The following is a 268893-nucleotide window of genomic DNA, read 5'->3' on the forward strand; positions in this document are numbered from 1 at the left end:
CGTCCCTCTCACCGCAGCCCTTCCTTCTGCTCACGCAAAGCTCCTTGTTCTAATTTGAATTTCAATGGATGTACAAAGGTCAGACCTCAAACCCCTCCTGGTGAACCAGTCACCCAGTCGCTCCCCTGAGCTGGTGGCTTCTCCCTCGGCCCCTGCTTTTCTCCCTCTCCCTCGGCCCCTGCTTTTCCCCCACGTTGGCTGTTTCTCTGGTTTTGGACGTCCCTGCTGCTCGCTGTGCCGTGGACTCTTTCAGGTGCTGGGAAATGTCTTCTGTGTGTTTGTTTGACATCTGCCTCTCAGCTGCCAGTTGGTTCATTCAGTAGAAATCCCCTTCTTTCAGATGAAGTCAGATTTACCAATGCTTTGCAGTGTAGTTTGGTCCCAGGGCCTCGGGGATCTTGCTCCGTTCCCTTTTTTGGTTTCCTCCCCATCTCCACTTTTTCTTTTTTTTTTTTCCCCCGAGATGGAGTCTCCCTCTGTCACCCAGGCTGGAGTGAAGTGGCATGATCTCGGCTCACTGCAACCTCCACCTCCTGGGTTCAAGCGGTTTCCAGCTAATTTTTGTATTTTTGACAGAGACGGGGTTTCGCCATGTTGGCCAGGCTGGTCTCAAACTCCTGACCACAAGTGATCCACCTGACTCGGCCTTCCAGAGTGCTGGGATTACAGGCCTGAGCCACCACGCCCGGCTTTCGTCGCTTTTAAGTGCGTAATTCAGTGGCATTATGTACATTCAGAATGCTGTATAACCATCACCGCTACCCATTTCTAGAAATTTCTCACCTCACACAGACACTGTCCCCATTAAACAATAATTCTCCACTGCTCTGGCTCCCGGTCGCTGCTGTTTTCTTTCCGTCTGTGTCTTCACCTGTTCTGAATGTTTCAAATAAACAGGCTCATACGTTTGCACCCCTCACCCCCGCAATTTTTTTTTTTTTTTTTTTTAGAAAATCTCGCTCTGTTGCCCAGGCTGGAGTGCAATGGCGTGATCTCAACTCACTGCAACCTTCACCTCCTGGGTTCAAGCGATTCTCCTGCCTCAGCCTCCTGAGTAGCTGGGACTACAGGCATGAGCCACTGTGTCTGGTTAATTTTTGTATTTTTAGTAGAGATGGGGTTTCACCACATTGGCCAGGCTGGTCTCGAACTCCTGACCTCAAGTGATCCACTCTCCTGGGCCTCCCAAAGTGCTGGAATTACAGATGTGAGCTGCCGCGCCCATCGGATGTGAGCTGCCGCGCCCGTCCGGCCGGCAAAGTGTTCTCGGGGTTCATCCACATTGTAGCACGTGTCAGAATGTTACTCCCTTTTAGGGCTGAATGATATTTCATTGAATAACTAAAAATAAAATCCTAAGTCCCACACCAACTGAAAGGACCCCCATTTGGCCAAGGGGACCCCAAAGAAAACCTTAAAACAGAGTTCCCAAGCATGATGGGAAGGGAGTCGGGCAGCCTCCTTGTACCCCTCCCTTCTGGAGTTGAGGCTTAACGACCACCCGGCATTCATGTTAAAGTACAGATCGCAAGACTGACAAAGAGACTCTGGCAATAAGATACCAAATTATAAAGGAGGCCTAAGGCCCTGCCGGGCAGAGGTTAGGTCACGCCTGCTTCTCGCCCTCCTGCTACATGGGTCACTGTGACCCAGTGGAGGGGGCGGACTCTGACACAGCGTCCTTACGTGACCTTACACCTTCCTTTTTGGTGGTTCCGAGTTTTAGAGCCTGACTCCTTTAACCAATTACAAGTTAAAGAGAATCTGAATACACCTGGAACACACTCCCCACCCCACTTTGAGATATCCCACCTTTAGCCGGGCACGGTGGCTCACGCCTGTCCTCTCAGCACTTTGGGAGGCCAAGGTGGGCAGATCACCTGAGGTCAGGAGTTCGAGACCAGCCTGGCCAACATGGTGAAACCCCGTCTCTACTAAAAATACAAAAATTAGCCGGGCGTGGTGGCAGGTGCCTGTAATCCCAGCTACTCGGGAGGCTGAGGCAGAAGAATTGCTTGAACCCAGGAGGCAGAGGTTGCAGTGAGCCAAGACTGTGCCATTGCACTCCAGCCTGGGCAACAGAGCAAAACTCCATCTCAAAAAAAAAAAAAAAAAAAGATTGCTCATCTTTTAGGGCTGAACTGATGTACACTGACTTATGTATTTTATGTCTGCCTATAACTGCTGCCTCCCTGGCATGTACAAAACCAAATTTCTAACCTGACAGCTTCAGAATCATACACTTGAGGCTTCCTGGGCTTGTTTTCCCTGGGCTGCAGTTACTCATATTGGCTCAGAAGAAACCTCTTTGAAATATTTCACAGAGGCGGGGCGCAGTGGCTCACGCCTGTATCCCAGCGCTTTGGGAGGCCGAGGCGGGCGGATCACCTGAGGTCAGGAGTTCAAGACCAGCCTGACCAATATGGTGAAACCCTGTCTCTAGTAAAAATACAAAATTAGCCGGGCGTGGTGGTGGGCGCCTGTAATCCCAGCTACTCAGGAGGCTGAGGCAGGAGAATCGCTTGAGCCTGGAAGGCTGAGGAGGCAGTGAGCTGAGATGGTGCCATTGCCCTCCAGCCTGGGTGACAGAGCAAGACCCCGTCTCAAAAAAAATTTTTTTTCCATAGTCTGTTTTTTTCCATGAATAATTGTATGGATGGACCACATTGTGTTTATCTGTCTATCAGTTGATGGACAGGGGTTGTTTCTGCCTTGGCCGTTATGAATAATGCTGCTGGGAACATGGGTGTGTGAGGATCTGTTCAAGTTCCCGTTTTTTATTCTTTTGTTTTGCGGGAATTGCTGGGTCATGTGGTCATTCTATGTTTAACTTTTTGCAGAACCACCAAGCTGTTCTCCACGGAGGCCACACCCTCTAACCTGCTCACCGGCAGCACACGGGGGTTCCTGTCCCGCAGAACCACCAAGCTGTTCTCCACGGAGGCCACACCCTCTAACGTGCTCACCGGCAGCACACGGGGGTTCCTGTCCCTCCACATCCTCATCACAGCTTGTTAAGCTACTAATTTTTATTTTTTGAGATGGAGTCTCGCTCTGTCACCCAGGCTGGAGGGCAGTGGCACCATCTTGGCTCACTGCAACCTCCGCTTCCCGGGTTCAAGCGATTCTCCTGACTCAGCGTCCTGAGTAGCTGGGATTATAGGTGCACGCCACCATACCTGGCTAATTTTTGTATTATTAGTAGAGATGGGATTTTATCATGTTGGCCGGGCTGGTCTCAAACTCCTGACCTCAAGTGATCCGCCCGCCTCAGCCTTCCGAAGTGCTGGGATGACAGGCATGAACTACTGTGCCTAGCCTAATTTTTGTATTTTTAGTAGAGACAGGGTTTTGCCATGTTGGTCAGGCTGGTCTCAAACTCCTGACCTCAGGTGATCTGCCCGCCTCAGCCTCCCAAAGTGCTGGGATTACAGGCATGAGCCACCGGGCCTAGCTGCTATTAATTTTTATATCAGTTTTATTGTGTTAAACTTATGTACAATAAATGCATCCATTTACAGTATACAATTTCAGGCTGGATGCGCTGGCTCACATCTATAATCCCAGCACTTTGCGAGGCCAAGATGGGTGTATCGTTTGAGCCCAGGAGTTCAAGACCAGCCTGGGCAACATAGCGAGACCCCATCTCTACAAAAATTAGCCGGGTACAGTGGCACGCACCTGCAGTCCCAGCTACTTAGGTGGAGGTGGGAGGATCACCTGAGCCCTGGAGGTTGAAGCTACAGTGAGCCGTGATTGTGCCATTGCACTCCAGCCTGGGCGACAGAGCAAGACGCTGCCTCCAAAGAAGAAAATAAAGCATATAATTCAAACAGTCCTGGAAGTTATACACACCCACGAATCCATCACCACAGTCAAGACACAGAGCATTTTCCTCACCTTCCAGAGACTTCCTAGAGTCTCTGCAGTCTGCTCCTCTCTCCTGCTCTTGTTGAGTAGGAATCCTTCATTCTGATGAAGTTGCCCAGCACAGGCAACCACTGATCTGCTTCTTGTCAGAATAGATTAGCTTGCCTTTTAAATTTTTATGTAAGAGGAATCATACCTTATGTACTCTGAGTCTGCCTCTTTCATTGAGCATAATGATTTTGAAATTCATTTATTTTTTTCGTATATGAGATGGTATTGCCCTTTTTATCATTGGGCAGTACACCATAGTGTTAATATGCCATACTTTGTTCATCTATTGATGGAAGTGTGTGTGTATATATATATATATTTTTTTTTTTTAAACCATTTTTGGCTATTGTGAATGGAGCTGCTGTAGATATTCATGCATAAGTCTTTGTGTGAACACGTTTTCATTTCTCTCGGGACATTCCTTAGGAGTGGAATAGCTAAGTGGCATGGTTGGGTATAAGTTTAACTTCTTAATAAAGTGCCAAACAAAACTGCCTGTATCCATTTGCACTCCCACCAGCAGCCTCTGAGAGTTCCAGTTGCTCCACTTCCTTGCCAACACTTGTCATTGTTGGTCCTTAATTTAGTCATTTTAGTGGGTGTGTAATGCGCAGTGTTGCACTGTGGATTTCTCACTGCGGATGGAATTTGCATTTCCTTAATGAGTAATGTCTAGTGGGTGTGTAGTGAGTGGTATCTCCTTGTGGATTTCATTTGCATTTAGTGAGCGGTGATGACGATGAGCCTCTTTTCACATTCAGATTGATCGTGTGTTGTGTATTTTTTGAGACAGGGTTTTCACCCAGGGTGTGGTTATAGCTCACTGCAGCCTCAAACTGGCCTCAAGCTATCCTCCCACCTCCTCCTCCCAAGTAGATGGGACTTCAGGCCTGCGTCACCATGCCTGGCTAGTTTTTAAATTTTTTGCAGAGATGGGGTCCCATTATGTCACCCAGGTTGGCGTGCAGTGGCGTGGTCATAGCTCGCTGCAGCCTCAAACTCCTGGGTCAAGTGATCCTCCCACCTCAGCCTAAAGTGCTGGGACTACAGGCATGCACCATCACACCTGGCTTTTGTATCTTTTTGTGTGTGTGTGCAGTGTCTGTTTAAATCTTTTGCCCATTTTTAAATAACAGCTTTACTGAGAGATAATCCACACTATACAGCTCACCCATTTACCCATTGGAAGTACCGTTCGGGCCCAGTGTGGTGGCTGCAGCCTGAAATCCTAGCATTGGGAGGTCAAGGTGGGCGGATCGCCTGAGGTCAGGAGTTCAAGACCAGTCTGATCAACATGGTGAAACCCCGTCTCTACTAAAAATACAAAAATTAGCTGGGCGTGGTGGCACACGCCTGTAATCCCAGCACTTTGGGAGGCCAAGGCGGGCTGATCACTTGAGGTCAGGAGTTTGAGACCAGCCTGGCCAACATGGTGAAACCCCGTCTCTACTAAAAATACAAAAATTAGCCGGGCGTGGTGGCGGGCGCCTGTAATCCCAGCTACTCCGGTGGCTGAGGCAGAAGAATCGCTTGAACCTGGGAGGCGGAGCTTGCAGTGAGCCGAGATCGAGCCACTGCACTCCATCCTGAGCGACAGAGGGAGACTCATCTCAAAAAAGAAAAGGAAAGAAACTCCATACCCCTTAGAAGTCAGTCCTCCTGACTGGTCTCCCTCCCGCGGGTCTTACGAAACCACTCATCTACTTCCTGTCTCTCTAAATTGACCCACTCTGGACGTTTCATCTAAAGGGACTCGTACGACGTGTCCGTGTTTCCAGGCTCAGCCGCGTTGCAGCACATATGGCCTGGGTTTTACGGGATTGTCTGTCTTATCATTGAACTGCAAATGTTCCTTGTCAATTCTGGGTATATGTCATGCAAATATTTCTCTTATTCTGTGGCTTGGCTCTTTATTTTCTTCACGGCATCATTCAAAGAGCAGCAGTGTCAGTCATGGTTTCTGCCTTCTTTCTTCCATCTAACAGGTCTTTGCCTGTTCCAAGCCCACAAACACTTCCTCTTGAATTTCCTTCTAATGGTTTTATAGTTTCAGCCTTTATACTCAGGCCTATGGTTGGCTTTGAGTAAATTTTGCATATAATATGAGGTAGGAATCTACGTTCTTTCAATCACATAGACACATAGATATGGCCGGGCATGGTGGCTCATGCCTGTAATCCCAGCACTTTGGGAGGCCGAGGTGGGCGGATCACGAGGTCAGGAGATCGAGACCATCCCAGCTAACACGGTGAAACTCCATCTCTACTTAAAAAAAAAAGCCAGGCATGGTGGCGGGCGCTTGTAGTTCCAGCTACTCAGGAGGCCGAGGCAGGAGAATGGCATGAACCTGGGAGGCGGAGGTTGCAGTGAGCGGAGATCGCGCCACTGCACTCCAGCCTGGGCGACAGAGCAAGACTCCGTCTCAGAAAAAAAAAAAATCACACAGATATTCTTATTTTTCTTCTTTCTTTCTTTCTTTTTTTTTTCAGTAGAGACGGGGTTTCATCATGTTGGCCAGGATGGTCTTGATCTCTTGACCTCATGATCCACCTCGGCCTCCCAAAGTGCTGGGATTACAGGCGTGAGCCACCACGCCTGGGCTTTTTTTTTTTTTTTTTTTTTTTTGAGATGGAGTCTCGCTCTGTTGCCCAGGCTGGAGTGCAGTGGTGCCATCTCGGCTCACTGTAAGCTCTGCCTCCCGGGTTCACGCCATTCTCCTGCCTCAGCCTCCCGAGTAGCTGGGACTACAGGCGCCCGCCACCACGCCCGGCTAATTTTTTGTATTTTTAGTAGAGACGGGGTTTCACCGTGTTAGCCAAGATGGTCTCGATCTCCTGACCTCATGATCTGCCTGCCTCGGCCTCCAAAAGTGCTGGGATTACAGGCGTGAGTCACTGCGCCCGGCATTTTTTTTTTTTTTTTTTTTTTTTTTGAGACAGGGTCTTGCTCTGTTGCCCAGGCTGGAGTGCAGTGGCGTGATCTCGACTCACTGCAACCCCTACCTCCTGGGTTCAAGTGATTCTTCTGCCTCAGCCTCCTGAGTAACTAGGATTACAGGCATGTGCCACCACGCCCAGTTAATTTTCATATTTTTAGTAGAAACGGGGTTCCTCCATGTTGGCCAGGCTGGTCTCGAACTCCTGACCTCAGGTGATCCGCCCACCTCGGCCTACCAAAGTGCTGGGATGACAGGCGTGCGCCACCACACAGGGCCTCATTTAAAGATTCTTTATAGAGATGAGGTGTCACTACGTTGCCCAGGCTGGTCTTGAACTTCTGGCCTCAACGGACCCTCCCGCATCGGCCTCCCACGGTGCTGGCTGAAGGGTGAGCCCAGGCTGGCCACAGCGCGTTTTCATCATTGTCCGCAGCTTGCAGTCGGCTGGTTCAGAGCTTAGCCGGGCACATGGGCCCCTCTGAGGCTCCTGTTCAGGGCTCAGCCGTGTCTACGGGGCCCTCCGAGCTCTTCCTGGACCCTCCTCGGCTCCTTCAGTTCAGGGCTCAGCTGGGCACGTGGGCGCCTCCTTGGCTCCTCCGGCTCAGGCCTCTCCTCGAGCTCTGGGCCCTGAGTATTCTGGGCTCCTTCCTTGGTTTCCTTTGGCCTTTGGCCGGGAAAGTTGTGGGTGTCCGTGGCAGCCTGGGCCACTTCACAGCCCCGCAGCCAACCTGCGGCTCCTTCAGAGCAAAGCTGTGTGGACACAAAGGGAACGCCACTCGGAGCTGGCCTCTCCCTTTACCTGTGAGTTCCCGCCCAAGCCGGCTGCCTTCTGTCCCCTCCCCAGAGCCCTTGGGTAACTGGTTTGCTACAAGAGTGTCTGGAATTTTTCAGTTGTTCTCTGCGGAAGGGAGTTTTTAAAAGGCCCTTAATCCCTTCTTGACATTTGTAAGTTGACGCTTACACCTGGCAGCCTTGCTGAATTCTGTGTGCGTGAAGGTCCGATTCCACCGCGAGTCACGATAGAAAACCCACTCTGTGGAGAGACCAGAGATGACCGCCGCGCACACCTCCGTTCAGCACACAAACCTTTGCAGGTGTTCATAGCGGAGGCAGATTCCGTACTGGGGATAAGAGCTCACGACATGCTGGGAGGGGTTTCAGGGGCAGGGAGGGGGCTTCTGTGGCCCCAGGTCAGGAGGAGCAGCTCTTCCATCAGCAGCAGGCAGCCAGCCCAGATGCGTAGGGAAGACAGCTCCCACTTCGCCAGGCCAGAGAGCGCCCGGGGGCAGCTCTGTTCCAGTCGACCCTGCGAGAAAGGGGTGTGCGTGTGCCTGGAGCTGGGCCCCGTCCTGCCTCCCTGACCTGTGTGCTCCCACAGCCCTGAGACGGACGGCTCACAGCCTTGCGAGGCCCACACTGCACTGGGGGTCAGGCTTGTGCTCCCGGGAGTCCTGTCTGGGCTGCGTGGCCACCATCCAGAGCCTGCTGACCTGCGACTGGGGGGGCCAGTGCTCCCTGGGTTTCAGCACCTGAGAATCAGAGTGGGATCCCGTGAAACCTGGGCCCAGGCTCCCACCCACGCCCCACACCCACCCAGGGAAGCCATGAAACCTGGGCCCGGGCTCCTACACATGCCCCACACCCACCCAGGGCAGCCGTGAAACCTGGGCCCGGGCTCCCACCCTCGCCCACCGAGGGCAGCTTTGCCTTCCTGGGCATCCCTCCTCCCCCAGGCCTGGCCCGCTGCCTGTCCAAGGCTCCTGTGCGGGGTCTCCACCCACACATTCCTGGGGCGTGAGGCGCCACCACTCCCTGCTGCCCCGGGCAAAGCCGTCATTTGTTCCCTTTGACGGCCCGGGAGGCTGCCAGGCTCTCCACCCCCACTTCCCAATTGAGGAAACCGAGGCAGAGGAGGCTCAGGTGTGGCCAATCACCCTGCACATCAGAGTTACCCTGGGCAGGGCCCACTGAGACCTGGGAGGGGCCACTCGGGACCTGGAGGGCTGGGGGCTGCCCGGGCGTTAGGGGTAAAGCTCCCTACCCAACTGCGCAGAAGGCCTCAGAGGCCTGGGGGCTGGGCTTCCCCTTTCACATCGCCCTTTAGAGGCCCACGTGTGGGCATTGGCCCGCGATCTGAAAGGGGCTGTCCTGTTCCTCATGGGCGCTGCCAGCGCCACGCACTCCTCTTTCTGCCTGGCCGGCCACTCCCGTCTGCTGTGACGCGCGGACAGAGAGCTACCGGTGGACCCACGGTGCCTCCCTCCCTGGGATCTGTAAGTAACAACCTTTGAGCTCTTCCTGTTGTGGTGTGGATGGAATCTGCACCTTCCATCTGGAGAACTGGGGCCGCCCCAGGCCGGGCTTCCAGCACCAGAGCGATGGTCAGGCTTCAGCTGGACGCAGATTTCACCCCGCAGGGCACACGCAGACCCATTTGTTTGGAAGCGGCAGTCCTAAGGCAGTGCAGGTGCCTCCACGGCCCCAGCCCAGCTCTCCTGCAGGTGTAAAGGATGCAGATTCCAGGGCCCCCCATGGCCTGCAGAGGCCCCTCAGAGCAGGAAGGGCCGGGCTCTCGGGGAGCCCCCATCCCAGGTGCTGAGGTCCTTGGGTCACATGGAGCTGGGGTGGGGAGTGCCCAGGTCCCCTGTGATCCGATGGCCACGTTTCCCTCCTGGCTTCACGCACCCCAAGGGCTGGGGGTCCCACTCACTGCCCATTTTCTGGCTGTGGGGGGGGTCTGTTTTCTTCCACCTTCTCAAGGTGTTCAGAGCCTCAGGGGCCTCCCCACTTCCTCTGGGGCCTGGGGGAGTAGAGTCTGTCACCCGGAGGCTGTGTGCCTCCCCGCGACATTCCCCAGTGGCCGGGCCGACCAGGCAGGCTCTGCCTGTGGATGGGGCTGCTGAGCATGAGCGTGTGACCCCCATTTCTGAGCTGTGGGTGGACCCACCGGGCCTGGGCCAAGGTTTTCAGGAGGCAGCTCTATTCTACTCCGCCATGGTGGCCTCCCTGAAAGGGGTGAGTGTAGAAGCCAGTTCCCTCTTCTGCGAGCCCCACCCCTACCCCAGGAGGACAATTCTTGTTCAGGGAGGGTCTCCCCACCCACTTCCCCACCCCACAGTGGCCCACAGGCCCCACCCTAGAGAGTACAAGGGGCTCCCCAGGCTGCTCACTGGCCCAGCCCCGCCCCACCTGGACTGCACCTGAAAATGGGCTCAGAGAGGCCAAGTGGCCCAAAAAGACGCTGCTGGGTGGGAAGGGGCGGTGGCCTCTGTGCCCGCAGTGCCCCTCCTGCCTCAAGGGTGTTGTCTGCCTGGCAGAGCCTGGGGTGTTCACAAAGCCCAGGCACCTGCAGCTGAGGGCAGGGGAGAGGGAAGGGAGCCACATCCAGGCGACGGGGCTGCTCGTCCTCCTGTGCGAGAGTGGGGAGACTCAGGCCAGCCCAAGTGGGCGGCGGCCCCGGTTGCTTGATCTAAGCTCTGCTCACACTGCCCTGCCCTTCTGGGAGAGGGGTGGGCGCCAACTGACTCCTGGGCTGTCTGGGCTGGGGACCGGGATCTCAGACCCAGCCCCTCCCCTGGACAGGAGGAGCCAGTCCAGGGGACAGAGGGCTCAGTGGCTGGAGGGCAGGGCCAGGGTGCGGACACAAGCTGCAGGTACCACAGAAGTTTGCTCTGGGAGCCCCTCCTGGGCCCATGTGGCCCCAGGCTGGCCCAGGACAGAGGCGTGGGGTGGGAGCAGGGGGTCCCATCCTGAGTCACTGCCCTCCACAGACACAGACCATGGCCTTGCCAACGGCTCGACCCCTGTTGGGGTCCTGTGGGACCCCCGCCCTCGGCAGCCTCCTGTTCCTGCTCTTCAGCCTCGGTGCGTACTTGATGGGGCTGCTGGTGAGGTGGGGACGGCCCAGGGGCCTTGGGGGCCAGGCCCCCAGCAAGGCTTTGCCTGCCCCTGCCTTCTCCCTGGAGTGCCTGTGGTGGCCACGTCTCAGCAGCAGTCTCTGCCCCCAGAGGTGACTGGAGCTGGAGATCCAGCCAGGGAGTGATGGGGCTCAGGACACAGTGGGGATGTCTGTGGGATGGGTGGTCTGACCGGCCAAGCAGCCGGGTCTCAGGGAAAGATGTGGAAGGCCGGGCTCCCTGGTGGAGTCCCGACCCCTGTGCCTGGGGGACTGTGATGTCACGGGGTACATGGGCCTGAGCCACTGGCTTCTCTTTGGGGTGTGCACAGGGCTGGCTGTGGGGGCGGCCAGGCTCTGCCTCCTTCCTCCCCTGGGTCAGGGCACAGCCCAGAGGCCCGCCCCCTCCCCCAAGCTGTCCCCTCTGCCCCTTTAGGATGGGTGCAGCCCTCGAGGACCCTGGCTGGAGAGACAGGGCAGGTAAGGTCCCCTCTGGGGAAACAGGGGAGGGTCTTCAGGTCCCAGGTGGGGGTGCCATGCTGTGTTCTCTCTGTCACGTATCCACGGTGCTTGCCAGTTTCCACGGTCCTTGCTTGCAAAGGGGCACCTGGACCTGCATGTGACTGGCCTGGGAGCAGCCAGGTCCAGGGAGCGGCAGAGCTGAAATTGCAGCTGGGTCTGGGAAGTAGATGGATGAGAAGCAGCCAAGCCCATGGGTCTGAGACACAGCCAGGCCTGGGAAGTAGCTGAACTCGGGGAGTACCTGGCCCAGGGGTAGCGGGACCTGGGAACTCCTGCTCCAGAGAGCTGGTCTGAGCCATGTTCAGCAGGCCCTGTGTCCCCAGGAGGCTGCGCCCCTGGACGGAGTCCTGGCCAACCCACCTAACATTTCCAGGTGGGTCTGGGGTCCTCACAGTCCTCAAGGGTGAGGCTCGAGGGGCCCTCGGGACTGAGGGTGGGCAGGGCACCCCATCCCCCAGCATCCCCTCCCCCTTCCTCCTCTGCTCCACCTCAGATCTGACTGGGCTCAGGACTGCGGGAGGGACTGACACCCCTCAGGTGATGGCAACTCCCGGCCCTTGAGGGCGTCACCTGGTCTTGGGGGGAGGTCTGCAGGGAGCACCAGGGTCCTTTGGGGAGAGGTGGGGCTGTGGGGCTTGGGGAGCACTGGGTGGACATTGCAGGGGAGGGGCGATCGTGGGTGCCCAGCCCGACCCTTCCTGCAGCCTCTCCCCTCGCCAACTCCTTGGCTTCCCGTGTGCGGAGGTGTCCGGCCTGAGCACGGAGCGTGTCCGGGAGCTGGCTGTGGCCTTGGCACAGAAGAATGTCAAGCTCTCAACAGAGCAGGTCAGTCTCAGTTGGGCTGAGGCAGGTGGGCACAGCTGGGGCTGAGGAATTCACAGGCAGCTCTGCAGTGCCCACCTTGCCACCACGGTCCCCTCTGTCCCTGCTGCCATCTCTCCCCGGCCAGTTCTTCCCAGAGTTCCTCTGGCCACCCAAGCTGACCACTGGGGTGCCTGTCCACGTCAGGGGCTGGCTCCCCAGGAGCAAGTCTGATATGACGCTGTGTGCTGGGCCCCCTCCTGGAGCGCCGTGGGCAGCCCTCCAGGCTCTGCCCCAAGGGTGAATCTTTTTCGGGGGAGTGGGTGAGATCTGGGGAAGGGGAGCGGAGCCAGGCACGGGAGCCCCCATCCCCCAGGGCAGCGCTGCAGGCGGCCAGAGATCCACTTCCACAGATTCTCGTGGCCAGGGCAGGGGTGTGTTGTGGTGGGCAGACTGGCCAGGCGACCCTGGCCCACCATGTGAGTGGCGGCTCGAAACGCTCTGTGCTGGACTCCCTGCCCCTGCAGCTGCGCTGTCTGGCTCACCGGCTCTCTGAGCCCCCCGAGGACCTGGACGCCCTCCCATTGGACCTGCTGCTATTCCTCAAGTAGGCCCTGCCCCCTGAACCCACCCCCCCGGCTTTTGCCGCCAGCCCTCAGCCCCCAACCCCCTGCCCCTTGCCTCGGATCCCAGGCCACAGCAGAGATGTGGAGGCCGGCCGGGCTGCCTCTCAGGGTGGGGACGGGTGTGATCAGTGCGGCCTGTCCCCAGCACCCTCTCTTCACAGCCCAGATGCGTTCTCGGGGCCCCAGGCCTGCACCCGTTTCTTCTCCCGCATCACGAAGGCCAATGTGGACCTGCTCCCGAGGGGGGCTCCCGAGCGACAGCGGCTGCTGCCTGCGGCTCTGGCCTGCTGGGTAGGGGCTGGGGCCAGCGCGGGGCGGAGAGGGCTCGGCAGTTCCAAAAGCGCTGAGGCCAGCCTCTCTGCAGGGTGTGCGGGGGTCTCTGCTGAGCGAGGCTGATGTGCGGGCTCTGGGAGGCCTGGCTTGCGACCTGCCTGGGCGCTTTGTGGCCGAGTCGGCCGAAGTGCTGCTACCCCGGCTGGTGAGCTGCCCGGGACCCCTGGACCAGGACCAGCAGGAGGCAGCCAGGGCGGCTCTGCAGGGCGGGGGACCCCCCTACGGGTAAGTGAAGGTGTCTGGAACCTCGAAGGCTCACCTGGCGGCGTGGTATCAGCAGCGTGAGGACACTTGCGGCCATGCCTCAAGGCCCAGGGTCAGTCACCCCCGCCACCACCCCTGCCAATGCCCCCAGCGTCCCCTCCACAGCCAGGGGGTACGGCCTGGCCTCTTCCCTCTCTGGGGCTGCACGTGGGGGGTCCCTGAGCTGTGTCCCGTGTCTGCACAGCCCCCCGTCGACATGGTCTGTCTCCACGATGGACGCTCTGCGGGGCCTGCTGCCCGTGCTGGGCCAGCCCATCATCCGCAGCATCCCGCAGGTGAGACCCCAATCCCCAGCCCGTGGGGATGCCCGGCCACCCGAGGCTCAGCCCAGGTCCTGCTCGTCCTCAGGGCATCGTGGCCGCGTGGCGGCAACGCTCCTCTCGGGACCCATCCTGGCGGCAGCCTGAACGGACCATCCTCCGGCCGCGGTTCCGGCGGGAAGTGGAGAGTGAGTGCCGTGCCCTGCGCAGTCTGGCACCAGGCTGGGCAGCACCCCTGGGGGTGGGCATCACTTTAGGGTCTCACCTGCCCCTCCCTGGCTCTGCAGCACATCCCATTATAATCACAGAGAGTGGACAGAATCCCTGTTTGCCAGTGGGTAAACTGAGGCACAGGGAGGGTCACAAATGGCCCGAGGTCTCATCTCACAGGAGGTGTGGGAGGAAGAAGGGGTCAAACGAACTCCGGCCCTGACCCCTGACCCCTGTGCCCTGCAGAGACAGCCTGTCCTTCAGGCAAGAAGGCCCGCGAGATAGACGAGAGCCTCATCTTCTACAAGAAGTGGGAGCTGGAAGCCTGCGTGGATGCGGCCCTGCTGGCCACCCAGATGGACCGCGTGAACGCCATCCCCTTCACCTACGAGCAGCTGGACGTCCTAAAGCATAAACTGGATGAGGTAGTTCATGACTCAAGTTCCCACCGGCCTGCTGTGTCCAAGCCATCCCCAGCCCCTCTGGGAGTGACATGGGCCCTCCTGGTCTCTTGGCCTGCAGCTCTACCCACAAGGTTACCCCGAGTCTGTGATCCAGCACCTGGGCTACCTCTTCCTCAAGATGAGCCCTGAGGACATTCGCAAGTGGAATGTGACGTCCCTGGAGACCCTGAAGGCTTTGCTTGAAGTCAACAAAGGGCACGAAATGAGTCCTCAGGTGACCGTCCGGCTCGGGGGTCATGTGGCATGAGATTGGGAAGGGCTGAGGGGCAGAGTGGGGGACAAAGCCTGAGGTTGGGCGGGCCTGGGGTCAGGGGCACGGCCTGAGGTTATGCTGGTGGTGGAGGGATACATCTCTCCTTGCCACAAGGCTCCTCGGCGGCCCCTCCCACAGGTGGCCACCCTGATCGACCGCTTTGTGAAGGGAAGGGGCCAGCTAGACAAAGACACCCTAGACACCCTGACCGCCTTCTACCCTGGGTACCTGTGCTCCCTCAGCCCCGAGGAGCTGAGCTCCGTGCCCCCCAGCAGCATCTGGTGAGTCCCCAGAACTCTGCCCGGCAAGGTGGGTCCGTGTGCTGGCGCTCACTGTCCACCCACCGTGTCCCCAGGGCGGTCAGGCCCCAGGACCTGGACACGTGTGACCCAAGGCAGCTGGACGTCCTCTATCCCAAGGCCCGCCTTGCTTTCCAGAACATGAACGGGTCCGAATACTTCGTGAAGATCCAGTCCTTCCTGGGTGAGCCAGGGAGTCCCTGGCCAGGGTGGGCAACACAACGGGGGAAGCACAGACTCCACTCGGGGGTGCCAGGCCTTTGCCTCGCCGGGCCGTCTGCTGCCAGGGTAACTGGGTGGTCACCCGCCCTCTGCCCCCCGGGGTGTGTATGGCCTTAGGGGCTGTGGGTTCTGACCCCAGCTCGGGGCGCCAGCCACCTCCAGGGTCTCCCACGCCTGGGGGTCAGGCGGCTAGGCAAACCCAGGCCCTGGAATCCCTAAGGAAAAAGGGAAGCCCTGTAAGGCAAGTGGGCTTCCTGCAGCCTGTGGTCAAGGGCCTGGGGGTGTGAGGTGAGGCCTCAGCTCGGGCCCCTCTCCCGGCGGGCAGGTGGGGCCCCCACGGAGGATTTGAAGGCGCTCAGTCAGCAGAATGTGAGCATGGACTTGGCCACGTTCATGAAGCTGCGGACGGATGCGGTGCTGGTATGGCGAGCGGGAGGAGGGGCGTGTGGAGGAGGGGCCCGTGGAGGAGGGGCGAGTGGGAGGAGGGGCGCGTGGAGGGGGGGCGTGTGGGGGGGTGCGTGGAGGAGGGGCGCGTGGAGGAGGGGCGCGTGGAGGGGGGAGCGTGGGGGGCGTGGAGGAGGGGCGCGTGGAGGAGGGGCGCGTGGAGGGGGGAGCGTGGGGGGCGTGGAGGAGGGGCGCGTGGAGGGGGGAGTGTGGGGGGGCGTGGAGGAGGAGGGGCGCATGGGGGGGTGTGGAGGGGGGCGCGTGGAGGAGGGGCGCGTGGAGGGGGGAGCGTGGGGGGCGTGGAGGAGGGGCGCGTGGAGGGGGGCGCGTGGGGGGGGCGCATGGGGGGGCGTGGAGGGGGGTGCGTGGAGGAGGGGCGCGTGGAGGAGGAGGGGCGCATGGGGGGGTGTGGAGGGGGGCGCGTGGAGGGGGCACGTGGAGGGGTCGCGTGGAGGAGGGGCGCGTGGAGGGGGCCGTGTGGGGGGGCGTGGAGGGGGGCGCGTGGAGGAGGAGGGGCGCATGGGGGGGTGTGGAGGGGGGCGCGTGGAGGGGGCGCGTGGAGGAGGGGCACATGGAGGGGGGGGCAAGTGGAGAAGCCCTGGTGGAGGGGCGCATGGAGGAGGGGCCAACGGGGGGTGGGAGGGCGTGTAAGGCGGGTCTGCAGTGGGGCGAGGCCTTAGGAAGGGCAGCATCTTCCCGTGTGGTGGGGCCTAGGGAAGGGCAGCCATTGAGCTGAGGTCAGCTGGCCGGAGACCTCCGAAGTCTGGAGAGGCTGCGGTGGGCATCTGTGGGTGGGGCAGTTTGGACACAGGAGAGCCTGGCAGCCCTCTGGCGGCGCTGAGGGAAGGAGACCCTCCTTGATGGCTGCCCGGGGTCTCTGGCAGCCGTTGACTGTGGCTGAGGTGCAGAAACTTCTGGGACCCCACGTGGAGGGCCTGAAGGCGGAGGAGCGGCACCGCCCGGTGCGGGACTGGATCCTACGGCAGCGGCAGGACGACCTGGACACGCTGGGGCTGGGGCTACAGGGCGGCATCCCCAACGGCTACCTGGTCCTAGACCTCAGCATGCAAGGTGGGCGGGGCGGCCAGGCCAGGGCTGGGGGCAGAGCTGGGGGCGTGGAGGTGGGCGCTCTGAGTCACCCCTCTCTCTGTAGAGGCCCTCTCGGGGACGCCCTGCCTCCTAGGACCTGGACCTGTTCTCACCGTCCTGGCACTGCTCCTAGCCTCCACCCTGGCCTGAGGGCCCCACTCCCTTGCTGGCCCCAGCCCTGCTGGGGATCCCCGCCTGGCCAGGAGCAGGCACGGGTGGTCCCCGTTCCACCCCAAGAGAACTCGCGCTCAGTAAACGGGAACATGCCCCCTGCAGACACGTCTTGTGGCCTCCGAGGACTTTCTGTGACCCCACCAGCGTGGCCCCTCTCCCTCTGGTCTTGCGCCCCCAGGCCAGGTGGGGGCCCTTGGAGGTCTTCCTGACCCTGCTGCCACTGTGCTGAGGGCCAGGCCAGCACTCAGGGTGGCCCCAGGAGCCGGTGGTGGGAGTCCTGTGCCCCTGTCCCCACAGGCTTGGCCCCGGCTAGGACATTCCCGGGCCCCCCTGCTCAGGCCCTGAGCACAGACACAGGCAGGACCACGACCGTGGACTTTATTCATGTCCAGCAGTGAAGTCTGTGGCCCCGGCCCCGGCCCCGGCCCCGGCCCCAGCCCCAACCCCAACCCCAACCCCGGCCCCGGCCCCGGCCCCGGCCCCAGCCCCAGCCCCAGCCCCAGCCCCAGCCCTCCGCAGGGCCCGGGCAGCGTCTTCCGTGGCCCGCCTGGGCCTGTGGTTGTGCGGGAGGCACCTTCTTAGGGCCTGGTCCTCAGTCCAGCTCCCAGGGCCTGGAGGCGGGGATGGGTGGGACGGTCTAGGAGGTGGGGCTTGGGTAGGTTGGCCTGGCCTAGAGCTGGCCCGTCAGCCCAAGTGGGCGTCCAGCTGAATCTAACACCTCTGTTTTTCCTGCACCTGACCCCTGTGAACCCAGCCACCCTGAGGCAACGCTGTCCACAGAAACCAGGATGCAAGTCCCCCAGTGCAGCAGGCACAGGAGGCTGCAAGGCAGGGCCATCGCCAGGGGCAGGTACCCCAGGGGGGCCCACAGGCTGCCTGTAGATGGAACAGGGAGGCCACCATCAGTCCCACCAGACGCTACCCCCATATCCACCCCCTAGAGCCAGACAGGCCTGGGCAGTCCCTCCCTCTGGCTGGGGAGGGTGGGGACAGCCAGCGAGGACACCCACCTGCGGCTGCTCTCCTGGGACCCAACAAAGGTCTCAAAGTTTCCCCTGCTCCCACTTTCTGCTGGTCAGTGGGTTTTAGGAGAGGCAGCTGTATCTCTAACTCAGTGGTCAATGAAGGGTGAAGCAGGGTTGGCCAGCCTCATCCCAGGAGGCAATGGACAAAGCTGGTGGACAGGCCTGTGGGAGTGGCCACGAGGCGGGGACGGGTCTGAGAGGGCCCTGGGCAGAGGGGGCCAAGCCGGAGGGGTGCGGGGGCCATACCTGAGGTGGAGGCCTGGGCATCGTTCGTGGGCAGGCCCGAGGTGTGGACCAGATGGAGCACTTGGTGGGTGGTGCTGGGGGGCCCCCTGGTGCCGTGGGCTGGGCCAGTGGGGCTGGTGGGGCTGGCGTCCAGGCCGAGCTGGCCCAGGGTGGAGCTGTTGAGGCTGCGCAGCCAGGCCCTGACGGTGGGGTGGCTGCGGGCCTTCTGAAGGTCTCCCACGTTGTGGCCCAGCAGCGCAGTCACGTTGCCAACATCCAGGCTCTGCGGAGAGGGGTGGGGCAGAGGGGCCGTGGGGCCAACTTCTGGGCCAGGGGAAGACCCACAGGGTAGGGCCAGACCCAGGATGGGGCAGATGGCGGGAGTGAGGCCCAGAAACGGCCTGGAGGAGGGAAGTGGGGGTATGCTGGCTGTGACCTGTGACCTAGGGGCTCCCCTGCCTGGGACAGCCCTGCACCCCCACCCCCACCCCCACCCCCACCCCCACGGGGTAGCCCAGCCCCACCTGCAGCTCGAGGGGGTTCAGGCTGGTGAAGGTGTCGATGTCCATGGAGATGTTGGCGTGGGCCAGGTGCCGCAGCTCCTCCACCGGGGCGCCGCCTGGGGGGACGGGTGAGGGGGGCTGGGCTCCACCAGGGGAGCCGCCTGGGGGGACGGGGTGAGGGGGGCTGGGCTCCACCATGGGAGCCGCCTGGGGGGATGGGGTGAGGGGGGCTGGGCTCCACCAGGGAAGCTGCCTGGGGGGACGGGGTGAGGGGGGTGGGGCTTCTGGGGGAGGGGTGCCCACCCATGGACAGGGCTCACCGAGGTAGGGGCGCATGAGGCGGTAGTAGGCAGCTAGGGTCCCGCTGCTGCCGAAGGTCTCATGGGCCTTGGTGTAGAGCACGTCCTTCCGGCTCTGGGGGCAGGAGGAGAGGTCCAGGGCCCCGGCCAGCCTGTGGGAGGCGGGAGGCTGAGGAGTTGGTCGCCAGCCCCCCACCCTTCCAACGCTGGGCATGGCCCTCCCTTCCCAAGCCACAGCTTTCCTCTCACCCTCTGTCCTGGGGGAACAGGGTCCCCCAAATTCACATCCACCCAGAACCTCAGAATGTGACCTTGTTGGGAAACAGGGTCATTGCAGATGGGTAAGATGAGGTCAGACTGGATCAGGTGGGCCCTAAACCAATGACTGGAGGCCTTCTAAGAACAGGGAAAGCTGAGGGCTGGGTGCGGTGCTCTCACCTGTCATCCCAGCACTCTGGGAGGCCTGGGCAGGTGGATCACGAGGTCAGGAGATCGAGACCAGCCTGGCCAACATGGTGAAGCCCCGTCTCTACTAAAAATACAGAAATTAGCTGGGCGTGGTGGGCGCCTGTAGTCCCAGCTACTTGGGACGCTGAGGCAGGAGAATTGCTTGAATCCAGGAGACAAGAGAGAGGTTGCAGTGAGCCGAGATCACGCCACTTAACTCCAGCCTAGGTGGCAGAGTGAGACTCCATCTCAAAAATAAGCAAACAAACAAAAAAGGGAAATCTGAGGCTGGGCGTGGAGGCTCACGCCTGTAAATCCCAGCACTTTGGGAGGCTGAGGCAAGAGGATTGCTCTGAATCCAGGAGTTTGAGACCAGCCTGGGCAACATAGTGAGACCCTGTCTCTTAAAAAAAAAGAATACGAAATGTGGACACAGACGGGGGAGAGCGCAGCGTGAGGATGGAGGCAGAGCTGGGGTTGATGTATCCATAAGCCCAGGGGCGCCAAACCTTGTCAGCAATGCCAGAAGCTGGAGGAGGCAGGAAGGGTCCTCCCTGCAGGGTTCAGAGGGGGCGGGGACTGCCAGCACCCTGATTTCAGACCTCTGGCCTCCAGAACTGAGAGAATATATTTATCTTTAAAATTACCCAATTTGGCCAGGTGCAGTGGCTCACACCTGTTATCCCAGTGCTTTGGGAGACCGAGGAGGGTGAATCGCTTGAGGTCAGGAGTTCCAGACCAGCCTGGCCAACATGGTGAAAACTCATCTTTACTAAAAATACAAAAATTAGCCAGACATGGTGGTGGGTGCCTATAATCCCAGTTACTCGGGAGGCTGAGGTGGGAGGATTGCTTAAGCCCAGGGGGCAGAGGTGGCAGTGAGCTGAGATCGCGCCACTGCACTCCAGCCTGGGTGACATAGTGAGACTGCCTCAAAAAATAAATAAATAGGCCAGGCGCGGTGGCTCACGCCTGTAATCCCAGCACTTTGGGAGGCCGAGGCGGGCGGATCACAAGGTCAGGAGATTGAGACCATCCTGGCTAACACGGTGAAACCCCGTCTCTACTAAAAATACAAAAAATTAGCCGGGCGTGGTGGCGGGCGCCTGTAGCCCCAGCTACTCGGGAGGCTGAGGCAGGAGAATGGCGTGAACCCGGGAGGCGGAGCTTGCAGTGAGCCGAGATCATGCCACTGCACTCCAGCCTGGGTGACAGAGCGAGACTCCGTCTCAAAAAATGAATAAAGTCACCCAGTTTGTGTACTTTGCTCAAAGCTAGAGTCCAGCCAGGGCAGCCCTGGGACTAATGCACCCCTGATGGCCTGGCTGAGCTGCACTCCCTGGCCTCAGTTTCCCCTCGCGGTCCTCCTTGGCTGAGGCGGGAGCTGCCTCCGAGGCAGTGGGGGGTTGGGGTTGGGTTTGGCTCACCGGAGCTCCTGGGGATGGATGGTCTGGATCTGGTGAGGACTCATCCAGCACAGGCGGGTGCCCCCGATGGCCAGCAGCAGGGCACCGGAGACTGTGCCATTGTGCTCCAGAAACTTCTGCAGCACAGCCTGGGGGCAGAGCCCGGGTCAGTGGGGCAGGCTGGGGCCTGGGGCCACCCACCTGCCCGCCCACCCAGGTGCCCTCACCTCTGTCTGGTTCTCCAGGGCCACGTCGGAGGCCAGCAGAGCCATGACCGTGTCCTGGGAGGTGATGCTCCACTGGCCGATCTCGGTGCGGGAGTAGAGGTAGACCAGCGAGGTGATGAGCCGCAGCTGATCCTCCGGGAGGCCTTGTGGGTAGATCTGAGCAGGTGGGCAGGGCTAGGCAGGGTCAGCAGAGGTGCCGCGCCCACCGGCCTCCCTGTCCCCACAGCCCAGCCGTGCACCTGTGCGAGCTTGGCCTTGACCACATGCTGGCACTCAGTGGGCAGCAGGTGCTGCAACAGGGTGTCCAGGTTGGTTCTGAGGATGCAGCCATCCAGGCAGGACTCAAGCTCTGCACAGTCGTAGTGCACCAGGAAGAGGTCGTCCCGCAGCGTGGCGGCCGTGATGTTGCCTCAGACACAGGGTCCCCCTGGGGGGTGTGTGGGGTCCAGGCTGGTAACCGGGGCCTGGGCCAACCACCACTGCTGGCTCTGGGCGCCTTTTTTTTTTTTTTTTTTTTTTTTGTGAGAGAGTCTTGCTCTGTTGCCTAGCAGCAGGGTGCCAAAGGCTGGAGAGCAGTGGCATTGATCTCAGCTCACTGCAACCTCTGCCTCCCGGGTTCAAGTGATTCTCCTGCCTCAGCCTCCCGAGTAGCTGGGATTACAGGTATGCGCCACCATGCCAGCTAATTTTTGTATTTCTAGTAGAGACGGGGTTTCACCGTGTCGGCCAGGCTGGTCTTGAACTCCTGACCTTAAATGAATCATCCCGCCTCGGCCTCCCAAAGTGCTGGGATTACAGGCCTGAGCCACTGTGCCCAGCCCCCTTTTTTTTTTTTTTTTTTTTTAAGGCAGAGTCTCGCTCTGTCGCCCAGGCTGGAATGCAGTGGCACAATCTTGGCTCATTGCAACCTCCACCTCCCAGGTTCAAGCGATTCTCACTCCTCAGCCTCCCGAGTAGCTGGCATTACAGGCATGAGGCACCACGCCCGGCTAATTTTTGTGTTTTCAGTAGAGATGGGGTTTCCCCATGTTGGCCAGGCTGGTCTCGAACTATGGACCTCAAGTGATGTGCCTGCCTTGGCCTCCCAAAGTGCTGGGATTACAGGTGTGAGCCACCGTGCCCGGCCCAGGCCCCCTCTTTGACCCCTTCCCCTCCACTTCTGACCTTGGTCAGACCTTGGCTTTCCCTGAGTTCTAACCAAGAACTTGTCCAAACTACTTCTCTGAAGTCAGCCAGGCCCGAGGGAAAAGCTGGACCGGTGAGGTGCAGGGTCGCAGGCCTCAGTGGCCATCCTGACCTGTGCTGAGCCTGGGCCTGGAGGACACTGGTTTGGTCTTGGACTCCAGGAAGCTGGTGACGAAGCACCTGGCCTCGCGCTGGCCGAGCCTTCCCACCTGGCACGAAGCCACCACGCTGCGGAAGAAGCCCAGGCCCACGGCCTGGCGGGGCAGGTGTGGGCTGAGGTTGGTGGCCCAGGTCCCCGTGCCACGGCCCGCTTGTGCCCACCCCGGGGCCCCCTCCTACCTCCTGCACCTGCGCCCACAGGTGAGGGCTGATGTATGTGGCCAGGGGCCCCAGGGCCTGTAGCCCCTCCAGTGTCCAGGAGCCAGGGGGCCTTGTGCACAGAATGGGGCGCAGTGTTGGGTCCAGGGCAGGCCCCCCGCCCTGGGAGCCCCTGCCCCTCTGTGGACACCCAGCAGGCCGGAGGAGCACCCAGTAGGTGCTTGACCACCCAGCCCCCGACTGGCACCCACGAGAGGGATGCCCCCACCACAGCCAGCGGGACAGCACCCCAACCCTCTGCCCCCTCGGCCGCAGGACCCAGTGAGGCTGAGGCCAGAGGTCAGATGTCAGTGGGCTGCGGACATCGGTGACCTCTTGGGCCGACCCCGGGCTGCCTCCCGTCTCGTCCCCGCCTCCTTGCCCAGCCCTGTGACCCCACCCACCCGAGCGAGGTCTTCCCACCGGCCAGCAGTGAGTTAAGGGCAATGCGCTGGGCAGCGGTCAGCCGGGGGCAGCGCCGCAGGTTCTCCAGCATGTGGGGGTCTGCGGCACCGATGCTGGACGCGTCCATGTCACACACCAGGGCCCCGAGCAGTTGCTGGTCGGAGGCGCTGAGTCGCAGGCGGGCCACCCCCTGCAGGGCCAGCAGGTCGGCGCCCAGCGGGAGGCTGCCTCCAATGCACCGGGCCCATCCTGCCCAGGCGCCCACCAGACAGGCCACAGCCACCCCCCACACGCTCCGGCCCACCCCACCCAGCGCCCACCAGGCAGGCCACAGCCGCACGCCACAGGGCGACCCTCTGGTCGGGTAGATGGCTCAGCAGCTCCACGTCCCCCTGGGCGGCACGGCGGATGAAGGCCCGGCAGTCGGCTTCCCGCACCTGGCTCAGGCTACAGGTGAGTGTGAGGCTGTCAGGCCGACTGGGGGTGGGGCCGGACCTCCCAGCAGCCCTGAGATGCCCCTGGGGCTTTGAGGGCCCCCAGGACTCCTGTGGCCGGGTGGCCGGGCAGGGAGGGGCACTCACTTGTAGAAGAGCAGCAGGTTGGGTGGGTGGAGCGTGAAGTCGTCCTGGAGGCCGCACCGTGACGCCAGGTTGGCCAAGCAGCTGAGCTGGGCAGAACGGCGCTCCCTCGTGACTCTGGACTCGCCGTGGCAGCCCGTGGGCGCCCTTCCCCTCTGCGGAGGCCTCAGGCCCCAGTCCCCACCCACTTCTCGGCCCCGTTTCCCACATGTCGGGTCATCCCCACGGCCACCCGTGCCTGCCCCTCTGCCTGGAGGGGAACCCCGCACAGCAGAACAGGCCTCCAAACGGCCGCCCCCAGCCCCAAAGCCGCCTCCTCACTGACGGGGTGTTAAAGCACACGTCCGGATGCTGGGCGGGTGTAGACGATTGCCTGTCTCCACCAAGGAGGCCCCACGACGCTGGGGTTGGGGGTCTCCTCCAGCACAGCCCCTTGGCAGCTTCCCAAGTGGACTCTGGGTGGTGCCCCTCGGCTCCACCTGACAGCCTCCTCCTGGCATCGGGGCTCTGCCAGGCCCGGCCTCCACCCCCCACCCCATGCTCCCTGAGGCTCTGCTTGCCCCTCTCAGCCTATGCAGCACGCTGCCCAGCCTCAGCGCCCCCTGCCTAGGCTTGTCTAGCCTGGCCTTTGGGGTCATTTCAAGGGTTTTTAGCCCTTTGCTCAGAGGGCCCTTTGCCTGATTTTATGTCAAGCAAGCCCTTGGGACGTACGGTGCATAAGGCGAGGGGCTCCGAGGCAGACAAGGACAGCCCCAGAGTTTTGTGCGGCCCTCACCAGGGTCTCATCCCTGAGGAGGAGCCCACCCAGGGTGGGGGCTCGGGGACCCTCCTGCAGCCTGAAAGGAGCCCCGGGGAATGGAGCAGGGGCTGCCAGCCTCCTGCAGCGCAAGGTCCTCCTGGCTGAGAGGGAGGGGAAGAAAAACTCTTACCCACAAACACCCAGAACGCCTGTGAGCTGGAACAGAATGTTCAGCCTGTTTGATTATCAAAAGAAAGGCCAAAAGCAGGCCAGGTGTGGTGGCCCATGCCTGTAATCCCAGCACTTTGGGAGGCTGAGGAGGGCTGATCACTGGAGCTCAGGAGTTCGAGACCAGCCTGGCCAACATAGTGAGACCCCTGTTTCTAAAAAGAATCACAAAGTTAGGCCGGACGCCGTGGCTCATGCCTGTAATCCCAGCAGTTTGGGAGGCCGAGGCGGGCGGATCACCTGAGGCCAGTCTGAGACCAGCCTGCCCAATATGGTGAAACCTCGTCTCTAGTAAAAATACAAAAATATTAGCTGGGCGTGGTGGCGGCCGCCTGTAGTCTCAGCTACTTGGAAAGCTGAGGCAGGAGAACCACTTGAACCCGGAAGACAGAGGTTGCAGTGAGCTGAGATCGTGCCACTGCACTCCAGCCTGGGTGACAGAGAGAGACTCCATCTCAAAAAACAAAAACAAAAACAACTGTCCCAGCTACTGGGGAGGCTGAGGTGGGAGGATGGCTTGAATCTGGGAGTTGAGGTTGCAATGAGCTGAGATGGTGCCACTGCTCTCCAGTCTGGACAATAGAGTGCGATCTTATCTCAAAAAATAAGTACCATAATAAAATTTTATATGTTTTAAAGAAGAGAAAGGCCAGGTGCGGTGGCTCATGGCTGTAATCCCAGTACTTTGTGAGGCCGAGACGGGCGGGTCACTTGAGGCCAGGAGTTTGAGACCAGCCTGGGCAACATGGTGAAACCTCGTCTGTATTAAAAATTCAAAAATTAGCTGGGCGTGGTATCACGCGCCTGCAATCCCAGCTATCTGGGAGGAGGCTGAGGCAGGAGAATTGTTTGAATCCGGGAGGCAGAGGTTGCAGTGAGCCGAGATCGTGCCACTGCACTCCAGCCTGGGTGACAGAGTGAGACTCTGTCTCAAAAATAAATAAATAGGCTGGGCATGGTGGCTCAAGCCTGTAATCCCAGCACTTTGGGAGGCCGAGGTGGGCGAATCACGAGGTCAGAAGATCGAGACCATCCTGGCTAACGTCGTGAAACCTTGTCTCTACTAAAAATAGAAAAAATTAGCCGAGCGTGGTGGCGGGCGCCTGTAGTTCCAGCTACTCAGGAAGCTGAGGCAGGAGAATGGCATGAACCTGGGAGGCAGAGTTTGCAGTAAGCCGAGATCGCAGCACTGAACTCCAGCCTGGGCGACAGAGCGAGACTTTGTCTCAAAGAAAAAAAAAAATAAATAAATAAATAAATAAAAGAGAAAAAAAGACTGTGGCAATAAGATACCAAATTATAAATGAGACCTACGGCCGTGCCAGGCAGAGGGGAGGTGGTGCCTGCTGGCTGTCCCTCTGTCCCTCCTGTGGCCTCCTTGTCTGAGTTGAAAGCATTCCCTATTGCTGAGTCCATGTTTTACACAGGGCTTTATTCCTTTAACCGGTTACAAACGAAAGAGTCTCTGAATCCACCTATGACTTATAAGCCCCCAATTTGAGATATCCTGCCTTTTCAGGGAGAACGGGCTGATATCTGCCTACCCCGTGTTCCCTGCCTCTTTGCCTGTAACTCCTGCTTCCTGGATGCCTAGAAAACCAGCCTGCAACCCGCCGGCCTCAGGGCGCTCACACCTCTTGAGTCTGTTTCCTCGGGCCGGGATCACTCATACCGCTCAGATAACTCTAAACTATGTCACTGTGTGGTTTTCCCGTGAAGGGGTGGAGGTCTTTCTGCCTTTCCCTTTTCCTGGACGGCCCCGCACAGGCCAGGATCCTGCAGCCCGTGCAGGGAGAAGCCTGTGGGCTGTAAAATCCGCTCTGGGGGCCCCGAGTATGCACCCCAAGTTGGGCACCATTCCCCGCGGAGGTGGGTGGGGAGGGGAGGGTGAACCCTCGTCCTCACTGGGGACACAGTGGGGAGCATCTGCAGGCAAATTGGCTACAACGTCCTGGAATTAGATAAGCCTGGGCTGCACCCGAAAGTCACCCTGCCTCCTGGTGGACCTCCCGTCCTGGGGGGCCGCAGAGACACACTCCAGGTGGCTCTGAAGTTGGTGGGTTGGCTTCCACACAGCCCTCCTGCTCTAGGGGGCCACACACCCTGTCCCGACCGTGGTCACACTGGGTTGTGCCCCAGCTCTCGCTTAGCCGTCCTTCGCCTCTCACACCTGAGCCCATGTGCCCTTCCCTATCCGGGCCCATCCCTCAGAGCCTGGCCTCGGTCACCCGCCCACCCACTCACACTCCTTCCCGCTCACCTGCCAGGCCTGGAGGGGGACCTGCAGCAAGGCCAGCCTCTGGATTAGGGCTGAGAGCTGGTCCCGGGGCAGCTGGCTGGCCGGCTGGCACCAGAAGCCTTGCAGCAGGGAGCAGTTGGCACTGGGCAGAGAGGAGGAGACAGGGGCAGGGAGGGTCCAGGAGGGGTGGAAGCAGCTGAGGGGGGCTGCCTAGCAGAAGGGCATGGGCCGCACGCAGCCTGCAGGACCAAGGTCTGACTCCACCGCTCCCCAGCACTGAAGGAGGGAGAGTGGGAGGTGGTGCCCCGGACACAGGCAAGGTCCTGCTTCACTCACTCACTCATTCACTCATTGACTCATTCATTCATTCACTCATTCATTCACTCACTCACTCATTCACTCACTCACTCATTCACTCACTCATTCACTCATTCATTCACACACTCATTTTTACTCATTCACTCATTTTCACTCACTCATTCACTCATTCATTCACTCATTCACTCATTTTTACTCATTTTCACTCATTCACTCATTTTCACTCATTCACTCACTCTTTACTCATTTTACTCATTCATTCACTCACTCATTTTCACTTATTCATTCATTTACCCACTCACTCATTCACTCATTTTCACTCACTCGTTCACTCATTTTTCACTCATTCATTCACTCATTCATTCGGTCACTCATTCACTCATTCACTCACTCACTCATTCATTCATTCTGTCTTTCATTCATTCTCTCCAGAACACCCTGTGGGGCCAGGCTCTGGGCTGCACACAGAGCCTTATGTGTGGCCCCTGCCTAGACCCTGGGACAGCACTTCCTCCTGAGGCTGGGTCCCAGCCGGCCGGGAGCTCAGGTGGCTCCCTGAACATCCCCGCTGGCTGCTGAGGCACCTGAGGAGGAGACACCCCCACCCAGGGCTTTGGCACCTGCTGGGCAGCCCCGGGGAAGCCGTCTCCCCAGCCTTCCTTGTGGTGTGAGTCTAATCCAGTCCAACACAGAGCGGGCCTTGTGCCACTCAGGACCCCAGCCCTGCCTCACAGACGCCCTGGTTAGTCAACTGACCAGCCTGTCACTGTCACTAACTCTGAAGGATGGGGAGGAGGGCCGAGCCCAGCATGAGGTTCCAGGCAGTGCGGGGAACCAGAGTGTCCTCTGGGGTGGGCAGAGGCGGCAGGGCCTGACGGTTGAGGCCTCGGCAGTGGCTGAAGGACCCACACCCGGCTATGTAGATCCAAAGCTGGACACTGGACGCTGAGTCATCTCAGGGCCCCCCAAGGTGGAGCAAGAGATGACAGCCTCAGCGTGCAGACTGCTGGCGGCCAGCCCCAGACCCCTCCCCATCCCCTCGTCTGACCCCTCCCCTGGCCTGACCAAGAAGCAGACCCCTACTGCAGGAGGGCTGCACTCACCTGGCCCACAGGTTGGCCCCGCTGGCATCCAGCCCTCCTGGGGAAAGAACCTTGGCCTGGGGCCCAGAGCAGTGGGCAGCAAGGGACAGCAGGAGGGTGAGGCCTGAGCTCTGCAGGGCACCTGGAATAAGGTGGGCTGTGAGGGTCCCGGCGGGAGCAGGGGCCGGGGCATCCGGGTCCCAGGGTGGACCTGTGACCCCCACCATGGGGGTCTGCTTGAGGCCAGAGGACATGGAGGAACTTCTGGAGCCCCACAGCACTGGCCACCTGTGCACAGCCTGGGCCCAAGCGCAGGACGTGTCTGGTGGAGCATGCACAGGCGTGATGCTGTGGGTGCATGCAGGCACGCACATGTAGGTGACAGTGTGCACGTGTAAGTGACAGTGTGCACGGGTAGGTGACAGTATGCACAGGTATACAGCACAGGCATGAGGCTGTGGATGCGTGCGGGCACGCATGTGTAGGTGACAGTGTGCACATGTAGGTGACAGTGTGCACGGGTAGGTGACAGTGTGCACGGGTATACAGCACAGGCATGAGACTGTGGATGCGTGCAGGCACGCATGTGTAGGTGACAGTGTGCACGTGTAGGTGACAGTGTGCACAGGTAGGTGACAGCTGTGTGCACGTGTAGGTGATGGTGTGCACGGGTAGGTTACAGTGTGCATGGGTAGGTGACAGCTGTGTGCACGGGTAGGTGACAGCTGTGTGCACGGGTAGGTGACGGTGTGCACGGGTAGGTGACGGTGTGCACGGGTAGGTGACAGCTGTGTGCACGGGTAGGTGAAAGCTGTGTGCACGGGTAGGTGAAAGCTGTGTGCACAGGGAGGTGACAGTTGTGTGCACAGGGAGGTGACAGCTGTGTGCACGGGTAGGTGACAGTTATGTGCACGGGGAGGTGACAGCTGTGTGCATGGGGAGGTGACGGTGTGCAGAGGTAGGTGACAGCTGTGTGCACGGGGAGGTGACAGCTGTGTGCACGGGTAGGTGAAAGCTGTGTGCACGGGTAGGTGAAAGCTGTGTGCATGGGTAGGTGACAGTGTGCACGGGTAGGTGACAGTTGTGTGCATGACTCTGGCAGCGTGTGCGCATGTCCACCTGTGTTGCACATGTGTGAGATGGCAGGTGCATGTGTGTGAGCTCCTTCTACCTCCCTCCAGACGCCCCATGGCTCTGTGTTCTCACAGTGGAGCCCTGAGACCCCTAAGGCAGCAGAGCTGTGGGGGCAGAAGCCACCTTCAAGGGCCCCGGCTGCTCAGCTCTGCAGTGGGGGTCACGGCAGGGCCTCCCAGCAGGAACTGGGAGCCCAGCCCATGTTCCTGCTTTGGAAACCCAGCCCAGGAAGGGGGTTTGGGTGCAGGGGAGCCCCCTTATCTTGCTGGCCCTGGGGAGACCACGTGGTGAAGTCTCTTCTCCGGCAGGCGTCAAGCAGGGGTTGCCACAGCCCACACAGAAATCTGACCACGGCCTCCTGGGCTGCTGGGGCCCGGCCCACCCCTCTCAGGGAGGGTGAGGCATTGGGCAACCCTGGCCTCAGAGCCCAGCCCTGCCTGTGGCCGGACTGCCCGAGAGAACGCTGTCTCCACTCACCCCCACACCGTTTCCCCAGAAGCCATGTCCAGCTGCCTGGGCCAGGAGTGGCCCCCTCTAGCCAAACTTGCCTGCCCTGCCTCACCCTCCCAGGACCCCCATGCCTGCTGGGGAGGGCTGGGCTCACAGTGCCCTGGCAGCCCGACCCCCGTCCTGCTGCTGCTGGGCAGGGCCCACCTTCTCCTTCCTTGGCTTGGGACAGACCCTCGCTCAGGAGAATGGGGTGGCCAGGGCCCTGGGCACTCCCATGTCTACGGGATGGCTTTGCCATGAGGGCCTGGCACTCTGGAGGCCCCCTTTCTGCATGGAGGTCTCGTCTCACCCACTCTGGGGCCCACGTCTGTGCGGCGGCGTGCACTGGTCATCCTGGCTGAGACGTCCCAGGGCAGGAAGGTGCTGGGGCCAAGGGCAGTGGGTCCAGGACTAGCTGGAGAGGCGTGACAGAGGCGAGACACAGGTGAGACACACAGGTTGGCCCCGCACTGCCTCCCACCCCCTGGGGTGTGGAGAGGGAGGGTGCAGTCTAGGTTCACCCAGGGCAGCGGGGCCAGAGCTGCGCCTCTCCCACCTTCGAGGGGAAAGGATCCCATAAACAGTAAAAGGCAGGAGCAGGGAGCGGGAGCCGGGTGAAACCCTGGGGCCTTTCTTATTGCAGGTCGGGGCCTAGGGGACCCATGGGCTGCTGGGTCTCCAATGAACAGATTTCCAACAAACAGCGAGTCCCCCAGGCAGCCTCGTGCAGCCCTGGCTTCATCCCCACACCCGGCAGCCCTGGCAGCTCCCTTTCCCTCTTTGAGCCCCAGCTGTTGGGCTCTTTCGCTGACATCCAGCCCCCAGTGGCAGCTGGGGTAGCCTCAACCATGCTGGAAATGGAAGCTGCAAGGCCAGGGACCCTAGAGGAGTCCGGTACTGCTGTGGGTCACTGCCTCCTCCTGGAGCCAGCCTGATGGCTTTTGGGCACCTCTGGGCCTCCTGACTGTGGCCCAGGAGGGAGACAGGGAGGCTGCCCCATGCAGAGGCAAATGCAGAGGTTCAGGCCCAGCCACAGGTCCGGGACCGGCCCTGCGGGTGGGCTGGTGGTGGCTCCCGCCAGCGTTTCTCACCTGAGCAGAAACCCTGGGTGTGGTGGAGGGAGGTGCTGCCCAGGCTGTGGGGTGGCTGCTCCTGGCAGGGAGTTGTGGACCAGGTGATCCAGACGCAATCCCAGCCCGCCAAGTGCGTCAGCCGCTACCACTGAGCGCCCGGGTGCAGAGGCGGTGCAGGGCGGGGATGCCGGGGTCCCCGCTCACCTCCATGCCTGGCCTGGCAGGCGGCATGAGACTGCCTCGCCCCGCCCAGTCCCACTCCCACGGTGACGCCCGCCAGGCAGTCCTGTGGGGGAGGCCCGGGCTGTGCCAGGCGATGCACCGCGTCAGCCCCTGGGGACCTCAGGCACAATGGGCACCTACTCCCTTCCCCTAGAGCAAAGGCTGAGCTCACGGCTGGCAGCTGCCCAGCTCACACCCCTCCCCACCCACTGGGGCCCTGCTCTGCAGCGTCTGTGCCCCAGGGGTCATGTCGTGCGCCTGCACCTGAGTCTGCCGTGTTTGCTGGTGCCTGCGTGTGCACAGGTGCCTCTCGGGCCTCCTGGTCTGTGTGCCCGGGAGCACGGACACAGATCCACCATGTGTGCCTCTGCGGGGACATCAGGCAGACGAGTACCCAATGCGGGGGCCAGGAATGGTGACGGCTGCGGCCATTCCGTGGGTGCCGCAGCTCAGAGGTGGGCAGGCAAGAGCACCCAAGTATGCACTGTCGGGCTCCACCAGGCAGGCCAGGGCAGGAGAAGACACAGGAGGGACTTCCCAGCCCACCTGCCAGGCTTCTCCCCTCACTGGGACAGGGTGCTGGGTGACCCAGGCTGAGCCCTGGCCTGGCCCACCTACCCCAGCTCTCATCTTGGGAGAGACTCAGCCCCTGCTTGGCAGGACCTGCAGCTCAGGTTCAGCTGTGGAACCACCACCCCCTGCACCACAGCTATGCTATGGGTGCCCAACAAGCCAGCTCCATGGCCAAGCTGAGACTTGACCCCCGATCTGGGTCTTCTGGAGGCTGACGGCAGGGGAACTGGTAGGTGACTGCTCCCCAGGCCTGCACAAGCCCACAGGAACCCAGGTGCCCCTTTGAGAGCTCTAGGCTGACAACGAGGCACGGGCACCATGAGGGACGGCGCTCAGGCCTGGCTTGTTGATGAGGGTCCGGCTCAGGTCAGGCCTTGAAGGCCCCTTGGCCGGCTGTCAGCTGGGCCAGCCCAGCTGGACACAGCGGCTCCAACAGCTGCTGTTGGGGCAGTGAGGTCGGCAGCCCCCAGTCTAGAGGGGTGGGGCCCCGTGGGGCAGGGTGGGGAGACTGTCCCAGCCAGAGAGGGGAGGCGTGCCTGGCCCTGACTTGGGCTGATTCAGACAAGGACCAGGAGGAGGCCTGGAGATAAGCCAGCCCTGGGGGAGGGGAGGCCGGGGCCAGGTGCCCGAGGGTGGACACGTCCCGGGGCTGGCCAGGGAGGAGCCTCGAGAGTGATGGGCGTGCTGGCCGGGAGGGCTTTGCTGCCGCACTCTGTTGGGGTGGCCGACTGGTGCTACTTGAGGGTTATGCGGTCCCTTCGGATCTGCACCAGCCCCTTCCTTTACAGATGAGGAAACTGAGTCATGGGAGCAGCAGCAGTGAGTCCAGGGCCTGTGGCCTCACCTCAGGGACTCTGGGGCTGGAACCCACGTCTCGGCTGAGGGCACGGTGGCAGCTGCCTCCAGTCGGGCCCCGGTGGGGACTCCGGGTCTGGAACCCGCGTCTCGGCTGAGGACACGGTGGCAGCTGCCTCCGGTCTGGGCCCCGGTGGGGACTCCGGGTCTGGAACCCGCATCTCGGCTGAGGGCACGGTGGCAGCTGCCTCTGGTCCAGGCCCTGCTGCTGTCACCGCTGGGGTCGTAACCAGGGTTTCAGGGCTGGCCCCGGAGCTGGACAGTGGCAGGCAGGGGCCAGGCGGACCTGAGACCAAGTGCTGGCCCATGAGATGCCCCTTCCACAGAGCTCTGAGACTTGGGCTCTACGAAGATCCCTGGCTGGACCAGCTGGGTATTCCCATGGCTCTGGTTGTGGGGGCTGGGGGTTGTCCGGGGCCGGCCCAGGGTCTGTGCCCAGGCCAAAGCTGCACGGTGCTTGCTGTCTGCAGGAGAGGCCGATAGGAGCCTGGACCACTGCGTCTGTCCTGGGTCCTGCTGGGGCCTCAGGGCAGGGAAGAGAGCTAGGAAAGGTCTGGGTGGCCAGACCTGTCCCTTGGAAGCCCCACTTCGGACACGTTCACGGTCATCCTTGGAGCCAGTCACTGAACATTTATTTGGAGTCCCTGGAGCCCTGCTGTAGCCAGGAGCCCAGGTTGTGGCATGGGGGACAGAGGAGGTGGGACCTGGCAGACCCACAGCTCCCAAGCTGGGGTCCCGGAGGCAGAGTGACAATGCATGGCTGTGTGGGAGCCAGGCAGGCGGTGACGTGGCAGAGCTGCCAGCAGGGGCCCAAGAGACTGCAGCAGGTTGGTGCTCACAGTGGATCTGAGGGATGGGCGTGCGTGGCAGGGCCTTGGCCATGGCCCCTGACCAACCCCTGTGCACCAAACACCACACTGAGCTCAGAATCCGGGCAGAGAGGGAACCACTGGTACAGTGAGGCCAAGGCACACGCAGCCGGGCCTGCAGACTCGAGCCCAGCAGGGACCATTAGGTCTCGGGAGGAGGCAGCTGAGGGCGACAGGATCTGCACAGAGCAGTGAGGGGCAGAGGACGCAGGGACCAGATGGGTCTCCCAGGCCAGGTGAGCCCAGAACGGCCCTTCCCAGCCCCTCTAGAGGGTAGGTTGGGGGCAGTAGCTCACCAGGCCCAGGAGCAGCCCATCCTGGAGGCAAAGCCTATCCCAAAACCTGGCCCTGCCTCTTCCTGAGGTGACCTTGAGTCCGTAAAACTGACGCCCCTGGGGTGACGCTTGAGAGCCGGAAGCTGTTCCAGGAGGAGGGAGGGGCCTCGGTTTCTCCCGGGGCATGTGGGCAGGAAGGCCCTCGGGATCCCGCATCAGTCCCACGGCCGCGGTGCGGTCGTCACCTGTGATCACGGCTGCCTGGCGCCCCCTGCCGGCCCCACCTCAGCCCTTCCTCGCAGGCCTGGCCGGGGCAACCCAGTGGGCCTGATGCTGCCTGGCACCTCGAGGCCCCAGAGCCAGTGAGCAGACGCTCGCTCGCCCATCTCCCTAGAGTCCCGCTGTGCAGCTGACACCCCCTGCCCCAGCCCCACGGCTCTCAGCTGTCCGGTTCCAGCGTCCACTCCGACAGCCACTGCAGGCAGGGGCCCCGCTGTGCCTCAGTCTCAGGGGGCTTGGTTGGGGGTGGAGGAGGCCGGCCGGGCCCAGGCAGGAGTGCGGAGGGGCTGCCTGGCCTGGGGCCCCTATCCTCGGGGTCAGGGTCGGGGGTGGCCCGTAAGGCCTGCACGAGCTGGTCCAGCGACTGCAGCAGTGTGTGGGGGCTCCAGCAGGCATCCAGGGAGGGCAGGAAGGGGTCAGGCGTGCAGACCTCCACACACTCGGTGTCCGTGGGGATGCGCAGGTAGAAAGCGTGCAGCATCATTCTGAACGGCCGGTCCTCCCGGCCCGAGACTTCTCCGTAGGTCAGGTCGCCCACCACGGGGTGGCCCAGGGCACTGCAGTGCACGCGCAGCTGGTGTGTCCGGCCTGCGGGATGAGGGCGGTGCCGGATCAAGCTGGGAGCGGGGCCGATCCACACCTATCTCCCTGACCAGGACCCACCTCCCGTCATGACCCCGCTGCAGTCTTGAAGCAGCCTCTTGGGGTGGAACTCTCCCTGTCCCCTGCCATGAGTGAGGATGACAGTATTTAGGACAGAAGATTGTGTTCAGGTCACCACTGGTGAGGACAGGGCCAGGGTGGTGCTCGGTCCTGGAGAATCTAGGCCAGCCAGACCCCCAAGGAATCAGTCAGGAGCCAGCAGGGACCCTGTGTCAGGTGAGAAGCTGAGAGGCTGCAGGGCGTGGAGTTAAGAACGCAGGAGTGCTTGTTGCCAGCTCTGCCCTGATGCTCAGGGTGGCCCAACATAAGCTTCGTGGCCCTGTGCCTCAGTTTCCCTTCTGTCACCACCAGGACACCGCCCACCCCAGACACACCCGTGAGCGGCTTCAGCAGCACTTTGGAGACAGGATCGCCTGCGTACAGCCCGTGTTCCAGAACCACGAGATCTGTGAGGCTTGGCTTTGGGTTCTCACAACCTGGGGCGCAGAAGGCAGGTGTGAGGTTAGTGGGACTGACCCGGGGCCCAGGCCCACCCCAACGCACGATGCCCGCCCGGTGGGTCCCTGCCTGCCCAGGCCCACCCCAACCCACGATGCCCGCCCGGTGGGTCCCTGCCTGCCACACCCTGCGAGCCCTCGATGCACATGGTGTGGGCCCGGCCCTCCGTGCTGTTCCTGCCAATGGCATGGCTGATGGTTACCCGGCTCTCCTGGATGTGCCCCCGCAGCTGCAGGAGAGGGAGAATCGCACGCAGTTCACGGGGCAGCCCAGTGCTGCCGGGGAGCCCACCTAACACCAAGCAACCACGTAGAGCGTGGTGGGAGGCTCTGAGCCAGGGCTGCCCAAGTGGGGTGGGAATCCTGAGTCCCCACGCCCCACCCCAGGACTGACCAGGTCTTACCAATGCCAGGTAAGCCTTGGTCACGCGCCGCTCCTTGAAGCACCTGTACGCGCTGCCGGCGGCTGCCTTGTTTAGGGCCACGCACAGCGCCCCGCTGGTGGAGAAATCCAGCTGGTGGCAGAACCTGGAGTGGGACAGAGTCCAGAGTCTGAGCCACTTTCCTCCACAGACGCCACCGTGGGGCTCCGGCCGCCCCCCCTACCTGAACCCGTAGCAGGTGTCAGGGTCGGCCAGCTCGGGAAAGCGGTACCGCAGCTGCTTCTGCAGGGTCAGAGTCTCCCGCCACGCCTTGCTGTCAATGCGAACGTCCCAGTGCTTGTTGACCACCAGGAAGTCGCGGCTCCGGTACACGATGGACAGGTTCTCCACGCTGCCTGGCTCCATGGCCGGCCTGCCGAGCCACGCGTGGGTGCGTGTGCTGTGAGCACGTGGTGCGCCCCCAGCCCAGCATACAGAGGTACCCGCACCGCCCCACCCGGGCTCCGGTGCGAAGCCACCGAGCCGGGTCCGCAGCCCTACTGTGCACCTGCATCCTCAGTCCCCGAGATCAGTCCCCAGGGCGTCAGCTGGGGAGTCAAGGAGTCAGCCTGCTCCGGGCTGACCTGAAGGGCCCTGCCTGACCTAAGCCTGGAGAAAGAGCCCGTTCCAAACCTGCCCCACAGATCCTCCCCACAGACCCTCCCCTCCAGGGGATGCACGTGAATGCCTCTGCCCGACGGTGGGGGCGGGGAGGGGCTGCAGCACTACCAGGCCCGGCAGCCAGGTCTGCCCGCAGCGCGGGTTAGGGCTGGGGCCTCCTCGCTCCCCGCAGTCCGCGCAGACCCGCGCCCCGCACAGGCCCGGTGGGCAGGCCGACCCTGGCTCCGAGCCCCTCCCGCGCCCACGCCCACGCCAAGACCAACCTGCTGCCGGGCCGTGCAGTCCAGGCCCCCGATGCCGTGCCCGGCGCCGGCTCCAGCCGCGCGCCCGCGCGCTGGCGACCCAGAGACCCTGGAAGCTCCGCTCCGGACGCCTGGCAGCGCTTCCGCCCTGCACCGCTGCGCGCGCAGCCCCGCCCCCCCCCCCGGCCCGCCCCCGGCCCGCCCCCGCCGCGGAAGGGCGGCTGCGGCGGCCAATGGCGAGCTCCCCAGGACAGGACGCGGGGGCTGCGGAGCAGGAACTCGCCCCGCCCACCCCTCGCGCAGCCCCGCCTCCGCCACGCCAACCAATGGCGCGCGCCGCCGGGCACGCCGGCTGCTGATTGGCGGCGCCCGGCACGCTCGGGGCGGGCAGTGCGCGACGGCGGCGGCGGCGCGGGAGGTTCGGAGCGGGAGCTCGGGCTCGCGGACGGTATGGAGGACTACGAGCAGGAGCTGTGCGGCGTCGAGGATGATTTCCACAACCAGTTCGCGGCCGAGCTGGAGGTGCTGGCAGAGCTGGAAGGTGGGGCGCGGCCCCCGGCCGTTGGGGAGGAGCTGCGAAAGCCGGGACAGTGGCGACCTCGGGGAGGGCGTGCCGGGGGCCGAAGGGGCCTCCACGTCGCCGCTGGCGGGATCTGCTGTCTCGGGGCGGCCGCTGACAATCTCCTCTCCCAGCAGGGGCGTCGACTCCGTCGCCCTCCGGGGTCCCCCTGTTCACCGCGGGCCGACCCCCGCGGACGTTCGAGGAGGCCCTTGCCAGAGGGGACGCGGCCTCCAGTCCCGCCCCAGCCGCATCTGTGGGCAGCAGCCAGGGCGGCGCCAGGAAGAGGCAGGTGGACGCCGACCTGCAGCCGGCCGGGTCCCTGCCCCACGGTAGGTTGGCGGCATTGCCCCAGGGCCTCCGGAGTGGGCGCGAGGCTGAGGAGGCCTCTGGTTCCCTGCATGTGTCTCCCCCAGCCCCCAGGATCAAACGGCCTAGGCTGCAGGTGGTCAAGAGGCTGAACTTCAGATCGGAGGAGATGGAGGAGCCGCCCCCTCCCGACTCCTCGCCGACGGACATCACCCCGCCGCCGAGCCCTGAGGACCTCGCAGAGCTTTGGGGCCACGGGTGTGTGGCTTGGACATGGGCGTCCCATCCCATCTGTCCAGTGGGACTCAGATGGAGCCCATCCCGTGCCCTGGATGAGGCCTGGGGGGTGGGGAGGGTTCCATGGCTGAGAGCAGTCTCGGACACCCATATCCAAGGGTGACCCCACGCTTGAGTTTCTGCCACTGAGCCCCGGTCTCTCTCCAGAGTCTCAGAAGCTGCTGCCGACGTGGGTCTCACACGGGCCTCACCAGCTGCCCGCAATCCCGTCCTGAGGCGGCCCCCCATCTTGGAGGACTACGTCCACGTGACATCCACGGAGGGCGTCCGGGCTTATCTGGTGCTGCGTGCTGACCCCATGGCCCCGGGGGTGCAGGTGCGTGGCTGTGGCCTTCCTGCACGGTGGGTGGGCCAGTGCTGCTCAGGAAAGGGTCCTTGGAGCCCCTCACCCCTGCCATTTGCTTAAAGCGGGTCCTGTGCAGAGCCCCAGGGGTGCAGAGGGGGAGGCTGCGTCATGGGGCGTAGACTTAGAGGACACAGCCTCCCCACAGCAGGTTGCTGTCCAGCCTGTTTGTATGGCCTCGGGTGGAGAGGGCCTCCTTGCTTCCCCTCCTGCTTTTGCCCTTTCCTCCTTTCTCCTAAAGCTGCCCCCAATTTCCCTTTGCAGCTGACCCATCTGGATGGCTTCATTCCTTTGGCACCCCTGTCCAGTCTCCCACCCCTCACTGGCCAGCTTACTGGGGTTGTCCCACCCGGGTCCCTGAGCACTGATGGGGGCTGACGTGAATCCTGTGACCTAGGAGGGGCCCAGAGGCAATTGTCCTCCCTTCCCCACAGGGCTCTCTCCTCCACGTCCCATGGCGAGGCGGTGGCCAGCTGGACCTGCTGGGTGTGTCCTTAGCCTCCCTGAAGAAGCAGGTCGACGGCGAGGTAGGGGCTGCGGGTTTGCTGGGGGGCGGTGGCGGGGCCGCCTGAGCCCTCCTGATTCCAGCCTGTTGTTTGCACAGCGGCGGGAGCGGCTGCTTCAGGAGGCCCAGAAGCTTTCAGACACCCTGCACAGGTGACTTGGTTGGCCCTTCCGCCCTGGGGACCCTTGTTGGCTCTTGCACCAACTCCTAGCTCCTAGCGTGTGGGTTGGCATGGTCCCTGCGAGTTGTTTGTGGCTCAGGACGTGGTCCTCTCCAGTCTCAGGTCGGGGGAGGAGGAGGCAGCCCAGCCCTTGGGGGCCCCTGAGGAGGAGCCGACTGACGGTCAAGACGCCTCCAGTCACTGCCTCTGGGTGGATGAGTTTGCACCCCGCCACTACACGGAGCTGCTCAGTGATGACGTGAGGTCTTGTTCTCACTCAAGTGTGGCTGGCTTCCTCTGTTCCCAAGATGGAAGAACCTGGGCCCAGTGATTTTTGCACAGCCAATCCACTGGGCCTCGGAGACGGAGTGGGCTCTGGTTTGCCCTTTTGAGTTGTAGGTGGTGAACTGAGCACAGGGCTGTGTGCTACTGGTCCCCTGTGACCTGTGAGGCAGGCTAGGGGTCCAGGGTGTCACCTGATCCAAGTCTCTGTTCCCTTTCCTACCTTCACAGCAGCTGACACTGGAGTGCCCCTGGGGAGGGCAGGGGCCTCCCAGATGGGTTGTGGCCAGAGCCGTGGGGGTGGAGCCCCTGGTGTGAGCCTTGCGGTCACTCGCTGGCAGGAAGACGGGGGTGGCCATTCATCCTGTGGCTTGGCATCCCATGGGGCATGGGGCTCATGGTGGCAGGTGGACTGTCCGTGCCTGGAGGCGGTGCCCTCAGGCTGTGCTTCCCTTCCCGTCCTTCCCGCAGTTCACCAACCGCTGCCTGCTCAAGTGGCTGAAGTTGTGGGACCTGGTGGTGTTTGGCCACGAGAGGCCTTCCCGGAAGCCCAGGCCCAGTGTTGAGCCGGCCCGGGTCAGCAAGGAGGCCACAGCCCCAGGCAAGTGGAAGAGCCACGAACAGGTGCTGGAGGAGATGCTGGAGGCTGGGCTGGACCCGAGCCAGCGACCGAAGCAGAAGGTGAGCCCCGCTGGCTGTGCCGCCGGGAACAAGCCTGAGGCTTTGCACTCGGCGCCGGCACCCTTGCAGCCTGTTGACTTTCTCCAGGAGCCGTGGGTGTGGTGACGTGTGGGTCTTGGCGTGAAGCGCCATTAGCGTGAGTTAGAACTGGAGCGTTGCAGTAACAACTCGGGGGAAGTCGTTGTCCCTGAAGGGCTCTGCGGCTGGCCAGGATGATCTGGGTGGACGGTGGGTGGTTTCTGGGGGCCAGTCACACTGGTATCAGCTGTGTTTTGTCTGCACGAACTTTGCTTTGTGTAGGTTTTTTTTTCCGTTGCCATCTTGGTGTGTGAAAGTGCTCAATTTTGTTCTTATTTGATGGCTGGAGTGGGGTGGAGGGAGCGCCCAGCCTGTGGGACACATGTGGCAGTCCCTGGCTGCTAGGCCGGGAGCGTCCTGTAGGTGCGGTGCACACTACGCCTTCATCTACCTGGGCTGCAGGTGGCACTGCTCTGTGGGCCCCCGGGGCTGGGGAAGACCACCCTGGCACACGTGATTGCGCGTCACGCGGGGTACTCTGTGGTGGAGATGAACGCCAGGTGAGTGATGTGAGGTCCGTCTCTGGCTCGCCTTCTGTCCTGACGTGTTTGAGTTCTGGTGGCGGACCTGAAACCGGGTGTGGATGTTCCCGTCTTGAGGGTGGTGGGGGCCTGGGTGTGTGGGCCGGGAAAACGTGTCCTTCCTCGGGGTTCACGGGATCGGCAGCAGCCGCGTCATGTGACGGTCTCCACGCAAATGCGGCAGCCCCGGCCTTGGGAGGCTGCCCTGCCAGGGACGCCCACTGCCCTGACGACCCCTGACCTCCCCATTGCAGTGACGACCGTAGCCCGGAGGTCTTCCGCACACGCATCGAGGCGGCCACCCAGATGGAGTCGGTGCTGGGTGCTGGCGGGAAGCCCAACTGCCTGGTCATCGATGAGATCGACGGGGCCCCCGTGGTGGGCTCCTTGATGCCTGGGTAGGTGGGTGGGCGGGCAGGCAGGCGGGCAGCAGGGCCTGGACTCACCGTGTCCTCTGACCTCCCCCAAGGCCGCCATCAACGTCCTCCTGAGCATCCTGAACCGCAAGGGGCCACAGGAGGTGGGGCCACAGGGCCCGGCTGTGCCTTCGGGAGGCGGCCGACGGCGCCGGGCAGAGGGGGGGCTCCTCATGAGGCCCATTATCTGCATTTGCAATGACCAGTGAGTGCATGGGCGGGCGCCACAGTCAGGAGAGGCTCTGGTGCCTGGAGGGAGGGTTCCGGCCCGTCCCTGTGTCCTGGGCTGTGGTGCCAACCCTGGGGTCCCTGGCCCTGCCGCCTCTCCTCAGGTTCGCACCGTCCCTGCGGCAGCTGAAGCAGCAGGCCTTCCTGCTCCACTTCCCGCCGACTCTGCCCTCGAGGCTGGTGCAGCGGCTCCAGGAGGTCGGTGGAGCCCCAGGAGCCGTGTGGCTGATGGCGGGGTTGGGGGCGTGGCCTCGTTCTGGCCCCTGTTTCCCTGCCCCTCCCCATGGAACCCTGGTAACCCCTGAAAGGATGGGGCATACCATCGGGCCCTCCAGCAGCCCTTCTCCACCAGGTCTCCCTGCGGCAGGGCATGAGGGCCGACCCAGGGGTGCTGGCCGCCCTCTGTGAGAAAACTGACAATGACATCCGGGCCTGCATCAACACCCTGCAGGTGGGCGGCCGGCAGGCACCGGGTGGGGTGGGGTGGGGTCAGGAGTTGGCCGCTTCTCATGCCCCCGCCCTATGTCTAGTTCCTGTACAGCCGGGGCCAGCGGGAGCTGAGCGTGCGGGACGTGCAGGCCACACGCGTGGGCCTCAAGGACCAGCGCAGAGGGCTCTTCTCGGTGTGGCAGGAGGTCTTCCAGCTGCCTCGAGCCCAGAGGTAGGCGGTGGCCACAGCCTCGGCCCAGATGCTCACGGTGCCCGGACCTCAGGACGCTAGCCCTGTGTGCAGGCCAGCACTACCTTCGAGGCGGGGACTCAGTGTCCTGAGCCCGCGGTTGCCTGGTCCAGCCTCCAGGGCCCTCCTCAGCCTTTTCCTGGCTTGTTCTCGCCCCTACAGCCTTGGGGGGTCAGCTAGAGAAGCCTCCAGGGCCCCCTGTGGGAAGGACACCCCCAGTGTGGTGGGGCCTCCAGGGCGTCCCTCTCCAGGGCGCCCCTTGACTCAGCTGCTGTCCCAGTTGCACCCTCATTTTTGCCACATTTGGCCTGGGCTGTGGTCTCTGAGCCCCTGCCTGCCCACACTGCTTGGCCTCCCGTGGGCAGGAGCAGCCAGCATGTCTCTGTCCTGACGTGCCATGGGACCCCAGGGGATGCTGGCCTGGTCGTGCTGCAGGATATGGGAGACGCTGGCCTGGGCCTGTGGGATGTGCTGCTCCTGGCCTGGACCCGGAGGGGGACTTTCCCTGGGGTCCCCTAACCCCAGAGGGTCAGGGCAGGGCTCCTCTCAGAGTGGGGCTCCTCGGCTTAAGGGAATGTTTCAGGGGGTTGAGGTCCGGGCGTGTCTTTGGCTGTCTCCACCTGAGCGAGGCAGCAAGGGCCCTGCTGAGAAGAATGAAGTGGGTGGCAGCTCTGATGGGGCCTCTGAGTGTCCCGGGGAGACGGGTGGGGCTGCCTGTGCTTTTAACACGGGTCCATCTAGCTTCAGCACCCCACCTGCAGGCGCCGTGTGGGCCAGGACCCCGCCCTGCCTGCTGACACACTCCTGCTGGGTGACGGGGACGCGGGCTCCCTCACCTCCGCCTCACAGCGATTCTACCGTGTCCTGCATGCCGCTGCCTCTGCGGGCGAGCACGAGAAGGTGGTCCAGGTACCTGTCTTCCACCAAAATGCCTGCCTGGGGCCGCCTGGCTAGGACCTGGGCTGTGCCCCTGCCCCTGCCGGTCCTCCCGTATGGACGGGGAGGCGCTTTGGGGGTGCTGAGAGAGGCAGGTTCGGGAAATGGGGTGCCAGGAAGTCTCTGAGGTGGGGAGCAGGAGCCAGGAGGGTGGGAGGGGCTGCAGGGCACGGGCCGGCAGGCAAGGAGGTAGGGGCGGCCGTCTGACGGGGGAGGTCGCTCTGGTGGCTGCTTGGGACTCTCAGCGGGTTGGGGTGGAGCCCCTGCCGGACAGCCTGGCCTGGGGCTGCGAGGGGCTGGATTCTGGACTTAAGATGCACATGGGGTGGAGAGCAGTGCGGTGAGGGCTTCCTGCCGCCCTGCCCGCGGGAGTCCCCGCCTAAGCTGTCTGCTGACTCTAAGCGGCTTTGGATTAGCAGCTGGGGATCCACAACCAATCCCCAAATCCCAAAAGCCGCGATGTGGAGGGGCAGCGTGGAGCAGCGGCGGGGATAGACTCCCCCACGGAACAGGGGTGGGGACGCCACGGCCTGGACTCTGGTGGGCGGAACTTCCTCAGGCAGTCTAAGGAGGGGCTGAGTGAGGCTGGATCCCTTTGGTTCCTGGAGGCCTCCTGGTGGGTCACCCCCTCGTGTCAGTCTCTGTCAAGTCAGTCTCTGTCAAGCTGTAGCGAGGATGCTCAGGGTGGACCCTCCCCCGACCCCTTGGGCCCAGTGACCCCTTGCTGGTGTGTGCTGCTGCCTCAGACGCCCAGCGTCGTGGGGACCCTTGTGGAGGGTCTGCGAAGCCTCGTGGGGCAGGCGGCAGGCAGGAGTGGAGGGTCTGTGGCGGGAGGTGGAGGGTCCGTGGTGGTGCACCTTCCCTGGGGTGGGCAGGAGCTCAGGGGTTGCCGGCCGCCTGCAGGGCTTGTTTGACAACTTCCTGCGTCTGCGGCTGCGAGACTCCAGCCTGGGTGCTGTGTGTGTGGCCCTCGACTGGCTGGCCTTCGATGACCTGCTGGCGGGGGCTGCTCATCACAGCCAGAGCTTCCAGCTGCTGCGCTACCCACCCTTCCTGCCCGTGGCCTTCCATGTGCTGTTTGCTTCCAGCCACACACCCAGGATCACCTTCCCCAGCAGCCAGCAGGAGGTGTGCTCGTCCCTGCACCACGCCTGCCCCCGGCCCCGTGCCCGCCCCCCTGTGCTGCCCGTGTGGCTGCCCCCGGCCCCGTGCCCGCCCCCCCAAACACACTGCCCGTGTGGCTGCCCCCGGCCCCGTGCCCGCCCCCCCAAACACACTGCCCGTGTGGCTGCCCCCGGCCCCGTGCCCGCCCCCCCAAACACACTGCCCGTGTGGCTGCCCCCGGCCCCGTGCCCGCCCCCCTGTGCTGCCCGTGTGGCTGCCCTGGCCCCACCCACCATTCCCCCCTCGCCCGGGAGGCCCAGGTGACCAGGCCTTGGCTCACCCCCTGCCCCAGGCCCAGAACCGGATGAGCCAGATGAGGAACCTGATCCAGACGCTGGTGTCCGGCATCGCGCCAGCCACGCGCAGCCGGGCCACGCCCCAGGCCCTGCTCCTCGATGCCCTCTGCCTGCTCCTGGACATTCTTGCACCCAAGCTCCGCCCCGTGAGTGCCGTCCCCGGGGTGGGGGATTCCCCGCCTGCTGCCCTCCTGTCCTAGGTGAGCACACATTTGTACAGCCTGCTCAGCTCCCTGTCTGCTGCCTCCCATCCCCTAGGTGAGCACACAGCTGTACAGCACCCGTGAAAAGCAACAGCTGGCCAGCCTGGTGGGCACGATGCTCGCTTACAGCCTGACCTACCGCCAGGAGCGCACGCCCGATGGCCAGTACATCTACAGGCTGGAGCCGTGAGTCCCCCAGTGCCTGGGGTGTGCTCCAGGGTCATGCTCCCCGGCTGTGCTCCATGTTCAGGGCCCGCATGGGGCCAGGAGTCTGAAAGCACGGTCATGGCGTCTGGGGGTGGCGGGCCCCAGCTTATCTTTTGCTCAGATGTAACCGTGAAGGGGGGTCACTTCCAGCTACTTGAGATTGGCTCTGGGACCTGAGTTTTGCTGCAGAGCTGCTCCCAGCCTTAGCACCCCCACATGGAACTGGAGCCGGGGGCCCCGAGAGTGACTGCACTTTCCAACACTCCGTTTCCCGCTGTGGGATGGCCATGGGGGTGGTGGGGGTGAGGCATGGGGCAGTGGCCCCGGGGTCCTGCTGCCCCAGCGACGGCACCAACTTGCAGGACGCTGAGTCACTCTCCGTGGCAGCCATCGGCAGGTTTCATCATCATCCCACGTACACTTGCAGTTGGGGAAACTGAGGCTCGGGGCAGTTAAACCTGGCTGCCGCAGGGTTGGGGTGCGGTGGCACCAGGACTCAGCCCCACATTCCTGCTCTGGCCTTGTGGCTTTTGGGGTTTGCGGTTGGAGTGCCCGGCGGCTCTCTGGCCCTGAGCCTGGCCCCGCTGACCTGCCCTGGTGTCCCCCTGTGCTGAGCAGGAACGTGGAGGAACTCTGCCGCTTCCCTGAGCTGCCTGCCCGCAAGCCCCTCACCTACCAGACGAAGCAGCTCATCGCCCGCGAGATCGAGGTGGAGAAGATGCGGCGGGCGGAGGCTTCTGCCCGGGTAGAGAACAGCCCCCAGGTGAGCCCACCCAGGCTCTGGAGCAGGTTGCAGTCTGGGCGTGCACCATCCCCACTGTATCCCTGTGTGGCCAGATCTCACAATGCCTGCTCCCTACAGGTGGATGGGAGCCCCCCAGGGCTCGAGGGTCTGCTGGGGGGCATTGGGGAGAAAGGGGTGCACCGACCTGCCCCACGCAACCATGAGCAGCGGCTGGAGCACATCATGAGGCGAGCGGCCCGGGAGGAACAGGTGTGGAATGGGCAGCTGTGGGGGTGGGACCAGGGTACATACCTTTGGGGGTGTGGCTAGGGCAGTCATGAGGCGGGGCCAAGGCACCCATGGGGTGGGGCCAGGGTACCTTTGTGGGTGTGGCTAGGGCCCCTCATGAGGCAGGGCCAGGGTACCTTCAGGGCTGTGGCTAGGGCAGTCATGAGGCGGGGCCAGGGTATCTTTAGGGGTGGGGCCAAGGCACCCATGGGGTGGGGCCAGGGTACCTTTGGGGGTGGGGCTGAGCCACAGGAGGAGTCTGGCTGAGGGTGGGGCTGGCTCAGTGCCCTAAGGGGGGCTCTGAAGGACCAGCTCCTTACCCTCAGCATGACCAGGGTTCTACCCAGGCCTCAGTTTCCCATCTGGGCAGAAGAGTGGCTGTATTGGCTCTTCTTGATTGGCACCTGGTGGGGAGCAGATGGCAGTGAGGGGTGAGGGGCAGCTGGCCTGGGCCAGGTTCCGAAAGGTGTCTCAGAGGTGTTCTGGTCCCTCCTCCCTGGGAAGGCTCTCGGTCCTCCTGTCTTGGGTAGGGGCTGGATGGGGCATCTGTCCTATACGACTGACTAGTCCTTCCTCCCATCAGCCTGAGAAGGACTTCTTTGGACGTGTGGTCGTCAGGAGCACAGCAGTCCCGAGTGCAGGTGTGTGTGGGGGTGTTGTGGGGTTGTGGGGGGCCTGGGGGTTGTGGGGGGGCCTTACAGCTGAGGAGCAACCCTGTGGCCCCGCAGGGGACACGGCCCCGGAGCAGGACTCAGTGGAGCGGCGCATGGGCACAGCGGTGGGCAGGAGCGAGGTCTGGTTCCGCTTCAACGAGGGTGTCTCCAACGCCGTGCGGCGCAGCCTGTACATCAGGGACTTGCTCTAGTTCTCTGAGCCGCGGACATGCCCTCGCATTGCTTCCCGCAGAGTGCAGAGACAGGAAGCTGGAGATGTCTTTATAAAGTCACACCTTTACAGACTGTAATCACGTGCGAGTGGAGTGGGGTTCACAGGATGGTGGGAGTGGGGCCGGGCGTGGGCTCATAGGATGGTGTGAGTGGGGCCAGGAGTGGGGCTCACAGGATGGTGGGAGTGGGGCCAGGCGTGGTCTCACAGGATAGAGTGAGTGGGGCCGGGCGTGGTCTCACAGGATGGAGTGAATGGGGCCGGGCACAGTCTTACAAGATGTTGTGAGTGGGGCCGGGAGTGGGGCTCACAGGTTGGTGTGAGTGGGGCTGGGAGTGGGGCTCACAGGATGGAGTGAGTGGGGCCGGGAGTGGGGCTCACAGGATGGTGGGAGTGGGGCTGGGAGTGGGGCTCACAGGATGGTGGGAGTGGGGCTGGAAGTGGGGCTCACAGGATGGTGGGAGTGGGGCTGGGAGTGGGACTCACAGGATGGAGTGAATGGGGCTGGGCATAGTCTTACAAGATGGAGTGAGTGGGGCCGGGAGTGGGGCTCACAGGTTGGTGTGAGTGGGGCCGGGCATGGGCTCACAGGATGGTGGGAGTGGGGCTGGGAGTGGGACTCACAGGATGGAGTGAGTGGGGCTGGGCACAGTCTTACAAGATGGTGGGAGTGGGGCCGGGCGTGGTCTCACAGGATGGTGTGAGAGGGGCCGGGTGCGGGGCTCACAGGATGGTGCATTTGCCCTTTTCCACCCATGGGTTGTTCTTCATCAGGTCGGGGTTCAGGAAGGGGTCCTTGGGGATCCCGTCCTCGATCCACTTCAGCAGCCTGCGGGTGGGCGGGTGGCAGGTGAGTGGTGGCACCTGACCCCCGAGGGCCTCCTGCTGCACCTGCCTGTCGGCGGCGGTGGTCGTGGCTATGGAAATGAGCAGCCAGCGCAGGGCAGACAAATGAGAGGCAAATCAGGCAGGTGGGGCACTCACTCGGGGATGGTCTTGGACGCCATCTCCCGCTGGAAGGCCAGCTGGTACTTGAGGCTCTCCACCTCTTTCTTCATCTGTGGCACGTCCCACTCCTCCATGGGGTCAGGGGCTTCTGAAGCAGCCAGCCTGGGGCTGGAGGGCACAGGAGGAAGCCACAGGGCCGAGGCCACCAGCCTGTAGTCCCCACCCCCGCTGCTCCCCGCAGGCCTGAGCTGAACCCCGCAGGATGAAGCGGGGAGAGTCCACACCACTGCCTGGGCCAGTCCCCTAGGCGTTGCTAGGGTGCAGGGCACAGAGCGAGTTCCCACAAGGCCCCAGCTCCCGCCTCCTGCACTGGGACTAATTAACTGCAAGAAACTTTACATCCTCAGCTACTCCCCCATAGGCCCCCACACCTTACGAAGATCCCTTGCAGGCAGGAGAAAGGGTGCTCAGCACGGCAGGCCCCCAGCTCCTACCCTCCCACTGAGGCCCACGCAGGCTGACCCAGACCACGGTGTGAGGTGTGGGGCGAGGTCCTCAGGAGGTGGCCCCTGCCCCGCCCCGCTGTGTGCCCCTTTGCTTTGCATGGCAGAGCCCAGTCCAGAGCCAGGACTCCTGGACAGGAATGTTCTGCTGCAGTTTGCTTCTCTGGCAGGTGGGGTGTGTGCTCAGGATCTTGGGGGCTCAGGCTATACTACCCGAGTCTGGGATATGGGCTGTGGGTGGCCCCTGGGTCCCCAGTGTGTCTGGGAACCACACACGTTACCTGCGTGCTTTCTGCTTGTGGCCAGCCTGGGAAAGCCACAGGTTGACACCCCTCAGAACTGCCACAAGTTCGAGGCAAGTGGGGGTGGGTTGCCCCCTGCCTCTCCCCCTACCCACTCCAGGGGCCCAGGGAGTCCCTCACTCCGTCCCAACTCTGGCCCCCGTCCCCAAGGTTGGGAGACAGGGCTGAACCTTGGGAGGGTGGGTGGGGGTTGGCGTCAAGTTTCGGGGAGCCTGCCTCTGGCTGTGAAGGGGGCTCCTGGCCCAACAGTCTCCCCATCCTTTGGTCGTGCAGCTGCACCGGCCACCTAGGGAGGGGCCCAGGGCCTGAGGCTGGTGGGGTCCCGGTGGTGAATTGGGCAGACTCCCAGCAGCCAGCAGAGGGTCTGCCCGTAGTGGGGTGGGAGGCCGGGGAGCGAGCGGGGGCAGGTTTCTGGGGGAGTGATCAGGGTCATGCAGAGGATTCCCTCCCGGAGACTCTGGAGTTCCAGCACCCCTACCCGCCCCCATCCCCGGTGCAGGCCTTTTCTCGGAGACCCTACACTCAGCCCCGTGGGCGCAGGACTAGCTGCGTGCGGGTCCTCCCAGGCCCGGGGTGTTGGCGCCCCGCCCACAGCCCAGTCCTTGCTGCCCAGCCCTACCTTCGCGCAGCTGCCGCCAAGCCTGGCCACCCACCCCGTGCACCCCGTGGACGCCCCCAGCCACGGGACTCGGTGGGCACTGCAGGCGGCGCACGGCGCTCAGATGGACACAGCTCCCCCGCACCGCGAGAGCCGCCTCCCTGCCTGCAGCACCGGCTCGGGTTGGGTTTTGCTGCCTGCGGGGCAGCTGCCCTCGCCCCGGGAGTTAGGGTGAGCCCAGGGGACTGACCTGGGCCAGCTGAGAGTCGAGGGGCCTCCGGGCCCTCCCTAGCCCCGGGCGCCTGTTCATCGGACCTACCTTGAAAAGGTGACAGCGGAGGGACAATGACAACGGCCAGGCGACCGCGAGTGAGAGCGAGGGCCAAGTGATGTTCCGGGAGTCCGCCAGGCAGAGCCCTGGCTGTGCCCCGCCCCTCCCGCCACCTGGGCCCTGGCGCCGCCCCCACACCCTCCTCAGGGCTGGGCTGACCCCAGAGATAGCCTGTGCTGCCCCCTCCCCTGGGCTCACCCAGCGGATGGACATGCAGCCAGGGGCCAGTGTGGGGCTGGTCCATTTTCCCTGAGGGGCCAGCTTGGGCCCTGGTGGAGAGGTCTCCTTCCACTTGAGGGGGTGGGTTCCCCCTCCAGTGTCCTGGGCCAGCCGGGAGGAGTGGGGATGGGGCTGGGACCCTTTGCCCTCTGAAGCCTCTGCAGCCTGCAGGGTTCAGGTGACACTCAGCTGTGCCCCCCTGACAGAGGCATCCTGTGTGGGCCATGTGGCTCACCCTGGGATGTGAGCCTCTTACTGCTAGGGGCCCCGGGGCTCTGTGGAGCTCCCTGCTCCAGCCCGATCCCCTGTTCCCAGACCAGTGGCCGGCACGGGGCAGCTCCCGAGGGCAGGAGAGTGCCGTGCTTTTCAGTCTGATCTGAGCTGAGAGTGGCGGCCTGAGGCGTCCCCAACACCGGTCCACTGTGGGTGCTCTGGGGCACGCTGCCTCGGGAGAGGTGCCCCCAGCTGCAGCACTTGGGCTCGGGTTGTGTGACCTCAAGGCTCTGGGGAGAGGGCTTCCCTTTGGGGCTCCGCACCTGTCAGCCTGCAGAGCTGAGACTGGCCCCTTTTCCTCTGACACGTTTCCCCGTGTCTCCTCCCACCCTGCCCTTGGGTGTACCCCTTGGGCTCCTGTGGGAGCTGTGCCCTATGTACCAGCAGGTGACGTACATACCAGGCTGCATCCTAGGTGGGGGCGCCCAGGCAGCAACAGCAGCCTCTGGGGGCACAGGGCCAAGCTCCCCAAACAGTCCCTGCAGAAGCTGGGCCACCCCCGGGGAAGCGTGGGCCAGGCCCTCGGTGGGTGCTGGCAGGGCCAGGGGCCTGTGAGCAGGTCACTCTGCCTTCCCCAGTGTCACAGGGAACCGCCCGGCCTGCCTGGGGTGGCCCAGACCTCTGCAGGGGTTGTCGGGGAGAGGTGGGCCCTGTCCCTCTCAGGCGCTCAGGTCCCTGAAGTCACTCAGCAGGACTCCCTGCCAGTGTGACTCCGTGAATCGGGGCCACCTGCACCTCCCGCCCTGATGTGTGTCGGCTGGATCAGAGGCGCCTCTGGAACTGGGGCACATTAGGGAAGGGATTATTTTTATTATGGATTTGGGGGTGGGGTGGGGCAGCTTAAAGCCCAGGGCACGAGGCCTCCTCCTCAGGGCAGATGGTTGCCCCTCTTGGCATGGTGGGGGCTAGACGTCTCCCTGATCCCAGTGCCCGCCCTGCCCTGCCTGTGCCCCCTGGTGCTGTGACTTCGGATGCACCTTAGTTTCTGGGCTGCTGAGGGCTCTCCCTGTGGCTGGGGGCACCACTTTGGGCGCCAGAGAGTGGAATGGCTGTTAGGGGAGGGGTGTGTGCCACCCCAGGATGCAGGCAAGGCGGGGGGGACCCCAGGGCATGTCCCCCACGTTCCCTGGGACAGCAGGTGGCTTGGAGCCAGGGCCAGGCGGGGGAACACCCTGAGGTCCGCAGCTGAGTTGTGAGAGCTGGGGGTTCTGTGGCCACTCTCAGGACCCCAAGCGGCCTTTGCATCTGCTCATCTGGAAGGACCTAGGAGGTCTCCTAATGGGGTCGCCAAGGCTCCAGGTTCTGGCTTTTGGTCAATTCACTGGACCCAGTAAGGTCCCTGAGGGTGCCTGAGCTCTGTCCAACACGGCCAGTGCCCCCAGTGAATCAGGACACAGGTTGGAGTGTGGTGTGGGCCACCAGGACAGGTGAGACGGGCCGTGGGGTCACGTCCTGGAGTGAGCACTGCCCTGTGGTCCGGGCAGGTCCTGCCAGTCCTCAGCATCTCAGCAGAGAAGTGGCTGTGTGTACCTGCATGGTGGACCCGGCCTGCCTACCTGAGCAGGGTCTGGGTGACCCCCAAGGCCAAGGGCAGGAGGAGGTTGAGGGAAGTGGGGGCAGGGCCAGGGCAAGCTGAGGGTTTTGGGTCTGCTGCAGGCCCATGTCCCAGGCATGTGATGTGGGTCCCGTCTCTCACCCCACTTCTGTGGCGTTTCTGGTCGCTGGGGGGGCACCAGTCAGCCTCGGTGTCGTGTGGACCCCCAGAATCAGAAGCAGGTCCTGTGCTGACCTGGGTGGGTGCAGTAACCTCTGCTCCCGTGTGAGGGGCTGTGAGGTCCCATCCTCAGTAAGACGGGGGTCTTGAAGACTGACTTCGACCTTCCTACCAAGGCTGCACTCGGAAACCCCCAAACACATCCGGGCGCTGACGCCTTGAGCTGGAGTCAGCCTCGGGTCTGGAATCTGCCTCCCCCGGCCCTACAGCTGGACCCGGCTTCAGCGATTCTCATTGGGAGGAATGGCAGCCAGTCCCCCAACGGAGTGACCACAGCCTCCCGAGGCCAGGGGCTCCTTTCTGAAATTAGGCCACTAATTGGGCCGCTGGCTGAGAACACGCAGGGCTCTTTCCGCTGCCCTAGAAATAGCTGTCCCTGGCCCGAGGGGCTCTTGACCCACCAGGCGTGGGGCTGTGCCGCTGGGCCTGGCTTGGGGCAGGAGCATCGAGACCTCCCATTTACAGCCAACCAAGACCGTGGGGGAAGCACAGGAGGCCGGAGGCCCTTCACGCTGACTTTAGGGCTTGGTACCACACTGGCATAGGGGGCTCTGATCCCTTCCTAGCGGGAAGCTGCAGCAGGGTCTCCCGGGACTGGCCTCTCGCTGCGGCCTCAACTCCGAATGGGTGGGGGAGACAGCCCCCGACACCAGTCAACTCTCCGGGGAACAGAGGGATAAAGTGCTGAGCTGGGGACCAAGGACCAGTCCCATCCTCCACCCGCCTGTGCCCTAGGCTCTGCAGAGGGCTCTGGCTGTCCTAGGGGGACCCTGTGGCCTGCAGGACCCAAGCAGCCCGGGGGTGGTGGGTGAATGTGTGTGGAGGACACGCTGACTTCCCTCAGTCCCTGCAAACAAAACTGCAAGCGTGGGGCCTGGGGAAATAACGAAGGCAGCTCCTCACCAAAGAAACTCACTCCGCCTAGTTAACTGGAGCTCACGGCAACGACTTTTCTGTCATCTGTGAAAGTTTCAAAGTGATTTTCAAAAACAATTGAAGCTCTTAAACCCAAGCACAGAAAACACAACGGAAAACTTCAAGGGATGGGGTGGGGGGAGGGGGGAGGGATAGCATTAGGGGATATACCTGATGTTAAAAGACGAGTAAATGGGTGCAGCACACCAACATGGCACATGTATACATATGTAACAAAGCTGCACGTTGTGCACATGTACCCTAAAACTTAAAGTATAATAAAAAAAAAAAACAACTTCAAGGGAGTCCCGGGTGCGTGGCTGTCATCCACACCTGACCTCCATTGTGTAGTCAGGGGCCTGCTGGGGGCTTGGCCGTAGCCACGCTCGCGCTGCAGCCTCGGGGTAGCGTGCCTGCCTTAGCTCGGTTTACTCTGAACAGCTGCAGGTCAGTGCGTGGTTACAGTCGCCGGAGGTTTCCTACTTAAGAGACGCCCGTCTCCTGAAAAGCTAGGTATGTCTTTGCTAACCAGAAGCATGGCCTGAGGCAGGAGGTCCTGGAAGGACAGAAGCAGGCTGGGCGGTGGATCCCCACAGGCTCGGACGCCCTAGCTCCTGGCCTGAGGACTGGAGGTCAGTGTGTCACCAGGAGCAATGCCAGCTGGGCTCCCGGGGATGGGGTGCTGCCCCCATTCGGAACTTGAGTGTGTTTAAGGGGAACCGACGGGCAAAATAACAGCCTGCTGGGTTCAGAGGCCCCCACTGCCGGCTCCACCAAATTACGCTCTTCCAAGAGTACCAGCTCAGAAGTCGCAGATTTTCCAAAAGAGAGACACATTTGCTCAGCCGAGGGTGGTGGGAGGCCTTGAGGCGAGACCTTTCCAAGGTCTGTGGGGGAAGGGAAGGGAGAGTGAGTCGCGCCTTCTGCCCCAGGCCACCCTCCGGTGTGTCGTGGTCCCTGGGGCGGCTTTCCTAGGAGCCCGTGATCCGCAGGGTGGTGGCCAGAGCCGTGCAGCAGCCTGACAGGGCTTCTGGCTTTGGGAGAGTCCCTGCCCACACAGACGGACACTTGCTTTGGGATGACTAGGCTGGGTGCAGTGGCTCACACCTGTCATTCCAGCACTTTGGGAAGCTGAGGCTAGAGGATCCCTTGAGCCTGGAAGGTGGAGGCTGCAGTGAACTGTGATCATGCCACAGCTCACAACAGGGAGACCTTGTCTCAAAAAAAAAAAGGGATGACAAAGGTCCCGTGATTTTGCCTAAGGACACCTAGAAGTTAAGACGGTGTGTTCTGGCCTCTGGCTGTCCCCACGGCTTCATTCAAACATCCCGGGCTGGGTGGCCACCACTGTAAGTGCATCAGGGCCCAAGGACCCGCCTGTACCTCTAACCACAGGACATGCTGTGAATCCAGGTTGGCCTCTAAGACCCTGGATGGGTCACGCCACAGCCCATCAGGGATCCTGGGACCCCCAGTGCAGGGGATGGCCCTGCTGCTGCTTCCGGGGCTAGGGAAACCACAGAATGTCCAGTCTTCCAAATCTGATTGGCAAATGGGTTTGGCAGAGCCTAGCCAGATGCTAGGATGGCCCGAACTGACCAGAAGCCCCCGTGCAGAGGTGGCTGCTGGGGACAGCCAGGTCACCCCAACACGGGTGGGGCAGCTGCACACCCCACTTACCACCCCATGGGTCACAGGCCTCGAACGTGCATCCTGCTACGTGGAGACCAGACCACAGGTGGCCAAGCTCCGTCTCGGGAAATAAGCCTGGGGCCCTGGGCGGCCGGCACTCACTTCCTGGCTATCTCTACCACCCCATGGGGCAGGAAGACACCCGCCTGCATTTCTGAGCTCCCAACCAGCTCAGGAACAGCGCAGCCGCTCGCAAATGCAGTGTGCGAGGTACAGACCGTTCCAGGGCCTGGCCTGCGCCCACAGGGAACTCCTGCCATGCGGGCCCCTTCTCACAAGGGGACACCGCCCACCCCCAACCCCTGGGGCCCAGAGCAGCCCCAGAACAGACACAAGCATCCCAAAAAGGGGGTCACTGGGGTAGATGCACACATCTGGGGACCCTGTGTGTCATCCCAAGTGGGCCATAGCCCTGGGCATCTGGTCTTAGGTCCCAGGGCTTTGCCAGCAGAAGCCTCCAGGTGTGCAGGGTCTGTGCTAGAGGCCTCCAACCGGCCACCATGGGCTGTCCACCCGTGTGGCAGCACCCGGGTCCCTGCAGCGCCTGAGACTCCTCGCACTCAGTGGACAGCAGAGCGCCCCTGAGCAGCCTCGGTATCTGCAGATGCACAAGGCTGGCTGGGGCAGAAGCAGGGGAGGGAGGGGCTCTGAGGAAGGCGCCTGCGTCCCCACAGATCAATCACTTGATGTTTGACATGACCTGCAAACGTTTTATTTGCAAAATACAGAGAGTAGACGACAGGAAGTAGCGGCTTACACCTGTAATCCCAGCACTTATGGAGGCCAAGGCGGGAGGATCCCTTGAGCTCAGGAGTTGGAGACCAGCCTGGACAACAAAGTGAGACCCTGTCTCTACAAAAAAATACAAAAATTAGCTGGGTGTGGTGGTGCGCACCTGTGGTCCCAGCTATTGGAGAGGCTGAGGTGGGAGGATTGCTTGAGCCTGGGAGGTGGAAGCTGCAGTGAGCTGAGATAATGTCACTGCACTCCAGCCTGGGCAACAGAGTGAGACTCTGTCTCAAAAAAAGTTGAGGCCGGGCATGGTGGCTCACATATGTAATCCCAGCACTTTGGGAGGCCAAAGTGGGCAGACCACCTGGCCAACATGGTGGAAACCTGTCTCTACTAAAAATACAAAAATTAGCCAGGGGTGGTGGCCTGCGCGCCTGTAGTCCCAGTTACTCGGGAGGCTGAGGCAGGAGAATCACTTGAACCCAGGAGGTGGAGGTTGCAGTGAGCCGAGATCATGCCATTGCACTCCAGCCTGGGCAACAGAGGGAGACTCCATCTCAAAAAAAAAAAAAAAAAAAAAAAAAAAATGTTTGGGCCGGGGGCGGTGGCTCACGCCTGCAATCTCAGCACTTTGGGAGGCGGAGGCAGGCGGATCACGAGGTCAGGAGGTTGAGACCATCCTGGCCAACACGGTGAAACCCTGTCTCTACTAAAAAAAATATACAAAAAAATTAGCCAGGTGTGGTGGCGGGCGCCTCTAGTCCCAGGTACTCGGGAGGCTGAGGCAGGAGAATGGCGAGAACCCGGGAGGCGGAGCTTGCAGTGAGCCGTGATCGCGCCGCTACACTCCAGCTTGGGTGACAGAGCGAGACTCCGTCTCAAAAAACAAAACAAAACAAAACAAAACAAAAACAAGTTTGGAGCCACGCGGCCACAAGCCTCTTAAGGACGCCTGGAGCTCCCAGAGCCCCCAGGAGCTCAAAGAGGCAGGAAGGGTCCTCCCTATAGCCTCTGGAGGGATCGTGGCCCCCATTACCTTTTCAAAATGTCACCTCTCCCCGCGGTGTGACCCTCGAAAGCTAGACGTGCCCAGGAGGCAGCAGCCCAGGCCCCGCACCTTCCCTCCCGCTCCCTCTGGCCGCCGGGCCTCAGCCAGCGCTGCTCCCTGACCCGCCTGTGCCCTCGCCAGGGCCCCTCGCCGCCGCCTCCTGCCGCCTCCCGATATGGCCAAACACCCGGGCGCGAGCCCCGCGTGCAGGCGCCGGGCCTGGGCCCCTGTGGCCGTCCCGCCAGCGGCCGTCTTCTGTCCCTGCATTTAGAGAAGGGGGATGGCAAAGGGACCCGCCAGCGGATCCCTCTTACAGGTGGGGAAACTGAGGTAAGACGGTCAGGGCTGGCCCCAGGGCGTGGCGGGCCCTCGGGGCAGTCGCCCAGACCACCCGGACGGCCCCGCTCGCAGCCTTCGCCCGCCCCGGCCAACTTTTCAACCGACCGTCGCGCGCCGTTTACTTCCGCCTTGGGAGATAATTTCCGGGTCCCGGCAGGAAAGGGTCAGCCGCGCACGGTGGCCGCCCGCGTGACGTCAGCGCTCGTCGCAGCCATCTTGGCTCCTGGCAGCGGCTGCCCAGGCCTCGGTCGTGGGCTGGGCGGCCATGTTGGAGTCGGGCAGGGCTCTCATATCCGGTCACTCTCCACTGGCGATGATCGATTGCATTTGACGGACGCGACGCTGGTCGAGAGTCGCTCGCGTTGCTCGACGTTTTCTGCAACTCCAGGACCGTAAAATATCTCGAAGACGGCGAAAGTCGCAGACCCCTGCAGAATCAGATGATCCAGAAGGATGCCCGCTGTCTTTTTGGTCCATTTCAGTTGTAAACCAAGAAGTAGCCGGGACAGGCCTCGGTGGGCTTCGGAGCGTGGCTCGGCAAGGTCGAGGTCGCGCCTGGGGGGACAGGTCGATGCCTTTCTCCAGAGATGGTTTTGAGGCCTCCGTATTTAAAGGGGGAAAGCGGGCTGCGGGGTAAGGAAGGCTCCGGTCCTGTTTCTGAGCCCACGGTGGGAAGAGAAAAGGAGGGGCGGGGGGTGGGGGGCTGGGGTCGCCGATGATGCGTCCGCAAGATGAGGGCAATGGAGAGTGAGATCTGACCTCGCGTCTGTAGTTACCTGCCCAACAACACAGGGAGAGGCAGTAACTTGACCGGCTCCGTCTTCGGCTTCGTTCTGTCCTTTTGGCAGCCTGAATTGGGGTCCTGAGCTTTTACTTTCACACCGTCCTCCACAGTTTCCTAAATGGGATCTGGAATGCTTCTTCCCTGGCACGCCTGTGAGATCTGAGGCAGAAGCCAGTGTACAGAAACAGGTGTCGCATCAGTAGGCATTCTCCAGAGGCCGACCAATATATTGGAGAGACGGATTAATAGACGGATGATAGTGGGTTTGTCAGGGGAATTGGCCCATGCGGTTAGGGAGGCCGAGAAGTCCCGGGAGGGATGCCATCTGCAAGCCGGAGACCTGGGATGCTGGCAGCCTGGCTCGGTCCAAGTCAGGAAACGGAAGAACCAGGGGAGCTAAAGGTGTGACTCAGGCCAGGGCTGAAAGCTGAGAATCCAAGGAGCCGCTGGTGTTAAGTCCTGGAGTCCCAAGGCTGGGGGCCCTGTCCAAGGGCAGGAGGAGGAAGAGAGAGTCCCAGCGCCAGGAACAAGAGCAGAACTTCTTTTCCCTCTTTTTTTTTTTTTTTTTGACAGAGTCTCGCTCTGTCTCCTAGGCTAGAGACAGAATGCAGTGCAGTGGCACGACCTCAGCTCACTGCAGCGTTCACCTCCCAGGTTCAAGCGAGTCTCCTGCCTCAGTCTGCAGAGTAGCTGGGACTACAGGTGCATGCCACCATGCCTGGCAATTTGTTTTGTATTTTTTAGGAGAGATGGGGTATCACCATGGCCAGGCTAGTCGCGAACTCCTGACCTCAAGTGATCCGCCTGCCTCAGCCTCCCAAAGTGCTGGGATTACAGGCGTGGACCATCGTGCCCAGCCCCTTTTTGTTCTATCTGGGCCCCCAGGCGATTGATGGTATCCGCCCCCATGGAGGGTCTTCCCCTTGGTCCCCCGACCCCCAGGCAGGCTCCTCTGGAAACCCCCTCGCAGACACACCCAGAAGCAGCGCCTTATGAGGTCTCTAGGGATCCCTTCACCCAGCCAAGTAGGTGCTTGAGATGACCCACGGCAGGTCGGACATCTCCCTCCTCGTCCACTAGGACAGTGTCTGATTTGCCCTCTTTCCCTCCCTGCATAAGCTGATCCAGAGAATTGTCACAAGACAGAGTTACAAATTTAGTTTAAAGATCCTCGTGGGCTCCATTCGTGATGCTAGATTCGGGCAACCGCTTGGCTCTACAGAGAGCAGGGAGTGCCCCGGGGGGCTGAACAGAGGAGGCTGGTTTTCTAGACGGAAGGGCTGAGGAAAGCGGAAACAGAAAACACGGATCGCTCACTTCGAAGCTGCTTTTCTTGTAAGGGTGAAAGCAGAAGAGAACTCCTTATTGTACCGGCAAGGATCAGCCTGTTTGGGGATTTGGCTGTTATTACTCTCCTGGTTTCTCAGAAGTTCAGATAAACAACTTAGCTTCAGTTTGGTGACATGGAACTTTTTTTTTTTTTGTTGTTGAGATGAAGTCTCGCTCTGTCGCCCAGGCTGGAGTGCAGCGGCGTGATCTCGGGTCACTGCAAACTCCGCCTCTCCGGGTTCAAGCGATTCTCCTGCCTGAGCCTCCCAAGTGTCTGAGATTACAAGCACGTGCCACAACGCCTTGCTGATTTTTGTATTTTCAGTAGAGATGAGGGTTTGCCATGTTGGCCAGGCTGGTCTCGAACTCCTGACCTCAAGTGATCCTCCCGCCTCGGCCTCCCAAAATGCTGGGATTACAGGCGTGAGCCACCGCACCTGGCCACCAATGGCTTCCTATAGATTTCATTTAACAGAAGGAAGGGAGGGGAGAGGGAGGCTGTGGTAGAGGCTGGGGGATTTGAGGAGAGGCTGCAGAGGTTGCTGTGGGTGAGGAACGGGTCCCCTCTGGTTCCCTGAGGAGGGCTGGGAGATGCAGTGAGGTCTTTCTGATGCAATTTTCTATAAAAATGCCGCCCAAATCTGGACCCCATGGTACCTGGGCTTTGAGGGTTAGCAGAGCCTTTCATGATGTCCCAGATGGATCTTGCAGAGACCTCAGTAGAGACGGTGCAGCGGGGAGGGTGTGGGACAGGTCTGGGTGACTTGGGACATGGAGCCAACAGGATAGGGTGTTCCTGGCGGCTTCTCCCAAACAGGCCACATCAGGATGTCCCAGGGAAGTAGCACAAACCCAAACTCCGTGTGCGCCCTTGGCCCGGAACCTCTGGGTTCTGGAGCAGGCTCGGATCTATGGAGGGTTTGCCTTTGGAGCTTCCCCGGGACGTCCAGTGGGCTCTGGGCTGCCCCGGGCTGCTCTGCCCAAAAGGAGGCTCCCACACTGAGCAGCCAGTGGCTAGAGCACTGCCCTGTGGGGAGGCAGACCTGGTTCTCCGGACACTTGATGTGGACGGGGACCGGCTGGCCTCTCCCTCAGCAGGGAGGAGGTGTGGCATGGAGGGACGGCTGTCCACACGGCTGTGTTTGGCTTGGGCTCCTGGCTGGCTCTGCCACTTATTAGGTGGCTGGCATGGGTGAGTGGCCCAGCCTCTCTGAGGTCTGCTCGTTAGAGGACGGGGAGGACAGTGCTGCCCAGGGCTTTTGGGAGGGTTGACTGCAGCGCTGTGTAAAGTGTTTGCACAGTGCCCGCCAGGGGTAAGGTGGGCATCATGAAAAATAATAGAGGCTGGGGGCGGTGGCTCACGCCTGTAATCCCAGCACTTTGGGAGGCTGAGAAGGGAGGATTGCTTGAGCTCAGGAGTTCAAGGCCTGCCTGGGCAACATAGCAAAACACTATCTCTCAAAAAAAAAAAAAAAAAAAATTGGCGTGGTGGCTCACACCTGTCGTCCGGGCTACTCAGGAGGCTGAGGCAGGAGGATCTCCTGAGCCCAGGAGTTTGAGGCTGCAGTGAGCTGATTCCAGCCTGGGACACAGAGCGAGGCCTTGTCTCTAAACAAACCAAAAAACATGAATACTGGGGTATGCAAAGCGCTTAGTCATAGGTGAACTTAAATGGAAACTATTAATTGAAATCAGGGCTTTGGCCAGGCGCTGTGGCTCACACCTGTAATCCCAGCACTCTGGGAGGCTGAGGCGGGTGGATTGCTTGAGTCCAGGAGTTTGAGACCAGCCTAGGCAACATGACGAAACTCTGTCTCTACCGAAAATACAAAAATTAGCCAGTCTCTTAACCCAGTCTCAAAAAAAAAAAAAAATTAAAAAGTTAAAAAAAAATTGGAGGTTACGTGGTTCTGGATGGGATTTTTTCTGTTGCCTAGAAATTGTATCTAAGGCTTAAATGTGAAAATAGAAAGTGCAAAGTACTCCCATGACCGAGGGTGGGACGTAGCCTCAGAATGCTGGGGTCTGATACCTGCCCAGTCCCATGCGAGAGGCTGAGGCTGGCGCTGGCGAGACTCAGTGGCTGGTGGGGGCTCAAGCTCTGTGGTGAGAATTCTCACCATGGTCTTCAGTTACCCCTAGAGATGCCTGCAATGGTGTGGGCTGAGTCCCACTCCCCAGACGGGGAGGTGGAGGACCTCAGACAGCCACTGTACCCACAAGAGCAGGACAAGGAGAATGGAGTGAGCTGGCAGGGCTGGGGGTGGGGGCACCCCCGCACCTCAGGAGCAGGCGGGCAGGCTGCTAGTCTGAGAAGAGGCCACGGTCTTGCTGCTCGCAGGTGTGGGGGGTGAACATCTCAGACTTGAGACGCTCTTGTGAAGACCCAGTTCAGGGCTGGAGCACGTCGTAAGGTTGGTCAGAGACAATCCTCAAAATCCTCTGCCTGGGACCCCCGACCCCCACTCCACGAGGGCAGGTGCAGGAAAGAACAACCAAATATATTCCAGCATCGGAGGACATGCAGGCTGCACACAAGCGGTCAGCCCACAGAGCAGCACGTCGGGGGTTGCAGCCAAGGAATAACGTGAAGGGGGTCTTGAAAGAGCTGTGTTTACAGTTCCCAAGGAGATAAATGAGGGAAGAACAACAAAGAAGCAAGAACAGGGAAACATGCAAAAAGAACAAGGAGCCACCTTCACATGAAAAAACATAATTGTGGCCGGGCACAGTGGCTCACGCCTATAGTCCCAGCACTTGGGGAAGCTGAGGCGGGCAGATCACCTGAGGTTGGGAGTTTGAGACCAGCCTGACCAACATGGAGAAACCCTGTCTCTACTAAAAGTACAAAATCAGCTGGGCGTGGTGGTGCACGCCTGTAATCCCAGCTACTCGGGAGGCTGAGGCAGGAGAATCGCTTGAATCCAGGAGGCGGAGGTTGCAGTGAGCTGAGATCGCGCCACTGCACTCCGGCCTGGGCGACAGAGCGGGACTCTATCTCAAAAAAAAAAAAAAAAAACAGTAACATAATTGTAGAAATAAAACCTCACCGATGAGTTGAATGACAGTTGAGTCCCCGCTCTGGAGTGAAGGAGTGAGCCCTGACAGAACCAGGGAGGTTACCCCCGACAGGGAGGAACAGTCCCTCACTTGATCAGGTGCGGGCTCCTCAAGGTTGATTTGTTTGCTTTTCTGTGCGTAAACATTTGGCTTCATAAGACATAGAATAAAACCATGTCATTTCTCATCCTACTAAAAACCAGTCTACCAAAAAATGCCACCATGAACCTTTTCACACCTGTAACTTTATATACGTGTGTGTGTGTACATATCATATATATCTCATACGGGGCTGAGGGCTCAGGCACTGCCCCTTGGTGCAGCCGTGGGTGGGGGGCCTCAAGGACTGTGTGGGAGTCCCCGGGGTCTGTGAGGCCCGCAGGAGGCAAGGAGAGGCCGAGACCCCCAGGGAGCGCCCAGGCCTGAACCCCTCCTGCGCCGCTGACCCTGCAGATGCTGCCGTGGGCGGCGACCGCACAGACATCCCCTCTGCTATTGCTGCGGGACCGGCAAGGACGCCGGACCGACACGGCCTCCCCATCCCTGGGTCCACCCCGACTCCCATGGTGGGGAGCGGCCGGCTTGGAGCCCCTGTGGGACGGAGTGGAGGTGGAGCAAGTGCCCGGAGCTCTCGGCCATCATGTGCGAATGTTTTGCTCCGTGCTGACGCCTCCCTCGGCACCGTCCTGTCTGTGTTGTGGACTGGGCAGCTCTCACGGGGTTGGGCGCTTCTGCCCCCGGGGGACGCTGGCCGGCATCTGGAGACGTCTGTGATCTCCGCTGGTGTTGCCGCAGGCATCTGGCTGGTGGAGCCCGGGGAGGCCGCCCAGGACCCTGCGACCCGCAGGACCGCCCCGCCGCGGAGGACGGCCAGCCCCGAACCCCCAGCGCCCGGGGCACCCCTGCCTGCCTGCCCTGGGCGGATCCCCGGGGCCGCGCGGTTCGGGCCGCGCTCCTGCCCGCTGGGGTCTCCCGCCGTCCTCGCCGTCACCACCGGGTGGAGCCACAGGTCCGTGTGATCGTCCCCGTGACCCCGGGTTCCGGAAGGATCCTCACCCAACGCTGGCCCAGCCCGGCTCCCAGGACCCTTCACAATCCTAAAACCATTCGGGCTTTTGTTTACGTGGGCGGCCGCTGTGGACATTCACTCTACCAGAAACAGAGCATTTAAAAATGTTCACCTTTTCACGTAAAAATAGCAATAAATCCATTGCACGTGAACATAGCATTTTAAGGAAAAGCAACTGTTTCCCCATAAAAAAAAAATGTAGTGGGAAGAAAAAGAAGGCGTGACTTTGTGCTGGATTCTCATGTCTGCGTCTGCTTGCAAGCCGGTGGCCTCCGGAACATTCCGCCCCACACTTTCAGGAGAGTGGGAAGGAGGCCGGGCGCAGCGGCTCAGGCCTGTAATCCCAGCACCTGGGGAGGCCGAGGTGGGCTGATCACCTCAGGGCGGGAGTTTGAGACCACCCTGGGCAACATGGTGAAACCCCATGTCTACTAAAATGCAAAAATGTAGCCAGGCGTGGTGGCGGACGCCTGTAATCCGAGCTACTCCGGAGGCTGAGGCACCAGAATCACTTGAGCCCTGGAGGTGGAGGTTGCATGGAGCCGAGACTATGCCATATGCCATCGCACTCCAGCCTGGGCAACAGAGCGAGACACAGTCTCAAAAAAAAAATAATAAGAATGGGAAGGAAACCGTTCTTAGAAGTGTCAGGAAAACAGGTTTGACCTCGGGGACCCTGGAAGCTTTCTGGGTCCCCTTTGAGAAGCATGGTCTGGACACAGCCGCCAGATGCCTGTTGTGGGGTCTTTACCAACGTTGCTTTGCTTCATTCATTCAGAGATGGAGTCTTGCTCTGTTGCCCAGGCTGGAGTACAGTGTGGCACAATCTCGGCTCACTGCAACCTTCGCCTCCCGGGTTCAAGCGATTCTCCTGCCTCAGCCTCCCGAGTAGCTGGGATTACAGGCGTCCGGCACCACGCCGGGCTAATTTTTTGTATCTGTAGTAGAGATGGGGTTTCACCATGTTGGCCAGGCTGGTCTTGAATTCCTGATCTCAAGTGATCCACCTGCCTTGGCCTCCCAGAGTGCTGGGATTACAGGCGTGAGCCACCATGCCTGGCCATGCTTTGCTGCTTTTAAATCTTTTTGTTGAAGACGAGGATCAGACATATGTTATTACAGTTTTCAGAGTAGAAACCAGCTTGAGAAAATCCTATTTATAACCACAGTCACTCTGGGAGGTGAGACTCCTCAGTCCAGAGTCACTGAGGTCCGAATTGTTGGGGAATTACTCACAGAAACCCCAGAAGCAGCTGAGGAGAAGTGGGGCCGAGATGGGGGCCCGCGAGTACAGCCAGGCTGTGCAGAAACTCGGAGTGTGGCACGTGGGCTGCTGGGGCTCAGCCAGGCCCGTCTCTTCTCTTTTGAGGTTGGTGGAAATGCTGGGCTGATGTCATTATGGGTGAATCGTGCTACCTTAAAAAGTTTTTTTTGAGACAAAGTCTTGCTCTGTCACCCAGGCTGGAGTGCAGTGGTGTGATCTCGGCTCACTGCAACCTCTGCCTCCTGGGTTCAAGCAATTCTTCTGCCTCAGCCTCCCGAGTAGCTGGGATTACAGGCGCCTGCCAGCACGCTCGCCTAATTTTTGTATTTTTAGTAGAGATGGGGTTTCACCATGTTGGCCAGACTGGTATTGAACTCCTGACCTCAAGTAATCCATCTGCCTCAGCCTCTGGAAGTGCTGGGATTACAGGTGTGAGTCACCACACCCAGCCAAAAAATGTATTTTTTTGAGACAGGGCCTCCCTTAGTCACCCAGGCCAGAGTGCACTGGCGCCATCCTAGCTCACTGCAGCCTTGACCTCTCCTGGGCTCTAGTGATCCTCCTGCCCCAGTCTCCTGAGACCACAGGTGGGTACCACCGTGCCTGGCTAATTTTTTAATGTTTTTTTTTTTTTTTTTTGATAGAGACGAGGGCTCAGTATGTTGCCTAGGGTGGTCTTAAACTTCTGGTCTCAAGCGATCCTCCTGCCTTGGCCTCGCAAAGTGCTGGGATGACAGGAATCTTAGTACTTTAAACAAATAACAGGTTTTCTTTTGGGCAGCTGTGGGTTTTCTGAAACACTGAGGAGACAGAGCCGAGCCCCCATCTGTGCCCTCCCCGCAGGGTCCCGTGGAGGTGACACCCCACACTGGCGTGAACCAGGATCGACGCAGTTTACCGGAGTCCTCGGCCTTCACCGAGGGGCCTTTCCCCATCCTGGGACAGTTCCCGTCTGGCTGCCTGAGCACCCCTGGGCTGTGAACCCCCCTGGGCTGTGGCCATTTCTTGGACTTCCCTTGGTTTTGGTGGTCTGGGCGGTTTTGAGGAGGAAGGTCGGGATTTCCTAGAAGGTCCCTCAACCGGGGCTTACCATACTTTTCTCGAGGCTAGAAGGGACCTGTCACCTTCCCTGTAGGCACCCGTGTCCCTCCCCTGGCACTGGGAGGAGGTGAGGGGAACCCCAGAGAAGAGGTCACGTAGGGTCAGGCCTGGAAGCCAACAAGGCACGGGGCCAGGGGAGGCCTGGTGCCCTTGGGAGGTGCAGGGGTCCCGGGAGAGAGCTGAGCACCAGGAGGGGTGCAGAAGGCTGCCCCCTCCACACCTGCTGTGCCCCATTTGTTGTGGGTGGGGGCAGGGGTCTACCCAGCGGGAACACGTGGGGCAGCCCCCCTCCCCTGGCCTGGGGCCTCCTCAGCAGGGAGCAGAGGCTGTGCTTTCTTTTTTTTTTTTTTTTTTTTTTGAGACGGAGTCTCGCTCTGTCACCCAGGCTGGAGTGCAGTGGTGCGATCTCCTCTCACTGCAAGCTCCGCCTCCCAGGTTCACGCCATTCTCCTGCCTCAGCCTCCCGAGTAGCTGGGACTACAGGCGCCCACCACCACGCCCGGCTAATTTTTTGTATATTTATTAGAGATGAGGTTTCACCGTGTCAGCCAGGATGGTCTCAGTCTCCTGACCTCGTGATCCTCCCGCCTCGGGCTCCCATAGTGCTGGGATTACAGGCGTGAGCCACAGGGCCCGGCCCGAGGCTCTGCTTTCGTGGGGGGCTCTGGGTCTCTGGTGGCTGGACTCGGCGGAGGGTCCAGGTGTCCTCTTGGCTTCTCTGCACAGGCCTCAGCCCACATCAGGCACCCCCTGCCCCGCAGCAGAGCTCGCCCCTCCAGGCAGTCTCACGGGAATGCACGTTCAGGCCGCCTTTCCCCGGAACCCGCAGCGGCCTTTCTGGAGGCTGCTTCTTGGTGACTGGGGGCTCCTTGGAGCCGTCCCCAGCCTCAAGCGGCTGCATTGCAGCTCAGGGACCCCGAAGGGAGGACCACGTTCTGCCGCTGAAGACTCGGAGTCGCCTGGCAAGACGGAGCGAGAAGGGGAGGGTGGCTGGCATGGGGACTCTGTCTGCTGCCTCGCACCGCACCTTGGAGGACGCTCCGGCCAAGGCTGGGAGGGGCGAGTGCGGCTGCAGGCGCGCGGTGGCGAGGGAGGGTGAGGATCTGACCGGGAGGCGAGGAGGGAGGCTCTGGCAAGACGCAACGCTTTGGCGCCACTGCCGGCCATCCCCTTGCCACCCACCATCGCCCGCCAGGCCCTCACACCTACCTGGTCCTGGCGACAGCCGGTGTGTGAAAAGCCTGTTTCCTCCCCTAGAAAAAGCACGTTTGGCTCCGCTCTCCACTGACACGTTTTTAGCTGAGTGACGATGGAAGCCGCTGGCTTTTAACAGACGGTCTTAACGAGCCTCTGCTCCCCGGCGACCAGCAGACGCGGGCTGACCCACGGTTTTACACACCACGTCTGCGTGGCGGCGGCCGGGCGGCCCCACGGGGCCCGGGCAGGAGGTGACGGCAGCGTTTCTCGCCGCCTTTGCTCAGCGCGCCTCTCATCCCCTCTCTCCTGTCGACTCGCGGCTTCCTGCAGACCCTCGGCCTGTCTGCGGCCCCTCGCCCGCAGCCTCCCCAGCAGCCGAGGTTTCCTATAGCATTAAAAGCAGGAAAGAACCAGCCCTGCTCCCCAGGAACTGAACTTCTGTGGCTCATCTTCAGAGAAGCCACTGTTGAGTGGGGCTCCTCGGGGGTGCTCCAGCTGCGGGTGAGTGACATGAGCCAGACCTCCCCGTTTTTTTTTTTTTTTTTTTTTTTTGAGACTGTTTCGCTTTTTTATCCCAGGCTGGAGTGCAGTGGCGTGATCTCGGCTCACTGCAACCTCTGCCTCCCGAGTTCAAGTGATTCTCCTGCCTCAGCCTCCTGAGTGGCTGGGACTACAGGCGCCTGCCCCACACCCGGCTAATTTTGTATTTTAAGTGGAGATGGGGTTTCACCATGCTGCCCAGGCTAGTCTCAAACTCCTGAGCTCATGCCCTCCTTGGCCTCCCAAAGTGCTAGGATTATAGGTGTGAGCCACTGCCCCCGGACTGAGACTTTCCCATCTTAACGCCCACTTGCCCCGTCCTTCCGCCCCCACGGTGCCTGGGGGAGCCTTCTCTGTGCAGGACACAGGCCAAAGCAGAAGGAGGCAGGAGGAAGGAAAGCAAGGCAGTCCTTGCTGACTGGGCACCCACGAGCCTGCTGTGTCTGAATGCTGGCTCACCTAGAGTTGGGGGGCTCAGGGACAGGACTAATTCTGGAACCAGACTGCCTGGGTTCACACTCTGGTGGTGTTACCTTCTGCCTACGTGGTTTTAACCTCTCTGTGCTCTGGTTTCATCAGTTGTGAATTGGGGCTAATGGTTCCTACCTAACAGGTGTGAGGATTAGATAAATGGATACATGGAGAGGGCAAGTGGTCAGTGCCATGTAAGTGTCAGCCAAAGATGATGGTGACAATGGTGGTGAAGACTGTAGTGATGGTGATGATGACGGTGAACTGTAGTGATGGTGATGATGATGGTGAAGACTGTAGTGATGGTGATGATGGTGAAGACTGTAGTGATGATGGTGAAGACTAGTGATGGTGATGATGGTGAAGACTAGTGATGGTGATGATGGTGAAGACTGTAGTGATGGTGATGATGATGGTGAAGACTATAGTGATGGTGATGATGGTAGTAAAGACTGTAGTGATGGTGGTGATGATGATGGCCCTCACCATCTTGGCTGTACCACGTCCAGTTTGCTGTCAGGACACAGCCTGAGGATGCCAGACCTCCATGTTGCAGAACCACCTGACTTTTACTATGGAATACACGTGGACTGTGAAGTAATAATATTCCTTTTCACCTCCCTAGAGTCATTTCCATTAAATCAGAAAATAGGCGTTGAGAAAGGGATGTACTAGTGGGTCCCACTTAAAAAAGAGCAAGTTGAGTGTGAACTCAAGCAACAAAGCTCAACTTAGAGGATTCCTGTTAAGTCATGGAAGGGCTCACCGTTGGGTCCTCCCTGGTGGCCCCAGTGCATGTTGAACCTCTGGGTCCTGTGCTTTCTAAGCCCAAGTCTCTTTCAGGGAGTTAAGAACACTTGTGCCTATTTTTGGGGAAGGAATTTATTCATTATTCCAGGTGTCAGGTGTAAGACATTACGACAATTTATCAGATGCTCAGAGCACAAGCTCTGTTTCACTGAAAGAGTGAACCCAGGAGATGCTGGAGTGGGGGGTGGAGAAGGGGTGGAGTGACGGTAGGCGCGATGCTTATCTGACGTGTGTGTGTTGTCGGCACTGCGGGGCCCTCAGGAAACGATCAGCGGAGTGGTTTCCCTCTGAGCATGTCCTTGTGGCCTGCGTTTATTTAGCACAGCCTGAGCTGGGGGCTGCTGGCCTGGCCTGGGGAGGCCCTCTGGGCTCTGTTGGTGGCTTCCCAGAGTGAGGACCCATTTCAGCTCCTCCCCTCACTCCACACCGTGGAGCCTACATTCCCCTCCTGGTTCCTGCCTCATTGGGTTTTGGAAACATCCTCACTTGGGAGACTGAGGGGCTCCTAGAAGATCTGCTGGGGCCTGATCTTAGAGGAAAAGCGGATCTGCGTCCATAGGACGGGGTCGCAGCACGGAGCAACGGGCCCGGTGTGTTGTGGTTGAGGGCCTCGAAGGGGAGCGAGATTCATGACCCGAAACCACGCCACATTGGCATCAGGAGTATTGTGAGCTGCAGGCAACTGAGATCAACAGAGGCAGAAAAACGGCTTCTCAGAGCTTCTCTTCTGACTAAAACCAGCAACTCCTGGGACCTGAGGCTGCTACAAATTCCTTCTTCACGGTGATTCCGTTCCCAGAGGGGAGAATTGGAATAAAACATGCCCCAAATCTCTGCTTGGGGGGACCAAGACAGAAACACCGCTTATGCCTGTATTATCATAAACTAACTTCCTTCCTTCCTTCCTTCCTTCCTTTTTTAGACAGAGTCTCGCTCTGTTGCCCAGGCTAGAGTGCAGAGGCGCGATCTCAGCTCACTGAAACCTCCGCCTCCTGGGTCAAGTGATTCTCCTGCCTCAGCCCCCCGAGTAGCTGGGATTACAGGTGCGCACCACCATGCCTGGCTAATTTTTTTTTTTTTTGAGATGGAGTCTCACTCTGTCACCGGGCTGGAGTGCAGTGGCGTGATCTCAGCTCACTGCAACCTCCGCCTCCTGGGTTCAAGCAATTCTCCTGCCTTAGCCCCCCGAGTAGCTGGGATTACAGGCACGTGTGCCACCATGCCTGGCTAATTTTTGTATTTTTAGTAGAGAGGGGGTTTCACGATGTTGGTCCGGCTGGTCTTGAACTCCTGACCTCGTGATCTGCCTGCCTTGGCCTCCCAAAGTGCTGGGGTGACAGGCATGAGCCACCGCGCCCAGCTGCCCAGCAAATTTTTGTATTTTTAGTAGAGATGGGGTTTTGCCGTGTTGGTCGCTAGGCTGGTCTCAAACTCCAACCTTAGGTGAACTGCCCTCCTCAGCCTCTCAAAGTGTTGGGATTACAGGCGTGAGGCGCCCAGACAAACTTTTTCCATTGTCCTTCTAAAAGCCCTTTTGTCTTTTTTGAAGAAACCTATTTGTTCTTCCCCTCAGAAGCCTTTTCTGCTGCCCCCTTCCCTGACCTAGTGAGGATACAAGGCAGTGGTTTCCACGTTGCTGAACCACCCACTTCTTTTGTTCGCTGCCGCGTGCTTGTCAATCAAGTTTTTCATCCTATGGATCCGTCTTTTGTCAGTTTAATTTGCAGGCCCCAGTCGCAGAATTTAAGAGGACAGAAGAATGGTCTTTTGTTCCCAACAGCCTCCTTCACCACCACAACCCCACTGGCTGCCTCACCTTACGTGTGACACGCTCGTCGAACTTGCCAGCAAACCCGGGAGGTGAGGATTGCGTGTGATGCCCAGGCAGACACAGTGGCTTTTCATGAGAACAAAGCGTTATCACCTTGTGCAGGTGGCTGAGAGAAGAGGCCCTGGGAGGCAGGGGAGGGCCAGGTGCACACCTATGGGGCGGTGACCCCTGGCAGCATTGGGGGGCTGTGGATATTGGAAAACGTGAAAAAGATGTTTCAGTTTTTTCATGTGTATTCTTTTCTTTCTTTCTTTTTTTTTTTTTGAGACAGAGTTTCGTTCTTGTCGCCCAGGCTGGAGCGCAATGGCGCGATCTCGGCTCACTGCAACCTCTGCCTCCCGGGTTCAAGCGATTCTCCTGCCTCAGCCTCCCGAGTAGCTGGGATTACAGGCATGCGCCACCACGCGCAGCTAATTGTATTTTTTTTTTTTTTTTTACCAGAGATGGGGTTTCTCCATGTTGGTCAGGCTGGTCTTGAACTCCCGATCTCAGGTGATCCGCCCACCTCGGCCTCCCAAAGTGCTGGGATTACAGGGATGAGCGACCGCACCTGGCCTTTCTTGTGTATGTTTTAAATTGGTTTCAAAATGTCTCATGTAGAATCTTTGGTGGGGAGGTATGGATCCACCACGTGTCCCCCACTGCACCCACAGCTGTCACCAGAGCAGGAGCGGCCTGTCCCCGCCAGCTGGGTGCTACCTGCCGACCAGCCAGGAGCTGGGGAGGGTGGGAAGGGTTGTCTTCCAATGTCAGGTTTTCATTGAAATACCTTTTCATTGTGAGCTTTTAACTCCGGGGTTGACTCCGCCTTTCCTCCCTTCTTGACCCTCCTACCCGCCCCCTCCAGCCCTGAGGAGCTCAGCTCCCCACACGGCTGCCCGGAAGTGGCCTCTCTTGACAGCCGCCTCTCATCGCTAGGCCTGACCCTTCTTTCTTCACTTGCTGGCCGCTGTCTCAGCTTCCCCAGGTGTTCCAGGAGCTTGGGGAGGGCTGGACCTGCAGGAGGGTCCCCGGCAGCACTGGGACCCAGGGTGGGGACAAGCTCTGCCTGTTCTTCCAGGCTCTCCTTGAACCTGGCACCCCAGGTACACAGCATGCTTTCCTGGAACAGTGTGCCCCCAAAATTCTCATCTAGGGAGCCTCAAATATGGCCTTATTTGCAAATACGGTCATTGCAGGAGGAATTACATTAAGATGAGGTCAGACTGGAGCCAGGTGGCCTTGGTCCCGTGACCAGCGTCCTGGTGAGAGGAGGAATGAGACACGGGTTGGCCATGTGGACGGAGGCGGAGATCAGAGCCATGTGTCTACAAGCCCGGGAGCACTGAGGGTTTCTGGAGTCTCCAGAGCCATGAGGGAATGAACTGGTGTGGTTTGGAGCCCCTGCTCCTTGGCGGCCACAGGATGTGAACTCACCTGGAGCCTCTGGGCCTCCCCCAGGTGCAGGTGGGACCAGCCTGGCTCCTGCCGTCCTGAGGGCTGCAGCCACGGTGTCACGGCTCCTTCTCATCCAGTGGCAGGTCCCACAGGGTGGGGACACCCTTCCCTGACTTGGTGACTGCACTCTGGCAAGACCCCCTGGAGGACGCTCGGGCCCTCTGCAGAGGAGCAGTGAGCTCGGGGGGTTCAGCTGCGATGTGAGTCTGGGGGCTTTGGCATCCAGACCCACACGGAGCATGTCTGACCCACGAACCGAGGCTTCAGTGAGGCCCAGACATTGGGAATGGCCAGGGGCAGCCCCACGCGTGGCCACCGTAGCCCCCCACCCTTTTTACCAGGCTTGGCTGCTGCGGAGGTGGGGGAAGGACTCCGGATGTTTCTCATCAGAAACTCGGATTTTAGCTTGTGAGTGTGAGGGGTTGTACCCACACTTTCATGTAGACACAGAAAAGTGATGGTTCTGAATTTTAGGGAGTTTTTTTTTTTTGAGATGGAGACTGTCTCCCAGGCTGTAGTGCAGTCACGTGATCTCAGCTCACTGCAACCTCCGCCTCTTGAGTTCAAGCATTTCTCCTACCTCAGCCTCCCAAGTAGCTGGAATTACATGTGCCCACCACCACACCTGGCTAATTTTGTATTTTTAGTATAGACAGGGTTTCTCCGTGTTGGTCAGGCTGGTCTCAAACTCCTGACCTCGTGATCTGCCCGCTTCGGCCTCCCACAGTGCTGGGATCAGAGGCGTGAGCCGCTGCGCCCGGCCTTGGGAGCTCCTTTTAAATCGTGCTGCTTTTCAAGGGAAGGATTCTCAAGGCTGTAGGAGGTTTAGAATACAGCGTGTGCTGGTGCGGCCTGTGTGTGAGCGAGAGTGTCTGCCGAGAATCATACGGGCCCCACTTCCGTGGAAAACAATCCGAATTCCCTGTGTATCACGGGCAGAAGGCTGAAGGAAGTCTCGAGCCACCGTGCGGAGAGTGAAGCTGGCGGTGTCGCGGTAACGCGGTGGAAACGCGTGTTTTGATTCGATGTCTGTCCCGATGCTGGGTTTCACGGTGAGGTCTGGTGTCACTCTGCATTGCCTGGCTTGGGCAGTAACCCTCTTCTCTTGGTATGAGGGCAAATTTTGGTTCTGAAAATCCTTTCCAGGGTGGCTTTGGCCAGGATTTGGGATTGCGGTGGGTTTGCGTTCCGGATTTGGGATTGCGGTGGGTTTGCGTTCCAGATTTGGGATTGCTGGGCTCGCACTGGGATAGTTTGGAAGCCGTGGCCACTCTTGTATGTTATGCTGGCTCATGGTCAGCCTGGCCTCTGGGCTATCCCTTAGATCCCTTGAGGCTATTTGGGGTCTGTATCTTCCCAGGAGAAAGTGAAATATCCTGGATGACAATGTCGTCTGATCCAAGAAGGTCCTTAAAAATGGAACCTCCAGAGGATATTAAAACCCTGAGACCCCCCCAGTCCCGGGTCTGCTTCAGGGAGCATTAACCAAAGGCCTCCACCGCCTGCAAACGTCCTGTCATTCTCCAGGGGCTGGGCCAGGGCTGAAGGCCCCCATTGCCTCCTGTGAGCCTCACAGCCGAGTGCCGGGGACATGAGGGGATACCACGGGACTCTGGGGCTGGGAGGCACATCAGAGCCTTGTATACACAGGGGCTCAAGAAAGACGAGAGGAAATCACAGAAAGGCAAAGAGCCCAATTAACAGACAGGCAGAGGACCCGACCTGACGCCTGTCCACAGCAGGCCCACGACGGCCAGCAGCGGGGGGAGCTCGTCACACTAGGCCCACGACGGCCAGCAGCGGGTGGAGCTCATCACACCGTCACACTAGGCCCACGACGGCCAGCAGCGGGGGGAGCTCGTCACACTAGGGGGACTCTGGTCCTCCGCCTTGACCAGCCCCCACCTGCCGCCCCCAGTCCCACGTTGGCAGCTGTCCCCTCCCCAGGCCCGGCAGCGTGTAGGGAGGCCTGGGTCCCCCGAGTCTGTGGACAAATGTGGTTTGGGGACACCAGCCCCTGCCGAAGCCATGAAACTCAGGGAGAGTGGATGCCACCCCTGGTGTCTTCGTGCTGTGTCGGGAAAGGGATGCTGTGGCAGGGACGCACCTGAGCGTCCAACCTGGTCCTGGGGACGGGGGCGGGGTGGGGCTCCACATCCCGGCAAGGCGTCGGGAGCTGTGAGCCCGTAACACAAGTCATTACGATGCTGGCTGAGCGTGGGCCTGCTGAGAGCCCTGGTGGGCACGCCACTGTCTCGTCCATGGCACCGCCGTCCCATCCGCGGCACCACCATCTCGTTCACGGCACCAACGTCCCGTCCACGGCACCCTCGTCCCATCCATGGCACCACTGCTGGCCTGGCCAGGATGCATCCCTGCGGGGGGGCTGCCCCTGCTCTGAGGATGTTTGCAGCCTCCTCAGCCTCCACTCACCTGATGCCAGCAGCATCTGTGATTCGAGATGGGCAAAAACATCCCACGTTGCCCTGGGGTGCCCTGGAGGGCGGAGTCCCCCGGGGTCTTCTCTGGACAGTGAGAAGCCACGATGGGGCATTGGTGCCGATTCCATTCGCGTCACAAAGCCCTGCCTCTTACCAACCGGCGGGTGCTCAGCCGGCCGCCTCTGCCCTTCCTCCCTCCCCCACAGACCCCGTTCTGTGCACCCCAGAATGTGGGCTGACTTTTGTTCTTCACCGTGAGAGCTTCCGGGAAGCAGAGGAGAGCGGGATTCCTTCCTCCTTGTCCCTCTCCGAGCGGGAGGGTGATGGCCGACGGCATCGGGGCAAATGTGTTGCTTTGAGAGGCTGAGAGGAGGACGCGTGGCCCCCACCCCTTCCCATGTGGCTTCGTGCTGTGAGCCACAAACGGCCGTGGATCCCAGAGCCAGACTCCGGGCCCGCCCAGCCCAGGGGGAGGGCGGACTGCCAAGCTCAAGCACGCGGCCTCGGTTCAGGGACAGGTTCCCCGTGCGGCGAGGGGCACGGTGGGCCGAGAGCCAGATGAGAACCCGCTGCCTCCACGCGGCCGTGCCCTCTGGCAGCCTGGGCTGGAGGGAGGTTTGCACGGCTGCTAGACATCTTCCTTGCAGGATCCCTGGGGAATTCTAAATTTCAGTCACACTCTCTAAATTTTCATTAAGAGCCTTCACCCAGAGAAAATGATGGATTAGATTTTGTTGTTGGACAGGAGCCAGATAAAATTAGATGCCTCTTTTACTTCCCAGCCCCCACCCCTCCGTTCTTTCCTAAAACCTGTACTTTTCTCCCTCGGTTCCCATCAAACCGGGATTTGAGAATGTTTATTTGCTAAAAGCGATTACGTACAGCCGCTTCCTTTGAGCCTCTGCTTTTATTTTCTGTGTGATTTCGCCGTCATTCCACTTTTTAAAGTCCGGGATGGCTTTCGGTGTCGAGCGCTGTGGGTTTGAGAGCGAGAGGGTTGCTTGTGGTCTCTTTGTCCCCTTCAGGAAAGCGTGTCAGAATTTTACAGCTCAAAGCTGGTAAGATATTTTGCTGCACAAAGTAAATTAATCTGATTCCTCATCCGCCTCTCCTTCTCCCTCCCAAGTTCTCTTTCTCTTTGATGTGCTAACGTGCTCCTTCGGCCACCGAAATACAACTCAGCGTTTGCCACAAAACTGCTGCTTTTTAACCCGGCCGGATTTCCGTGGGCTGCGTGTGCTGTGGTCGCCACTGTGCCTGTGGATGGTGAATTTTAAAAACAGATGTCGGCCCGGGAGCAGTGGCTCACGCCTGTAATCCCAGCACTTTGGGAGGCTGAGGCAGGTAGATCACCTGAGGTCAGGAGTTTGAGGCCACCCTGGCCAACGTGGGGAAACCCCATCTCTAGTAAACACACACACACACACACACACACACACACACACACACACAAAATTAGCCGGGCGTGGTGGTGGCACCTGTAGTCCCAGCTGCTTGGGAGGCTGAGGCAGGAGAATTGCTTAACCCGGGAAGCAGAGGTTGTAGGGAGCCAAAATCAACCACTACACTCCAGCCTGGGCGACAGAGCGAGACTCCGTCTCACAAAAAGAATAAGAGGGTCGGGGAAATGTGAGTTTTTTTTTTTTTTGTTTTGTTTTTTTTTTTTTTTTTTTGAGACGGAGTCTCGCTCTGTCGCCCAGGCTGGAGTGCAGTGGCGCGATCTCGGCTCACTGCAAGCTCCGCCTCCCGGGTTCACGCCATTCTCCTGCCTCAGCCTCCCGAGTAGCTGGGACTACAGGCGCCCGCTACCACGCCCGGCTAATTTTTTGTATTTTTAGTAGAGACGGGGTTTCACCGTGTTAGCCAGGATGGTCTCGATCTCCTGACCTCGTGATCCGCCCGCCTCGGCCTCCCAAAGTGCTGGGATTACAGGCGTGAGCCACCGCGCCCGGCCTGAAATGTGAGTTTTAAACTAAAAAATGTAAAAGCCGTTTCAAGACTCACCAGGCCGAGGAGGGAGGTTCTCTGAGGAGCGGCTGTGCCTTCGGGGAGCGGAGGGTGCGCACACGTGTCTCTGTGTGTCTGTGCGTGTCCACGTGTGTCTGTGCGTGGTAGCACGTGTACCTGTGCACGTGTGTGAGGTGGTTTTGGGAGACCTGGCCCTGGCTCCACCTCTGCTCATAAACACTGAGGATGTGGCTCTCAGGCCAGGTGTGAAGACTTCTCCCCACCTGCCTTCCGGGTGACTTCCTGAGGTCGCTTCCAGGCCTCAGACCTGGTGCTCTCCCCACCTGCCTGACCCCGTCGCTTCCAGGCCTCAGACCTGGCTTCGCGTCTGTTTTCTGAAGCACCTCTGCTCCGCTCCCCGAGTCTGTCTCATGGGTTTCGCCGCCTGATTCTTGGGCGGCCCCTTGCAGGCTGTGGTCTTCCGTGCAGGTTGGTCTCCCAGTGGTTGCAGAGCTGGTTCTGGTGGAACCCCTGCCCTTGGGCTGCACTCGGGAGGTGCCAGTCACTGTGCCCAGGGATTTCACGGACCTGCTTGTCACTACGCTCCCCGGAGTCACCCCAGGGATTCTGGGAGGGTCCCTGTTGCACAAACAAGGAAACCGAGACACAGGACGGAAAACGGGCCACGGAAAACGGGCCGGCCTCTGCTGCCTGGGTTGTGATGAAGGCCTCGGGAAACGGGCCGGCCTCTGCTGCCGGGTTGTGCTGGAGGTCTCAGGGTAGCTGTGGAAGCTGCACGTGTCACCTTATGTCATGGCTGCAACGGCACGCAATGCACGCACAACATGTGTGCAGACACAACACACACACAATACACGCGCATACACAGACACTCGCTGCCAGGCACAGGAACACACCCCTCCCCTCATGCCACACACGTGACGACTGGAGCCCGGACGTGCGTCCTGGGGGGACCCTGCTGTTTCTCTCTTTGCCCCACTGTGTCCTGGGAGAATGTGCTCCAGGAACCTTGCAGCAGACAGGACCTGGAAGGGTGTCTGTCCCAGGCCCGGGGAACAGCCCAGCTCAGGCCTGGGGCGCGGGCAGCCAGGCAGGGGTCTGGCCCAGTCCTAGCCAGGGGAAATGAACTCTCGGCCTCCAGGGTATGGCTGGGGCCTCCGTGCCTGGACCCAGGTCAGACGAGTCACTCACGCATCCCGAAATCCTGCCAGAGGCTGGAAGCCAGGTGCATTAAATGTGCTGAGATTTACGCGCCCAGGGCACTGGGGACCTGAACCAACAGTTTGTTCAAAAGCAGACACCTGCCTACAACAGGGTTGTTGTAAAGCTGGATTCAAACACTGAGACTTGTGCGATGAAATGGACCCAGGGTTTGTGTTTCAGGCCTGAGGTTGGAGGCAGGAGGCAGGGAGGGACGCTGGGCCGAGGCCTCGTCTCCTGGAGGCTCTGACCCCACTGGTGCAGGGTGGCGTGTGGGCAGGGGCACCTCGGGAGGGGAGGTTTGACGTGGAGCACGGGAGCCGCTTTGGGTGGGAAGACCGAGGCCTGAGGGGCACTCAGGACTCTCTCTATCCTCGGGCTCTGTGAGCTAGAGTGGGGAATGGGGGGAGTGGACCGGGAGCCTCTGGGCGGCCGACAATGGGAAGGCCCCTGACCTGGGAGTCTGGGGGCCATCACTGTGGCAGCCCCATGCCCTCTGGGAAGGTCCTCTGCTCTCTGGGTGGGGTCCGTGGGACTGTGTTATGAGCAGGCCCCTGATGGCGGGTGGGGTCCTGTCCCTCCGTTCCTACCCAGCCACGGGTGGCAGTTCTGTCTTCCTCCTGCATCAGCCGACAGCCCCTTCCCAGGAGCTCTGAGTCCGCCTGCTGCTCCGGGGCCGCTGGGGTGAGGACGGGGTGAAGAGGCGCGGCCCTGTCTATACCAGCACCGCCACTGCCCACTGGGGCCCACATCCCGCCCACTGGGACCGACATCCCGCCCACTGGGGCCCACATCCCGCCCACTGGGGCCCACATCCCGCCCACTGGGGCCCACATCCCACCCACGGCGGCCAGGGACAGACGTCCTTCCTGTGTCTTGTGTCCCTTCACCACTACCAGCCCGGCACGTCCTTTGCCCATTCTCACTCCGACACTGACCTGAGATGGGGCTGCCCCACACCCGGGCACACACCCGGGCACGCACCTGGGAAGGCCTGGATCCTGTTGGCTGGGAAGAAGTGGGCAGGTGGGCTGTGGAGTGGGCAGTGCTGTTTGCATTGCTGCTGATCAGAGGTGCCTCCTGCTGCTGTGTGAGGAGGCCGGGCCTCCCCGGAGTCTCTACGAGGTGCTCTCAGAGAGATTCGAGGGGCCCCGGGCCTCTGGCTTCTGTGTGGGGTGATGTGGGAGGTTGGGGAATGGAAAAGCCTTCTCCCTCCCCCCATCATTAGGAAAGAAAAACAGTTTCCATGGGGCCAAGTTTATTTTATTTTATTTATTATTTTGAGGCAGAGTCTCCCTCTGTCGCCCAGGCTGGAGTGCGGTGGTCCGATCTCAGCTCACTGCAACCTCCACCTCCTGGGTTCACGCAATTCTCCTGCCTCAGCCTCCCGAGTGGCTGGGATTACAGGTGCCCGCCACCACGCCCGGCTAACTTTTTTTGTATTTTTAGTAGAGATGGGGTTTTGCCATGTTGGCCAGGTTGGTCTCGAACTCCTGACCTCAGGTGATCCATCTCCTTCGGCCTCCCACAGCACTGGGATGACAGGTGTGAGCCACCACCCCCGGCCGGTGTTAACTGATTTTAAAGTGCACGCTTGGGCGGCGTTCAGCACATTGCAGTGTCAGGCGGCCCTCACCTCTCTCTAGTCCTGAATGTCCTCATCACCCCAAAAGGAAACCCTGTCTCCATCAGCACTGGCTCACCACCCTTTCCCAAGCCTGAGAGCCTCCACGACTCTCTGGCTTGGCCTGTTCTGGATGTTTCGTAGAAATGGGATCAGACACTGTGTCCCTCTGAGCCTCCGTCGCTCGAGGTCCTGCCTCAGGTTTCATCCCGGTGTGGTGTGTGCTGGGGCCTCCTTCCTTCTTGTGGCTGAGTGGCGCTCTGTGTGTGGCCAGCCTGTGTGTGGTTTGTGGCTCATCTGTGAGTGGATGCCAGGCTGCTGGGCTGCTGGCCTGCATGTGGTTCGTGGCTCGTCTGTGAGTGGACGCTGGGCTGCTGGGCTGCTGGGCTGCTGGGCTGCTGGGCGCAGTGCGTGAGATGCTGTGGTTGTCCATGCACCGGCTCTTGTTGGACAGAGGTTTTTGTGGTGCCTGGACGTGTACCCAGGAGTGGTGTTGTGGGAGGTGTTGTGGGTGGTGCTGTGGGCGTTGTGGCCTCGGGCGGGATGGCGTTTGGTTCACTGCGTTTCCCGGCCGGCGTCTCCTTCTGTCATGAAATGCTCAGTGCCCACGCACGGTCCATACTGGGGTTTGGTACCGTCCACCTACGGATTAAAAACGTTCACGGATATCTGCTTTCAAAACACCCAGGCCGGTCTTGTCGGCAGAGCCGGTCTCAGGCCACCTCCTCTTTTCCGAGGTAGGTGAGACTCTGGGAAGGGAAGGAGCGAAGGAGGCAGGCTTGGAGCCTTGACCACAGGGAGGAGGGGAACCTGCTCCTGGATGCGCCGGAGCCCAGCCCGGCTTGTGGAACGAGGCTGCAGGAGCCTGAGATCGGGGACTGCCGGGCCTGCGCCACGGAGGGTCCCCAGGGGGACGGGACAGCCTTCCTGCCTCTTCCAGCCCCTGGCGCTCAGCTTTGCCTTAGCTGTGGCCTCATAACTCCAGCCTCTGCCTTGGTCGTCATGGCCGTGTCTTCTGACTTTGGATTTAGGGTCCGTCTTGATCCGGTATGACCGCATCTCAATGACGTCGGCAAGGACCCTGTTTCCAGGCAAGGCAGCTTTTTGATATTTGAGTGGTCGGAGGCACTGTTTAGCCACCTTGCTGCCTCCTCGTAGGACTGAAGGGCATTTTTCCCTTGAGCAGGAGACTCCACACACGCGGACACTGACGTTGAGCCGCAGGGCTGGTCACTGTCCCCGTCCCGTGGCACCGCACGCCAGGGCCCGGCACCTTCTGCCGTGGGTCACGTGGCCTTGGGTCCGGCCCCTGCCAGAGGCTGGGGCCCCAGGGACCCCTCTGGGCTAGAAGGTGCTGCTGACACAGGCGTTTTTAGATAAGCAGGAAGCTCCTGAGAGGAAGCTTTATTTTTACTTTGTTCCGGCCTCTGTGGTTTTTGGAGATGGCCTTTAAAGATTTGTTTTCGATTTTATCTTTAAAGAAGATGCAGGAAAGCCCATGGGTCAGGCTCCAGAAGAAATATCCGGGAGGAAGGCCCTGAGCCTGGGACGGCGGGGCCAGGAGGAGGCCCCTGAGCCTGGGAGTGTAGGGCAGGGGCTGCAGGGATCCCAGGAGGAGGCGCTCCCGGCCCCGCATGGCCCTGTGTCTGCAGTCCCTGCCTGGGCCTGTGGGCCTGCTGTGTGGTGGTCCTGGGGCAGGGCTCACAGAGCCTCACTCCCCAAAACCCCAGCCTGTGTCCCCGAAGGGCCCCCTCTCCTTAGAGGGGTTTAGTCCCACCAGGTGGGTAAAGTTGGCCTGCGTTGCTGGGCTGGTTTCAAGGGAGGGCTCTGCCCACCATCATCACGGGTCAGGAAAGCCCTGCCGAGCCCTCTGTCCTTCGACTTCTGGCCCAGCGAGGCACCTGGAGCACCCCGTGGCTGTGTTGAACGTCACAGAGGCTGCCGGGCACGTGGGGACGGGGCCCGCTGGGAACAGGTGTGGGGGCCCCAGCTCTGACCAGCGGGTGCCTGGGAGGGGGGTTCTCCTTGGACAAGAGCTGCCTCCAGCCCCTTGGTCCAGAACCCCTTGTGCCACCCCGGCACCCTCCGCCCTGTGAGTTTTTTCCCTCTGGGAGACGTTTACTTTCCTGGCAGTTGGCCAGCGTGGCACTCACAGAAAAGGCCAGGGCAGCCCCTCAGCCCCTTTCCTGAGGCCACACCGCCCTGAGAGCAGGGTGCGTGCCCTCAGCAGAAGCAAGGACCAGGGCCTCTCCTCCCGGCTGGGGCCCGGGATTCTGAGACCCATCTCTAAGGCCAGGGCAGGGCCGGGGCGGGGGACGTTTGTTAAATTTTTAGGAAAAAAAAGCAAAATCAACACAGAAACAAATGGATGAACCTGCCAATGGGTGGGGCCTGTGGACTCTGCCCCGGCCCTGCTCAGGGCCCTGTGGCCTCAGCTCCTTCCCTGGTGAGACACCCACCCTGCCCCATGCCACCAGTGGTATGACGCAGGGGAGGAGCAAGACGGGGAGGGGCTTGGGGGGAGGGGCGTGGGGGGGTGGAGTGTGAGGGGGGAGGGGGTATGAGGCAGGGGAGGAGCATGAGGGTGGGGAGGGGGTGGGGTGGTCAGGGTGTAGGGTGAAGGCGTGAGCCACAGTGCCCGGCCTCTCTCTTTTTTTTAGAGCTGGGTCTCACTCTGCTGTCCAGGCTGAAGTACAGGTAAGATCGTGGCTCGCTGTGCTCAAGTGATCCTCCTGGCCTAGCCTCCCAAAGTGCTGGGACAACAGGTGTGAGCCACTGCGCCCCCCTCCAGGTTTAGCTGTGGGATGTTTGGGCTTTGAAAGGAGCTGATCTGACGGAGCCAGGAGGGCTGGCTGCAGGACAGAGACAGGACGGCTGTCACAGCAGCCTCTGCCCCCAGCCGGTGCCCTGTCCTCGCCGTCTCTGTCCAGGAGGTCAGAGCAGTAGCACCCGCCCCGCCCCGTCCACCCTGTGGATCCTCAGCCCATCCGCCACCCCGCCCCGCCCCGCTCCGCCCCATCCACCCTGTGGCAGAGGCTTTTCATGGCAGCTCCGAGAACAGGAGGACAGTCACCTCCAGCATTTGCTCTGAGTCTGTTCCCTGGCGAGGTGAGGCCCCAGCTGTTTTAGCGCTCATAAAAATTTACGGCCATCACAAGGGAGCTCAGCTGGGTGGATCACGGTGTCGGGGCGGCGCCCCTGTGAGCTACCTTTTGTGAGCCGCTCCGGACACTTTGGCTCCGGGCTGGCATCTCCTGCCACCCTCATGAGAGCAGTGGCTGCAGCCCCCGCCTCTTGGGCTGGCCCTGTCATGGCAGCAAGGGCTCTGCGTGTGTACGGCCGCCCCCTGCAAGTGTGCTTGTTAACGGGGACTGTGAGGAACTGTGGGGGACTCAGGGCACGGGGAACCGGGGTCGGGCTGAACATTACTCCCTACTCTGAAAGGACAGCGTTGGGACAATGTGGCCAGGCTGCGTGAGGCTGAGTGGGGCAGCATGGCCAGGAGGGGCGAGGGGAGGGGGTGCGAGGCAGGAGGCTGGAAGTAGGGAGAAGGGGTGTTCCACTCACCATCACCCATCCCACCAATCTCGCTCACAAATCCCTGTAGTCTGCAGTGGCTGCCTCTTTATTCCTGGAACAGTGGCTTGGGTTGGGGTCTGCGTCTTGGATGGGGGAGAGCAGGGGGCTCATGCCCGGGAGCCCATGGACAAAGGCACCTGCTCCATGGTAGAGAAGGTTCTGCCCCAGCAAGGGGGCCGTCGAGCGGACAGCCCAGGGCAGCCACATGGGGAGGCTGGGTTGGGGACAGCAGCCCCGGCGCCTCTCCCGGAGAAGCAGCCTCCCCAAGCTGTGCCTGAGCCGAGGGCACCGTCCAGGTCATCTCAGCCAGAGCCTTGGCCGGGTCTAGGGGAGGGGTCACGCCAACGTGATGACCTCCTGGCAGCTGTGTGACTTGAAGGTTTTCAAGCAAAGGCTGAATAGCCCGGAGAACATCCACACACCCAGGCCCAGGGTCAGCCATTTCGGCAACTTGCCCATATGTGTTTTACACGTTACGCACATGCCTTTGTGTTTTCTGCCCACCGTTTTGAAGAAAGCAGCAGACACTGTGACTGTAAATACTTCAGCGTCTCCCGACGTGGGGACACTCCCATTAGAGAACAAATCCAGTGAATTAGTGAACAGGTGCATGCATTCAAACACGAATCTGTGCTGGCCGTGGTGGCTCACGCCTGTAATCCTAGCACTTTGGGAGTCTGAGGTGGGTGGATCACTTGAGGTCAGGAGTTGGAGGCCAGCCTGGCCAACATGGCAAAACCCCGTCTTACTAAAAATACAAAAATTAGCTGGGTGTGGTGGCGCAGGTCTGTAATCCCACCTACTCGGGAGGCTGAGGCAAGAGAATCGCTTGAACCTGCAAGGTGGAGGTTGCAGTGAGCTGAGGTCATGCCATTGCACTCCAGCCTGGGCAACAAGAGTGAAACTTTGTCTCAAAAAAAAAATTAATTTAACAAGAGAAGTGCAAGACTTGTACACTGGAACTACACTGGAAAGAAAGAAAGGTCTAAATAAATGCAAAGACATCCATGTTCATGGATAGGAAATCTTAATATAGCTAAGATGAGAATACTTCCCAAATTGATCTACAGATTCAACACAATCCGTATCAGAATCCCAGCTGATTTTTGTGTGTGCAGAAATGGACAAGGTGACTGTAACGTTCATATCAAATTGCAAGAGATGGCAGAGAGCCAAAATCATCTTGAAAAGGAACAAAGTTGGAGAATTCAAATTTCCCACTGAGGGATAGTGGCTCGCGGGGCCTGTGTACCAGCCTGGTTGTCTTGGCAGAAGTTTGGCATTTTGATACGCCTGATGCTTTCCTGTGCCGTCTGCCTCATTCCTCACTCCTTGAGTTTCCTGTGGGCTGGGGTTGAGGGGGTTCAGCCCAGTCTCCACCCAGCACCCTCAGCCAGCTCGTCTGTGCCGTCTGCCTCATTCCTCACTCCTTGAGTTTCCCGTGGGCTGGGAGTTCAGCCCACAGTCTCCACCCAGCACCCTCAGCCGGCTCCTCTGTTGGGTGCTGTGTCTGCGTCTCTGCATTGTTCCACCGACACCACAGCTGCACTTGTCCCTGTGATGGGCCCAGGCTGGGCTCCTCTTGCCCTGTGGTCTCCGATTCCTATTACCTGTCACCAAACAGTTCGCCCCCTTGGTGGTCCTTGCCTGAGTCACCATGGGTAGCAAAATGGTTTCTTCTAGAACTTTTGTGGCCGTATTATTACAGACTTGTCTTTAGTAGGGGCAAAATCCCATCCTCACGTCCCTCACCAAATTAAATGGCTGTCCAGACTCCATGTGGACTGTGACCCTGGGCCTGTGGGACCAGACTGGCCTGGGGAATGGGCATGACTCGTGTTGTGGAGGGAGGTGGGGAGTGGAAGAGAGGATGCCCTTCCATGTGTGGCCCGCCCTGCCCTGCCCTCCCCACACAAACTCCCTGGTTTCTGCCTGTGCCAAGCCATGAGCCTCCAGGAGGGCCTGGACTGGGGGAAACCAGTCTGGGGGCTGCAGCCCCCTCAGGCCCAGCTTCAGAGGACCCCACAAAGTGATGGGCCTGAAGGGGAGGGGGAGGGCATCTGCCTGCTCTGCAGACCCCAGGCCAGGCCAGGGGCTGGGCCAGACACAGGGGCTGCTTCTGGGCATGACCCCCCCCCCCGACCCCCCGCCCAAGTGAGGTGGCTGTGTGACCTTCGTGCTGGGCGTTTGTCTGGGACACAGAGCTGTGGCCTCCCCCACTGTGCAGCGATGGCCGACCTGTCTCTTGAGACCGTCTGTCCCCTTCTGAGCCCCTGGGAATAGTGGGGTGAGTTACCAGCCACACAGCTGCATGGCTGGACACTTCTCCCCACACCTCAGCCTGAGGCCCTGTGCTGGAGCACCGAGGATCATCTGGGCGGGAGCTGCCTGCGGCCTGTGGGTGCCTAGCTGTGCATCTCTGGGACCTGGAGGGAAGGATAGCTCAGAAGGGGCTTTTCAGGGGTGACCATGTAAGGCAAATTAAGGAAAGAGGGTGAACAGGGAACACTCGAAGATGAGAGATGCCTTTTCTCTTTGAGCATGTGTGAGAACATGCTAGGGTGGTCTGGAAGGTCTGTAATGGGGGTGGTGCTGGGTATTGCCCTATTGGGGGTGCAGCCTCCGCTTCACAGGGCTCTGCACCAACAGGCCCAGGTCCTCGTGGGGCCTTTGCTTGGGCAGCTATGGGCACAGTAGCCACATGTAGGGGGGCCTCCCCAAATGGAGCCTGCAGGGTTTGCAGTGGTGAGTCCTCAACCGCTAACATAAAATGCACATATTTTAGGTTATAACTGGATGAGTTTTAACAAATGTGACACCAGTAACCCACAGCTCGGTCAAGACAGAACACTCCTTGGTCAAGACAGAACAACACCCTGAACATTCCTCATGCCTCTCCCCAGGTAACCCCCCCCACAGAGGGAACCGTTGTCCTCATGTGTGTTTCAGGATAGGTTAGTTTCTCCAATTCTGAAACTTGGTGTAAACTTTCACTCCGTCAGTGCCTTTGGCGGCATCCATGTTGCTTTCTTTTTTCTTGCCTTATTACTCTGGCTAGCAAGTCTAGTGTGATATGGAATAGAAACAGTGGGAGTGGCTGTCCTTGTCCTGTGCTTGATCTTACAGTGAAGCTTTCGGTTTTTCCCCATTAAATAGTATGAGGGCTATGGATTCTGTAGATGCCTTTTATTAGGCTGAAGAAGTTTCCTTCTCTTCTTAATTTGCTGAGTTTCTATTATGAATAGTGTTGAATTTTGTCTAATGTTTTTTCCTGTATCTATCAGAGATACAATCATATGGTTTTTCTTAGTGTTTTAATTGGTTGATTTGCTTTTTGTTTTTGTTTTTTCTTTTTTTGATGGAGTTTCACAATCGTTGCCCAGGCTGGAGTACAGTGGCATGATCTTCGCTTACTGCAGCCTCCACCTCCTGTGTTCAAGTGATTCTCCTGCCTCAGCCTCCTGAGTAGCTGGGATTACAGGTGCTTGCCACCATGACCGGCTCATTTTTTGTATTTTTAGTAGAGATGGGGTTTCACCATGTTGGCCAGGCTGGTCACAAACTCCTCACCTCAAGTGATCCACCTGCCTTGGCCTCCCAAAGTGCTGGGATTACAGATGTGAGCCACCGTGCCTGGCTGATTGGTTTTCAGATTGAACCAACCTTGCATTCCTCATCATGGAATATAATCCACAGTCCAGTTGAGCATGGTGTCTAATTCTTTTTACATATTTCTGATATTACCAATTTGCTAATATCTTGCTGAGGTTTTGTTTTCTGTCTATATTCATGAGGTATATTGGTCTGCGGTTTGGCTTTGTTTTCTTTCTTTCTTTTTTTTTTTGAGACAAGAGTCTTGCTCTGTCGCCCAGGCCAGAGTGCAGTGGTGAGATCTCAGCTCACTGCAATGTCCATCTCCTGGGTTCAAGCAATTCTCCTGCCTCAGCCTCCCGGGTAGCTGGGAATATAGGCGTCTGCCAACATGCCTGGCTAATTTTTTCTATTTTTAGTAGAGACGGGGTTTCACCATGTTAGCCAGGGTGGTCTCGATCTCCTGACCTCATGATCCACCTGCCTCAGCCTCCCAAAGTGCTGGGATTACAGGTGTGAGCCACTGTGCTTGGACTCTTTTTTTTTTTTTTTTTTTTTTTTTTTTTGAGACAGTTTCACTCTGTCACTCATGCTGGGAGTGTAGTGGTGTGATCTTGGCTCACTGCAACCTCTGCCTCCTGGGTTCAAATGATTCTTGTGCCTCAGCCTCCCGAGTAGCTGGGATTACAGGTGCACACCACCACACCTGGCTCATTTTTTGTTTTTAGCAGAGACAAGGTTTTGCCATGTTGGCCAGGCTGGTCTCGAACTCCTGGCCTCAAGTGATCTACCCACCTTGGCCTCCCAAAGTGCTGGGATTACAGGTGTGAACCACTGTGTCCGGCCTGTGGTTTTTTCTTTTCTTTTCTTTTCTTTTCTTTTTTTTTTTTTTTGAGATGGAGTCTCGCTCTGTCACCCAGGTTGGAGTGCAGTGGTGTGATCTCGGTTCACTGCAACCTCCGCCTCCCGGTTTGAGTGACTCTCCTGACTCAGCCTCTCAGGTAGCTGGGACTACAGGTGTCCACCACCACGCCTAGCTAATTTTTTGTATTTTTAGTAGAGACGGGGTTTCACTGTGTTAGCTAGGATGGTGTCAATCTCCTGACCTCATGATCCGCCTGCCTCGGCCTCCCAAAGTGCTGGGATTATAGACGTGAGCCACTGCACCCCTCTGGTTTTCTTTTCTTGTACTGTCTTTTTCTGGTTTTAGTATTACGGTAATGCTGGCCTGATGAAACACACTGGGAAGTGTTTCCTCCTCTTCTGTTTTTTGGAAGAGGTTGTGTAGAATTGGTGTTATTTCTTTTATTAAGGTTTGGTGGATTCAGTCAAACCATCTTTGCTTGGACGTTTACTTTTATTTATTTTTCTTTTCTTTTTTTTTTTTTTTGAGACAGAGTTTCGCTCTTGTTGCCTAGGCTGGAGTGCAATGGCATGATCTGGGCTCACCACAACCTCCACCTCCCAGGTTCAAGTGATTCTCCTGCCTCAGCCTCCCGAGTAGCTGGAATTACAGGCATACGCCACCATGCCCGGCTAATTTTTGTATTTTTAGTAGAGATGGGGTTCTCCATGTTGGTCAGGCTGGTCTTGAACTCCCAACCTCAGGTAATCCACCTGCCTTGGCCTCCCACAGTGCTGGGATTACAGGCATGAGCCACCGCGTCCAGCCGGATGCTTCCTTTTCATATCTTTACAGATTTAATTTCTTTAATAGCTGAAGGGCTGTTCGTTATCAGTTACATTTTGGGTGAGTTTTTGTTGTGGTTTTTAAGGAATTGGTCCATTTCTTCTAAGTTATAAAATTTACATTCCTAGAGGGGAGTTGTTTGTGCTTTTGACTTTGTGTTTTGAGCAGCCCTGAGACCAAAGATGAGTCTTGACTGAGCGTCTGAGGGGCAGCTGGGCCCCGAGGCTGATGGGAAGAGCCAGACGAGGCCTGGGAAGATGGATCCGTCCCAGTGTGGCCGCGCGGCTGTCAGGAGGGCACGGGGACTGGGCGCGGCCGTCAGGAAGGTTCGGGGACTGGGCTGCTGTAGCAAACTCGGGGGCTTAAAGCAACAGAAACCCACCCCCACTGTCCTGGAGGCCAGAAGTCTGAGATCAAGGCTTCGGCAGGGCTGTGTTCCCACTGGAGACTCCAGGGGAGGGTCCTCCTGCCCTTTCCAGCTCCCAGGGGCTTCAGGTGTTCCTCGGCTTGTGGCCACGTTGCTCGTCTCTGCCTCTGACTTCACTTGACCACGTCCTCTGTCTGTGTTTTCTCCTCGCCTGTCTCTTAGAAGGACCCCTCCCACTGGATTTAGGGCCCACCGTACTCCAGGACGATCTCGTCTCAAAGCCCTCAACCTACTGATGTCTGTAGAGACCCTTTTCCAAATACTGTCACGTCCACAGGTTCTGGGGCGAGGACGTGGGTGTCTCTTTTTGGGGTTCCGCATTCTCCTACTATTACGGTCTCTAGGCCTCCGGGCCAGCCCCTCTGCTGCCTGGGTCTGTGGGTGGCTCCGGCCCCACTCTGGCCCTGCCCAGTTATGGGTGTGCACGGCCCGACCAGAGAAGGGGTACCCCCTGCCCCCAGTGTGGACCCACAGACCCTGTAGAGGGGGGAGAAGGCAGCTCTCCAGCCCACGGGGGCTTTGCTCTTCTCAGCTCGGGGGTCGTGGGATGGGGAGGTCAGCAGAGCCGGCAAGTTATTCACAAGGTGCTTGGTGTCTGGTTCCCACCCTGTGGGCCTGAGGACGAAGCAGGGCATGTTCACCGTCACCATCAGGTCATTCCCTTACTGCCACCGAGTGGCCGGGGCTGCAACTTGGCGGTGGGGTCCCCATTGCGGTACCGAGAGAGGGCTGAGGGTGCTGGTCACGCACTGCCCTGTGCTGAGTGGACGTGGCCAGGGCATGTGGACCAGCTGGTTTTCGGCGCTGCCTGCAGGGCGATGGACTCAGCACAGTCCCCACTGTGAACTGGGCACCCGGGGTTGAGGGGATGCCTGGGAGACCCTGGGCACTCAGGTCAGGGGGACGTCCAGGAAACGCTGCCAGCTGTGCTGCCCTGCAGAGTGGGAGGCTGGGTCCATGTGTGGGCACTTTGTTCTGAGCAGCCTGGATCAGAGGCCTGGGCTCACACTGTCTACACAGCTGTGCTGCCTGAGCCCTGACAGGTGACAGTGATGGGCCAGCTGTCCCTCCAGGGCCCCAGGGAAGGGCGTGGGGAGGCAACCCCGAGCTGTGGGTTTAACCCTCACCTGCCTGCACCCCTGCTCCCTGTGGAGGGGCAGCCTGGCCTCTCCCGTGTCCCCAGGTGGGGCGCGGTCTCCTTGCCCTCTCGTTGTTTCCCCCTCCCCCTGCCAACCTGCCCCCAGGGAAGATGAGTCTCATTGACATCCTGCTCCCAGGAGAGCCAGAGGCCCGGCCCCGAAAGGCAGATGCCTCAAGCCCAGGGACGTGGCGTCCTGGTGTGGTCGGGCTGAGGAGCCCTGGGGGCTGTGTGGCCCCCTCCTTGCTGCAGCTCTGCTTCTGGCTGAGATCACTGGGCTGGGCTGGGCTGGGGAGGGTCCACCCCGAGGAGGTGTGGAGCCCCTGTGAGGTGGCCACTGCCAGCCCTGGGATAGGAGAAGGGTGAGGACTCAAGGATGTGTGGATGGGTCCAATCGGCTGCCACCACCTGGAGGCCCCCAGGCTTTGCCGCTACCCCAGAGCCCTCAGGACAACAGAGGCCTCGAACGCGTCCTGCCAGCCAGGAGCCTGGTCCCCAGCACCTGGCTCCATGGCCCCCGGAAGGCAGGGGCTCCGTAGTTGTTTGTGGCATGAATACACGGGCCTCCCACTGTGGGGGCTTCTGGGGGGCCCTGCTGCAGCTCCGCATAGGGGGCTGGGGGCTGCCGTGGACAGCGTCCCCCTAAGGGGGTGGTGGACACTGGGCGTGGAGGGTCGCGGGGGGCAGGGCAGCCTGAGGATGGTCAGAGTGATGCCCTGGATGAGGTGTCCCCACCCCTGCCCTGGATGAGGTGACCCCACCCCCCCCAGAGGCCGGACCTTCCTCCGAAAGAGGCTTTGAGCTTCAGAAAGAGAGTTGCTCCCCAGGCATCCTGTGGCTGCTGGAAGCTCACGTTTCCCCTTGGGAAAGAAAAGCCCTGAGCCCCTTTCTCAGGTGGGCATTTGAGGTCTTGGGCCTGGTGGCTCTTGCAGAAGCCAGGCCCAGCAGCAGGGGCTGGAGACGAAAAGGCTCAGCCAGGCCGCTCCGTGCAGGGGCCGCTCCGTGCAGGGGCCGCTCTGTGCAGCGGCTGGTTCAGGGACGTGGCTGGGGTGTGGTCACCTCCGGGGTTAAGAGCAACCGCCGGGCAGAGGCTCAGCTCCACACGCCTCACTCCTATTTCCAAAATACCTTTCCATTCACACAATTGACAACACTGATGTTAGCAGGAAGTGTCGCACCCGCGGCTGTGTACTTATGTGTGCTGTCATCTGGTGCGTGCACGTGTTTCCACACAGGTGCTCTGTGTGTCCCCCTGGCCTGAGAGGGGTGTCACCGGTGCCTCTGTGTCCTGGTGCCCCTAGCCACGCTCCCTCCTCTTCCCTCCCAGGGAACATGGGGCTTCTGTGCCTGGGAAATAGCCACAAACCACGATGCCAGCTCCCGTCGCTTGGGGATCTTCTCGCAGGTTCCTGCATGGGGCTGCCCAGGCCCTACCTACCAGCCCCCGTTATCCCTCGAACTCTCAGACTCACTTGGACCAGGGATGGCAGGATGGGACCAGAGACCTGTCCACTCAGCACCTCAGGCAGGTGAAGGAAAAAAGAACCACTCCTGCTATTGCATTTCGGGAGACTGGTGCCCTCACGAGCGTGGGTGGCCTCGGGTGCCCCGACCTGCTGCCGCAGCCTCGAGCCCGGGCAGAGCCTTCCTCCCGGGAGGGGCCTGTGCTTTTCTCGGTGTCCGCCGCGTCTCGGCCTCCCCAGCGTCCCCATGAGTGTGTGAAGGGGGCGCCCACTGGCTTCTCTCGGGGTGTGGGGCTTGCAGAGGCCCAGCCCAACCTTCAGCTTTGGGGCCTGACCCTGGACTGCAGGTTCTCACCTGGGCCGTCGGTTTTGACTCTGGGCCACAGGACCTCACCCTGGGCTGGGGAACTCTGGGCTGTGGGTTCTGACCTGGGCTTCGGGACCTGACCCTGGGCCTCGGGTAGCGCTGCCGCAGGAGGCTGAGGGGGTGGTGGGGCGGTTGACTGAGGAGGGGCCTCCACGTGCTCCTCTCGGTTGGACCCGGGTCTGTGGGGCTCCTGGGCCTGCAGGCGCCGCCTCCTACTCCTGCTGGGGCCCCCGTCTCCTGGGCCTGCAGCAACCCAGGGCTGTGTTGTGTCTCCAGGCAACGGTGAGGTGTCCCCTCCCAGCTCTGCGGAAGTGAGTCTCGGTGTCTTGGAGATGTGTTCTCTGGAGGCTCCGGGTGACGATGCTTCCTGCCCCTTCTGGTTCCCGGCGGCTGGACGCCCCAGGGTGGGTGGATCACTCTGTCTCCGTGTTCACGCAGCCTTGTTCCCTTGCTGTGTATCATCGTCCCTGGCTTTACGAAGCCGTCACTGGGTCTGGGCCATCCTCAATCCAGGATGACCTGATCTCAAGGCCTTCCCCTTAATCACAACTGCAGAGACCCTAGTTCCAAATAGGTCCCGTTCTGAGATTCCGGGTGGCCGTGAATTTAGGGAGACAGCATTCAGCCCATTGTCCTGGGGTCAAGGCCGACCCTCAGACCCTCCTCGGGGGAGCTGACACCCAGTGAGGGGTCAGACAACAGGAAGGGCAGGACTGGCCACGCCTGCCCCAAAGGCACCGTGGACAGATGGGCGGGTGGCTGGGGAGGCCCCTGGCTGGGGTGACAGTGACCGAGTGGGGGATGCCCCTGGGCCGGGGGTGCGTTGGCTGGGGCACCCCCTGAGCTGTGTCCTGTGCACAGCTGTGGGCTGTGCCATCCACCTCCACCAGACAGGGCTGTGAAAGGGCAGGGCAGGCAGACGGGCTGGGGCTGCAGCCTGCAGCTGTGCGGCACACAATGGGGCCGGCCCTGGAGGGGACACGGGTCCTGATCTGGCTGATGATGCCGCGTATCTTTTGCATGGAGAAGAACTGTGAGTGTGGACATCGTGTGGGGAGACGAGGCCACCTGATGGAGAGCCTGGAGCCCGCCCTTTAAGGGAACAAGGCGCTTTTTTCACCCTTTTTTTCGTGTGTCTCAGACAGCTGGCTCCTTAAATATTAATCAGGGTCATTGAGATGCAAATGCGTGCCCACCACAGAAGGCCCCGCAGCTGCAGGGCTGGCACTGAACATCCTGGTGGCCCAGATGCAGCCCTGACCAGAGCCAGCGGCGAAGACCACCTTCCCTGAGGACAAACGGGCGCCGGCCCCTCGACAGGAGCAAGGGTGGCGTGGGCCTTGCTGGGTCTTGCTGGGTCTTGCTGGCCGTGGCTTTCCTGGCTTTCACTGCCCTTAAAACGAGGTGTCCTGGGGCCGGGCGTGGTGGCTCACGCCTGTAGTCCCAGCACTTTGGGAGGCCGAGGTGGGTGGATCATGAGGTCAGGAGATTGAGAGCATCCTGGCTAACACGGTGAAACCCCGTCTCTACTAAAAGTACAAAAAATTAGCTGGGTGTGGTGGCGGGCGCCTGTAGTCCCAGCTACCCCGGAAGCTGAGGCAGGAGAATGGCGTGAACCTGGGAGGTGGAGCTTGCAGTGAGCCGAGATCGCGCCACTGCACTCCAGCCTGGGCGACAGAGCGATACTCCGTCGCAAAAAAAAAAAACAAAAAACAAGGTTTCCTGGACAGGCACTCGCCAGGGCGCTCTCGAAGCCGTGGGGCTGGGGGAAGGCGCCGTGTGTCCGGCCTGTGGTGGGTTCAGAGGCTGAGTTTAGAAAAGTCCGGCCTGGGAAGCACATCACTGGGTGGACACGGTGACCTGGATGCAGGGGGGCGGCTGTGCTCGGGACACGGTGACCTGGATGCAGGGGGGCGGGGTGGCTGTGCTCAGGCTGCCCGGGGTCGACCATCAGCAGAAACAAAATAGGATGGAAGAGGCAGAGAGGCCAGGAGCCACAATGGCCCCGCCCGGAGCCGGGTCTCCTCCCGCTTCCTTAGCACACATGTTAGAGGACAAACCGCAGCTCAGCTCTTCATAATAAACACAGTGGAAGCTTCAGGGACTCAGAAGTGCAGCCCAGGCCGGGCGTAGTGGCTCACGCCTGTAATCCTACCACTTTGGGAGGCCGAGGCAGGTGGATTACTAGATCATGAGTTTGAGACCAGCCTGGCCAACATGGTGAAACCCCATCTCTACTAAAAATACAAAAATTAGCCGGGCGTGGTGGCGGGCGCCTGTATTCCCAGCTACTCTGGAGGCTGTGACAGGAGAATCACTTGAACCCGGGAGGCGGAGGCTGTGGTGAGCCCAGATGGCGCCACTGCACTCCAGCCTGGGTGACAGAGTGAGACTCCGTCTCAAAACAACAGCACAACACCCGGAACTGGAGGCTCTCACACGCCACAGTTAGAGAGATTTTCTGATCATAATAGTTTCCGCGTGGATTGGAACTCACGCAAAGCAGCACACACAGTGGACAGCGAGCTCCAACATGTCCACGGGTGAACATCAGCGTGGCCACCACCAGGTCCAGAGCACAGTAGACCCTGTGCCGCCAGTGTCCGTCGCCTTCCACACGTGGCCGCAGTTCTGTGCATGGGGCCGCCCGCCATCCTGCCGCCTCTGACCTGGGCTGTGGGCTCGTGACACGTGTCTGAGCTTTCCAGTCGTGGCCGTGACGCTCTGTGCGGAGGCTCCGTCCGCGTGCTGCCTCCGTCCCCTCTGCCCTGGACGGCCACTCACTACCTTTGTCTCTCACCCTGGGGGTTTCATGACCCCGGAGCCTCCACGTCCTGGTACAGAGCCTGCCTCTCCGGGACTGGGCTTCGGCCGAGCAGACACCGCCTAGCTGCTCTTTGACCAGCGTTCTCTGCTCTGCGTCTGGCTGGCATCGGCGGCTTGCTGAGTCCAGCCTGGCATCTCGCTGGCATCGGCGGCTCGCTGGGTCCAGCCTGGCGCTGACACGTTTCTGTGCTCATTTCATTTTACAAATCAACTCCCCAAGGTGAGGTGGGCTCGTGCCAGCAGGTGGGAGCCGGTCGTGCACGTCTGCCCAGCTCCGTGCTGAGTGAGGACGTGTTGGGGGCTTGAATCGGAGATGGGGGCGGGCACGGTGTTTAGATCACAGAAATTCAAAACCACATAAATCAGGGCTTTATCCAGAGAGCCGGGCATGATTTCCAAACACAAAATGCACCCATTTAAATGTAACCGACGGTTTCTGACAAGGGCACCCGGCACCACAGCTGAGATTCAGAACATTCCTCTCCCAGATCTCCCTGCGTTCCGGCCCCGGCAACATGGGCCTGCGTCTGTCACTGGAGTTGGGCCGCGGTCCTCCCTGCAGTTCCGCGAGTGGAGCTGCGCCCTGTGAGCTCTTTCGTCTGTGTTCTTTAGCTGAGCGTGGTGCCTTGGAGGGTCCGACGCTGTGCGTATCAACAGCCGGATGTGCCTGTTTCTGAGGACGATGGCTCCAAGATGACCCGGTTCACCCGTCCTCCTGCTGACGGACACCGGCACCACCCCGGGTCCTGGCTGCAGTAAATCAACCCGCTATAAACGCTGCTTACACGTCCTTGTGCTTTCATGTCTCTCGGGCAGATACCTAGGAGTGGAGTGGCTGCTTCCTGAGGAAGTTCACGCTTCATGTTTCCAGAACTGACACTTCTCCAGAGTGGCTGCCTCCTCCCGTCCTGGTGGGCGTATGAGGCTTCTCCTCCTCCATTTTCTGGAAGAGCTTGGATAGGGCAGTGTTATTTCTCTACCGAGTATTGCATGGAACTCGCCAGTGAACACATCTTGGCCTCAAGTTTTCTTTGTGGAAAATTTTAAATTACAAATTCAATTTCTTTTTTCTTTTTTTGAGATGGAGCCTCACTCTGTCACCGAGGCTAGAGTGCAATGGTGCGATCTCCGCTCACTGCAACCTCTGCTTCCCGGGTCCAAGTGATTCTCCTGCCACAGCCTCCCGAGTACCTGGGATTACAGGTGTGCACCATCATGGGGGCTAGTTTTTGTATTTTTGGTAGAGACGGGATTTCACCATGTTGGCCAGGCTGGTCTCAAACTCCTGTCCTCAGGTGATCCACCTGCCTGGGCCTCCTAAAATGCTGGGATGACAGGCGTGAGCCACTGCGCCCGGCCCAAATTCAGTTTCTTCAATTATTATGGGACTCTTGGGCTTTCTTTCTTCGTCGGCTGTAGGGAGAGGATTAGGGTTTGGGCTAGCGTTCGTTTTAGTAATCTGTGCCTTTCACGGAGTGTTTCTCATTTAATGTAGGGTGCTGAGTTGATTAGAATAAAGTTGTTCATAATATTACCTTATTATTCCTGTAGCATCTCTGTGGATTTGTGGTGATATCTTTTCTTCTTGATATTGGCTATTTGTATTTTCTCACCTTTTTGCTAGATCATTGCAGCTTGGGGTTCACTGACGTTGTTCTGTAATGGATCCCGGTTTCCTGTAAACCCACGTATGTCCCGTGTCTGTAATGCGTCCCGGTTTCCTGTAACCCGTGTGTGTCCCGTGTCTGTAATGCGTCCCGGTTTCCTGTAACCCGTGTGTGTCCCGTGTCTGTAATGGGTCCTGGTTTCCTGTAAACCCGTGTGTGTCCCGTGTCTGTAATGGGTCCCGGTTTCCTGTAACCCGTGTATGTCCCGTGTCTGTAATGGGTCCCGGTTTCCTGTAACCCGTGTGTGTCCCGTGTATGTAATGTGACCCGGTTTCCTGTAAACCCGTGTGTGTCCCGTGTCTGTAATGTGTCGCGGTTTCCTGTAACCCGTGTGTGTCCCGTGTCTGTAATGCGTCCCGGTTTCCTGTAACCCGTGTGTGTCCCGTGTCTGTAATGCGTCCCGGTTTCCTGTAACCCGTGTGTGTCCCGTGTCTGTAATGGGTCCCGGTTTCCTGTAACCCGTGTGTGTCCCGTGTCTGTAATGTGTCCCGGTTTCCTGTAACCCGTGTGTGTCCCGTGTCTGTAATGGGTCCCGGTTTCCTGTAACCCGTGTGTGTCCCGTGTCTGTAATGTGTCCCGGTTTCCTGTAACCCGTGTGTGTCCCGTGTCTGTAATGGGTCCTGGTTTCCTGTAAAGCTGTGTGTGTCCCGTGTCTGTAATGTGTCCCGGTTTCCTGTAAACCCGTGTGTGTCCCGTGTCTGTAATGTGTCGCGGTTTCCTGTAAACCCCTGTGTGTCCCATATCATCTGGACTAGGTACCTTCTCCCAGCGGCCCGGGGTGCTGACCTGGCTCAGTGCCTCTTCTTTCCTTTGCTGAGTGTTCTTTCCTCTTTTTTGTTGTTCAGATGAGAGTCTGTTGATGTTCCTCCAGCATGTCCACATGGCTGCGGGTGAAGGGCTTCACAGTAGCCCACCGTGGGCAGGTGTTTAAGGAACAACTTCCAGGTTAGGAAAAAGATGAGGCAGAGGAGATGGCCCCACCTGCCACCCAAGAGAAAAAGAGGCTCAGGGAGGGGAGGAAAGGATGTTGCGGCCCGCCATCTGTCTGCACACCAACCGTCAGAGCTGACGGAAGCTTTCGCCAACTTGCTTCCAGCAATGGGCCAACGACAATCAAGGCGGCTATGACGGCCAGTCCAGGGCTGGTTTGAAAGCTGTAACAGTTTGGACAGTGTGGTATGACCTGGGCAGGTATAGATCACACTGGGTCAGGTGTAAACCCTAGAACGGTGAGCCACCAACCCAGACTCAGCGGGTCAGCTGCGGCCCCTGGCCAGGCGGCCCAGGCAAAGTAAGGTGGCCGCAGCCCTGCAGGGAGGGTGGCACTGTCCGCAAACCCTCCCGGTGCCCCGGGTTCCCCAATGCGCTCAGACCTGGGGGTGGGCACGGAGGCCCCCCAGCCTTCCCCTGCCTAGTGCCTGGGGTGCTTCTTCCCAGCGCCTGGAGGTTTCCATCCCTCCCGCACACAGCGCTTGGAGCAAGATGGGAGGGAGGTGCCTGCTTGCTGCCTCCTGCTGGTGTGTGGGAGCCCAGGTGAACACTGGGTGGTGCGGAAAGCCACCAGCGTGATGTGGGAAGGCCATTTGCTAAGCGCCAGGTGGGCCCGGGTGTGGGCTGGGTGGGCAGCCTGGCTCGCGGCGTAAGGGGCAAGCTATCCAGGCAGCAGTGGGCTGAGAATTGCCGGCATCACCTGTCATTTGCTCGCGTGGTCCTCAGTGAATCAAAGTTTGCATGTCCGTGACTGCGGCCATCATCAGAGCTTGTGGGACCACTGGTGGCTCCGTACGGCACTTTCGGGTTAACCAGCATCCAGGTGCACTGAGCCTTGGTCTTAAGCGGCTCCAGCCCCATGCACGCCACAGAGAAGGAGTGAAGCGCGTTCCCTGCCCGGCATCCTGAGCCCCACTGGACCTTCTGGCAGGGTGAGGGTCTGGGCCCTGAGGCAGGGAGGCCCAGGGTCTCAGGACGCTTAAGACACTCTGCTTTGCTTTGCTGTATTTCAAAACATTGAGGTGAAGTTGACATTTACATAAAATTAACCACTTAAAGGTCAGCAGTGTGGTGCACGTAACACATTGGCCACACGCACAACCAGCATCTCTGCCTAATTCCAGATATTTTCATCACCCGCCAGAGAACCTTCTGGACCTGTGAGCCGTCATGCCCGCTCTCCCTGTTCCTGCCAGCAGCCCCGAGAGCCGTCCACCTTCTCCCTGCCCAGCGTCTCTGTGGGTTTCCCTGTTCTGGACATTCCAGAGACGGCATCGCAGGACCGGTGCCCTCTGTGTCTGGCGGGTTCACTGGGCATCAGGTTCTCAAGGCTCATCTGAGCGTCGGGGCCTCGCTCCTCTTTGCGGCTGCGTAATGCTCATGGGTGAGCACACCTGGTCTGTTCATCTGGGCTGTCCCCACCTCTGGGCTGCTGCAAACGTTCCGGTGCAAGCACACCCAGGTCCCCGTTTCCCGCTCTCCCGGGTCTACATGCAGATGTGGAGTTGCGGGGTCACGTGGTTCCCGTTTCTAGCTCTCCCAGGTCTACGTGCAGACGTGGAGTTGCGGGGTCACGTGGTCCCCGTTTCTAGCTCTCCCGGGTCTCCGTGCAGACGTGGAGTTGCGGGGTCACGTGGTCGCCGTTTCTAGCTCTCCCGGGTCTACGTGCAGACGTGGAGTTGCGGGGTCATGTGGTCATCCGTCTACACTGAACATTTCGAGGAACCCCCAGACAGTCTCCACGTGGCCACATCATTCTGATGCATGGCAGACGAGCCCGAAAGAGGAGCTTAGTCCCAGAGGGTTCTTGGCTTTGCCCAGGAAAGAATTCAAGGTCGAGCCAGAGGTGGAAGGAAACAGCTTTACTTCAGAGGTGGGGTTACAGCTGTGGCTGCTCCCGCAGGGCAGGGCTTCCACAGACAGCAGCCCGGGGCAGCTCTGCAGTCTCACTTATAGCCACAGTTTTTTTTTTTAAAGACAGAATATTACTCTATTGCCCAGGCTGGAGTGCAGTGGTACGGTCTCAGCTCACTGCAACATCTGCCTCCCGGGTTCAAGCGATTCTTCTGCCTCAGCCTCCCGAGTAGCTGGGACTACAGGTGCCTGCCACGCCAGGCTAATTTTTGTATTTTTGGCACAGACGGGGTTTCACTATGTTGGCCAGGCTGGTCTCAAACTCCTGACTTCAGGTGATCCGCCTGCCTTGGCCTCCCAAAGTGCTGGGATTACAGGTGTGAGCCACTGTACCCGGCCAGAAATGTCAAATTTTGATGAAGTCCAATTTATTTTCTGTGTTGTTGCCGGTGCTGTTGTTGTCATATCCAAGAAAACACTGCCAAATCCAATGTCCTTAAGATTTTCCCAGGTTTTATTCTGAGTCTTACAGTTTTAGCTCTTACATTTAGGTGTTTCATCCTATGTTTTTTGGGTTAATTTTTGTGTATGCTGTTAGGTAAGGGGCCAGCTTCATTCATTATTTTGCATGTGGAGATAAAGCTTTCCCAGTACCATTTGCTGAAAAGGCTGTCCTCTTCCCATTGAATGGTCTCAGAGCCTTTGTCGGAAGGTACCAGGCCACGTGTGGGACAATTTCTTGGGTCATTCTCATCGGAAGGTACCTGGTTGTTCTCGTTGGAAGGTGCCTGGTTGTTCTTGTCGGAAGACACCTGGTTGTCCTCGTTGGAAGGTACCTGGCTGCGTGTGGGACGATTTCTTGGGTCGTTGTTGTCAGAAGGTACCTGGTTGCATGTGTGGAATGATTTCTCGGGTTGTTCTCATCGGAAGGTACCTGGTTGTTCTCATCGGAAGGTACTGGTTGTTCTCGTTGGAAGGTATGTGGCCGTGTGTGGGATGATTTCTCGGGTTGTTCTCATTGGAAGGTACGTGGCTGCATGTGGGACAATTTCTCGGGTCATTTTCGTCGGAAGGTACCTGGTTGTTCTTGTCGGAAGGTACCTGGTCGTTCTCGTTGGACGGTACCTGGCCGCGTGGGGGATGATTTCTGTGGTTGTTGTTGTCAGAAGGTACCTGGTTGCATGTGTGGAATGATTTCTCGGGTTGTTCTTGTCGGAAGGTACCTAGTTCTCGTCGGAAGGTATGTGGCCGTGTGTGGGATGATTTCTCGGGTTGTTGTCATTGGAAGGTACGTGGCTGCGTGTGGGACGATTTCTCGGGCTGTTCTCGTCAGAGGTACCTGGCCGCATGCGTGGGACGATTTCTCAGGTTGTTCTCATTGGAAGGTACCTGGCCACGTGTGTGGGACGATTTATTGGGTTGTTCTCGTCGGATGGTACTTGGCCACATGTGGGACGATTTCTCTGGCCGTTCTCGTCAGAAGGTACCTAGCCGTGTGTAGGACGATTTCTCGGGTTCTTGTCGGACGGTACCTGGCCGCATGTGGGATGATTTCTCGGGTTGTTCTCATCGGACAGTACCTGGCCGTGTGTGTGGGACGATTTCTCGTGTTGTTCTCATTGGGCGGTACCTGGCCGCATGTGGGACGATTTCTCGGGTGGTTACTGTGCCCCGTTTATCTCTAGGTCTCCATGCTGCTGTGATACTGTTTTGACGAGGGAGCTTTCTTTTCTGCCACTGTGGGCCAGCTGCTGCCGTCTGTGGTATTCTTGTGTGTTGCTGATCTGAAGCTCCAAAGCTGCCATTCTCCCAAACCTTCCTGCTCAGATGAGGACCTGGGCAGTCTGAGACCTCCAAGCTGCAGTGAGAATGGCTGAGGGCCTGACCCAGCCAGGGAGGCTGCTCTGGGGACTCCAGGGTGCCTCTCCCTTCCCCCAGGCCCACAGTTGACCCAGCAGACCCACACTGAGGGCCTGGTGCGGGACTGGGGCAGCTTAGTGTCAGGGCGCAGAGCAGGCCCTGGAGAGCCAGGGGGTTGCCGTGTGGGCGCTGGCACTGGTTGCTAGTGTAAAGGCCCCACGGCCCTGACCACACAGGGACCCCAGACGTTTGGGGGAGATGGGCTCAGTGTGGTGAGGCCTTGGGACTATCTGCCAAAGACAGATGAGGTGAGGGGAACCCAGCCTTGGAAGGGTCAGGTGTGACAGACTCTGGGTCTGCAGAGGGTGCAGGCTCCACTCCAGCCGAGGCTGTCACAACCCGACCTCAGGTCACCTGTCCGCCCCAGGTGAGTGGACGTCTCTGGGAACCTGGATCCAGAGACTGGACCCCCACCATTAGGGCTCCTCTGCCTGCCAGCTGAGGGGGTCTCCCTGAGCAGGGCTGGACACTCACGGGTCAGAGCCAAGGGCTCCATGGAGTGGGCCCTCGAGGCCCCCAGCTGGGTCCAGGGGCCCCCCTATTTTTGTGACCTTGGTGGGGTACCCAGAGGTGGTAGCAGACCTGCCTTCCACAGTGACAGGCCCCCGAGGCTGGCCGAGATGGGGAGGGCAGATCACACCATGACTCCCACCCCGAGCACCCCTTCAGATGCCCAGGCCTCCGCCCCCAGGGGACTTCCTGACCACAGGCATCGGCCTGACACGTGTCGGGGCCACTGGCCCCATTGCCCCACACCGGCAGGTGGGACCCTCCGTCACACAGAACACAGGCAGCCGGGGGCTGGGCGTCTCGCACAGACTCTGTGGAGAGTTCAGACGTGAGGGAAGAAGCTGACATGCCCGATGGGAGGGCTGAGGCCCGTGATTCCGTTTATATGAAGGGTCCCGAACAGGGACCCACAGAGGCATGAGATGGATTCCCTGGGGCTAGAGGCTCTGTCTGGAAGATGGAAATGGGCTGGATGGAGGGGAGGTGGATGCACGGCCTCGGGAGCGCACTCCACACCACAAACTGTTCGCTTAATGACGGCCCTGGTCCACTTCATGCTGTGTGACTTGACCCCACATGCCCTGTGACCCCACCCCCAGGTCCCCTGGGAAGTCACAGCTGCCATCCCCAACGGAGGATGAGGGTGTCTGCTCCAGGGCTCTTGCAGGCCCTTCCCGTGGTCCCAGGACAGTGCTGCGGAGTCTCTGGGCTGTGGGTCCCATGAACGGGGTGCCCAGTCACTACTGCTGTGGGCTCCTGCCCTGCCCCCCTTGACCAGGACCTGCAGCCCCACTACGGGGTCCCCGGGAGACCAGTGGTGCACAGCTGCCCTGGGACAAGAGGAGCCTGGAGCGGGGTGAAGGAGCCCGGGAGGAGGGGCTGTGGGATTCGGGACCCACTACGGGGAGGACAGCCGCACGGGAGGGTTCCGGGCAGGGGGCATGGAGGGCTGTTGGCTCCTCAGGTCTCCCCCTTGCAGAGGCTGGGCAGGGGCACCCCGTGGCACCAGCCTTTCCCAGGCGATGGGTCCCTCGGGTTCCCACAACTGCCGCTGCCTGAGATGTCCGCCCCTGAGCTGTGCCACAGGGCTGGGCCCCACCAACAGCAGAGTCCCTGGGACAGCCCCCCGGGAAGGGCCGCCCAGGCCCCTGTGGCCGACAGCTCCGCGTGGTCGCTCCGGCAGACTTGCTGGCTCCTGGTGCGTCCCTCTGAGGCCCTGTCTGTCCCTCCACAGACACAGGGCGCCCTGTTTCCCCGGGAGCTGGAACACGGGCCCTCTGTTGGCACCTGGGCTGGCTGTCCCCCCCGGGCAGGCCGAGGGGGGGCTCCACACAGACCCACACTGTGCCTACCGCAGCCGCCCTCCTCGGCCTGAACCACCGTGTTGTCCCCACTGGGGCCCCCCACAGTGGCTCAGCCGTGGGCATCATGGCTCCAGGTGCCGTGGATGGAGGCAGGGGGAAGGGGTGGGTGGGGGAACCGCCCCCCCAGGCTGGGGGAGAGGGGAGGGCCTCTGTCCTATGGTGGGGCCCACTTCTGACTTCTCCCAGGACCCAGCCTCACAGCGTCCTGGGTGGGGGACGTTGCCCCAGAGCTTTGCCTCCTTCCGGCAGGGCTGGCACCCCTGCTCATTCCCATTTACTCCAAGTATTGCCGCAGCAGACACTGGAAGGGTCGCCAGGCAAAGCACCACCCATTCACCTCTCCATCAAGCTCCCGCTCGGTCACCCGCTGCCCCAGCATCAGAGTGTGGGCTGGGGGCACGGCCACCGCCAAGGGGAGGGAGGTACAAGAACTTCTTCATTTAAACAGTGTGTTTTCGAGTAAGCTGGTAAGTGGTATAATAGGAATAGTAGAAGAATATGCCATAGCTATGGCTCAAGAATAGGAATAAGAAAAATGTGCAGTAGACGCTGTTTGTCCGACGATGATGAAAGTGTGCACGGCCGGCTGTCCTCCGATTGAGGGGCCTTGTCAAGGCCTCAGAGGCAGCGAGGTCACAGCCTGGTGGAGGGTCTGGGTGTGCGCTGTGTCCATCTGCACCTCACAGACACCAGTCATGGGGGGATGAAACCGGGCCAAGAACACATGTGTGCACAGGCTGTGTGTGCCTGCATGTGTGGGATGCGTGTAGGCTGTGGCGGGGGTGGAGATGAGGGATAGGACAGAAAATGGCCCATCCAACCCCACATCCTGGCCGGGCGTGTCCAGGTCCCTGTGGGGCGAGGGTTTGGCTGCCCCAGACGTGACAGGGACTTGGCTCTGAGGGTCAGGACCTGGCTGGGAACACACCATTGAAGAGGGAACAGAAACCAGGCCCTGGGACGCTAGAGACCCCAAGAGCTACCTGGCTGGGTCTATGGTCAGGGCTGTAGTGGAGGAAGGTGTCAGGATGGCCATTGTCTCAACTCCTGTGGGCGGCACAGCCCCAGGCTGGGCCTCTGGGAGGAGGGTGGGATGGATGGGAGATCAGAGCCCCTGGCGCCTGGGACAAGGGTTGGCCTGGATGTGGGGCCCCAGGTGGGCAGGGCCTGGGAGCCGCCACAGTATGTGACAACAGACCCCACCCTGGACCCCCGTGCTGGGGGCTGGGTCCCACCGCTCTCCTCTCCACGTCTCTCTTGGCGATGCCCAGCTTGGGCTGGGCGCAGGGAAGGGCAAACGTTGCTGAGCCGCCGAGGGGCTGGGTCTTCGCCTTTATTTCTGGTGCACGTCTAGAGGGGCCCGGGCAGAGGCCACCCACGGTCCCTGAAGTAGGGCCTCAGCTCCTCCAGGCTGAGCGGAGGGAAGTAGGCTCCGATCCTCTTCCGCACCCACCACTTGCCCTCGGCGGCGTGCCTGCCCCCAGGACGGCTGAACTTGTACCTGTAGTGCTCTCCTCGGACCCACCTGCAAGGGGGCACATGTCAGCCCAGGGCCTGCTGGGACTCCCGGCCCCCGACCCGGCTCCTCAGCCTGCTGCTGAGCTGCAGCTGCTCACAGGGTCCCCCACGGACAGAGGGGCTGCATGAGGAGCCCCCACCCTGAGCACAGGTAGACCCCCAGCAGACCCCGGGCAGGGCAACTGTTCCAGTCGGCACCCTCAGCAGTGAACAGCGCAGCAAGGGGGAAGGGCGGACGGGGGGCAGCTCCGGGAGGGGAGACCCAGCAGGGCCCACTTGGCAGAGGGACCGGCCCGGGGAAGGCCAGGAGCTTCACGGGTGGCACTGAGCAAGCCTGAGACCGTTCACAAGGCCCCAGTTTGAGCCCCAAGTGTCCCCCGCCTGGGAAGGTGGGGAGAGGAACCTACTGCTCATGGTGTGGCGTCTCCACCATCAGGCCAGTCCTGGCGCAAGGTGCCTGGGGGTTTCGGTCCACGGGGCAGTCCGAGGCTGTGAGGGAGCCAGGCCGGGACCTGTTTCCTGAGGGCGGAGCCTCTGCTTCCCAGGGCTTCAGGCCCTTCCCTGCCTGAGACGTGCAGATGCTGGCTGGCTGCTCTCCTCTGTCATGCCCGAGTGGGATGAAGGCCCCCACCCCCATCTCCCCTGGAGCAGGGTAGCGGGCAGGTCTCTCTGCTGAGCCCTGTATAAGGTCCCGCCTGACCCCTGGTGACCAGGCCTGGTTTAGGCCATACTGGGTCTTGGTCCCTGGCTGGCAAGCCCTCACTGGACTCTCGGAGGACTGGGCATTTTCTCCTGGGGGTGGGACGAAGCCCCCTCATGTCCAGGGTTGCTCGGCTGCCCCGGAGGAGGAGGCGCCAGGAGGAATTGTCACCGTCACAAGCTCCCGGCCCTCCAGGCCCCTTCGCAGTTGTGCAGCAGGAGCGGAAGCTTCTCAGCCCACAGGGCGGCTGCTGCCTGGCTGGGATCCATGGCAGAGCTGGGCCCCAGCTGCCCGGTGGGTGTGATGGTGCAGCCATAACAGGACCCTCTCATGGCCCCTGGAATGAGCCCAGGCAGGTGCCAGAGGCTTCACACTGCACCAGGGCCCGGTAGCGACTGTCTGGGCTGCTGTCATTATTTGGGGCTTCTGGTGACCTGCACACAGCTGTGCTCTGGGGGCTGGGGGTGGAGACCTTGGGCCATGCCCCTTAGGCTGGCAGGGTGAGGGCCTCTGGGTCCACCCGGCTCCTCCTGGCTTTGAGTCTCTTTGGGTCTGGGTGTGTGATGGATGATGATTCTTCTCTCCCCAAGTCTGAATTACGCCAGGAAAACCGGGAAGACAGAGACCCTCTGGGTGGAGGAGGGTCCCTGAGGCGCCTGATGGGAGAGAGGGATCAGCAGCTCCAAGAGGAGTGGGGTCGGGCCTTTGGAAAACCTCCCGGGCAGCCAAGACTGAGGGTGATGCTGGCAGTTGGTGGCTCCCGTCCACTCCAGGAGGGCACTGCCCACTGCCCTGGGCCCCAGGGGTCTTTCCTGGACCCCTTGGGCCTGAGGCTGCCATGGTTTTCCTTGGCTATAAGGACGGCAGCGGCCAGCATGGGGACTGAGGCCAGGTGGTGCCAGGCAGAGAAGTCACACTGGACCCCGAGGTCGACCTCTGAGCAGCTCAGCAGCAGACTGAAGGGACGGGCTGGAATGCGGCCGTGAGGGCGCTGGGCTGTGCGGGCAGCATGGTCCCTGCACACTCTCCTGGGCCTTGCTAGGGCAATGCAGTCCCCAGGCAGGCCCACCCTCTCCCAAACCCTGCATTTAGTGAGGCCGGGAGGGTGGGGATCCTGGGAAGGCCTCCTGCAGTGGGATTGCCCATCTTTCCCAAATTCCTGCTCTTGCTTTCTGCTCCTTCCCAGGACAGGGTCAAGGCCTAGGGGGCCCAGGGCCTGGTCTCTGACATCAAGAGCTGGAACTGCAGTTTGGAAAGGGTTTTGGAAAGGGTCAGAACCCTCTGTGCCAACTGGCAGGTTGGTGGGAAGGGGCCCCAGGCCCCAGCGGCCTGAAGGGTTGCATTTCATTCCTGCAGACAAAGTACCCGAGAAGGCCATGGCACCGCCCCGGAGGGCTTGAGAGTGTTGAAAATAGGGGATCTCCCAGCCCTTTTGAAATAGACCCTACTGGCAACAGCTGGGCATCTTGCACAGCTATAGTAGGGATTGCAGCCAGGGCCTGACACTGAGGCCACAGACACGGGTCCCATCCACGCCCGGACCCCCGTGTCCTTCCACACCCTCCCCGACCTTCGGCCTCCTTGTGTGATTTCAAGAACGTATGATTTCAAGAATGAGTGGAACCCTGCGGCACGTACCCGCGGGGCAGGCGATTCTCACGCCAATTCTCAGGTTCCGCCAGGTCGTGTGATGGAGGCTTCCTTCCTCCTCGTCGCTGACCGGCGTCTGCGGCGTGAGTGCACCCTAGTTTGTGCGGTCGCTCTCTTGTGGAAGGACAGCTGAGCTCTTTGCAGTTTTTGTCTGTGACGGCTGCCGTAAACCTCTGCACGGGTTTCTGCGTGAACCTGGGTTTCAACTCTCTGGCTTAAACGTCCATGGAAGCAGCTGCTGAGTCCACTGCAACTTCGGGTGTCCTTTTTGAGGAGCCATTTTACCCTCCCAGCAACAGCCGAGTGACTCGATTTCTTGGTATCTTTGCCAGCATGTGGGGTTGTTGCTACTTTTATTCCAGCCGTTTTGATGGGTGTGCAGTGGTGTCACGGGACGGGTGTGAGTGGTGTCTCGGGACGGGTGTGAGTGGTGTCACCGGACGGGTGTGAGTGGTGTCTCGGGACGGGTGTGAGTGGTGTCACGGGACGGGTGTGAGTGGTGTCACGGGACGGGTGTGAGTGGTGTCTCGGGACGGGTGTGAGTGGTGTCACGGGACGGGTGTGAGTGATGTCACGGGACGGGTGTGAGTGGTGTCACGGGACGGGTGTGAGTGGTGTCACGGGACGGGTGTGAGTGGTGTCTCGGGACGGGTGTGCGTGGTGTCTCGGGACGGGTGTGCGTGGTGTCTCGGGACGGGTGTGCAGTGGTGTCTCGGGACGGGTGTGCGTGGTGTCTCGGGATGGGTGTGCGTGGTGTCTCGGGATGGGTGTGAGTGGTGTCTCGGGATGGGTGTGAGTGGTGTCTCGGGATGGGTGTGCGTGGTGTCACGGGATGGGTGTGCAGTGGTGTCTCGGGATGGGTGTGCGTGGTGTCTCGGGATGGGTGTGCGTGGTGTCTCGGGATGGGTGTGCGTGGTGTCTCGGGATGGGTGTGCGTGGTGTCTCGGGATGGGTGTGAGTGGTGTCTCGGGATGGGTGTGAGTGGTGTCTCGGGATGGGTGTGCAGTGGTGTCTCGGGATGGGTGTGAGTGGTGTCTCGGGATGGGTGTGAGTGGTGTCTCGGGATGGGTGTGAGTGGTGTCACGGGATGGGTGTGAGTGGTGTCTCGGGATGGGTGTGCGTGGTGTCACGGGATGGGTGTGAGTGGTGTCTCGGGATGGGTGTGCGTGGTGTCACGGGATGGGTGTGAGTGGTGTCACGGGATGGGTGTGCAGTGGTGTCTCGGGATGGGTGTGCAGTGGTGTCTCGGGATGGGTGTGCAGTGGTGTCTCGGGATGGGTGTGAGTGGTGTCTCGGGACGGGTGTGCAGTGGTGTCTCGGGACGGGTGTGAGTGGTGTCTCGGGACGGGTGTGAGTGGTGTCACGGGACGGGTGTGAGTGGTGTCACGGGACGGGTGTGAGTGGTGACTCGGGACGGGTGTGCAGTGGTGACTCGGGACGGGTGTGCGTGGTGTCTCGGGACGGGTGTGCAGTGGTGTCTCGGGACGGGTGTGCAGTGGTGTCTCGGGACGGGTGTGAGTGGTGTCTCGGGACGGGTGTGAGTGGTGTCTCGGGACGGGTGTGCAGTGGTGTCTCGGGACGGGTGTGCAGTGGTGTCTCGGGACGGGTGTGAGTGGTGTCACGGGACGGGTGTGAGTGGTGTCACGGGACGGGTGTGAGTGGTGTCTCGGGACGGGTGTGAGTGGTGTCTCGGGACGGGTGTGACTGGTGTCACGGGACGGGTGTGCAGTGGTGTCACGGGACGGGTGTGAGTGGTGTCTCGGGACGGGTGTGAGTGGTGTCACGGGACGGGTGTGAGTGGTGTCACGGGACGGGTGTGAGTGGTGTCTCGGGACGGGTGTGCAGTGGTGTCTCGGGACGGGTGTGCAGTGGTGTCACGGGACGGGTGTGCAGTGGTGTCACGGGACGGGTGTGCAGTGGTGTCACGGGACGGGTGTGCAGTGGTGTCACGGGACGCGTGTGCAGTGGTGTCACGGGACGGGTGTGAGTGATGTCACGGGACGGGTGTGAGTGGTGTCACGGGACGGGTGTGAGTGGTGTCTCGGGACGGGTGTGCAGTGATGTCTCGGGACGGGTGTGCACTGATGTCACGGGACGGGTGTGCAGTGGTGTCTCGGGACGGGTGTGAGTGGTGTCTCGGGACGGGTGTGAGTGGTGTCTCGGGACGGGTGTGCAGTGGTGTCACGGGACGGGTGTGCAGTGGTGTCACGGGACGGGTGTGAGTGGTGTCTCGGGACGGGTGTGAGTGGTGTCTCGGGACGGGTGTGCAGTGTTGTCACGGGACGGGTGTGCAGTGGTGTCTCGGGACGGGTGTGCAGTGGTGTCTCGGGATGGGTGTGCAGTGGTGTCTCGGGAGGGGTGTGCAGTGGTGTCTCGGGACGGGTGTGAGTGGTGTCACGGGACGGGTGTGAGTGGTGTCTCGGGACGGGTGTGAGTGGTGTCTCGGGACGGGTGTGCAGTGTTGTCACGGGACGGGTGTGAGTGGTGTCTCGGGACGGGTGTGCAGTGATGTCACGGGACGGGTGTGCAGTGGTGTCTCGGGACGGGTGTGCAGTGGTGTCTCGGGACGGGTGTGCAGTGGTGTCTCGGGACGGGTGTGCGTGGTGTCTCGGGACGGGTGTGCAGTGGTGTCTCGGGACGGGTGTGCAGTGGTGTCTCGGGACGGGTGTGCAGTGGTGTCTCGGGACGGGTGTGCAGTGGTGTCTCGGGATGGGTGTGAGTGGTGTCTCGGGATGGGTGTGCAGTGATGTCACGAGATGGGTGTGAGTGGTGTCTCGGGATGGGTGTGAGTGGTGTCACGGGATGGGTGTGCAGTGGTGTCTCGGGATGGGTGTGAGTGGTGTCTCGGGATGGGTGTGCAGTGGTGTCACGGGATCGGTGTGAGTGGTGTCACGGGATGGGTGTGCAGTGATGGTACCGGATGGGTGTGCAGTGGTGTTATGGTGGTTTTTGCTTCTCTAATGACAGGCATTTCTCCTGAGCTTATCTGTCATCTGTGCACCTTCTTTGGTGAAACGTCTCTGTGCTCATTTTCTAATAAGATTATTTTAGTATTAAGTTATGAAACTTCTTTACATATTCCAGATTTTAGACTATTGTCAGATACGTGACTTGCAAATATTTTCTGTCTGTAGCTTAAAAATTATCTTTGTTCTCTTAACAGGTCTTTTTATGGAGCAAATGCTTTTAATTTTAATGAATTTCAATTAATTTTTCCTTTCACAGATCATCTTTAAGTATAATGACTCTGCCTGGCCCTAGATCCCAAAGATTTTCTTCTATTTTTTCCTGAAAGTTTTTTTTTTTTTGAGATGGGCTCTCGCTCTGTTGCCCAGGCTGGAGTGTGGTGGTGTGATCTCGGCTCACTGCAACCTCTGCCTCCCAGGCTCAAGTGATCCTCCCACCTCAGCCTCCCGAGTAGCTGGGACTACAGGCATGTGCCACCAGGCCCTGCTAATTTTTTGTGTTTTTAGTAGAGACGGGGTTTTGCCACGTTGCTCAGGCTGGTCTCAAACTCCTGAGGTCAAGCAATCTGCCCACCTTGGCCTCCCAAAGTGCTGGGATTACAGATGTGGGCCACCATGCCTGGCCCTGAAAGTTGATTGTCTTATGCTTTACGTTGAAGTCCAGGATCCGTTTTGAGTTATTTTTGTGTGGGGTGAGACGTGGGTCGAAGATTTTGTTTTTGTCCATGGAATTGCTTTTGCGCTTTTGTAAAAAAAACTCATCCGGGCATGTTTGTTTGGGTCTCTTTGTGGGTTCTCTGTTGTGTTCCATGGAATTGCATGTCTGTCCCTCTGTCAATACTACACTGTGTTGACTACTGTAGTTCTGTGTCTTGAAACTGGGTAGATTGATTCGTTCCACCTTGTTCTCTTTCAAAATGGTTTTAGCTATTTTTGCTCCTTTACATTTCCATAGAAAACTTGGGATGACTTGTCCTTACCTATTAACACATCTTGCTGGGTTTTTTTTTTAATAGGAATTGCATTAAACCTGTCCATCAATCTGGAAGGACCTGTCATCTCCACGTTGTTGTATCTTCCAACCCACGAACGCGGCCGTGTCTCTAGGTGTGTGCTGACGTCTTTCAGCAGCATTGCTGAGTTTTCAGCATGTAAGTTCTGTGCATGTTTTGTCAGGTTTATACCTAAGTATTTCGCTTTTTGGAGTGGTTTTAAGTGGTTCTGCGTATTTAATTTAGGTGTCTGTGTGTTCATTGCTAGCGTACAGGAATACTATTGAATCATTTAGGTTGATCTTGTGTCTTCTGACTTTGCTGAACTCACTTATTAATTTTCTTTCTTTTTTTTTTTTTTTTTTTTTGAGATGGAGTTTCACTCTGTCGCCCAGGCTGGAGTGCAGTGACGCAATCTCAGCTCACTGTAACCTCTGCCTCCCCGGTACAAGCAATTCTCCTACCTCAGCCTCCTGAGTAGCTGGGATTACAGGCATGCGTCACCACACCTGGCTAATTTGAATTTTTTTTTAGTAGAGACAGGGTTTCTCTATGTTAGGCTGGTCTTGAACTCCCGACCTCAGGTGACTGGCCTGCCTTGGCCTCCCACAGTGCTGGGATTGCAGGTGTGAGCCGCTGCGCCCGGCCTCGCTTCATAATTCTAGGAGTGTTTTTGGTGGATACCTTGGGATTTCCTACAAAGACAACGGCGTCATCTGTAAACAGGCAGTTTCGTTTCTTCCTTTGTGATCGACACGCCTTTTCTTTCCTTGTCCTGCGTACTGCAGTGCCCAGCGCTTCCAGCACCATGCCGGATCCGATGGTTAGAGCAGACGTCCTTTCTTGTTCCGGATCTGAATGGTGAAGGGTGATTCCTTGCCCTCGAGGAGAATGCTGGCTGCAGGGCTTGTACAGATGCTCTTTATCCAGCGGAGGAAGTTCCTCTCCTTCTCTGTTTTTCCAAGTTTAAATCATGAATAGATGTTAAACTTGTCACGGGCCTTCCCAACACTGACAGATGTGATCGTGTGAGTTATCTTCGGTAGCTGGTAACGTGTGGATCTCATCGACTGATTCTCAAATACGGAACCAACCTTCATCCCTGGAATAATCCCTACTTGGTCATGGCATAGAATTCTTTGTTATATATTGGCAAATTCTATTTAGTAATTTTTTTTTTTTTTTTGAGGCAGAGTCTCACTCTGTTGCCGAGGCTGGAGTGCAGTGGCACCATCTCTGCTTACTGCAACCTCCACCTGCCGAGTAGTTGGGATTATAGGCAGCCACCACCATGCCCAGCTAATTTTTGTATTTTTAGCAAAGATGGGGTTTCACCATGTTGGCCAGGCTGGTCTTGAACTCCTGACCTCAGGTGATCTGCTCGCCTCGGCCTCCCAAAGTGTTGGGATTACAAGTGTGAGCCATTGTGCCCAGTCTATTTAGTAATATTTTGTTAAAAAATTTTGTGTCTATATCACTGAGGGATATTGGCTTGTAATATTATTTTCTTGTATTATCTTTGTGTGGTTTTGGTATCAGAGAACCACTAGCTTCATAAAATAAATTGAGGCTGGGTACAGTGGCTCATGCTTGTAATCCCAGCACTTTGGGAGGCTGAGGTGGGAGGACTGCCTGAGCCCAGGAGTTTGGGACCAGCCAGGGCACCATGGCAAGATCCTGTCTCTACAAAAACTAAAAAAATTAGTGAGGCGTGGTGGTGTGGGCCTGTGGTCCCAGCTACCTGGGAGGCTGAGGCGGGAGGATAATTTGAGCTGAGGAGGTCGAGGCTACAGTGAGCCATGTTTGTGCCATTGCACTCCAGCCTGGGTGACAGAGAGTGAGAACCTGTCTCAAAAAATAAATAAATAAATAAATAAAACGTAAATTGATGCTTTTCCTTCTCTTCTATTTTCTGGGAAATTAATCTTAGAATTCTCCAGTGAAACCATCTGAGCCTGGATATTTCTTTTTGGAGTTTAAAATGACAAATTCAATTTCTAGTTATAGGGCTATTTAAATTATTATTTCATACCAGGTGAGTTGTGGTAGTTTGTGTTTTTTGAGGAATTGGTCTATTTCATCCAAGTTATAAAATTTATGTATGTAGATGTTTGTCGTAGTCGCTTATTATCCTTTTCAGATTGCAGGGTCTGTAGTGATATCTCTTTTTCGTTTCGAGACAGAATCTTGTGGTGTCGCCCAGGCTGGAGTGCAGTGCTGCAGTCTCGGCTCGAGCAATTCTCGTGTTTCAGCCTCCCAAGTAGCTGGGACTACAGGCACCTGCCACCACGCCCAGCCAAGTTTTTGTATTTTTAGTAGAGACCGGGTTTCACCATGTTGGCCATGCTGGTCTTGAATTCCTGAGTTCAGGTGATCCACCCGCCTTGGCCTCCCAAAGTGCGGTGATTTCAGGCATGAGCCACCACACCCAACCTCTTTTTTCATCTTTGATATTGGCAATCGTATCTTCTCCTTTTGTTATTCTTACTAGAGGGTTGCTGATTTTATTGGTCTTTTAAAAGAACCATCTCTTTGTTTCAATAAGTTTCTCTATTGTTTGTTTTCAGTTTCATTTTCTGCTTTTTACTATTTTCTTACTGCTCCTTGCTTTAAATTTTTTCCTAGTTATTCATGTGATCTTGAGCTAGATTATTATTATTTTTTAAGCGATGGGGTCTTCCTGTGCTGCCTGATGCCAAGAGGCTGGCGTTAACGTCCTGGGTTCACACAGTCCTCCCACCTCAGCCTCCTGAGTAGCTGGGACTACAGGTGCTTCCACGGCATCCAGCTGATGTCAGATTATTGATTTGAGATCCTTCCTCTTTCTAAAATCTCAGGTCTCTTTTCTAATGTATGCATTTGGTGCTTTCTCTCTCATCACTAGTTTAACTACATCCCAGAAAATGTGACATGTCATTCAGTGCAATGGGTGGCATATTCTATAAACATCATTAGGCCCTGCCTGTCGATGATGGTGCTCCTTTATGTTCTTGCTGAATTTCCATCTAGTTATTCTACCTATTGTTGAAAGAAGGGTGTTGAAACATCCAGCCGTAATTGTTGATTTGTCGAGCTCTCCTTTCAGTTCTTTTTCTTCACATGTTTTGCAGATCTGTGCTTAGTGCACACACTTAGGATTGCTACATCTGTTTGGCAGGTTGATTCTTTTCTCATTGTCCGTCTTTGTCTCCAATAATTTTTGCACTGAGGTCTACTTTGAGGTTAATACAATGAATCCTTTATTTTCATTAATAGTCACATATTTTTTTCTATCCTTTTACTTTCAACCTGCCTATACAGAGGGTCCCTAACTTATGAGAGTTCCACTGACAGTTTTTCAGCTTTACAATGGTGCGAGGGATACGCACTCGGTAGGAACCGCACTGTGAGTGCCCAGACAACTATCCTGTTTTCACTTCCATACAGTATTCAGTAAATGACATATTCAACACTGTATTACAAAACAGGCCTGTGCTAGGTGATTTTGCCCAGTGTAGTCTAATGTAAGTGTTCTGAGCACGTTTAAGGTAGTAGGCTAGGCTGAGCTACGACGGATGTTTGGTAGGTGTATTAAACTCATTTTTGACTTACATTTTCAACTTATGCTGCATTTATCAGGGCATAAGCTCATTATGCATATATTTAAGTTACTATCTTTTTTTTTTTTTTTTGAGATAGGGTCTTGTGTCGCACAGGCTGGAGTGCAGTGGCATGTCTTGGGTCACTGTAGCCTCAGCTTCCCGAGTAGCTGGGATTACAGGCATGCACCACCATGCCTGGCTAATTGTTGTATTTTTAGTAAAGAGGGTTTTGCCATGATGGCCAGGCTGATTTTGAACTCCTGACTTCAAGTGATACACCTGCCTCAGCTCCCAAAGTGCTGACATTACAGGAGTGAGCCACTGCACCTGGCCAATCTTTATCTCTTAATTGGCTTATTTAGACCATTTACATTGAATATACAGTCGGTCATTTTACTTCTTCCCATCTGTTCTGTTTCTGATTTCTTTGTTTTTCCCAACCTGCTTTCCTATGGGTTATGTAAGTGTTTTAGAATTCCATTTTGATTTGTCAATAGTGTGTTCCAATGTATCTCTTAGTATAGGTTGTTTTTTACTGGCTGTTCTTGGCACGTAACTTACAGTCTACTGATGTCATTTTACCACTTCAAGTTAAGCATAGAAACCTCACCTCTATGTCCATTTGCCCTCATCCATTTATAGTTATCTTAACTACTTCCTCTACATAAACTTTGAACTACTTCAGACAGTTTTATAGCCTTTGCTTAACCATCCAACATGATTGGAACTCAAGAGAAGGAACGTCTATTGTATTTACCCATGTCTTTTCTTTTTTCTTTTGAGATTGAGTCTCGCTCTGTTGCCCAGGCTGGAGGGCAACGGTGTGATCTCGGCTCACTGCAACCTCTGCCTCCCAGGTTCAAGCAATTCTCCTGCTCAGCTTCCTGAGTAGCTGGGATTACAGGCGTGTGGCACCATACTCGCTCATTTTTTATTTTTGTAGAGACGAGACTTCACCATGTTGGCCAGGCTGGCAATGTTTTATTATCTCTGGTTTTTAGAAATTTGACTTTGATGTGTTTAGGTTTGAATTTCTTTGGGTTTTTCCTATTTAGGGTTTGCTCAGTTTATTGACTCGGTAGGTTTGTCCGTTTTGCCAAATTTGGGAAGTTTTCAGTTCTTATTTCTCCAAGTACATTTTCAGCCCTAAAGCTCACTCTGTCTTCCTCCTAGGACTCTGATGACATGAATTCTGGATCTTCTGTTACAGTCTCAGTCCCACAGATCCCTGGGGCTCTTGCTGTTTTTCCCCGTCTATGTCCTCTCACTTGTTCCCACTGGGTACTTTCTATGTTTAAGTTTATTGATTCTTTCCTCTGTCCTCACCATTCAGATGTCGAGTGTTTTGTGTCAGTTATATTTTTCACTTCTAAACTTTTCATTTGGTTCTTTAAAAAACCGATTTCTTTGCTGAGGCTGTATTTTTTATCAGTTGTGTTCATAATTACTGCATGCGTTTTCGACGGCTGCATTCACATCTCTGTGAAGTCACTCTAATACCTCCCTCATCTTGGTGCTATCATCTGTCGACTGTCCTTTTTCACCAATGTCTTCCTGTTTCCTGCTGTGACAAGTAATTTTTCCACTGAAAACTGAACATTTTGTGTATTAGGAGATTTTGGATCTTATTTAAACCTTCTGCTTTAGATGACTTCTTCTGACCTCATGCTGGTAGAGACAGGGGTATTACCTTGCTCCTGCCAGGTTGGGGTAGAACTCCAGTGGACGCATTGGGAGTATTCCTTGTTGTTTCTGGGTAGGGTGGGAGTCGTGGCTCTGCACTAGGCCTCCATGACACTATGGCGGGGGTGGCCTAGTCATTGCTGGCTGGGTGGTGGTGAAGGTCCTGACTTTCTGGTAGCTATTACGTAATACCACTCTGGAGGGGAGGAGCCCTTCAGTACTGCCAGGGGTTGGGGGAGTCCAGGCTCCTCGTGTGGTCTCCACTGATACCACAGAAGCGGGGGATCCTTCCTGCCCACTTGGATGAAAATCTCAGCTTCCTATTTGGCCTCCTCTGGTAGCATCCCAGTGAGCCGTTTGGAGGAGAGTCCAGGCTCCCTACTCCATACCTTGCTGGTGTGGGTGGGGCCATGGTTTTTTCTGTGGTGTTGCCTGGAGTGGTGATTATTTTATGTAAATTTCCTGTCTTGCTAGGCTGCTCTTTTCTGGCCCTTTAGTCAGAGAGAGCAGATTTTTGTTGAGGTGTTTCTTGTCTGCATCTGCTGGCATTACTGGGTTTCCAGTTTCCTCACCCCCAAGTCTAGAAAATGAGGCCGAAAGCAAGCCTAGGCGATCACCACCATTTTGGGGCTGTGGCTCCGTCCCGAGGGCCCTGCTGGTGGCTCTCTTCTCTCACCTTCGGTCTTCCTGTTTTATGTATAACGTCCAGGGATCTTGGTTGCACTTAGTGGGAGGAACAGGGGTAAGTGTCTGTTCCATCTTCCAGTTTTAAAGTCGATGATGAACTCAATGCAGGCCCACGGTTAGCCACAGCCTGTCATGGTACCACCTGCTCCAGCTGCCAAACATGTGTATCATGGAGACGGGAGAGATGTGCCGTGTGGCAGTGTTCAATAATGTTTTCCCTAAATGTTAACTCATTACTGGTTCACATAAAATAGTTACTGCTTTTCACACTTGGTTTTCACAGTATCCATCCTTTCAGGTAGACTTTGGGACTCATGGATGGACCTGAAGCTGCTCTGACATGATTACTTTTTCCAGCACCTCCTGGCTGAGAAACAGATGATCCGACTGTGTGCTTGGCCAGAAGAGGCTTCCGTCACGACCTGACGATGGCAAACCTTCCTCTGGGCCAGCTCCAGGGTCCCCAGGCACCGAGGAGGCTGCGATCTGGGGTGGGGGCTGGGGGGCTCTGAAGGCTGCTGAGACGGGGCAGTAACAGAGAAGACCCGTATTGAGCCTCGAAGGACGAGCTCTGGGGCCTGGTCCCCAGTGAGCCAGGGGAACGGCCGCCTGTCCGGGCTCCAAGGTCTCAGGCTCCCAGGGCTGCTGGTGGCCACGTGGCAGGCAAGTCACCTGGAGCTTGATGCCAATTCACAGGAAGGTGGCCCTGAGGGCGCCAGCTAGGAGGGCGGCCACCCCACCGGGGGCTCTGGGATGGAGCCTCCCCTGGACTGCCTGAGGCCGGGCCCATGAGGAGGGACCCCATAGCCCCTCTGCCCCAGCTCCCTGTGATACCCGTGCTGGGGAAGCAGCCCTGGAAGCATCGCTTGGCCGGGAGCACCTGCCTGGGCTGCCAGACTCGGGCCCAGCTGCTCCACTGCCTCTGTGGACCTCGGCGCCCCTCCCATCCCCGCCCTCCGGCTCCTTGGCTGGGGTCTCCAGGCAGCTGTGAGCAACTCCAGAGGGTGCAGCTGTCCCAGCTCCCGAGTGTTCTTGGAGGGAAAATCCAGAGCTGTGTTTTCCGTCAGAATCGGCGGCTGATGGCGCAGGGGAGGGGTGGGCAGTCCAGACTCTGCTCTGTTCCTGCTACCTCCAGGGGGCTGCTCAATCCCAACCATGTGGGGCAGGGGATACAAACGCTTGTCAGAGTGGCCGCCCCAGGTCTGGTCACGTGGACGTCTCCAATCCTCCATGCTCTGCCCCACCCTGGGCCCCACCCCACACTGTCCTCAGATCCCCTCCCGTACCCCAGCGGGGCCCCATCCCTGCCTCCTGCTCCTCTTCTGAAGGCCCCAGCTCTCCCCAAAACCTTGTCCTCTGGTCACAATGCTCAGGGTCCTTAGTGTCTCCCTGTGCACCCCAGCTCCCCTGCGTGGAGTCTGGAAAGTCATCCCTGGTATGGAGAGGAGGGTGACTTCCCCCATGGCTACCACCTCTGGCTCCTGAGAATCTGACCCTGCGGGGCTCCCTCCTTGGAATGTCACCACGTCACTGGCCGGAGTGGGCGAGGCTGCAGGGCCCACAGGGCTCTCACTGCAGTCCCCTGCCCAGTTCACCATGGACCCCTGGGGCTCCTGGAGTGAGGGCCCTGCCTGTCCTTCTTGCCTCTCCAGGCCAGGAGCAGAGGTGGCACCTAGAGGACACCTCAACAAAGCTGTGAGCCGGGGTCACCCTGCCCAGAGCAGCTGTCCTGGGCTCCTCTCACCACGGCTGGTTTGGTTTGAGGTGGGCTATGAGGCAGGGGTGGGACCAGCCTTGATGCCAAGGCTGATGTGGGGCGGGGGGGGGGGGCCCTTTTTGCTCCCAGCAGGCCCCACCTCCTGCCTCTGCGGGAGGGAAGGGGCGCTTCCCGTGAGCAGGTGGGGGTGCAGGTACAGGTGGTGGGATCCCAGCAGACACCTGGATTTGGGGGAGACCCCTGAGCAGCGGCAGGGAGGGCATCCTACCTGGGCGGGGGCCTGCCCGCGAAGGGGTTGTGTGCCAGCAGGGACAAGGCCTCGGCGTCGCTGGCCAGGAGCTTGCCAGCCAGGTGGATGATCCAGTCGTTGTGCTCGTAGGTCTGGGAGGAGAGGTCGGGCTGGAGACGGCTGTGCCACTCGCTGTCCAGGCACAGCCCCTCCGGACGCTCGGCTGTGCCCTCCACTCCCTCCTGAGGCTTTCCTGGAGGTGGGTTCCCTGGGCAGCCGCACTCCAGCTCTTTGGCTGGGGTCCCCTTAAGGGGCTGCCTGCTTCGTGTAGCCCTGACCACTCATTCCCATGTCGGCCGCTGGCTTCGCTCCCCTGGCTGGGTGCCTTGGAGCCTGTCCACCCCAGCACCCTCTGTCTGGGCCTTGCCTCCCTGAGGCTCAGTTTTCTGGTGGCTGAGACGGGACCGGGAGGACAGAAACAGCAGCTCTGTCCATGGGTGCCTCTGCTACCCCCAGCCCTGGGGATTCCTTCTTTCCTGTTCGCTGAGACAGGGTCTGGCTCCGTCCCCCAGACTGGAAGGCAACGCTGCCATCATTTGAGGCTGCAGCGGTTGGGCTCAATCGATCCTTCCTCCTCCTGCGTAGCTGAAACCACAGGCGCCACCCTCAGCTGCTGGCTAACTTTTGTATTGTTCGTAGATACAGGGTCTCGCTATGGCACCCGGGCTGGGATTCCTGGCATGAGACACTACCTGGCAGACCCGGGGGGACGGTGGGGCTGGGCTCCCACATGAGGCCCCTCCTAAGGCTGGGCCTGGATGTCGTGTGGGCTCAGTTCTCAGCTCAGGCAGGATCCCATCTCTCCCAGCCTCCCTCCCCACCAGCCCCTTCAGTGGGCGTTCTAGAAACCTGCCATCTATGGGCAGAAGAGGGTGGGGTACAGGCAGGTCCATGCGCCCGCCAGGGACCGTCCCCCACCTGGAAGGCCGCGAACCACATCAGCCAGTCCAGGCGGTAGTGGTACGGGGAGATGAGGCAGGGCCGTCTGCTGGGGTCACCTGGCTTGCACTTGAACTCGTAGTCCTCCCACATGGCATCGGGGGCGCTGGCGTTGGAGCTGGCTGTGCCCTGCAGGATCACCTCCGCCCGCTCCTTGGTGATGCTGCCGGGAGACCGAGGCAGGCCAGGCCCACGTCACACACCGGCTGGGCCGAGTGGGGTGCATGGGTGGGGGGGGTTCCCCGACTGTCCATCCTGGCCCAGGGGGAGGGCTACAGCCTCCACCTGCCTCCTGGTCAGGGGCTACTGAGAGGCTGGGTGGGGCTGAGGAGAACTTTTGGGAACTGTGGCCCCAGGGTCTCATTCGAGAACACCTTCTCTGCCCGTGAAGACCCAGCTGCAGCCGCCATGTGCCCCATGCCCCTCGGCAGCTCAGGGTGGACATGAGGGGGACAGAGGCCAAGGGGCTGGCCCCAGGACAGGGAGGGTGCCTGTGTTCAGGTGGCACTACCTGGCATTCCCACGCAGGGGGTTGGGGCCTGGTGGCCTCTCCCTTACGCCCCCAGTAGGCATTCCAGGGCCGCAGCCCACCTGCCTGGTGACCTCGGGCCCTGCCCCTTTGCCTCATGGGACCAGGACGAGGAGGCCTGCGTGTCCAGGCCCGGTAGTGGGGACAGCACGGCCTGTGCCTGGGTCAGGCTGGGGTGGGGCAGGGGACACTTGGGGTCATGGGGGCCTGCACTGTAACCCCACCTGAATGTGGCTGGTCAGGGCTGAGTCTCCCCATATACCCAGCTCCGGGGGACGGGGACCCCAGGCTCATACCTTCCGAAGGCCCCGTAAGTGTTGACGATGTGAAGAGAGTTGAAGTGGGTGTTCATGACCTGCCTGGAGCTCAGCAAGTTGAGGACCACGGGCACGCTGAGCCAGGCCAGCAGGACGCCCAGCGAGACGTTGGCTGCACGCCGCACCACGGAGCCTGGCAGGGGAGTGACATCTTCCAGGTGGGGCTCCCAGCTGCCCCGTGGCCTGTCCCTGGGGAGACCCCAGCTGCTGCTCCCTAAGGGTCAGCTGTCCTGGGTCCCGGGGACGGAGCAGCACCCGAACTCACACACCTTGTTCCTGGCACGCTACACTGCGGACGGCGCTGACTCTCCTCCTACCCTGGCGTCCCCAACCCACACGGGCAGGCTGTGGGGCTGGCACCACCCGACTTTCTCCTGCCCTTGGGCAGGGGCCCCCAGCTGAGCCACCTACCGAATCTGGGCTCGGGCCGGGCCCCTCGGATGTCCCTCTGCATCTGCAGAACTCGGTCCTTCAGGCTGCCTGGCCCAGAGGGGAACAAGAATCCCAGGGTGGCGTCATCAAAGCAGGCCAGGCTGGGCACCATAGTCAGCCAGTTCAGGAAGCTGAGGTTCCCGCTGACGATGAGGACGGCCTGTGGAGACGCCGCAGCTGAGTCTCGTGCAGGGGCTCGTGTGGGGCCCCTGGGCAGCTGGCGCCTCTCTTCCTGGAGCAGGGAGGGGGGAGGGAACCTGCACCCAGCTCTGCCCTTGCTGTCCCTCGGGCCCAGCATCACAACTGAAACCCAGCTGTGCCTTCATGGAGGGGACAGCAGATGCCTCAGAGGTGCCTTCCGGCAGGTGCTTCCAGAACATTCCTCCCATGACTGCACATTTCTGTGCAGGTTCTGTCCCTTGCTTTAGTGATCCGCAAGGCGGGGGCTGGACCAGACCACCAGACCCTGTGCCCTCCTGGAACTCCTCACTTTCAGAGGGCACCTGCCGGGGTCATGCCCGGGGAAGGCTGGTGAGTCCAAACAGAGGAGGCTGTGCTTGGAGAGTGGGTACTGGGGACGCCCCTCAGCCGATGGGTGACACAGACAACAGGGGCCGTGGGGGGGCCACCAGTAACGCCCCCACTCCAAAATACGAAATGCAAGGAAGTGAGACACAGGCACAGGACCCTGTGCCACAGAGATGAACAGCAGGAGAGGGGAGGGGCTGCATGCAGGGCTGGCTGAGCAGCACGGCTGGGAGAGCTCCAAGGAAAGACTCAGCAGCAGCAGTGAGTAAACCTGCGGCAGGAGGGACTCAGAGGGACCCGCTTCTGGACATCCCCGCAGGCCAGCGATCGTTAGGTGACGAAACTGGAGATGGAGCCGCTGTCCCTGCAGCTCCGTCGGGTGATATCACAGGTGTGCTGCCAGACCTCACCCCTGCCGTTGCCGTGGAGGCATCAGGGAGACAGGGGCAGCTTGCGTGGCCGGTCGCCCTGCATGGGTGATGGTCTGCAGCTGAGCCGGTGGACCCTGGGCCGGCAGGACCTGGGTGTGGCTTCCTCAGACAGCTCCGTCAGCCAGATTTGATGCATCAAAGCCCAGCCTTTATCCCCGTAACTCAGGAGGAAGGTTGAGGGCAGGGACATCGACGTCTAATGAAGGGACTCGTGAGGGCAGCCACATCAGTGTTATGGGCGATGATGGTGTTTTATGAACTGTGCACTCATGGCTCTCCCTGGGTGAATTGGGAAAAATAGCTTTTCTGGTTCTGAGCCCCAAAACAGTTATTTCTTATTCTCCACTGTCTACAAGGTTACTAAACCCCTGTGCCAAAAACAGCCCCGCCTCGCCCTGGCTGGGGTTAGCCACCTCTGCCACCAGCTCCCCTCCGCTGGTCCAGACCCCCATGCCCTCCGTCCTGAGTGTGACCAGGGCTGGTCTGGGGTGGGGTGGCTGGGAGCCCCTGAGCTCCCGTGACAGGGAGGGTGCAGGGCTAGGCACTGAGGTCTGACCTTTGGGCCCACTCTTGGGGATGCTCTGGAGGAGATGCCACAGGTGACACTGGAATGTCCTGGTGGGAAAAGCTCGGGTCTTTCTGGCCCTTCGCTGTGGTCAGCCTGACTGGCAGATGGGACCAAAGCGACCTGGGGCACAGCCTGAGCCAGTGCCCGTTCGGATGCTCGGCCATGCCAGAACCATCAGGAGCTTTGAGGAACACCCAGCCCTGAGCACCTGCCTGCCTGGGTCAGGGTGGGCCCTGCCTGAGTGTATTTCCAAAGCCCCCTTGGGTCATCCTGCTGTGGGCTCAGTGGGGAACTCTAGCCTCAGGGAACTAGGGCTCCAGAGAGCACAGATCTGGGCATCAGATCCTGTTTCTAAGAAAGCTTCGGGGCTCGGGGCCCTGCTCCATGCAGAGGCATCCCCAGCTGCGCCCCGTTCAGCTGCTCTGGTGCATCTCTCGCCCTCCATCTGGTCGGCTGTTTTGTTATGAAAACGCAGTTCCGCGTAGAGTGCACGGCCTGAGCGCTCCTGGGGGACCTCGCCTTCCTTGTTTTTCTTCTAGCATCACTGAGCCATCTCCTCAGAGGGAAATCAGTCTTCTCACTGCCCATCTGTGCTCGCCCCCGCCGGCGGAGTCCTCACAAGGCTGTGCGGCCCACAGATGACCCGGCCGGTGGCTGGGAGCGGAGGCGAGGCCCGAGGGGGTCCCCAAGGCCGGCACAGGAAGAGGAGCTTGAGGTGATGGAATCCTGGGCCCAAGAGACGGAGCAGCAGGTGTTCCGAGGCCAACGGCGCATGGCCCCAAGAAGGAAGAGTGGCATCTTTGGATGCAGCCTCCTGCCTGTCAGCTGCCACGGAGAACAGGTGGCTTGTGGGGACCCTCTGCCGAGGACACGCCCGCGCTCACAGGGACCCTCCGCCGAGGACATGCCTGTTCGCGGGGACCCTCCGCCGAGGACACCCCTGCGCTCGCGGGGACCCTCTGCTGAGGAAATGCATTGTGTTCCAGGTGGGCACTCTGGTGGGCGTGAACCCAGGTCTCTCTTCAGTGTCACAGAGAGGAGATGAGGGCAGAAGAACATGGTGGGAGGTAGAGAATCTGCTGAGGTCTAACACCAGTCCATCAGCATCCACGACAGCAGTGACCCAGAGCCCTATGCCTGACCCACGGAAACGCATGCAGCCTTGCAAAGGAATCGGAGTTCAGCACGTGCCCCGAAAGGGACAGACCCAGGGTCATGGTGCTCAGGGAGGGAGGCTGGACGGAGGCCGCACATTGTAGGATGCCAGTTGCATGGAACGTCCGAGTCGGGAATCCAGAGATGAAGCTCCCAGTGGCTGGTGGAGGCCCGGCGGCGGGTGTGAGGGTCTCCTTTGCCGGGTGTGGGGGGGGTATGGGAAGTTCTGGAACCAGGCGGAGGCGGCGGTTGCATCACGCTGTGAACGTGCTGGAGGCCCCCGAGTTCACTTCAAAAGCATGAACTTACTTTGCGTTATCTGTGTTGTTTCATCACAACCGAAACACAGCTAAGGGCCGGTGAGCCCAGCTCTGGGACAGAGCCTCAGGACAGCCGGCCTGTGTGTGCGGGGCTGGCAGGGCCTCCGGGCCTCTGTCTTGAGCGGGCGTGGGGTGCAGCCACCACAGGGCAAGGAGCCCTTTGGGCAGGGCGGGGTGGGGTGGGGCCGGACAGCCCGCTGTGGGCAGGCGCCTCAGAGGTTCCAGACCTGAGCTCACCCCCTGCCCCTCCCGCCCTGGCAGTCCGGGGCTGCGTCTCCCTGTCACCAGTGCCCTAGTGGAGGCTGATGGCTCCCGTGGGGTGCTGGCTGGGCGGCCGGGCTCTGCGGTCACTGCTCTTGTGCACCTCTCCAGGCAGGCAGCGGCCCCAGGGCCCCGCGGAACCCTCCGGAACAGCTGTGTAAACTGCGTGGGAGGAGGGAGGCTGCTCATGCCGCAACTCCCCAACGGAAGGATCACGGGAACCAGGACAGGCTCCGGGGGACGGTGCTCAGATGGGAACACACGGAACCAGGACGGGATCCGGGGAGGCGGCGCTCAGATGGGAACACACGGAACCAGGACAGGCTCCAGGCAGGCGGCGCTCAGAAGTCTCAGGGCACTCGGCTGTCACAGCGCGGCACAGGGGAGTACGCAGCCCCAGCCAGGACACTACAATGTTAGAGGGCGCGGGTCACTCTCAGCCCCACACCATATCATCCCCCAGACACCCTCTGCCCTGTACGCCTGTGGGGGCAAAAGCCCTAGTTCAAGACCCCACACTGCCTGTGAGGGGGCAGGATACATCGCAGCCGGGACTGCCGGCCGACCATCTTGTCTTCCAAGGGGGGACGCCAGGCCACGCCGCAGAGCACAGCCACGACCCTGGTGCTTCCACCTCGTCCTGGACACAGTGTGGGGCTGGAGAGGATGACGCAGCCTGACCTCCGAGGCCTGGAAGGGAGGCGCTGCCTGTGCCGGGTCTTTGAGGGTGGTGCTCACAGTCCCAGGTGCAGTGAGGCCCAGCTCTGTCCCCTCCCCTTTCAGCATCCCCACTGTCCACCGCCACTCACCCCACCAGGCAGCGGACTCCAAAACGGGGCCAGCACCGGCACTAAGGGAACCCGCAGCCTGGCCGTCATGCTTGGGAGGGTCCCTGTCTGCCTGCACCAGGGCCCGTTGGTCCAATTCTCATCTAACCCCCTGGCCAGGTTCCTGCGTTCTGAATAAACAAGGACGTTTTTGAGGCCTCTGGTTCAAGGGTCACCTCCCCATTCCATGTCACGGTAGCTCAGCCCTCAAGTGACTCCCACTTTCTCCATTTACTTAAGTAACTCAGCACCTTGCTTTTCATGAGAGCTTCTCCCAGGCAGCATCAGCTTATCGGGAGAGGGGCAGTGGTGGAACTGGCCAGCACAGCCTGAGGGAGGGACGCTACAGGGTACACGGGCCATGGAAGCGGGAGGTGGGATCCTGAGCACTCCCCACTGCCAGGCAGCCACGGAGCCAAGCAGACCAACACCCCTGCCTGGGCTGTGTGTCCAGGGGTGCCCTTGGACCGGCCTCGGAACCAGACCCGAGCCTGGCGTGGGCATCTCTGTGTTCTCCACCGGCAGGGGCAGGCGGGACCCTGGGGCAGCACAGCCCACGCAGGAGGTGTGTGGGGTCGGGGTGACTCCCGGGAGTCTCCAGCCCGGCCCTCCTCCAGCAGCTGGGACCCCAGGACCGCATGGCTGAAGACGGCTCAGGAGTCACCCGTGTGTGTGGCCCCACCCAGGTCAGGAATCCTGGAACACACCCCTCCATTCAGGCTGGACACCCCTCCCTGGGTGGCAGTGGGACCCGGGGCTGGCACAGCCGGCCCTGGCCCCACGCCTGTGCTCAGCACAACCCTCCTTGTGCGCCCTGTGGGAAGCACATGTGCCCGGGGCTCCGTCTGTTGCCCTTCAGAGGCTGAGTGGAGAAACAAACCGGGGCACGTGCGGACCACGGGCGTCTCGGAACCGAAGAGAAACAAGCAGTGGAGCCTGCAGGAGGTGCAGGAGCCCACGCGCGGCCGCGGAGGGCAGGAAGCCAGTCCGCAAAGGCTGCACAATGCTTCCCACTCTAGGATGTCCGGAAGAGGCAGTACCGTGGAGACGGAGGGTCGGCGGGGCACAGAGAACTTCCAGGGCCACAAGCGACTCTGCATGAAGCTGTGATGGGGACACGTGTCGTCGTCCGTTTGTCGGAGCTCACAGAATGAGCAACACTGCGAATGGCTCTCCTGTCAGCCGGGACTTTAGTTGGCAACAGTTTATCAGTCCTGCCTATCAACTATACAAGGTCCTGGCCGATGCAAGACGCTGAGCGCAGGGAAACTGGGAGGGGGGGATAAGGGAACCTTTGTAGTCTCTGCACAGTTTTTCCGAAAATCTAAAAGTGTTCTAAAATAAGTCAATTAATAAAACGAAACAGAGCTGAAACACTGGAGCAAAGGACGCAAGTGGCTTGGGGCGGACAGAGGCAGGCTGGGTGGGCTGAGGACCTTGGACAGAGGCGGGCTGGGCGGGCTGAGGACCTCGGGGGGTCATGGTGGCAAAGATGCTGCCCAAACTGAGACCTTCAGTAAGTTAACATGGCTGATTGATTGATAACCACTGAGGAAACAGAGGATCTTCCTTATCCATTAGAGGAGGGAAAATAACAGAAAAAAACGAGAGAGAAAGATACAAAGAACAAAGAGAAAAACACAAAGATGTGGAAATACGTCCAAATATGTCAGTTGAGATATACGGGCCTGTTACTTAAAAGAGAAAGACGGCCACGCTGACCCTAAGCATGACCTTGCTCCCCGCTGTCTCAGGAGATGCGTGTCGGTGAGGACACAGGCCTTGAGGCCGGGCGCACACCTGCAGTCACGGCACTTTAGGAGGTCAGGCAGGAGGAGTGCTCGAGCCCTGGAGTTCAAAACCAGACTGGGCAACATAGCGAGACCCCCAGCTCTACAAAAAATGAAAAATAGCTCGGCGTGGTGGCACCTGTAGTCCCGGCTACTTGAGAGGCTATAAAACTAAGATAATACTATGACTTTTTTTGCCAAAAGATTTGAAAACAGATGAACAAATTCCCAGGGAAATGTTCACCACAAAAACTGCCTCAAGTCAAGAAGGAATGGAAACTCTGCGTGTCCTACGGCCCGCAAGGGTGATCAGTCACAGAGACCCTGGCGGCGCAGGTGGCCTCATGCAGGAGCACTGCCAGGTGTGAGGGACGGTCACCTCTGCTTTCCAGACTCCCGCAGAGGAAGAGGCTCAGATGTTCTGGGAATGTGAACTTGCTTCAGCATCCACAGCATTAATGTAACTCGCCACGTTACAGACGAAACAACAAGTCATCTCGTGACTGATGGAGAAACGCCACAACTCAACATCCATTCATGGCTAAAAACCCACAAAGGAGAAGTGAATAAAAGCAGCCACGAAAACAACCCACAGCCGGCATCGTGAGAGGCAGTGCGCGGGGTGGCGGGCCCTCCCTGCTGTGGGACCCCAGACCCAGGACAGCACTCGAGCCCGCCCAGCAGGGGAGAAAGGGATGGACGTAGAACCGGCAGAATCCCTAGATCACCCACAGGACGCGTCTCTGAGGGACCCGCAGACAGACGGGGAAGTACCAGTGCAGAGGTTGTCTGAGAAAGGTCAAGGTCACCAGAGTCCCACACTTAGCCACCAAGAGGAGGAAGTGTGACTTAAAAGGGCACCATTTACAACATCAACAAAAAGAAGTCACCTCAGAGCTGCAGCCTACAAACGCGCGTGGGGTCTGGCTACACAGAATCCACTGAAGCTATTCCAGGAGCCCCCAAACACACATGGGGTCTGGCTACACGGAACCGACTGAAGCTATTCCAGGAGCCCCCAGACGCGCGTGGGGTCCAGCCACATGGAATCCACTGAAGCTATTCCAGGAGCCCCCAAACACGCGTGGGGTCCGGCTACATGGAACCGACTGAAGCTATTCCAGGAGCCCTGAGCAGCTGCAGAGAGAAACGTGCGGTCCTGGCTGGGGGACGATCTGTGAGCAAGTCCGTTCTTCCCACTTAGATTCACGGCGACATCGATGCCCACAGGGAAATCACCTGATGGGCACCGGTGCCAGCCTCCAAGCAGCTAACGCGGAAAAGCCCGAGGGAGTCAGGAGCTGCTCAGGGCCCCGGCGGCCAGAGTGAGGGTCCTTGCTGGGGGGAGGGGTCAAGAACAGCACAGCCACCCTGGACACGTGCAGCTTCCAGTAAGGTGAATCACAGGCCTGCTCACGATACAGTAGCGCCCTTGAAAATACATCCACAGGATGACGAGATTGCACCTCTGCACGGCAGGCTGTGGTGAAAACCAGAAACTACCACACGTGCACAGACGGGACGGGTGAACCGACCGCAGGCACGCACCGTGAAACAGGACCCGGCCAACAACCATGGGCGCCCCCACGTGCACCAACGTGGCGTGGCACCCGTGCCTGCTGACGGAGCTTTGCCCCTCTAGGCGGCGGTGCTCTGGCAGGGGTGGGCAGGGCAGGGGAAGGGCGGGGGCAGGGGCGGGCAGGGCAGGGGAAGGGGCGTGGGACACCCAGGTACATCTGTTTTCCAGAGCACGTGGAACGCCACCTGGACCTGTGCATTTTCCTGGCTGTATGTTACACCTCCATTGAAACAATCGAGAGAGAGAACCACCTTTAAAATCCCCACCACATTTTCCTTGGGAATTGACAGTCGGAATGTAGCGTTTACAGGGAAAAGCAAAGGCTCGGGACTGGCCCAGCCCCCCTGGAGGCAGCGTGGGGGTGCTCTGTCCTTCGAGGCGCCCTCAATGCAGGGGGCTTGTGGGGCAGGGATGGCGGTGACTGTGGGCAGGACGGGGCGTTAGGGGGTACCCGGGGTTCCGGGGGCTGGGGGAGGCAGCCCCTCACCCACATGGAGGCAAATGACCCTGGCCTCTCTCAGACCCTGGTTCCCCGTGGACTGACATGAACACTTGAAAGGAAACCTCTAGAATGGAAGAATCTTAGGAGTGGATCCCAGGAATGTGGGGGTGTCCACACAGGGCCTTGGCGTGCTGACCCCGTCCCACTGCCGAGCCCAGGACATGGCCGGGCCTCTCGCAGCTGCAGGAAACGCTCTTGGGAGGAGCCAGTCCTTGGAGGAAGCCTGGGAAGGAGACCCTCAGCCTGCAGCCCGGGACAGGGCTGCAGTGGGGCCCGTGACACAAACGAAGGCTGGGGAGGACAGGCTGTCCCCAAGAAAGGGGGCCTGTAATGCCCCAGGGTCCTCCCAGAGAGCGGGGCAGCCAGAAATAGGGCGACGGGCCAGCGTCTCTGTGGACACGGGGCAGGGCGGGCGGCGCGGGCTCACCTGGAACAGGATCTGCAGCACCCCGTGGATGATGCACGCCCGCCGGCCGAGGAAGAGGAAGAAGGGCACCAGGAGCTCGATGAAGTGGTTGCTGAGCGTCTCGAAGCGATGGAACCACCAGGGTGAGTGGTGCAGGTAGTACGCCACAGGATTGGGCATCGGCTGGGTCTGCAGGGACAGGAGGGGCCGTGAGGTGCCTGGCCGATCTCGGGGGGCGGGGCTAGGGAGAGGCTTGTGGGTCCCTGGCCCCCTGACCCCGGCTCCTACTGCACACAGGATCCCCCCGGCCCGCCTGGCCCTGCACACGTGGAGCCCACCTGCCACGCTAAGAGGGGCCAAGAGACATTCAGGGAGCTTTTGAAGCAAAAGCAAAGTGTTCATTTTTGTCTTAAAATCTTTACCATCTAAAAGCAAAGAATACACACCCCAGCTGAAGGAGAGACGACACCTGTAAACCCCGTGCCCAACTTGAGAACACAGGCAGTCGGAGAACAGGCAGTCGGAGAACGCGCCGCCTGCTGCCCACAGGCGGCCAAGCTGCAACCCCCAAGAGCCGGGGTCCACAGGCGGCCCCTCAGGCTCAGGATGCCCTTTCCCTGGGGATGGACACGTGGGTGGGGACGTGCCGGTTGGGGACCAGCAGGAATGGGGCCCGGGTCCCGAGCCCAGCTCAAGGCTCTAAGCGCAAGACCTGGCTGTGGGGACCTGGAAGCCTCCCAGGCCAAGGCACAGAGAAGTCCCCACACCTAGGGTCCCACTCAGCAGCCCAGCCAGGAGGAAGGGTGGGAACTTGCCCTGCACCATAATTCAAAACTATCAAGGCCAGGCACGGTGGCTCATGCCTGTGATCCCAGCACTTTGGGAGGCCAAGGCAGGCAGATCACTTGAGCCCAGGAGTTTGAAGCCAGCCTGGACAACTTATCAAGACCCCATTTCTATAAAAATAAAAAATTAGCTGGGCATGGTGGTGCGTGCCTGTAGCCCCAGCTACCCAGGAGGCTGAGTCAGGAGGATCGCCTGAACCCAGGAGGTAGAGGCTGCAGTGAGCCACGACTGTGCCACGGCACTCAGCCTAGGCAACAGAACAAGACCTTGTATCAGACAGTCGATCCATCAATCAAGTCAGAGTGGTTGTGCAGACTTGTCTGGAGTGAGAACACCCCACTGGCAAATGGGGCCCAGGCCCCCACACGCTGTTTTCTGGAAGCCCCCAACAACGGGATCCAGAGTGGCACTGCCAGGGCTGTGTGAGTCGGTGAGCCCAGGGTGGTGGTGGGAAGAGTGCCCTAGATGGACGATGCTGCACGCTCTGCTTGCCTTTGTGGAGGGGCCTGCCCGCATGCTGCTCAGGGCTGAAGGCCTTGCTAGCACAGCCCGCGGGAGCCATTGGGCCTGGCACAGCCGCAGAAACCCCACTAGGGACAACAATGAACACGCCCTGCAGGGAGGGAGGCGGCCCCCAGACGCTTCAGAATCCGCACCCAGGTCCTGGGACTCCCAGGGTCCAGAGAGGCTACGTGGAAGTCGGGGCCCCCAGGTGGCAGAAAGCGCACATAGGGGCTGTGCTGGGCAGCGCTTGCTCCGGGGTGGGGGTGTGGGAAGCGCAGGAGAGGCGGCCATGTGCACACCCGAGGGGGTGACCGGGCACAGGGCCCCAGTGCACCCCAAGAGCCGTGGGCTGGGGAGGGTCCTGAGGCCTCTGCTCATTTGCTTAGAGGGCAAAGAGTTATTTTTGTTTACACTGAGGCTAGGAGAAAACATCATGACCTGAAACTTGGCTGTGAGCCGTGAGGTGGGTGTGGCAGTGTCGCATGCTGCAGGCAAGGCCAGGAGTTCCCGTGCAGCTGGGACACTCAGCCCGCGGCCAGGGGAATGGTGGGTCAGGGCATGGCGGTGCTGCTGGCCCAGACCTCAGGAAACAGCCTGCAAACTTCTCCTAAAAAGACAATTTTAAATAAGAAAAACATGAGGAAAGAGTGAAGGGGATGACACCTGTTTAGGGACTTAGAAGGCAGCAGATCTTGGGGGAGAATGAGTGTCGTCTGTTAGGGCTTGAGTGCCCCATGTGGGACCCACCCCCTAGTGCCCACAGGGAAAAGCCAGAGAAGAACCGGAATGCCTGGTCTGCCACTTCCCTTTTAGGCTGCTTGTTGTGTGTTTGGGGTTGCGGCGAGACCCATGCAGGAGGCAGCAGGCTTGGCCAGGTGTTGGGAACAAGCATCTCCAGGGCTAGGCCCACACCCGAAGTCCCAGCTCTTGGTCTGGCTTTTGGGGTGGGGGACTTTAACCTCTCCTTCCCTCTTGCATGCTGGGGCTGCTGACGTGTGTCGGCTGAGCTCTGACGGGGAGGGGAGCGGGGGCTGCTTATGCTTATCAGGTGAGGGTCTTGGGATGAAGAAGGAGGTCCCATGTGTTCCAGGAACAAGCCAATCACAAGCGTCCCCGTGGGAAGCGGCCCTTGGATGTTTGTGTCCCGAAGTGGTAATTGCCACGGGCTCTCAGAACCTCACCTGGGAAAGGGCCACAGCAGGGACACAGTGCGATGCCTTTGTGGACGTGGAACCCCCACTTCCCACCAAGGCAACTGCAGATGGAGAAAAATGACACTGAGTGATAAAGACGGTGACAAATGTAACAGACATGGGGCTGACATGACCCAATGCTGTGTTAAAAAGAGAAGAGCATCAGGCTCAGCTGTAGTGGCCACTGCCCCTCCTGAGCATGGCTCGCCTCCCCTGGAATCCCAGCCGACCTTGGGACTCAGCTTTGGCCAAGAGAATGCAGCGTGAGTGATGTTCTGAACTTTCAAGCTCAGTCCTTGAAGAGGCAGCTCCAACCCCATTAAAGGTCCCTCTACTCTGAGGCCACCAAGCTGTGAGGAAGCCAATGGTGGCCATGTGGCAAGGCCACCGGGAGATGCACTAGGTTCCAGTACAAGTGAAGCCTTCCTGGACCTCCCGGCCTAGCTATCAGCTCGTGAATGACCCCACCTGACACCACGTGCAGCAGAAGAGCCACCCAGGGGAGCCCATAACAGGACCAGGAGAAAGTTGCTACTGCTCAGGAGAAGAGCTGCCCAGCAGAGGCCATCACAGGACCAGGAGAAAGAGAAGCCAGCAAGCAGGGCCCATCGCAGGACCAGGAGAAAGAGGAGCCGGCAGCAGAGCCCATCGCAGGACCAGGAGAAAGAGGAGCTGCCCAGCGGGGCCCATCGCAGGACCAGGAGAAGGAGGAGCCGGCGGCAGAGCCTATCACAGGACCAGGAGAAAGAGAAGCCGCCCAGCGGAGCCCATCGCAGGACCAGGAGAAAGAGGAGCCACCCAGCGGAGCCCATCGCAGGACCAGGAGAAAGAGGAGCTGCTCAGCAGAGCCCATCACAGGACCAGGAGAAAGAGGAGCTGCTCAGCAGAAGAGCTGCCCGGCAGAGCCTATCACAGGACCAGGAGAAAGAGAAGCCACCCAGCGGAGCCCATCGCAGGACCAGGAGAAAGAGGAGCCACCCAGCGGAGCCCATTGCAGGACCAGGAGAAAGAGGAGCCACCCAGCGGAGCCCATTGCAGGACCAGGAGAAAGAGGAGCTGCTCAGCAGAGCCCATCACAGGACCAGGAGAAAGAGGAGCTGCTCAGCAGAGCCCATCACAGGACCAGGAGAAAGAGGAGCTGCTCAGCAGAGCCTATCACAGGACCAGGAGAAATAGGAGCTGCTCAGCAGAAGAGCTGCCCGGCAGAGCCTATCACAGGACCAGGAGAAAGAGAAGCCGCCCAGCGAAGCCCATCACAGGACCAGGAGAAAGAGGAGCTGCCCAGCAGAACCTGTCACAGGACCAGGAGAAAGATGCTGCTGCTCTAAGCCACTGAGGCTTGGGGTGTGTTGGGCAATAGCAGATCTCTGAAACAGCCTGAATCCAGAAGCCAAACAGTGTTGAACTCTGATGTTACTGGGAAAACCCCATTTTAGAGAAACCAAAGTAAAAGTCTTTCTGAGTCTTTGGGTAACAGATACTTAGTACTGACTCACACACCCTCCACCCCAGACAGGGCTCAGCACTCGTACCCGTGTAAGCCTCCTCACATCCTGGAGAGGTACAGAAACAATATTTGAAGAAATATTGGCCAAATATTTTCCGAATGTAATGACAATGATAAACCTATAGATTCAAGCAACTCAGCGAACTCCAAGCACAAAAAATATGAGGAAAACAACACCAGATAACCAAATGGTCACATTTTACTGCATGACAATATGACACTATTGATCACTTTGATTGTAGTTTGATTGACAAATAATCAAATTGTCACAAACTGCCTATAAATGTTAATTAGATCATGTTGGTTAGTAGTGTTTTTCAGCTCTTTTACATCCTTCCTTATTTTCTATCTACCTGCTTTATCTATTATTGAAATCTCCAACTTTATGGATTTGTCTATGTCTGCTTACAGTTCTATCCATTTTTGCTTCATGTCTTTTGAAGCTCTATTATCAGGCGCATACGTGTTTGAGAGTCTTCTGACCTCCTGATAAACACTGTGAAATGGCCTCTTTACTCCTGATCATATTCTTTGCTCTGAATTCTGCTTTGTCTGGTGTGAAGGTGGCCAGTCCAGCCTTCTTGTCACTCATTCACGTTTTTGGTATGTTTTTCCATCCTTTACCTTTCAGCCTGTGTGTCTTTGTATTTGAAGCGGATCTCTTAGAATAGTACTACAAACTACACATCATAATCGAATATTGCTTAAAACTCGTGATAAAAATCTTACATGCAAATAAAGATGTTACAGAGTATGTACATAAGGAGTTGTCACAGGAAATAATGCAAATGAGACGAGAGTAGAGTACAATCTTTAAAGTACTAAACCTGTCAACCTAGAATTCTATACCCAACAACAATCTCTTTCAAAAATGAAGGTGAAATAAAGACTTTGTCAGACATTGACAAGCTGAAAGAACTTGTCACCAGCAAACCTATGCTAGAAGAAATGTCAAGTCTGTTAGGTGGAGGGAGAATGATCACAGATGGAAACCTGGATCTCCACGCAGGAGTGAAGAGCTCTGGAAGTGGTGATGTTAGGTGGAGGGAGAATGATCACGGATGGAAGCCTAGATCTCCACGCAGGAGTGAAGAGCTCTGGAAATGGTGATGTTAGGTGGAGGGAGAATGATCACGGATGGAAACCTCGGTCTCCACGCAGGAGTGAAGAGCTCTGGAAATGGTGATGTTAGGTGGAGGGAGAATGATCACGGATGGAAGCCTGGATCTCCACGTAGGAGTGAAGAGCTCTGGAAATGGTGATATTAGGTAGAGGGAGAATGATCACGGATGGAAGCCTGGATCTCCACGCAGGAGTGAAGAGCTCTGGAAATGGTGATGTTAGGTGGAGGGAGAATGATCACAGATGGAAAAAAGAGCTCCGGAAATGGTAAGTATATGGATACACAATGAGGCTGTTCTTCCAATTGAATGAAATGTCTCTGAAAGATAACTGGACTGTTTAATCAAACTGTTTGGCAATAATAGCAAAAGGCCAGGAGAGGAAAATACTGTTGGGAGAATATTGTTGTAAAATTCTTTCAGCATTTATGAGATAGGCATAGTATACCTTGAAGGTGAGCTGTGATGGATTAAAGGCATATACTATAAACCCTAAAACCACCACACAAATAAGACAAAAAAGTTACAGCCAAGAAAGAAAATAAAAAGGAGTCACAAAAATATTCAATTAATCCAGAGGAAGGTGTAAAATAACAGCAACAAAAAGGAACAGAGAACACATGGGAGGATCAGAAAACAAATCGCAAGACAACAGGCTGAAACCTTCCCCAGGAAAGACTGCATTGGATGCAAACGGCCCAGACACCCAGATAAAGGGCAGGACTTGTCAGACTGGATTTAAACATAAGACCCAAGCATACGCCAGCTCTAAGAGATCCGCTTCAAACACAAAGACACACACAGGCGGAAAGGTAAAGGACGGAAAAACATACCATACAAACACGAGCGACGAGAAGGCTGGACTGGCCACCGTCACACCAGACAAAGCACAATTCAGAGCAGAGAATATGATCAGCAGTCAGGAGGCCATTTCACAATGTTCATCAGGAGGTCAGAAGACTCTCAAACACGTATGTGCCTGATAATAGAGCTTCAAAAGACATGAAGCAAAAACGGATAGAAATGTAAGCAGACATAGAGAAATCCATAATTATAGTTGGAGATCTCAATCTCCCTTATCTCAATAATTGATAAAACAGGCAGAAAATGAGGACGTACAGAAGAGTTGAAAAACACTATTGGCCAATTTGATCTAATGAATCCTGACAGAACACTGTCTGTTCATTTTTGGCTCAAACGGAACTTTCACTAAGACAAACCATATTCTGGGCTACAGAACAAATCTGACTAAATTTTAAAAGACTCAAGGCATATCAAGTATATTCTGACAATAAAGGAATTAAATTAGAAACCAGTAACAGAAAGATATCTGGAAAATCCCCGTCTCTTTGGAGCCTTTAAGGAACTTTCATTCCAGTGCATGTTACGACATTTGATTCTCACAACCGCCGTAGGGTAGTGGGTGATCAGTTTAAAGCTGGAAAGACAGAACTTGCTCAGGATCACACAAGCCAGTAAGGGGCGCATGGAGGATGGGCAGCACAGGGCTGCATAACAACAGGGCTCAGATGCAGGCGCTGCTGTCCTTGGCTGCGTGGGTAGAACAGCCGTGAGCACTGCTGACCTTGAGGCGCCACCCCTGTCTCCCCCAGCCACGGCTTGTCCCTGGCAAGAGGACCCCAGGACAAGCGGGAAATCCAGGCCCACGGAAGGTCGGTGTCTCCTCAGGCCTGCACTCGCCCAGTGGGCTGCTCTGCTGAGTGATGCCAGGGCACGGGCCTGGGGCTTTGAACCGCGCCCGGCCAAAACCACCCTGCAGCGGGCCACCTGCCAGGCCAAGCCCCTCCCACCCGAGACCCCCGACATTCCCCAGGCCCCTCCCACCCTAGGCCCCCGGCGTTCCCCAGGCCCCTCCCACCCTAGGCCCCCGGCGTTCCCCAGGCCCCTCCCACCCTAGGCCCCCGGCGTTCCCCAGGCCCCTCCCACCCTAGGCCCCCGGCGTTCCCCAGGCCCCTCCCACCCTAGGCCCCCGGCGTTCCCCAGGCCCCTCCCACCCTAGGCCCCCGGCGTTCCCCAGGCCCCTCCCACCCTAGGCCCCCGGCGTTCCCCAGGCCCCTCCCACCCTAGGCCCCCGGCGTTCCCCAGGCCCCTCCCACCCTAGGCCCCCGGCGTTCCCCAGGCCCCTCCCACCCTAGGCCCCCGGCATTCCCCAGGCCCGGCACTGCCCTTCCTTCCCAGCCCCCAGCACACAGAGAAAACATTCTCTTCTTACAAAAACCAATAAAACAGCCAGGAGACAAGGCGAGAAGCCTCGGCTCCCAGCCGCCGGATGGGATTCAGGCGTGGTTCCCCTAATGGTGACATTTACAGTCTTCACGGGCGACGCCAACCTGGATATATATTATTTCCACATTAGCGGGCCCCCATATCTGAGGGCGCTTGGTGACCCACAGTCTGAGCGGGCTGGCAGCCCACGGCTCCTGGTCGCAGTTAAAGGCATTACAGGATCTCCTGGCCCAAATCCTTGCTGGGTGGGTCCTGGGACACCAGGAGGATAGAAGGTTGTGTTGAGCTTCCCTGTTGGGAGTCAGCCAGGAGCAGCCCCAGCCGCTGTGCTCTGTGTGAGCCTTGCGGGGGCAGGCTGGAAAGGGGCGCCTGCCTGACACGGGGATGCACCAGCCACAAGATACACTGCGTGGAAGCTGGCCGGGCCAGGCTGAGCACTTCAACACGGATTCCTGCAGCTCCTGCTGGGAGTGTTGGGGCACACGCGGTCTCGGTACCCGTGGGGGAGCTCGGCGGGCACGGGGGCGTGAGCCGAGGCTTCTGTCAGCAAGGCTGCTCTAGGCAGCAGGGCCATGTCCCTGGGGGGCGTCCACAGCAGCTCTGCACCCCCTCAGCCACTCCCACCCACGCCTGGAGGCCCCGCAGAACTCTGGGAGCCCAGCCCAGAGAGGGCTGCTCTGTGTGGTCCGCCCCACGCAGAGTGCGCGCTCCTAGCATGAATGGCCTCTAGCCTCCGAGAGCACCTCAGGGTGAGCAGGGTGGTCGCAGGTACCCTGGAAGGCATGGCCGTGGCCTGGGCCCGGAGTCAGGGTGCAGACAGTGACCTCAGGCAGGGGCAGTGCTTCCGGATCACTCTACTTAAGCAGTGGCCTAAAACTCCCCCTGCAGGTGTGGGAGCCCAGAGACGCACCCCCAAGTTGCAGGCTGCCGGCCACAGGCTGGGACACCCTTGCTCCAGGAGCGTAGGTGGCCCCAGGCAGATCCAGGGGACCCCCGCCCTGGTCAGGCAGCTCCCTGAGGGTCTGTGGTGCGTGGCCTGGGCCCCAGCGGTGAGTCGACTCTGGGGGGCTCCGTGCCCGTCACGGGGCCTGTCTGTAGCCCTGACAGCATCCTTCGGCGGACGGAATTGTAGTTCTCCACGACGTCGGCCCAAGCTCACAGACAGGCCCGGCCTCGGCCCAAGCCTTGGGGTGCAGGGGGTGGAGCTCAGTGGGGTACTCCTGCAGGCAGCAAGGGAAGTGGCCGTGGGTCCCTGCCCGCCCAGGCCCTGGCAGGGGCTGCCCTGTGCCGCGTCTGGGAAGTGGCTCCGAAAGGGGTGTGGAAGGAGCGCCGTGGGACTGAATCAGAGTGTTGGATTTCCCGCAGCTTTCTAGCAACAGAGTTATGTTCAACTCCCCTAAAAAGCAATGGAGAATTGTTTGCAACGTTCAGGGTCCCTGTACTCCAGATCCAGTGAGTTTTCTCTGCATCAAAACCATCTGTGGGAGTCCTCACTCCATCCTTCTTGATGACAGCTGACTTCCTAAAACCCAAGTGGAGAGAGAGGACAGGCCCGGATTTTCCATTTCAGCAGCTAGTGCCATCCCTGCTGCTAAAAGCAGCTGCGTGACCCCCACATTCACAACCTGCTGTTGCATCCGCGTCGTCAGGCAACCGCTCCGATGTGGGGACCGCAGCAACCCTCCCCACAGCCTGCTGCATTCTGGACGGCGCCCGTCCCTGGTCGACAGACGGAGCAGTGGCCATGCCCAGTCCAAGGCCAGAAGCACTGGGGGGGGTCCTAGGTACAGGGGGCAGTGTGTGGGGAGAGCGAGGACACCACATCTGGGGTGGGGTTTTAGGGACAGCTACATGGGGACCCCGGGAGAGGGATGCACAGGTGGGCAGCAGGGCCAGCCAGTGTCAGGCAGCAGCCATGAGGCAGAGGCGTCCTCAGCTGGGACAGGAGCTGCATCCCCCCTCTCCTGTGCTGCGCTGGCCCTGGGATCCTGGGGGTCCTCACAACGGTGCTGAGGACATGGCTCTGGTCCCTCTGCCGGCTGAGAGCAAGCGGCCGTCCATGCATCCCCGGTGTCTCATGGGAGCGGGCCCTTGGCCTGCGGGGTCTGCACTCACCCTGGGTAGAGGTCGTCAGAACTGAGTTAGCTGCAGGGCACCCTGGTGGAGTCCACAGAGATCTGGGAACACGACGTGAGGAAAGCCACAGGCTTGTTGTCAGGAGTTTCAGGCAGAGCCACCCGGTCGCCTTTCACCCTCCAGGGGGCTGGCCCCTTCTCTTGGAACTTGGGGATGCCTTCCCTGCTGCTTCTGGCTTAACCGACTGAATTTGCCGGCAACTGCCTTTCGTTACCAGCAGATGAAAAAAGCGGTGAGTGTGGGGTGTGAGGCTGCGGATGGCCATGGGTGTGAGGCTGCGGATGGCCGTGGGTGTGAGGCTGTGGATGGCCATGGTGGAGCAGTTCCTTCTGGGGAGAGAAGTCTGCACACTCAGAGCTCCCAAGCCCGGAGGGAGGAGTCCCGAGGGAGGCATCCCCGGGGTGCATGGCTGCCTCTTGCTCTGTGCTGCTGAAACTTCCGGAGGTTTTCAGGCTCCTGAAGAGGCTCAGCGTCCCCTACAGCATAGGGGCAACTTTCCAAGAAAGGGGCACCCCCCTCTGACTCCTTATCTGACCAGCAAGAATCGGAAAGACAGCAAAAGGGCCTGAGATCCCCGCCCACAATGCTGTGGGGCAGAGGGCACGGCTCGGGGGTTGCAGGCAGGGGCCTGCCACCTTCCGGAATCAGGTCCTCCTTGGAGAGAGGATTCACGCAGGGCCCTGGGCTCGCAGTTGACACCCTGACTTCCTGAAACCTTCACCAGTGCCTCGTCATCAAGACACACGGGAGGGAGCATCCTCGTCCGAGACACAAGTCTGAGGTGAGAGGGGGGATGCAGCTCCTGTCCCAGCTGAGGACCCCTCTGCCTCATGGCTGCTGCCTGACACTGGCTGGCCCTGCTGCCCACCTGTGCATCCCTCTCCCGGGGTCCCCATGTAGCTGTCCCTAAAACCCCACCCCAGATGTGGTGTCCTCGCTCTCCCCACACACTGCCCCCTGTACCTAGGACCCCCCAGTGCTTCTGGCCTTGGACTGGGCATGGCCACTGCTCCGTCTGTCGAGTGGAGTCCAGGCCCCTGAGGCCGGTATATGGGCCATTCCTGCCCCAGGAGACACAGTGAACCGCAAAGAGCCGTGTCACGGCGGTCCACCTGCTGCAGGCACGGCGCCGCACTGCTCTGAACGCTCGCTACTCCAGGTACTCGCTCCTGGAGCCCCAAGGGGCCCCCGGGAAGCAAGAAAAGGGGCTCCTGGGCCCCGTCCCAACTCAGCGGGGCTCCCTCATGCCTTTTCAAGTCACAGTGGGTTTTGAAATGCGATTCCCCAAGGACAGCCTCCACAGCTGGAAGGAGCCGGCCCGGCCCCCCGAGACAGCAGCTGCTGCCAGAGCCTCACGCTGCCTGGCTTGGCCCTGGACCCCGTGTGACCATCAGGACATCAGGCTCATGGCTCTCTGTGAGCCAAGGCTCAGCCTGTCCTGGGATGTGGATGATAAGGGCCCTGACCTCACACACCCTGCACTCCAGCCTCAGTGTCTGGAGATGGGAGTGGCCTCAGCCACAATCCAACCTCCCAGGAGGCTCCACCTTCCAGAAGCTCAGCCATGTGGGCACAGGACCCCCCCATGTGTCTGGGCCTCTTTTAAGGACACAGTCGTTGGATTTGGGGCTCAGCAGTCCACTCTGACTTCATCTTAACTAATCACAAGGAGGTCCCAGATAAAGCCACGCTCCAAGCTCCAGGGAGAGTGGGTTTGGGCCCTGCCTGCAGGCCCTGACACTGCTGCGGCCAACCCTCCGGTGGCAGTGACACCGAGGGTGCCTCGAGACATCCAGGGCCATCCCTCTGGCCCGGGCTGCCCCTGCCTGTGTGCTCCAGGCCGGGCCCACCCTGTCCACCGTCTCGGGCCATGTCTGAACTGGTGTTGACGGCTGACACAGAGCACTCCTCACAAACAGCACAGCAGAGAGCTCTGGTGAGGGGCAGTCCTGGGCCTTTAAGGCACAGGAAGAACTGGGTGCTCATGGGGGCGGGAGGGACCCACTGCATCCCAGCTGGCCACGTGGACACAGGGGAAGGCAGTGCTGACAGGCAGCTGTGGGCCCCCCCGGCCCGCCTCCCCAAGAGTTGCAACCTGCGTCCTCGCCGGAGTGCAGCTGTGGCATGACCCGTCCCCCAGAAACACCACACCCTGGTGGTCCTGGCCAGGTGAGTCCTGGGGATCCTGAGACACTCCTGGGCCCAGAGCAGCCACATTCACTGAAGGGATGCAGCCCAGGACGCCTGATGCCGGCTTTGAAATGCAGCCACTCCATAGAGAAGGCATCAGAGTGTTTGTTTGTGGGGACATGGTGGGCGCCTCAGCATCTCTTGCCAATGGAAAGCTGTGCGGGACGGTCCTCACCAGCACGCAGCCTTCGTGGACCTGAGCCCACTGCACCACTGCTGTCGCCACCGGTGCTGGGCCAGGGGGCTCAGTGAGATGCGCTATGGAGCTTCTGGCCTGGAGACAAGGGGTCCACCCAGCTTTCCTGACCTGTCCTGAGAGCATCTGGAGACACGGGACCCCCCCACCACTTTCCTGACCCGTCCTGAGGGTGATGGGGGAGACACAGGCCCCCCTGCCCACTTTTCTGACCTGTCCTGAGGGCATCTGGAGACACTGGTCCCCTCAGCTTTCCTGACCTGGGCTGAGGGCGCTGGACCTTATTGAGGGCAGGGTGGCTGGCGTGGGCTGCGGTGTGCACAGCTTTGTTGGCGAAAGCCTCTCACACACGTGTGCCCTGCGGCTGCTCCCCGTCACGGCTGTGTTGGGACCATCCAGCCAAAGAGCTGAGAGTGTTTACTTTCTGGTATTTCACAGACCGTCAGCTGAACCTGCTCTCGGACAAAGAGAGGAGCTCACGGGTCCTCAGCAAGGCGGGGCACTTGATGGGCTATGGAGACATCTCAAGAGCCTGAAGAATAAAGTCAGGACACAGCCACTAAATGCAGGCACAAACGCCTGTGCCAGGCCGGCACGTGGACCAAGACCCGGAATCGCAGCAGAGGCACCGCGTGAGGACGGTGCCAGCTCCACGCTTGGAGGCGGTGAGTGCCAGAGCAACCCTGGCAGAAAACGCAAAGGCAGTGAGACAGCCATCACTGGCTGTCGGCAGCAGGCAGACGATGATGGCTTCCGCGTGCAGGTGCGAGTGACGGGCCAAATGCAGGAAGGGGTGTCCAGGCCTGAGATGCTCTAGGTGCACCGTGGCCATGACCACACGGGCCCAGGGTGGGGATGGTGCTACCAGGAGGCTCCCACATGGACTGAGAACAAATGACTATCCAAGCTCCAGGCCCCAGACCACCCCCAGCCCCCACGTGAACACGTGAGCTCCAGGCCCCAGACCACTCCCAGCCCCCATGTGAACACGTGAGCAGTTGGCAGGAACTGGGGCGTCTGAAGGGACTCAGCCTTGGTCTGGGGGCCAAGCACAGTGGAACTGTGCTGTGGTTCACACCTGCCCTGTGGGACACACCTGCCCGTGTCCAGGTAACGATGGAGCCACAGTTCCGTGTGGCAGGGGCTGGGCACGCAGCCAGGAAGCCCCCAACAGGCACCTGTCAGGGGACGGTGGGGAGCTGTGGACTCCAGGAAGGAGGGGCCGGCCCGGAGGCCTGGGCAGGACCAAGGACAGCAGCGGAGGGTGCCCGTGCAGGAACCAGAGCAAACCAGCTGCACTCGAGACCATGGAGGGCCACAGACCCCGTCCCCGCAGCCCCAGCAAGCCCCCGTGTGACCACCCACCCCGTGAAGGGAGGGAGAGGACGTCCTGAATCAATGGGGGTGACCCTGTGATGCGACAGCTCACCAGGGTGTGCAGGACTGAGCCCCGCCAAGAGTGGGAACGGGGCGGCGTGAGACCGGGTGCCCTGCCCTCACGCTGCACGGCACGCTCACCTCATAGTGGAAGTCCATGCAGGTGAGGTCTCGCCAGCACCGGTCCCCCCGGATCTTGATCAGGCCCTGCAAGGAAGAGAGCAGAGGGAGAGTCAGTCACAGGGGCTGGGGATGCGGCGGCCCCGACAGAAACAGCTTCCCAGGAAGACGAACCATCCACGAAGGCCGTGGATCTGGGCTGCAGGCGCTGTGAGGGAGGGGACCTTACGTATGAAACACTCAGGAAGGCAGAATTTGAGAAGGGCAGATTCAGGGCTGCTTTGAGGACAGGAGTTTAGTGCACACCGCGGGCGTGAGCAACAGTGGCTTCCTTTGCGCCTTCCCCAACACTCATTCTCAGAGCTCCACGCATCATCACGCTACAGAAGTTGCGTGTCTTTAAAGAGGACAAATGCACCACGCCCTGCACAGACCCCACGGACAGTGTCAGAGGGAAGCTTCTCAGTGCCTCCAGGATGAGCCCAAAGTCGGAGGGAGCACCCAGTGCACACGCGTCTCAGCCCCGCCCCCTGCGGCACAAAGGGAGCCGAGGCGCAGGCCCCGTGTGTCTCCCACACACTGCAGCTCGCCTGCTGTGAGGACTCCTGGGGCACGGGACAGGCTTCCAGGGGCCTGCAGAGGGAGCCGCCAGCACTGGGGAAGGTGGGACTTGGGCAGAGAGGCTGCGGGGCTGGGGGTTGGTTCTGCAGTGCCAGGGCCACAGTGAAGCATCTGGGGAAGGGTCGGCTCCCACACCCGTCTGCTTTCCCTGGGTCACTCCCGGCTTCAGATGATTCCTTCACAAGTCAGAAACAAACTGTCCCCTCTTCCCGCTAACCCTAAAATCACCGCTGAGACACAGATTCACATCCAGCGTCTCTCACACACTGGTGCATGGGAGGTGAAACTGCACAGATGTGGAAGTGAGTCCCGCCTCCTCCATGACAGGGGTTTCTGCTGCACAACCACTCCCGGCCAAATCCCCTGGGCTCCATCCACCTGTCCACCCCACTGTCCACCCACCCGTCCCCCTGTCCACCGGGCCGTCTGCCCACTCGTCCCCTGTCCACCAGACCATCCGCCCACCCGTCCCCCTGTCCACCGGGCCGTCCGCCCACCCATGCCCCTGTCCACCGGACCGTCTGCCCACCCGTCCCCTGTCCACCGGACCGTCCGCCCACCCGTCCCCCTGTCCACTGGACTGTCCGCCCACCCGTCCCCCTGTCCACTGGACTGTCCGCCCACCCGTCCCCCTGTCCACTGGACCGTCCGCCCACCTGTCCCCCTGTCCACCTGGCAGTGCGCCCACCCATCCCCTGTCCACCGGATCGTCCACCCACCCGTCCCCCTGTCCACCGGACCGTCCGCCCACCTGTCCCCCCGTCCACCTGGCCATCCGCCCACCTGTCCCCTGTCCACTGGACCGTCCGTCGACTCATCCCCTGTCCACCTGGCCGTCCGCCCACCCATCCCCCTGTCCACCCGACTTCTACCTGGCACATAAGTACTGAGTGCCCTTGAGGTGCCGGGCCCTGCTCCACCCCATAGAGGCCGCATGCTGCAGGCGCAGGTGCGACAAGGCGCAGAGAGGAAGGACGGCCACCAGTCGTGGCAGACGCAGTGGCACATAAAGGACAGGAATCCATGCTGCAGGTTCGGAGGCGATGGCTGTGGTGGGTGTAGCATGGTGGGCTCTGGGGCAGCCGCACTGGGCTGCAGGTAGCGCTGTCTCACTGTTGCCCACACGGTGGGAAGAGGGTGAGGGTCTCTCTGGGGACACTTTCGTAATGGCCGCCTCCCATCAGCGAGTGCTCCCCTCCGTGGGCGTGCTGGGGTGTCGGGCCTGGCTCCTGGTACCATGACACTGGGCTCAGGGTTTCCACACGAAATGGAATTCGGGGAACACGATCTGTTCACAGCGGAGGCCAGCCTCGGCCCGGACAGAGCTGACAGGGCTGTCCTGGGCAGGGAGCCCCGGGGCGGGGTGGGGATGGCCACGAGGGAGGAAGACAGGGTGAGGGCGCCCCCCTCAGGCAGAAGCGTGGGGTACAGCAGGGCTGAGGAGGCCGCGGGGGGAGGCCCAGGAGCCCCTGGAACGCAGGGTCCCATCTGCCACGGCGCCAGTCGCGGTCCCACTGCGGGAGACTGGCCTCCAGACGGCGGGGGGTGCGGCCTGAGGCCTGCCGGGGCCATCAGGACCTCCAGAGCAGGGGCCGGAGCTGCTGTTGGGATGGAATTTCCTCCTCTCCAGGGAGCCCCAGCTCCAGCCTCGGTCTCCTGCCTGGTCGGGTCAGCCTCGGGCTCCCAGTAGAATCCTCCTCCCCAGGTCAGCCCATCACGGGCTGTAGCCACGTCTGCGAAACATTAATACCTCCCAGTAGCACGGAGGCCAGTGTTTGGTGATGGACCAGGGACCCCAGGCCAGCCAGGCCAACAGAAAACCAACCACACACGGGAGGGCCTTCGGGGCGGCCGTGGGCCCCTAGCCGGGGCCAGGCAGGACGGGAGCCGCCGGGTTCTCTGGCTACATGTGACCGAGAAGGCAGCAGGCTCTGCTGCTGTCTGTGCAGGACGACCTGGGCAGGGGAGGGGCGTGTCCAATTCCAACGTGTTTGGAACATGGGGCTCGCGAGACTGGCGGGGGAGTGGGAGAGCCAGGAGAGGCTGCACCGCGCCCTGAAGGACGGCACGTGGCTCAAGTGACCGATGCCGAGAGGGACACGAATGAGAAACGGCAGGGGAGTGGGACCAAGAGCCCAGCCCGGCCCTACAGGAACACCAAGCAACAGGCACCCTGTTCCTCACGTCACGTGAGCCAGACGGGACACCACCCACATGCAGGCTGCACGGTCCACACACACGCCTCGGAGGGGTTGTGAGGCTCAGCCACCCACACGCAGGCTGCACGGTCCACAGACACGCCTCGGAGGGGTTGTGAGGCTCAGCCACCCACACGCAGGCTGCACGGTCCACAGACACGCCTCGGAGGGGTTGTGAGGCTCAGCCACCCACACGCAGGCTGCACGGTCCACAGACACGCCTCGGAGGGGTTGTGAGGCTCAGCCACCCACACGCAGGCTGCACGGTCCACACACACGCCTCGGAGGGGTTGTGAGGCTCAGCCACCCACACGCAGGCTGCACGGTCCACACACACGCCTCGGAGGGGTTGTGAGGCTCAGCCACCCACACGCAGGCTGCACGGTCCACAGACACGCCTTGGAGGGGTTGTGAGGCTCAGCCACCCACACGCAGGCTGCACGGTCCACACACACGCCTCGGAGGGGTTGTGAGGCTCAGCCACCCCGCGCACTGTGAAGGCTGCCTCTGGCGGGGCCATGTCTGGGTCCGGCATCGCCGTCTCTAGGGTCTTGCTGTACGTCCCTGCCCTCACATGCCCTGTGCCCCCAACGACAGGGAGGGCGCCGAACACCCGGGAGTGTTACTGTTTAAAGACCTGAAGGGTGAACTGTTTTAAAAACTGAGAGTCAGGTCTTCTGGAGGCTGGGTTTGCTCAGATCACAAAAGCACCGGAGACTGTTTCCCGCTTGGGCTCCTGTTCTGCAAACAGGCATGAAAACAGCCGAGGGTGTCCAGCTGACCGGGCGGAGAAGGCCCCACTCCTCAAGGCGCTGCCCACACCCAGGGGAGCTGCTGCTTCTGATGAAATGCACGGCTCCACCGGGCAGGGGCACAACCACCGCCACTGCTCCCCCCGCATGAGCACCAGCTCTGCTCCCTGCAGAATCCGAGAGTGGAACTCTATGGAGATTCAAACCAGGAAAAGAAGAAAAAAACAAAATAATTAAAATGTCATTCAAATTCTAAGCTGATATGAGACACTTAAAAATCTGAAAAATTCTTTCAGGAGTGGAGGATAATTATATTCCTCCCATCTATTGATTTCTCTCTACATTGCACATGTCAGATTTTCCACGGATTTTTTTTTCTCCCAGAGCAAGTGTCAAAGGAACAAAGCCTTCTTTGAGGCTTTTCAGCCCAAAATTAATTCTAAAAAAAAAAATGGCACAGACAGGCCAATAAACGCACCAGACCCAAAGGGAGCCGGGGACCCACACTGCCCGTGCCACCCTCCCGCTCTGCTCGGAATGCCAGAACTTTCCAGGCCCATCGACGATGTTCCCGCCTTGCAACGTGTGGCTGCAGCAGCTCTTCTCCTGATGCCTGTGTGTCCTGGGACACACTTCCCCAAATCTGCCATCTGGAAACTCGAAGTGTCTTGACGGTCGTATGCGGAGAAGGAGACACTCTGTGGAGACCCCGCTTCTCTCACTTGGCCCCCAGAGGCCGCCATCCACCCTGCAGCGACAGCCCCCTGTGTACCCTTGCACAGTGGCTCAGGACAGACCCCCAGCCCCTACAGTCCCCGAAAGCACCGGCTAACGTGGTGTTTGAGGAGGGGGCGCCGCCAGGCCTCCCTCCGAGCCACAACCTCCTCCATCCTTCTGGCGTTAGGGTCCCCTCGCCTGTATCAGTGGCCCTTCCTCCCCACCTGTAAACACAGGGAATTACTCGCGACAGGTCCTGCCTCCGCAGGAGAGACTCAAAGGGGAGAGCTTTGTCCTGGAGTCAGGTCACAGCCCAGTGCCCCTGTGAGCAGCTGCAGGGGTCTCAGACTTGTTGCAACAGCCACTGCTTCTCCCCGAGTGCTCTGAGAGCTGGGGGTGGGTGGAAACCGTGTCTCAGGGTGAAGGGACCGCTGGTGGGCTCCGTGGGCAGAGGCACTATGGGGTCTATCAAGACCCTCTAGTCTCCATATCTGAGGGTGGCCCAGCTGCAGCAGGGGTGGTGCCTGGGGTCCCGCCTGGCTCCGTGGCTTTCCTGTCTTCCTGGGATGGTTTCCGCACTTTCTTGCCCTCATGCAAGAGAGAACTGGCATGGGAGGTGGGCTCCGCCCCCGAGTGCTTCAGCTCACGCAGACTTCCTTGTGGCACAGCTGCACCAGGAGCTGTGTACATGGCAGGCATCCTCTGCGTGGTGGGCGCCTTCTGCGTGGCGGGCGTCCTCTGGAGGAGGGGCCTCGCCTCTGGGCCACTTCATGCCTCAGAACAGTGGGCTGAGCATCAAAGTGAGGTGGGCCAGGGTCTCCATGGCTCCTGATGAAGGGGACCCAGGTCCCCCGTGGCTTCACATTGAGGACAAAGCTCTTCCCTCAGACACGCAGCTGACTGGCTCATCGACACTGGCTGGGCTCTAACTTGCAGACCAAGGGACCTGGACCTGGACAAACGCCCTGGGCTCGCTTGCTGCCTGGAAGTGAATTCCCATGAGTTTGAGGGCAGCTGTTTCCTCCCCAAGCACCTGGAAAAGGCTGTCCCAAGCTGACAGTCGGGCCGCCGCAGAGCCTAGGGGACCCACGCTGCGGGCAGGGGCACTGACTTTCTGACCAATGCCAGCCGGGAGAGCCTGGGCTTCCGGGATCTAAGGCCTGTTCTCAGAGGCTTGTCTGTCTGAAAACACCTGAACTGCTCCTTCCCCCGGCTCTGGGTGTCCTTGAGGCCTTGGCTGCTGGGGCCTGGAGCAGCCCAGGTGGGGGCAGAGCCAAGGGGTGGCAGCCAGGCCGTGTAGGGGCCAGGATTTGGGGCACATGCTGTCAGGTCACCAGACACCATGAAGACCCCAAGAATCACCAGGCCTTGGCAGCTTAGTCGGGCGAGGGGAATTAAGAGGAGGGCAGTTCATCTCCGAAGCACAGGTCTGCTGTAGACTCTCAGCCGCCTATCTCTCTGACGGGATTGGTTTGCCTTCCAGAAGTTGCTGCCCTAGTCACCATACCATGTAAATTCCTCTTGCTGTGATCACGGTTTTAACTTAGAAATCAGACAGAGCAGATTTTGGACTTACTGTATTTTTATTTTTATTTTTTGGCAAACGACGTGCACTTCAATAGAAACCTTCGGCGTGAACCCAGAAAGGCGTGTTCACGGTAAGCACAGGGGCTGGTTCTGTTACCGGGAGATCGCTTGAGCTGAACTGTGCGGTTGGGAAGAGGAATTACTAATGCTCTTTGTAGCAGAGTTTTATTTTGCACCCCCACAACCCAGGAGATCCTTTGAAGATCACAGGAGAGCACTGTCCTGTGTGATTGTCCCAGGGGCTGTGTGACGGGCTGTGCGGGGATCTGAGACACCCTCGCCCTGGAGGCTGATGCGCTTCAGCCGCGAGGAGCACCCCGGCTCCTGCCCCAGCTCTGCCAAAAACGCCGGAGGTCGGAGGCACAAAGCGCTTTCAGGGACTCCGGTCTGGGCCTCGGCCTCACAGGGGGCTGCAGCTGGGGGCCAGAGATCAGGATGCCATAGATATCATTTTCTAAAAATTCCCACGACGCCTCCGTGCCGGAGTCAGAGGTCTGCCCCTTCCGGGTGGAGCATGTCGCCCTGAAGCCGATGGGCCCTGAAAGAAGCCCCTTTTCCTCTGAGCTACCCGAGCTGCCCCCACACTGATGCAATAAAGCAATTAGGATAATTACTCTCGTTCTGGAGTGTGGCTGCCCAGGACCAGGGCGGGCCTGTCAGGGAAACGGCAGCACATCTGCCTGATCCTGGCCTCACAGGGCTGCATGCCGATACCAATTCCATTACGTTTAATGTGATTTCATCAGTGGCTCTGATGCCAAGCAGCAGCCTGTGGACTTCAAAGTCAGGTCTTGATGTCGGCAGCACCGCTCCACGTCTGCCTTTCAGCGCCGCCCATGACCCACACCTCCCATGGGCTGCGGACCCTCTGGCAGGCTCGGGGGTGAAGCATGCTCGGCGTAAAGCGCTTTGCAGACAGTCCTGGGCCTGTGGGAAAAGAGCAGATGACGAAGGCGCAAACCTGTTGAGCCCCTGGCACCTTCCTTCCGACCCCACGAGGCTTGGGGTGGCAGCACACACGTGGGAGGCACACGCCCTGGACGCCGGATGTGCCGTGCCCGTGAGGGTCGGAGGCTCCACTGCACGATGCCGCACACTCGGGCCTGAATCCCACAAAAGGTGAGCAGGTCTGGGTGTAAAGAGAGATGTGGGGCTCAGCTCCGACACGCGTCCCAAATCCTGGCTTTCCTTGAGTAAAGAAGTCACTGCACCCGGCACTCCCCCGCACCCTTCTTCAAGGGTTTTGTCCATCTCATCTAAGTTGTCACACTGACTGGCCTAAGGCTTCTGTAACATCCCAGGCAGCTCTTCATGGTGCCATCTTAGTTACTGGAGTTTCCACGGTGCCTGCAATCACACAGCCTGGCTATGGCTTCCTGGCCTTTGCTCGATTCTGACCCCAAAATGGTTCACACTGTGGGCTTACGTATTCCACATTTCAGCCGTTGCTTTTTCTTCTTGTGTTAATGAGGACCAAGACAGTTTGCACACAAGGAGCATCAGAAGGCCCTACCTCTGGGTGCTGTAGCCAGGTGTGAGCCCTCCAGAGCCATGAGCCACACAGGTGTGAGCCTCGCAGAGCCGTAAGCTGCACAGGTGTGAGTTTGGACATCTTATTTTATTTATTTTATTATTTTCTTTTCTTTTTTCTTTTCTTTTATTTTTTTGAGCTGGAGTCTCACTCTGTTGCCCAGGCTGGAGTGCAATGGCACGATCTTGGCTCACTGCAACCTCCGCCTCCCAGGTTCAAGCAATTCTCCTGCCTCAGCCTCCTGAATAACTGGAATTACAGGCGCCCGCCAGCATACCTGCTAATTTTTATGTGTGTGTGTGTGTGTGTGTGTGTGTGTGTGTGTGTGTGTGTGTGTGTGTTTTAGTACAGACGGGATTTCACCATGTTGGCCAGGCTGGTCTCGAACTCCTGACCTCAGGTGATCTGCCCATCTCAGCCTCCCAAAGTGCTGGGATTACAGGTGTGAGCCACTGCACCCGGCCAGACATCACGTTTTAACTTTGCCAGCTTTTGGAATTATGAGTTCTCTGGCTTCTCTTTATCCTCCCGTGGGCCTGCGATGCCTCTGCCAGGCAAACACTCACACCAAAGTGGGCTCCAGCAGGAATGGGGAGACAGTGGCGGTGAGCATCTGCACACCTGCAGCCACCCCAGGACAGCCATGCAGACGTCCTCTCCAGACAGAAGCCAGGTAGGGAGTCGGGGGAGGGTTGGGAGGGGGAAGGTACAGAAAACAGATTTCCAGCTTTTCAATTCTCCAGGGGTCAAACTAAAAATCAAGTGGTCTCCTCTACTGATATTGTCCAGGTCTGAGAATTCCCAGCAACAAGGACCCTGGCTCAATTCCCAGAACATACGCAACCGAGACCTCTGCACCCCAACACAGCCCAGTTCATCAGGAGGAAGTGATCAACGGTGGTTTGGCTCCAGGGGGCGTCACGGAAAACCCACCCTCTGCCCCTGTGCAGGTGGCACAGAGGTGCCGGGACACAGAGCTGTGGGGCTCCACCTACAGGGATCTGCTGCGTGCTGGCCACAGAGTAGGCAGACCCACCCCCGCCCTGAGATGCCGATGCTCTGTCCTCACAAAACCAGGATGGGGAAAGAAAGGGGAAATTATTTTTTAAAATAGCGTCATTAAAGGCCATCTGTTGCCTTCAACGCTGTGACTTGATGGCCACGCCATTGATCACGTCCTGAGTGAAAGAGACCTTCACTTTGACACGACTGAAATAAACTCATTTAAAGCAGAAAACCTGGCCGAAACACGGGGGAAATGCTCCAGGGCTCCAGGAGAAGCCGTCTGTGCGTGCAGCCCCGGTGGGATGTAGGCTGGAGACAGCCCTGAGTCAGGAAGTCCGGCGAGGCCATCTGGGTCCACGTGGCTTTTTGGTGCTGTCCCCGCAGCTTGAGGCAAGGAAGGTGGAGAGGCGCCGCCTGCCCCGCCTGTGTCTGCAAGGAACCGTGCTGACTCCATGATGGCTCTGGCCCAGCCCCAGGAAGCCATGACCCGCACAACCTGAGGATCCACGAAGCCCAGCCAGGGCCGGCCCCGAACCGGGTGGAGAGCAGTGGGGGGTGGGGTGGGGGTGGTTCTTGTTTCAGTGCAGTCAGGTGGCAGCCAACCCACACATACAGCCAGCCTGGCCACCAGCACTGGGGCCCTGTCTGTTGCCCCAACCCGCTGACACCCTGTGGCAGCGGCAAGCTCAGCTATCCTGTGCATGGCACGGACATGGGTTGGGCTGAGGATGCCCACTGCCTGCCGCTCCAGGGCCTGAGGGGAGCTCTGGGAGCCAGGCTTGCTCTGCCACACGCCTGGGGTGGACAGCCCTGGGCCAGCGCAGCAGCCGGAGTGAGACGGAGCAAGTACAGTGAGTGCCAGGCTCTGCTCCAGCCCCCGCAGGCCGATGCGTCTGGCCTGGCATTCTCCCTGACTTGTCAGCTTCCCAGCTCAGAGCCCTCACCTCACCTCACACTCCTGGACATCAAGGGGCACCAAGAAGCCACTGAGGGAACACAGCGTCCCCCGCCTTGCTGGAGCCCACGAGAGGATGCGGCTTCCTGCAGCTGCGCCCTGGGGGCTGCCTGTTTCAGGCTCTGGCTCTGGCTGGGCTGATTGTCTTTCCAGGGCTCAAAGCACATGGTTTTCATCCGGTGCTCAACCCAGGGAAGGCCGAGGACAGTCTGGCTCAGTGTGGTGACCTCTGCACTGCCTGTGGGGACGCCCGTCTCTGCTGCGTGGTGGTGACCTCTGCATCGCCCACAGGACGCCTGTCTCTGCTGTGTGGGGTGACCTCTGCACTGCCTGTGGGGACGCCCGTCTCTGCTGCGTGGTGGTGACCTCTGCACTGCCCACAGGACGCCTGTCTCTGCTGCGTGGTGGTGACCTCTGCACTGCCCACAGGACTCCTGTCTCTGCTGTGTGGTGGTGACCTCTGCACTGCCTGTGGGGACGCCCGTCTCTGCTGCGTGGTGGTGACCTCTGCACTGCCCACAGGACGCCTGTCTCTGCTGCGTGGTGGTGACCTCTGCACTGCCCACAGGATGCCTGTCTCTGCTGTGTGGTGGTGACCTCTGCACTGCCCGTGGGGACGCCTGTCTCTGCTGCGTGGTGGTGACCTCTGCACTGCCTGTGGGGACGCCTGTCTCTGCTGTGTGGTGGTGACCTCTGCACTGCCTGTGGGGACGCCCGTCTCTGCTGCGTGGTGGTGACCTCTGCACTGCCCACAGGACTCCTGTCTCTGCTGTGTGGTGGTGACCTCTGCACTGCCTGTGGGGACGCCCGTCTCTGCTGCGTGGTGGTGACCTCTGCACTGCCCACAGGACGCCTGTCTCTGCTGCGTGGTGGTGACCTCTGCACTGCCCACAGGACGCCTGTCTCTGCTGCGTGGTGGTGACCTCTGCACTGCCCACAGGACTCCTGTCTCTGCTGTGTGGTGGTGACCTCTGCACTGCCTGTGGGGACGCCCGTCTCTGCTGCGTGGTGGTGACCTCTGCACTGCCCACAGGACGCCTGTCTCTGCTGCGTGGTGGTGACCTCTGCACTGCCCACAGGACGCCTGTCTCTGCTGTGTGGTGGTGACCTCTGCACTGCCCGTGGGGACGCCTGTCTCTGCTGCGTGGTGGTGACCTCTGCACTGCCCGTGGGGACGCCTGTCTCTGCTGTGTGGTGGTGACCTCTGCACTGCCTGTGGGGACGCCCGTCTCTGCTGCGTGGTGGTGACCTCTGCATCGCCCACAGGACGCCTGTCTCTGCTGCGTGGTGGTGACCTCTGCATCGCCCACAGGACGCCTGTCTCTGCTGCGTGGTGGTGACCTCTGCATCGCCCACAGGACGCCTATCTCTGCTGTGTGGTGGTGACCTTTGCACTGCCCGTGGGGACGCCTGTCTCTGCTGCGTGGTGGTGACCTCTGCACTGCCTGTGGGGACGCCCGTCTCTGCTGTGTGGTGGTGACCTCTGCATCGCCCACAGGACGCCTGTCTCTGCTGCGTGGGGTGACCTCTGCATCGCCCACAGGACGCCTGTCTCTGCTGCGTGGTGGTGACCTCTGCACTGCCCACAGGACGCCTGTCTCTGCTGTGTGGTGGTGACCTCTGCACTGCCCACAGGACGCCTGTCTCTGCTGTGTGGTGGTGACCTTTGCACTGCCCGTGGGGACGCCTGTCTCTGCTGCGTGGTGGTGACCTCTGCACTGCCTGTGGGGACGCCTGTCTCTGCTGTGTGGTGGTGACCTCTGCACTGCCTGTGGGGACGCCTGTCTCTGCTGCGTGGTGGTGACCTCTGCATCGCCCACAGGACGCCTGTCTCTGCTGCGTGGTGGTGACCTCTGCATCGCCCACAGGACGCCTGTCTCTGCTGCGTCGTGGTGACCTCTGCATCGCCCACAGGACGCCTGTCTCTGATGTGTGGTGGTGACCTCTGCACTGCCTGTGGGGACGCCTGTCTCTGCTGCGTGGTGGTGACCTCTGCATCGCCCACAGGACGCCTGTCTCTGCTGCGTGGGGTGACCTCTGCATCGCCCACAGGACGCCTGTCTCTGCTGCGTGGTGGTGACCTCTGCACTGCCTGTGGGGACGCCCGTCTCTGCTGCGTGGTGGTGACCTCTGCACCGCCCACAGGACGCCTGTCTCTGCTGCGTGGTGGTGACCTCTGCATCGCCCACAGGACGCCTATCTCTGCTGTGTGGTGGTGACCTTTGCACTGCCCGTGGGGACGCCTGTCTCTGCTGCGTGGTGGTGACCTCTGCACTGCCTGTGGGGACGCCCGTCTCTGCTGTGTGGTGGTGACCTCTGCATCGCCCACAGGACGCCTGTCTCTGCTGCGTGGGGTGACCTCTGCATCGCCCACAGGACGCCTGTCTCTGCTGCGTGGTGGTGACCTCTGCACCGCCCACAGGACGCCTGTCTCTGCTGTGTGGTGGTGACCTCTGCACTGCCCGTGGGGACGCCTGTCTCTGCTGCGTGGTGGTGACCTCTGCACTGCCTGTGGGGACGGCCGTCTCTGCTGCGTGGTGGTGACCTCTGCATCGCCCACAGGACGCCTGTCTCTGCTGCGTGGGGTGACCTCTGCATCGCCCACAGGACGCCTGTCTCTGCTGCGTGGTGGTGACCTCTGCACCGCCCACAGGACGCCTGTCTCTGCTGTGTGGTGGTGACCTCTGCACTGCCCGTGGGGACGCCTGTCTCTGCTGCGTGGTGGTGACCTCTGCACTGCCTGTGAGGACGCCTGTCTCTGCTGCGTGGTGGTGACCTCTGCACTGCCCACAGGACGCCTGTCTCTGCTGCGTGGTGGTGACCTCTGCACCGCCCACAGGACACCTGTCTCTGCTGCGTGGTGGTGACCTCTGCACCGCCCACAGGATGCCTGTCTCTGCTGCATGGTGGTGACCTCTGCACTGCCCGTGGGGACGCCTGTCTCTGCTGCGTGGTGGTGACCTCTGCACTGCCCACAGGACGCCCGTCTCTGCTGCGTGGTGGTGAACTCTGCACTGCCCACAGGACGCCCGTCTCTGCTGTGTGGTGGTGACTTCTGCACTGCCGTTCTTGTGAGGAGGAAGTATCTCAGTTTAATTTCAGCTGTTCTTGGGGGGAGGAATTGTCTCAATGTAGATACGCTCAGCATTTCCCTAATAGCCAGTGCATCTGAGGGATTTTTCAAGTGCCGTGAGAGCCATTTGCATGTTTCCTTTTGTGAAGTGCCTGCTAAAATCCTTTCCCTCTTTAAAAAATCAAATTATCTTTATTATTGAACTTTATGAATTCTTTATGTATTCCAGATACAGGTTCCTTGTCAGGCATAATGGCATTGTGAATATTTTCTCCTGATCTGTGCCTTGTCATTTTCTCGGTGGTGTCTTTTGAAGAACAGAAGACTTTAATTTTGAGGAAGTCCAATGTATGTGTTTGTTTCTTTTTCTTTCAGGGTCTCACTATGTTGCCCAGTCTGGGCTTGAACTCCTGAGCTCAAGGGACGCTCCTGCCTCAGCCTCCTAACATGCTGGTGTTAAAGGTGTGAGCCACTGCACCCAGCCATTTTCTTCTTTTATGGTTAATTTTTTTGTGTGTCCTAAGAGACTTTTGCCTATCATAACATTACAAAATATTCTATGTTACCTTCAAGAAGTGTTAATGGTTTTAGCTTTTATGTTTGCAATCCATCTCAAATTAACGTTTGTGTGTGGTGACGGAGGGGGGTTCACTTATCCAGGTGCATATCCAGAACTTCCAGCACCAACTGGTGCAAAGGCTTCTTTCTCTCAGTTGAATTGACTTGGTGGCTTGTCCAGGAATCATTTGATCCTGACTTTGGTGTGGGACTATTTCTTGGTTCTCTATTTTGCGGATGCAGCTATCTGTCCTCACGCCTTGTGATGGTTAATACTGAGTGTCAGCTTGATTGGGTTGAAGGATGCAAAGTACTGATCCTGGGTGTGTCTGTGAGGGTGTTGCCAGAGGAGATTCCTGTTTGGGTCAGGGGGCTGGGGAAGGCGGACCCAAGCTTAATCTGGTGGGCACCATCTCATCAGCCGCCAGAGAATATAAAGCAGGCAGAAAAAGGAGAAGAGGGGAGACGGGCCTACCCTCCCAGCCCGCATCTTTCTTCTGTGCTGGACGCCTCCTGCCCTCAAACATGGGACTCCAGGTTCTTCCGTTCTGAGACTCGGGACCGGCTCTCCTTGCTCCTCAGCTTGCGGGCAACCTATCGTGGGGACTTGTGATCGTGGAGTTAATACTCAATAAACCCCTTTATATATATATTTCTCCTGTTAGTTCTGTCCCTCGAGGGAACCCTCCACACACCTGTGTCACACTGTCTTCATTACGATCATTTTTCAGTAAATCCTGGAATCAAGTAGTGTGACTCCTCCTGCATCTTTATTCTTCTTCAAAATTGTTTTGGCTATGTAGGTCCTTGGCATTTCCATATACATCTAAGAGTCAGTTTATCTGTTTCTGGAAAAAACAATCCTTCTGGGATTGCTTGGGATGTCATGGAATCTATAGCTCAAATTGGTGACGATGGACAGTTTAACAATATGAAGACTGATTCATGAACATGGTATACCTCTCCATTTACTGAAGTGTTCCTTACTTTCAGCAATGTGTGCTATCTTTCGAGGCATACAGGCTGCATTTCTTTTGTTAAAATTTCCTATTTTATGGTTCTGAATGTTATTATAAATGCTATACTTAACATTTTCATTTTGACATTTTCTCCCAGCATATAGAAATATAACTGATTTGCCAGGTGTGGTGGCTCACGCCTGTAATCCCAGCACTTTGGGAGGCTGAGGCAGGTGGATCACAAGGTCAGGAGGTCGAGACCATCCCGGCTAACACGGTGAAACCTAGTCTCTACTAAAAATACAAAAAATCAGCCAGGCGTGATGGCAGGTTCCTGTAGTCCCAGCTACTCGGGAGGCTGAGGCAGGAGAATGGCGTGAACCCAGGAGGCAGAGCTTGCAGTGAGCCGAGATCGTGCCACTACACTCCAGCCTGGGTGACAAGGCGAGACTCCATCTCAAAAAGAAAAAAAAAAAAGAAATACAACTGATTTTGTGTGGTGGCCTTGAGGCCTGCAGCTGACGTCCAGCTCCGGCGGGCACAGAGGCTGTGGCTTCTCCTTCCCTTCTGCTTGGCACCCTCATCGGGAGGGCCACGGGGCTCCCCCTGAGATGGCTCTGAGGAACCCAGTGGTTAGGGCATCTGAAACCCTCCAGGCCACAGAACCACAGGTGCTGGTTTCTGAGTGAATCCGCCAAGCTGACGGTGCGGCGCTGGTTGTGACCCAAGTGCGCGAGCGGGGGAAGGGGTGTGCGTGCCTTCCTAGCCGGCTCTGTCCACAGGGTGGTTCATCAGCAGGTGGACACTCTGCTGCTGTCACTTTCTTATCAACTCACCCTCTGCTTTCCACCAAAGGAACATTAATCACACCCAACACAGGAGTCTATCAAGTAATTATACCTTTTAGTGCACCTGATAATTTCTTCTCCAGCTGGCACTAGCAATCAATCAAAATGCCATAAAAGGTGCTTCCCATGAGCAGATGAGTCCCTGCATCCACTAGGCATTGTGGGAGCTGTTCAACTCTTGGCACCAGGAGCTTTGCATACAACCGCCTGGCGGCTCCTCTGCGGGGCCGGCTCCTCTCCCTGGAGCTCTGCTTCTCTCCCAGGGCTTCGGCCTGACAGCGCTTCCCCCACCCGGCTGCTGTCCACAGAGTCCTTGGAAATGCTGCATCCACATCTGTGCATATTCAAGCCAGCAGAGGGTGGAACCTAAAACTAAGCCCTGGAAAGATCAGGACCCACAGCCTGTGAGAATATCTGTATTCTGGCTGGAGACAATGAAGAATTTCAATGTTCCATTAAAAGGAGCCATGGAAACATCTCTAGTATTTCTAATTAAATGGAAAAGTAAACCCGGAGACAGCATCCCACTTTCCTGCGCGATCTGGATGCCGGGTTGCAGCTATGCCCTCCTCCAACAAGCCATGGCCAACTGTCTGCAGCCACTCACGCACCCCTCAGCCAGGACCCTGCCCGACACCACGTCCAGAAAGCTCTCCAAAGACCCCACCCACCCATGTTTCCCTCCCGCTGTGCCATGGCCCCGAGCACACCCGACCAGGCAAGGAGGCAGAGATGGGAAGGCCCTGGCCCTTGACAAGCCCTGGGGGCCTGCTCGTGCCCTCGAGGGGATGGGGCAGGTCAGGCCCTGCTGCCTCCAGCTGCTTCCAGTGCCCTCCCCAGACACCTGGCCTCGTGGACAGAGGCTGAGCTCACCAGCCCAGAGGTCACCAGGCTGCAGCATGCGGGAGCGGCTCCTGGGAGGCGGAGCCAGCCCGCAGGGTTCACACAGTAAAAACAGTGAGGACCTAGAGTAAGCACCCAAGACTCCCCACAGCCCCAGAAAACCAACCTGTCAGGGATGCCCCGGTGCCCGCCATCCACAGGTATGCAGTGACATTGCGGACGGGTGCCCACCACCCCCGTGCGGCTGGGGCAGGAACACCTGGGTTGAAGCTGGCATGCCACAGAGGGCAGAGAGGAAAGCTGGAGGCTCCCTGCCTGGGACAACCCTCTGGACACCTTGTCCTGGGGGGTGAGAGGGGCCCTGGTGTTGAGGTCCCTCTCTGTGGGTCTCCTGCTAGTGCAGCTGAGCCTGCAGTGACCCCTCCCAACCCCGGCAAGTGCTCATCATGAGAGGCCATGTAACCCTCCCAGAAAAGGAATAAAGGGAATTAGGTGCTCGCATACCACCAGGGAGCACCTCAAGAAATGGCCAGTTCACTCCATGCATGGCTGACGTTTCTGCAGCACTGGCTAAGGGCTGGCGCAAGGTGAGACGCAGGGATGTGAGTGAGGGGGAGGGAAAAGGAGGGCGCTGGGGAAGATGGGAGCCACAGGGGGACAGAGCCCCGAGCTGAACGAGATGGAAAGAAGAGCTATGCCCAGACATGGACGTTACGATGCAGGGAACACACGGTGAGGAATGGGCCCAGACAGCCCCTCACAGTGCACCAAAGCACACTAAACACTACACCAAGCCACGCCACACAGAACCACGCTATGCGCTACAGCGAGCCACGCCACACAGAACCACGCTATGCGCTATACTGAGCCACGCTACACAGAGCCACGCTACACGCTATACCAAGCCACGCTATGCAGAACCATGCTACACGCTACAGCAAGCCACGCTACACACTACACTGAACCATGCTACACGCTACACCGAGCCACACTTCATGCTACATGATACCCCAAACCACGTGGAGTCATCGCTTCCTGAGTCCGTGGCCAGTGCTGTCTTAGGACTGGGTGTCCCAAGTGTCCGCAGCTGCCCCGGGGGGACAGGGTGGGAGGAGCCGCCCAGCACTCGGGCCCCTGCCTGCGGCATGACCTGAAGCTGAACACAGGCACGGCAGCCACGCCTCGAGGCCAGGGAGAGAAGAGGAACGTTCCGGACTGAAGGAGTGGCCGAGACGGCGGCACACTCTGGCCGTGGCCCTGGCGTGAGCGCGCTGTCGGGTGGGGCAGGCACAAGTTCCTTGGGGCAGTGCCCAACTCTTCGTACGTCTTCAGCGAATCCTCCACGAAACACTTAAGCAAACAGATGCTCAGAGAGCATATCTGTACGACATGGTTTCCAACACAAAAACATGAAGATTTTATCATTCCAGCCCAAAATGAAAATCTTACTACCAAACCACGTGAAGCGGAAGAGCAGGTGAGAGCTGCGTAGCTCTGGTCAGTGTGGCAGACGTCAAAAGGACCACGTCGCTCCTGCTTTTAAAGTGCACATCGTGTTTTTGTGAACTCAGAGGTCACATTACTGAAGCTGAACAGGGGGTTGGCATGTGATTCACCGTTTGCAGGGCAGACGCAGATGAGCAGCCCCTGGCTGGGCAGGAAGCACGCACAGCCCGCCGCCCCCACACCAGGGCCCAGGAGGGAACCCGCCACCCCCACCCCGGGGCTCAGCAGGGAACCTGGACAGTCTGGTCGTCCTGAGAGACGTCAAAGCCAAGCAGGCAAAGCACCCGGGAGGAAGGACGCAGCCAAGAGACCATGAGGAGGCCGCGCTTTCCCTGAGCGTCAGGACGGCGGGTCTCATACCTCCCTCACCCTTGAATATGTCTGCCAACGCGCCCACCATGGCCTGAGACTCTGTCATTTAAAAACGAGCTCTGAAATATTTCGGACACTCCGGGAAGCAAAGGAGGGCTGGTGGGGGAAGCTCAGGAGGGCTGGTGGGGGAAGCAGGGCGTCCAGTGCTCCTCTCTGAGTCTCCTCCTGAAACAGACTCAGAGGTGTGGTTCTGTCCCAGAAACAGGGATCATGAGCATGCCCGGGAAAAGCCAGCCGGTCCCCAGCATTCAAACACAGGCCCCTGAAGGGGCAGAAGAGTGCGCAGCTGGCCAGGCCAGGCCGACAGGAGGACAGAGGGCGGCGGGGGAGGAAGGAAACAGCCTCACCTCTCCTAGAAGCCTCACAGGTTAGAAGAGCCACCGTTATTCCCCAAACACCACGCAGAAGAGCTCCACTTACTGCTCCAAGCATGATCCTGAAGATCAGCCACCGGAAGCCCCACAGGACAATCCGGGATGTGGGGGTATGCTGGGGCAGCCTTGACAGCGTCCACAGAGGGCACAGGAAGATCCCCAGGAACCCCGTCTCCAGAAGCTGGGACTCCCATCCTAAAACAACGAGACATACCAAAGGTGAGTTAATGGAAGCCACACATTTCACAAAGAAATCATTTCAGAAACTCAGTTTAATGGAAACGGTCCTTGAGACAGGGCTGATCTTGCTACTGAGAGACACCAGCCCGCACGTATTAGTCTCAACATCGACACGCAAGGTCAGGTCTGCAGGAGTGGGAGCTCTGGCGTGGGACCCAGGGCCTAGGTCGGGACTTCCTGTGACCTCGGCACCCTTCGCCCTGGAGGGAAAGGCCCCGCTCTGAGGTCCGCCACCTGCCACCCTGCAGGACGCTGCACGGACCTGACATCTGAGAATGCGCCCTGCACACATGCTGCCGGCAGACTTTGGGGGAAGCTTTTCCCCTCCCATAGGTTTGCATGAAAACAGCTTTCACCTTCTTCCCAGCCCAGAAACAGCATGGGGAGGCAGCACTGGGGAGGCAGCACTGGGGGGGCAGCACTGGGGGGGCAGCACTTGGGGGAGGCAGCACTGGGGGGGCAGCACTGGGGGGGCAGCACTGGGGGGGCAGCACTTGGGGGGGCAGCACTGGGGAGGCAGCAATGGGGGGGCAGCACTGGGGGGGCAGCACTGGGGGAGCAGCACTGGGGGAGCAGCACTGGGGAGGCAGCACTGGGGAGGCAGCCCAGCCTCCATGTGAGGCAGTGTCTCCCTCTGGCCCTGTCCTTCCCAGATGGGCATGGAAGCCAGGCAAGGATGCAGAGGCAGGTCATGGTGGGTCCACACGGAACCAACACCGGTCAGCCCCTCGCAGTCCCAGGATAAGGCAGCAGCTCCGCCACTGGATGCGGGGGACACGTGGGGGCCCAACGGATTCTTCGCACTGGAAACCCAGCATAAGAATGCGGATGCGGGTCGCCATTCCAGTGCTATTCTCAGAGGTGAGGCCACCGTGAATGTGGCTGCTGGAAACTGCCCACAGCTCGCGTCTGTCAATGGAAGGTCACATCCCAGGGCCCCAGAGACCCCACAGGCCGGGCTCCCTCCTGGGCTCTGAGGATGCTGGATGGGACAGAGGCCACCCGCTGCCCAGCATGACAACGATCACATGACTCACACCACCACAGTGTCTATGCGCCACAGAGCGGATGGGAGAGTGCGGAGGGGATGCAGACAGAGACTCGCAGGGGCAGCATCTACACACCACAGAGCAGATGGGAGAGTGCGGAGGGGAAGCGGACGGAGGCTTGTGGGGGCAGTGTCTACCTGCCACAGAGAGGACGGGAGAGTGCAGAGGGGAAGCAGACGGAGGCTCGCGGGGAGCTTCCTCCAACCATTGGTGCAACTCATCTCTACCTGAGATACTACGGTAAAGTCAAAAGCCCGTGAAGAGGCTGCTACAGCAGCACTGGACTGTAACCCAAAGTACAAAATAAACGCCTGCAAGTCCACACTGATGTGCGCCAATTACTGAATAAGCAGATCGGCGTGAGTGGAGGCAGCGCGACCCTGGTCTCTGAATGGACAGACGGTCAGTCCTTATGCTGCCCCGGCTTATGGAGGGCACAGGCTGCCAAGCTGACGCCTGCTGGTCTCTCAGCGGGACCCCCTCCACCTCGCTCACGCCCCAGGCTCGCTGGGCCCCATCTTCCCCACGGAAGCCAGAGCCGCCTGGCTGGCTGGGCCTTGCGGACACCCTGGGAAGAAAAGGGTTGCCCTGGGCCCACCTGCTTCTGTTTTCTTTGCTTGGGTCTTGAGGAATTCCAGCAGCTGCGCGGCGTGCACAAGGGCTGCCATTGTTCTCCGCCTCAGCGTGGCGGACAACGCGTCCCCAGGAAAGTCAATAAGCAGCACGCTGCCAGGGCGGCCTCAGCGCCAAGGTCAGGGCCAGGGCTCTCCAGACAGCTCTCACCCAGCAAACACCAGCGCTGCCTGAAGCGAGCCCCAGGCACCCGAACGAGGCGGCAACACGCAGGGCCACAGCACACGCTGCCACTGCCGGGGAGAGGAGCCGTCCTCGCCCCCGCCTCAGTGCCTTTCCCGTTGCGCAGCTGCACGCGCTGCCTGCTGGGCGCCAGCATCTGCACGCCCTGCTCTTCCCCAGGGACCTCCCTTCCCTTTAGCCAGGGGGACGGCTCCGGGAGGGCCCCTGCTCCACTCCACGGCTCCGGCGTCGTTTCCACCTCGTGCTGTGCTGGGCCTTCCGGGAGACTGAGCACACCCTGTGAGGAGCCTGACGCGTTCTGCCTGGGTAACGGGGCAGTAGCTCTTGTGGGGAACATTCACTTCCACGGCCGCTGCTCTCCTTCCTGCGACACAGACAGCGTTGGCCCAATCAGCGGAGAAGCTGCATGTGCACGGTCCAGGGAGATGCTCCTGAGCCCTGCCCGCTGGACAGGGTGCGACACCCAACTCCTGCCCTGGCGCCTCGCCCGGTGCACCCATGTTAATGGCTCATTGCCGGCTGGATGCCCCGATGCTGGTGCGGAGGAAATGCAGGTGCCCCAGCACCCAGGCACAGCTGGGCACTGGTGCTTCTCAGCTGCCCTCCCCCTCAGGATTCATGCAGATCCACAGCCAGGCTGGTGCCCAAGGCAGGAGCCTGTGGCCTGCAGGCCCAGCCAGCGCTGCAGGTAACTGTACTGTGCCATTCACAGGCGTCTCGGGGCATCAGAAAAGGCAGAAACAAGGACGCAGCCTCATAACTGCCTTGCTGGAGACAGTTTAGGGTTTGAAGGCTCTGGATGTCAGGTCTGCAGCCACCGGAGGCGTGGGGCACACAGAAGAGAGGCTTCGCCATGGGGCAGCCCGAGGCACATGGCGAGGCCAGGGCCAGACCTGCAGGCCCCCGACACCCCGACAGGGATTCTGACGCCTCGGTTTATAATGGAAATTTAAGATGAAATACTCGGAAGAGAAAATCTGCAGACAATGGCGAATGCCACATGGCGCCTCTTGGAGTGGCTTCCCAGAGCTCTAGACTTTGGAATCAGTTCTCACCATTGTTGATGGGCCGCGAGGCCTGGGCGGCTGCAGCTACACGCACGGTCTTCTGAGGCCCTACGAGATGCTGAGCCCTGGGGACAGGGACATCCCCACCACTGCAACCTGGGCCACCCCGACCCCTCCTAGGAGGGGAGATAACATCTCCACCACTGCAACCTGGGCAGTCCCTGACCCCTCCTGGGAGGGGAGCAAACGTCTCCACGTTGAAGGGGGACTGCAGGTTGCTTCAGTACAAACCCTTCCAGCACCCTGTGAAGACAGCCCTGACCCAAATGGGGAGAAGGCTGGGCAGGCCAAGACCCGGGGAGGCTCCCCACACCCGACCTTCCTGCTCTGCAGGACACAGACCGGATGCTCACTCGTAGGGTCCACGAGAGAACGCACACCGCTGTGGGCCCTGAGCCCCGTGATCGCTCCAGCTCTCCAAGTGCAAAACCAGACACGCTCCCTCCCTCCCTTCCATGACCATTGGTGACACACTCCCTCCCTCCTTCCCATGACCACTGGTGACACACTCCCTCTTTCCCTCCCTTCCCATGACCACTGGTGACACACTCCCTCCCTCCCCATGACCATTGGTGACACACTCCCTCCCTCCTCATGACCATTGGTGACACACTCCCTCCCTCCCATGACCATTGGTGACACACTCCCTCCCACGACCATTGGTGACACTCTCCCTCCCTCCCCATGACTATTGGTGACACATTCCCTCCCTCCCTCCCTTCCCATGACCACTGGTGACACACTCCCTCCCTCCCTTCCCATGACCATCTCCCTCTCTCCCATGACCATTGGTGACAAAATTTTACTGCCTTGGAATCAGATGGAAACGTGGTTTCTCTGAACTAAATATCCGAGTGCTAATCAGTAATGTTCCGTAGTGACTGACGCAGAGGGCCACACAGCTCTCAGCCCTAAATCGGCGTCTCTAAGGACTCCGGCCTCGCTGCTGCCTGCTCGGCTGGCCCAGGAGGGGCATCCCCCGAGGCCTGAGGGCTTGTAGGGTTTTCACCATCTCGTGCTCGCTTCCTAGATGGCAGGGTCCTGGGCTACTTGTTTTAATACCACTGATTTAAAAACAGCTAAAGAAAAACTCACCCTAGATCCGCCTCTGCAGAGCCAAGGGGCGACCAAGGGATGACTCTGGGGACATTCAGGCTGGGCAGGCCCTGTGTGCATAGGTGTGAGGCATGGGTATGGATGGGTCTGAAACACCAGAGGAGCCAGGCACAGGATGGGGGCAGAGGGCAGGCAGAGACCACAGGGTGGTGCGGAGAGCCCTCTTCATCCTCACAACGGCCGGGGTCCCTCACTCCGCAGCCAAGCTCCTAGGCACCTGCTCCCCAAATAAAACCCAGGCAGAGGTGCGTGCTCACCTTTCTTTTCTATTTATGGGAATCAGAGGTTGAGGAGGGACCCTCTGCCACTGAAGAACCAGAAGATTCTCCACCAAGAGGCGAGATCTGCGCCTGGCGGCCTGGGGCATGTGGGAACATGTGGAGGGGCACCTGGCGGCTGCTCTGGGCTGGGCTGGGCAGCCGGCAGCACACTCATGCACCACCAGCCTTGGCGACCCCAGTCAGAGGATGGAGGGTCCCAGGCCAGCCTAGGGACAGGGTGCAGTGCTGGCCAGGCAGAGTGCTGGGGTGGAGCCTGAGATGGGGTTTTCCGGACGGAAGTCCTGGAGGCCAGCAGCCGTGTGGGACGAGAGACACGCAGGGTGGGGCGACTGCGGTGCCTCAGGCGGGTGAGATGAGCACCATCACCGGGGGCCGGAGCAGGTGAGATGCAGGGGCCGGAGCACGTGGGACGCGGGGGCCGGAGCAGGTGAGACTTGGGGGCCTGGGGCAGGTGAGACTCAGCAGCTGGGGCAGGTGACACCCAGGCGCTGCCTGGCCACCAGTGAGGGGCAGAGGCTCGGAGGGTGCAGAAGGTGTGCAGGGTGGGGGCAGCCCTCAGGACACAGGGAGGGACACGGGGTAGCCTCCGGCAAAGGGAGGGATGAGGGGCCAGTGGGTTGTGGGCTGAGCCGCCTCTGACCAAGGAAGAAACGTGATTTAACACAACGCTTTGGAGGTGCAAGTCATTGCAATGGCCACTGTAGGAGAGAACGCCAGCTGAGGCCTCATTAACTCTGTGGAAACTATTTTAGTTACTTAGGGAGAGTCATTAAATATAGCACAGATGGATCCTTCAAAAATGACAGCCACCATCCACGTTAGAAACAGGAAATCCATTAAGTTCGCTGTTAAAATCGGGGACGAGGGAGCAAAGCGCTTCCATCTTGACTGCCTGTCACTCAGCTCTGCGCCGGGCCGCCCTCTGCCACCCCAGGGGCTTCTAATGGCGGCCCCAGAGAGAGCTGGGAGCTTTTAAAAGTTTCCTTCATTTTTACAGGTTATATTTTAAGCTGAAAAGTTATGAAATAGCACTGCAAATCTTACTTTGCACTATCACGGAACAGGGGCTGTGGGCTACAGACGCCCCTGGGGCTGGATGATGGGGGCTGGGGAGTTCGGCTCTCGCTGCGCGCCAGTGGCGGGGCTGGGCACTGGTAGGCCACACCCACATGGCCCCGGGACACCAGGTGGCCTTGTCTGTGATCCGCCCACATGCAGAGCCCCAGACCCCACTTCTCCATGTCTCTGGCCACGGGGAAAACATCTTTTGTGACCATGTTTGAAAAAGCTTCAGAGGGACAAGTGCAGGCTCTGCCACTGAGGCCTGCGGCCTTGGGATGCCTCGTTGGCTCCCTGGCAGCAAATGAAGGTATGTCAGGAACACCCCTCTCCTGGCAACTAGCCACCTCCCGGGTGTCCCCTCGCAGATCCTCTGAGTGTTGAGCTCCGGGTCTGTTATGGCCATTGCTCTGCACAGCCAGCTCTGGGATCCCCTGAATATTGAGCTCCGGGTCTGTTACGGCTATTTCTCTGCGCAGCGAGCTCTGAGAGCATGAGTACTGCTCAGCGTCGGGGATGGAGACGCCACCCAGGGGCTGCCATGCTGCAAACTCATCTTGAAGGCAGAGCTAAAGTCACGTGTATGGGGCCATCTGCAGCCCAGCACACAGAAGCAATCCTGTGGGGAACCAGGCCCAAAGCCACTCTCATGCCGGTACCATGGGGGACGGGTCACCACCATCTCACCTCCCCCAAGCACATGGGCAACACACAGCCATGGTGTGGCCACGCAGAGCACATGCTGCGCAGGCCCACGTGAAGAAATGCCACACGTGTGCACTGCGGGCGGGCACAGGCCCACGTGAAGAAATGCCACATGTGTGCACTGCGGGTGGGCGCAGGCCCACGTGAAGAAATGCCACACGTGTGCGCTGCGGGCGGGCGCAGGCCCACGTGAAGAAATGCCACACGTGTGCGCTGCGGGCGGGCGCAGGCCCACGTGAAGAAATGCCACACGTGTGCGCTGCGGGCGGGCGCAGGCCCACGTGAAGAAATGCCACACGTGTGCGCTGTGGGCGGGCGCAGGCCCACGTGAAGAAATGCCACACGTGTGTGCTGCGGGCAGGTGCCGTTCTAGGGGCTTGTCCAGGCCCGCTGACCCCTCCGGCTCACTGGAGATGACCAGGCAGGGCTGCCCTCCCCTAAGAGACATGCCTGCCCCCGTACCGGGGCTGTTTGCAGGGGTGCTGGGAGGTCCTGATGTCAGCCCCACCCCAGAGGTGTCCCAGGGGACAGGAGTACTGCTGTGCTCGCCCGGCACCCCCGGCCTCCTCCTGACCGTGGGCTCCTTCCCTCCTCTGGGATTGACCAGGCTGTGTCTGGAGTGGACTGCAGCTCCCTGGCCTGTGGTCACCCAGAGCCAAGCTCTGCACAGGAACCTCCAGAACCGGCCTGAGCTTCACAGCTGCGTCTGCCCGCTGGCCATGTCTCACGTCCTGAGGACGTTTCACAGGAGGGCCGCCCTTCTGCTGCCCGCAAGACATACAGGTGCAGAGCTGGGGACATGGCGTCGGGACGTGGCGCGGGGCGGCTGGCTGGGTTAAACCAGAGATCAGATGGCAAATGGGAGGGCATTTTCTAGTAACCAGACATCTCTGAAAGTGCTGGTTAAGGGCTTTCGTGCTTTAGATAAAATTACGTTAACTGCACGCTCTCAGTTATGAGGAATTTCGTGGACTGTTACATATTTTAAGGCTGTCCGTGGGCGCTGCCGAGAAACAGGAAGTGGCCTCAGTGACCCCTGCGCCCGGCCGCGCGGCTTGTTCGTACTTGGTTGCCGTGACAACCAGACTTCCTAGCCCCAGGTGTCCCTGTGGCTCAGCTCTGTGCAGGTGTCACCAGCTCTTGGGAAACAAATCCGCAGTAATGACCTTAGCTATCTTTATTGGTTTTGGATAAATACGAAAATGCTTCCCGTCCACGGAAATTAGACTTCGCGGCAAAGAGTGTTTAGGATTAATGTGTTCCAAGTATTTCACCTAAGTCAGGCTGGTGGGCACCACACCTGACCATTTCTTTGTCTTTTGTGTCCCGGGCATGAAAAATGGCTGAAGTGTGCCGAGCCTCCAAGGGACTCATGAGACCCCAGAAAAGTGCTGGCCATCGTGGGCTGCGGGGACGTTGTGCCCACGGAGCTGTCCTGGGTCACGGGGTGTGCCTCAAGGGCCCCGGCCCTTCAGGCCTTGAGGCACTCAAAGGCAGCCTGCGTGGCTGAGAAGCACATTTTAAATCACATTTAACTTTGGTTCACTTGGATGTGAATTTAAGTGACCACGCGGGGCCGACGTCCCGGGGCGCACCCCGACTCTCACGCGGGGCCGGCATCCCGGGGCGCACCCCGACTCTCACGTGGGGCCAGTGCCCTGGGGTGCACCCTGACTCTCAGCCAGTCCTGGGGTGGGCGCCTGCTCAGAGACACCTGTGGGATGTGGGTCTCACTCCCGAGTAGCGGTGGGACGAGCTCTCGGCACCTGCTCCTCCCACGGGGCCTCCTGGGCTGGAGCCCGCACAGCACAGTAGCATCCACATCCCTGCTGTGACACCTGTGTGGGCAGTCGGCATGTCGGCGTGGACTCCCAGGCTGCAGAATCAGGTGTTCCCCTCACCACACAGTCTCGGGGGACAGTCTGTTTTCACTCGCGGCTTTTCCAGACCCTCCCCTGACACTCGGCAGTCGGCGTTTCCAGGTGTGCTCAGTGTGGCCAACAGGCACGATCCACCCCACGTGGAGGGTGGTGTGTCCAGGGGCTATGTGAGCTCACACACTCACAGGGAAGGAACGTGGGGGTTGGCACACCTGAGAAGTGGGCGGGAATCACCCCACATGCCCGCGGCAGGGGGCAGGGCAGCCCTGTGGCCTCTGCTTCATCTCTGTCAGGACCTATGGTGGACACACACAGCTCCTGCCCCACCTTCATCACTGCTGAGCCCCCCTGGGAAAGCTCATATCTCCAGCGCTCGCGTGAGGACAGCAGTGCCGGCAGCACCAGGGCACAGGCCCCACAGACAAGGGGCCCGGAGGCCGCTGGGGGCATTCCACCCACAGACCCGCTCTGGACAGTGTGCGCCCTCAGAGGCAGGGAGGGCGTCTGGACCGCAGTCTCATGTGGGTCACTCTTGGGGGCCTCGGGCAGCAGCAACTGAAGGAGGCAGTGATGACCTCAGGCCCACGTCCTGGAGGTCTTGGGGAGAAAGACAGGAAGTGTTTTCCTAGAAACACTGGTGTGCAGAGAGGACTGGGTTTCAGCTACATCATGTGGCAGGGCCGCCCTGGGAGGAGCCTCACGGAGACCCACAGACAGAACGTGGGGGTGAGGGTGAAGCAGCCAGCATCCACAATGGGCTCCCCACCCCACAGCTCCGCCCCGGGACCCCCTTCCTCCGAGGCAGTCAGGCTCCTGCCCCCGGCACCATCCTTCCGGCCTCGGTCAAGACTGCCCGGACACCACCTCCAGGGCCTTGCTGGACAGGACATCCACACTGGCCCCAGCCTGTCGGCCCCCAGCACAACATCTGCACCGGCCCTGGCCCGTCGGCTTAGCCCCCAACACGACATCCACAATGGCCCCAGCCTGTCGGCTCCCAACAGGACATCCACACCAGCCCTGGCCCGTCAGCTGGGCCCCCAACAAGACATTCACACTGGCCCTAGTCCGTCGTCCCCCAACATGACATCCACACTGGCCCTGGCCCGTTGGCTCGGCCCCCGACACGACATCCACACCGGCCCCAGCCCGTCAGCCCCCACAGCACGCACTGCATGTCCACATTCCCCTCTCTACACACCACACCCCAAGCGCTGGCTCCACACGGACGCAGGAAAGCATCAGGACCGGAAAGCACAGGAAAACGTGCTTGCCAGGCAGGCGGGCTGGAGAGCTGAGCAGAGACACAGAGCCTCGGAGGAAGGCCAGGCCCACTCCAGAGCAAGAACTAAAATCTCCAGAGCACAAATGCCCCTGGCTGAGCTCAGCAGCAGAGTGAAGAACGAAAGAAAAGGCAGTGAACACGAAGACATAGCAGCCACAGTGACTCATTCTAGAGATGAGAGGCTTTTAGAAAACACCACACAGAAGCACAGGGCCCAGGAGCTCGTGGAAGGCAGGGAGAGGCCTGATGTCCATGTCCGTGGAGCCACAGGAGAGGAGAAAGAACATGGGGCAACCCCCCCAAATATTGGCAAAAATTATCCAAATTTGGTAAAAAGTAGGCATATCATAGTCAAGAAACTGGCAACGGAAGATAAAATCCCCAAAGCCATCAGAGAAACATAACACGTTACACTGGAACGTCAGGAATGATAGTCGACTTCCCGTCCAAAACGAGGGACAGATGGAGAGAGGGAGCCAGGCGCGGATCCTTCCCCAGGGGCCCCTGCATGCCCAGAGCAAGCATCTGCAGGCATCTCCAGCAGCAAAGGACACCGCTGTTCTCCCCGGGGAGCTTCAGTGTCATCAGAGCCTGAAGGAGGAAGCAACTCGGCACCACGTGGCCCAGAGCAGGCTCGTGAGCTGGCCTCGGTCAGCAGGTCGCCTGGGTCTCTGTCTCAGTGCTCAGCAGGGCGAGGACAGGACAGAACGGGCCCCATCACAGACTGCGCTTAGAAGGAACTCAGTAAAACAAAGACCATTTTCTTCTGGAGGCAACTCAAGGAGGTAAGACTGTGAGTCAAGCGCCTTGGAGGATAAGAAGTCCAGGTAAGTAGAAGGCAGGAGGAAGCTTCCCTAATATCACCTGCAAATCTGCTTCCACTGGGGCATTCTGTTCCCCTTTTCAGACAGCGCAGAGCCCTCCTGCGGTGAACAGTCGCCATAGCCCTTCTTGAGGGGCTGCTGGGTCCAAGACCTCCTGGGTGGGCACACGGACCTGCGCTCCCTGCAGAGACGTGGACAAGGCAGGCCCTGTGGAAAGTTCACCCGCCAGCCAGGCACCGGCACAAAGCCAAACCCCCCGGCGGAGTGTGTGGGGGCAGGGACAAAACGCTCCACGCGTTCTCACAGGGACTCGCCCTTAGAACAAGACAGCTGTATCTCTGTACAAATGCGGGCGGTGACGAGTGGGGATGACGGGACTTTCTGGGGTGACGGCCACTCCCTATACCTTGATGGGGCTCGTGCAAGTTCTTTATGGAGGGAAAGACGCAGTGTGCGGTGAGTTCCAGCTAATGATGTGGGAAGCATTGACACCAGCCCCACCCTGATGTGCGCTGAAGCACCGACGCAGGGACGGGGGACACGGGCGAGGAGACCCACTACGTAACAACGCAGCAAACCCCGTGAACAGAACCTACGGCATCCAGGCGGTCCCCGTGCGGGTTTTACTATACAATTCTTAGGAGAAAAACAAAGGTTAAAAGGTTTGAAATGTAAAAAAGATTGACTACATAGAAAATTTAAAAACAAAACATAAGTAAGAGAATCTACAGAAATAGGCTTAGCCGCTGAGAGGTGTTAGCAAGGTCTGGGCGGAACATTAAAAATCCTGTGAGTGGGCCTGGAAACCAGCGTTCCCCCACAGCTGAGGAGTAAGGGGAGAGAAGCAGCTGTTTATCCCAGATGAGGTCCAGAGAGACGCATTCCAAGCAGCCAACACGGGACAGAGGCGATGAGGGAGGGCGGCCTGGACAGAAAACTTCCAGGCAGATCGGGGCACCCTGTCTCGCAGGCCCAGCCATGCTCCTTGGCAGCAACCACCCAGGGGCTTTCTCACAGGCAGACCAGGGCAGCCTCTGGTCCCTGCACAATCTCGCCTCCGATGCAAGGTGGGAGAAGGCAGCCACCTCCCGAGGGGGGCCACAGAGGGGGTTCTGATCCAGCTGTGAGCTCTCACCCCCAGCCCACAGCGACTGGTAGCCAGGTAGGCAGAATGGCAGGCAGAGCGGCCACTGGGGAACTGATCCAGCAGGACCTGAAGCAGGGAGACAGCACACGGGCGTCCACCTAACGTGGCCAGCCCTTGTGTGGACAAACAGCTGAGAAAAGGCATTACTAACATGGACGTGAAGAAAGTCGCCTCGGTTTTTGGGTGTGATGTGGTGTTGGTGTCGTGTTGTTGCGAAGGCCCTGTCTGAAAGTCGCCTCGGTTTTCTGGTGTGATGTGGTGTTGGTGCGTGTTGTTGCGAAGGCCCTGTGTGAAAGTCGCCTGGGTTTTCGGGTGTGATGTGGTATTGGTGTCGTGTTGTTGCGAAGGCCCTGTGTGAAAGTCGCCTGGGTTTTCGGGTGTGATGTGGTGTTGGCGTCGTGTTGTTGCGAAGGCCCTGTGTGAAAGTCGCCTGGGTTTTCGGGTGTGATGTGGTGTTGGCGTCGTGTTGTTGCGAAGGCCCTGTGTGAAAGTCGCCTCGGTTTTCGGGTGTGATGTGGTGTTGGTGTCGTGTTGTTGCGAAGGCCCTGTGTGAAAGTCGCCGGGGTTTTCGGGTGTGATGTGGTGTTGGTGTCGTGTTGTTGCGAAGGCCCTGTGTGAAGGTCGCCTGGGTTTTCGGGTGTGATGTGGTGTTGGTGTCGTGTTGTTGCGAAGGCCCTGTGTGAAGGTCGCCTGGGTTTTCGGGTGTGATGTGGTGTTGGTGTCGTGTTGTTGCGAAGGCCCTGTGTGAAAGTCGCCTGGGTTTTCGGGTGTGATGTGGTGTTGGCGTCGTGTTGTTGCAAAGGCCTGTCTTCAGGTGTACGAGGAGGCATTTCCAAATGCAGGAATGTGATGCCTGGGATCTGCGTCATGGCAAAACAGCAGGGGCAAGGAGTGTGGGGCGGATGTGGCAGCTGCTAACACTGGCACGGTGCACTGTGGCCTACGAGGGTCCCCAGCTGTCCACAGTTCATTCCTCCCCATTGCGTGGCTTCCTGAACAGCCATGTATTTCCTAACTCTGCCGGCTGAGGGGCTGAGAAGCTGCAGCACCCCAGTAGTAACGGGCACCCCAGCACCCACGTCTTGGTCTCTAAACACCTTCCCCACTAAAGCATCAGGCTTCTCAGGGAAGCCAATAGTCCCGGCTACTCAGGAGGCTGAGGTGGCAGCACAGCTTGAGCCCAGTAGGTTGAGACTAGCCTGAGCAACAGAGCAAGATCCCAGCTCTAAAAAAGAGAAATCCTCCCTAAGAGCACTGCTTTAGAAGGACGTGGAGGAGGGGCTGTGGACTCTGAGCCTTACCCTCAATACAATGAGGTCACCTGCTCCTGGGAACCATCTTAGGATCCCTGGAATGGGCAGAGGGACAAACTCATCAGTGGCCCCCAATCTGGCAGAGTTAACCTGCCCCACAATCTCCAAATCCAGAGGCCTACAAAGCATCTGCTCCAAGCAGTAACAATGAGGTCCTGAGCGGAAATCTTCACAAAGTGGAGAGAAAAAACTGATGGATTGTCCAATGTGTTTGATTCTGTAAAAACAACAGTATTGGAAAGGGTTGACCAGTTGTGCTGGTAAAGTTGGAACAAATGAGTGAGATATGATCAGAGATGAAAAACGAAGCCAATCAAAATAGAAAAGGCAACTATGAACTCCAGGAAAAATGAAGAGTTATTAGAAAAAAAGTTACTATAGTTCACTATTTGGCTCAGCAGTCACAATATTTACAGAGTCAAAATAATGTAAAGACAATCAAACTAATAAAAATTATACTTGTGACACAGCTATACTGATGATGATGAGAAGAACATTAGGGTGTGTGAGGGCAATCCCTGTCGTTCATAAGAGGACATGTATACACAGTGTCTAACCGTGGTATGCGAAGAATAACCCATATAAACCTATCAGTCAGAAAGACAGACAAATACCAGAGTTAAGTGCAGGAAGTGATAAAAGGGTTGTCTGGAGAACAGCATGTGGCTGAGAAGTGGTACGGCAAGGGCTTCTGTTTTTATTATAAGTCGTGTAATACAATTTGACTATTCATGCACATGCCCATTTTTTTTTAATAATTAAAAGAACAATCTTCAGGCCACACTGGCCACAGTGTAATAAAATCAAAGTTGAGAAACAAAAGGCCACCTGTAAAACCCTGAGCATGTGGCATTTTCGAAGCATTTCTCCAGGCTGTCCTTGGTCTAGAGGCATTAGCGCTGAAGGTTATAAAACCACACCATCGGCCACTGTCAGGGGCAGCCGGGGGTCTCAGATGACAGGGTAGGGCAGGGACATACCCAGAAGTGGGTAGCCGCCCTCCAGTTGGCTTTCATTAGCAGAGAAGAAGAGACAGAAAATAGCTGAACCAACTCCAGGCACTGGAAATGATAAACCACTTTCTCCCAGAAAAAGCAAGCAACTACAAGAGGCAAAAACGAATGAGCTAGAGTATATTTTAAAATTCTGATAGATAAAACCAGCTCTTTGAAAAGACCCATAAAGGGGATGATCTATGGCGGTTTAGGCAAGGGAGAGTGAGGAAAAGGAGGAAACAAGTATTGAGGCCCAGGCGGGAGAACGGATGCAGACCTGCTAGGGGGTGGCAAGGCCACCGCACAGACTGTGCCCTCCAGCCGGCAGCGGGGGGTGGAGGGGAGGAGCGGGTGCAGTCAGACCCCCGTCCGCAGAGTGCTGGGTGCGAGTCCCCAAATGCCTGCTGGGCTGAGCTGCCCCCTGCGGAATGGGTGGTGACGAAACCGCCCTCTTCAGCCACACAGGAAGCCCCTTGCTCACTGTCACTGTCACTAATCCACTAGGAATGAAGAGCAGATGCCACCAAACATCCTGCATCCATACAGTTAAAAACAATTAAAAAGCCACGTTGAAGATTCTAGATTAAAGCCACTCAAGTGGATTCAGCACTGGAAGTATGAATCACAGCAACAAAACACTTCTTCAGTAGTTTAGAATTCTGCATAGTAAAGAGAATTTTTTAAAACAGAAATGGCTAACAACGTGATGGGAGAAATTCAAAACCAACAAAATGTTAATGATCGTGTGAATGAGACAAAATGGCCTTTAAAATCTATTTTCTGGGAGGGCGTGGTGGCTCATGCCTGTAATCCCCTAAAGCACTTTGGGAGGTCAAGAGAGGAGGACAGTTTGAGCCTAGGAGTTCAAGACCAGCCTGGACAACATAGCAAGACCCTGTCACTATAAAAAAGAAAATAAAAAAATTAATCGGGTGTGGTGGTTCATGCCTGTGGTCCTAGCTACTTGGGAGGCTGAGGTGGGAGGATCACTTGAGTCTGCGGAGGTCGAGGCTGCAATGAGCCGTGATTGTGCCAGTGCAGTCCAGCTTGGACAAATGAGCAAGGCCCTGTCTCTGAAGAAAAACTATATATATATGCTTTTCTTCTAGGTTCAACTTAGTAATTTTCACCAGATATTAGTAAGTGAAAAAAAGGGAATGAAAGAAATGTATCTAATATGGCCCTGTTTGAGTAAAGCAAACATTTACCCCTAAATCCTGTATGTGCATCTGCATGTGTGTCTGTGTGCATGTGCACGTGTTTGCATATGATCTGCATATGTGTCTGTGTGTGCACGTGTGCACGTTTGCATATGATCTGCATACGTGTCTGTATGCATGCATGCATGTGTGCTTGCATATGGTCTGCATACCTGTGTGCGCATGTGTGCACACGTTTGCATATAATCTGCATAGGTGGGTCTGTATGCCCATGTGTGCACGTTTGCATATGATCTGAATATGTCTGTGTGTGCATGCGTGCACCTGTGTTTGCATATGTGCATACGCGTGTGCACACATTTGCATATGATCTGCATACGTGGGTCTGTGTGCGCGTGTGCACGTTTGCATATGATCTGCATACGTATGTCTGTGTGTGCATGCATGCACCTGTTTGCATATGATCTGCATACGTGTCTGTGTGCATGTATGTGCGTGTTTGCATAAGATCTGCAGGTCTGTGCGCATGTGTGCACGTGCTTGCATATGATCTGCATTGTGTCATGTGTGTAGTTTGCGTATGATCTGCATATGCATCTGTGTATGTCCATGTGTGCTCGTGTGTTTGCACAGGATCTGCATACGTGTGTCTGTGTGTGCGCATGTGCGCACGTGTGTTTGCACGTCTGTGTTTGGGTACAAATCTGAGTTGGCATGAAGATAAGAATGGACGGAACCGGGAGGTTAACACGGGGTGGATGTAAATTAGATGAAAAAAGACTACCCTCAAAACAAGCGCCACCAAAGAAGACTACCCTAAAAACAAGCGCCACCAAAGCTGCGCACGCACATGTGTGAAGAAGGTGGAACCCGGCACCACGGCCCACACCCTAAGGGGTCCCGGCATCCACCCAGAGGCTTCCTCTCCTCCTTCACTGTGCTGGCTGCATGCAGGACCCAAGGGACCCTGCAGGTCACAGCCAGGATGTCAGCTGCTCCCCGGGTCCCCATTTGCCACCTCTCCTCTCTGTGAGTCCTCCCCTTCTAGCCATAGGAGTCCTCCCTGGACGGCACCCCGGGCCTATGCTGGGGTCCCTGTGGCCCAAGAAGACAGCCTGGCAAGTAGTGACAGAGAAGCCACCAGGCGAGAACACCACTCCTGGAGCCAAGAAACACCCCGAGACCCCAGTGGAGAGCACTGGAGGGTCCAGAAGGGCCACTGCACCCAGGCGGAGACTCAGGCCCAGAGGCCTCCAGAGATGGAGCCGAGTCTGAGGGCAGCCTCTCCTTCTCTCATGGCCAACCAAGGGCCGCTCATGGTGAGGAAGTGGCAGAAGCTGCTCAAGAGCCCTTTCTCACCTTGGAAATGGCCCGTGGAGATGGCTCACAGCTAGCCCATGTCACGTGGCGGGCTCTAAAAGTCACCCAAGTGGGCTTCCCTGTCCTTCCTATGAAGAACACGACCAGACACTGAGACCAGAGACACGCAGGACCACAGTCATTCACGCCCCAGGTGACAGGGAAGGGCTCTGCCTCCCGGTTTGAGGGAACCCTCTGGAACCACGCTCTACAGGATGCTTCTCCCCCAGGGAGGGGCCGTGCAATTAAATCAACACAGGAATGCAAGAGAAAGGACCCAGAGAGGAGCTGGCTCGGCCTACCGGTTGCAGCCCGGCAGCTGAGCGAGCTCACGGCAGAGGCCGTGGAGGCTGCCTCTGATTAGGGAATAATTTAATTAAAAGAAACTGCATCCCTGACCCTGGGAGCTGGGAAGGGGAGGGAAGGGCCATCAGCTAAAGCAGGGACAGGAGGGCGGGGACTGGGGCTGCTTGGTGGAGCCTGGTGCAGCCCAGGCGGAGCTCACCCGGCGATCGCTTCCCGCAGGCAGGCTCTGCTCCAGCACTAATAGGGCTTAATAAAAACTTCCAGTTGGGCCAGTGAACCCCTCATTAAGCTGTTTTTAAAGCACGAATTTAAGAGCCGCAAGGGTGAAGGGTCACAGGGAGCATTTAATTCACAATGGCTGGCGGGAGGTGCTGCCGCAATGGAAAACACCCTAGCCCAGTGTCTGGGGCCCCGCACACGCACGGCGACACTTGGCCTGTGCGGGGACAGCCTAGAAAGCAGACCTGAGAGGTGGGGAAGTTTCCCGCTTGGCAAGAGCACAGCAGCAAAACCCAGGAGGGGCCTGGTACGCTTGGAAAGCCTCCGAATGTAGCGACAAATAACCGAATTCCAGCACAACCTGCAACGAAACCTGGGCCGCGGCCCCACACAGGCACCCAACGCTGGGACAGCCTGGCCGTCCTGCCTCCGTGGCTCACACAGGAGCGCCCGTTGCTGCTGAGATTCATTCCTCGCACCCGCTACGTGGATGGGCCCCCCCAGCCTCCACGTGTTTTCAGCATAACCACAGTCCAATCCCAGTGAGACCCAGGCCACCTGTGTGTTGGCGCTGACACCTGGCCCAGCATGGAGGAAGGCCCCAGACCAGCTGGCATTGGCCTTCCAGAAGATGAGGATAAACCAATCATTCATCAGTGGAAGATAAGGATAAACCAACCATTCATCAACCAAGTTTCTTACTCCAAGGACCCCAAATTCCCTCAGGCCCTGGCCTGTCCAACTCTCCCCTGGATGGGACTGTAGTAAGAAACAGAACCCACTTCCTACAAAGGAATATCCTGGGAAGGTGGAGACTTCCAGAACCCTTCCCTGGGTCCTGGGACCCTCACTCCTCTGTATGCCCCCAGCTGACACCCTCACTTCACTGCCCTGAGGGAGCAGGGGGGCAAAGGCCTCCAGCCCCTCCCCACAGGCAGTCACCATCAACAGCCCGGTTCCCTGCACGAGCCCATCCCCACGCCCCCACGAGCCCCTCCCCACATCCCCACGGGCCCACCCCACACCCCCACGGGCCCATCCCCACGCCCCCACGGGCCCATCCCTACACCCCCATGGGGGCCCAGTGGTGCAAGATGGGGGTAGGATCGCCTGGAGGTAGACACCCGTACACACCCAAGTCCATCAGGCTAAAATCACAAAGAAATTACAAAACGATTTTGGGGGCCTAAAACACTCCAAAGGCCTTGGGAACCTGTTGGTCTTCCTCTGGGACTCTATCTGGGCACAAAGACCTGGCAAAGTGGCCCAGGAGCTGAGCCAGAGGAAGCCCTGCCCTGGCGCCTGTGCACTCTGCCCCCTACTCACACAAGGCTGCCCCTGGTTCCAGAACCCCTCACCACGAGTGTCTCCTTCCCCTGGTCACATCTCAGCGGCCAGTGGGGTCACAATGCTGTCCCATCCCGCGCCTGAAAAGCCCAGCCATCCCTCCCAGCTGCCCCAGGCCTGGGAGGGGCCAGAAAGCGTCTCCAGAAGCACTGGGGACCGGCCCTGGTCTCAGTCCCAGAACAACGGCTGTGGCCTTTGCTGTTTCAACCTCACCAAACTCTGCAGACGGGAGCCCCTTCCCAGAGCCCGCTCTCCATACAGAACCAGGTGCTAGGCATGGCGCCCCATGGGGGACGGGGACCACGCTGGAGGACAGGGTCCACACTCAGGGGATGGGGCCAAACTGGGGGTCAGGCCCACACTTGGGGGACGGTGCATTGTCGGGAGGGTGCCGGCAAAGGCGGTCTGGTCCTGGAGGGAAAGCAGGCAGCCCCACGGAGCCCTGCCACCCGCTGCTGCGGGTCCTCTCGGGTTCCCGCATCCTTTCCAATGCGCAAGGGCGGCTGGAAGCTCGAGACACTCCCAGATCCAGGCTCACTGAATATCAAAAGGTGCACTCGCTGCAGGGCGGCAGGAAGCGGCCACATTCGGGGCTGCGGAATTCATTACCGTCAGGCTCCTTCTTTGAAGTGAATGTTACCAAACTCAGCAGCCCTCAAAGCTCAGCTCTATCTAAACTCCAGCAGAAACACAGACGGCAGAATGGGGTTTAACAAATATTGTGGTTTTCCTGCGTCCTGGAAAGCGCGGCCCTGACGAACGCAGCTTCATCCTGCTCAGCAGTCACGTCCGTCTGTGAACGGGGGCGCACGGCCCTGGGACACAGAGCCCAGGACAGCAGTGGTCGTGTACGTGTGAACGGGGGCACAGGGCCCTGGGACACAGAGCCCAGGACAGCAGCAGTCGCCTCTGTCTGAACGGGGGCGCAGGACCCTGGGACACAGAGCCCAGGACAGCAGTGGTCGCGTCCGTGTGAACGGGGGCACAGGGCCCTGGGACAGAGCCCAGGACAGCAGTGGTCACGTCCGTCTGAACGGGGGCGCAGGACCCTGGGACACAGAGCCCAGGACAGCAGTGGTGGCGTCCGTCTGAACGGGGGCGCAGGACCCTGGGACACAGAGCCCAGGACAGCAGCGGTCGTGTTCGTCTGAACAGGGGTGCAGGGCCCTGGGACACAGAGCCCAGGACAGCAGCAGTCGCGTCCGTCTGAACAGGGGCGCAGGACCCTGGGACACAGAGCCCAGGACAGCAGCAGGCGAGCTCGCTGGAGGGGCTCTTACAACAGTAGAGAGATGTGAACGGAGACCCAAAGACCAGCCTGGGCAGCACAGTGGGACCCCATCTCCACAAAAAGTTAAAAATTAGCTGGCCATGACAGTGCGCCTGTAGTCCCAGCTAATCGGGAGGCTGAGGCGGGAGGATCGCCTGAGCCCGGGAGGTCAAGGAGCTGAGATTGCACCACTGCACTCCAGCCTGGGTGACAGAGCAAGACTCTGCCTTGAAAAGAAAAGAAACGTAAACATTCTGTGGATGGTGTGGTCATCCTGAGAAAAAGGAAGACACTAGCGACGGGGGCTGTGCGGACTTCCCGGCCAGCGGCCGTTTCACTAAGAGCAGCCGTGTGTATTTTCAGGCGGGTCCCGCTCACACCCACAGCATTGTGAGAGCATGTCCCGGGGAGCCCACGCCGAGCCACGAGCCCTCAGAAGGCAGGGTTTGCTGCTGGTGAAATGTTAGGATCTTTGACTGGCAGCCTCTGCAGACTGCTGGGCTGAGAATGGTCTGGGGCCGGGCGCAATGGCTCATGCCTGTAATCCCAGCACTTTGGGAGGCTGAGGTGGGCGGGTTACCTGAGGTCAGGAGTTGGAGACCAGGCTGGCCAACACTGTGAAATCCCATCTCTACTAAAAATACAAAAATTAGCCGGGCGTGGTGGCGGGCGCCTGTAATCCCAGCTACTCGGGAGGCTGAGGCAGGAGAATCACTTGAACCCAGGAGGTGGAGCTTGCAGTGAGCCAAGATCGCACCACTGCTCTCCAGCCTGGGCGACAGAGCGAGACTCCATCTCAAAAAAAAAAAAGGTCTGGGACCGCCCAGTGGGGAAGCCACAGCTACATGCGGCCACGGAGCACATGAGGTGCAGCCAACGCAACCAAGGACTGGAGCTTTTTATTTCATTTAGTTTTAATTAATTTTAGAAACACATGTGCCCAGTGGCCGGGCTGGGTGGGGGCCCTGGAAGCCTGGCCCACCTAGAGCCGGCTGGCTGCTGCCTCGGGGCACGCACTGCCTGAGGATGCTGCTTTGCGGGCCGCAGGGTCCCAGTGACCGACCCCGTGCCCCGCCCTGAACCACCTGATCTCCACTAAAGCCCATTGTGCAAAATGAAGACAAGGAATGTCACTGAGATGGACACAGACGCACACGCGGCTCGGATGAGCTGAGGAACGCACGCACAAACTGCATTCTCCCAGGCCGTCCCGAACGAGGCCACAGGAAAGGAGCCTCCCCAGAGGTCTCAGATCAGGAAGCCTGACCTTCCAGTGCCTTTGGTCTAGGTGTTCTGAGGCCCAGCACCCGGAGTCATACCTCAGTAACTGGCAGCTCTATGTTCTCCAAGATCAGGGAAGGGAAGACAGTTCAAAGACGCATGGCTGCTCGGAAGGCAGGGAGAGCACTGCCGAAGCTACTACGAGTCTTCTGAATTTCTGCGCGACAGTCCAAAGTGACGTGCTGAGCCGCTGCAGGGTCAGACACAACATGAAACTCAGGCTCACGAGGGCTCTCAGGCGGAAAACATTAACATTAATGAGTCAACAATTCGCTTCTGAGTCCCTACAATTACCACCTGCTACCGAAGAATCAGTTAGAATGTATGACGCTCACCTGAAAACACCCAGGGAGACACAAACGCAGAAGACTGACTTCCCTGGGCTGGGAGCGCAAGCGCAGCCCCCGACGGCGGCCACACAGGCTCACGTCCCACCCCCCATGCAGACCCCGTTGCTTTTGCTTCAGCAAGTGGTTGGGGACGCGGGAGGCTGGCTCCAGAGTCACCCGGCTCCTCGACTGCCTCTGCCGCTCCAGCACTGCCTCTGGGAGTCCACTGCCCCAGGCACTTCCCCCCCACCCTACTTAGAGTAGAGCCTGTGTTCCCCAGGAGGCCTCACAGGCGGGGGCACGGGGAGGGTGGGCTCCAGGCCCTCTCATCCTCAGCGATGGGTCCTGTGGCCCTGGTGCTGAGACACGGCAGCACCGTGGCCTCGCAGGCCCATCTCTCACAGGGAACACACAAGCCTCAGCCGCTGCCCCCCGAGCCTGCCCCGGCCTGCCCGCTCACAGCCCCCGCGGTGCTGACCCTCTGACCCGCGCACTGGGCTCTTGCCTCACGGACTCGATTTTGCGATCACTGCTCAGAGTCCACAACATCAGACAGCAGGGACTTCTCCCGCTAGACACAGGTGTCAGGACCTAAAGCTTTCCCTCCTCATAAGAACTGGGAAAAAATAATACTGTTGTGATTGTACAATTTTAATTAAAAAAATTTTTTTTGTGGTGATAGGGTCTTGCTATGTTGCCCAGGCTGGTCTGGAATTCCTGGGCTCAAGAGGTCCTGCTTCAGCCCCCAAACTGCTAAGATTATAGGCATAAGCCACTGCACCCACCCTGTTGTAATTTTAAATAAATAAAATTTACTAAGAAAAGATTTGTTTATCTAAATGTTGAAGAATGTAGTTTTCTCTGTGGGCATTTTGATACTGAATGTATCCTGGCGCACTGCGGGGGAGGCCCAGGGACTCAGGTCACCACACACGCTTCCTCACGTCTACTCGCTCCCACACGCGTGAGCACTCTAGGGGAGGCCTGGGGACTCAGGCCGCCGCACACGCTTCCTCACGTCTACTCGCTCCCACACGCGTGAGCACTCTGCTCCCTTGATGCAGCCACAGGACTGGCAGGCAAAAAACCAGCTGGTTCCAACCAGGTTGTGTCAGATTTGCAAACAGAAAAGGAATTCCTGAAATAATTCCTTGCTTCTTGCTTTAAGAAAAACATGGAAACAATGAACAGACGCAAGCACGCAGAGCCGCACGCCCTGACGGTGCACCCCGAGCCAGGTGGCACCCAGCAGCCAGGAAACCCATGAGTGACAGTGGCCAAGGTGGCCTGGTCGTCTGCAATTACAGGAACCTGCCTTTCAAGGTGATTAAAATCAGGAATAAGGTTCCTTTGTATTTACGTTTTAACAGATTCTGATGTTCTTCCTTTCTTTGATTCGATCCAGATTTCCAGCATCACTGGTACTCAATATTGAAGGAATGAAAATACGTGAGGAATAAAAGAATGAAGAAAGTGACCTCTACCGCAAGGACACAGGCCCTGAAGGCTGAGACTGTGAAGGGGGCAGGCAAAGATCCACGCCCAGACAGGCCACCCCTGCTCTCCTGGGAAAGGGGCCGAGAGCCAGAGAGTTCGGGGCAGAGAGAGCCTGAGTGCGAGGCCCAGGCCAGGGCCTTTACCAGCAAAGACCGGCCCCTCTGCCTGCGCCCTGAGGTCATGGAGAAAGGCAGGGGTGGGGGTATGGTCATCCTTCCCAAGGTCCTGGAGTCAGGTCTGCTTACCAAGCCACCGTGTGTCCCATGACATTCTGGAGGCCTCCGGGCCCAATGGAGGTCACATCCACCGTCCTCCCGGCCCTGTCCTGTCCACTGGGTGGCTGCCCTCTTCCCACCCTCCAGTATTGACTGCGTTGTGTGGGATGGGGAAGACCTCCGGTCCCCTCCACCAAACAAAGCACAAGCCAAAGTGCCCACCAGCGTGAGTGCCGTGAGCACCGTGAACCTTCTCTATGCCGAGGGGCACACAGCCTTGAGCGTCCACGGGGGATGGGCCTGTGGGTGCTTTCCCTCTGCCCCAGGGAAGCGGTGGTAATCACACCTGTGAGATGCCGACAATCATGCGTGCGACCATCCGTCTCTAGGTGCCCGGGGCCTGGAAGCCCAGGAGCTCCCACATCCAGGGAGGAGGCACGGATCAGATCACAAGCGCCCATCACTGCCCTCCGTGCATACTGGGAAGGCTGATGGCAGAGGCTAAGGAAGGGGAGAGGCCAGGAAAAGTGCGTGAAGATACATACCAAACACACAACGCTCAACTCTCGCAGAGCTTTCTCTAAATGCATCTCACTTACCGAAAGAGTACCTGAAAAACAAAAGAAGAAACGAGTATTAACACTTTGGCTTGTTTCAACCAAAAACCCACTGTTTCCCCACTGAGTGAAGCCCACCCTGGCACCCAGCACGGTGTGGGGTCAGGGAAGCCCTGCGAGGAGGACCTGCCCGCTGGGCATTAGGGGAACAGGAGCCCCTCCCCACGGCTCACACACAGGCAGGCCCAGAACAGGCAACCAAAACATATTCCAAGATACACCTACTAAGTACCCATAGAAATAAAAAAATATGTATTTTGCGAATGAGTGAATTAATACTTATTTTTTTGCAGCATCAATTAAATGCCACGGCAAATGTCATACTCTGGAATCTGAAAATTTAAGGACATCACATGACCTCGAGCGCAGCTCATTAGAAAAGGGATCTTAAATGAAAGGAATTGGTGGGAAAGGCTGGGCAAGGCCTGTGTCTTTACTATTGAATCCCAACCAAAAGGGGTTTCAGTGATGCTGTGACCCGCTTCTTACCCTCAGACAGCAGAGGCGTGGGCAAGCAGCACGGGTGTCTAGAGGAGGCAGAGCCGCGGGAAAGCAACACCAATGCATCCCACACCTGCCTCAGCCTCTGACCTCTCTAACCCCACCCCACCTCACAGCAAGACCTACCCTTGGGCTCTAGAAGAAACCCCCTCTGCCACCTATGGTCCCGCAAGAGGCGGGCAGGATGCACCAATGCCCGCATGAGGAGCCCTGCCTCAGGTGCTCAGTGCCACACCTGACGTAGAAGGCACAGCATGTGGTTTGTGGACACGAAATGTACGGAACAGGCCGGTCCACAGACACAGGAGGTAGATTGCCAGGTTTATCCTGGGGTTGATCAGAATTTTTTTTTTTTTTTGAGACACGGTCTCATTCTATCACCCAGGTTGGAGTGCAGCGGTGCATAACCTCACTACAACCTCAAGCTCCTGGGCTGAAGCAGTCCTCCCGCCTCAGCCTCCTGAGTTGCTGGGACCACAGGTGTACACCATGATGCCCCACTAATTTTTGTATTTTCTATAGAGGTTTTGCCATGTTGCCCTGGCTGGTCTCAAACTCCTAGACTCAGGCGATCCTCCTGCCTCCACCTCCCTAAGTGCTGGGATGACAGGTGTGAACTGCCCCAGCCAGAATGTTTTCAACGTGGTGCTGATGGCTTCAGAGTCCATGAATATGTACGCTGACTTGTACACTTTATGTCAGGGTTGTCGGTTGTCCAATCTTGTGGCTTCCGTGGGCCACAATGGAAGAAGAAAAATTGTCTTGGGCCACACATAAAATATACTAACACTAGTGACAGCTGATGAGCTAAAAAAAAAAAAACTCATAATGTTTTAAGAAAGTTTATGAATTTGTGTTGGGTCTCATTCAAAGCCATCCTGAGCCGCGTGTGGACAAGCTTGCTTTAAATGCAGTTTTATGGTATGTGAATTCTATCTCACTAAAGACATTAAGGAGCAACGTTGCCTAATGAAATCCACAGGAATGAAAAGCTACAGGGTGTGGGACGGCCCTCAGGGCCCACTGCCCATCCCAGGGCTCCCTACATCGTCCGACCTTTGAATATGTCTGTGATTTTCCACCTTGACATTACGATAAAAGCACAGCAAAGGCCATGACAAACGACATCTGAGCCGTGGGGGAGGTGGGCGGGGACAGAGTACTGGAGGGCTCATTCTTCAACCGCATCAGGTGTGTGGCTGCCCCAGTGGCTCTGATATCTTTTTAAATCATCCCTTACCCGGTAGAGGTCCACACTATTTATAGGTAAAAGAGTACGAAGTCTAGATTTGCTTTTCACTCCAGAGGAAGAAGGCTGGGAGGGAGAGAGGGCACCCCGTTGGCTGAGGAAGGAGGCTGGGAGGGAGAGAGGGCACCCCGTGGGCTGAGGAAGGTGGCTGGGAGACAGAGGGGGCACCGTGTGGGCTGAGGAAGGAGGCTGGGAGAGAGGGGGTACCCCGTGGGCTGAGGAAGGAGGCTGGGAGGGAGAGAGGGCACCCCGTGGGCTGAGGAAGGAGGCTGGGAGGGAGAGAGGGCACCCCGTGGGCTGAGGAAGGTGGCTGGGAGAGAGAGGGGGCACCGTGTGGGCTGAGGAAGGAGGCTAGGAGAGAGGGGGTACCCCGTGGGCTGAGGAAGCAGGCTGGGAGGGAGAGAGGGCACCCCGTGGGCTGAGGAAGGAGGCTGGGAGGGAGGGAGGGCACCCCGTGGGCTGAGGAAGGTGGCTGGGAGAGAGAGGAGGCACCCTGTGGGCTCAGGAAGGAGGCTGGGAGAGAGGGGGTACCCCGTGGGCTGAGGAAGCTGGCTGGGAGGGAGAGAGGGCACCCCGTGGGCTGAGGAAGGAGGCTGGGAGGGAGAGAGGGCACTCTGTGGGCTGCAGGATACACTCCCTGCCCCCCTTTCCGTGACCAAAATCTTCCAAGCAACCGCTGTACACATTGGCTAATGCTAGAAATAAATTTACCCCCAAAATGTTCCCAATATATAACCTTAGTTGAACGGAGAAAGGAAAAGGAGCTGATTTTTCAAATCCATAGAGAATAAAAGCTTTGCTCTTTTATTAGCCAGGTGTGGTGGCGCACACCTGTAGTCCCAGTGACCTTGGGGCCGAGGCTGGAAGATGGCTTAAGCCCAGGAGTTCCAGGCTGCAGTGAGCCAAGATCGCGCTACTATTGCACTCCAGCCTGGGCGACAGGGCGGGAGATCCTAGCTAAAAAGACGCAGCCTCACGCTTTTATCAGAAGGGACCAAGGCCTGGAAGAGTTTCAGTGACTCAGGGCCACCAAAATACAAGCGTTGTGCAGAGAAGGGGTGAGTCCAGACGCAGCTGCCTTCACATCGGCTGAGGGTGTTCGAAAATGCATTCTTCTGTCACTTCACCTGCTTTGAATTTTGCATTTCAAGGCTGCCTGATAAAAGAATCTTTAAATAGCAGGTTTTAGCTAAGGTAATGACACGAAAAACTAAAACGTCTTATTACTTTCATAGCTTTTATTACATTTTCAACAGTTGGAACTCACGTTAGAAGATACCGACTCCGTGGAGTTCTTCTGGGTTTGTTCTGCTGTTTTGTTCTTTAAAGAAACTCAAGTCCTTTCCTGGACAGTGGGACGTAGATTTTGCTTTTGGATGGTCGGGGTTAACACGCTCCCTCTGACTGCCTAGTGAGGTCAGGAACCTGCTCCCCTGTGAGCCTCCACACCTGACTGACAGGCCGCTGGGGTCTCTGTTGACTGACAGGCTGCTGGGGTCTCTGTTGACCGACAGGCTGCTGGGGTCTCTGTTGACTGACAGGTCGTTGGGGTCTCTGTGCTAGGGAGGCAGCAAGACCCCCGATGCCCTGCAGATGCTGCACACGGCCCCAGCACAGGCCCTGCCCCTTGCACTGGATGGGGGCTCCCATTTCTATAGGAAGCTTTTGATTTAAAAACACATTTGGCTCCAGCTACTTATCATCTGTAAAAAGACTTCATGTATAAATATTTGTTAAATTTTATGCTCCCCATTTTGGGGCAGGCTAGTTGTAAATTTGTAAGAAATCTTCCAGTTTCTGGCCTAGTGCAAAGAACTTTGCTGGAGGCCTATCTAGAGTGTGTAGTAGGGACTTAATCATGAACCATGTCCTCCTGAACCACGCCCAGGTTCCTGACTTGTGTCTGCAGCTGATCCTGAACCACGCCCAGGTTCCTGACTTGTGTCTGCAGCTGATCCCACCATCAAGACTGAAGTCTTTGTCATGTGGTGAAGGCCAAACGTGGATTTATTTACAGAAGTTACCAAAAAAAAAATACCACAAAAAAAGAGGGGCGCCTTTGGGTGAGAGCAGCTGGGGGGCTTCCATGTCTACCCGCCTCGCAGGAGAGGGGGTGGAGCACCCACCAGACCACTGTGCCTCCCACTCAATCACGGAACGGGGTGCCAGCTAGCACTGGCAAGGCCGGGACGCTGGGTCCCGCTGTGCAGGGCCATGGCCTGCCTGGCACAGGGAAGCGCTAGACTGAACAGTGGCTTGTGGGGACGGCAGGGATGGGGCTGGACAGTGGCTTGCAGGGACAGGGCTGGATGGTGGCTCGCGGGGACAGCAGGGACGGGGCTGGACGGCGGCTCACAGGGAAGGCAGGGATGGGGCTGGACGGCGGCTCGCGGGGACAGCAGGGATGGGGCTGGATGGCAGCTCGTGGGGATGGCAGGGGTGGGGCTGGACCACACATACCAGTTCGGCAGTGCCAGTGAGGCAACTGGTTCACTGAAGACATGACTGCTGCCACCCTAATGTTTAAGTTCATACAACAGAGAAAATAAAATGGTAATAACAAGAGGTGTCTTTGCAAACATCTGTCGCCTGTTGCCTCTTACTGGAGCTGCCAAGAGGAAGTCCAGGTCCCAGGGCTGTTGGGAGGACCCGGGCTGTTGAAGCCAGGCAGCGCAGGGAGCACCAAGTGCATGTGTGGCTCCCACGGACAGATGGATGGATGGACAGACGAAGGGATGGATGGACAGTGCTCCCATTACTGTGTGAAAACCGACCTCAGAGTACATAGTCCATTCACTACAGGTAAGCAATTTAAAACAGGATGTAAATATGTAAATAGCCCTTAAAAGTGTAAGGAAAAAGTGCTGGAGGCCGTTTCGACAAAGCACCTAAGGCAGCAATGAAAATGGGGAAAGACGGGCAGACTGGACACAAGAGGAAACCTGTGCAGAAAGCAAAGTCCGTGCATACAGAATGGGATGCGGCCAAGGGGTTACACCTTCCACGTGCATTTACCTTCCCGGACAGCAGGGCCTCTTACAGATGGATAAACAAAGAACATTCACACCAAAGGGGAACGGCAAAGGCAAAACACAAATCCCCAGAGAAACAACAAGAGCAAAACCAAGAAAAATAACTTGGCAGAGAAATGCGTATTTAAATAACATTATTTTCACTTAAAAACTCTCAGTGGTTTTTCGGAAATGGGATGTTCTGAGTAGGGAACAGGACAACAGCACGCTGTCCCCGCCGTGAGCACGAACCCTGGGTGCAGGCTGGCGGCACCCGTCCACCACGCACACCCTGACCCAGCAGCCCACCTCAGGAGCTAGTTCACACAGTAAGTCACAGCCCTGCAAAATATCCCTGCGCCACAAAGCTGGCCACCGAGGTGCCACTTCCAGCAATAAAAACCAGGAACAACCAACGTGCCGGCCGGTGGGCTTGGCGCAATGAGCAAACACACGTAACAGACCACCCTGTGGCCACCACACGTGCCGCCGAGCAGCGGAGGTCCAGACGGGCGCGTGGCATCTGGGGCAATGACCAGTGCGTCGCTGAGACTGCCGGCGCCAGGCCTCGACCCTGCTGTGTCTGCGGCGACCCGGCCCACTCTCCACGCGGCCTCTGCCTCTGTCAGGAGCAGTACATGCTGACCAAAGCTGCTGTAAGACAACGTCGGCGAGATGGGAAGATACTTGTGATTTGACGGGAAGTAAAAAAACTTTGGTTATTTCCAATATTGTCATAAGGACCAGGTAATGAAAATTGTTTAAGAATTAAGTGACCAGACAGGGAATAAAACAGGGTGCGCAGTCTGAGCCCACCTTTATTAGAGAGAAGCCCTGGGCAGTGGGCTAAAAGGAGGCCCCCAGAAAGACCTGTCCACATCTTAATGCCTGCACCCTGTCTTATTTGGAAAAGGGGTCTCTGTGGAGGTAATTAAGTTAAGGATCTCGAGGTGAGGGCGTCCTGGACTATGTGATCACAGACGTCCTCATCAGAGAGACGTACCAGGAACCCTGAGACAGACCAAAGGGGAGGAGGCAAAGCGGCAGGGACCCGAGTGATACGTCCACAAGCCGGGGGTGCCCGGAGCCTCCAGGGGCTGGAAGAGACGAGGAAGGACCTTCCCGCAGAGACTCGGAGGGAAGGGAAGGTCCCTCCTCCCATAGAGACTTGGGTGGAACTGGCCCTGCCGACACCCTGATTTCGGACTTCTGGCCTCAAGAACTGTGGAAGAGTAAGTGTTTCTTGTTTGAAGCCTCCCCACGTGGTCACGGTCATGGCTGCAGAATGCCGCCATGCATCTCTCACAGGGCCATGGGAACTGGTTTGGACATATCTCCATTCCCTGTTGACCACCTAGAAACACAGGCTCACCCACCGGGGACCAGCATATCATGGAGGACAAGGCAGGTGGTGTGGGAGGGTCCTCCCCGCAGGCAGCGTCCTGCCTGGGACGACGACCACAGGAAACAGCTGGGAAACCCCAAAGAGGAACACCATTTATTTAAAGGAATGCATAACTTTAAAATATCAGTGTCATAAAAGATGGATGTCCCAGAAGAGACCAGACAACTAAACCCAACGCCGAACCCTATTCTGGAAAGTAAATGCTATAAGGATTATCCTTAGGTCAGATGACAAACTGGAAAATGAGTGGGAGACGCAGTCTCAGAACCGCAACCGTGTTAAACCTACTGCAGCTGATCCCTGCAGGAATGAAAAGAACACTCTTCTTAGGAAAAACACCCGGAAGTACTGCAGGGTAAAGGGATTCATCAATTATGTCAAAGTGGCCGATAGTGCCGTTCTGATCTTCTATGTCTTCTTTTTTTTGTTTGTTTAGTTGTTCTTTCAATTATTGAAAGAGTGATTGATGTTAAAATCTCCAAACAGAATTGTGAATTTGTGTATTTCTTCCTGGAGTTCTGCAATTTTTGCTTCATATATTGTGAGGTTCAGTATGTGGTGCCTTTATGTCTTTATGATCAATTAAGTCTTTTATTACCACAAAATGTCTCTGTACACCTCTGATAATACTCCGTGTCCTGAACTTTACTTTGTCTAAAGTTAATACAGCCACTCTAGCTTTCCAGTATATTTATGTAGTCTATCCTTCTTTATCTTTATCCTTCCTCTTTCAACTCATTTGTACCTTTATATTTAAAGCATAGCTCTTGAAAACTGCATATACTTGATACCTGATTTTTTTAAATTGATTTTTTTTTTTGCGACAGAGTCTCACTCTGTTGCCCAGGCTGGAGTGCAGTGGCTCACTGCAACCTCTGCCTCCTGGGTTCAAGTGACTCTCCCTGCCTCAGCCTCCTGAGTGGCTGGGACTACAGGCACGTGCAACTATGCCCGGGTAATTTTTGTATTTTTAGTAAAGATGAGGCTTCACCATGTTGGCCAGGCTGGTCTTGAACTCCTGATGACCTCAGGTGATCTGCCTGCCTTGGCCTCCCAAAGTGCTGGCATTACAGGTATGAGCCACCATGCCTGGCCTGATTCTAAATCTCTGTCTTTTAATTGGAAGATTTAGTCACTTACATTTAATGTAATCATTGATATGGCTCATTGGTTATTTTTTGTTTTCAGAGTCTCACCTGGTTTTTCGTCCTGTTCCTCTGTTCCTGCCTTCTTACTGGAAGCAAACATGTTTAACACTCCATTTCAATCACTCCATGGGCTCCTCAGCTACATATCTTTGCACTACTTTTAGTGATTGCCCTAGGGCTAACAGCAGGTATCTCACCTACTCACAACAGACCTGGGGTTAATATTTTCTCGCTTCACGTAGAATTTAGAGAGCCAGTGATGTTACAGATTCAGGAAGGATCCCCTCCCTCCTTTGTGCTAATGTTGTGTATATTACAGTATTACAGTTTTTGCCTTAGTTGTGTCTGTATTAAATTAAGAAAAAAAGAAATAGAGAACATTTCATATTTCCCTACCTTTACCATGTCCAGTGGATTTTACTCCTTTCTATAGATGACTTTCTGCCTAGCAATAATTCTTTCTGCCAAGCAATAATTCCTTCAGCCTGAAGATATTCCTTTAACATTTCTATAGTGTGTCTGCTGGCAAAGCCTTCTCTCAGTTTTCCGTTATCTGAAAATGTCTTTATTTTGCTTTTGTTTTTGAAGGATATTGTCACTGGATAGAACTCTGGGTTGACAATCGTTTTTCTTTAGAACTCTAAAGATGCCAGTCCATCATCCTCTGGCCTCCAGTGGTTATAAGAAGCCAGACATATTTGAATCTTTATTCTTTGAGTGTAACGTCTTTTTCCTTCCAGGTGCTATCTTTGTCTTTGGTATTCGGTAGTTTGACTACAATGTGCCCAGATAACATTTTCTCTTACTTTTACTGCTTACAGTGTGCTGAGCTTCTTGGATTTACACATTTATATCATTCAGCTATTATTTCTTTAAATACTTTTTATGCCCCATTTTCTGTGTCCTCTCTCTGTGGGGCTCCAATCACAAGTATGTTAGACCACCTGGTGCTATATGCCTCATTCTCTGTGTCCTCTCTCTGTGGGGCTCCAATCACACATATGTTAGCCCACCGGGTGCTACGTGCCCCATTCTCTGCGTCCTCTCTCTGTGGGGCTCCAATCACATGTATGTTAGACCACCTGGTGCTATTTGCCCCATTCTCTGTGTCCTCTCTCTGTGGGGCTCCAATCACATGTATGTTAGACCACCTAGTGCTATATGCCCCATTCTCTGTGTCCTCTCTCTGTGGGGCTCCAATCACATGTATGTTAGACCACCTGGTGCTATATGCCCCATTCTGTGTGTCCTCTCTCTGTGGGGCTCCAATCACAGGTATGTTAGACCACCTGGTGCTATCCCACATGTCACTGAAGCTCTGCTCGTTTCAATCTTTTTTCTGTTTGTTCTTTAGCTTGGATAATTTCTACAGATTTCTCTTAAAATTCATTGAGGCTATCTTCTACCCACCTCCAACCTGTTATTAAGCCCAGGCAACAGATTTTTCAGTACAGATACTGTACTTTTCAGTTCTAAAATGTCCAATTGACTCTTCTTTAAAGATTCAGAGTCTCGGCCGGGCACGGTGGCTCACGCCTGTAATCCCAGCACTTTGGGAGGCCGAGGCGGGTGGATCACAAGGTCAGGAGATCGAGACCATCCTGGCTAACACGGTGAAACCCTGTCTCTACTAAAAATACAAAAAATTAGCCAGGTGTGGTGGTGGGCGCCTGTAGTCCCAGCTACTCAGGAGGCTGAGGCAGGAGAATGGAGTGAACCCAGGAGGTGGAGCTTGCAGTGAGCCGAGATCGCGCCACTGCACTCCAGCCTGGGCGACAGAGCGAGACTCCATCTCAAAAAAAAAAAAAAAAAAAGATTCAGAGTCTCTGCTAAATTTCCCATGTGTTCATTCATTAAGACCACTACTAGGCTGGGTGTGGTAGTTCATGCCTGTAATCCCAGCACTTTGGGAGGCCGAGGCGGGCGGATCACCTGAGGTCAGGAGTTTGAGACCAGCCTGGCCAACAATGGTGAAACACCATTTCTATTAAAAATACAAAAATTAGCTGGGTGTGGTGGTGCACACCTATAATCCCAGCTACTTGGGAGGCTGAAGCAGGAAAATTGTTTGAACCTGCGAGGTGGAGGTTGAAGTGAGCCAAGATCTCACCACTGCACTCCAGCCTGGGGGACAGAATGAGACTCTGTCTCAAAAAAAAAAAAAAAAAAAAAAAAGAGGAATACTTCCCTTGAGTCCTGGTGTGTATCTGTAATGGCTGCCTCAAATCCTCTTTTCTACGTGTGCTATCTTGGCTATCATGGTCAGTTTCTTGTGACCCTTTTTTGTTTCCTGTATAGGGATCCTATTTTCCTGTTTCTTTACTTGTGTAGTAGTTTCTGATTCTAGTTGACATTATGAAAGATCATAACATCATTGAGAAGTTAATTTTGTCTGCTTCCTTTGGAGAGTGAATGAGTCTGTCTGGTAAGCAGCTGAGCTACTGGAGGATGAACTTGGTCTTTCCAAAAGCTCAGTTAGGGTCAGTCTAGAACAGCCCTTTTCTAGGGCGAGAGGAACCCTCCTCCTAAGATGTGGCCTTTCTGGGGGCATGCGCTGAGTGCCTAGGGTCTTATGCAAGTCACCTCTGGACCGGCTGATGGGGAGGCTTGTCTCCCAGCCAGCACTGTGGGACCCTCAGACTCACCACTAAGGTCACCACTCCCTACCTGCCACTTTCCACCAACCCTCAAAGACTCTACCCGCCACTTTCCACCAACCCTCAAAGACTCTCACTCTCCACGTTCACAGCTTAGAACAAACCCAAGGACTTAGTGGAATCCATGTAGCTTTCTGTGGTGATGTCTGTGTTAGCTCCTTTACTCTAATGCCTTGCCGCACAAATGCAAGCTGCCCTCAACTCTGATCCCTGCCTCCTGAGCTTGGAGACGCCTTGTGTTCTGCTGGGTGCCCTAGCTGTGGTGTACAAGGTGCTCAGGCAGAAGGCCGGGGCCACCAAGGCCACCCTGTATGTATCTCCTTTCCAGGGACAGCAGTCCTGGGCACCTGTGCCCTCTGGTATTTCACTTGCTGACGGTTTCATAGTGGGGAGGCTCGTCCTGCACCTGCCACTCTGCCATGGACGGGCATGGAGTCCATGAAGACAAATCTCTTATTTTAAAGTATTGTTTCAATGTGAGACGTCCTCTCCCTCAAACTGCCCCTGCCAGGCTTGCCCTGTCTACGGCCCCTCCTTGCTGCTTGCTGAAGTCTCGCCCTGTCTACGGCCCCAGTGCCCTAAACACCCCATCTCGTCTCAATTGTCATCCCTGCCCCTTTGGTGCACCTTGATGATTATGGGATGTACTCTTCGGAGTCAAAGAAATACATATCTCTTGTTAGGTTAAAAAAAATAGGGGGCTGGGCACCGTGGCTCATGCCTGTAATCCCAGCAGTTTGGGAGGCCAAGGCGGGTGGATCACTGGAGGTCAGGAGTTCGAGACCAGCCTGACCATGGTGAAACCCCATCTCTACTAAAAGTATAAAAATTGGCCAGGCGTGGTGGCAGATGCCTATAATCCCAGCTACTTGGGAGGCTAAGGTGGGAGAATCGCTTCAACCCAGGAAGTGGAGGCTGCAATGGACCGAGTTCGCACCACTGCACTCCAGCCTGGGCGACAAGAGCGAGACTCCATCTCAAAAAAAAAAAAAAAAAGGAAAATATTTGGCTGGGCACGGTGGCTCATGCCTGTAATCCTAGCACTTTGGGAGGCTGAGATAGGAGTATTGAACTTTGAGCCCAGGAGTTCAAGACCAGCCTGGGCAACATAGTGAGACATCCATCTCTACAAAAAATAAAAATATTAGCCAGGTGTGGTGCTGGGTGCCTGTAGTCCCAGCTATTTGGGAAGCTGAGCAGGTAGGATTGCTTGAGCCCAGGAGGTTGAGGCTGCAGTGGGCTGTGACTGTGTGACTGCATTCCAGTCTGGGTGACAGAGCAAGAGGCTGTCTCAAAAAAAAAAGAAAAAAGTTCAGCTGGCACTGGGTCAGAGTTAAAAAATTTAAAAAAGAAAAAATATCTGTTTAAAATGTGAAAGAGATTTAGGTTAAGAACGGAAAGGGTCACAATCTATTTGGATAACTAGAAGGCCTCGGCAGAAAGGGTCGGGAATCTATTTGGAGAAGTAGAAGGCATTGGCAGAAACGGTCAGGAATCTATTTGGAGAAGTAGAAGGTCTTGGCAGAAAGGGTTGGGAAACACATGTTACGTGGCTTCAAGGAATCCACTCACCTCTAGGAAATGAAGTAAGTCACGGTTCATACACCACAGCTACTGTGGAAGAAAGCTCTGGACGCAGGAGACTGGGTTGCCAAGTCCCCGCAGGACCAGAAAAGCCTCAGTACAAGGTGCAAAGACAGACTGTTCTCCCCCCGGCGTCCAGCTGCCTGAAATGTTTCTCTTGTTATGCAGCAATGATAGGAAACCCTCTGGAAACAGCTGACATGGACACCCCAAAACAAGCTAATGGTGGACACAGAGTTCACCCCAAAACAAGCTAATGGTGGACACAGAGTTCACCAAGAAGTCAATGCAGAGTCTCGGAGCTGGCTTCAGCTGTGGTTATCTGCAAATGACACATGGGACATGGGAGTTCTTTCGCCTTAGAAGTGGACCTGCAACCACAGGCCAGCCAGGGAGGGCAAGGTGCGGCGTCTGCCAGCCCCATGTGCCGCAGCAGCCACGAAGGGGAGGGGACAGCTGGCTGGCAGCGGATGTAGCCACTTGTGTGCTTTCCGAATTCACTGTATTGTTGCAAATCCCAGAAACCTCAGATCCCAACTCTGCCATTACAGCTCCAAGCAGGAGTGGAAGCCAGAAGGAAGCGCTTCTCCCAGCAAGTCCTAGAGAGGAGGGGGACAAGCCTCTGCAGAAGGCACCCACGGCCACGCTGTCCTGTGGCCTCCTATCCAGGGCAGGGTGTCCGCTAAGGCAACTGATCCAAGGCCAGAAGAGGCCTTTTACAGTGTGAGGCCCGGACAGTCCTGGTCTTCCTGCTGAGGCTATGGCAGACTTTTAGAGCAGACTGGAAAGGTGAGTGCTCACAGGCCCCTCTCGTGGGAGTTCCCGTCTACAGGTATGCTGTTCGGAAGGTGGGCTTAACAGAGAACGTTCACAGGTCCAACCTCAAGCCAAACAACATGGGCTCAGTCACCTACATGGCCCATGCCCTGCCATGGATTCCTCTGCCTCTCAAGGGACCTCACGTGCCCTGGTGGGCCTGACCAAGCTGAAGTCAGGGCACCCCCTCCTCAGTGTCCACGGTGCCAAGCAGGGGCTCAGCAAGTATCTGCCAGCTGTGTAAATGACCCGATGACAGTTGCACCAGCAGACACACACAGGCTCCCATATGAGAGACGCTCACCCACCTGCCAGGCTCTGGAGACTAATCCCCGTCTAGCCAGGAAGGTAACTCTGTTGTTTCAGAGGTCAGCTCACAGGCAGGACTGAGTGCTAGGCAGGAGTCAGATATCACAGACAAAGACACCCAGCACACAGCAACAGGATCAGGCTTTTCCCACGCCATTTGAAAGGAGGACACGACCATGACCCGGCTGACAGAAGAGACGCCCAGGGTGGGCTCTCTGAGTGCCTGGCCTTGTGTGGCAACTGCCACCCCTCCCACCACGGGGTCCCTGAACCTTGTGAAATGAAAAGGACGTCACTTTTACCATCAAATATGTCTACGCCTTGTCAAATCCCTTCCCATGCATTAACACAGAGACAGAGGCTGCAGCCCAGCCAGGGAGGGCCCCACCCACCCAGTTGGGGCTACGCAGAGGCAGGTGGTGGAAAAGGTGTTGCAGGTACTTGTGGAACCTCCTTACATTGAAGTCCTGGAGCCCAAACATGCTGTTCATCGTCAGTGAGAAATGAAGCACCGAGGGCGGTGTCCCTGGGTGCTGGCGGCCTCCCAGCGTCCCCTCCAGCCCTGGCGCTGCTCTCAGTACTCTTTGAAGTGGAGCCACCATCCGTCCTGCCCAGGAAGGAAGCTCCAAGGGCAGCTCCCGCCACAGGAAGGAGGACCCCTGAGGTGTCCTGACTTTGGTCCAAGTTTCTGGAGAGGATCTTTCCTTCCTTCTGGGGTCGAGACAGTGGGGAAGGGATGGCGGTGCTGCCGTGCTGAAGAGCAGCAAAGCAGCCTGCAGGGCCACTGCCAAAGCCAAGCGCGGATGACAGTCAGAGCCAACGAGAGAGTCAGAGCCAACGACAGAGTCAGCCAATGACAGAGTCAGAGACAACGACAGAGTCAGCCAATGACAGAGTCAGCCAACGACAGAGTTAGAGACAATGACAGAGTCAGCCAACGACAGAGTTAGAGACAATGACAGAGTCAGCCAACGACAGAGTCAGCCAACGACAGAGTCAGCCAATGACAGAGTCAGAGCCAACGACAGAGTCAGCCAATGACAGAGTCAGAGCCAACGACAGAGTCAGCCAACGACAGAGTCAGAGACAACGACAGAGTCAGCCAATGACAGAGTCAGCCAACGACAGACTTAGAGACAACGAGAGAGTCAGCCAACGACAGAGTCAGCCAACGACAGTCAGCCAACGACAAAGTCAGCCAACGACAGAGTCAGAGCCAACGACAGAGTCAGCCAACGACAGAGTCAGAGACAACGACAGAGTCAGCCAATGACAGAGTCAGAGACAATGACAGAGTTACAGAAAATGACAGAGTCAGCCAACGACAGAGTCAGCCAACGACAGAGTCAGAGCCAACGACAGAGTCAGCCAACGACAGAGTCAGAGACAACGACAGAGTCAGAGCCAATGACAGAGTCAGAGCCAACGACAGAGTCAGAGCCAACGTCAGAGTCAGCCAACGACAGAGTCAAAGCCAACGACAGAGTCAGCCAACGACAGAGTCAGAGACAACGACAGAGTCAGAGACAATGACAGAGTCAGAGCCAATGACAGAGTCAGCCAACGACAGAGTCAGAGCCAACGACAGAGTCAGCCAATGACAGAGTCAGACACAGCGACAGAGTTAGAGACAACGACAGAGTCAGCCAACGACAGAATCAAAGACAATGACAGAGTCAGCCAACGACAGAATCAGAGACAACGACAGAGTCAGCCAACGACAGAATCAGAGACAATGACAGAGTCAGCCAACGACAGAATCAGAGACAACGACAGAGTCAGCCAATGACAGAGTCAGAGACGACAGAGTCAGAGCCAACGACAGAGTCAGCCAACGACAGAGTCAGAGCCAACGACAGAGTCAGCCAACGACAGAGTCAGCCAACGACAGAGTCAGAGCCAACGACAGAGTCAGCCAACGACAGAGTCAGAGCCAATGACAGAGTCAGCCAACGACAGAGTCAGCCAACGACAGAGTCAGCCAACGACAGAGTCAGAGCCAAGGACAGAGTCAGAGCCAACGACAGAGTCAGTCAACGACAGAGTCAGCCAACGACAGAGTCAGAGCCAACGACAGAGTCAGTCAATGACAGAGTCAGCCAACGACAGAGTCAGAGCCAACGACAGAGTCAGCCAACGACAGAGTCAGAGACAATGACAGAGCCAGCCAATGACAGAGTCAGCCAACGACAGAGTTAGAGACAATGACAGAGTCAGCCAACGACAGAGTCAGCCAACGACAGAGTCAGCCAATGACAGTCAGCCAACGACAGAGTCAGCCAACAACAGAGTCAGAGCCAACAACAGAGTCAGCCAACGACAGAGTCAGAGACAACGACAGAGTCAGCCAATGACAGAGTCAGAGACAACGACAGAGTCAGCCAACGACAGAGTCAGCCAACGACAGAGTCAGAGACAATGACAGAGTCAGCCAATGACAGAGTCAGAGACAACGACAGAGTCAGCCAACAACAGTCAGCCAACGACAGAGTCAGGCCAACGACAGAGTCAGCCAATGACAGAGTCAGAGCCAACGACAGAGTCAGAGACAACGACAGAGTTAGAGACAATGACAGAGTCAGCCAACGACAGAGTCAGAGCCAACGACAGAGTCAGAGACAATGACAGAGTCAGAGACAACGACAGAGTCAGAGACGACAGAGTCAGAGACGACAGAGTCAGAGCCAATGACAGAGTCAGCCAATGACAGAGTCAGAGCCAACGACAGAGTCAGCCAATGACAGAGTCAGAGACAACGACAGAGTCAGAGACAACGACAGAGTCAGAGACGACAGAGTCAGAGACGACAGAGTCAGAGCCAATGACAGAGTCAGCCAATGACAGAGTCAGAGCCAACGACAGAGTCAGCCAATGACAGAGTCAGAGACAACGACAGAGTTAGAGACAACGACAGAGTCAGCCAAGGACAGCGTCAGCCAACGACAGAATCAGAGACAACGACAGAGTCAGCCAACGACAGAGTCAGAGCCAATGAGAGTCAGAGCCAACGACAGAGTCAGAGACGACAGAGTCAGAGCCAACGACAGAGTCAGCCAACGACAGAGTCAGAGCCAACGACAGAGTCAGCCAACGACAGAGTCAGAGCCAACGACAGAGTCAGCCAACGACAGAGTCAGAGACAACGACAGAGTCAGAGCCAACGACAGAGTCAGAGACGAAAGACTCAGAGCCAATGACAGAGTCAGAGCCAATGACAGAGTCAGCCAACGACAGAGTCAGAGCCAACGACAGAGTCAGCCAATGACAGAGTCAGAGACAGCGACAGAGTTAGAGACAATGACAGAGTCAGCCAACGACAGAGTCAGCCAACGACAGAGTCAGAGACAATGACAAAGTCAGCCAATGACAGAGTCAGAGACAACGACAGAGTCAGCCAACAACAGTCAGCCAACGACAGAGTCAGGCCAACGACAGAGTCAGCCAATGACAGAGTCAGAGCCAACGACAGAGTCAGAGACAACGACAGAGTTAGAGACAACGACAGAGTCAGCCAACGACAGAGTCAGCCAACGACAGAGTCAGAGCCAACGACAGAGTCAGAGATGACAGAGTCAGAGACGACAGAGTCAGAGCCAATGACAGAGTCAGCCAATGACAGAGTCAGAGCCAACGACAGAGTCAGCCAATGACAGAGTCAGAGACAACGACAGAGTTAGAGACAACGACAGAGTCAGCCAAGGACAGAGTCAGCCAACGACAGAATCAGAGACAATGACAGAGTCAGCCAACGACAGAGTCAGAGCCAATGACAGAGTCAGAGCCAACGACAGAGTCAGAGACGACAGAGTCAGAGCCAACGACAGAGTCAGAGCCAACGACAGAGTCAGCCAATGACAGAGTCAGACGACAGAGTCAGCCAACGACAGAGTCAGCCAATGACAGAGTCAGAGCCAACGACAGAGTCAGCCAAGGACGGAGTCAGAGCCAACGACAGAGTCAGAGCCAACGACAGAGTCAGCCAATGACAGAGTCAGCCAATGACAGAGTCAGAGCCAACGACAGAATCAGCCAACAACAGTCAGCCAATGACAGAGTCAGCCAATGACAGAGTCAGCCAACGACAGAGTCAGAGCCAATGACAGAGTCAGCCAATGACAGAGTCAGCCGACAGAGTCAGCCAACGACAGAGTCAGAGCCAATGACAGAGTCAGCCAATGACAGAGTCAGCCGACAGAGTCAGCCAACGACAGAGTCAGAGCCAACGACAGAGTCAGCCAACAACAGTCAGCCAACGACAGAGTCAGCCAATGACAGAGTCAGCTGACAGAGTCAGCCAACGACAGAGTCAGCCAACGACAGAGTCAGAGCCAACGACAGAGTCAGCCAAGGACAGAGTCAGAGCCAATGACAGAGTCAGAGACAACGACAAAGTCAGAGACAACGACAGAGTCAGAGCCAACGATGGAGTCAGAGCCAATGTTCTGGAAAAGCTGAAGCGACTTCAGATACTATAGCAGATGCTGTGCTCAGGGCTCCAGCGTCCTGCAAGGCTGCGTGGCTTTATGTAACAGGAAGGCCAGCTCTGAGCAGAGTCAGAGTCCTCTCTAAAATCACTTAGAGTTTTATGCAACAATTATTAAGCTGTGGCTCTCTCCGTCATAAATGTTGCCAAACCCCCAGATGTTTAAATTTCTAGACCAAGAAGACAGACCCCCAAAGTACCAAAACAAAAACGTGCAAGTCCACGCTGCGACAAACCACGCTCAGGTGAACGATAAATGGGGAGCAGAGAGAAGCCTCCCACGCAGGTGGGCTCATGACTCCTGCAGACCCCCAGAGGCGGCGGAACCTCACACCTCCAGTGAAGACTGCAGAGCGACGTCCTCACCAAGAGCATGTGGTGAAGGGAGAAAAAGCCACTTCACCGTCCAGACACTCAACAAGCACAGCCCCCACCAGGCCACCGTCAGCAGAGACAGCTCATGTGAACGTGATGTGCGGGGGAGGTGCGTCACAGGGCCTGGGGCATCGGGGGCAAACCACAAACAGCCACAAGCATTGCACGTGGCCCCAGGCCTGCAGACTCCCGTGAGAGCGCCTGACCCCAGCACACCACTTCAGCCTGTGCTGACAGCTCATGGGCGCCTCGGCAAAGTCAGGCATGTGTGCGTGGAGGGGTCCTGGGGCGGAGCCACGTTGTGGGTGCCCAAGGCATCCCCAGGCCTCCTGCCCTGCCCTGGTGACACTGTCTGGCCTGCTTGTTGAATGAGGTGACACACTCAAGTGTAGCTGAGACCTGAGGAAACACCAGCAACTGGACCTGGCAGCGGTGCCCACCCCAGCAACAGCCACACAGTGGGGACCCCCCTTACAAGTGCCCACTCCAGCACAGCCACAAAGTGGGGACCCCCCCCCACAGGTGCCCTGATGCCAGCTGCAGCCCTCCCTGCATGAGCCTGCAGGGCCTGGGCTGTGCCACCAAGCCCAGATCAGAGCAATCTGAGCCTCCGACCAGGGAACACCGGAGCCACAGGCGCTGTGCTGGAGGCAGAGCATTCAGGCTCCCGGAAGTGCACGTGGCCCCAGACACTCCAACCTCAACTCAGCCGCCCTGACCAGGATGGAAAACACAGGCTCCACAGCCCAAGGCTGCGCCCTGCCCGCACCAACTCACCACCACAGCCTTCCATCCTGGGACAGGGTCCTGGTTCCGACCACTCAGCCCTGAGCCAGCTGCCTCCTGTCTCCCGTCCACGAAAGACACAAGAGCCATCCTCAGTCTCCATGCAAAGCCCAGCTGTCCCATTGAGGGCGGAACCAAGCTGGGCATGCAAGAGCCAGCGCATCCCCAGCTTCCTACACATCCACACAGACACCCACCCCAAACCAGCCTCCTACATGTCCACACAGACACCCACCCCAAACCAGCCTCCTACACGTCCACACAGACACCCACCCCAAACCAGCCTCCTACACATCCACACAGACACCCACCCCAAACCAGCCTCCTACACGTCCACACAGACACCCACCCCAAACCAGCCTCCTGCACGTCCACACAGACACCCCAAACCAGCCTCCTACATATCCACACAGACACCCCAAACCAGCCTCCTACATATCCACACAGACACCCCAAACCAGCCTCCTACACGTCCACACAGACACCCACTCCAAACCAGCCTCCTACACGTCCACACAGACACCCCAAACCAGCCTCCTACATATCCACACAGACACCCACCCCAAACCAGCCTCCTGCACGTCCACACAGACACCCCAAACCAGCCTCCTACATGTCCACACAGACACCCACCCCAAACCAGCCTCCTACATGTCCACACAGACACCCACCCCAAACCAGCCTCCTACACGTCCACACAGACACCCCAAACCAGCCTCCTACACGTCCACACAGACACCCACCCCAAACCAGCTTCCTACACGTTCACACAGACACGGACCCCAAACCAGCCTCCTACACGTCCACACAGACACCCACCCCAAACCAGCCTCCTACACGTTCACACAGACACGGACCCCACACCAGCCTCCTACACGTCCACACAGACACCCACCCCAAACCAGCCTCCTGCACGTCCACACAGACACCCCAAACCAGCCTCCTACATATCCACACAGACACCCCAAACCAGCCTCCTACATATCCACACAGACACCCCAAACCAGCCTCCTACACGTCCACACAGACACCCACTCCAAACCAGCCTCCTACACGTCCACACAGACACCCCAAACCAGCCTCCTACATGTCCACACAGACACCCACCCCAAACCAGCCTCCTACATGTCCACACAGACACCCACCCCAAACCAGCCTCCTACATGTCCACACAGACACCCACCCCAAACCAGCCTCCTACATGTCCACACAGACACCCACCCCAAACCAGCCTCCTACATGTCCACACAGACACCCACCCCAAACCAGCCTCCTACACGTCCACACAGACACCCCAAACCAGCCTCCTACACGTCCACACAGACACCCACCCCAAACCAGCTTCCTACACGTCCACACAGACACCCACCCCAAACCAGCCTCCTACATGTCCACACAGACACCCCAAACCAGCCTCCTACACGTCCACACAGACACCCACCCCAAACCAGCCTCCTACACGTCCACACAGACACAGACCCACTGCTTCTGCCTCCCTTTCCCCATCCCTCTGGCTCCAGTAAGCTGGCAACGCAGTCCTTTAAGTAAGGAAGAGCTACTGCAAAGAGGTGGGGTTTTAATCCTGAAGATGGGTGGCTGCTGTGGCTGGTGCACTGGCCGCTCTGCCATGGCCTAAGTAAAATGACAATACCCTCCTGAAGGAATTTAAGATAAACGCTCGTCCAGTCTTTCCAAGTGCCAGGACACCTGCAGTGCCTGTGCTGAGTGACAGCAAGCCCTAAGCTCCGACCGCCCCATTCCTGCTACTCACCAGACATGGCCCACATTAACCAGGGACATGTAGAGGCCCCACAGGGCAGCCATGAGAAGCATGTTGGCGCAGCCCGTGATCAGTACGAAAGACGAGATGCCCAGTCCGAGAAGAGCCAGCAAGTCCAGGTTGGAGTTCATGTCTGACCAGTCCATCAGCCAGAGGATGGTGGGCATGTAGCTGAAGACTTCCCAGCTCGTCCTGTCCTGGAAGTACTGCTGGAAGTTCTTCAGGAACACTCTGCAGGGAAGCAGCCCCCTGTCACCGATGAGCTGCTTGTTCTGATGGAAAGCCACCAGGAATGCCACGACTGGAAGAAAAAGAAGACAAAACAAGCATGACTAGGAACAAACCACATGTGGACACCATGGGCGCAGCTCAGAATGCGGGGCGAGGCAGGCGGGAAGGGGAGGCAGAGTCTGGCTGACGGTTTGGGGCCAAACCCTAGACTCAGGAGTCTGAGTACTTTCTCAAGATTTTGGGGGAAACACTGGAAAAGCCAACCTGCAGCAGACGCGGTGTGTGCATACACGCATACACATCTAAGTGAACTAGACACGTTACATAAAATGCGTGCCCGCAGCAGACGCGGTGTGTGCATCCACACACACACATATCTAAGTGAACCAGACACGTTACATAAAATGCGTGCCTGCAGCAGATGCGGTGTGTGCATACACACACACACATCTAAGTAAACTAGACACGTTACATAAAATGCGTGCCCGCAGCAGACGCGGTGTGTGCACACACACACACACATCTAAGTAAACTAGACAAGTTACATAAAATGCGTGCCTGCAGCAGACGCAGTGTGTGCATACACACACACACATCTAAGTAAACTAGACAAGTTACATAAAAGGCGTGCCTGCAGCAGACGTGGTGTGTGCATACACACACACACATCTAAGTAAACTAGACAAGTTACATAAAAGGCGTGCCTGCAGCAGACGCGGTGTGTGCATACACACACACACATCTAAGTGAACCCGACCCGTTACATAAAATGCGTGCCCGCAGCAGACGCGGTGTGTGCATACACGCACACACATGTAAGTGAACCAGACACGTTACATAAAATGCGTGCCTGCAGCAGACGCGGTGTGTGCATACACACACACACACATCTAAGTAAACTAGACACGTTACATAAAATGCGTGCCCGCAGCAGACGCAGTGTGTGCATACACGCACACACATCTAAGTGAACCAGACACGTTACATAAAATGGGTGCCTGCAGCAGACGCAGTGTGTGCATCCACGCATACGCATAGAAGCAAACTAGATGCTTGTATATAAATTCCGTGTCTGCAGCAGATGCAGTGTGTATACACGCACACACATAGAAGTAAAGTAGACATGTGTATATAAATTGCGTGCCTGGCTACACACAGACAGCCAGCTGACCAACCGGACTGCACTCAGCATTCACCATTATGAAACACACCCTGAGGACCCTGGCTCTGGTCAACGGCATCACTCCCAGCACACGCTGCAGGGCTTGACACTTACTGCCTATAGGTGAGCCACACTTGCCCTCTACGCAGACCACAGGTCTCCGAGTTCACGTCTCACGGCGCCCACCCCACGACGGCTCTCTCACATCCACAGGTCTCCGAGTTCACGTCTCACGGCGCCCACCCCACGACGGCTCTCTCACATCCACAGGTCTCTGAGTTCACGTCTCACGGCGCCCACCGCACGACGGCTCTCTCACATCCACAGGTCTCCGAGTTCATGTCTCACGGCGCCCACCCCACAATGGCACTGTCACATCCACAGGTCTCCGAGTTCATGTCTCACGGCGCCCACCCCACGACGGCTCTCTCACATCCACAGGTCTCCGAGTTCACGTCCCACGGCGCCCACCCCACGACGGCTCTCTCACATCCACAGGTCTCCGAGTTCATGTCCCACGGCGCCCACCCACAACAGCTCTCTCACATCCTCTGGACGTCAGTATTTGTAGAACACTGAATGCTTACCCAGAGATGCTGACAGGTGAGAGAAGCACATTCCCATGTGTAAACGTGAAGAATGAAAAAGCAGTTGAAAGTAAAAAAGATACACCATTCAAATGTGAATCAAAAGAAAGCTGGATCTAATTCATCATGGCTGAAAAAAATTAAAAATAAAAATAAAAAATACAAACAAAAGAAAGTGGAAGTGGCTCTATTAACATCATAAAAAGTAGATTTAAGGGCTGGGCAGGGTGGCTCACGCCTGTAATCCCAGCACTTTGGGAGGCCAAGGCAGGCGGATCACCTGAGATCAGGAGTTTGAGACCAGCCTGGGCAACATGGAAAAACCCTGTCTCTACTAAAAATACAAAAATTAGCTGGGCGTTGTGGCAGGCACCTGTAATCCAAGCTACTCAGGAGGCTGAGGCAGGAGAATGGCTTGAACCTGGGAGGTGGAGGGTGCAGTGAGCCAAGATTGCGCCACTGCACTCCAGCCTGGACGACAAGAGCAAAACTCCATCTCAAAAAAAAAAAAAAAAAGTAGATTTAAGGGTCGGGCACGGTGGCTCACGCCTGTAATTCCAGCACTTTGGGAGGCTGAGGCGGGTGGATCACCTGAGGTCAGGAGTTTGGGACCAGCCTGGCCAATATGGCAAAACCCTGTCTCTACTTAAAAAATACAAAAATTAGTCGGATGTGGTGGTGCACCCCGGTAGTCCCACCTACTTGGGAGGCTGAGGCAGGAGAATCACTTGAACCCGGGAGGCTGCAGTGAGCCGAGATGGCACCATTGCACTCCAGCCTGGGCAACAGAGACTCCATCTCAAAAGGAAAAAAATCAATTTACAAACAAGGAATGACACAGGGATGAAAGAAGATATTGCATAATGATAACAATATCACAAGAGCAACCCCACAAGTACATGCGGCTTCCTACTGCGTGTAGGAATCTGGCTTGGGGTCCATGTCTGTGTAACTGTGCATGCTGGTTTGGAGTGAGTGTCTGTGTAGACATGTAGGAAGCTAGTACATGTACTTTTCCCCATGCATTTATAAATCTAAAAACATATAAACGGAATCTGCACATGGAAAACTACAAAACACTGATTAAAAAAATGAAACAAGATCTAACTATATGAAGAGATAGACCATGTTCATGGATTGGAAAAATCAAAATCATTAAGGTGTCAATTTGATCCATAAATTCGGCACAATCTGAACCAAACACCCAGTCAGTGCTTCCGCCGAGGCTGACAAGCTGATTCTAGAATATACATGGGAGAGCAAAGGGATTAAAAAGCCAAAATCATCTGGAAAAGAACAGAGGTGGAGGACTCATGTTACCCAATTTCAAGACTTACTAAAAAGCTAATCAAGACCACATCAAGACAGCGCAGTATTGATTAAGGAAGAGCCGCAGAACTCAATGGAATGGAAGAGACGGCCCAGACACAGCCCCCCTGCCCCCGACCCGACACACAGAGTGAACAAATTCTGACAAAGGTTCAAAGGCAACTACACAGACAAAGAGCAGCCTTGGGCCGGGCGTGGTGGCTCACACCTGTCATCCCAGCACTTTGGGAGGCTGAGGCAGGAGGATCGCTTGAGCCCAGGAATTCCAGAGCAGCCTGGGCAACATAGTGAGACTCAGTCTCTACAAAATAAATAAAAAAACAAAGAAGAGTCTCTGTAACAATCATGTTGGAACAGATGGATGTCCACATGCAAAAAGATGGACCTGAACACACTTCACACCTTACACAAAAATTAACCAAAAAGGATCATAGACCTAAATGTAAAACATAAAAGCATAAGACTTCCAGATGGAAATATAGAAGAAAATCTATGTGACTTGGGTTTGGCAACAAGTTTTTAGATACAACACCAAAAGCATAATCTATGAAATTAGAAACTGTAAATTGAACTTTATCAAACTGAAAAACTTTTGATCTGCAAAAGCTACTTTTAACAGAATGAAAACACAAGCCGCAGATTGGAAGAAAATACTGGCAAATCACACATCTGATAAAGGATTTGTATCTAGAATATTTAAAGAACTTTTAAAATTCAATAATTAGAAAACAAACAACCCAATGTTAAAGGTGGGAAGAAAAAACCAGGCCACAAGGTCTGAACAGACATAGGAAGGTGTACGGATGGCAAATAACACGTGAAAAGATGCTCAACATCCTTCATCACTGCGGAAATGCCCATGAAAACCACAGCGTGCTGTCACCACACACACGTCACATGGCCGAAGTGCTTGAAAACGGACAGTGCCCAGGCCGGGCGCGGTGGCTCATGCCTGTAATCCCAGCGCTTTGGGAGGCCGAGGTGGGCAGATCACCTGAGGTCAGGAGTTCAAGACCAGCCTGGCCAATGTGGTGAAACCCCGTCTCTACTAAAAATACAAAAATTAGCTGGGCATAGTGGTGCACACCTGGAATCCCAGCTACTCGCAAGGCTGAGGCAGGAGAATTGCTTGAACCCAGGAGGCGGAGGTTGGAGTGAGCCGACACAGCGCCACTGCACTCCAGCCTCGGCGACAGAGTAAGACTGTCTCAAAAAAAAAACCAAAAAAACAAAACAAAAAAAACACGAACATGGACAGTGCCCAATGCTGCAGAAGGTTCGGGACAGCAGGAGTGCCCTCGCTGTGCCGGGGATGCTGTGGCCTACCACTGTGGATGGCAGACGGTGGCATCTGACCCAGATAATGAAGGGTTACCTTACAAATCAGCTACTGCACCTCTCAGGCCTTCAACCTGAAAGTGTGCTCGCACAGAAGCCTCATGCAGATGCTCATAGCAGCTCTGTTCATAGCCACTAAAAACTAGAAACAAGGAAGACATCCTTCACGGTGGAAGTGGATAAATAACCGGAGGTGCATTTGTGCAACAGAAAAATAATCAGAGATAAGAATGCAGCTGTTGGTTCAGGCAATAACATGGATGAATCTTAAGTGCATTTTGCTAAGCAAAAGAATCTAGACCCAACAGGCTATATACTGCGTGATTTCATTCGTATGTCACACTGGAAAAGGCAAAACCAGAGGGACGGGAGACAGACCCGGGCGTGCCAGGGGCTGGTGCAGGGGAAGTGGTCACTCCCATGCACGGGGGACTTGGGGCTGGAGCTGGGGTGATGGAGGCAAAGCCCACAGCACTGAGCATTACACGAGATGAACTTCAATGTGCACAAACTATTGGGGGAAGACCCGACCAGGAGGTTGGGGGATGCAGATAGAATACAGGCTCCACACGCACGGATGTGAAACAGAAACACACTGGCCAGAGGGCAGGAGCCGCCTAAGCAACTCCGGAAAATGTTCTGAGTGGAGACCGCAAGGCCAGAAGGAGCTGTACACAAACGCTGCACTCCAGGGCTTTCCCCCCCGGGCCTGGGTGGACAATTCTCGCACGTGCACCAGGGCTGAGCAGATGCTAGAGGAGTCAGGGGAGCCAGGTTCCCACTAGCAGAGAGGGAGGATTCAGATGGGCCAGCAGGGAAGACTGGAATACACCGTGTGCCAGGACGGGAGGATGGAATACACCATGTTCCAGGACGGAAGGCTGGAATACACCGTGTGCCAGGTGAGAGTCAGAGTCATCGGCATGGACCAGGTTGACCTTCGTATACTTACAGATGGATAGGTGGATACGACAGAGAAGCAATCAAATGTGTGAAATGAGATAGTGACACACAGAGCCTAGCTCTACCCAGGAAGAGGGCCAGCAGCTGTGACACCCCGGGAGCAACGGCCCTCCCAGTGCCCAGACTGAAGTTTCTATGCTCCCCTAAAAAGAACCAGGGCTCCTTGGAAACAACTCATTCTAGGGCTGGGGCAGAGAAACAGAAGCTGGGCCGGAAGCATCCCTGCGGGGAAGGAGGGGAAACCCACCAGTGGTCAAAGCTGGAGGAGCTGAGCAGCAAACTCACAGTGACAGCACTGGATCATAACCCAGACAAAGACTCACAGTGACAACACTGGATCACAACCCAGACACAGACTCACGGTGACAGCACGGGATCACGACCCAGACACAGACTCACGGTGACAGCACGGGATCACGACCCAGACACAGACTCACGGTGACAGCACGGGATCACGACCCAGACACAGACTCACGGTGACAGCACGGGATCACGACCCAGACACAGACTCACGGTGACAACACTGGATCACAACCCAGACACCATCTCATGGTGACAACACGGGATCACGACCCAGACACAGACTCACGGTGACAGCACGGGATCACGACCCAGACACAGACTCACGGTGACAACACGGGATCACGACCCAGACAGACTCACGGTGACAGCACGGGATCACGACCCAGACACAGACTCACGGTGACAGCACGGGATCACGACCCAGACACAGACTCACGGTGACAGCACGGGATCACGACCCAGACAGACTCACGGTGACAGCACGGGATCACGACCCAGACACAGACTCACGGTGACAGCACGGGATCACGACCCAGACACAGACTCACGGTGACAGCACGGGATCACGACCCAGACACAGACTCACGGTGACAACACGGGATCACGACCCAGACAGACTCACGGTGACAGCACGGGATCACGACCCAGACACAGACTCACGGTGACAGCACGGGATCACGACCCAGACACAGACTCACGGTGACAGCACGGGATCACGACCCAGACAGACTCACGGTGACAGCACGGGATCACGACCCAGACACAGACTCACGGTGACAGCACGGGATCACGACCCAGACACAGACTCACGGTGACAGCACGGGATCACGACCCAGACAGACTCACGGTGACAGCACGGGATCACGACCCAGACAGACTCACGGTGACAGCACGGGATCACGACCCAGACACAGACTCACGGTGACAGCACGGGATCACGACCCAGACACAGACTCACGGTGACAGCACGGGATCACGACCCAGACACAGACTCACGGTGACAGCACGGGATCACGACCCAGACAGACTCACGGTGACAGCACGGGATCACGACCCAGACACAGACTCACGGTGACAGCACGGGATCACGACCCAGACACAGACTCACGGTGACAGCACGGGATCACGACCCAGACACAGACTCACGGTGACAGCACGGGATCACGACCCAGACACAGACTCACGGTGACAGCACGGGATCACGACCCAGACACAGACTCACGGTGACAGCACGGGATCACGACCCAGACACAGACTCACGGTGACAGCACGGGATCACGACCCAGACAGACTCACGGTGACAGCACGGGATCACGACCCAGACACAGACTCACGGTGACAGCACGGGATCACGACCCAGACACAGACTCACGGTGACAGCACGGGATCACGACCCAGACACAGACTCACGGTGACAGCACGGGATCACGACCCAGACACAGACTCACGGTGACAGCACGGGATCACGACCCAGACACAGACTCACGGTGACAGCACGGGATCACGACCCAGACACAGACTCACGGTGACAGCACGGGATCACGACCCAGACAGACTCACGGTGACAGCACGGGATCACGACCCAGACACAGACTCACGGTGACAGCACGGGATCACGACCCAGACACAGACTCACGGTGACAGCACGGGATCACGACCCAGACACAGACTCACGGTGACAGCACGGGATCACGACCCAGACACAGACTCACGGTGACAGCACGGGATCACCACCCAGACAGACTCACGGTGACAGCACGGGATCACGACCCAGACACAGACTCACGGTGACAGCACGGGATCACGACCCAGACACAGACTCACGGTGACAGCACGGGATCACGACCCAGACACAGACTCACGGTGACAGCACGGGATCACGACCCAGACACAGACTCACGGTGACAGCACGGGATCACGACCCAGACACAGACTCACGGTGACAGCATGGGATCACGACCCAGACACAGACTCACGGTGACAGCACGGGATCACGACCCAGAGGGAAAATAAATGGGCGTGGGTCCATAGTGACAAAATCAGTGACCACAAACAAGTAAGTAACAAGATCTTCCTCACAGAGGAATTCCACATAATGTCCGCAGACACTCCCTTCAGGAGGCGGGGGCTGGACCCAGTGAGCGGCTTCCAGAGGACAGAGCGGGCGGGAAAGCAGGGACCTGTCAGAGGGCACACCTGGCAGGCAGACCTTGGCCGGGTGATCAGAAAGCCGTGCGGACGTCAGGACCCTGATACGGTGTGACGGGAAGGGCCCCGCACCTCTGTGGGCGTCTTCCCAAAACCCATCACCCAGTCTAATTGCGAGGAAACACCAGACGGACCCAACGTGAGGGACGCTCTACAGACGCCATGACAGGCCTGCTTGACACTGTCAAGGTCGGAATCCTGCACAGGAAAGTCTGGGAGACTCACAGACCAGGGAGGGAGGGAGGAGACGCCAGGACAAAACCGGGTCCCAGAACGGAACAGGCACGGGTGGAAAAGCCATAGAGTCTGCAGTTTCAGTTAATAGTTTTATTTTTAATAAAAAAATTTTAAAAAGTAAAGGTTTCTCGAAGACTCTGCACCACTCAGTGCCCGGCATGAAGCGCTGTGAGCAGCCTCCCTCCAAGGCAGTGGGAGCAGGGCCACAGGCAGAGCACCGCAGGGCCCTGGGCGACGAAAGGGTCAGGGCTGGTGACCTCTAAAGGGGCTGCGACGGCAGGTGGGTGGGGGCAGCTCCAAGTGAGGAGGAAGAGGGTGGACACAGGCGGGCACGGGATGGACACAGGGTAAACAAAGGGCAGACACAGGGCGGGACACAGACTGGACACAAGGCTGGACACAGGGTGGACATGAGGTGGGACACAGAGGGGACTCGGGGTGGGTCGCAGGGCGGGAAACAGGGCTGCAGCAGAAGGCTCCCCACACCCCTACTGCCTCCACCACTGGGTGGAAGGGACCTGAGCTGTGAGCGCTGACCTCCTAGCAACATAGAGGACACCTCGCGGTAGGCCCTCAGCCCCGGCGGCCACACGTGCAGGGACCGCACCAGCAGCTTCCACAGCTCAGGCCAGTGTGTGTGCATATGGGTATGACATGCCCATGTGTCCCTGTGTGTATGTGTCTGTACACATGTGCACATGTATACATGTGCACCTGTGCATGGATGCCCTGTGTCCATGTGTGCACGGGTGTATGCATGTCTCTGTACACGTGTGCACATGTACACATGTATGTGTGCGTGTGCAGGGATGCATGTGTGTATGTCCTGGCATGTATGCAGGTGGGAGAAACACAGGTTGTGACTGTTCAGCCACTGCACACTCCAGGGCCCAGCCTTCATTGGTGCTAGGCTGGGGCCCCTTTCCCACAGGGACCTAATTGGCGCTAGCTGAAGGGTGGATGTGCTCCACCCCTCACCACAACGCAAACTCCAGGACCACAGAGGAAAACAAGATGTGGCCTCACCAAAGCAATAGCCTAAATCAGTAATTCTAAGGCAAGAAGCATAGGATGCTTCCTGCTTATCAGGAAAAAGGAAGACAGACTGAATTGAGATTTCAGAGAGAAAAAAACTATTTCAACCTCTACTCATGTTATAAAAATAGCTACATAAAAAGATGCAGTAAAAATCTTGAAACATCACAGGCTCTCAAAACAAAACTAACCAAGCAGTCAAGCTTCGGAAGGCCCCGTCACTACCCCACACGGGAGGCAGCAGAGCCATGGCGGCCACCCGCCTCTCACAGGGACCCAGAGCCTGACCTGGGAGCTGCAACGAGGAAATACCGAGGAAATACCGTGTCGCCCGAGCAGCCAACAGCAGGCATGGCCGATAAATACTTTGTTTCAGAATCAGAAAGAAATAGCTGGGCGTGGCAGCCTGTGCCCGTAGCCCCAGCTACTCGGGAGGCTGAGGCAGGAGAATCTCTTGAAATCGGAAGGCGGAGGTTGTAGTGAGAGGAGATTGCACCACTGCACTGCAGCCTGGGCGAAAAAGTGAAACTCTGTCTCAAAAAAAAAAAAAAAAAAAGAATCAGAAAAAAAAAATCAGCTTTCTCTTTTCTCCTTTCAGATAAATTGTTGTAAGATTAAAACAGTCATCCCAGAAATGCCGTTCTCTGTTGATGGTTCTTACTGGCCGTGGTTAAATTCTGGGCCTCAGCACAGTGACCTCAAGTATTTTTTCTTTAAGGGATGTGCTGCAGAGCTCCGAAGTAGGGCAGTGCTGTTTGCTTTTTAAACAAGCAAGTATTTTATAGAAGAACTTGTAAAACCAAGTGGTGCATTTCATTAGAACTCAAGTGGCCCGGAGAAAAGAAAAAGAACTCATTTCCCATGAGCTCTTAGAGCCACTGAAAGCTCAGAACAAAACCAACTGAGCAGGGTTTCAAGTATTCTTTTTGGTTTCATTTTCTCCTCAAATTTTCTGAAGAACAGCTGAGAGTTTAGCAAATACGGGTGCAAACGATTCTGCCTGCCACGTCAACCCTGCCTCGGGTGTCATCTGACGAGGATGCCAAGCTACAAGGGCTGCGGTGAGACTCAGAGACACGCTACCAATGGCACCGCGGCCCCACCTCGCCGAAGCAGCTGCCGGGGAGACGCGATAAAACTGCCCCACGCGGAAAAGAAGGAAGGGCGGTGAGCAGGCGCACAGAACAGACGCCACAGTGCGGCACGCATGCCTCCACGCCTAAAGGACAAAACTAGCATGGAGATCCCCTAGAGGTCGGATTTTCAACATAATCTCAGTGAGCCCAGGACTCCAATGTGACAATGTGGAACTGGAAAGACGAGCAAGAAAAGCCCCTCCGTTCCCGCCAGCGTTGGGCATTCCTTCTGCAGTCCAGGCTGTCCCCGTCACTCGGGATCACAGCCAAGCGGTGGGTTCTGTGTGGTGCTTGGCTCCTAGGGCCTCGCGGAAGCCATGTTCTTCTCCATTCAGCTTCATGGAGAGACTTTCCCAGGTTTCAGCCCACGCTACGAAGCTAGACAGGAGAGTGGCCCCCACCCGCCCTGTTTGGAACCCAGCTGGGGCATGCGGTGTTTGGAACACATGGGCAGATTGGGGAGAGGCCAGAAGAGCCTCATCCAGAGCCAAGGACAAGCCTTGAGGCTGAAGAGCTCACCAAGGCCACTACAAGAGAGCAAAAAAAAGAGCCTCAGAGACTCCTCGATAAATAACCAGAACAGAGAGCAAAGGTGGAGAGCAGGAGGGCAAGGCACTGAGACTTTAGAAGCTTCCAGGGAGAAGAAGAGTCAGATGCTTGAAGATGCCTCCTCAATGCTGCAAAGCTCTGAGGGAAAGTGGCTTTGATGGAGAATTAGAGATCCGGGCAAGTTGGTCCTTTCTGGAAAAGCTGCTTGGGGATACACTCCAGCAAAAAGAGAATCCACCAGCAAACAGGAAGGCATGAGCAGCCCAGGAAGTATGAACACAACCAAGGGAGGGCTGTGGCAGTATCTGTCCTGCTGGGCCGCACCTCGGGGCTGGAGGTGGGTAGAGGGGAAAGAAGGGGTAATGGCTGGAAAAGTGTCCCATGCTGACACTAAGCCCTGGTAGAGACCACCTGCTACGGGTCAGCACATTTCACTGAGCAGGAGATGCCCCTAGAAGACAAGGGATAGAGGTATAAAGAAAGTCCTCTCCCTGACTGCAAGGAGCTAGAGGGGAGACAGGCACAAGAACAACACTGGAATGGGGACAATATCAGCCGCAAAGGAAGCAGAGAGCAGGGCTCCGGTGGTCAGCCCTGGGTGGGGTCAGGAGTCCACGAGTGATGAGGGCTAAGTCTGAAGGCCAGAAGGGTGTCGGCAGCCACGGAGAGAACAAGTACAGTTAACCCTGGGAAGGCAGAGGCCAGGTGGTCTCAGGACCACGGTCAGGAAGAGATGCCTCACGTGGCGGGGACACAGCGGGAGCAGTTCAGGCACCACGGCTCGTCCACTGGGGCCCCAGCCTCTCACTGCAAGCAGTGCAGGTGGACATCTGCCCCAGAGGCAGCAGGGAGCGTGTGTCCCAAAGCCCCCAGCACTCATGCCCTGTGCAGGCGCCGAGCAGCCGGCCCTGGCCGGGGCGGTTCCCTCCTAGGCCTGTCCAGGACTCGGCCCCCACAAACACATGGACCGACAGACGAAATCCCTCAGGAGTGTCTCTGCGCCGACGCCATGGCACCCACGAAAAGTGCCACACATAAAGTCAGTCTGCAAATGCCAACGTTACCCAGTCTTCATGTCACATTTCACCTACAGATCCCTTCCGAATTGTAACAATATCTCATAAATGTTTGAGCTTCAAAGGAAAGGTCCTTTCCGACGTTCAGATATATATACTCCGTGGCTGCCTGCGAGCCGTCTCCCAGGCGGGTGTGTCCTTGGTCCGCCTTCTGGGAAGTGTGCACAGGCAAGGAATCCCATGTCAGCCTCAGGACGGCCCAGCGGTCACTCTCACCTCATCAGTGACAGGAAGGTCTTGATGAGCAACTTGGCCAAGGCCACACAGCTAAGGTGTGGCCCACCAACCCTGAGCCCCACTACTTCCACCTGTCACAGCTTCCAGAAAGTTCTCTGCAGTGAACTGCTATCAACCCAATTCTGACCAACTGTAATTACACTGTTTCCAGATAACACCTTAATTCTGAGGCAGTTAAAATGCATTGTGTACATATACTATGTGACTCTCATCAATAGCAAACCAACGTCAGTTCAGTCCAGGAGAACCCACCCAGGGTGGGCAGCTCTAGCCTAGGGTGTCTTCAGTAGCACCTGCAAGGCTGTCCTTCCCCCGTCTTGTCAGGGAATCCAGCTCTACCACTGGCGCTGTAACAGACACAGGGCTGCTGGAAATTCCAGGAGTCCAGCCCCAGCTGCCTGTGGCCGCCCATGGACGGACCTGGCCAGGCCCCCTGGGAGGGGGATTTCAAAGCATCAAGGAGCCGGCCTGGCTGACGAGGCTCCAGACCAGCTGTTTGCCACACACGCCCCCGTACTGCAGGGTTGACCAGTGAGGGCCTCAATCTTCCGCAGGGAACGCCGGGCCACAACGTCGACGCACGACCCTGGGGGTTCCTGCCATAAAACAGTGAGGGATTCTGGCCAGGCTGCTCTGCCCTCTGTTCCGGTGAGCCTGGGCATGGTGCCCACTCTTGGGTTCGGTTTCCTTATTGCGCACACAGACAGCAGCAGGCCTGACTGCAGGAGGCACCGGCACCCATGGGCGGCCGGCACTGCCCCTACACACCAAGAACATGGCACCCAGGTCCCGCTGCTTAGGCCGGAAACTCCTGTCACATAAGCTTTTACTCGTCCAGATTTCAGCCATTCCTGGGAGTGACATCTGTGCTGAGGGGAAGCTCAGTGTCAGTGTCAGGCATCCCCGACCACCTCGGGCAGCCTCGGTCCTCCCAGGAGCCGTCACGGCCCGAGAACGCCGCTGCCCAGATGTGAACCGGGTGTCCAGGATACGCAGGCTGCACAGTGGCGTGAATGAAGGGCAGGGCTGAACTCCAGGGCCTACGGACAATCGCTGCACAGCCGGGCCAGTGGCTGACCCTGCTTCCTCGCTGTCCACTGGGGGTAGTGGCGTTGTCACCAGGAGGTCAGCACCGGGCAGGGTGCTACTTCAGCATCTGCTCAACGCAGTAATCACACTAGGGACCCGAGTCCACACGTCAGGAAGACAGGTGTGTCTTCAACTCTGAGCCCTGTGAAAATGCCGCTTTCCGCTAACACACTCCGGCTCCCACAGCACAGCAGGGCATGCCCGACACCCCAGGACGCCCGCGGTATGCACGTCTGTGTGCAGTGAGCACACCCCTAGCACCTACACACCTCGGTGGCAGCACATGGAAACGCCCAGGCCCGCGGTGGGAAGGAGCCAGCCCCAGGACGGATGCAAAGTCAGGTTGAATGCAGAGGCCTGTCGCTGGCAGCCGGCCTCTCCAGGTCTGGCTTCGAAGCTTCCCCGACAGGGCAGGCGTTTCTGTGTTCTCCTGATCTGTACATCTTTACTACATGTCTGCTGAGACAATCTGCCTAAGGGTAAGCCTCCCTCAGTTCAATGTCTTTTAACAAGGGGAGTTTCCACAGAATACATTTGGTTATGTGTTTAATTACAAGTGTTTCAATAGCTATAAACATTGTAAAATTCAGTATCAAGTGAAATATTTGGAGAGCCCCTATGGCAACTTGGAAAAACCCTGGGATTCTGAGGAACAGGGAGTAGCGCACAGTCCCAGTAAAATCCAGAACTTTCTAGAAGGAGATAAATGCAGGATGACTGCCTGCTTGCCCTGGGCCAGCTCAGCCAGAAAACCATGTCCCTGAAAGATGGGAAACTGGTTCCTTGATACAGCAGAAAAACACTGATTCTACCCCAAATGTACTCACAAGACAGAAGAACGTGCATATGTCAAGGAGAAATGTTCAATGCTGGGCACCAGGCTTAAAATATCCGCTTGACCCAGTGGCTTAAAAGCAGTTCCTTCTGAATTGAACAGAGAATCCCTGCGGAGATCAAAGGAGCCTCAGCTCGTTTGAAAGAGTCTGAGCTGGTTTTATGAAGCTGTGCTCCGGAGGCAAGGCCGCTGGGACTTCCTGCTGTATCTCGGGCTCCCCTGTGGAAGGCCTATTAGAGCCTCACAGCTTCACTTTATCTCTACTTCATCGTTTGCTAAGTGACAGCACCAACATTTAAAATGACTGTTTAATACTGTGGAGGGAAAAGCAACCTGGGAAGAACTACTTTTTAAAATAATTGCAGGCCGGGCATAGTGGCTCACGCTTGTAATCCCAGCACTTTGGGAGGCCCTGAGGTCAGAAGTTCGAGACCAGCCTGGCCAACATGGTGAAACCCTGTCTCTACTAAAAATATTTTTAAAAATTAGTCAGGCATGGTGGTGCGTGCCTATAATCCCAGCTACTCGGAAGGCTGAGGCAGGAGAATCGCTTGAACCCAGGAGACGGAGGTTGCAGTGGGCCGACATGGTGCCGTTGCGCTCCAGCCTGGGCAACAGAGTGAGACTCCGTCTCGAAAAAAATAAATAAATAAAATAAAATAGTTGCTTTAAAGAAAGAGAGAGAGAGACACAGACCCAGTTGAAGCCGATACTGCAATCCCACAGGAAACCTTGTAGTGATGAGCGCGTCTCATCACTTTGCACCAGGAGGTGGAAAGTATCACACAAATGTCACACAAAACGTCGAACTGAGCATCACTCCAGCACAACCAGGCTACCAAACTTCCCGCGACGTGTGTGGCACAAAGGCTGTGCAAAGAAGAACTTCTGCAACCTGACCCTTTCCTTCCACACGTGAGGGAAGCAGACGATGGAAGGAAAGGGAGACGTCCAATGCCCACGGCCTACAACCAACGCGTGGGCAACGCCCGGGGCCAGCAGCTCCGGAGCCCTCTGGGACGGTGACTGCCCACGCGCCCCGCTGGCTGCATCTCGGCCTGGCAGGCTCCCCTCACTTCCATACTCATTTGAGAGCCTCACTTGAGGTTCGTAGCTCCTGACACGTTGGGCTTATGAAACATGTATCCGTGTGATCACATGTCACCGTGATCACAGAACCGTTCTCTTCCAAACCAGTTCTGGGTTGTAGGGACTGGGGAGAGAGGGAGTTGGAATCGCCAGCTGCCCCTGGCCAGGGGATCCAGAGGTTTTGAGCGTGAACTGACTTTTCTCAGAGCTCTGCTCTGTAGGCTGCGCACGCGGGCCCCGCACAGCTGTGGGGTGAAGGGTCTCCGCCAGTGGACCCGGCCAACCACATCCCACAGTGAGGCGCAGGCTTCACTTGCAGATGAGGTTCCGGAGCTGCCCCCAGACCTCCGCTGGGAATCTTCCCGAACGCAGACTGAGCTAGTCGAGAACACTAAAGGAGAAACTCCAGTCTGGCCACCAGCCAGTCACCTTCCCTCAGCCCCTGGGAGACGCGAAGGAGGCTCCCGGGCCGGCTCCTCGGATTTTGGCAGGGGCCGCACGCGGCAGGGATGTGGCGTGCGGGCGTCCAGTTACAGTGGGAACCTTCACCGTCAGCACAGCGCTGTGTCGGGGACAGCAGGAGCGCCTCGCCTCTCCAGGCCGCCCCCCGCCCCGCAGCCAGGACGCAGACCCCCGACCTGCGCACGGACGGGTGACCCTCCACCTGCCCAGCTCTCCTGGGAACTCCTGGGCCAGGGCCCGGGCCGGCCCCGCCTCGCATAGCCCCGAGCCGGTCCTGGCAGGCGCGGCCGTGCAACTTCGGGGCTGCGGGTGGAACCGGGAGCCCAGGAGCCCAGGCCGGAGGCTCGAGGCGGCGACAGGGGTAGGGCCGGGTGCGCTGTCGCCAGCAAGCCTTGTCCTGCCCTGCCCGCCCCGCCTTGCCCGGGCCCCAGCAGGAAGGAGGGCTGCGTGGGGGCGCCGCGGCCGCGAGACCGCGCGGAGGAGTCTCGAGGGAGGGCGGGGGTCGTGGTGCGCGGAGGTGACACTGGCGGATGTCCCGGGCCCGCCCGGCACTCACAGTACACGAAGGCTAGGGCCTTCAGGAGCACGATCCGGGTCAGCCAGAAGGTGCCCGTGTGGAGATGGGCCGGAGAGCCTGCGGGGCCACGCCCCGGCGCGGGCGGCGACTCAGGCTCCGGATCCGAGTACCCAGTCTTCCGCCTCCTCAGCGACTCCGCGGGCGCCGCCATTGTTGGGCTGTCAGGGCGCATGTGCGGGGAGGGCGCACTCCCGGAGGCCCCGCCCATTCTCGGAGGCCCCGCCCATTCTCGGAGGCCCCGCCTCTCCCTGGCCGGCCCTGCCCACGGCCGAAGGCCCCACCCACACCCCGGGAGGCCCCGCTCACAGTCCCGGAGGCACCGCCCCCTCCAGCCGGCCCCGCCCACGCGCGGGAGCGGGTGCCCGGAGCCTGCCTCCTTCGCAGTTCTCGCTGGGCGCTGCTGCGGGTAGGGCGCGGGGCCGGGTACCTGGGAGGTGGTGCGCGTCGCCCGACCCGAGCTCACTGGGGCAGGCACGCGTGCCTTCCGTCAGTCCGAGTTGCAGAGGCCAGGTGCCCTCCCCCAGCCAGGCGCCTTCCCAGCTGTGGTCCTGGGGAAGGTGGGCTGCACAGGCCCTGGCGGTGCTACCACTGCGTGCCCCTGCCTCACAGCTGACACTCACTCTCTGCGGAGGAGGGTGCTAGGGCGATCGTCGCAGCCAGCAAGGGACAGAGTAGGCAGGGCTGTGCCTGGAATGCTCGGGGGACCCTCCCCTTTCTCCCAGCCTGAGCACCCTTCCGCCTTTGCACAACCCAGCTCCTGCCTGCCCTTGGGACTGGACTTCAAGCTGTGGGGGAAGAGGGGGACTCAGGACTCAGGAGGGAAGGGCTAACTGCCCAATGCCCCAAACAGAACATGAAGGAGGACGCCAGCACTCTACACTCTGATGACTGGAGCGGGGTTCTGGAGGCTGATGTGAAGCGGGTGCTAGGAAGGGCTGGGGTCACAGGCATTCCTTAGAGGAAAGAAAGGGCGTGAGGCTAGAGTAGGCATTGGAGACCTAGGGGTTAGTGAATAAACTGTGGGGCACTTAGGTGGAAGTGCAGATTTCTCCTTATTCATTTGTCAGCACTCTTTACGTATGAAAAATCCTGTTCTTTTGTGTATATTGGAAATATTTGTCCTGGTTTTTTGTTTTTGTTTTCATGTATTCTTCTCTTTTGCCTCTCTAGCTTTCCTAGTGTTTTGGCGTATCAATTATCGCCACTGGGTTGGTCAAATGACCCGTCTTTATTGCTTGTTTAATTACCTGTTTAATTATATCTTCACCACCTGCAGTGTGAGCCTTGTGTGGGCAGGGACTGACTGTGGACATCGGGCCCCCAAATCCAGGCCTGACCAGCAGTGGCCCGAGCTTCCTCTCAGCCTCCACCTTCCCTGTGTTGCTGGGGCCGTAGCATACGTGTACATCTTATGGTTTAATTCATTTTTAGTTTCCATTTCTTTTCTATGAAACCCCCCTTAGGAGCCCAGCTGTGAAATGGGACCCTGTTAAAGATGTTGCAACGGGTACGAACACACAAACATCCTCCGCATGCTGGCCCAGCCTCCGGGAGCGTGGTGTGTGCCTGAGGGCTCGGAGCCTTGGGGATCGCAGGAGGCATCGGCCCTGGCTGGCGCCCGGCACCCAAGTCCCTCCACAGAGCCCACGACCCGTACCTCTCCTCGTGACCTGGGGGCCAGCTTAGGAAGGGCCGGCACAGCCCACACTGTTCCCCTCATCTGTGGGGAACAGGGAGCCCCACACCCTGGGACCACGCCTGCAGAGCGGGCCCTGTCTGGGTGCCAGGCCTGCTAGGGGACGGACGGCGAGAGGGACTGCCCTGCGTCAGGTGTGGCCCTGCGCTGTCCTCAGGTGGGGCTGCCCTCACAAGGAGGCTTTGTGCACAGCTTCCCCTCGCTGGGCCGAGCTGCTCTCCCCGCGAAGGGCACAATGGGGCATTGTGCAGAGCAGAAAAGGGCCTCTTGTTCCAGCTTCCAGCGCTCCGGGCTCCGGCTCTGCATTTGCCCAGGGTGGGAGCAGTCAGCGGAAGGGTCTGCTGGGAGCTCCTGTTCTCTCTGAGCTCAAGTTTCCCTCAGGGTCTGCTCTCTTGAGACGCTGACCGCAGGGGTCCCATCCACTGCCCAGAATGGCTCCAGAGCAGGTCACCGGGGGCAGGGCTTGGGCCGGGGAGAGGTGGACCAGCAGCTCTGGTCGTGCCCATTTCAGCCTGAATTTAATCAAAAGTGCACTGGGTTATGATTCAGCCATCAAAAAGAATCCAGGAGCCGGGCGCCTGTCATCCCAGCACTTTGGGAGGCCGAGGCAGGTGGATCACCTGAGGTCAGGAGTTCAAGACCAGCCTGGCCAACATGGTGAAACCCCGCCTCTACTAAAAATACAAAAAAATTAGCCAGGTGTGGTGGCGGGCACCTGTAATCCCAGCTACTCGGGAGACTGTGACAGGAGAATCGCTTGAACCCGGGAGGTGGAGGTTGCAGTGAGCCTAGATCGCGCCACTGCACTCCAGCCTGGGCCACAGAGCGAGACTCTGTCTCACTAAAATAAAACATAAAATAAAAAGGAATCCAGTTCTGACACGTGCTACAACACAGATGAACCTCAGAACATCAAGCTCAGTGGGACAGGACAGACGCGGAGGTCATGAGTTGCGTGAGCCCATTTACATGAAATGTCCGGGGTGGGCAAAGCCACGGGGAAAGGAGGGAGCTCTGTGGTCCAGGTCTGGGGACGGGGAGTGGGGAGCCAGTGGTCCGGGGGTAGGACGTTTTCTTTTGGGCTGATGAGAATCTTCTGGAACTAGGCGATGGCTGCCCAGCACTGTGAGGTGCTAAACACCGAGTCGTTCACTGGCAAATGGCTTATTTCATGCTATGTGAATTTCGCCTCGAATTTTAGAAAAGTAAAATGAGGCCGGGCACCGGGGCTCACGCCTGTAATCCCAGCACTTTGGGAGGCCGAGGCGGGTGGATCACGAGGTCAGGAGATCGAGACCATCCTGGCTAACACGGTGAAACCCCGTCTCTACTAAAAATACAACAACAACAACAAAATTAGCCGGGCATGGTGGCGGGCGCCTGTAGTCCCAGCTACTCGGGAGGCTGAGGCAGGAGAATGACGTGAACGCGGGGGCTGGAGCTTGCAGTGAGCCGAGATCGTGCCACTGCCCTCCAGCCTGGGCGACAGAGCGAGACTCTGTCTCAAAAAAAAAAAAAAAAAGTAAAATGAAAACAAAAGACAACAGACAGCCCTGCACTGGTGTTTCAGAATCGCCCGGAAGGCGCTGTCACCTGTCGGAATACATCATGTCATTTACGCTCACCTTACTTCTTTGTCTATATTAAGGCGCATCTAGCAGTTTAAAAATAACATTTAGATACAGGTGTGTCTTATTCTCTAAGAAGGCACTTCACTTAAAAACAGGCTTCTCTGCAAACCCAGAGTGAGCTGCAGCGGCCGGGAGATCGGCCAGGTGTGGTCCTTTCACCCTGCAGCTCAGTGTCCTGTGACCACAGGCACGTGGGCCCTGCCCTGAGCGCCTCACACCAACCCGAGGCGGGAGGAGGAGGAGGGCGTCCTGAGAGTGCCCTGTCAAGCAAAAACTCTAAGAGAAAAAGCCAGGCTGACCCAGGAGAGGCCTGAGGGAGGGGAGTGGAGATGAGGCTCGGCCACCCCAGGGCTGCCCGGTGCTGGGGGAGAAGACGCTGAGAAGAGGAGGAGAATGGGGAGGAAGGGACGGACACCCCAAGAGCACGCAGGCTGAAGACTGGGCTGCCTCCCCGGAGACCGACCAGCCTGCCCTAGGTGGGACCCTGTCCCCGCCGTCCCGGCCTGCGCCAGCACAGCCCCCAGGACCCAGGCACACACAAGCCCGTGGCTGGCCACGCTCCCAGCAGCTGCGGGCCGGCTTCAGGGAGGAATGAGCCCCTGTCGGCACCTCGTCCAGCTGTCCCCCAGCACCCCGGCCTGGCAGCTCCCGCCTCCTCGGGGCCATTGTCCCTGGCATGCGGTGGCAGCTGTCTCTGGCACCCGCAGGAAGCCAGTGTGGGCCCGAAGATAATCGTGCACCCTTCATTTACCCCAATTTTTCATGTCCTGAAGTCTGGGTATGGAAGGGGGGCCCAGGACCCGTGGATGCTAACATCTGTTGCCTCCTCCTGGAAGGGTGGTCAGTTTGGGCAGATCCTGCTGTGACTGTCCAGCGGCCAACCCCCCCACCCCCCACGTGAGGCTGGCAGGTGCGGGTGGGGGCTGAGAGAGCAGGTGTTGTGCCATTTGCTGGTTGTCCTGGGACGATGACTCACAGACGGCTGTTCTGCTTGGCTCACCCTGTCCTCTCCCTGCACCCTCGGCTACAGGTCACGAGTGTTCCCACCCCTGCACCCCAGAAGGAGATGCGGCTCCATGTGACCCTGCAAGCTGGCAAGCCATGGTTTCTAGACAGTGGAAAGCACAGCTCCCAATGTGGTGGTGTTCTCCGGTTGCAGGGCCCTATGTTAGGAAACGAATGTGTAATTTTTTTTTTTTCTCTAGGAATCATATTCTGCACTGGAAGAAGCCTTGAGAGTTGCCTGGCCCAGAGGTCACAAACCAGAGCCCTGCGGGCTGAGCTCTACCCACAGTGCAGTTATCAGTCACCGTGTAGCGGTCACCGACGGCCACATTAATGCTGCGTAACAAACAGCCTCAGAGCCCACCGTTGTGTGTCGCCAGGCGGTGCTGTCCATGCCCAGGCCCCAAGAAAGGCAGGGGAAAGGCTGAGCTGGGCCTGTGCCCTCTGTCCCTTCCTATGAGCCTCTAGAGCAAAGCTTTGCTGAAGGCTGTTGTCTGAACCAAGGCCACAGAGGAAGCACGCTCCCTGCTCCCACTTTGCCCCTCGTACCCGCCTGAGGGCATCTTAATTAAGCCTTCCTTCCCCACGCTCAGAAAAATAAATACTTGGGAGACAGCAGAGACATTTTCACAGGGTGTGTTTTCATTTGCCTTTGGCACTAATGGGTCTCTGGAACGTTCCATCCTGGCCGGGGAGGTCAGGGCCTGGGCGGCCAGGGCCCATTTCGAGAAAGCAGGTTTTCCTTTGTGGCATGCTTATTTCAAGCACCATTTTCCCTCCTGGTTATACTTGAAATGGGGCTCGGTGTTGGGAGGTTTCAAATGTGGACATTCCGGGCAAGGGGCCTCATGAACTCTGTGGACATTCTGGGCAAGGGGCCTCATGAACTCTGAAGGTTGAGCTTGGAAGGACGGACACAGGTCTTGGCAGCCTGAGTGGGTACAAACGCTGATTTTTCTGGAGTCAGTCCTCTCCTGCTGATGGGCTGAGAGAGCCCCCCAGGCCCTGTGTCCCTTCTCAGAGGACCTCAGCCCCCCAGTGCCTGGGCCACGGATGGGCTGGGGGCTGGGGCCCAGGGCCTCGCATCCTACAAGGGCCCAAGGGCTGAAATGGGGCTGGGGTCCCTGGATCTAGGGGATGAGGGCCCAGAACGAGGCTGGGGTCTGGGGTTCAGTGGAGCAATGACCAGGAATCAGGCTGCGATCTGTAGTCCAGGTGTCTGGCGTCAGACAGCACCCTCCTGTACACGGCACAGCTGTACTGCAGGGTTAGGGACAGGATTTACTGCCACCAACGGAAGCGTTGATTCCAAGTCTCAGACACCGCCCCCAGGCTGGGCCTCCCTCGACGGAAGGTGACGCTCTCTGGGAGGTCCTTGGTGCTCACCTCCCTGGCTGCTTGGGGCCCCAGGGCTCCTGCCTAGGGATGTTTTGGGGCTGCAGAAGGACCCTCTGCCCATTATCAGACGAGAAGTGCAGAGAGCAAATGCGTGCTGTTGGCGCCCCCCACCCCCACACTGAGAGTGGAGACGGATAGGCCCAGCCAGAAGCTTGGGGACCCGCTCCCAGCCTGGAGTGACGGACGCTGAGCAGCAGGAGCACAGCTGTTCCCGACACATCCGTGATCTGGGCGTGCACCTGTCACTGGGGAGAGAGCAGTGCTGGTCTCCACGCTTTGGGCATCGCCTGCTCCCTGAATCCTTTCCACATGCGAACAGCCTGGGCAGGGGTCCCCAGCGGTCAGTAGCTACTCCCGCCAGCGCGGGTTCACGGATCAGGAGGCTCCCAGTGTGTCAGGGGAGTGCGAGGTGAAGATGGGGAGGGCTGGGCTGGAAATGCTCGTCCTCCGTGGAGGTCGGGGGCATCAGGAGGACCAGGAGGACGTCTGGGCTGCAGGCAGACGTAAGCTGCAGCAGGGCCAGCTCTGGCTACAGAGGCCCAGAAAGCACTGCTCCTGCAAGGTGCCAAGAAAGACTCACTGAGTGGTTTTCCACTGCCCTGTGAGCGCCAGGAAGCTTAAGGCACAGACAAGGCCAGTTCTCAGGCAGACGCCACCCCAGCCAACAGGCCAGCCTTGACCCAAACCGGAACTCGTGCCCCAGCTGGCACTGCCAGCACCCGAGACAGTGAAGTACAGGGAGCTGCAACCCAGCCCAGAGCTCCAAGTGTGCGTGGCCAAGAAGCTGACTCCCGAAGGGGGTCTTGAGAGGGGTCCTGCGAACCCCTCCTCTCCCCTGGAGACCCGTCCGGGGGCGGGGCCTTTCCCAGCCTCTGCTCACAGCCTGCGCCGGCCCAGCCTGTAGTCACTCTGTCTCTGCCAGACCAGCCGTCATTAAAAGCACCAATTAATCTCCCAGGCCGTGCCAGGACGCTGCCAACTGCCCCACGGGTGCTCGGGATGCAGGGGCTGGGAGGCCCGGGCCAAGGCTGTGCACACACCGGCTGCCAGCGGGTTCACGCCCGCCGGGCCCTCCCTGTGCTTCTCAGAGGCCGCACAAAAGATGGGCTGCCTGCCGCAGGAGGAGGGCCGGGTTGGGGGTGGATGGAGGGGGACGGGGAGGACGGGCAGGGAGGGACGGAGGGGCACAGGGAAGGACGGAGAGGGAGGGACAGGGGCCTCTCCAGGGTGGCATTTCCCTGGGCAGCCCTGCTTCCTCCTCGTGCCCTGGGCCCAACACACACCACACACACACACACACCATACACATGCACACCACACATCACAAACACACCCACACCCTGCACACATACACCACACACTAAACACACACACCACACACATACCACACACATACATCATACACACGCACACACACCACACACCATACACACACCCCACCACACACATACACGCACACACACACACCACACACACACATCATACACACGCACACCACACATCACACACACACAAACACACCCACACCCTGCACACATACACCACACCAAACACACACGGACACACACACACCACACACCATACACACACCACACCACACACATACATCATACACACACACACACACCACACACCATACACGCACCCCACACACATACATCACACACATCATACACATACACACCACACACCATACACACCATACGCACTATACACGCACCATACACACTATACACGCACCACACACACCATAAACACACCCCATACATACATCCCATACACATATCACACATTACATACCATACAAACACACACCACACACACACATGAACACACGCGCCTCCGGGGTCGCCATCCCTAGGAGCCACGGGTAGGGTGGGGTGGTCTCTCATCTGGAAGCATCCCCCAGGCCATCCCTGCACCATCTCATGGGCAGCAGAGCCTGTCCACCCACATTCTTCTCTGCGGCTGTCCTTGGCGCCCAGGCCAGGGCATGTGGAGCTACAAATGTCATCTACACCAGCTCTCCACGCCCGGCACTCACGGCCCAGGGGACAGCCCTGGTCCAGATTCCCCCATCAGGGTATACTTGAAACGTACACTCCCCCTGAAACTGCAAGGCCCACTAGCAGGTGGTGAGGTCAGGGTGGGTGGGGCCATGCAGACACGGCGGAGCAGGCCCCAGCTGAAGGGGTGGGGCAGGGATGGGAGACAGGGGAGGAGGGTGTGTGTGCAGCTCCCCCCTGGATGAAGACATGGGCCCATCAGGTGGACTCAGAGGTGGCTCTGATGGCTGCCCCTCCACTCTCCACCCCCGGGTCCATCTCTTGTCATCAGACACTCTGCTCTAGCTTCCCCAGGGAACACGCTGGCCTCTCCCTGCAGGAGATCAGAAGCTTCAGGGCTCAGCTTAAATGACACCAAAGATGCTTTCCCAGACCATCCTTCCTGAAGTCCCCGCCTCTGAGAGGTGCTTTTGGAGTTACCTGCTGCCTGCCTCCCTCCACAAGGCCAGCGTCTGCAGGGCAGGAGCTGTGAGGGTGGCCCGGCTCCATCCTGTGTGGGAAAGTGCCTGGCACACAGCAAGTGCTTAATTAATACCTGGTGACCCTCAAGCCATCCCGACACCTCCCTCTCTGAAAGCTCCGTCCCGGCGTCCTCTCAGGCCTAGTGGCTCACACCCGCGGAGGACGAGGTCATTTTCCTGGGGACTTCAAGGTGGACCAGAGATGACTCTGGAAGGGGGGTTTGTGGGCACCACTCTGCATGGGGATCCTCACCCACATACCGCCCTCCCGGGAGTGCACCAACACGTCCTCAGCTGACTGGCCTAGGCCCCCACCACCCCGCCACAGAGACTCCCCACCTCCCCACCCCTCCTGTGGCAGCCTGCACGCCCAGCACCTCCCCTGGTGATCACTGCAACCTGGGGAAAGGAGCAGGCGCTGTTGGAGCCTGAGGCAGGGTCTCAGTTGCACAGACCACCGTGCCCCAGAGTCAGGGCCTGGATGCCACTCCCCAACCTCAGTCTCCCTTCCTCCAGGGGTGCTGGAGTTCCCCACCTGTGTCCCAGGGACTTGAAGCTTCCTTGGTGGATGGGGAGCCAGGAAGAGGCCACCCTGCCTGCTCGCAGACCTAATGCAACTGCTTTTCTTTGGCAAAGAGAGCTCTCCACGGAGGTCCTCACCCGGATGGCACTGTGAGCCCGAGTGGGCGATGTCTGCTCTCCCAGGGGCAGGGGGTGGAAGGTGGCACAGTTTGGACCGGACCCCCACCCTCACTGCTTCCACTTAAACCCCCACTTCTGCCTGCCTGCATCCCAGGCCTAACAGATGAGTTCCGCGGGCGCCCCAGGCGATGCTCTGAGGGCCACGGAAGGATGCGGGGACCCCGAGCGGAGGGCAGGGCCTCCAGGGGGAAGAGGCACTGCAGACGGAGGTGTGGGTCTTCCCAGGCAGGTGCCGGAGCCAAGCGAGATGGTGGGACGGGGAAGAGAGGGCAGGCCAGGCTGGCAGCCAGCTCTCCACCTACGATGCGTGGAGCCTCCCAACTCGCGCACTCCGTCTCCCCACCGCTGCTTCCTCTGACCTGGCTGCAGAGATGAGACCGCCCTCCGGGCAGGTGACACGGCCCTTGCTCTTCAGCCTGGAGGCCAATGCTTCCTCCAAAGGCCCTGGCCCCCTCAGCTCCGGGCCTGGCTCCGGTTGTTCCCAATGCAAAGCAGCAAGGGCCCCGGGGTCTGCGGACGGGGGCGGGCGGCCGCTGGGGGCACCAGCTCTCGGCCGGGCCAGAACAGGGGGTAGGAGGCGCGTCCTGTGCGGTCGGTGGCGGCCCCAGGTGGGTGCGGTGCGCTGGCAGGAAGCGGCAGCACGACCCCCGACTTTGCATCTGGACTTTTCTAGTAACGGACCAGCTCCTTCTGCCGACCGGGCCGGGGAGACCGCGTGGCTCAGTGGCTGCAGCGGCCACCGGCCCGGGCGTGGGGGCTTTGAGGGCACCGGCGCGGTAGGTCACCCGGGTTTCGCGGGCCGCAAGCTCGGAGACGCGCGTGTCCCGCGTTGGCTGCCTGACCCGGAATGGCGCAGCCCCTTCGCCTCCAGCGCGCTGGTTGAAAGGATCCGAGCCACCCTCGGGGACGGCCGGGCCGAGGCCACCTCGCGGGGCGGCCTTGGGCGGGGACCCGGACCCGCGGTTGGACGTTCGCCTCGGGGGGGGCAATGTCCCCTCTCCGACCCCGCGGTCCCCACCAGGGCGGCACACCCCGCCCTCTCCCCGCCTCCGCAGGCGCCCAGGGCTCACAGGCTCGGAGCGGCCTCCGCCTCTGCCGGACCACCCAGGGCCGCCCCGCCGGAGGGGCCTCCCCGCCCCCGAGCCCTAGGTCACGCCCGGAAGGCCCGGGGCCCCCGCGTCCGGCCACGCCATCCGCCCGGCGGCCCCAGGGACTCAGCGCCGGGGTCAGCGCAGGCCCCGCCCAGCGCTCCCGCCCCCTCCAGCTGGCCGGCCCCCGGGACCGCGCCCCCGCCCGCGCTCTCCACGCTCGCACTCGTATGGGCAGGGCGGCCCGGGGTCCCCCAGCTCCGAGCCGCGGCCCCTTGAAGCGCGTTACCTGGACGTGCGCTGTCCGCAGACTCTGGACGAGCTGGGCCTGGGCGCTGCGCGGCGGAACCGACCCTGTCCTGGACCGCAGGCAGCAGCTGACCCCGCGCCACCGGCCTGCGGGCGAGACCTCAGGCGCGAGACGGGCTGTGTGTGTGTGTGTGTGTGTGAGAGAGAGAGAGAGAGAGAGAGAGAGAGAGAGAGAGAGAGAGAGTGTGTGTGTGTGTGTGTGTGTGTGTGTGTGTGTGTGTGTGTGTCGGGGGAGGGGCCCGAGGACCCGCTTCCTAGCTGAGCGTCAGGACGGGGGGCGGACTCTCAGGAGCCGCGCGGCGCCCGCAGAGGAGAGGAAGCGCCGGAGACCCCCCTGCTCCCACCCGGCCTCCCTGCCCCGCTTCCTTTCCCGGGGCTCCAGAGAGGGGAGCTCCAGGCGTGGGGCGCCTGGCCCACGTGGTGCGGCGCCGGGCGGGGCAGGCGGGGGCGCGGCGAGAGCCGCGGAGCTTTCTTTATGGGTGGGGGGGCGGGGGCGGCCGGGCTCCGCCTCCGGGGGATCGGGGCGCGCTCCGCCAATGGGTAGCCGGGCGCGGGGCGGGGCCGCGGGGCCGCCGCTTAAAGAAACTTGTTGCGGGTCCCGCAGCGGGACCCGAGCCTCGGCGGCGGCGGCGGCGGCGGCAGGGGCGAGGGTCGGGGCCACCGCGCGGCGACCTCGGGTCCCGGAGCGACCGCAGGGCAGCCCCGGGCGCCGGCCCCGGTGCGCGTCTCCTGTGCGCGCCCCTCCGCGCGCGGCCCCGATGCTGGACATGAGCGAGGCCCGCTCCCAGCCGCCCTGCAGCCCGTCCGGCACCGCCAGCTCCATGTCGCACGTGGAGGACTCGGACTCGGACGCGCCGCCGTCTCCCGCCGGCTCCGAGGGCCTGGGCCGCGCGGGGGTCGCGGTGGGGGGCGCCCGGGGCGACCCGGCGGAGGCGGCGGACGAGCGCTTCCCGGCCTGCATCCGCGACGCCGTGTCGCAGGTGCTCAAGGGCTACGACTGGAGTCTGGTGCCCATGCCGGTGCGCGGCGGCGGCGGCGGCGCGCTCAAAGCCAAGCCGCATGTGAAGCGGCCCATGAACGCATTCATGGTGTGGGCGCAGGCGGCGCGCCGCAAGCTGGCCGACCAGTACCCGCACCTGCACAACGCCGAGCTCAGCAAGACGCTGGGCAAGCTGTGGCGGTGAGTGCCGGCGCCCCGGGGGCGGGGTTCGGGACCTTGGCCGCCCCTGGTCTCGGACTGCGAGCGGGGGCCTGGAGGGCGCAGAGCTCGCGGAGGTGGTGGCCACACGCAGGCTCCGGGCTCTGCACCCCGGGCGGGTGTCAGGGCGGGTCCCAGTGGAAAAACATCCTCTGGCCAGCCGGGGTCCGGCGCCAGCTATGGGAGTCGGGATCCGCGGAGGGCAGCGCCTGGGGTGTGCACCCTCGTGGCGGGTGCGCTCTGGAGCCAGTTCTCCTGGCGGGGAACACCCTGCGGAGGGCCATGGCTGGCACCCCGACGTGCCCTCCAGCCGTTGCGAGTGGCCCCAGCCCCGGGAGGCACGCCCGGCACGACAGCAAGTTGCATGCGGCTCTCTGGAGGTGCTCCCTCCTTAGAAAGGGCTCAGCTCCTCTAGCTCCTGGACCACCCATGGGGAGGGAGTGCGGCAGGCGGATGGGTGGGCAGCAGGTTTGCCTGCGAGTACCCTCCCCGCAGTTTCTCCCTCTCCTGGACACCCTCGGTCCGAAGCAGGGAGGGCAGGAGTGGAGATGACGGGGTGCGCCGTGTGCACGCCTTGGCGTGGTGGGGCCGGTCAGTTTTCCAGAAATTAGGACTGCAGAGTGAAGAACTTGTTGCTCAGGACAGGCCGCCCCCACCGAGTGTCCTCTGGTTGGGTTTCAAATGGTTCTCTTGGTTTGGGGCTCTGGTTCCCGTATCCTGCTCCTCACCTGGAAGAAGGGAGCTTGGAGCTTGCGTATTTGCACCTCCTGCCTTCTGTCTGGATCTAGGGCGCAGCCACGGGGCGCTGTGGACGGCAGGCCCCTGCTCCCCCAAGTCCTGCCGCACAGGCGGTTGGAGGTGAGCCTCGGGAAGAGTCCCAAGGAGTGTGTCCTGTGGCTCAGTGAGGACGGGCGCCTGGGCCCTGCCAGGGCTTCTGGGTGTCTGGGAATGGAGGGACAGCAGCCCAGCTGCCCGCCGAAGGCCGGCACCGTTCCCGGGAAGCCTCGCTTTTGTCCACCGCCGGCTGGGTCCTGCCCGCCTCCCCCGCCTCCCTTAGAAAGCCCCAGAGGGAGGGAACAGCAGGCCCGGAATAGGGGGAAATAGAAGGAGGAAGATGGGAGGCGTGGGGCTTGTTCTTCTTTGGCTGTCGTAAGCATACCAACCTTCCCAAACAGGCGCCGGCCGGTTCTCCCAGAGGAGTGTACTGCCTGGTGCCACGGGAGGCTCCGGAGCGCACGGCAGGCGGGTTTCCCTGGTCAGAGCCTCCTGGCCCCGGCCTCTGCTGCCGGTTCCCCCTGTGGTGTGTGCCTGCGCCGAGGGCACAGTGGGCGCCCTGGCCATCCCTGCCTCTGCCCTGTGCTGCAGCTTGCTGAGCGAGAGCGAGAAGCGGCCCTTCGTGGAGGAGGCAGAGCGCCTTCGCGTGCAGCACAAGAAGGACCACCCCGACTACAAGTACCAGCCACGGCGCAGGAAGAGCGCCAAAGCCGGCCACAGCGACTCCGACTCGGGCGCGGAGCTGGGACCCCACCCTGGCGGCGGTGCCGTGTACAAGGCTGAAGCAGGGCTTGGAGATGGGCACCACCATGGCGACCACACAGGTGGGCTCCAGGCCCCCCGCATATCTGAGGGTCCCTGTATGGGAGGCAGCTGTGGGGTTTCTGGCTGAGAAGGGTGCATGATGGTGGAGGGGGGCAGGCGCCCTCGAGAGAACCGGGCCTTCCCCGGGTTCCCTGAAAAAGCTCCCAAGGCCCCGGCCGCCCCTGTTTTTGGTGCACGAGGGACCTGCTTAGCCACCTTGAGTGCTGAGGGGCTGACAGCTTTGCTTGGCAGGGACCCCGAGAGGTGGTGTTTTCAGCAAGACTCAGTCCAATGCGGGCTCCTCTTCCCACACCGAGCTGCTGCCCACACGGCACTCAGCAGCCCCAGCTTCAGGGCCAGACTGACAGGGTGGAGTCCTGCCGGGGCCTCGGTCAGGCTGGCTGACGCCCGCCAGCCTCAGAGTGCTTGGCTGGCCCGGGGAGGAACAGGGTCTGTGTGGTCCCCCAGCGCCCTGTAAACCCCAGCTCTGGCCAGGCTGGGCCTGTCGGCTTCTTCCCCCCACCTTGGTCTCTGGGAGGGGCCTCGGGTCTTCTCATAGCACAGCGCTTCATGGAATTTTCTCGGCCGAGGAGTGAGGTCTAGGTCTGACTTTGCTGGAATTTCTGGGAAATGTAAAGAAACAAAAAGCCGTTGATCCCCCTGGCAGTTAGCGCGGGCGTCCCTCCCCTTCCAGCCTGGCCGGCCCCACCCGCCCCACAGAAGGGGCATTCATCCCTGAAGCCTGCTCTCCTGTCCCCAGGGCAGACCCACGGGCCGCCCACCCCGCCCACCACCCCCAAGACGGAGCTGCAGCAGGCGGGCGCCAAGCCGGAGCTGAAGCTGGAGGGACGCCGGCCGGTGGACAGCGGGCGCCAGAACATCGACTTCAGCAACGTGGACATCTCGGAGCTCAGCAGCGAGGTCATGGGCACCATGGACGCCTTCGACGTCCACGAGTTCGACCAGTACCTGCCCCTGGGCGGCCCCGCCCCACCCGAGCCGGGCCAGGCCTATGGGGGCGCCTACTTCCACGCCGGGGCGTCCCCCGTGTGGGCCCACAAGAGTGCCCCGTCGGCCTCCGCGTCGCCCACCGAGACGGGTCCCCCACGGCCGCACATCAAGACGGAGCAGCCGAGCCCCGGCCACTACGGCGACCAGCCCCGAGGCTCGCCCGACTACGGTTCCTGCAGCGGCCAGTCCAGCGCCACCCCGGCCGCCCCCGCCGGCCCCTTCGCCGGCTCACAGGGCGACTATGGCGACCTGCAGGCCTCCAGCTACTATGGTGCCTACCCTGGCTACGCACCCGGCCTCTACCAGTACCCCTGCTTCCACTCGCCGCGCCGGCCCTACGCCTCACCCCTGCTCAACGGCCTGGCCCTGCCGCCCGCCCACAGCCCCACCAGTCACTGGGACCAGCCGGTGTACACCACCCTGACCAGGCCCTGAGGGCCCAGCCGCGGGGAGGGACTCGCAGGCGTCAGGGGGCAGCCTTGTCCCGGCCCAGTGTGTGTGACCAGGGCGGGAGGGGCCCCAGTGGCTGAGCTCCAAGTGCCTGCTGAAGTCTGCAGGGAAACACGCTTGCTGCCCGTGGCCCTCGGCCTCCAGATGGCCACACCTCTGCCGACGACGGACCAGCTCCCTCTCCCTTCTATCTTTCTTTTTGAGGTGGTGGGATTATTCCACAAAGAAGGGCTGCCGTTTGGTCCCTCTTCCGTGAGGACTGGCGGCACCAGCACCTTCGCTTTGCATCTCGGTAGAGGAGAAACGGCAGCACAGCCCAAGGACCAAAGGAGGGGGTGGCAGGGGCCTTGCAGGGCGCTGTGAGGTCCAGGCCGGTCTTGGCGCCGAGAGCCCCTGCACTCAAGGCCACATTCCCTCGACAACGGCTGCACGGGCTGTCCGGGATCCGGGGTGTCTGTCCGCAGACTGGGATGAGTCTACTCGAGCATCTCCGGGACCTGCCTGTCAGATCTGAGGTGTCTCCTTGCTGGCAGAGTGCGCTCACGCGAGGGCTGGCTGTGATGAACACATCTCTCTTTTATTTTTATGTTTTTGATAATTTTTATTTTTGAAGCTTAAATGTGTTTCTTCTGAAAGCTGTTAAAGATGTATTTATGTTCTGTGTTATTTTATCTTTAATTAATGAGGTAATTCGGGCAAAGAGTAGAATTTAAGACAAAACGGAAGCTGGGAAGCTTCCCTTGAGGGCAGGCAGGAGGTGGAGTTGCAGCTGTTGGCCGGCATCACGTTGCTCGTTGCTCGGCTTATGGGAGGCCGCCCTGGAGGGCCCGGAGGTCCCAAGGTCCCTGGGAGGACTGGGCCCCTCATGCCTCGAGCTTGGCAACCGAAAACCCGAGGGAGGAGAAGGGACCTGCCTTGTGACATCTCTGATCAGGTTGGGGTGCCCCAGCACCCAGTACCAGTTTGGGGTTTGGGAAGCAGGACTCCGTCCCTGTCCCCGACTGTGCCACGTGGTAGGACACATAGGACACAGGAATTCCTGGGTCCTTGCCCATGACTGTGCCATGTGGTAGGACACAGGACACAGGAATTCCTGGAAAGTGGTGGCTTCAGAAGTGATCTTGGCTCGCAGGCACCAGTGCCACCTACCAAGCTGTGAAACTAAACCTTCTCCACTAAACGTCGTTAGGGCCTCAGTTCTAGACGAGTCATACCTGATTCACCTGCACTGCTTCCCCTGTGTGCTGAGCATAGAGCATACAATAGCGCCTACTTCACGGAAACTTGTGCCTTTAAACTTTGTAAACTTAAACACAGCCGAGAAGTTGCTTCTTTGTACTTTTTCTACTTTTCCTACTTTTTTGTAGAAAAAAAAGATAATGCCTCTGCTTCTATTTCTCTGGGGGTGGGGGTGGGGGCCGGGAGCCGTCGCAGACCCGTTTCATGCAGCGTCTCCCTTGGCACCGCGTTCGGAGGACGCACCCTCACTCCCCTGCTGCCTTCACTCCTTTCTGACCAAGCAACGCTAACTTTTGTACAGATCGATTTGATAAAATTAAACAAAGTGCTTTTTATGGACGTGGGCTGCATTTTGTGTGTTGCTTTGTGTGAGCCTGGGGCTCCCGGGGTAAAGATGTCCGGCAAAGGCAGGATCAGGCCGTGCCACGCGGCCGCCGGCCTCACCCCAGTGCCCTCCACGCTGGGCGGCAAGGAGGGCGGCCGCGAGCCCACCCGGACCCCCGAGCGGCAGGGGCAGCCCGTCGTGCCACCAGGCGTCAGCAGGCTTCAGTCAGAATGGAAACAGCCATGCCCTTCGCGAATCCCGTCGCGGCCTCTGGGAACCGAGCTCCTCGTCTTCCTTCCTGGAGGGCCTCCTTGGTAGGCAAAATGGGTCTGGACGGGCCCGATTCGGGGCTGTGTTTTTCCTCCCAGGCGAATCCCAGAGCTGGTTTCTGGGTGGCTGTGCAATGCCAGGAAGCCGACGGCATCTTTCGGGCCTTGGCATGGAGCCAGGCTGGGAGCGGATGAAAGCGCCCCGCAGGAGCCGGCAGAGCTGTCTGGTTGGAGGAAAGTTTCTAGGGAGAAAATGGCTGTGGGAGTGACAGCCAGTGAGGGGCAGCCGGTCCCTTTGCCAGGTCTCCCGGGCACCTGAGGCTGGTGCGGGGGCGTCTCGGGGCTGGGGGCCACCCCTGGGGTGCAGACACCCGGCTTCTCAAGGCATCTTGGTCGGGGGTGGCAGAGGATGCACTGCTCACAGGAACCCAAATTCGAAAGACAGCCGCATCTACAATTTTAACACGGTGGCCTGGGTAGGGGGCCACCCACCCCGTCTCCTTGCCCGCCTGGCCGCCCTGCCCCTCACCCCACAGTGGGGATCCCGTTCCAGGGCCTACCAAGAACAGCAGGGGGAGGGGCTGTGCGGATTTATGACGGTTCCTTGGGGGTGGGGTGTGCCAAGCCCCACGGGCGAGGAGGAGGCTGGGAGGGGGCTGCCGAAAGCCAGGTTCACAGACATCCGTCGCCTCTGTGGAACAGGCCCATCCCGTCCTGCGTCCAGCCAAGGGCTGTCCAGGCCCACACGTCCCTCAAAGCTCACACATTGACACCCCAGCTGGGGAGAACCCAGCGTCCGGCTAGCCGGCAAAGCCAGCTCTGCCCCTGGGCTGCCCCGGGACACGCTTTGGGGCTTGCCAGGTTCCCAGGGACTGGGAGGCCCTGCCAGTTTTGTGTGGACTTGGCAGGGCTGCTGTGAGTTAACTCCTGGGGTCCCGGGCCCTGCGTCTCACTGGTGTGTGCCCTAGAGGAGGAAAACCTCATGTCCCCGTCCCGGGTGTGCCTGGGTCCCGGGTGCGTTCCTGTGGGTTTTCCAGTATCTGAGTTTCGTGAAGGTCAGGGAGTGCCACACCGTCCTGGCGCGTCCACACCCTGCCAGGGTGAGGGGTGCATGGACAGCTCCTCCCCCTGCACAGCCCCGCTCTTTGTCCCTCCCTGCCCCTCCCATCCCTCCTCTCTGGGGGTCCCCCTCTGGCAGGGCTTGTGGCTTCCCCCTTCGGCACTGGATGCTGGCCCTGGGAGTCTCCAGGTGCCAGTCCCCCTCCCCAGGTGCTGCACGGAGGAGGGGGCCAGAGTCGGTGCCTTGGGGGTCAGGCCGCTTTGCCCCTGTTTCCGGCTGGTGGGGGTTTTGCTGGAGACAAGTCCTCCAAGAACACCAGGCTGATGACGTTGTTTCCAAGCTGGCCTCGCCCCAAGCCCAAGCTTCCCTGCGCCCGGTCCTCCTGAAAGCGTCGTGTCCCAGGCCAGGCCGGCCGGGAGAGTTCCTCATTTTCCACGTCCTCATCCTCCACAGAGAGCATTGCCTCTGATCTCAGCCGAACAGAATGCCCTGTTCAGCCCCAAAAGGGGAAATGGCATTGGTGATCCACCCTGGATTCTGATAGGCTGGAAAAGCCCCTCTGGTCTTCCTGGGACAGAAGCGGCCTTAGGAGCAGGTTATCGGTGTGGGCGTGAGTTCACAGCTGCGAGGCTGTTCCTTCCCAAGAGGGCCTGTGTCCTCCCAGCAGCTGCCTGGGAGGGGCCTGAGGTCCCATTTGCCCGCCTCTCCTGGGCAGTGAGATTCGGGGACCCGCTGGTCTGCTGTGGCGTTGGGCCACAGTCAGAGGACCATCAAGTCCGGGGTGTCATGGACCCGGGGTCCTGGCCTGCTGTCTGGACCCCAGTCTTGCCTCCCCAACCCAGGACGGAGGACCTTTCTTGACACCATCTCTAGCTACTCCACACCTGCTGGGGCTGCGGCTGGAGGCTTGGGGGTCGTGCTTCCGGGCAGTGACACCATAACCACCAGACTCCAGACAAGCCCTGGACACCTGTGTGGACGGCCGCAGGGGCACATTCCAGCGGGTTCACAGCAGACCGGCGCCAGTCAGGACCCAGTCTCGGGCAGCGAAGCCAGCACTTGGTTTGAATCCCTCCGGGGCAATGTAGACCCCAGATGAAGGAGATGGGTGGCCCCCCAGCAACTCAGGCAAAGAAGCACCCCTGAGGAAAGGAGATGCAGCCCAGCGCTGCCCCCAAGCTTCAGTCGGGCCCTTCCGGCAGGACCCAGCGCTGCACTCAAGCCTCAGCCAGGCCCTTCCTGCAGGACCCAGCGCTGCACTCAAGCCTCAGCCGGGCCCTTCCTGCAGAACTGCAGGGGCATCAGGCAGGTGATGGAAGCCAGAGGCTCAGATCGCCCACTGCCCAGGCCCTGCCAGTGACGACATCTGCTTCTCTTTCCTGGGACCAGAGGCCCCACCTCTGCTCCCCACAGCCTGGCTCTGCCGGCCCAGTCCTGAGGCCACTGCAAACAAGGGGGCTGTGGCCTCCTGATTACTCACTGGCCCTCGGCTGCCTGGGAGCTGCAGGGACCCACCCAGGCTCCCTACCACCTGCGAAGCCCAGTATTCCCAAGAGCTGGGGGAAGGGAAGGGAAGGGGGAGCTGGCTGTCCCTCCACCTCCCATCTGCCATTCCGAGGCATCATCTAACGTCCCCGGCGTCCCCTCTCATTCTGGTGTCCCCTGTGTTCTAGAGGAAGCATGGACTGTGTCTCCAGGATGGGCTGTGGGAGCTGTGGGGCTCCCAGGGGGGCAGGAGCCCTCAGGGGAGAGGGGTGGGGCACGTGGGTGCGCAGGTAGGCCGTCCTGGAGCAGAGCAGTGTAGGGCCAAGCCCTGTGTCTTCTGCTGCTTCTCACTGGCTCTGGGGCAGGTGGCTTCCTCACCTGCACGATGGGAATGACCCTGGAGTTCTGGGGAACTTGGTGAGATCAGGACCTTCCCCCAGCAGTGCCCCCCAGGTGCCTGACGTACTGTTGTGCTGTTGGTGGTATTATTACCACCTCGGGCCATGCGATGACCCTTTTGCTTATCTGCAAAATAAAGCGGGTTTGGCAGCAAGAAAATCAAAGTGAAACTGGCGAAGAAAGGGCCGGCCTCACGAGACCCCGGGGACTCAGACCCAGTGAGCGCACCTCTTGCTGCCTCCTGCTGTGTCTGGGGCATCCACACCGCCACCCCGCGGGAAGGCAGGACGAGCTGCTTGCCAGGTGACCTCCCGTGCCTCAGTTTCCCCCATGACCACGAGGCGGTGAGAGCTCCGCCGAGCTGCCCCAGGGATAACTGAGCTGGGCTTGGTGCGGCTGCGGCCAGTACGCTGGTCCTGCCCCTCTTGTTGGTCAAATCTCAAGCAGACTTGTCCCAGGACCCTGGGTCCTGTGTGTGGCAGATGGTCCTCCCTGCCTGCCCCGGCCCCCGCCTTCCCCATGGGCCTACGGCCAGGACTGGAGGACTTGCCCCAGCCTAGGTTGGCCCTCTGGCCAGGGGACCGTCCGGGATTCCCGGGCCCAGGCCCACTGAGGTCTGCCATGGACAAGTGTAAGATGCCCAGGACCCCCTTCCTTGGCAGTGCCCAGATGGGCCCAGGCCCGGCTTCTCCCCCAGGGCGGCTGGCGGCTGCATAAACCCTGCTCCCCCAGGGCCCTGGCAAAGGCCGGGCACCCAGCCCAGGAGACTCCACAAAGGGTTAAGGGGCGCAGGCGGCTGTGCCCACAGTGGGGCGGAGCAGCCGGGCTGGTGCTGGGCCAGGAGCACGGGCGAAGGCGCTGCATTTTAATGAATCGTTATTGCCGGCGAGGCCTTTGTCTTTCTTTATCCGGTGCACAATAAAAGAATTAATTAGACAGAAAATGGCAGGGCAAGGAACTGACAAGTCATTACGGGCTGCTGAATGACCGATGAGATGCAGCCGGGAGGCTCTGGCCGGCTCCGGAATGATAATGGCCGGCGGGTGCTTTGTATGCGCGACCAGCAGGCCTCTGTGCCGGGCACTGTGGCGCTGCCGTTGGGGCCGGCAGACCTGCGGTCCTGCCTCTCCAAGCAGGGCAGGGAGTGGGAATGCCGGACAAAATCCGAGTGTGAATTTCTGCGTCCGGACACAGCAATGAGTGTTCAGATGTGGAGGGGACTTGGGCAGGTGGTTCTCAGACGTGGAGGGGACTTGGGCAGGTGGTTCTCAGAAGTGGAGGGGACTTGGGCAGGTGGTTCTGTCCTTTGGATGTGACTTCCCAGCTTGGGAACAGACATGGCGGTGGGTTGTGGTCGGGGGGGCTCTGCACACTGCAGGCAGCAGGGGTGTGGGGAAGAGAGGGAGAAGAGGCGAGGAGAGGGGAGGGGAGTCTCAAAGGACCTGGAGAAGCCCTCCCCGGAGCCAGGCTGGGCCAGCGTCAGCTGCTGCCACCATGGTTACTTAGACGTCACCGGGAAAAAGGGTCCCCCCCAACCCCCCCCCCCACCCCCCCCGCAGACCCAGTTCTCCCACTCAGAGGCTTCAAGCTCCTCGTGGGTCTGCAGATTTCCCCGTGATCAGGAAGCATCCAGATCAGAGCCACCCAGCTAGGGGGGTGGAGGGAGAGGCTGGTGAAGGAACATACCCGGGGTCCTGCTGCCTGGCGTCTGTGTGGGAGGCTCCCGTCCTGTCCCTGTGATCTGTGGCCTGGGAGCTGGATTCAGAAGCTGCCCGGAGCCCCGGCTCTACAGCTCTCTGCTGCTGCTGGAAGGAGCATTTGTTTCCCGAGCTGGGCTGTAGGGAGGGGCAAGGCCCCAGACAGGCTGGAAGAGGGGACTCTCCCACCCCAGGGGGTGACAGGGACGTCAGAGGCCTCGCTGGGTATGTCAGCCTCCAGTCAACAGCCCTTCCTAGGCTGGGTGTGAAGAGCAGGTGACATTCATGTGACACCACCGCCGTGGGCTTTGTCGTGCAGCATCCCCTAACGTGGCTGGCCTGTCCCACCGGGGGCCGTGCCAACATCCTTTCCTGCGATCGGCACTGAGGTCCTGGAGAGGGACACAGGCAGCCCCAAGTGACAGATGACAGAGCCGCTCACACACACTATTCTCTGTTCACGGACACTAGCCCTGGCCGGGCAGCAAGGCCATGTCCAGGAGCTGCTGGACGCGAGTCCTGGGCCTGCGAGACCCTCATGGGGAGGGGGCTGCTCTGCCCAGAGGACAGTTCCTGCATGCGGGCAGGGGCCTGGGGGTCCCTGGGTAGAAGGGGCTGAGATGGACTGTCCGGGTGGGCTCCACGCAGAGCAGAGGCCGGTCCTGTTTCCGGGTGCTGAGCATTGCTGGGTGTCTGGACAGCATGGGGCAGCGTCACCTTCATGTCCGACACTTGGCCTCCAGCAGGGTGTGCGCCTGTGAGACAAGGGCGGGCCTGGACACCCTCCACATCACCTCCAAAGACGGGGTCTCTGCCCTCCTCCAATTTCTGGGGTCACTCTGGTCGCCCAGGGATTTTGTTTGCTAAAGGAAGAGGTGGACAGGCTGGGCATAGTAGCTCACGCCTGTAATCCCAGCACTTTGGGAGGCCAAGGTGGGCAGATCTTGAGGTCAGGAGTTCGAGACCAGCCTGGCCAATATGGTGAAACCCTGTCTCTACTAAAAATACAAAAATAATCTGGGCGTGGTGGGGCATGCCTATAGTCCCAGCTACTTGGGGGGCTGAGGCAGGAGAATTGCTTGAACCCAGGAGGTGGAGGTTGCAGTGAGCCAAGACCATGCCACTGCACCGCACTCCAGCCTGGGCGATAGAGTGAGACTCCATCTCAGGGGGAAAAAAAAGGAGGGGGTGGACAGAGGTGGTCAGAGGGCCTGGGGGACTGGCTCTAGAAACCCATGCCTTGTACCTTTTCCCCTGAGAGGAAAAAGGGTGTCAAGGAAGGGTCAAAGTTCACCCTAAGGTGTGGCATCATGCGTCTAGGGTTCAGACAGAGAAAGGAGTGAGACACTTGGCTCCCCAAAAACCCCCTGGTGTGTACGGCTTTAGACAAGCTGCTGGCCTCTCTGGCCTCAGTAGCCCACCTGCAAAATGGTGACAATGGTGCCCACCTCCCCGGCAATGGCGCTCAGGAACACAGGAGATGCTGGTGGGTCAGGTGCTTACACAGGGTTTGGTTAGAAACAGCTACTCAACACATATCACCTGAAGTTGTCATTGAGCTACAGGGACAGGACCCACACCTGCATATGATCAGCAAAAAGTCTGCCTGCTGGACAATGGTGACATATACTCCATACACCTGCCCATCCACCCAACTGCCCATTCACCTACCTCCCATCCTCCATCCACCCACTCACCCATCCACCCACCCATCCATCCACTCACCCATCCATCCATCCATGCACCCACCCATTTACCCACTCACCCACCCACCCACCCACTCACCCATCCATGCACCTATCCATCCACTCACCCATCCAACCATCCATGCACCCATCCATCCACCCACTCACCCATCCACCCTCCCATCCATCCACTCACCCACCCATTTACTCACCCATCCATCCATCCATGCACCCACCCATTTACCCACTCACCCATCCACCCACCCATCCGTCCACCCACTCACTCACCCATCCACACACCTATCCATCCACTCACCCATCCAACCATCCATGCACCTGTCCATCCACCCACTCACACGTCCACCCCCATCCATCCACTCACCCACCCATTTACCCACACACCCACCCACCTACTCACCCATCCACCCACGCATCCATCCACTCACCCATCCAACCATCCATGCACCCATCCACCACCCACTCACCCATCCACACCCCCATCCATCCACCCACCCATCCATCCACCCTCCCACCCATTCATCCACCCACCTACCCACCCACCCACCTATCCATCCATCCACCCACTCGCCCATCCACCCACCCATTTATCCATCCATCCATCCACCCATCCATCCTTTCACCTACTCATCCATCCATTCACCTACCCAACTACACACTCACGCACCCACCCACCCATCCATCCACTCACCCACCCACCCACCCATCCATCCACCCACCCATCAATCCACTCATGCACCCATTCATCCACCCACCGCCCACCTGCCCATCCATCCATCCAACCACCAGCCACTCACCCATCCATCCATCCATTTATCCACCCACCCACCCACCCATTCATCCATTTATTATCCACTGCAACCATACATCCATCCACTCACCCACCCCCTCATTCATCCATCTGTTCATCCACCCACCCACCTACCCATCCACCCATCCATCCACTCCTTCATTCATTCATTAATTCATTCAGTGACTGTTATGTAGTAGGTGCTGAGCTTTAAAGGAGAAGGAGATAGACTCAGCCCTGAGCTCCCTCAATACATCAGGAAAGGGCAAAACAGGACACATACAGGGGACCATAAGAACCAGTACAGGGACCCAACCTGCCTTGTGGTCAGTGGAGGCTTTCTGAGGAAATGGGGCCCTTCAGATGTTTCCACTGAGTCTTGAGCAGGGATCTGGTGAGTCTTGTGTTCACAAGGATAGATGTTTCCAATGAGTCTTGTCTCTGAGCAGCTCATCTCTCATTCAGTTAGACAGCATCATCCTTCATTTCTTCACTCAGTCTGAAGTATCCTACCTGGATGGCTCCAGCTTGCTCTTTTCTCTCTGAACCTGAGTGAGTGGTAGTGCTTAGGAGACACCTGGGACAGGTCTGAGACATGCCTGAGGCAGGCACAACCACCGGTTCCATATGCAGCCCTCTCACAGCTGTGGGTCCCAGGACTCAGTGAGCAGTAGGGTGCCAAACTCATCCTGGATTGCCTGGACATTTCCAGTTTCTGCAGTGAAAGTCCCATGTCCTGGGAAGCCCCTCAGTCCTGGGAGAAGCAGGATGGGTGATCATCTAGTGGGCAGGTATGGAAGGTTCCACACTGCCCGTGCCCATCTGTGGAGAAGAACATGCTTTGTGGTGTGGATGGTGGAGTGGGGGTAGAACATGAGCCATGGCTCACAACATGAGCCATGTGTCCCTGGGTGGCCTTACGAGCTCAACAAGCTTGGGGCCGTAACTGTCCTTGGCCTTCACCCACAACCTAAATTATCCTGGACACAGACCAGATACTCAATGAGTATTTGCTGAATGAACAAATCAGTGAATGAGTGAATGAATGAATGAAGGTGAAGCAGGGCATGTTTGCTCCAGGCAGAACAGATTCAAGTCTCTGAGATATTTCAGAGCATTGAACAGAGCATTGAACCAAATGAAGGCTCAGTGGTAACGGAAACAGGCTGGGCAGCAGCAGGAAGCTCAGGGTCATCATCGCTCTCTTTAAATTGCTCCAATGGTGAGAACAATTTCTACAGGAGACCCACTGGCAGGAAGGGCAAAGGGGTAGCTAACAGGGAGGTAAGCATGGCAGAGACCTCAGGAGCCCTAGGCAGATCTGTCATCTGGCAGCTATTGTGGGTTCTGTGCAGGTGGAGTCATTGCTAACTGGGGGGCCCTGAGTGCATGACATGGGACACCTGCCTGCTCAGCTTGAGTACATCATTAGGACTGTGGTTAATGCTAATGACTGTGACCTTGAGTTATCAAGACATGGTAGAAGTATGTGTCAAGCTCATTTCTCTAAAAGATGCAGCACCCACTAGGATGGCTGAAGTTCAGAGGGAAGACATCCAGTCCTGGTGAGGACATGGGCAAGCGGGGCCTCATCCTCCTGATAGAAGCTTGTATTGCTATTGCACAACCACTCCAAAGATGGTTTGTGGTCCCACCAAGAGCTGGCATGCCAGTGACCTATGACCCAGCAATTCTGCTGCTGGAAGTCCACCCGTGTGAAATGCACGCTTGTGTTCACCAGGAGAGAAGGTTCTTTGTAGATCTCAAACAGGGAACTTTCCACACACCCCTCAAGAGCAGGTAGATAAACTATGGTCTTTTCCCATTCTGAGATCCAGCTCAGTAACGAGGAGGAACCAGGCAGGCATGCTGAGCCCCTCCTGCAAAGGAGCATGCTATGTGGCTCATTTACATAAAGTTACAAGGTGATGTTTTTTTTTTCCAGACAGGGCAGTGAGAAAAACAGTTCAGGGCGGTTTCTTCCAAAATCAATTCAGAGCTATGCAGACCTACTGGAAAGCCAGGTCTCCAGAGCGGCTGGGGGTCCTCCCACTGAGTTGTGGGTGTATCCCCCCAGCTCCCAGCTAAAAGTCAGGCCACCTGCTCTCCAGAACCCAGGGTCCACGTTCTGAAGTCTTCACATTCTGGAATGTTCCTCTCTACTCTGCAGATGCGAATAAAATACCCCAAAACAGGTGAGCTGCCATGAGGGCGGCCATGGTTACTTTCCGAGGCATCGTGGGGGCACCTGCAGGAGTGAAGAGGAAGGGAGCAGGTGAGGCGGCTCGCAGCCACCCGATTCCCCTGCACAGTGAGTTTCTCATCTCTCTAAGTACCAGGGGATGTCTTGGCCAGGGAAGAAGATTCTGTTAGAAAGAGGAGACTTAGCCTCTGTCAGGGCTTTGGTGCTCACCTGTTCTGAAATGAGGCCCTGAGCACCCCAGGGTCAGGGCTGGGGCGGGGGCAAAGGGGAAAGGAAGGGAGTGGTGGCTGTGACGGTGACAGTGATGATATGTGGGAGGGCGTCTGGGTGCTTGGTCCTCCTCCAGCTTGATCTCAACAAAGGCATGGAGGGCTCATGGGGCTGGTGCGAGTTTTCACCCCATTTAACAGAAGAGGGCCCCTGACTCCACTTCTTGGTGATTTACCCACAGTCCACCCCTCACAGTCGGGGCCCAAGCCCAGGAAGAGGAGTGGTGGGGACGGGGCCAGGGTCTGCTGCCCTGCCAAGGCCGCAGCACGCCTGGGGCCACACCAAAACCTCCACCCCTGCATGGGGCTTCCTCCCTCTCAGGGAGGAGAAGGGAGCGTGCTGTCTCTGAACGGGAGGAGGCTGTTGGGTGCAGACCCCCAGAGCTCTGTCTCCCCACTGGACACACCCAGGCAGCATCTCCTGTGCCCTGTCAGCCCCCAGTCCCACACTGGCCCCTTCAGGGAAGCATCCTCAGGCATTTTAGGGAAGAGGAAGGTCTGTGGCTCAGAGCAGCCCCTGCTTCTCCCTGGGCCCCCGAGGGAGGGTCTGCAGGAACGGATGGCCGCCCAGGCCGGGTCCTATAAGCACCTCCAGTGACCAGGCATCTCTGAGAGCTGCCGGTGCCTGCAGGGGCCCTGGGTGCTGAGCCTGCCCGCCTCCTCCACGGTGTCCAGCGCGGGAGGTTGCCAGCGGCAGGAGCGGCAGGGAGGCTGGGCAACCTGAGCAGGAAGCAGCCGGCTGGAGCATTTCCTTTCATTAAATACCCGCCCAGCTCCCCTCCCGGGAAGGAGGCAGGTCACAGGCCGTCCCCGGGCCTCACCACTTCAGGAATGTACGCGGTGCCGGGGGAGCTGTGGTGCCGTCACCGGGAGGAAGACAGAAGCTGGCGTGGCGGAGGTGGGCGTCCCCTCCCATCTGGCAGAAGAGTCATCTTCTTGCAAAAGGCGGGGATGGAGCCCGCTGAGCTTCCTTTGAAAACGAGACAGATGACATTTCAATCTTCCATGGGGTCTGGAGGCCTCACCCCACCCCCGCCTCCCGCTCCACACGCCCGCCTGTGAGGTTCGGGGCGCGGCTCCCCTGGGGAGGGCTCCCTGTCACCTGTTCCTCCCATCTGAGAGCTCGCCAGAGGACTGTGGGTGGCAGCGGGTGCGGCAGATCCGGCGTGTGGGCGCCGACTGCTCCTGCCTCACTGCCACGGTGCCCTCGGTTACCACACAGCCTGCGCGGGGGCTGGTTTGCAGGAAGCCCCCAGAGAGTCCCCACCCGAATCCTCCTTTATTTTAAATCTGTGAAGCTCATGTCTGCAAAACGCACCCCCGATCCCCCAGCCTAAGCTCTGAAAATGCTGTGGGAGAAGGGGCTCTGCTTCGAGTCGGATGGGTGGAGGGACCCTGGCTGGGGCAGCTCCTGGTGGTCCCTGCTGGCTGGCTCGGGCCAGGCCTGCCAGGAGCTGGCTGAGACACCGTTACTGTGTCTGGGAAACGGGTGCCCTGGGCCCCCTGCATGGCGTGTCAGAGGGCAGCGGGACAGACAGCAGGAGAGGAGTCTGTGGCTGGAACCAGGCAGGTGGCGCCCAGAGCCAGCTGGAGAGGCCCACGGGAGGCGTGAAGGCTGCTGGGTGCCAGGGCAGTGCTGGGCCCAAGTCAAGAACCCCTGGACAGGGCTCAGACTCCAGATCAGGGTTCCAGGCCATGACCCTGGCAGGTCCTCACCTGCAGTGATGCCAGCCTCGCAGGACCCATGGGGGGAAAAGGGGAAGGGCATAGGTGCCCTCGGTGCCCACAGGAGGCCCTGGGAGCTCTGGAGCAGGCAGGAGGTGCACACCAGGTGCCACACAGTGGGAGCAGTTGGAAGCAGTGAACTAGATTTGGGGACTGCCTCCTGGGTAGGTGCAGGGCAGAAGGAATCCAGCGAGCAGCAGCGTGAGGGCCCCGGCCCAGCCCGTTTGTGCGGATGGCCAAGCACACCCAGCGTGGGGGTTCTCCAAGGCCCAAGGAGGTTCTTCTCTCTAAGGAGGACGGCAGGAAGGCCCGGAGGCCTGGGCAGCCGGTGCTGGTGGGGAAGCAGGCAGGGAGGAAACTGACAGGTGGCATAGGAGCCCAGGTAAACCACCTGGCCAGGACTGAGGAGGGAGGCCACGCAGCAAACTGCATCCAGATTTCAGAAAGAAAGAGGAAGGGGGAAAGAGGGAAAGCCAGCTGGTTCCACGGAGCAAGCCGGCACGGGCATTCGCTGGTTCCCAAGGGGCCGGATGGGAACCGAGTCGGATCACGTGCCTGCCCCTGGCATGTGGTAGAGGACAGGTGGAGGGACCCCAGGTGGGGCAGCTCCCGGTGGAGCAGCTTCTGGTGGTCCCTGCCGGCTCCACCCAGATCTTTCTAGAAACTGCTGCCTGAAGGGGACATTTCTCTTCCTGGGAGGAGGGAGAGTGGTGTCCACTACCCTGGGCCCTGGACTGTCCTTGGCCCTGAACCTGCCTCTCCTGCCCATGCCTCTCTCGGCTCACATGCTGCCTCCTCCTGGAAGCCCTCCTAAACTGGCCCAGACAGAACCCTCTGATGGTCTCCTTCAAGGCCATGGTCACTGTCAGTAATCACTGTGAGGGGTGGGACTGCGTGGGTCCCAGTTTCCCCATCCCCAGGCTGTTCCTCCGTGAGGTCACAACTGACCCTGGTGCCTCATGCCAGGCACACGGAGCTGCTCACCAGCCCCCATGACCAGCTGAGCTGCTTCAAGCCACTGAGGGGTGGATGGAGGCTGGGTTTTGGGCCAGAGTCTGGAGACGCACTAGTCATGTCCTGGCCCCTGGGCTGAGCTCAGGACAGGTCCCCTCGAGCTGCTGGAGCCAGCAGTCATGAGCCAGCAGTCATGAGCCAGCAGTCAGAGGCCGATGTGGGGTAGGGCTCTGTGGACCTGCAGGGATTCCCAAGAGCAGGGAGGCTCTTCCGGGGCAGCTCAGCCAGCAGGGGCCAGGCAGGTCCGGGCACTGTGGGCTCCCTGGGGCTTCTGAGAGCCTGGCCTGGGAGGGTGGCAGGGCCTTTGCCCCCTGGGGGTGCCCACACTTTGGCACACCTGCTGGTGCTTCCCTGGCCCTCCCTGATGCCCGCAGGCTCAGGGCCCTCAAATCAAGATGCACGAGGCTGGGACTCCATTTAACCTCAGACAACACCGAGGTGGGGCCGGTAGCTGCAGAGCTGAGGCTGCACCTGCCGCCCCCTGTGAGGGCCGCGTCCCGTCCCTGGGAAGTACCAGTTGGGAGGTCACTGAGCGCCGTGTCTCCCGACCCCAGGAAGGTTCCTGAGTTTGGGATGAATTCCTTCTCCCACCCAAGTTTCTTAGTGACCTTGACAAGTGGCCTGGACAGCTGGTTCTCCAGCCGCGGCCAGAGGAAGAAGTGCTGTCGGCCATGGGACCGGGGACAGGGACCCCAGTTCCCTGACCTCCAGCCAGGAGCCCCAGGCCCTGGCGATGCCATGTGCACAGCGCACTCCCCGTGGCCTCGGCTGGGTGATGACCTGGGTCTGGGTGGGAACCTCGCTTCTCGGCCATGTGGGTTAAACTCGGGGATCTCGGCCTGCTTTGGAAAATTGAAACCGTATTTTTGCTCCTGGAGCTCCCCAAACCATTTGCACCTGGACTCGGAAAGCTCATTTGGACACAGAAGCCGTTTCTCCCCAGGAGATTTGATTTTCCCTGGAATGCCAGCAGGAAAGTCGGTGGGAAGCCAGGTTGGGGGTGTGGGAGGGCAAGCAGAGCGGGGGTGCGGGGAACAGGTGCCCCCGGCTCTGTGCAGTGGCTGTGGGTCCTGGGCTCCTCACTCAGCCCATCTGGGTTGCTCCTCTCCTGAAGACCAGGCCGTGCAGAGCAGGTTTCACGGGGTGGACACACGTCCCAGCTCATCACATGGCGGGGGCTCCTCCTGGCCTGGAAGGAAGGACAGCAGTGCGGTCTCCATGACTGGGGAGAGGGAGCTGATGGCTCCATTTGGCGGGGGGGGGTGGCGGCCGGGAAAAGCCCCCGGGACCCTGACACTGGCAGCTGTCTAAAGTCCGTGAAATCCCAACCACTGCTGGCCACGGCATCCTGGGCCCCGACGTGCAGGCTGCCCAGTGGCGCCTCTAGGAAAAACTGCTGGGTGTGAGGGGCAGATATGGGGGCTGCGAAGTGAAGCCTGGAGGTTGCGGAGTATCCACTGGAGGATCAGCCTGTCGGGGTTAGGCCCAGGGGTCCCCAAGCTGAGGGATGTTCAGGGCTAAAGCCAGGAGAGTCCCAGGCAGACGTGTGGACGGTGGGTCTCCCCTGTTCAGCTCCCCAGGCGCTGGCCTTTCGGGTCTGGAGGTGCTGCCCCTCCCATTCAGTGGGGTAGGGCCCTGCCTCGGTGCCCCCGGGACACGGCAGCTATGAGCACCTGGCTGGAGTGCTGAGGGCCTCCCAGAGCTGGGGCCCAGGTGGCTTGGAGATGCCTCCTCAGCTCAGCATTTACCGCGGGGTAGGCAGCTCCAGATGCCTGGAGCTGAGGGCCTGGCTGCGGGGGTGTGGCAGTGCCACATGGCTGCCCAAGTAAAGTGCCATGAGCCGAGTGGTTTAGAAAACAAACCTGTCCTCTCACAGGTCTGCAGGCCAAAAGTCTGAGATCAAGGCTTGGGCAGGGCCACGCTCCCCAATGAGACTCCAGAGGAAGATCCTTCCTGCCTATTCCAGCTCCTGGTGGCTCCAGGTGTCCCTTGGCTTGTGGCCACATCGCTCCAACCTCTGTCCCGGCTTCACGCGGCTGTCTCCTCTGCATGTCTGTCTCCTCCTCTGCTTCTATGAGGACACTCATCGCTGGATTTAGGTCCCACCCAGATAACCCAGGATGACCCCACTGCAAGATCTTTTGATCAATTACATCTGCAAAGACTCCATTTCCCAACCAAGCCAGAGTCACAGATTCCCAGGGTCAGCTGTGGCCACCGTTCAGCCTGAAACATGCCGCGTCACCTCACCCAAGCCTCACATCGCCCCGTGAGGAAGCCACCGTGGAGGTGAAGTTCAAGTTCTCACCACCTGCCCTGTATGATTTCTCCTCCAGGGAACCCTGGGTGTCCACGGAGGGGCCGATGGCTGTCCCTGGCCCGTCATGGGGCCCCAGCTCTGACACCTGAGCTTCTGAATTCACTTGTTTAGTTTTTCAGGAACATTTTTTCCTTCGGTGCCTTTCCAGGGAGCCCCAGGGGTGGGGGCGTGGAGTTCTCCCCTGGGCCTCCGAGGGGCTTCTGCTGCCTGAGGGGTCCGTCCAAACTGTAGCTCAGATCCGCCGCTGCTGCCCTCCTGGCCCAGCGGAATGCTGGCACCTCCAGGAGCTCTTGGCAGTGAGCCACGTGGTGGACAGTCCCTTGCTCTGAGGGCCCTGTCACCTGGGCACAGTTCAGGGTCCCTTGGAACTGGAGATGTGGCAGGAGGGAGGCCCAGCCCCCTTCTGGGCTCCCTGAGGCTCCACTGAATCTTTGGAGGGGAGAGACGCTGGATTCCTGGTGGTGACCTGAGGGCTCACACAGGTAAACCAAGCAAGACCGTGGGTCTGTGGCACCCCACATCTGTGCACCTGTGCAACCGCAGTCTGATGTCCCTCCCCGGTGAAGGGACCCGCACATGTGCACCTGCCGCAGCCCCGATGTCCCTCCCCGGGTGAAGGAACCCACGGACGTGGCTCATCCATACCGCGGAACGTGAGCCATGAAAAGGGGCAGCCTCGGCTCAGCCACCGCAGGGAAGGACTCGACACACGCCGAGCAGAAGAGGCCAGGCCTGAGAGGCCACCTGCGATTCCATCTGCGGAAATGCCAGAAAGGGAGGTCCGCAGACGCAAGAGCTGGACTGGGGGGACGGCCGAGGGGCGAGGGGTTTCCTTCCGGATGAAATTGCCCCAGAACGACATGCAGGGCGTGGGGAGGTGGCTGCAAGATACTGCGGCCCCGCTGGATGCCACAGCACCCCATGCCGTGAACGGCTAATTCTACGCCATGTGGATCTCACCTCAATCAAACAATTGGAAGATTCCCAGCAGCTGAGATGACTCACGTTCGGGGGTGACTCATCCAGGCCACCGGCATCGCGTCGCTTAAAGACAAGCCTGACCTTTCCCCAGAAGCCTCAAGACCACAGTGGCCTCCCACGGCGGAGGGCAGTGCCCAGGGCTGGTGTTCATCCAGGGCACGGGACAGGCCTGAAGTGCAGACATTTCCTCTGCCAAGCAGTGGACGCAGGCTCGGCCCCCGCTGGCCAGGGGCGGCTCTAAGTTTGGAAAAACGAAAGTCCCGTGGCAGAGTGGGCCCCTGGGGTGGGATCCTGGAGCCAGGGCTGGGCCAAGGTGTGGGTTGAGAGACCCGGGGGCCTTCCCTGCAGCTGGCATGGAGTGATGGGGAGGGGGTGCTGGGTGGAGAGGGAGCTATAGAGGCCACAGGAGGGGTCCCTAGCCTCCAGCACCATGGCCGTGGTCTGGGGGGCATCCTGGCAGCCCCATGGAGTGGCCGTGTCCAGGGACTGAGCTCCAAATGAGGAACCGTGCGGGGTCCAGAGACCCTGCACTCACGCGGCCGGGCCCCACCTGCTGCCACAGCCCCCTCATGGGCCTCGCTCACACCCACTCCTGCACACAGCATGCGGCCCCACAGCCCCACGCCAGACAGTGTCCAGGCTTTGTGGAAAGTGCTGCTCTGACGGAAGAGGCCTGCGCAGGTCCTGCTGGCCAGGAGCCCGGTGGTGGTCCCGGGAAGGGGTGGATGGCTGCCAGCTGCTTTCCTGGGAAAAGCCCAGAGCCCCTCATGCCCTGCACTCCTCTGATGGCAGCCTGGACACGGCACAAGGGGACGCCCTGGAAAGCCCTCGGCACGCGGTCGTGGCGGCATCAGGCCTCACGAGCCAGGGCCCATCAGAGGCGGAATCTGACCTGGGCTGAACTCAGGCCCCCAAGGTGCACTGGTTGAAGCCTTAGAGGAGGGACACGGGGGGCTGCGACCCCACAGGCTGCTGTCCTTAGAGGAGGGACACGGGGGGCTGCGACCCCACAGGCTGCTGCCCTTAGAGGAGGAGGCAAGGTCCACGGCAGGCACAGAGGGACCAGCCCGAAGGCCCCTCAGGGGTCTGGAGGGCTCTACCCCCTGAGGTCGTCCACTGTCCTGGCCCGAGGACCCTCTGCTGCCCTGTGTGGACCCCCTGGGCATGAAGCACATAGGGCAGTGGGTGGCACTGACGGAGCAGCCTTCTGGAATGTGCCGCCCTGGCTCGTGCCGGCCCCGCGTGTGGCCCCGGGAGCTCAATTTCCTGACAACACTCAGTCCTGAGGTTTCCTGCCCCCTCAGAACCATTGATGAGTGTTTTGTGGTTAAGAAAAAGAAAAAGAAAACAAAACCAAAACCTGTTATTTTTCCCAAGGTGAACGTGAGCGCCCTGTGAGGAGGCCCAGGCGATTTCCCACCCTTCACATGCGTCTCCAAGCCCGGAGCACGGCAGGCACAGGAGTGACCAGCAAGCCTGGCCCCAGCCCCAGCCCCAGCCCCACTCCTGGGCCTGGGTCAGTATTGATTCAGGGAAGGTGGCTCCAGCCTTGCCCATGGTGCGGGGAGCATGTGGGGTGCCCCAGGAGGCTGTCCAGAGAGACCCCTGGAGCCGGGTATCCACACAGACACGCAGGCGGGGAGGGGGCAGAGATGGGGGAGTGAGAAGAGATGGGGGCTGGGCGCCGTGGCTCATGCCTGTAATCCCAGCACTTTGGGAAACTGAGATGGGTGAATTGCTTGATCTCAGGAGTTCAAGACCAGCCTGGCAACATGGCAAGACCCCATCTCTACAAAAAATACAAAAATTAGCTGGGCATGGTGGTGTGTACTTGCAGTCCCAGCCAATCAGGAGGCTGAGGTAGGAGGATCACTGGGGCCCAGGAGGCAGAGGCTGCAGTGAGCCAAGATCACACCGCTGCACTCCAGCCTGGGCGACAGAGTGAGACCCTATCTCGAGAAAAAAAAAAAAAACAGATGGGGAGGGAGAAGAGACGGGGGAGGGGGTAGAGATGGGGGAGGGGACAGAGGGAGCAGAGATGGGGGAGGGGGTAGAGATGAGGGAGGGGACAGAGGGAGCAGAGACAGGGGAGGGTGTAGAGATGGGGGAGGGGACAGAGGGAGAAGAGAAGGGGGAGGGGGTAGAGATGGGGGAGGGGACAGAGGGAGAAGAGAAGGGGAGGGGGTAGAGATGGGGGAGGGGACAGAGGGAGCAGAGATGGGGGAGGGGGTAGAAATGGGGGAGGGGACAGAGGGAGCAGGGATGGGGGAGGGGACAGAGGGAGAAGAGACGGGGGAGGGGGTAGAGATGGGGGGAGGGGACAGAGGGACAAGAGATGGGGGTGTTCCTGTAGAGGCCCCAGGTTCACCTAGCCCAGCTGGCTCTCTCCACAGCATCCTGAACCCAAGGACTTTTCAGCTTCTTGCTTACCTCCTAAGACAGAGAGCTCATTCCCTGTGCAGGCCTCCTGTGCTGGGGTTGGGGAGCTTGGAGTGTGGCAAAGTGTCTGATTCCTTCTTCTTCCTTCAGCTGTGCACCCAGGGTCTGGAGCGACAGAGCTGGGCGTGTTACAAAGCCCCTCACCGTGTCGGGGCAGGCGTGCTGGGGACGGAGCTGGGCACCAGCTTTTGTGGTCCTGTCCAGCAACCCCCGCAAGGCTAGCGAGGGAGGTGGGTGTGAACAAGTGAGTGAATGGAAAATGGGCAGATGGATGTGTGGTGTAGACCCAGGAGGACTTGGCGCTCCTTCTGTCTGGAGAGGAGTGAACCCTCCCCGCAACACCCGATTGGCAGATTTTCTTCCAGCCTCCACGGTGGCCGAGCCAAGTGTTATAAAAACACAGGAGAGTATGTCAGGACAGGCAGGGCCACACTTTGCCGCAAGGTGACAGGTTAAACAAATCCCTCCTCAGAATTTACTGCCTTCATTTTTGCTTCAGAGCAAGGCCCTGCCACGGGATGTATTTCATGCAGAAATATCTCCCCTGAGCGCCCTGGGGGGCAGGACGCCTGCTCGCAGAAGGCGGCTCTAGATTTTTATATGAACAAAGGGACCGTCCTGGTTGACACGGTGAAACCCCGTCTCTACTAAAAATACAAAAAATTAGCCGGGCGCGGTGGCAGGTGCCTGTAGTCCCAGCTACTCGGGAGGCTGAGGCAGGAGAATGGTGTGAACCCGGGAGGCAGAGCTTGCAGTGAGCTGAGATTTGGCCACTGCACTCCAGCCTGGGCGACACAGCAAGACTCCATCTAAAAAAAAAAAAAAGACAAAAAACTCACCCAAACCAAGTCCTCTACAGAAAGACATTTGTAAAACTTACTTTCCAGCCATGAGTAAATCAGCGGGTAAGAGGGAATTTCCATCTGAAGTGGGCAGTGATGATTTTATTTCTTGATTGTGTGCTGATTTTGTTTTTTGGAAATGGTGTGGGGAGGGGAGGTGGTGGCACTGGGGGTCTGTGCCATGCTCCACTGTCCACCAGGAGCTGGGCCCCTGCCTCCCTCCCTATCAGGAATGGGGTGCAGGCGTTGGCCCAAGGGCATCACAAGGCCGATGGGACTTTAGAGAGAGCTGGGGCGGAGCTTCAGGGACTGGGCACGTGGGGTAGGATTTGGGTTATGAGAGGTGGACCCCTCCCCTGCGCCCACCACTCAGCCCCCAGCCCCCAGCACCAGGGGAGGGCTCTGTGCTGGGACAGCTGATGTGGGCTCTTGGGACTGAAGGGACACTGGGCCTTGGATGGGTCCTGGGACCGGTCCTGACCCTGCAGCATGTCAGCCGGTTCAGCCTCACATCCCTGCTCCCTCTGCGGCCACCTCCCAGATGGATCCCTGGAGCTGCGCAGGGGACCTGGCCACCCCACCTGCCCTGTCCACGGAAACCATCACCCAAGCTTGGAGCTGTGCAGGGGACCCGGCCACCCCGTCCCTCCTGTCCACAGAAACCATCACTCAAGCTTGGAGCTGCGCAGGGGACCCGGCCACCCCGTCTGTCCTGTCCACGGAAACCGTCACCCAAACTTGGAGCTGTGCAGGGGACCCGGCCACCCTGTCCGCCCTGTCCACGGAAACCGTCACCCAAACTTGGAGCTGTGCAGGGGATCCGGCCACCCCGTCTGTCCTGTCCGCGGAAACCGTCGCCTGAGCTTGCTCCACGTTCCAGACCGGGGCAGCGGGTTCCCCAAGGCTCCATGGCCGTGGGATGTGAGGGCCTGGAGCCTTCCCGGAGCAGGATGGAGGGGAGCAAGGCGGGAGGGGTGGCGGACAGCGAGTCCAGTGCCTTCTTCTAGATGGGGACAGGCTTTGGTGCTGGGGGACAGAGGGCTGGGCCCTGGGATCGTGGCAAGACAGGCCATGGTGGCCAGCCCGCTAAGTCATGTCTCAGGGAACATGGCAGGAGTCCTCGTGCCTCTTGGGAGCAGACCTGCAAAGGCATTTATTTAGGGCTCTGGGGTGCGGCCCAGGGAGGCTGGAGGAGGCATTTCCCAGGTGGCAGCTCCTGTTCTCTCCTCCCCGAACACCAGGCATGGCCAAGGGGGATCCTGGTGCCTCTCTGCTCCGGTGGGTGTGAGTCACCAGGGCACACAGGCGAGGCCATGGGTGGTGGCTGTGCCTCGGTCTGGCCAGACGGGTCATGTCTCCACCAGGCGCCTGGAATAGCTCTCTGGGGCATCCAGCTCAGGGAAAAGGGTGTGGGCGCCCTGCAGGACGGACGTGGCTGGAGCTGCAGCAGCCCTGCCAGGTAACTGGGACCCAGCCAAGGGTCACACTCTCTGGCCCAGAAGCCAGGAGCCGACCGTGCCCCATCCCTCCCTATTACAGCCCCGCATCCTTCTCCCACTCCTGCTCGGCTGTGCCGTGCCCTTGAGGGGAACCTGGCCAGCTTGGTGCCAAGTGCTGTCACTCCCAGCAGGCAGCGTCCTTCCCATGGCCCAGGAGGGGTGGGGGTTCCTGGGATGCTCCCACCTGGGACTCCAGACTCTAGCAGGGATCCCTGCTGTCTGAACCCCTGTGGCTGACCCCACGGCCCCTGGCCCCGTTTCCTGGTACACCCCATCTCTGTCCCTGGTGGAGCTCCAGCCCTTCATTCCCCTCTCCTCATCACCAAGTCCCCGGGCCCAGGCTTCCCGGTTGGGCAGTGGAAAGCCAGGACATCCTTGGAGGACCCAGGAAGCCCCTTCAAGGGGGACCGTGATGGCTGAGGCCCCAGGACCTCGCGGGGTGATGGATGGGGGTGGACGTTGGTGCCAACCAGGCAGTCTCCAAGCTGGGCCGAGTTTTGGAAATGACCTCGTCTTCCAACCTTCCGCTTCACAGACGGGGCACAGAGGGCAGGGACCTGGGGCCCGTGGGAGGGGATGGCCTCTGAGAGTCTCCAGCGAGGACCCACGGGGCGGTGGCCATGATGAGGGCACCTGCGTTTGTGTCTGGAGCTGCCATACGAAGCACCACCAACTAGGAGGCTCAGGACAACAGAGAGCCCCTCACAGCTCTGGAGGCCAGAGGACCCCTCACAGCTCTGGGGGCCAGAGGGCCAAAGTCCAGCGGCCAGCAGGGCTGGTTTCTCCTGAGACAGGGAGGATCCTCCTGGCCTCTGCCAGCACCTGCTGCTGCCCGTGCTCCCTGGCTGGCGGCCACATCGCTCTGCCTGCGTGTTCGTGGGTCCTCCTGTGAGCCTCTCCTCTCCTCCTTATACGGGCACTCGGGCTAAGACCCACTGACCCCATCCTGGAACCAGTTACACCTGCCATGACGCTGTTTCCAAATAAAGGCACGTCCTGAGGCTCTGTGGACGTGAGTCCTGGGGGACACTGTTCAACCCACTACAGTGCCCAGTTGTAGTTCAGGAAGTTGAGGTCCAGAGAGATGGGGGAGCCCCCAGACTCATCCACACCAGAGACCTGTCACAGATGGGGACCCCAGACACTGGAGAGAGTGATCTGGTTTTAGGGGGTCACCCAGGGAGCTGGAGAACACAGAGAGCTGGAAAGAAGTGGTCAGGGCTGCTGCCTCAGGTGGGCGTCTGCCAAGGAGACTGTGGAGATCTCAGGGGTGGTGAGAGGCTGAGGGTCCATGAACCAGGCCGGATGGCAAGCCAGAATCGGGCTTTGAGAGGTGGCTTTGGGCTGTGATTTAAATAAAGGAAGGGGCCAGGTGCAGTGGCTCATGCTTGTCATCCCAGCACTCTGGGAGGCCGAGGCGGGTGGATCATATTAGGTCATGAGTTTGAGACCAGCCTGGCCAACGTGGCAAAACCCTGTGTCTACTAAAAGTACAAAAATTAGCCGGGTGTAGTGGTGGGCGCCTGTAATCCCAGCACTTTGGGAGGCCAAAGCAAGTGGATCTCCTGAGGGCAGGAGTTCGAGACCTGCTTGGCCAACATGGTAAAACCCCATCTCTACTAAAAATACAAAAATTAGCCAGGCGTGGTGGTGGGCGCCTGTAATCCCAGCTACTCGGGAGGCTGAGGCAGGAGAATCGGTATAAATAAATAAATAAATAAAGGAAGGGAGCATTCGGGGGAATGAGTCAGGGAGACTCCAGGCCTGGAGGATGGGGCAGGGGCCAGCACACCGGGGTCTGTGAGCAGTGGGGAGGCAGCCAGGGCAGGCCCTGCACGCAGCAGGTGCTCAGAGGATGCTAGCAGGAAGCACGTTGCTGAGAGGAGGGCGAAGTGTCAGCGTGGGGCTGGCAGAGGGAGACGCCAGCGAGGCAGGGCTGGTTGGCCCAGGAGCTGCCCCGGTGCCAGGAATTTGGGTGGGCAGGAGCCCGAGAGCTCCCATCTGCACCCACCTGTCAATCCCAGGCAGCCCCAGGCTCTGGGGTGGAAAAAGAGAGGAGCAGGTTGTTCCCAAGGGAGGCAAAGTGCCTCCAGGAGGCCGGGCGACCACACAGCCTGCAAGTAGCGGGGAGCCCGGCCCCAGTGCTGGCGGAGGAGCAAGTGTGGGGGCTCTGGGGTGCGATGGGGCGCTCGGAGTCCCCAGGAAGGGGCATGGGGCACAGGGATCCTGAAACTCAGTGTGTGAGGGAGAGGGGAGACAGGTCTGGAGGAGCCAGGGACACCAGGAGGGGCTGGGCGTGGGAGCCCTTCTAGCCCAGCCAGCGACGAAGGCCCACAGGGACCTAGGAGAAGAGGAGGTACCCCTCGTGTGGGGCGGGGGCCGGGCCGGCCTTGCACGTTGATGATGCTTGCAAGTGGGCCTCTGGGGCCGAGCAGGGCCCCCCGAGCAGTGCAGAAGCTATGCGGGGACCTCTGCAGGGTCCTGGGCTGCCTCTGTGCCTCTCAGCTGAGTGGGGGATCCAACGCTCCCAGGCTACTGTGTCCACTGTGGATGGAGGGGTCCGGCCTGAGGGGAGTGTGGGGGGCGTGGTGGGGGGAAAAGGCCACCAGGAAGCGCTGCTCTGTGGCAAGGGCGGCAGGGAGGGGGACACAGCTGCACAGGTGGGGAGCCTGGTGTCTGGTCCCAGCCCGCTTCTGCTTCCTTACCCGGCAGCTGCCCAGGCACAGCCGCAGGGAAGCCAGGCTGCATTCACGGCATCTCCGGGAGAGACAGGGCCCCTTTCCGGCCCCCTGTTCAGCAAGTCCTCCCCATGGCTGGGGGAGGGGCCAGGCGTCGCAGCGACCCGTCTGTGATTGTGAACCCATAAAAGTGGCTGGTGGGAGGCCGGGCAGAGGCAGCGGCGGGCTCGGAGGGGCCCTGAAGGACATGCCCCGTGAAAGTGGAGGGCCCAGGCGGCCACACGGTGGTGACCCCATCGTGCAAAGTACTGCCCATTCCCAAGCGGAAGAATGTGTGGAAACGTGTGTGGCTGTGACACGGAACCCAGCGGCAGCCGCTGGGCAGGAGGGGCTGCAGCGTGTGGCCCCCGGGTGGCTCCAACCAAACGGGCCAAGCTGAGGCTGTTCCCACTCGGGGGCCGCCCACTGTGTGTCCACATGGCCGTGGCCCCATCCCGGGACAGGGCTGATCAGGTTGCCCTGCACTGTTGTGGCTTCGGTGTCTGTGGCAAAATGAGACCCCCACCTCTGAGAGACGTGTGGCAGGCGGGGCAGGCGGCCTCAGTCCTGTGAGTGCCTTGCCACAGGCTTTTGGCTTTGCTGGTCTCCAGGCACATGGAGAGACAGACGCTGGCTGAGTGCGTCCTAGGCTGGGTTCCAGGGTGGTCCCAGGAGCGCCGGCAGTGAGCAGTTCAGGGCTGTGGGTGCGGGGCTTGGTCCAGCAGGCAGGAGCAGCCCCGCCCGGGCAAGCCTCCCTGGAGGGAGACAGAGGAGACACAGGGCAGAGACGCAGGGCAGAGACATAGGGCAGAGACACAGCGCAGAGCGGCCAGGGCAGAGACGTAGGACAGAGACGCAGCGCAGAGCGGCCAGGGCAGAGATGCAGGGCAGAGACACAGCGTAGAGCGGCCAGGGCAGAGACGCAGGGCAGAGACGCAGGGCAGAGACACAGGGCAGAGACGCAGGGCAAAGCGGCAGGGCAGAGACGCAGGGCAAAGCGGCAGGGCAGAGACGCAGGGCAAAGCGGCAGGGCAGAGACGCAGGGCAAAGCGGCAGGGCAGAGACGCAGGGCAAAGCGGCAGGGCAGAGACGTAGGGCAGAGCGGCAGGGCAGAGACACAGGGCAGAGCGGCAGGGCAGAGATGCAGGGCAGAGCGGCCAGGGGCCCAGAAGCTGGAAGAGGCGGGAAGGACCCTCACCTGGGGCTTCCGGAGGGAGCACAGCTCTGCTCACACCTCGATTTTAGGCCTGTCTCCAGGCTGCGGGAGAGGACATCGCTGCAGTTTTCAGCTGTGCCATTGGTGGTACTCAGAGCCGGCATTCCCTTCCTGCAGCAGCTGGCCTCGGCGACCCTCACTCCACTATGGCAGGCGTCCCCTGCCTGTCTCCGCACCGTGCCTCAGCCCTGCTCTGGTCCCACAAGGGCTGCAGCTGCCCCGACTCTCCCAGGGCAGAGAGACAAACGGGGGAGCAGAAAGCAGAGTGACCGGGAATGTGCCTGGCGGTCAGGTGGAAGGCCACAGACCCCCGAGGAAGCAGACGTCGTGTGTGGCCTGCCTTGGCGTCCAGGAGACCATCTCCTCCGGTGGGGTCAGACCACAGAGGGGCCCTCTCTGTCTCTGCCCCTTTCCCTGGTGTGAGCAGGAGCACCCGGGCGACAGGGGCGCCTCTTCCTTGCTGCCCCACCCAGAGGGCAGCACACAGCTCAGTGCAGGAGGGACAGAGACCTTCAGGCCCGAATTACCTCCGGCCAACACTCAGCCTGCCCGCAGGACCTCGGGCCACCGTGGTCCTGTCCGCCCGATATTCTTCCAAGTCACCCTCAGCTTCGAGTCTACTTTGAAAGGAGACTCCCCATGGCAGGTTTGAGACACTGCCGGGGTCCCTTCCTGTGCACATTGGAAGAGACGTGGAGGCTCCGGCAGAACGATCTGAGCACCTGATTCCGCACTGGGGCCGCAGCGCGGGCTCCCTTTCAGGGCGTTGGGGGCCACGCTTTGCCCCTCTGTTTAGTAACACTCAGGGGACCCTGAAGGCAGGCAGGCAGGGTCCGCGGGATGGGGAGTCTCACAGCAGCCCACACCCCAGCATCTTGCTGGGAGGAGCTGGGGAGCTGGGTAAATCGGGGAAAATCCATCTCCAGGGCTCCCCTGAGGCTGTCCCCATTCCCAGGAAGGCAGGAATTACCCCACCCTCGGCCAGCCTCTGCCTGCCTTTCCCAAGATGATTCCAGAGCCCAGCAGCTCCTCTGGGACCCACATGGACTAGGCAGGCGGCTGGAGTGCTGTGGAGCACGGGGAAGGGCCATGAGAGCCTGGGACCCTCAGGCTCAGGACACCATCCTGGTGGCTGCTGATGGGGGTCAGCATTCTGCCCCTGCATCCTGCCCCTCTGCCCAGGGTCCGGAGGACTCACCGGGCTGTGCCCCCACCTGTGTGCCCTCCCCATGTCAAAGAGCAGGCGGGGGCGCCTGACAGGGTGAGGCCGAGGGTCCAACCCTCAGCCCCATACTGGCCGCAGGTGGTTCCTGAAACTTGTGGGACTGGAACCTCCTGTTGGCTGAGACCCCGGGGGGTGGTTGCAGAGGTGGGGCTGGTCTGGGAGTAAGCAGGGCAGGACACCTGCGGGGTTGCTTGGCCTCAGGTGGGCAGAGGCTGTTGGGGGCCTGGAGAGCCTGGTGTGACCTGGGGGCAGGCTGGGGTGGGGGATGAAACCCACAGGTGCCCCCAGTCAGATGCACACCCAGGACACACATGCGCACACGCAGGACACACGTGTGCACACCCAGGACACATGCGTGCACACCCAGGACACATGCACGCACACCCAGGACACGTGCACACACAGGACACACGTGTGTGCACCCAGGACACACGAGTGCACACATAGGACACACACGTGCACACCCAGGACACACGAGTGCACACCCAGGACACACCCGTGCACATGGAGGACACACCCATGCACACACAGGACACACATGTGCACACACAGGACACACACGTGTACCACTGTGCAGCCCTGCGCCCCCTCACTGCGTCCTGTTGCAGGCCTGTGTTGCTGTTCCATGTGCTGCCCTCTGCCTGCACGCAGGTGCCCATCGCCAGCGGGGCTGGGATCTTCCTGTGGTGCTCCTTGGCCCCTGCGTTCTGCCCGCCTAAGTGGCCCCTCCGGCTGGTCCTGAGCATCTGCTTGCTCAGCTCTGTCCTGGGCTGGGCTGGTGGCATTGAGGAGGAGCTGGCTGGGCGCTGGGTGAGGCAGGACCAACCCAGGACAGGTGTCCAGCTCTTGACAGGAGCTCCTGGCCCAGGCTGGTGGCTGGGGAGGGGCTGTAGCTGCCAGGGCTGGGAGCGCCTCCTCCACCTGCATCGGACCGTGCTCCGGAGGCCACGGTGCTGTGGAGGGTGGTGGCGGATCTTGGGCAGGCAGAGGCTGCCAGGGGGCCTGGGCGGGGCCTGGGGTGACCCAGGGGCAGGCCAGTGGGCTGTGGAGACTGGTGGTGCTCCAGAGGCCACAGTGCTCTGGGCTTAGAGCAGCTGCACCCGGAGGCATGCCCTGGACGTGGGTCCAACTCTGCGTCATGCAGCTGGGGGGCAATGGACGCGCCCCCCTTCCTGGCCTCGGTGTCCTCCCTGTAGCTGGGATGGCTGAGAGGAGAGGGGAGAGAGAATTGGTTTAGGGGACCTCGCCCAGGAAAGCTCATGATCCACTCTGTACCCACTACGGGGAGGGAGCCGAGTTGTGGGCCCAGGACACCCCTTCTGGCTGGGAGGAAACGGTGGAGGGGCCTGGAATTCCTCCAGGCCTGGGGGTTGCTGGGAGCCCTGATTTACGGCCCCAGCGCCTGCAGCCCCCCTCCTGCCCTGACAGTTCTCGTTGCAGCCTCCAGGTAGGAGGTGTTGGCGGGGCTGGGGCTGGGGTGGGTTTCCAGGTCCCCTCTGCCCATCCTAGGCTCAGTCCTGTGAGCTGAGTGGGTGAGCTGTGTCTGTGGGGCTGGGCTCTGTGTGTGGGCTTCTGAGGGGTGGCCCCGGGCCCCTGTGAGTCTCGGTCTTCCAGTCCGTGGAGTGGGGTGGACTTGTTCTCTGATGCTGGCCGAGGGGGCCTCCTACAGTGGGGGCTGTGGCCTCCATGGGTCCACCTGCCCATCTGTCTGGCCAGCCTGCCCTGCTGGAGGACTCAGTGCCCGAGGCCGGCTTCCTTGTTCACCAAAGGGAGAACAGAGCCATGCCTCCCTCCCAGCCCTGAGCAGGGCCTGTGCCGGGAGGGCCAGTTCCCCTGGCCCAGAGTCGTCTCCCTGTCCCAGCCAGGCTGGAGGTGAGTGGGACGAAGGGGTCCCCAGGGCAGGTGCTGCCGGTGAGGAGGAGAGTGGCTTCTCCGAGGTTGCAGCGAAGGACGGCCAGGTCTGGAGAGGATGTGGCCTGGCCAGTCCTGACGCCGGAGGTGACGTGGCGAGGGCTGGAGGTGGCTCCTCCTGGGAGGCTGCCCCGGGACAGAGGTCTGGGCTGCGTGTGTTGGGCCTGGCCCACTCTCCGTGGCCAGATGCCACCCACCCCCACATCTGCTCAGAGCAGAGGGCAGGCCAGCAGCTCATGCCAGGGTAGGCAAGGCCTGTAGCCCTCAGAGCCTGCAGCAGAACATAGAGCACACTCAGCCCACTGTTTCCCATGGATCCCTAGAGCCCCAGCACTGCTGAGATAGTCCCCAGGCCTCAGTCCCACCCCCAGACACACACACGCACACACACACACAGAACTCTTGTCGCCCAGTCTAAGCCAGCTCACCCGGCAGGAGCACATTCCTGCAGGCCCCGGGGATGCTGGTGTTTCAGGATTGTGTCGAGTCCACTGCAGAGGTTTCCAGAAGAGCCGACAAGAGGCGGACAGGGCGGTGGACAGGGCGGAGCTGCACTCACAGGGGTGGGCGCAGCCGTCCTGGGAGCAGGGGTCTTGGCTGAGGACCCCGGGCCCTTCTGCTTTGAGCTGTGGGTCTGAGGGGCCTCCGTGCGGGGCTGGCCCTGGGAACTGTGGTCACTTGAAGCCCACTCCTCCTGCTGATGTCCACCCAGGGACAGGCCTCCTCCAGCAGCTGGCCTCAGAGAGACAGCCGTGTGCCCAGACCCACAGGTCGCGTGCTTCTGCTCTATACAGCCTTCATGGGAGACTGGGGTCTCTCCAGCCAGGGCACCAACAAGCGCCCAGACCCATTCCTGGCCCTCGTGTTCATAAAATCCTTGTGGCTTCAAATATTTTTCAGACTTTAGTCGTGGTGGTTGTTGGAAAGGGCCAGCTTCCTGCTGCAATGATCCCTGAATCCTCTCCCCAAGCTCTGCAGGCCTGGTCTGATAGGTCACCCACAGTGGCGTCTCCTTGAACTTAAGAGCAGGCTGCAGGCCAGGCGCGGTGGCTCAAGCCTGTAATCCCAGCACTTTGGGAGGCCGAGGCGGGTGGATCACCTGAGGTCGGGAGTCCGAGACCAGCCTGGCCAACATGGTGAAACCCTGTCTCTACTAAAAATACAAAAATTAGCCAGGCGTGGTGGTAGGTGCCTGTAATCTCAGCTACTCGGGAGGCTGAAGCAGGAGAATATTGAAACCAGGAGGTGGAGGTGACAGTGAGCCAAGATCACACCACTGCACTCCAGTCTGGGCAACAGAGCGAGAATCTGTCTCAAAAAAAAAAAAAAGAAAGAAAGAACCGGCTGCAGAGGGCCCTGGGTTGGAAAGAGGGGGCATGTGGTGGCCCCTGCAGGGGGTGACATCCTGCGGGGGTGACATCTGCCTTCTAGGGAATAAGACCCTGAAGCAGGCAGGTGGGCGAGGTGGGGAGGCCTCACAGGGTTGGGAGCAAAGGCTCCAATCCCAACCACTGAGGTGCTGGTCTGGCTTCTGCCGTGTATCAACTGGTGACCTTGGGCCTGCCTCAGTTTCCCCATCTACATAGCCCTCCTCCTGCCCGGACCTTGTTGGGATTAGCCAAGTTGACACCTGACAAACACCTGGGCACACTCAGCGGAGTGAATCGTCCACAAATGGTACCCCACAGCCCCCCATACTGCGGGTGTTTCCATCTTTGCTTTGCCCGCCGGGAAGCTCTGTGTGGAGTGTGACCCACCCTGGCACTGGCTGCCTCTTTAGGGTTCTGGGCACTCTCTGAACTTTGTAGTTTCTTTGGCATTTTTTTTCTTTCCTTGTTTGCTCTTTATTAATTTTTTCATAATTTTATTTCTCAGACATAATTCACATAAGAGTCACCATTTTAAAATGGACGGCTCAATGATTTTAGCACGCCCACTAAATGTGCTGGAATTGTGTAACCATTATCACCATCGATTTTATTTCATTTTTAATTTTTGTGGATACACAGTAGGTATATATATTTATGGGGCACATGAGATGTTTGGATGCCAGCATGTGGTGCGAACTAAGCATGATCCGTTTTAGAACATTTTATCACCTCCCAAAAGAAATCACCTAACCTTGGCCAGGCACGGTGACTCACGCCTGTTATCCCAGCACTTTGGGAGGCCGAGGCGGGCGGATCATGAGACCATCCTGGCTAACGCAGTGAAACCCCGTCTCTACTAAAAACACACAAAAAATTAGCTGGGCGTGGTGGCGGGTGCCTGTAGTCCCAGCTACTGGGGAGGCTGAGGCAGGAGAATGGAGTGAACCCGGGAGGCGGAGCTTGCAGTGAGCCGAGATTGCGCCACTGCACTCCAGCCTGGGCGACAGAGCGAGACTCCGTCTCAAAATAAAAAAAAAATCATAAAAAATAAAAACAAAGAAAGAAATCACTCAACCTTTAGACATCAGTATTTCCGGATCCTCCCACTCCTGATTCCCTCAGCCCTAGACAAACACCAATCTGTTTTCTGTCGCTGCAGGTTTGCCTATTCAAGACATTTCACATAAATGGGATCACACGATGCGGGGCCTTTTGTGTCTGGCTTCTCCCACTGAACTCATGTTTTTAAGGTTCATCCATCCGGTAGCAAGGGTCAGAATCTCTTTCCTCTGTGAGGCTAGTGTTCCGCTGCGTGGGTGAACTGTCCCCCATCTATCCATTCAATTGTTAGTGGATGTTTGGGTGGCTTTCATTTTTTTTTTTTTTTTGGCTATTGTGAATAGTACTATGAACATCCATATACAAATGTGTGTGTGGACATATATTTTCAGTTATCTTGGGTAGATGGCTAGGAACGGAATTGCCAGGTCATGTGCTAATTCTAGGTTCCGACTTTTGAGGAACCATTAAATTGTTTTCCAAACTGGCTGCCTCATTCTCCATTCCTGCCAGCAGTGCGTGAAGACTTGTTTCTCCGCATCCTCACCAACACCTACAGCCTGGTTTTCCTGACATAAGCATCCTCATGGGTGTGAGGTGGCCTCTCATCGTGGCTTTGATTTGGGTTTCCCGGGTGGCTGGTGACACGGAGCATCTTTTCACGTGCTTGTTGGCCACAGGTGTATCTTCTTTGAGAAATGTCTGTTTCGATCCTTTGCTATTTTAAATTAGGTGATTTGTCTTTTTATTTTATTTTTTTTCTTTTTTCCTTTTTTCTTTTTTTGAGACAGAGTTTCGCTCTTGTTGCCCAGGCTGGAGTGCAATGGCACCATCTCAGCTCACTGCAGCCTCCACCTACCTGGTTCAAGCAATTCTCCTGCCCCAGCCTCTCGAGTAGCTGGGATTACAGATGCCCGCCGCCACGCCCGGCTAATTTTTATATTTTTAGTACAGATGGGGTTTCGCCACGTTGGCCGGGCTGGTCTCAAACTCCTGACCTCAGGTGATCCACCAGCCTCGGCCTCCCAAAGAGCTGGGATGACAGGTGTGAGCCACCGCAACCGGCCTTTATTGTTGACTTGTAAGGGCTCTTGATGTATTATGGATATTATATATCCCCTTATCAGATAAATGACTTGCAAATATTCCCCCCATTTGGTGGGTTGTCTTTTTACTTTCTCGATGGTGGCCTGTGAGACACAAAAAGTCTTTAACTTCAAATATCTCTCTACATTTTGTGTGCCTTTTGTTGCTTTTGGTGTCCTTATTTATTTTCTTTTTTTGAGACAGGGTCTCCCTTTGTCACTCCCCCAGCTAGAGTGCGGTGGCGTCATCACCGCTCTCTGCAGCCCCAACCTCCCTGGGCTCAGCCATCCTCCTGCCCCAGCCACCTGGGTAGTCAGGGCTCCAGGTGCACGCCACCACACCCGGCTAATGTTTGTATTTCTTGTAGTGATGGGGTCTCGCTATGTTGCCCAGGTTGGTCTCAAACTCCTGGGCTCAAACAACCGTGCCTTGGCCTCCCAATGTGCTGGGATTACCGGTGTGAGCCACTGTGCCTGGCCTTTATTCATTTCTATGTGGCTGAACACATTTGGTATGGATCCCAGGCCCTTGGTGAGCTGGGTGGGTGCAGACACACATGTGTGGATGGAGCCCAGGCCCTTGGTGAGCTGGGTGAGTGCAGACACACATGCGTGGATGGAGCCCAGGCCCTTGGTGAGCTGGGTGGGTGCAGACACACATGCGTGGATGTGGGCATGGGCAGGCACAGGTGTGGTGGGAAGAGTGTGCCCAGCGTTAGGTGTCAGGGGAGCTCAGGAAGATTGAGGCAGTCAGGGAGGACTTCCTGATGGAGGAGCCTGGTCCTTTGAAATGTGGGGTGGGGACCTCGCCCCACATTCAGTCTGGTTCGGGGGTGGGGCCCCCAGCCCCCCTCACATTGGGGGTGTGTTCCCCTCCTCCTTTTGGAGCCCAGCCCCAGGTTGCAGGAACAGTGAGCAGCGAGACCACAGGGCTGGAAGCCCACGGGGTAATTAATTTTGACTTACAGGAGCTGTCTTAAATTGGATAGAAACTGGCGAAAATAGGATTAAGAGGGAAGCTGAGCCAAGAGCAAACAGAAGGAAAACTCCCCGAGAGCCGGGCGCCTGGCGGGGCTCTCGGAGCCGCTGAGCGGGAAGAGGCACAGGACATTGCTGGGCGATCGCGTCATGTCCGAAGGCGGCCTCCCCGTGCCACCCCACGGGAGCGGCGGCCGCGCTGGCTGGGAAGATGGGAACGCGGCACTCTGCCCTCCCTGCAGCTGGCTTATCTGCGCTGAGCTCACTCGATTCTGAGGATTAATTTGGAAACAATTAAAATTCTGTGCAAAACAAGCAGTGGGCTGGGCCGGCCAGCAGGCTGGCACGCACGGAGCCCTTTCATCACCAGCGCAGAAATCTAATTAGTGTGGGATTAAGCCGGCCACAAACCAGCGAGCCGGGAAGGCTCCGGCAAGGGCAGATGAAGCCCCGGGGCGAGGAGCGCCGTACAGCACGGGTGTCCGGCCGGCAGCAGCCCCGGCCCTGGCCCTGCGCTGGCGTCTCGGCTGAGTCGAGCCGGAAGGCCACCCCCACAGGCGCTGTCCTGACCCCCCGCCGTCCGGTCACCCCCAGCCCACGGGCCCTTTCCCGTCCACGTGCTAGGAAATGGCAAACCCATCAGAGCCCTGAGGGAAGGCAGCGGAGGGCGCAGGCGCCTGCAGGCCTCGCGCACGGGGACCCCACTTCGCAGCTGGGCTTTGCGGCTCCTAAATATGCCTGGGACCTGTCCCGTTGACTTTCTCTTTCGAAGTGCCTTTGAGTGTCTGGCAGCCGTGACTTTCTATCGGGCCGCCTCTCTGGCCGGCTTCCTGCTGCAATGATCGCTGAAGCCTCTCCCCAAGCTCTACAGGCGTGGTCTGTTGGGGTCAGATGCATGAGGCATGTGGCTGATAGCGCGGGGTGCATGTGGCTGTTTTGCTGGTGTCTGGAGGCGCTGGGTTTGGCCGGGACACGGTCGAGAACTCCCCGTCGGGCCCTCAGGTAGCAGAGGTGACAGCCCTGTGGGTTCGCCTGTTGGCCAGATATGTGAGGACCACTGGCTGCAGTGGAGCTGACTCCACGCCTTGTAAGCTACCCCTTCTGGGTTCTGCAGGGCACAGCCAGAGGGGGGGCAGGGCAGCTGTCTGCAGAAGGTCCCTCCAGGCCACCTCTGGGGCAGTAGCTGGCTTCCCAGTGTCCCAGGAGCCAGCAGACCCCTCCCAGAAAAACGCATTCCCGCAGCCCCTCTCCACCTGCAGGACCCGTTCTGGCTGTGCCCTCGGGCCCCAGAATAACAAACCCTTTGGGTGCTACCGGGCACAAGGACGATTCTCTGGGGGCATCTGCAGCTCCCTGGCAGCTCTGTGCGGTCCTGGTGCACAGGGAGGGGTGTGAGTGCGTGTTGCTCTCAGGGCGGGTGGGAGGGGAGGACCAGGCAGGCTCAGGGGCCTGAGGGCAGCAGCCCTGGGGGGGCCTTTTGTAGCACGAGGGTGGAGGGAGGGCAGGCGGTGGGGAGGCTCACCCCACCCATGGCAGGGGGAAAGCCTCAGGGGGAGACCAGACTTCTCACCTCCCTTCTGTCACCTCCGGTCACCCCACAAAGCCAGTGGGCACCAGGGCCTGCGGACGTCCTGGGGACAGGACTGGGGGTGGCAGATGCTACCTGAGCTAATGAGTTTGACCTCTGGCCCTGGCTCCAGCCTGATGAGGGGTC

The 268893-nt window shown here is 58.8% G+C and overlaps 8 protein-coding genes, 3 long non-coding RNA genes, 1 other non-coding gene and 1 pseudogene across 41 annotated transcripts, besides 43 other annotated features; 6 read left to right on the forward strand and 7 right to left on the reverse strand.

Annotated features, from left to right (window-relative positions):
- Positions 7273-9122: a promoter, noted in NCBI's record as "1850 promoter fragment". NCBI's record gives the evidence for it as "EXISTENCE:reporter gene assay evidence [ECO:0000049][PMID:10683314]".
- Positions 7939-8464: an enhancer, noted in NCBI's record as "H3K27ac-H3K4me1 hESC enhancer chr16:809981-810506 (GRCh37/hg19 assembly coordinates)". NCBI's record gives its function as "activates a minimal SCP1, AML or CMV promoter by ChIP-STARR-seq in naive H9 embryonic stem cells {active_cell/tissue: H9 hESC(naive)}" and the evidence as "EXISTENCE:reporter gene assay evidence [ECO:0000049][PMID:30033119]".
- Positions 8628-8656: a protein binding site, noted in NCBI's record as "MCAT; TEF-1 site". NCBI's record gives its function as "positive regulation of promoter activity" and the evidence as "EXISTENCE:protein binding evidence [ECO:0000024][PMID:17909009]".
- Positions 8628-9108: a promoter, noted in NCBI's record as "-67 to +413 minimal promoter". NCBI's record gives the evidence for it as "EXISTENCE:reporter gene assay evidence [ECO:0000049][PMID:17909009]".
- Positions 8630-8648: a promoter, noted in NCBI's record as "CanScript (-65 to -46)". NCBI's record gives its function as "has bi-directional promoter activity" and the evidence as "EXISTENCE:reporter gene assay evidence [ECO:0000049][PMID:21288909]".
- Positions 8630-8648: an enhancer, noted in NCBI's record as "CanScript (-65 to -46)". NCBI's record gives its function as "enhancer when multimerized" and the evidence as "EXISTENCE:reporter gene assay evidence [ECO:0000049][PMID:17909009]".
- On the forward strand, positions 8692-16823 carry MSLN (mesothelin). Of its 3 annotated transcripts, none has more exons than NM_005823.6 (18): positions 8692-8779; positions 9031-9132; positions 10630-10723; positions 11191-11234; positions 11600-11649; positions 11981-12101; positions 12605-12684; positions 12865-12994; positions 13068-13261; positions 13485-13575; positions 13649-13748; positions 14017-14195; positions 14293-14448; positions 14626-14768; positions 14843-14970; positions 15334-15428; positions 16337-16523; positions 16606-16820. In NM_005823.6, exons 3-18 carry the CDS (start codon positions 10639-10641, stop codon positions 16689-16691), a joined length of 1869 nt encoding a protein of 622 aa, NP_005814.2. In that variant the 5' UTR covers positions 8692-8779; positions 9031-9132; positions 10630-10638; the 3' UTR covers positions 16692-16820. The 3 variants fall into 3 exon arrangements, with proteins under 3 accessions (NP_005814.2, NP_001170826.1, NP_037536.2); NM_001177355.3 differs by having other exon boundaries at positions 9091-9132; NM_013404.4 differs by lacking the exon at positions 8692-8779 and having other exon boundaries at positions 14602-14768; positions 16606-16823.
- Positions 8693-8779: a mobile genetic element.
- Positions 8925-9122: a mobile genetic element, noted in NCBI's record as "3' partial".
- On the reverse strand, positions 17386-29954 carry MSLNL (mesothelin like; annotated as a pseudogene).
- Positions 18141-18235, forward strand: MIR662 (microRNA 662). The gene has a single exon (NR_030384.1). It is a non-coding gene; the product is annotated as a microRNA 662 (primary transcript).
- Positions 32932-36339, reverse strand: RPUSD1 (RNA pseudouridine synthase domain containing 1). 11 transcript variants are annotated; one of them, NM_001324413.2, is made up of 6 exons: positions 36214-36339; positions 35514-35603; positions 35312-35435; positions 35035-35137; positions 34785-34886; positions 32932-34335 (listed from the first exon to the last, which is right to left on the reverse strand). In NM_001324413.2, exons 4-6 carry the CDS (start codon positions 35054-35056, stop codon positions 33908-33910), a joined length of 552 nt encoding a protein of 183 aa, NP_001311342.1. In that variant the 5' UTR covers positions 35057-35137; positions 35312-35435; positions 35514-35603; positions 36214-36339; the 3' UTR covers positions 32932-33907. The 11 variants fall into 11 exon arrangements, with proteins under 11 accessions (NP_001311342.1, NP_001311339.1, NP_001356587.1 ...); NM_001324410.2 differs by having other exon boundaries at positions 35026-35137; NM_001369658.1 differs by having other exon boundaries at positions 35562-35702.
- Positions 34805-35612: an enhancer, noted in NCBI's record as "H3K27ac-H3K4me1 hESC enhancer chr16:836847-837654 (GRCh37/hg19 assembly coordinates)". NCBI's record gives its function as "activates a minimal SCP1, AML or CMV promoter by ChIP-STARR-seq in primed H9 embryonic stem cells {active_cell/tissue: H9 hESC(primed)}" and the evidence as "EXISTENCE:reporter gene assay evidence [ECO:0000049][PMID:30033119]".
- Positions 36062-36151: a silencer, noted in NCBI's record as "silent region_6957". NCBI's record gives its function as "represses an Ori minimal core promoter by ATAC-STARR-seq in GM12878 lymphoblastoid cells {active_cell/tissue: GM12878}" and the evidence as "EXISTENCE:reporter gene assay evidence [ECO:0000049][PMID:35858748]".
- Positions 36172-36631: a silencer, noted in NCBI's record as "silent region_6958". NCBI's record gives its function as "represses an Ori minimal core promoter by ATAC-STARR-seq in GM12878 lymphoblastoid cells {active_cell/tissue: GM12878}" and the evidence as "EXISTENCE:reporter gene assay evidence [ECO:0000049][PMID:35858748]".
- Positions 36578-46032, forward strand: CHTF18 (chromosome transmission fidelity factor 18). Of its 4 annotated transcripts, none has more exons than XM_011522572.2 (22): positions 36578-36733; positions 36886-37083; positions 37168-37318; positions 37505-37673; positions 38135-38227; positions 38305-38357; positions 38483-38624; positions 39119-39328; positions 39809-39906; positions 40182-40305; positions 40397-40548; positions 40676-40769; positions 40924-41022; positions 41102-41232; positions 42012-42159; positions 43090-43314; positions 43643-43792; positions 43905-44035; positions 44675-44819; positions 44919-45050; positions 45652-45709; positions 45797-46032. In XM_011522572.2, the coding sequence occupies exons 1-22, from the start codon at positions 36643-36645 to the stop codon at positions 45931-45933; spliced, it is 2931 nt and encodes a 976-aa protein (XP_011520874.1). In that variant the 5' UTR covers positions 36578-36642; the 3' UTR covers positions 45934-46032. The 4 variants fall into 4 exon arrangements, with proteins under 4 accessions (XP_011520874.1, NP_071375.1, XP_016879021.1 ...); NM_022092.3 differs by having other exon boundaries at positions 36889-37083; XM_017023532.2 differs by having other exon boundaries at positions 36578-36714; positions 36889-37083; positions 37175-37318.
- Positions 36812-36871: a silencer, noted in NCBI's record as "silent region_6959". NCBI's record gives its function as "represses an Ori minimal core promoter by ATAC-STARR-seq in GM12878 lymphoblastoid cells {active_cell/tissue: GM12878}" and the evidence as "EXISTENCE:reporter gene assay evidence [ECO:0000049][PMID:35858748]".
- Positions 42370-43099: an enhancer, noted in NCBI's record as "H3K4me1 hESC enhancer chr16:844412-845141 (GRCh37/hg19 assembly coordinates)". NCBI's record gives its function as "activates a minimal SCP1, AML or CMV promoter by ChIP-STARR-seq in naive H9 embryonic stem cells {active_cell/tissue: H9 hESC(naive)}" and the evidence as "EXISTENCE:reporter gene assay evidence [ECO:0000049][PMID:30033119]".
- Positions 44504-44673: an enhancer, noted in NCBI's record as "experimental_46330 CRE fragment used in MPRA reporter constructs". NCBI's record gives its function as "activates a minimal promoter by MPRAs in K562 erythroleukemia cells, with activity observed for the non-introgressed 16:846631 variant allele {active_cell/tissue: K562}" and the evidence as "EXISTENCE:reporter gene assay evidence [ECO:0000049][PMID:34662402]".
- Positions 45999-48692, reverse strand: GNG13 (G protein subunit gamma 13). The gene is made up of 3 exons (NM_016541.3): positions 48624-48692; positions 46938-47069; positions 45999-46782 (listed from the first exon to the last, which is right to left on the reverse strand). Exons 2-3 carry the CDS (start codon positions 47033-47035, stop codon positions 46677-46679), a joined length of 204 nt encoding a protein of 67 aa, NP_057625.1. The 5' UTR covers positions 47036-47069; positions 48624-48692; the 3' UTR covers positions 45999-46676.
- Positions 48381-48930: an enhancer, noted in NCBI's record as "H3K27ac-H3K4me1 hESC enhancer chr16:850423-850972 (GRCh37/hg19 assembly coordinates)". NCBI's record gives its function as "activates a minimal SCP1, AML or CMV promoter by ChIP-STARR-seq in naive H9 embryonic stem cells {active_cell/tissue: H9 hESC(naive)}" and the evidence as "EXISTENCE:reporter gene assay evidence [ECO:0000049][PMID:30033119]".
- Positions 48931-49480: an enhancer, noted in NCBI's record as "H3K4me1 hESC enhancer chr16:850973-851522 (GRCh37/hg19 assembly coordinates)". NCBI's record gives its function as "activates a minimal SCP1, AML or CMV promoter by ChIP-STARR-seq in naive and primed H9 embryonic stem cells {active_cell/tissue: H9 hESC(naive and primed)}" and the evidence as "EXISTENCE:reporter gene assay evidence [ECO:0000049][PMID:30033119]".
- Positions 49481-50030: an enhancer, noted in NCBI's record as "H3K4me1 hESC enhancer chr16:851523-852072 (GRCh37/hg19 assembly coordinates)". NCBI's record gives its function as "activates a minimal SCP1, AML or CMV promoter by ChIP-STARR-seq in naive H9 embryonic stem cells {active_cell/tissue: H9 hESC(naive)}" and the evidence as "EXISTENCE:reporter gene assay evidence [ECO:0000049][PMID:30033119]".
- Positions 50848-51392: an enhancer, noted in NCBI's record as "H3K4me1 hESC enhancer chr16:852890-853434 (GRCh37/hg19 assembly coordinates)". NCBI's record gives its function as "activates a minimal SCP1, AML or CMV promoter by ChIP-STARR-seq in primed H9 embryonic stem cells {active_cell/tissue: H9 hESC(primed)}" and the evidence as "EXISTENCE:reporter gene assay evidence [ECO:0000049][PMID:30033119]".
- Positions 51937-52480: an enhancer, noted in NCBI's record as "H3K4me1 hESC enhancer chr16:853979-854522 (GRCh37/hg19 assembly coordinates)". NCBI's record gives its function as "activates a minimal SCP1, AML or CMV promoter by ChIP-STARR-seq in naive H9 embryonic stem cells {active_cell/tissue: H9 hESC(naive)}" and the evidence as "EXISTENCE:reporter gene assay evidence [ECO:0000049][PMID:30033119]".
- Positions 55506-55715: a silencer, noted in NCBI's record as "silent region_6960". NCBI's record gives its function as "represses an Ori minimal core promoter by ATAC-STARR-seq in GM12878 lymphoblastoid cells {active_cell/tissue: GM12878}" and the evidence as "EXISTENCE:reporter gene assay evidence [ECO:0000049][PMID:35858748]".
- Positions 55796-56025: an enhancer, noted in NCBI's record as "active region_10215". NCBI's record gives its function as "activates an Ori minimal core promoter by ATAC-STARR-seq in GM12878 lymphoblastoid cells {active_cell/tissue: GM12878}" and the evidence as "EXISTENCE:reporter gene assay evidence [ECO:0000049][PMID:35858748]".
- Positions 61680-61759: a silencer, noted in NCBI's record as "silent region_6961". NCBI's record gives its function as "represses an Ori minimal core promoter by ATAC-STARR-seq in GM12878 lymphoblastoid cells {active_cell/tissue: GM12878}" and the evidence as "EXISTENCE:reporter gene assay evidence [ECO:0000049][PMID:35858748]".
- Positions 65098-65598: an enhancer, noted in NCBI's record as "H3K27ac-H3K4me1 hESC enhancer chr16:867140-867640 (GRCh37/hg19 assembly coordinates)". NCBI's record gives its function as "activates a minimal SCP1, AML or CMV promoter by ChIP-STARR-seq in naive H9 embryonic stem cells {active_cell/tissue: H9 hESC(naive)}" and the evidence as "EXISTENCE:reporter gene assay evidence [ECO:0000049][PMID:30033119]".
- Positions 87980-88480: an enhancer, noted in NCBI's record as "H3K4me1 hESC enhancer chr16:890022-890522 (GRCh37/hg19 assembly coordinates)". NCBI's record gives its function as "activates a minimal SCP1, AML or CMV promoter by ChIP-STARR-seq in naive H9 embryonic stem cells {active_cell/tissue: H9 hESC(naive)}" and the evidence as "EXISTENCE:reporter gene assay evidence [ECO:0000049][PMID:30033119]".
- Positions 101592-229571, reverse strand: LMF1 (lipase maturation factor 1). 7 transcript variants are annotated; one of them, NR_147885.2, is made up of 12 exons: positions 218746-218942; positions 202315-202624; positions 182202-182212; positions 158889-159037; positions 140965-141030; positions 127528-127695; positions 119119-119299; positions 118687-118840; positions 117841-118024; positions 116902-117014; positions 103065-103222; positions 101592-102664 (listed from the first exon to the last, which is right to left on the reverse strand). NR_147885.2 is itself a non-coding variant. In NM_001352017.2 (12 exons), the coding sequence occupies exons 5-12, from the start codon at positions 158898-158900 to the stop codon at positions 102490-102492; spliced, it is 1053 nt and encodes a 350-aa protein (NP_001338946.1). In that variant the 5' UTR covers positions 158901-159037; positions 179600-179751; positions 182202-182212; positions 202315-202624; positions 229103-229571; the 3' UTR covers positions 101592-102489. The 7 variants fall into 7 exon arrangements, 6 of the variants coding, with proteins under 6 accessions (NP_001338946.1, NP_001338947.1, NP_001338948.1 ...); NM_001352017.2 differs by lacking the exons at positions 103065-103222; positions 218746-218942 and adding exons at positions 179600-179751; positions 229103-229571; NM_001352018.2 differs by lacking the exons at positions 103065-103222; positions 218746-218942 and adding exons at positions 181949-182103; positions 229103-229571.
- Positions 133795-134373: an enhancer, noted in NCBI's record as "H3K4me1 hESC enhancer chr16:935837-936415 (GRCh37/hg19 assembly coordinates)". NCBI's record gives its function as "activates a minimal SCP1, AML or CMV promoter by ChIP-STARR-seq in naive H9 embryonic stem cells {active_cell/tissue: H9 hESC(naive)}" and the evidence as "EXISTENCE:reporter gene assay evidence [ECO:0000049][PMID:30033119]".
- Positions 134374-134951: an enhancer, noted in NCBI's record as "H3K4me1 hESC enhancer chr16:936416-936993 (GRCh37/hg19 assembly coordinates)". NCBI's record gives its function as "activates a minimal SCP1, AML or CMV promoter by ChIP-STARR-seq in naive H9 embryonic stem cells {active_cell/tissue: H9 hESC(naive)}" and the evidence as "EXISTENCE:reporter gene assay evidence [ECO:0000049][PMID:30033119]".
- Positions 138539-139382: an enhancer, noted in NCBI's record as "H3K4me1 hESC enhancer chr16:940581-941424 (GRCh37/hg19 assembly coordinates)". NCBI's record gives its function as "activates a minimal SCP1, AML or CMV promoter by ChIP-STARR-seq in primed H9 embryonic stem cells {active_cell/tissue: H9 hESC(primed)}" and the evidence as "EXISTENCE:reporter gene assay evidence [ECO:0000049][PMID:30033119]".
- Positions 144049-144268: a silencer, noted in NCBI's record as "fragment chr16:946091-946310 (GRCh37/hg19 assembly coordinates)". NCBI's record gives its function as "represses an EF-1alpha promoter that drives an FKBP-Casp9 reporter gene in an ReSE screen in K562 erythroleukemia cells {active_cell/tissue: K562}" and the evidence as "EXISTENCE:reporter gene assay evidence [ECO:0000049][PMID:32094911]".
- LOC124903619 (peptidyl-prolyl cis-trans isomerase CYP95-like) lies at positions 146970-158882 on the reverse strand. Its single transcript, XM_047434995.1, has one exon. The coding sequence runs from the start codon at positions 153455-153457 to the stop codon at positions 151673-151675; it is 1785 nt and encodes a 594-aa protein (XP_047290951.1). The 5' UTR covers positions 153458-158882; the 3' UTR covers positions 146970-151672.
- Positions 149314-150032: an enhancer, noted in NCBI's record as "H3K27ac-H3K4me1 hESC enhancer chr16:951356-952074 (GRCh37/hg19 assembly coordinates)". NCBI's record gives its function as "activates a minimal SCP1, AML or CMV promoter by ChIP-STARR-seq in naive H9 embryonic stem cells {active_cell/tissue: H9 hESC(naive)}" and the evidence as "EXISTENCE:reporter gene assay evidence [ECO:0000049][PMID:30033119]".
- Positions 150033-150750: an enhancer, noted in NCBI's record as "H3K27ac-H3K4me1 hESC enhancer chr16:952075-952792 (GRCh37/hg19 assembly coordinates)". NCBI's record gives its function as "activates a minimal SCP1, AML or CMV promoter by ChIP-STARR-seq in naive H9 embryonic stem cells {active_cell/tissue: H9 hESC(naive)}" and the evidence as "EXISTENCE:reporter gene assay evidence [ECO:0000049][PMID:30033119]".
- LOC107984876 (uncharacterized) lies at positions 150524-151612 on the reverse strand. Its single transcript, XM_047434996.1, has one exon. It carries the CDS (start codon positions 151610-151612, stop codon positions 150524-150526), a length of 1089 nt encoding a protein of 362 aa, XP_047290952.1.
- Positions 163981-164930: an enhancer, noted in NCBI's record as "H3K27ac-H3K4me1 hESC enhancer chr16:966023-966972 (GRCh37/hg19 assembly coordinates)". NCBI's record gives its function as "activates a minimal SCP1, AML or CMV promoter by ChIP-STARR-seq in naive H9 embryonic stem cells {active_cell/tissue: H9 hESC(naive)}" and the evidence as "EXISTENCE:reporter gene assay evidence [ECO:0000049][PMID:30033119]".
- LMF1-AS1 (LMF1 antisense RNA 1) lies at positions 168991-182482 on the forward strand. 2 transcript variants are annotated; one of them, NR_110945.1, is made up of 3 exons: positions 168991-169125; positions 181059-181213; positions 181296-182482. It is a non-coding gene; the product is annotated as an LMF1 antisense RNA 1 (long non-coding RNA). The 2 variants fall into 2 exon arrangements; NR_110946.1 differs by lacking the exon at positions 181059-181213.
- Positions 176753-177336: an enhancer, noted in NCBI's record as "H3K27ac-H3K4me1 hESC enhancer chr16:978795-979378 (GRCh37/hg19 assembly coordinates)". NCBI's record gives its function as "activates a minimal SCP1, AML or CMV promoter by ChIP-STARR-seq in naive H9 embryonic stem cells {active_cell/tissue: H9 hESC(naive)}" and the evidence as "EXISTENCE:reporter gene assay evidence [ECO:0000049][PMID:30033119]".
- Positions 177337-177918: an enhancer, noted in NCBI's record as "H3K27ac-H3K4me1 hESC enhancer chr16:979379-979960 (GRCh37/hg19 assembly coordinates)". NCBI's record gives its function as "activates a minimal SCP1, AML or CMV promoter by ChIP-STARR-seq in naive H9 embryonic stem cells {active_cell/tissue: H9 hESC(naive)}" and the evidence as "EXISTENCE:reporter gene assay evidence [ECO:0000049][PMID:30033119]".
- Positions 195177-196154: an enhancer, noted in NCBI's record as "H3K4me1 hESC enhancer chr16:997219-998196 (GRCh37/hg19 assembly coordinates)". NCBI's record gives its function as "activates a minimal SCP1, AML or CMV promoter by ChIP-STARR-seq in naive H9 embryonic stem cells {active_cell/tissue: H9 hESC(naive)}" and the evidence as "EXISTENCE:reporter gene assay evidence [ECO:0000049][PMID:30033119]".
- Positions 207942-208442: an enhancer, noted in NCBI's record as "H3K4me1 hESC enhancer chr16:1009984-1010484 (GRCh37/hg19 assembly coordinates)". NCBI's record gives its function as "activates a minimal SCP1, AML or CMV promoter by ChIP-STARR-seq in primed H9 embryonic stem cells {active_cell/tissue: H9 hESC(primed)}" and the evidence as "EXISTENCE:reporter gene assay evidence [ECO:0000049][PMID:30033119]".
- Positions 217147-218138: an enhancer, noted in NCBI's record as "H3K27ac-H3K4me1 hESC enhancer chr16:1019189-1020180 (GRCh37/hg19 assembly coordinates)". NCBI's record gives its function as "activates a minimal SCP1, AML or CMV promoter by ChIP-STARR-seq in naive H9 embryonic stem cells {active_cell/tissue: H9 hESC(naive)}" and the evidence as "EXISTENCE:reporter gene assay evidence [ECO:0000049][PMID:30033119]".
- Positions 218184-219353: a silencer, noted in NCBI's record as "silent region_6962". NCBI's record gives its function as "represses an Ori minimal core promoter by ATAC-STARR-seq in GM12878 lymphoblastoid cells {active_cell/tissue: GM12878}" and the evidence as "EXISTENCE:reporter gene assay evidence [ECO:0000049][PMID:35858748]".
- Positions 220121-221111: an enhancer, noted in NCBI's record as "H3K4me1 hESC enhancer chr16:1022163-1023153 (GRCh37/hg19 assembly coordinates)". NCBI's record gives its function as "activates a minimal SCP1, AML or CMV promoter by ChIP-STARR-seq in naive H9 embryonic stem cells {active_cell/tissue: H9 hESC(naive)}" and the evidence as "EXISTENCE:reporter gene assay evidence [ECO:0000049][PMID:30033119]".
- On the forward strand, positions 222027-223716 carry LOC124903620 (uncharacterized). The gene is made up of 2 exons (XR_007064935.1): positions 222027-222569; positions 223299-223716. It is a non-coding gene; the product is annotated as an uncharacterized LOC124903620 (long non-coding RNA).
- Positions 223719-229571, reverse strand: CEROX1 (cytoplasmic endogenous regulator of oxidative phosphorylation 1). Of its 8 annotated transcripts, NR_164341.1 has the most exons (5): positions 229103-229571; positions 227559-227716; positions 226983-227068; positions 224736-225051; positions 223719-224358 (listed from the first exon to the last, which is right to left on the reverse strand). It is a non-coding gene; the product is annotated as a cytoplasmic endogenous regulator of oxidative phosphorylation 1 (long non-coding RNA). The 8 variants fall into 8 exon arrangements; NR_036442.3 differs by having other exon boundaries at positions 223719-225051; NR_164342.1 differs by having other exon boundaries at positions 227559-229571.
- Positions 229728-234937, forward strand: SOX8 (SRY-box transcription factor 8). Its single transcript, NM_014587.5, has 3 exons — positions 229728-230302; positions 231686-231918; positions 232659-234937. The coding sequence occupies exons 1-3, from the start codon at positions 229881-229883 to the stop codon at positions 233342-233344; spliced, it is 1341 nt and encodes a 446-aa protein (NP_055402.2). The 5' UTR covers positions 229728-229880; the 3' UTR covers positions 233345-234937.
- Positions 236814-237314: an enhancer, noted in NCBI's record as "H3K4me1 hESC enhancer chr16:1038856-1039356 (GRCh37/hg19 assembly coordinates)". NCBI's record gives its function as "activates a minimal SCP1, AML or CMV promoter by ChIP-STARR-seq in naive H9 embryonic stem cells {active_cell/tissue: H9 hESC(naive)}" and the evidence as "EXISTENCE:reporter gene assay evidence [ECO:0000049][PMID:30033119]".
- Positions 249860-250516: an enhancer, noted in NCBI's record as "H3K27ac-H3K4me1 hESC enhancer chr16:1051902-1052558 (GRCh37/hg19 assembly coordinates)". NCBI's record gives its function as "activates a minimal SCP1, AML or CMV promoter by ChIP-STARR-seq in naive H9 embryonic stem cells {active_cell/tissue: H9 hESC(naive)}" and the evidence as "EXISTENCE:reporter gene assay evidence [ECO:0000049][PMID:30033119]".
- Positions 252168-252217: an enhancer, noted in NCBI's record as "active region_10216". NCBI's record gives its function as "activates an Ori minimal core promoter by ATAC-STARR-seq in GM12878 lymphoblastoid cells {active_cell/tissue: GM12878}" and the evidence as "EXISTENCE:reporter gene assay evidence [ECO:0000049][PMID:35858748]".
- Positions 257941-258560: an enhancer, noted in NCBI's record as "H3K27ac-H3K4me1 hESC enhancer chr16:1059983-1060602 (GRCh37/hg19 assembly coordinates)". NCBI's record gives its function as "activates a minimal SCP1, AML or CMV promoter by ChIP-STARR-seq in naive H9 embryonic stem cells {active_cell/tissue: H9 hESC(naive)}" and the evidence as "EXISTENCE:reporter gene assay evidence [ECO:0000049][PMID:30033119]".
- Positions 262314-262515: a silencer, noted in NCBI's record as "fragment chr16:1064356-1064557 (GRCh37/hg19 assembly coordinates)". NCBI's record gives its function as "represses an EF-1alpha promoter that drives an FKBP-Casp9 reporter gene in an ReSE screen in K562 erythroleukemia cells {active_cell/tissue: K562}" and the evidence as "EXISTENCE:reporter gene assay evidence [ECO:0000049][PMID:32094911]".

The sequence above is a fragment of the Homo sapiens genome, chromosome 16 (genome assembly GCF_000001405.40).
Source record: "Homo sapiens chromosome 16, GRCh38.p14 Primary Assembly".
In the NCBI taxonomy this organism is placed as follows: domain Eukaryota; kingdom Metazoa; phylum Chordata; class Mammalia; order Primates; family Hominidae; genus Homo; species Homo sapiens.

Coding starts and splice junctions, on each gene's coding strand:
- LOC107984876 (XM_047434996.1), bottom strand. CDS start 151,612: ATGCAGAGGTCACCACCACGCAGCAGAGACAGGCGTCCTGTGGGCGAT.
- CHTF18 (XM_005255471.4), top strand. CDS start 36,643: ATGGAGGACTACGAGCAGGAGCTGTGCGGCGTCGAGGATGATTTCCAC. Junction 38,625..39,118: donor CGGAGCTGCTCAGTGATGAC/GTGAGGTCTTGT, acceptor TCCTTCCCGCAG/TTCACCAACCGCTGCCTGCT. Junction 43,793..43,904: donor TTGCACCCAAGCTCCGCCCC/GTGAGTGCCGTC, acceptor CCCATCCCCTAG/GTGAGCACACAGCTGTACAG.
- LOC124903619 (XM_047434995.1), bottom strand. CDS start 153,457: ATGCTGAGCGTATCTACATTGAGACAATTCCTCCCCCCAAGAACAGCT.
- LMF1 (NM_022773.4), bottom strand. CDS start 218,938: ATGCGCCCTGACAGCCCAACAATGGCGGCGCCCGCGGAGTCGCTGAGG. Junction 202,625..218,745: donor GGCCCTAGCCTTCGTGTACT/GTGAGTGCCGGG, acceptor TTTTTCTTCCAG/TCGTGGCATTCCTGGTGGCT. Junction 141,031..158,888: donor TCAGGATCATGCTTGGAGCA/GTAAGTGGAGCT, acceptor TCTTCCTTGCAG/GGCCTGATCAAGATCCGGGG.
- SOX8 (NM_014587.5), top strand. CDS start 229,881: ATGCTGGACATGAGCGAGGCCCGCTCCCAGCCGCCCTGCAGCCCGTCC. Junction 230,303..231,685: donor ACGCTGGGCAAGCTGTGGCG/GTGAGTGCCGGC, acceptor CCTGTGCTGCAG/CTTGCTGAGCGAGAGCGAGA. Junction 231,919..232,658: donor CCACCATGGCGACCACACAG/GTGGGCTCCAGG, acceptor TCCTGTCCCCAG/GGCAGACCCACGGGCCGCCC.
- GNG13 (NM_016541.3), bottom strand. CDS start 47,035: ATGGAGGAGTGGGACGTGCCACAGATGAAGAAAGAGGTGGAGAGCCTC. Junction 46,783..46,937: donor GCGTCCAAGACCATCCCCGA/GTGAGTGCCCCA, acceptor GCCCACCCGCAG/GCTGCTGAAGTGGATCGAGG.
- RPUSD1 (NM_001324086.2), bottom strand. CDS start 35,695: ATGGAGCCAGGCAGCGTGGAGAACCTGTCCATCGTGTACCGGAGCCGC. Junction 35,436..35,513: donor GACACCTGCTACGGGTTCAG/GTAGGGGGGGCG, acceptor GTCCCACTCCAG/GTTCTGCCACCAGCTGGATT. Junction 34,887..35,025: donor GGGCTCGCAGGGTGTGGCAG/GCAGGGACCCAC, acceptor TCTGCGCCCCAG/GTTGTGAGAACCCAAAGCCA.
- MSLN (NM_013404.4), top strand. CDS start 10,639: ATGGCCTTGCCAACGGCTCGACCCCTGTTGGGGTCCTGTGGGACCCCC. Junction 13,576..13,648: donor TCATCCGCAGCATCCCGCAG/GTGAGACCCCAA, acceptor GCTCGTCCTCAG/GGCATCGTGGCCGCGTGGCG. Junction 16,524..16,605: donor CCTAGACCTCAGCATGCAAG/GTGGGCGGGGCG, acceptor CTCTCTCTGTAG/AGGCCCTCTCGGGGACGCCC.